The sequence below is a fragment of the Osmerus mordax genome, chromosome 3, assembly GCF_038355195.1.
Source record: "Osmerus mordax isolate fOsmMor3 chromosome 3, fOsmMor3.pri, whole genome shotgun sequence".
Lineage (NCBI taxonomy): Eukaryota > Metazoa > Chordata > Actinopteri > Osmeriformes > Osmeridae > Osmerus > Osmerus mordax.
In genome coordinates this window covers 13,461,860-13,745,089 of record NC_090052.1, presented here as the reverse complement: position 1 = coordinate 13,745,089, position 283,230 = coordinate 13,461,860, and the positions used below count along the sequence as shown (strand labels likewise).

The 283,230-nt window shown below is 42.8% G+C and overlaps 3 protein-coding genes across 3 annotated transcripts; 1 reads left to right on the top strand and 2 right to left on the bottom strand.

Moving 5' to 3' along the window:
• Window positions 1-46,606: 46,606 nt before the first annotated feature.
• Window positions 46,607-62,763, bottom strand: axin2 (axin 2 (conductin, axil)). Its single transcript, XM_067233528.1, has 11 exons — window positions 62,558-62,763; window positions 60,431-61,359; window positions 58,715-58,846; window positions 55,252-55,354; window positions 53,342-53,482; window positions 52,692-53,224; window positions 52,193-52,381; window positions 51,718-51,936; window positions 51,279-51,401; window positions 50,427-50,585; window positions 46,607-48,048 (listed from the first exon to the last, which is right to left on the bottom strand). Exons 2-11 carry the CDS (start codon window positions 61,249-61,251, stop codon window positions 47,922-47,924), a joined length of 2,547 nt encoding a protein of 848 aa, XP_067089629.1. The 5' UTR covers window positions 61,252-61,359; window positions 62,558-62,763; the 3' UTR covers window positions 46,607-47,921.
• A 6,917-nt stretch (window positions 62,764-69,680) lies between these two features.
• Window positions 69,681-279,737, bottom strand: cep112 (centrosomal protein 112). Its single transcript, XM_067233023.1, has 25 exons — window positions 279,636-279,737; window positions 279,087-279,277; window positions 278,621-278,784; window positions 238,137-238,224; window positions 213,325-213,372; window positions 213,121-213,195; window positions 194,782-194,868; window positions 185,226-185,325; window positions 184,707-184,825; window positions 182,838-182,981; window positions 168,857-169,011; window positions 168,189-168,318; window positions 167,794-167,886; window positions 167,535-167,594; window positions 163,054-163,133; window positions 152,615-152,750; window positions 148,825-148,932; window positions 139,888-140,070; window positions 132,599-132,829; window positions 94,915-94,977; window positions 90,639-90,788; window positions 81,707-81,796; window positions 71,531-71,632; window positions 70,490-70,554; window positions 69,681-69,966 (listed from the first exon to the last, which is right to left on the bottom strand). The coding sequence occupies exons 1-25, from the start codon at window positions 279,733-279,735 to the stop codon at window positions 69,963-69,965; spliced, it is 2,766 nt and encodes a 921-aa protein (XP_067089124.1). The 5' UTR covers window positions 279,736-279,737; the 3' UTR covers window positions 69,681-69,962.
• Window positions 187,900-188,909, top strand: LOC136941160 (uncharacterized). The gene is made up of 3 exons (XM_067233583.1): window positions 187,900-187,989; window positions 188,098-188,156; window positions 188,225-188,909. The coding sequence occupies exons 1-3, from the start codon at window positions 187,973-187,975 to the stop codon at window positions 188,788-188,790; spliced, it is 642 nt and encodes a 213-aa protein (XP_067089684.1). The 5' UTR covers window positions 187,900-187,972; the 3' UTR covers window positions 188,791-188,909.
• Window positions 279,738-283,230: the final 3,493 nt, after the last annotated feature.

The following is a 283,230-nucleotide window of genomic DNA, read 5'->3' as shown; positions in this document are numbered from 1 at the left end:
ACAACACACTCTCACTCGAAAACAACAAACCCTCCCATCCTACACACACACACACAAGTAATGGGACACAAAATGGCCCACAAATCGCTACAGCCGAGCACTTGGGTTTTCTCAATGCAGTGGAACCAAAATCATTAATCACACACTGATTGTCTAAATGAGACGACTTGTTGTTATTGAGCTATTCAGCCTAGTTCTTTACTAAGTTCAAAGCCATTCACGCACACACAGACACATTTATGAACACATTTAAGCATCATACATTACATACATACATGTACATACAGGAATGTGTGGTAACAAACTATAGGTAGTTGATCAAAAGGACCATTGAGGAATATATAATGAGAGATTCAACAAGCGATAGAAGAAAAAGAACACGACAGAGAAGTGAGAGGGGAGAGGAGGGAAGCCAGGGAAGGAGGTTGGCGTGTCGAAATGATCAAAGAGTGAAGGACAGACTAAAACATGACCGATAAATGGGGATGAGACTGGCTTGAGATTCATGGATATAGAATTAAGGAGCCAAAAGTCCCAGAGGATCCCACTTAGAACAGAGTAGGCCACAAGTGGTCAGGTGCAAATACTGCTACTACTAGAAGTAGTTCTACCACTACTAAATGTACTGTATGATATGTTACGGCACCATACTGTATTGTCATTTGGACAGTACATTTCAGAGACAAATTTAGGAGTACAATAATACTGTATGTAGCGGTCTGTCAGGAAGGGAAAGCACATTTGTAATTTAACTTCCAAATACAATTATTTAAAAAATTGTCGTTCAAGAACGTTACACACTGTTTAAGGGCCTCTGGGGTTGGGATCCTGAACGCAGCCCTGAGAACATAGTCGTGTGCAGCCGCTGAATGAGGCTCAGAGCTGGCAAATTGACAATACACTCATCCCATTAATCAATGTTAGCAAGGGCCACTTTAATCAGCTAAAGCCTGGCGCCACATGGCCTCACAAGCTAAAGGAAGGAGAGGAGACATGTAGGAGGGAAACAACAAGGATGTGGTGAAGGAGAAAGGGGTCAGACGGAGAAAGGACAGTAGGAGTAGAAAGACACAGAGGCAATGTTATGTTTGTAAGAGGACTAGGAAGGGCAATAAATCCCTTTTTGTAAGCTAGGTACACCTAAATCTAGGCATGTCCAACTGTCAGTCAAAGAAAGAGAAAGTGAGAGGTATAGATGGATGTCGGAGAAAAAGACTGAAGGAGGGAGCCAGACAGACAGGGATGGAGGAAGGGGATGGGTGGGCGTCACGTGGAAGACATACATAGATAGACACAGCCTATACATGTCCTGCATGACCATTGGATATATGGATGCATAGATGGATCTTTTTAAGTTTAATACAATTGACCTGCATTTCCAAACTAAGCATGTTAATGTCTCCTTCGGTTCAGCCACTTAGAGTAATGGATATTATTTATTTGCGAAGATAGGAGAAATTTCATAGGATGGGGAAAGAGAGAGAGATGACAAAAAAGTATGGTATAGGGTACAGAGAGAGTGGTTGTCAGAAAGTGAAGGAGCGAGAGAGAGAGATCATAAAAGAGGAAGAGAGGACTGGTGTTGAGTGAGGGGCGGAATGGCATCCTGAGAGACAGTAGCTGACAGAGCAGTCACTTGTCACTAACACAGCCAACAGACACACACAGGCCTGACAGGACTCTCTAACAGGCACACATACTCAGAAACACAGACGCACGCACCCACTGCACATACACACAGTCAGAGTGGAACAGGTAACAGGTGCCTTCTTCAGGGAACTGTATGTGTGTGTGTGTGTGCATGTGTCCCAGCCATCGCTACTGTAATGCCCTAGAAACGCAGCACAAACACCAGAGAGTGTCAAGGTAAAAGAGGAGGAACAGTGATGGAGGGGAGATAAAAAATATATATATTAGTAAGGAGATGAAGAGACAGAAACAGAAAAATATAAAACTGATCCAATAAGAAAAACATGTATTTGAAAAATGACTAATAACTCAATCACTACAATTACTGTAGTCTAATTTACAAGCCATGTTGATGATTCCACTCTAATTTCTTTTGTCTGAAGAGGTAAAGAAAGATAATGTAGCTCATGAAACAAATGGAGAAACTGAAGGGGAGTAGCAGTGAGGGAGTAAATCCCCCCTCAGGGAAATCAAAGGCTATTTTCAGTAAATGTGAAGAGTAATCAAACACATGCAGGTGAAACCCCCAAACACACCACTGATATGGTGCCACAGTGCTACCTAAGTAGAATGTTTGGACCAGGCCATGCTTTTCTTGAAGTTCATCCCACATCACAGCAGAGGACCAACCACCTGTTCATGGCAATAATCCTAAAAGAGAATGCAGAGAAGACTATCTGGCTCACAGGCGTTAGTGTGTATCATCGTTCTGAAACATTCTTCTTTTGAGAAGAATAAATAAACGATAGAAAAACAAATAAGCAGAGAAGGAGCACTCATGCGTTCCAGATCAAACTGCTTTGTTTCCCAAATTTTTCTGCTTGACTGTCTTAAACCATCACTCCCTCTGCTCCCCTATTCCCCCCTTCCATCTTTTTCTCCCATCTCCCCAGGCATAACCAGGCATCAACTCCTCAAAGAACAAACCTCATCAACAAGAGGAGCAGTTGCCATGTCAACCGTTAGTGTTCATATTTTTCATGTTTTGCGACATTGTGCACAGGCAGAACCTGACCTTTGTTACAGGAACGTGGAGTGGCTTGTTTGAAACAAATGAGCTGATCTACTGTGGATCTGGAAAGAGAGGTGTGCAATGTGTGTGAGTATCTATGGTGGTGTATTTATGTGATTGGGTGTGTACTGTACACACAAACACACACACAAATACATTTAGCACTTTCTAATCCCTTTTAAACAGTGCCAGACAGCCAGCAAACAACCAAAGGATATGTGAGGGGATTAGGTATAATCTGCCCAATTACAAGATGAACAGAGAGAGTGACAAGGGAGAGAGTGAAACAGAGAGGTAAAGAGTGACGGACAGCATATAGAGGATGAATCAGACAGATGCAAATTAAGAGACAGTCTGAAAAAGACAGAAAGACTGAAAAAGGCGTTACAGAAGTAGAGTCTAAAACTGCAACATCATGGTTGTGGAGAGTTAGCAGGGGCAGTGTGTCCCAGCTTTCCACCAGGCCCGGAGTGGCCAATCGGGAGAATTCCCGGTGGGCCGCTCTGCCCGCTCATAAATTGGGCCAGCAGATCGCCTGCTTTCTCTTTGTTTTTTCACACACCGAATAAACGATATGTTAAGTTTGTTAAATTACTATGTGACTGATAAGTAAGCTAATAGGCTACACTAGGTTTTAATTTAAATAAGCGCATGATTAGATTGTGCATTAAAAAGTGCCAATTTCAGTTGTCACGCATGCTCTCTTTCTCAAACACAAGTGCGTGTACCAAGGTTGTTGCCATGGAGACAACCCTAAACCATCATTTATTGTTGTGGAGGAAGTTAACAAGATTAAGCTGATGCGAAAAGAATAAAATGGATGGGAAAAAGATGCCAGGAGGAACTGAAAAACCAAGGTAAAAAAAGAAAGATCTGTCACTCCATAAATCTAGGTTCCTGCAAGGGTGGGAAAAAATTTTTTTCTCAAAAGCCCAGAATCTTTCAGGTAAAAATTTGAATTGTAATTTCCGTAAATATAACAATACGAGTCCAACGTAATGTTCATATTATATAAAGCTAAAAAAACTATTTTGCACTGAAATTAATGCAAAAAAATTGCTTGAGCGCTATGCGCGCTCGCATTAATGTGAAGTTCCGATTTCAAATCACATCAAAACCTTGCCTAGGTCCTCGGTTCGGGTTAAGCCGCGAATGTTCAACGTATGGCTCGGGCCCTGGTGGGGATGGGGTTGTTTGGGACATTACACTCCCGTGCTGAAAATTGGTCCCACTCCGGTCCTGCTTTCCACACATTTCGTTAGACAGAGAAAGAAGGAGAAAGAGGGAAAGCAAGGGCAGAGGTTTCTGTTCAGACAACATGGCTGACAAAGGAGAAAAAACATGAACCAGGAATGGACACATATTTCAGAATCAGAATCAATCACATGGATAAAAGAGTAAAGAGATTACATTACATTTAGCAGACGCTCTTATCCAGAGCGACTTAAAGTAAGTACAGGGACATTCCCCCGAGGCAAGCAGGGTGAAGTGCCTTGCCCAAGGACACAACGTCAGTTTGCATGACCGAGAATCGAACTGGCAACCTTCGGATTACTAGCCCGATTCCCTCACCGCTCAGCCACCTGACTCCCACAGATAGATAGATAAGAGGCCACAACAAACATGTCTTCAGCTCAGTATATGGTTAGGTTTAGCAGAGTATAGCATGCACTCTGAAGATGTGGCTGGTCTCTCTCCTATGCTTGAATATGAAGCATATATTCCCACATTTGCATAAAGTTTCTATCTCTATAAAAAAAAATATGACTAAATCTCAATCTCCCCTCTGCTTCAAACAATGGCAGTCATACTAACAGCTAGCTAGTTTTCTCCTGAATAATCCAATGTGAAGGTAGAGGATTTTGTTCAGTCGATGAAGTACTCACATTACACCTTCGAAAGGTAAGTGTAATATCTATCAGCTTGATCGAGGCTGCTAAGCACTTGTAGGTTATTTAGCACATGCCCAGGTGTGGAAAATTGCCTGTTTTATCCCCATAATAGATACTAATAGTATAGCTTCTGCTTGTGTTAATACCAGTGGCTCACTAGCAAGGTCGGACTGGCTGTAAGGAGAGTTGGGAGATTTCCTGAACGGTCAAACTGCCGCGGCATAATGCAAAAAAATAAAATATATAATAATAATACATGGCCGTAGGCCGGTCTGCGTTTCATAGTCCCGGGCCGTTTTTCAAATAAATAGGTCTGTGAACAAATATTCATAAACACACACATACAAAGAGAGTCAGAGGCAGTGACAAAAACAATCAGGTCCACAACACCTGCAGCCTGTTGTCATAGTGACAGTTGAGTGGGAGGCCCGAAGGGAGAGTTTTTTCTTGTGCATGTGGGCAGGTGTGGATTACATGTATAGCACCGTACGTGTGTGTGCCTGCACGTGTGTCAGTCCTACCAGGAGAGTGATATTTCACATAGGCTCCCCCACACAGACACTGCCCTGCCCAGGACAGTACAGGAGCTGGTTATACTGAACACATCCCACCCAGAAGAGCCTGGACAGGGCTGTGTGCTGAGTCAGTCCGTTAGAGATGGCTGACAGCTTCAAGCTCTGTTTCTCTAGACCTGGACAGACCCTGCACTGCAGATCATCCTGAAACACAACCTGTGACCCCCCCCCCCCACACACACACACACACACACACACACACCTACATGCAGACACAGAAAGACAGACATGCAAGCAGCAAATGTTGTGGGATATCTTAAGTCTGTATAGCACACGCTAAGCTGGGTTAGTTAGCCATAGATTGACCAGCCTGCTGAATATGAATCACCGTGCTGTTGCTGATTAGAGGAGGGCCAAGTGACAGCAGCAGTTCTCTAAAGAGGAGTTTTATATCCAACAACAATAATTCATTCAGGCTGCCAGCTGTCCCTGTTTGCTTAAAATCACTGTGTCAATTCTCTAAATTAACTTAGTGTCATATCATATTTAGGTATTTTAGAGAGAAAACCAGAAGAAGTCACCAAGACTCATTATTTTGTTTCAAATTAAGTTGTGTCTTTGTTGAAAAACACACACAAGGATCCACGATCGCCAAGAAGGGAACAGCAACATAGGAGTCTAGTTTAGTCTGGGAAGGCATGAGAGTGGATGGAGAGTTGGAAGGGGAAGGGGGGGTGGGTGTTGGGGGGTTCAAGGCCATGGATAAATTGTACCTTGCCTAGCCCTTCTGTCCCCTATTTCCCCAGGAGGTGAGCCATGTCACCACGGCCTAGATCAATAATGGGAGAATGTGTGCAAGAAAGAGAGAGAGACAGACAGACACAGAGAGAGAGAGGGAGAGAAAGAAAGAGAGATTGAGAAACAGAGAGAGATGGAAAGAGCTTACCTTGAAACCTCAGTGTCATTCAGTCTCAGCCTGCAATACAGTCTGCACGGACACACACTGCCAGCACATTGATCATGGTGCAAGCTGGCTTGGGAAAAGAGAGACAGTGACATGGGTGACACACACACGTTCCTTAGTAGTTACGGGTGAACCCCAGTTCTCAGTCACAGTCCCAAGCCACCATCAGAAGGACTCATGCACTTAGAAATCCACCAGGAAATGATGATGACTGGGGAAGGGGATTTCTCAGTTTTTCCCCCCTGTGGTTTCAACTCTTTTTTTTTCTTTTAAATGTATATAAGGATAAATGTGTGAAATATTAGGTCTAGTTAGCATCATTGTTGTAGTAACCAATGTTATTTTAGTAATAACAATGTTCTATGGTAATAACATCCTGATGTCACTATGAATATATCAAAGCAACTTGTATCTGAGCAACAATGCATAGTGTGAAGGTTCTTCAGAAAATTCATCGGGAGACGTTTACATAATCCCTAGGCTGAATGTGTCCTAATTTCACGTTATTGAAGAGAGGTATTTGATTTACTCTGTTACGGTATGGTTGTAGGATTGACCACGTAACTATGTATGCTTGACCACCCCATCATCAGGCAAGGGATACACTTACATTACAGTTCAGAGACTGGAAAAATGCTACGTGGAATTATCTGCTCAGTGATGCTCATTAAGCCTGTATAACCTACTAAGCCATTAGCTACAGGCAGATTCTCTTTAACCCGTCTAAAGAACGACAGATGCATTTAGCCTACCGAGAGAAAGACAATACTATACTTGCAGTCTTTTAGTATCGTATTTAGCCTGCTAAAATCTGTTAGTTAAGGCTACCTTCTGATGTAATGATAAACAGATTACACCTTACATTATTGCATTCTGATTTTGGTCAGGGTTACACGTAGCATTTGTAATAGGCTACTTGTCTGGCGCCCACCGTCCCTTTGTCCACAATAAGTCTTAATATCCCAGCCCTGCTGATTGGGGAGTTGAATGAAAAAGATGATACAGCCCTTGACAGTTTTGCACCTAGAAGAAGGCATAGTCTAAGCATAGAAATCTCACCGTATTAAGTCTTCATTTGATCCACTTTAGGTGGGTTGGGCTGCTATAACCAAAGCGACCGTAATCAATACCACGTATCCACGTCCAATATGTGCGTAATACCGCTCAGACGAGACAGTGACAGCAAATAGGATACGTACTGTAGCTCATAGCCTATGCTTCAGCCTACCACAGCGAAGATAAAAAAAAACGTGTCAGTTATTCTAGGCTTGATCAATCAAATCATATTCGATGGCATAACGCCCAGGTCTGTATTTACACTATTTGAGATTCATTATAGGAGTGTCGGGTGCAGAGTGTTTGTTTAGTGAATGAAATGTCTCATGACGACCCCCCCCCCCCCCGCCCCCCCCCCATTGTTGCAAATGTCTGCATTCAGAATATACCATGTTGACCCAAAAGGTATTGTGCGTAGAACAGGTAAGTTGATAAGACCACATTGTTGGATAACGTTTTGCATACCACCTCTAATAACTAACCGAATATATATAAATATATATTGTGGCAGTTAGTTTAGGCTATAAACATAACTATAGAAAGGTAAAGATCCATGCAGAACTGATTGCTAACATGTCGGTCCATAAAATTGGGTTAGGGTTGAAATTAATAGACCGATTCGAAATCAATAGACAACTCAAATGTCCCCTTTATCTTAGACTGCCACCTACTGGGCACTATTGTGCATTACGCGACTGAGAGGCATCTCACCTCACACTGATACAGTAGGTCGCGGTAAACACCAAGAGAGCGTCAGTGCTATCGGTCACAGCATTCTTCAGGTATCACAATGATAACCCTCAATGTAAAACAAGATTCGATTAAATCATATCACTGATAGAACGGATATTGCTATTAGGAAAGGATATTTGAAACAAACATTGTGCGATGTGTGTGTCACTTCTGGGCCTTGGTGAATTTATTATTAGCAGACAGTAGACATTTTGGAGAGTTGTTTAACAACCCGTGATATAACAGAGATTAATCCGGCATATGTTTTACAACCCCAATTCACACAAAGTTGGGACGTTGTGTAAAATAAAATAAAAAACAGAATACAATGATTTGCAAATCTCATAAACCCATATGTTATTCACAATAGAATATAGAAAACATTTGGAATGTTTTAACTGATGAAATTGACAATTTATTTGAAAAAATAAGGTCATTTTGAATTTGATGGCAGCAGACAGCATGGCAGAAGTCTCAAAAAAGTTGGGACAAGGCAGGCCATGTTTACCACTGTGTAGCATCCCCTCTTCTTTTAGTAACAGTCTGTATCTGTCTGGGAACTGAAGAGACCAGTTGCTTGAGTTGTGTGAGAATAATGTTTTCCCTTTCGTGTCTGATACAGGATTCTTGCTGCTCAACGGTCCTAGGGCTTCTTTGTCATATTTTTCGTTTCATGATCCACCAAATGTTTTAACTGGTGAAAGGTCTGGACGGCAGGCAGGCCAGTTCAGCACTCAGACTCTTCTACTACAAAGCCATGCCGTTGTAACAGATGCAGTGTGTGGTTTAGCATTGTGTTGCTGAAATATGCAAGGCCTTCCCTAAAAAAGACGCCCATTCTATAGGCACTAATGCACGCCAACCAGTGGCGGATCTAGAACGTTTTACATGGGGTGGCAAAGGGGGGGCAAGAGGTCTTGGCAGGGTGGCCAAGAGGTCTTTGGGATGTGCGACAGTGACCCCTTCATCCTCTGCCAGGAACCTTGGGGTTACCATGGGTGACGAGCTCTCCCTCACAGCCCACATTGCTGCAATCTCCCGGTCGTGTAGAATCACCCTCTACAACATCCGGAAGATCAGGAGATACCTGTCTGAACACTCCACCCAGCTGCTAGTCCAAGCACCTGTCCTTTCCAAGTTGAACTACTGCAACTCGCTGCTCGCTGGTCTCCCAGCATGCGCAACCCGCCCTCTCCAGAGGATTCAGAACGCGGCGGCCCGCCTGGTCTACAATTTACCCAGACGCTCCCATGTTACCCCGCTCCTCATCTCCCTCCACTGGCTACCCATCACGGCCCGCATCAGATTCAAGACCCTGGTACTGACCTTCCGAGCGGTGAACGGGACTGCACCCGACTACATCAAGTCTCTCCTGCAGCCTTACACCCCCACCCGCCACCTACGGTCTTCTTCAGTCAACCGCCAGGTGGTCCCACCGCTCAAGAGCGCCCGGTCCCAACACAAGCTCTTCTCCTGTCTGGCCCCCCAGTGGTGGAACCAACTCCCAACATCCATCAGAGACACTGACTGTCTCCCCACCTTCAAGAAAAGGCTCAAGACGCACTTGTTCCGGAAATACAACGGTACTTAGGAATGGTTTGCTGGACCCCATGTTAATTTCCTCAAGGATCACAATGACTCTTGCTTAGAGCCTTGCTGCTCTTGTTGGTTAGTGGTAACTGATTTAAATTGTTGAAATATTTTTTACTTGCTTGCTTTTCTACAGGTACACTTGCACTTATAGCGATTCATGTTGTTTAATTGTAACTTGTTTAACTATATGCTCTTGTGGTTCTTCCCTTTGGCACTTATTTTGGTTGTTCACAATATGTGCTTCAGGTTTTGGCTACCCGCAATGTTTTTTGGGGCTATCTTGTTGTTATCAGTGACCGATGCACTTTGTAAAGCTCTCTCTTGGAAGCCGCTTTGGATAAAAGCGTCTGCTAAATTAATACATGTAATGTAAATGTGGCGTGGGTAAACGGTACGTGGGAATCCCTATGGCTTTAACAAAACAAAAACAAGACCAATTTCCAGCACGGGAGTGTAATGGCCCAAACCAGCCCATCCCCACCAGGGGCCTAGCCATACGTTGAACATTCAGGATTTAACCCGAACCTAGGACCTAGGTTTTGATGTGATTTGAAATCGGAACTTCACATTAATGCTGGAGCGCTATGCGCGCTCCAGCATTAATTTCAGTGCAAAATATTTTTTTTTTACCTTTATGTAATATTAACATTACATTGGACTCATATTGTTATATTTCCGGAAATTACAACCAACATTTTTACCTGAAAGATTCGAGGCTTTTGAGAAAACATGTTTCCCGCCCTTGCAGGAACCTAGATTTATTAAGTGACAGATCTTTCTTTTTTTACCTGGCTTTTTCAGTTCCTCCTGGCATCTTTTTCACATCCATTGTATTCTTTTCGCATCATCTTAATCTTGCTAACTCCCTCCACAACAATAAATTACAGTTTTGGGTTGTCTCCATCAAATCAAATCAAATTTATTTGTATAGCCCTTTTTACACGCAAGCATGTCACAGAGGGCTTCGCATATGCCCATAGAACTGCCCCTCAACCAACCTAAACCCTCAAGGAAGACAAGGAAAAACTCCCAAAAAACTCTCAACAGGAGAAAAAAAATGGAAGAAACCTTGGGAGGAGCAATTCAGAGAGGGATCCCCTCCTCCAGAGACGGTTGGTGAGAGAGAGGAGCAGAACACAGGCTAAACATAGTCATACAGTGTCGGTGGGTTTTTAAAACACCAAAATCCATTGTTCAACTTTATAGATGTAGGACAGGACAATGGCAAAAACCTTGGTACACGCACTAGTGTTTGAGAAAGACAAATGAAAACGGCACTTTTTAATGCACGGTCTGATCATGCGTTTATTTAATTAAAACCTAGTGTAGCTTATTAGCTTACTTATCAGTCACATATTAGTTAACAAACTTAACACATACCGTTTTATTCGGTGTGTGAAAAAACTAAGAGAAAGCGATCTGCTGGTCCCGATGGCCACTCCGAGCCTGAACCCAGTGTTCAAACAAAACAAAACTGTGCATCTTTTAAAAAGTCAGAGTATAAAAAGCTAAATGAAAATTACAATATTTGTAATTACAATATATACAAAAAGTACAATATTTGTACAATATAAGTATAAAACAGCAGACAATACTCAAGTAAGCTACTTATTATAATTAAAAACTTATCATTACAGTCCACAAATAACCCGATCACCCATCTTTTTTAGGAAAGCTTAAGGCAACAGTTGTTATTCTTTGCAGCTAACATTTCACAAACGATATGTGAGAGCAAGTGTATTTTATAGGACTGCTTAGCTAATCATAAATGATCGATCTCCCAACTGGCACTATATTATTATGTGTTGTAATGTAAGGTCGGCAAAACAGCGACTATCAGTACGCTAAACTTTATGGATACAAACAAGAGTTTAGCTATATTATATATTAAGCTGTCTTTACTAAAATCAAAACTAATCAAAGGGAAGAGTGCTCTTACAAATGAAGCTATTTGACTTTTGGCTAACGTAGATAGACTCGCTGTTTTTGCTGATGCTGAATCGTCTTTAGCATACATTACATTCATTACCAATGTAACTTTAAGTTAAACATTTGTGTTTAAACTTCACCTGGGGAAACTGACTTCACCTTCAGAGGCTCGGGGGCAGCTCAGTTGCTCCAGTCTTTGCCGGGCTGCAGTGCCACCGCACCGCAGCAGACTCGCTGTGTGCGAGCCAGACTGTGTGAACGCCGCTCTGCACGTTTGATGCAGGGACGTAGCTATTTGAGGGGCAGGGGGCTAAGAATACGTTTAAAATAAAACATTTAATTGTTCACTTTCGGTAAATGTATTGTTCAGTTCAATGTTTTGAGAAGCTTGTGGACATAGTGGCGGTTTGTTTTTACAAGTACAGTTTTTGGATCACCAAAGTTAGGGGGACAGCTGGGGGGGGCAGCTGGTTCTGTGGGGGGGCTGCCCCCCCACTATAGAACCTTGCCCCCCCACTATAGAACCTTGCCCCCCCGTAGATCCGCCCATGACCCCAACGTCATCAGAAATGCAGGATTTTAAACCGCTGATAACAAGTCGGATGGTCCCTCTCCTCTTTAGTCTGGAGGATGCACCGTCCATGGTTTCCAAAATAATTTCAAATTTCAATTTGTCTGACCACAGAACAGTTTTCCCACTTCACCTCAGTCCATTTTGAGCTTTGAGCTTTAGCCCAGAGAAGATGGCAGTGTTTCGTAATCATGTTCACATGTGGCTTCTTCATTGCATGATACAGCTTTAACTTGCATTTGTGGATGGCACGGCAAACTGTGTTCACAGACGATTAGTTCTGGAGGTGTTTCTGAGCCCATGCATTGATTTCCATTACAGAATCATGCCTGTTTTTTTATGCAGTGTATGCTGAGTGCCTGAAGATCACAGACATGCAGTATTTATTTCCCCCCTTGTCCCTTACACATTAGAGATTCTCCAGATTCTCAGAATTATTTTGATATATTATGTACTGCAGATGGTGAGATATTCAAAGTCTTCGCAATTTGAGGAACATTATTCTGAAATGGTTCCACAATATGTAGATGCAGGTTTTCGCAGATTGGTGAACCTCTGCCCATTTTTACCTCTGAGAGACTGCCTTTCTAAGATACTCTTTTTATACCAAATCATGTTACAGACCTGTTTGCAATTAACCTAGTTTGTCGCAAAATGTTCCTCCAGTTGTTTATTATCAGTAACACTTACTTTTTCCAGCCTTTAATTGCCCCAGTCCCAACTTTTTTGAGACATGTTGCAGCCATCAAATTCCAAATTACCTTATTTTTTCCTTAAAATGGTACATTTCCTAAGTTTAAACATTTTATGTTTTCAATGATCTATTGTGAATGATATGTGTTCATTAGATTTCCAAGTCATTGTATTCAGTTTTTATTTCCATTTTACACAACATTACAACTTTTTGGGAATTTGGGTTGTACTTTGATTCAAGTGGTTATGTGGCCATCTAGTGGAAAGATGTTGAAGTCAAACAGAAGAATGCGAGCAGATGACATCAGACAAAAAGTGATAGAATAGTAGCAGGTAGGTGTTTTGTTTGTGTGTGTGCGTGCGTGTGTGTGAATGTGTCTGTGGGATAAAGAATATAATTAATGGACGCAGTTCTACCTGGATTGTCTTCAGGGTCTCTCTTTGTCTCATTAAAGCCTTTTTGCAGCGATTCTCATCGAAGCCCCGCATGCTCCCATTACTCAGCATAATACCCTCACCAGAACTTTTATCTCCACTGCTACCACAACAACAAAAACAACACCACATTTTGTGCATGAACTTCAAACTGGTTGGACAGCTCCACAGCAAATCACAAGACTAACTCCTACTGTAGGATCAATCTCCTTTGATCGGAGCTGAAGAGGTGTTTGTGTGTGCGCTCGTGAAACCTATAGAGGAGTTTGTTTGTGTGTGTGACAGGTATGTAACAGACGTGGCCATGCTCCGTCACAAGGTCTACGGGCCGATGTTCGCCACTCTCTGGGCTCGAACACGCCACCTCTGACTTGCCTAGTAAGACCACTACCAGCTAGGCCAACGAAAAGCTAGCTCTTCGTTGATGCAGGGGGCCTGTTATATACTTGAGGAGTGAGTTTCACGGATTCACACCCGTTACAGTCACCCCTCTGAACTCACTCCGGTAGGTCAGCTATAGCTAACCAAGTGATCCGGGTCATGGCACCAATGTAACAGGCGTGGTTTTGCTCCGTCAGAGGCCGATGTTCTTCCCTGTCTAGGCTCGAACCTGCCACCTCTGAACTGCCAAGCGCAACCACTACCAGCTACGCCAACGAAAAGCTAGCTCTTTGTTGACACGGGTGGCCTGTTATATACTCGAGGAGTGAGATTCACACCCGTTACATGTGCATGTGTACATATAGGTGTGTCTGTGGTGTGTGGTCAAGGTAAGTGCAGGTACCATAGGACAGATTCTACCTGGAGTCTAGCTATGTTTAACTGCCTCTGTAAAGTAATTCCTAATCTAGCCAGTGTGTGGCCTCTGCTCTGGCTTAATGTAAGCCTTCTGACAACTGAGTTCTGTTTCCAGCATGATTATGTGCATGTGCCCTGTGATTGTGGCGAGGCATCAAAGTTTTGTCACAGTGTTTTTAAATCACAAGGCTCTCCTCCCTGCATCTTTCTGACACACTGCAGCATTATTAACATAGCAGACAGATGTCTTATCAGGAAACCTATGGACACCAATACCTCCTCTCTCCCTCACACACACACACACACACACACATACACTGTTTGCAGCCTCAGGAGTAAACTGACCAATCAATAGCATATGTTCTGTAGAAGAACACAGAAGTGTGTGCTGGGTGCCTATTTTCTAGGCAGTCCTTTCTTTGTACTCTGTTTTGATCTTAAAAGGGGGAGAGGGCTGAGACAGGTCAGTGTGCTTAACTTTTTTTAAGTAGGGAAGGTTGTTAATGCTAAACGTGTGTGTGTCATTTCATGTTACCTTTGCGCTGCTCAGCTTTTCTAACTAATGTTAGCGCCGATAACAAAGGACCATTTGAATATCATAATCCTCATCTCACTGCCTTCTGATCAGAGGCACTTGGAAGCATTCCTCTGTTCTATTCTTTTTTAAAGAGAGAGTCCGAGAGAGCAAGAGAAAGAGTTCACTTTGGAAAGCTGTTTGAAGCTTACTGCTAGAGAGTTCAAATAACAGAAAATGTGTGCCCGCTACTGAGCTGCTGATTAGGTTTAAAAGAGAGGGGGAAGATGGAGGGATGAAAAGAGGAGAATAAGGGAGGTTAGAAGAAGAGGTGTGAACTTTGTTGTTTTGTCGTACAAGTTTGTGGAACTTGTGACCTTCCAGTATAATGTTAACACACTTCCTAAAGAGGGTTAACTTTTTCTGGAAATTTGCTGCCAATGCTGGCATATCAGATGTGAGCGCTGTGTGTCTGATGTGATAAGCCTTTTAGCCCATTTTTTGTCTGAGTGACAGATGCCTGATCTTCACACTGCGGTCGTCACATGACTCAGAGAACCAAGCTGAGTGGCCGATGCCAGGCTACCTCTAAGGATCACAGGCTCCATTCAGTAGTAATCTAAACAGTTTACACACTGACTGCCGTGGTCTTCTCTGATGGCCATATCGCTCAGACAGCCGTGATAACATAATCCTGAGTCCGACGTAATCAGACTTTTCCGGGTAGATGAAATGTTCCAAACCATCGTGTAAAAACCTTTCAGCTACTTTTATGCTGGCTAAATCCTGGGTACCAACATATCAATTTTTGTAGCAAATGCAACATTCGCATTCATTCAATGTCATGAATTGCCTGACTTCCTTATGTTTAATTTCTTCTAACACAGATCAAAGACTGCACTCTCATGACATCGATTAGAAAGCTCCATAATCTTTAAAGATTTGGCAAAGGTAGCTCTTTTGACTGTCTCACTCTCTAAGATTTCAAATTGGAGATGAGATAGGAACTGGTTGCAGAGTGCTTGATCCGGGCCTAGTTGATTTAGGGGAGGGAGACAGGTGAGGGTTGGCTTGTATCAAAGGTTCTCTCACACGCACGCAGCCAGTCGAGCAAAACTGCTCTGCAGAGCTTCAAAGAGACTCTGCTGCTCTGAGGGCTGGGAGAGGGTAAGAGGCGTGTGGAATCAAGCAACACACACCAGAGAAGTGGAGCTGTGTGTTTAGTGTGTGTGTGTGTGTGTGTGTGAGAGAGGGAGAGAGAGAGAGAGTTGGTAAAAGTGAATGAGAGAGAGAAGAGAGAAAGAAAGAGAGTGAGAAAGAGATCATATTGAAAGAGATTAGACATATCTTTAATAAGATTTAGATAGGTACTGTGTGTTCCCAAATGTATGTGTGTGCACGCGCATGCAGACTGTAGTATTCTACAATATTCTAGGATAGCATGAACCAGGGTCACGGACCACCCCAATTGTGTGTTCACACACTGACTCCATCACAGACTGGAACACACATCAACAGTGGTGTGTTTGTTCTCACAGGGGCGGGCTTGGACTGCTATCAACATAATGCAGCATGGGCCTGGTCCACATAAAGCACAGTCAGAACCTCCCTCGCTGCTTTGGCAAAACCACCTCTCTGCTGCTTAGCATGTGAATCCATCCTTCTGAAGTCCAGATTTCTTTTCCCATGTGTGAAGACAAACTCCAGCCGTGATTGGCCTTTTTGGCCAGTGATGTAAAGATGGGCCCTGGGAGCCGCTGCCTCCCCTCCCCTCTGATCTGATCCTCCACTTCCATCTCCAGAGAGTGGAGGAGAGGCTGGCCAGCCAGCTCCTTTATCCCGGCTCCATCACACACTGGGCGGGCAGAGCCAGACAGACAGTCCCCCGCAGCCTTCAGGACCTCCGTCTCATTTACACAGTCACCTCCCCCTCTGCTTTTCTCAGAGGCAATTAGAGAGAGATCCCTCTTTCTTTTATGTGTGTGCCTGTGTCTGTGTGTGTGTGTGTGTGTGTGTGGGAGAGAGAGAGAGAGAGAGAGAGAGAGAGAGAGAGAGAGAGAGAGAGAGAGAGAGAGAGAGAGAGAGAGAGAGAGAGAGAGAGAGAGAGAGAGAGAGAGGAAGAAGAAAAGCGGGAGTAAAGGTGGGAAAGATAGTTGGCACTAGGCTTTTTTCCCCACCAGTCGGGGGATTCCGACAGGTTTGTTTGGGAGAGCAGGATCCTCCTGAGGCTAATACAGGGATTTACATTGCCTGTTGTGAGTTCACATGGATTCTACCTACACTGAAGGAGGTTGGTGCAGGTTCAGGGTAGGCCATAGAGGGGTCCTTTACGAGTTTGGGGGTCTGCCTGAATGAAAATGCCATGGGCCCAGCATGGTAGCCCCGTCAGGAATGACACAGAGGGGCTTTTGAGAATCCTAGACATCCCAATTTCTCTTTCCCTCTCTCTTCCTCTTTTCCTCTCTTTCCTTCTATCTCTCTTTCTCTCTCCCTCAATCTCTCTTTCTCCCTCTCTCATCCTCTTTTCCTCTCTTTCCCTCTCTTTATTTCCCTCTCTCTGTCTCCCTCTCCTTCTCTCCTCTTGAGCCAAGCAGAAGAGACCATGCCTGCATTGCAGTTTATCAGAGCGATTTAGCCTAAAAGGGTAAATTGCAGCACCCCGCAAATCGGGGTGCTGCCCTCCCCCCCCCCCCGGGGGTGCCGCCCCCCCAGCCACAACACAGAAACATGACATGGCGCAGTTGGCGCCCTTTGCTGGTAGTGCGGAAGGGTTGGATGCACTTCGGAAAATGCCACCCCCCTCTTCATGCCGCCATAGGCTGCTGCCTATGTCGCCTATAGGAAGGACCCGCCCTGCTGCATTGTCTGTTGTTTTCTCTTATATAAAACTGGCCAGGACAAAGAAGAAGGAGAAAGAGAGACACAAGAGTAATGGAGAAAAAGAACAGAGAGGAGAACCCAGCAGGGTCCTGGTCGTTGTCTTTGATTCACCTCTTGATCAGCTCTATGAGCATGAGCTTGTTTGTTCTCATGTTCAATTAATTGAAAGGCTGCTGTGTATTAAAACACAATTTAGAGAACACGAGAGCCCCTGTGGAGAGACCAGCACCAAGGTCTTTGAAGGTTTGGAAGAAGAAGAACTTGGCCACTTTGTCAGTACAAAGTGTAAGCTCAGGATGCGCCTTCCACGGCAATAATGTTACAAACACACATGCACACATAAACTCTGTAGATCTGGCAAGTTCAAGTACAATTTCTGATTGTTGTAAAGATCTCACAGCATGGCCTGTGAGATCATCTGTAAGGAGCTGCACTTGTTCCCTCTAGTGTCAGGATGGAGCATTGTAGAATTGCTAACGGCCCAAGGATCAGTGACAGTAGAGTTCAGCAGAGGCTGAACTAACAATCATCTAGGTTCTGGAATAGTCCAACCGGCTGAAGGTCTCTGCATTTTATACACAACATCAGGGGTTTCTACATGAGACAGGGTGTACAGACTCAACATAATCTAATTGTCAGATTCCCAAATTCTTCGGCATGCATTTCTAATGTGAACTTCAAAGAGCTGGATGATACAGACTGTTCCTTACTGAAAAGAACCTCATGAAATTATGACGAGAGCTTTTAGATTCTTCTGTTGCTTCTGTCTGTTCAGTCTCACGGTGGTCCGTTGGGTATCCACAAAAGAAAGTTCACTGTGGGTGTGTGTCTGTCAGAAAGGTGGAGAGATAAAGAGAGTGAGGGATGGAAAGAAAGAGAGAGCGAGAAAGAGAGTGAGATAGATAGAGATCTGTTTATCTTTTATGCGTTATCTGTCTTTCCGGCTGTGAGTGTGGTAAAACAATAACTTAACAATAACCGACAAAAACAAAAACTGACACTGTTGGCAGGTCTGGAAGGGGAGGGGCTCGGACAGCCCATGAATCATCACTATTACTCTCCAGCTGTCCCTAACATCACCCCTGTACCCCACTCCACCTTCAATCACCCCTGTCGCCTAACCCTCCACTTCCCCCAAACTCCATCAATTCCTGTCCCGCCACCCTCTCCAGTCATATATTCCTTGAGCTCTTCCGACGATGTGCATGAAATGAAGGGGGGAAGGGGGTATGATGTGTGAGAGTGTGTGTGTGTTACCACTGTACTACACACTGGGGAACGTCAGCTCCCACAGTCGCACCCGGACCCTTTAATGTGACACCAGATCACACACGCCCACCACTGCTGTTGTCACACACCCAGACCAGAGACATCCTCCCCCCCCACTGACACAGACGGGTCCCCAGAAAACCCATCACCCTAGCTGGGAGGGACTCACGACAGGGCTGGGCCCACCTGGAGGTGGTTGGTGCCAGACTGACTCTCAGATGTGGCCGCTGGATGAATGGCCCAGAGCGGCAACAAAGTTAAAGATGAAAGGTCAGATTTTCGTTAGTTAGTATCTCAGCCTGCTGTAAGTTGTCAAACATTGAACACAATGAAATGCATTGTGTGCAGATTGGGAAATGTTACACTACAATACACAAACATCTCATCATGGATTAAAACATATCTTTTCATCAAATGTTTACAAAGGTTTTGTTTTTTTAAGAGAGATAAAATCTATTTTTTTCCACAGATTTGTGCCAGCATACCATGAACCTTTACTGAACAATTTGAGAACTTGAGAAAAACGGCACAATGAAAATCCATCCCTCTTGTTTAGAAGTAAGAAAAGGCAGGACACTGGAAGAGAAGGAACAAACAACAAAGAAATAGGAAGAAAATATTTTTCATGCTGCTGTGGTAAATTGGGTGTGACTCTGAAAGGTTCAGAGGGCCCAACATGAAGAAAACACACACACACACCACACTCACACACACGCACACAATCACACACAAGCGCACAACAAAAACAAATTAACATCTAAAATGCTCTGGTTCCTTTCAACAGTTCTTTTCAAACCATCATCAGAGCTTTTAATGGGGGCTAAGTTCAAAGCTTCACTAGACTCCTGCTGTTTCTGAGAGACGGAGCCACAACACTTCCTCCTCTCCTTCTCTCCTTCCTTCCTTCTCTCCTTCTCTCCTTCCTTCCTTCTCTCTCTTACTCTTTCTCTCTCTCTCTCTTCTCTCTCTCTCTCTCTCTCTCTCTCTCTCTCTCTCTCTCTCTCTCTCTCTCTCTCTCTGTCTCTCTCTCTATTTTGTCTGTACGTGATACCCTCCACTTGCTCAAATTTTTAACCTCCCTTTGATACATGCTCTACATCTCTCTGACAATCTTTTTTGCTCTAAATCTCTTTCTCTCTATAAATGTACTTCCTGTATCTTTCCCACTTTCTTTCTCTGATTCTGTCTGTCCCACATTCTCTCTCTCTTTCTCTCTCTCTCTCTCTCTCTCTCTCTCTCTCTCTCTCTCTCTCTCTCTCTCTCTCTCTCTCTCTCTCTCTCTCTCTCCACCAAAGTTGACCTGACTATTTCCTCCACTAAATGGCAGAACTTCAGCAGGTCCAGCCTGTGTTGTGTGTGAGCTGCCTGGAACAGCCAGTCCCCCTAGTTCTGCTGCTTCCACTGCACTGCCCTGCAGATATCTACCAGCATCAAAGCGCCAAGCAACCCATTTTTTCTCTCTATCTCCCCTCTTTCTCAAACGGTGGCACTTCCACCCTGTTCCAAATGTTTAACTCAAGCTATCTTGCTCATTAAAAGGTCTTCAAAGCTCTCCATTGATGCAAAGGCATCCATTTGAATTTGTAATCACCCTCTTCTGCATGGGTGCTGCGCTCAGCGTAAATGTTTAGGATTTTTACGATAGTTGAAAGTGCTAACAACCCTGTTTCTGTGTTCAAAGATGGAGAAAAAGGGTTTTATCAAAGTTTTTACACAGAGGCATATTTATGGAGGCTCAGAGTTGTTTATATATGCTGACAAAGAAAATATAATGAATACTCTCTGCTGAATGTGAACCTTCTGAGAAAAAAAAACAAAAAGACCCTGTCAACCCCTCTGTTAAGTATGATAATGTTCACCGAAAGTACATTTACATTTATTCATTTAGCAGACGCTTTTATCCAAAGCGACTTCCAAGAGAGAGCTTTACAAAGTGCATAGGTCACTGATCATAACAACAAGATATCCACAAAAACATTGCGAGTAGCCAAAACATGAAGCACACATTGTGAACAACCAAAGTAAGTGCCAAAGGGAAGAACCATAAGAGCATGTAGTTAAACAAGTTACAATTAAACAACATGAACCGCTATAAGTGCAAGTGTACCTGTGGAAAAAACAAGCAACAATAATAAAAACAATATATCACAGCGAGTACAAACATTTTAAATCAGTTACCACTAACCACAAGAGCAACAAGTCTCTAAGCAAGAGTCATTGTGATCCTTGAGGAAACTAACATCGGGTCAAGCGAACCATTCCTAAGTACCGTTGTACTCCCGGAACAAGTGCGTCTTGAGCCTTTTCTTGAAGGTGGAGAGACAGTCAGTGTCTCTGATGGAGGTGGGGAGTTGATTCCACCACTGGGGGGCCAGACAGGAGAAGAGCTTGTGTTGGGACCTGGCGGTCTTGAGCGGTGGGACCACCATTCGGTTGTCTGAAGAAGACCGTAGGTGACGGGTGGGGGTGTAAGGCTGCAGGAGAGACTTGATGTAGACGGGTGCAGTCCCGTTCACTGCTCGGAAGGTCAGTACCAGGGTCTTGAATCTGATACGGGCCATGATAGGTAGCCAGTGGAGAGAGATGAGGAGCGGGGTAACATGGGAGCATCTGGGTAGATTGTAGACCAGGCGGGCCGCTGCGTTCTGAATCCTCTGAAGAGGGCGGGTTGCACATGCTGGGAGACCAGCGAGCAGCGAGTTGCAATAGTGCAACTTGGAGAGGACAAGTGCTTGGACTAGCAGCTGGGTGGAGTGCTCAGACAGGTATCTCCTGATCTTCCGGATGTTGTAGAGGGTGAATCTACACGACCGGGAGACTGCAGCAATGTGGGCCGTGAGGGAGAGCTCGTCGTCCATGGTAACCCCAAGGTTCCTGGCAGAGGATGAAGGGGTCACCGTCGCAGATCCCAGGGTGATTGAGAGATCGTGGGAGATGGAGGGTTTAGCCGGGATGATGAGAAATTCTGTTTTTACAGGTGACAAAATTTAATTCTTGATTGACATTCATATCAGTTGAAATAACTTGAAAGTCTATCAGTGTGAAAATGTGGGTACTTTATCATAGAAGAAAATATGGGTCTTAGGGTTTAGGGACAGAATGCTTTAGTGACAAAAATAAAATAACCTACAAATTCAAAGGTTAGTGTCATACTCAGGTAGCAAAAAAAGTATAGTGAGTGGATGAGCAGCCTAGACCTATGCATATTTAACTCTTTACCTTGTTGAAACTGATGCAAAGTAAAGCTATGTCACTGTGCAAGAACTACAGAAAAAAAAATGATGTATGCCTTTAGATCCCTCTGGTGCAGAGCTACACCTTTTAAATCTGGATTTACTTGCTGGAAGGAAACCTAATGCATAAACATCATCCCTTGAGTCTCTCCTCACCTCAAGGCAGGTTGCTCAGTGCTCAGCCTCTAAGCCACTTTAGGAACTTCTCTTGAACACAGCTCCTCTTCACAAAGTTCAATAGGAGTGTGACTGGGATTTGGCTGCCATGTTGCATCACAGTCACCCCGGCAAAGCCTTGTCTGTCCGTCAGGTGCTCAGTCTCTCAGAAATGATGTTTTCCGAAAGCTTGCCTTACTGTTTGAAGACAAGAGCAGAGATAAGGAGTTTGTTTTGAAGTCAACATAGGTAGAAGCCATGTTAACTCAGGTGAAATTAAAGTTGTTAAACACAAGTGAGAAAAGAGTTTCAGACTTCTTCTACTGACATTAACATTTGAGTGTTTAGCTGTGTCACCTTCAAGAAAAGGCTCAAGACGCACTTGTTCCGGGAGTATAACGGCACTTAGGAATGCTTGGCTGGACCTGATGTTTCCTCCAGGATCACAATGACTCTTATTAAGAGACTTGTTGCTCTTGTTGGTTAGTTGTAACGGTTTTTAAATTATTGTACCCGCTGTGAAATATTTTACTGTTGATTGTTTTCTACAGGTACACTCTTGCACTTTTTGAGTTTCGCGTTGTTTAATTGTAACTTGTTTAACTGCATGCTCTTATGGTTTTTCACAATGTATGCTTCATGTTTTGGCTGCTCGCAATGTTTGGGGCTATCTCGTTGTTATGATCAGTGACCTATGCTCTTTTGTAAAGATCTCTCTTGGAAGTCGCTTTGGATAAAAGCGTCTGCGAAATGCATAAATGTAAATGTTTTAATGCAAATATTTATAAAAATACACGTTTTTGTGTTCTGTTTGTGCAGGCCCTGTATCTGTGCATGCAGGCCTTGTATGTGTGTGTGTAATCCAAGCGTGCAAATGTAGGTCTTATGTGTGTGTGTGGGTGTGTGTGTGTAGTTCCTCTGTGGGTGTGTGAATGCCCAGTGTGTATGTAGTACCTCTACAGTATGTGTGTAGTACCTGTGTGTATGTAGAACTTGTGTGTGCGTGTGAATGGCATCTGTGTGTGTAGGCCCTTGACTCTTGCGTAAGCCTTTCCTGATGGCCTTTGCTCAGAGACAGATGGTGAGTGGAACTGTTGACCTTTGACCTCCCAGTAAATCTGATCAGACTATGTCTGAGAGCCCCACAAGACTAGCCACCCACATCCACCTCCCACATCTGCCTCCAATACATTACTGAACGCATGCACGCACACACACACACACACACACTCACTCATACTCAAATCACGCTTGGGTGCACACGTTCAACGAGACAGATACACATGTAGTTTCACACCATCACATAACCTAAATATTTAGTTTTGAAAACAACTCAAGGGTCTTGAAAACAAGCATCTACTCCCACTCAAATTAGCCCACAATCCCAGACAGGACAATGACGTGTTTATATGTTTTTTGAACGTTCCCATGATGTTGCTACAGGGGTAGCCCATACAGCTTGTATCATTTGGGGCCCTGATATTGAGCTTCGCATGAGAACTGCCTGCAGGGGGGCAGGAGAGAGGGGGTGCGTTCACCCTGGACATGTTGCTCGCCCACACATCTCTCCTACCAAGGTCCACTTCACTTTGTTGTCCTCACAGCAGGCACCTGCATTCCTGGAATAGCTGCCTCCAAAGTTTCAAGCACAAGTCTCTCTCTCCTTCTCTCCCACTCTCTCCCATTCCCTCCCGCTCTCTTCCTCCCTGTCTCTCACCCCCCTGCTATACCCTGTTGCCTAGAGACATGGCAGAGAGATTGGGGACAATGGAGAGAGAGATCTTGTGAAAGGAGGAGGAAAGGAGGTGAGATTAGAGGGAAGGACAGAGCAACATAGATTGTTTGGATTTTTGGGCTATTGTTTAGTACTTACTGATATTATTAGTTTAAATAATCTACTCGAACATAAAAGTCTTTAAACTCAGGATAAAAGTATAGAGGTTGAAAAAGGATTTTGTAGGCATCCTGAATGCTCTTCACAGTACAAAAAGTTATATTAATGAGGGGTGTCGGCTGTTTTTCTAAAACGACACCATTATAAAATGGTAATCTGGCAGAGTAGTTGCCCGCACACGCACACACACATGCACACACACATGCACACAAACTCACACACCACCCTGTTTACCTCTCAGTTTCGCAAGAAAACATATGCATCTGATTTTCCGTTTAGAATCTCAACATTCCCATTTCCCCGTCCCTCCTCCCCATGCTGTGCTGCCGTCCTGCTTATTTATCTTTCCCTCCCAAACACACTGCCCTGACCTCGCCTGGTGCTCGGTGAGCACACATCCACCCCTGTCAACTTCCCTGTTTTTCTTTCTCCCTCTCGTCTATCTCTTTTTTTTAAATCTCCCCCTTCCGTCCTCCTCCCCCCTCCCTTCTCCCTCTTTCCCTTCATTTTTTAGTTTTTCTCGTTTGTTTGTCTCTCACATGTTCCATGTTGCTCCTAGGCCTCCCACCCCTAGACCATGATGCTCTAGAAATGAAAGCTGTGTGAACACACCATCTGGACCCTGTGACAACGGGGTCCTCTGTGACATCATCAGTGTGTGACGGAAGGTGTTTGAGGTTGCCGACCACAGAGCCTGAGGTTGGTCTTTGAAGTTCAGTCCTCAGTTCCTCTCAGAGACACATCTGCTGGGTCTGACTCTCTCTCTCGCTCTCTCACCCTCCTCTCTCTCGCTCTCTCTCTCGCTATATATACGTACATATAGACATATATCATCCTCTCTCTCGTTCCCTTTTGCCGTTTCCTCTCTTTCCTCACTTTCATCTCTTCAGAGAACGACAGACTTCAGAAGGAGATTCCAGGCAAACATGTCATTTCGCCATGCCGTCATGGCGGCGAGTGCGTTGAAAAAGGGATCAGTAGTCTGCAGCTTCCCAAAAATAATCGCAAAACAACTTCAGACTTGCTCATGGAAGACTGTGATACAAACACTCTCTGTCTCATAGAACACAGCAATAATCATACACACACACTCTCTCGCTCCCACTCTCTCATTCTCTCTCTGTCCATCCCTCTACCCATTCCTCCTCGCTTTCTACAGTATCTCCTTTCTTTCTTTATGTTTATAGACACATATGGCTTAATATCAGTCTCAACACTGTTGTCTGTTAAAGCAAAGGGCAGCAAGTCAAGTTGACATTTGGCTGTAAAGGCTCGATTTTTTTTGTAATTTTCAAGTCTTTCTCACCCAGTAAACCATCTTTTATAAATATGGAAATTGTAACCCATCTCTCAAATGCTCTAGTCTGCCTGCAGTCCTGTACTTAGCTGTATGGCTGTCTAACAGTGTGGCATACCTGCTGCTCCTGTAGCAGCAGATCAGCTATGCTGAGTAAGGAATCTGTTGTTGGCTGCAGGTGTGTGCCTGTGCCAGTCGCCCTTGGTGCAGGGTAGAAGAACAAAGTATGCTGGTAAGGGGACACCCTGAGTATGCACACGGAGTATGAGTGGAGAGGGGCCAGGAGGGAGCAAGTTACCCCAGGGAAGTCCCAGCTGGGGTGTTGGCCCAGGGTAGAGTGGATCTGGGGTTAGAGGTTGAGGTTTGGGGAAGAAGGGGTTTGGTGGGGAAGGGGGGGGGGGATGATAAGGGGCTGGGGTGGGTGGAGTCATGATCAGACACCAGCGAGATACTGTGATGATTATCAGAATGCTTAATTTCTCAAAGAAATTAAGCAGTGTCCCATCTTCTGCCCAGCTCTGTTCTCTGTTTGTGTGGATCTGAGGGTTTAACATGTGTGTATGTCTGTCCTTAACAGCGTAATTGAATGCAAATGTGTGGATGTGAACACTAGCATAGGTGTGTTACATAGAAAGAGGACAGAGAGAGAACACAGAGACGCTTCTCCCCCAACCCAACACCACACCCCAAGAAACGATTGCTATGAAAACAACACCGAAAACATTACCTTGAAGGTGCTGGATGCTGAAACCTGCTCTTCATTACCCCTGAGGAGCTGAAGCATACGAGAGGGAGATCATTTGAGAAGTGACAGTCTTCTCATATGGATGAGCACGTTTGTGCAGACAGAGAGAGGGTCATTAAGATATATGGTGTCACTCTGTGGCTTCTGCTGGCTCCTCTAAGATCTATACTGGGGCACCGTTCTGTCTCTCATCTGTGGCCGTGCGTGTGCGTCTGTATGTGTGGATGTGGATTCAAGCAAGTCAATTGTGTGTGTGTGTGTGTGTGTGTGTACTCGTAGGTGTATGTACAAAGCTCCAGGTTTCAAGGTGGAACCTGACCCCGTCAGACAGCTCCAGGGAGAGAGAGACTCTCTGTTGTTGTTTCCCCTCACCTGCATTCCTTCTACCTCCACTTGACATGTGGCGCTCCGAGAGGTGGAGGGGAGAGGGAGAGAGAGAGGGGAGACAGGGACAGAGAGAGGGTGGGAGACAGAGAGGGAGAGAAAGAGGGAGAGAGACAGACAAATACAGAAAGAGAGAGAGAGACACACACTGAATGTCATCAAACTGACAGCCGACATGCTTGCTTGCTCCGATGGCCCAATCAGTATCAATCTTAGTTGATTGTGACTGCACCACATAGCTGCAGAGACTAAGCCACCTGTTCACATCTGATACACACACACATACACACAAACTTGCAAGTGTAGAAGTTCTGCAAAGGAGCTGAGACTGGATTGAAGTCAAGCCCATAGTTTGGCCGAATCCCAATTCTCTGTCATACCCCTACCCCTTACCCCCTTAGTAAGGGCTGTCCCAATACTCATTTTGATCGAGGTGTAGGGCTAAGGGGTAGGGGTAAGACAGAGTATTGGGATTCTAGTACAGACTACATGCTAGAGATGCAGGAGAAATGCCACAGAATCTAACTGTGGCCTTATTTTCTGCATGTCATCACCTTTCCCTATATTTCCCGTACCTCTACACCATCACTATAAAAACTGTACAGACAGAAGTGGCCAATTATTAGAAAAATATTTTTGTCAAAAATAACTCATATTGGGCATTTATTTTATTGAAGTGTGTGTGTGCATGAGTATGTGCTCACATGCATGTGTGTGTGCATTTCTGTGTGTGACTAATTGCGTGTGTGGAATCGCTGGCATGCGGAGTCTCTGTGTTTGCATCCAAGTGTTGTTGTGTTTTCTTTCTGATGGAGGAGATCTTTGCACGCTCCACAAATAAAACTGCTTCTCTCACCCAGACTCACATCTGGGGGTTAAACAGGCTTTGTTAACATGATGTCAGACAGCTTCATAACAAAACCCAACTCTGAATGAAATACTTTCAAACGAGATTGGCACTGTTAAGAAAGAGAGGGCTGGGACCAAACTGTGGAACAAACACACACACAATAAAAGCATCAAGTGCTCTTAACTGTAAAGTCTGCAGCGTATCTGTCGTTCAGGGGGGTATTCCAGAAAGAAGGTTATTTATTTTTATTTATTTGTTTATTTGTCAGGGACAATGCAGCGCACATTATTACATACATAGATAATGTTGTAGATGTGTTGCATAAAAGGTTTTTAGCCAATAGGCTAATTTGCAACCCCAGTCCCTGGTCAGACCTTTCTAAAAAGTTAGGCAAATACAATTTACTGCATAGTGTGAGTTACACAACTATGTAACATAACCGGGTAAGTTAACCCACCAGCTGTTTCACAATGTTTCACAAAGCAACCTACTGGCAATGTTGGTACAACGCTGGGTGTCAGCTGGGGAGTTAACTTACCCGGGTATGTCACATAACCTGCTTTCTGCAATACCCCCCAGGTCATTGCCAAGGTATAAACGGAGGATTCAAAGGAAAATTTAGGTTGAGATTATTTGGGTTTTGGCTTGGAATTGGATTAATGATAATCTCCGTAGACCCCCCCCCCCCCACCACCACCACCACCACCACCTCCCCTTCTCCATCCTCCTCTCGGCTTCAGCCAGGCTAGCGTGGCTGGCTAATTAAAAGCGGAGCGTGGTGGCGGGGGGTCCCCCCAGCCTGCGTGATGTGGCCCTGACATGATTGATGGTGACTGTCAGAGCGCTCAGCTGGGTGTCCCCCCGCCCCAGCCCCACATAAAGGATTACACGGGCCCAGCCTAACCTTGGCTGGCATTGTGAGGCCGGGCCCCCACATCAAAGACCCGACGGGATGCATTAGCATTTTTAATCAGCAGCTGGGGGAGGGGGGCCCCATGCTGGCACAGGATGCCCCATCACTTTCATCAGCAGTGTGTGTGTGTGTGTGTGTGAAAGAGAGAGAGGGGATGTGTGTTGTGTGAAAGAGAGAAAGAGTGAAAGAGAGAGAAAGAGAGTGTGTATCAGGATGTAATGTATACACACACTAACAACCCAAACCCCAATTGCTCCTCTTCCCTGCACATCATTACACACACATCACACCAAACACCAGCGTAGAGGAGCCAAACAAATCACCCCCTTTTTAGCTGGCACGGTGATCTGTCAGTGGGAATTAGTGAGACCCCTCTCTGCGTATCGTTCTCCATCACAGGAGCCCAACTTCTTCCTCGCTCCCCCGTCCTCACCCCCCTCTGGGCCCTCCTCTCATCCTCCTCAATCTGTTTCTTCCCCTTTACGAATGAAAAAAGGAAAAAGACACAGTCGCACTTCAATCCTTCCTTTCGCTAACGCTCCTTCTCTCCCTCATCCCAGAACCACATAACACAGAGCAAGGGATTTCAGCTGACTGGCTGGGAACCTCGGAGAGACGGTAGTTTGAAGAAACAAACAGAAGTGCGTCTCTTTTCTCCTCTTCCATTCTTCTGGAGATTGAGCATGAAAGCAGCTGAAGCTGAATAAAGGCCTGCAGCAGCCTGAGGAGGCTGGAACTGAAAAGTACACACACAGAAACACACACACATTCACACACACTCATGTACACACATTCACAAGCAAACATTCTCACTTGCACACAGTCACACACCAATCATCAAACACCAATATCTTGACAGTTTTTTTCTTTTGCCTCCGTCTGCCAGACGGTTAGGCATAGCTAGGGATCAGAATGGACACCAACACAGTGTTCTTGATTCGTAGACTATTCTGACATCTATACCTGCAATCTAAGCATTTTGAACCTTTTGAATCAGAAGTGTAGACAACTTAATATGTAAATTCTATTTGGTATAATAACTGTGCCAGAAAGAGGGGGAGACAGAGAGAAAGGATACACAGACTGACAAAGAGAGAAAAAGTAGGAGGGAAAGAAAGCCAACACAGGCCATCTGCCACATAATGACGGCTCCATTAAAACTTCATCAGAAGAAAGGTGTCTTACTAACAGACAGCTGAAGATTCAGCAAGCTGCAGTGAAAAACACAACACAAAAGGAGAATATGGAAGAAGGAGAAAGAACAAGAGAGGGATGAAGACAATTTGAAAATCAGGGGAGAGGGACTAAAATGAGAGGAAAATTTGAAGAAAGGGAAACCTTTTAAATACATTCAGTGTAATATTGTAAATCTGTTTATCTGTTTTTAATGTATCATTCAAGGACGCTGTGGCATGCTATTGCCTGTCTGTTCTCTCACTCATGAAAGGGCAGGATTAGCTTCAGTCTAAAATAATGAATAACATAACAGTCTTCGACGAAGGATGCAATTTCGCCATGCTAGTATGACAAGCATTCAATCTCTGCCTATGAATATCCCAGAGACTTCTCTCAGAAGTGTGTTATCTCCACAAACCAACCTGCATCTTAAAGAAATGCCGGAAAACACACACTTTCAAAACACACACATGCCCACACACACAAACAACAGCTTGGTTGCCCTTTCAAAACATGGTTTGGCCAAGCTTATCTATGCTTTGCCTGTAAAACAAAGAGGTGTGTACGTGCTGTTATTTTATCTACATTTTCCTTGCCTTTTCACCCACTTTTTCTCTCTGAACATGTTGTTTAGATATGCGCTGTTTGAAGTCGCTCATCAAAGCGAGATCTGGGGTGTGACGCGGCATGGCGCGGTGGCCTCCTGATGTTCTCTCTCTTCCCCGCTGTCAGCGGACTCAGGCCGAGATGTGAGGTGACCACTGGAAATGTTCCATTTGATCAACAGATAGACTCATATACATACACACAGGGCCTCACCCGCTACGTTCAAAACAGGCGCAGCAGAGAGGACTCAGACAAAGCTGCTGTGTATTTTTCCTTGATGGACCCCTGTGAGTATGACATACATTACATGCACCCGTATCATAAAGTTGTAGATGGCAGCACACTGTGAGGACTTTTACTGTTCTGGACAACTTTTATACATTTAGATCCTGTCCTTCACAGGTTGTTGGCCTTCCCTGTTCTCTTGCTTTCGCCTACCTCCACTGAGTGGGCCCTAGCTCAAGAGGGAGAGAGGGATAGAAAGAAAGGGAGTGAGCGAGCGAGCGAGGGATAGGGAAAGAGAAAGGAAGAAAAGGAGAGGGATTGAGAGAAAGACAGGGAAAGAGAGGGGAAGAGAGAGAGAGATGAAGAGAACAAATGAGGGAGAGGTAGCTCTCAGCAGTATGCTGCCTGTCTGACTTAAAAGAGCAGGAAGGAGATTGTCTCTTTATGGCCTGCTAGAGATAAGAAGAGAGGAAATGAGAGAAAAATAGACAGAGAGACAGAAATGAGAAAGCAGTTTTGGTCTAAATAATCAGAGGTGAAGTCGAATAACGAAATAACGACAACAAAAGAACAGTTTTGGCATGAAATTCGCATTTAAACTGTTAACATTAAACACACTAATCGATATCAACACTGTAAGGTGTCGTTTTTTCGACAATGTAGACTTTCAAAGTATTTCTCTGAAAATAAGTTGTCTACAAGGCCATACATGAAAGATTCACTGTTCCTGCAAAGGGAAAAGTTGAGCTCAAAGACGTGCTGTTCTGACCAGTTGTCTATAAGCCCTCATCAAAGGATTATCTAAGCTTTCATGACCAGTGATATCCGCCCGCGCGCACTGCCATGCAACTCGTGTGGCTAGTGTGATGGTTTTTAATGGCTGGGGTTAGCATCGCTAGACGGCCTGACTTTGGCCAGTGGAACCACAGCACTGGGTGATTGCAGAGGTGCAGCTGTAGTTCAAAGCTGGACGGCGTTCAAATGGTAACAAGAGGAAAAAGATCATGGAGGTCGTAGCATCGCTGTATCTTCCACCAAGTTTACACAGACTCATGCACACACTAACATGGCATGGTCCAACCATGGATTTTGTCTAATATCGTTTTTTTGTTTGTCAGTGTTCATTAAGAAGATATTTAGTTAAAAATGTGTTCAGTTTAACTAATTGTTTCTTCATCGAGTTGACTAAATAAACTCTGGACCCACCCCACATCAAGAAGTCTCTCTCACTGACTCGCTCACTCTCACAGACACCCGCCACAAACACACACACATTGTCCTCCGTCCCTGGTATCCCAGCTGTCGGAGGTCACACAGGCACGGCAGTTTTCCTATCAGCCCAGTATTAGCCCCTTTCTATAGACAGCAACCCTTTGAAGTGACACCAAAGTTAGACACTAGTATCTCTCCTCTAGGATCTCTCTTTTAACGTTGCAGCAGCGTCGGCATTTCAGGCTTAATTTTACCCTTTTCATGCTCCTTTCTTTGAATTAGGTTATTTAAGGACTAATTTTAACTCTGTCTCCAAGGCAGAGAAAAACTTTGTCGTTAACATTCTTCCACTTAACATCTTATTTTTCTGTGGAAAAACTGTTCAAAGGTAACTGGGTTCCCCAAACAGCTTCTGATGTTCAATGTCAGAGTAATTCAAAATGCTGTATTGCATTTGATGATGCCCAGCAGTTCATTACATTACATTTAGCAGACACTCTTATCCAGAGCGACTTACGTACAGGGACATTCCCCCGAGGCAAGTAGGGTGAAGTGCGTTGCCCAAGGACACAACGTCATTTGTCACGGCCGGGAATCGAACTGGCAACCTTGAGATTACTAGCCCGATTCCCTAACCGCTCAGCCACCTGAATCCCTTATCATCTAGTTGATAATATTTTAAGGGTGTTTACTTGCTGATGGTGCAAGGTGATCAGATGTTTTGAAGAGCTGTGTAGTTAGGATAAGACTATTGAATGTCTTTGTCTAGGAAATGTAAATGCTAGGCTACAATCAGTTCGCATTAGCCATTTGCCAGTTCTTTCAAATAGAAAGTTTTGTAAACGAGCCAGCCAACTGTGGACAAATGTCTCTCTTTTGTTCCCTACTACTCCCATCTAGCAGTGAAGGCTAATTGTAATTTTTTTGTCAACACTGTTTCACGTAATAAAACACTCATTAGCTGTGGGTTTGTTTACTTGAACACACTTCCAGTTGATTACAAACACACACACACGTACACACAAACAAACACATACACAGTGCAAAAAATATTTTCCATATTTCAATTTGAGCCGTCTTTTTCACAAAGCTCTAATTAATTCCTCCAATACACTTGAATATAGTGTATGTACCTTTCTTTTCTTGCTCTGTGTAAGGACAACTTCCAATAGTGCTTACTCCTCCAGCATCTCCTCCACTTTCTCTTTATTTTCTTCTGTCTCTCCAACCCAAAGTCATATAGTTAACAGTTCAGGTATTGCATCATATCTCAAGGGTTGAAAACACAGAGTCAACTAGAGAGGGTACAATTTCTGGGGAAATTGTAGGGTGTGCTTGCTTGCGTCGGTTGCACAGGGGTCCGTTTTTGAATGAAATTTTTACAACTGATTTCTGTATATTTTATATGAAAATGCATACTTATTATTTATAAAGATTAAATAGATTTAAAGGAATATTTTTTTGCTGCTCATTTACAACTGAAAATACGAGTGAAGTGTAGAATGAAATAGATGTCTTCTCATTTCCCCTGCAAGAGGCAGCCTCATCGTTGAATCAAAACGAATAAATTTGGCAGACCGGTGTAAAAATGGACCTAATCTCTATGACTTAAACGTCATTTTAAGTTTTTCCCTTCTCGTGATATTTTCAGGCATGTAGCCTACTCATTGCATTCATTCATTAATAAAGAACCCCCTTTGAAGATTATTCTACGACGTTACCCGGCAGTAGAAGATGGAATCGCGATTCAGACAGTCCCATCTGCTAACTGAAAATATGCCCCCCAAAACGTAAATAAGCTTGACATTTATTTAGTGGAAAATCGCTCATTCATAAAAAGCTCACTGGTAGCGATCATTGTCAGTAACAACGCAAAATGCGATATAGCCCTGTGTGGAGAAGCTGCCCCGGTAAATTGTACTACTACGGTACAGTACTAGTAGACTACTGCTGTGTTCGTCTTGGTAGCGATTGCGTTGGTTGAATTGGATTTAACGTTCCGTTGTACGGTTTAGGCTGAAATTAATTATTTTCATGAACAGATTGGCAACGTTTAGGCTGTGGCAATGAAGTTCAGGTTAGTAGTTAGATAGACTTTTGATTAAGTACTGGTAAGGGGAGTGCCGAACATGTTCTGTCGCCGTTTGACTTCCTACAGATGTGTAGATGTTTTTGTAGTGTCTCGCGTAGACTACAGCATTGCAGTGAGCAACACTGGTTTGAAACCACAGGTAATGATAATTTCACCCACAAATCGTTTACTTGTAATGTAATGTCATAATAAATCCTACAACGAAAATGTATTTGTGAGGAATGTTTATTTTAAAGATTGAAAACAGATGCATCATAGACCACTGTAGTATGTGTTGCCCGGGCAACAGAGGCTAATGTCATGATGCTAATGCTTCAGTGAAATAGTAGACTACCGTTTCCAAAAGTAGATGTGGGCCTACTTCCTTAATAATATCAGCTAATATTGTACATTACATTTCATAATTGTGTTTCACATCACAAAGTAAAATGAGTAAATAGTTATCACCCTGGCCTCTTTGCTTGTGGCGTTCCTGCAGCTGCCTTGCAGTAAAGCTATAGTTAGCCTAGCTATCCCCCAAGTTAACAGATGTGAAACGAATGTTCTGCTACAGGTAGTCACGCGTGTTTTCGTGACGTTAGTGACGTAGTGACGTTAGTAACGTCAGTGACTGTGGCTAGCAAATTAGCCACCGTTAGCTTCACTTTTCACCACAAAAACGCAATTTCTACTTAAACCATGCAACGGAACGTAAATAAAAATACAACCAACGCAATCGCTACCAAGACGAACCTTTTGACACCGCCGTTGTGTATGTAGTCCAAATATTGACTGATCCTTAGGGGGCGAAAATAAATAAATAAATATATATGTGAGAGAACAAAGGTTGTGCTCTCGCCGAAGGCTTGAGCACACCCAATAACAGAAGAGTGTTGTCCTAGCTGCCTCCATCTCCCAGAGGGCATTGCAACTGTGAAGATGTAGACCATGTCTCTTTACAGACAGATGGACAGATGGGATAGGTTGCAGGTTGTTTTTTTGAGAGATTACAGAGACTGACTTGATTACACACAGGGCCCAAAAAGCCCACAGGCTAACTAAAACTGTTCCTTATAACTTTTCTCTGAGAGCAGGCCATACAGGGGCATGCTGACACATCAGAAAATATGGAATGACGTATATCAGACTGTATGGTGTGGTGACCGTAAGTATGTTTGTGTTCGTCAAAAGTTATGTTCATCCTGATGAAAATGATTCTCAGATTTGAGAAGCCTGTGTCTCTGGTTTCCATTTACATACACACAAGGGTGTCTATGCTGTTTAATAGACAAGAAGATATAAAGATTGCAGTTGCACAATGAAGCAAACCTAGCCCTGTCCTCTGTATCAACTGCAACCCTCTAACAAGAACCACATGCCTCTCTGTCTCCTGTCTACCCCCAAAACCCTGCATACTTTTGCATGGCCCGCCTCTGGTCCACCCCCACCGTGGCAAAAAAAAACTGAGATCCAAAAACACATGTGGTTCGCCATAATATTTCACATGCACTTTTCTTCCATCCTCCTCCATTACCTCCTTCCTCCTGAAGTTCCCTAGCCCCTTACCCACCTGGACCCCAGCACATACCCACAAGAGGACTGAGGCAGGGACAAGGAGAGGAGACAGTGAAACAATGTCAAGGCAGGGAAATAAATAATAGGAGCTCTCTGTGTGGGAAGGGAAATACAAAGAGGTGGAAGGTGAAGAAAGGAGGGAAAGAGAAATGACAATGGTGGACTGCTATAGATAAGGTGAAGACCGCAGGCTGCCATTCCAACATAGCCCCGGAACAATGGCGTTCCTGTCACTCTGTGGGGCATCACTGTACCCTAACTAGCTGGCTAGCAGCGGTGAAACTTGAGACCAGCGTAAACACGCTAGAGGACAATAGTCTTTGGTCTCTTACTAAAGATGCTTTTCCTTTTGCTGCAGGGTGGATGGCAGTACAGAAATCCCCATTGTGACCAGACGAGCTATCCAACCTGCTGTCCTCACTACAACTACAGTGTGAATCTGATACTGACTCTGTGCACCTACAGTGGATCACATTTCAGGCCTACAAATGTTCTTCTCCGTTTACCAAAGCATTTAGGAGACACAATCTCTTTAGCTCCTTCAAAGTACGATTGTGGTACGAAACACAATCCCTCTTTTCCCCCCAAGTGCTGTAGAATAAAGCCTATGTTGAAAGATTGATTTCAATCCTCAAATTGCTTGATAGTACATGTTAGGTCATTAACAAACAAGTACAGAAGCTGTCTGAGGTTTGTTTGCAAACAAAGTAGAGCTTTAAGACCACATTTAGACTCATTTAATGGAATGGCCTCTTATTTATTGTGCATATCATCAGTAAGTGGCAGGTCACTTAGAGTAACACCAAAATAAGGATGAGTCCAAGACAGACAAATTGGTCTGAAATAACCCCGAATTGTGCTCCGGGGGAGTGTTAAATCTTGCCTATCTAAATCTCTCAACTTGAAACTGCAGCTGTAAAACGGACCGGATCAACTTTGTCATGCCCCAACATTTACATACAGACCAGCTATCTGGTAGCCATACTCATACTCATAATTCTAGTCAGAATATGAGTCTGATACCGCTCCGTTGGGCTATGAGTATGGGGCGTGTTTCAACCGAACCCGAAAAAAAAAAAGCCTCTTCACTCAATTGGATAGACCTACAACCAATCAGAGCAACGTAGTATGGTAACTTTTACCAAATCCCGTAGGATAGACGGCAAAAACATATTTTCCATCGACAAATGCCTTGATCGCGTTTTTCTGTTCCTCATTCAAAATATATGCGCTGTCGATGTCTTCTAAGACAGATTTGATGGCAGAATCTACACATCTCAGCTCTCCAGCGGCAGCCATGTTTGTTGAAAATGAATTCAACCCAAGCGCTCTTTGGTGACGTTGTTGATTCAGGCAGGAGGACTCAGTATGTATTTACTAATACTTTATTGCACACTATACAATACATAATTGTAACACTTGATTTGGCATTGTGGTTCTGCTTGCATCGGCTCCCTGCCGCACCCAACGTCGACCTCCGAGCAGAGACGCATTCCCCCTACAACAGGAAACAGAACCAAGGGTGGAGGCCGGGGAGGCGGAGGCAGCAGGATGACTGATGTCTGTGCTGCACTAGCAATGCATATGCCGGGATACCCCACTATATACCCCGCCCTATTAGGAGGGAGTACCCTGCAGCATAATATGACGCGTTGCTAGTGACGCGCTATGTCTCGCGTCCTCCTTCATGAACCAGCTCCGCTTGATTCAGGCAGGAGGACTCAGTATGTATTTACTAATACTTTATTGCACACTATACAATACATGATTGTAACACTTGATTTGGCATTGTGGTTCTGCTTGCATCGGCTCCCTGCCGCACCCAACGGAGACACCATCTCGACCTCCGAGCAGCGACGCATTCCCCAACACAAAACCACATGCCAGACGAGACAAATGATGAGACTGCTGTGTGTATGTGGTGCCCCTGTAAATGTGAATGAGATGAGCGTCATGTTACCCATACATACCTTCAGCGTTGTATCTCAGCGCAGCCGGTGCCCCTGATGCATCTAGTGACTGGAATGAATCGATTGAAGTGTTACCAACTGAGGCACTGCCTCGACACACCGACTGAGGCACTGCGTCTACATACCAACTGAGGCACGGCCTCGACATACCAACTGAGGCACGTCCTCGACATACCAAGTGAGGCACGCTTCGACTTACCAACTGAGGCACGGCCTCTGCATACCAACTGAGGCACGGCCTCTACATACCAACTGAGGCACGGCCTCGACATACCAACTGAGGCATGGCCTCGACATACCAACTGAGGCACGGCCTCTGCATACCAACTGAGGCACGGCCTCTGCATACCAACTGAGGCACGGCCTCTACATACCAACTGAGGCACGGCCTCGACGTACCAACTGAGGCACGGCCTCTGCATACCAACTGAGGGCACGGCCTCGATTTACCAACCGAGGCACGGCCTCTGCATACCAACTGAGGCACGGCCTCAATTTACCAACCGAGGCACGGCCTCTGTATACCAACTGATGCACGGCCTCGACTTACCAACGTTGATGGTGACATGTCACCTTGTTAACGTGCTGCTGTATACCCGCGGTCAGCCACCTGACAAACATTCATTATAATTAGCATGGCACATATACATGGTATTAAGTGAAACAGACATGCAATATATAACGTGAAAATGAAAGTTATTGAGAGGTAGGGAGAGTGGAAGCCATTCTCCTCTGGCCTTCCAGAACATCAGTGGCATTCAGTCTGATGTAACGTTGAACACTTGCAGATGACCAACGACCCATCACTTTCAGCGTTGAAACTGAGACCACTTGAGACGCTGACGTAGCCGCACCGATTATGAACGAGTGTGCCGTGTACAGCTTCGGGTCCAGACCACAGCGCCGGCACAGGATTAGGAGCCTCCCGGTGAACCAGTATCTGCTCATGGCTTTCCCAGAATCTGTGACGAACAGGGGCTCGCTCGTTGCCGAGGATGAACGCCAGCGGAGGTATTTCACCATAGAGGAGAGGGGACAGAAAGCTGAGTTAATCCGCAATATGACAACAGGAGTACCCACACCGGCTTTCACACCCTTGCTGTGTTTTAACACCACTGTGTACATACACGTATCCAAGGTTAAGTCGCCGAGGGTGAGATTGTGCATAGGTTGAAATGTGCTTGATCGACAAGTGAATTTGTCGCACCGCATGAACCCATAAAAAGCCATGAGACACACAGCTTCTAACATGACATCAGTGGGAGCGTTAAAACATCCCGCCCGCAAAACCGACACCAAGTGATGAAGTATAGGAAGGGTTATGGGAAGTCGCCTGTCATTGCCTTGCGGTCGATCTTTCCGCAGGCCGTTGAATAGCAGCCGAACTGACGGGTTCCCCAACAGGCTCTGCACAGACGGGTCCAGACATCGGAGATGAAACTGAATGCCGGCCACAGCTGCCTTGATCGTCAACGGCTGGAGCTTCCGGGAGGTGAAGCAGTGAACGATGTATGCGCATACGACAGGCAGGCTCACTGGGTGATGGGGTGTATTGAGTGCGCGGCAGAAAGAACAGTAATACACCCAAGCACAATCATAAGATTTTAATGTACCCTTGCCCATGCCTGCTCGCATGTACCGAGCGGCGACCGTCATGTAGGAAATGTGACAGAGCATCAGCCACATTGTTGAGTAACCCAGGGATGTATGCGGCCCGCAACACAAAGTTGCCTGTGATGCACGTCCAGGTCAGACGTCTCAGTAATTTATTAATCAATGCCACGGAGGATCTACCCTTGTTAATGATGTTCACCGTGGCCTCGTTATCACAGAACACCACGATCTTCTTCCTACACCAGTGTTTACCCCACAACAGACATGCTACAACGATAGGATACAGTTCGAACAGTGCTGTAGATTTGCAATCGTGCGCCAGAAGCTCCAGTTCAATGGGCCACGCCTCGCTAAACCATTCGTTCACGAAAAAAAAAAAAAACCCAATGGACAACGCCGCATCGGTGTAAAAAGCCAGGGAGCTAGAGGTCTCCACCTCGTCGTTGTAGAAAAACGACAAACCGTTCCAACGCTCGCAAAGCACGGCCCAAAAACGCAAATTGGACAGGCAACCCTCATCCAAAGCCACAACGTTGTGCAGCGCCGAAACCGACTTAGCCATGCCCAGCAGACGGGAAACGAACAACCGACCGTGGGGAATAATGCGCATAGCAAAATTCAGGTGCCCGAGCAACGACAAAAGATCATGTTTAGTCATCGAAACCGACGCAGCCGCCGAAGCCAGAACAGCGCGCACCCGCACAAGCTTCTCCTCCGGGACAGACGCACGCATTAACAGGCTGTCCAGCTGGATGCCCCAAAACTCAATGAATGTGAGAGGCCCCTGCGTCTTCTCCTCCGAAAGCAGCACGCCCAAATGCCCAAAAGTTGCCTTCACCACGAGATGCACCGAGCCGGTGGCAAGGACGGAAAATCGACCACCAGGTAGTCGTCCAACAGGTGCAGCACGAACGGCAACCTGTGCACGTTCAGCAAAACCCAACACAGCGCCTCGGACAGAGTATCAAAAATGCGCGGGCTGCTGTGACAGCCAAAAGCCAGGCGAGCGTAAAAGTACATCTGCGAACGCCATTTAATGGCGAACTGCCACTGCGACGGGTGAAGGGGCATCACCTTGAATGCGTCGGTGATATCGGCCTTCCCGAGCCAGGCGCCCACGCATGCCTGTTTGATTAACCGAATCACGTGATCGATGTTAGCGTAATACAGAGAGTACGGCTCTGGCGGGATCAGGCTGTTAATGCTAGGGACCTGAGTATTGTGCGGAGCAGACAAGTCCACGAATAAGCGTTTCTTCCCAGAATATTTTGCGGGTAGCCATGCCAATGGGACTAACGTGAAACACGGGAAACGGTGACTTCACGAACTGCCCCAACAAATACCCCTTGCCGGATTCTTTAGCAAGGAATGCATCGACCACGTCGGGCTCCCTGAGCGCCGATTTCAAGTTATTACATACATGAGTGACAGTGGGCACACATTCCACCCCAGCCATAAAACCCTCCCGCAACCCAGTGAGGAGATAGTTCACAAAACATCAGTTGGGGTGGCCACTCAAAGCTTCAGACAGACGACCAATGTAAACGGGGGTAGAAGGGTGGGTATTTATTTCATGGCCTTGCCCGCCGGTCGGAACCGACGCGGGCAGGTCGACCTCGGATGTGCGTCCGAGCACTGATTGCAGACATGAAGAAATCGACAATTAGGATAGGTACAGGCCCCCTCATTGAAATACATGCACACGGGAGGAGCGGAACCAGCATTAGGCACCTGGCGTTTGAACAAGCGTCGCTCCGTGCCACTGGAACCAGGTTTCACATCATGGGACCCCACTTTAGAAGGCACCGTGAGAGGGCAAAGCCCAGTAGGATGGGAGAATGACTCACACACCACATATGACAGGGGACGAAGCCCGGTGAACGTGCGGCAAACCAGCTCTAGATCTAACACAGACCAGTCCAGACGCAGATTAAACTGCTGGACGTACAGGGCTGCCTTTGCAGAGAAACCCTTGTGGTATTCATAGAACAGGGCTCCCCCGTAGGAAAGGGACAGGTCAATGATGGCCAGATACGTGTCCAGTTCGACACACCTCCCGGGGAACCCCTCACACATGACGTCACGGAAAACCCCAAAAGCAACAATGAATTCGGACATCGTCAGAGTCTTGGTTAGACGGGGATCGGTGTTCTGCAAAAACACAGCCACATTCCCGCACTCTACCAAGCGGCTTTTGACCGATTCAGGCCCACACAGCAAGATCTTCACCAGGTTCACATCTTTACCTGACAGGATCTGCTCGCGGAGACTCGCCGGAACGGCAGCCGACGGAGGCAGAAAAGAGGCCCCAGAGGCCGCGGCTGGCACCACGCTGGCCAAGGTGTATGAGGGCCAGATCTCCTGCGCAGCAAGCACACTCGCAGCGGCTACGGGAGCTGCACCCAAGGCCCCGGCTCCCTCGAGGTGCTGGATACGGGCATCCATGGCAGTGAGTGTGCTCCGCAGATCGATCAATGCCGCCAGCACGGGAGCGGGCTGCTGCACGGGGTCGGGCTGCTGCACTACCGGGCCGGCTGCGGACCCTGCCCTGGGCTTCTTGGCCATGCCAGCACCCGCGGCGGAACCTCGCTTGTTCTTCCCCGGAGCTTTTCGGGCAATGGGAACCTCCGCTTCCTCCTCGCACACATCCATGAAATGGAGGTATAACTCCTCATGTGACATACCGACTGGTGGACTAAGGCCCTTCTCGTAGTATCCAGACAGAAGTTGAGGAACGGGCCATTCCTCAATCGGGACCGGCTGCCTCACCGCCAGACGAGAACTCCGACGGGGTTTGGACCCTCCGGCTGGAGGGATTCCCGCTTCCTCGCAAGGTCCACCGTCGACCAATGAATCCCCATGGAACTCCTCCAATTCAGACCCAGAACACATGACATATAGACTCCCTCACTCGACAACAGCAGGATGACTGATGTCTATGTCGCACTAGCAATGCATATGCCAGGATACCCCGCTATATACCCCGCCCTATTAGGAGGGAGTACCCTGCAGCGTACTATGACACGTTGCTAGTGACGCGCTATGTCTCGCGTCCTCCTTCATGAACCAGCTCCGCTTGATTACGTTACTGTTGATCTGTCCATCATCGTCTAAAGCCCGCCCTGACAATTTGATTGGTCCGAACAGCTCTTGTTCGGACATAGTTTTCCCCCAACCGAGCGACCCCAGACCCAACTTCCTGACCAAATTTTGTTGTGGGCGGGGCTAAGTTCGGCTGGCACCCAGGCTAGCTATTTGGTGTTCTGGCCCAGGATCTCAGACACTAGTTTAGCTGCGCACTGCTCTGTGTACTTCCACACGAACAAGGAGAAAGTTTTAAAGTTTTTAAAGTATATTGAAAATGGACCATCGTAAATGCAGTGTTCAATGATGTACTGGGAATGCTGACACTTTTCATAATCTTCCCAAGGAACCAGACACTCCACGGGCATGGCTGATGTTTTTCTATGAGAAGATCCCTGTGAAGTTCGACACTCAATTATTCATTTGCTCGAACCATTTCACCAAAGACAGTTTTGAATGAAAACCTTTGACAATTTAAAGAAGGATTTGCTAAGCCGCTGTTGCTGTGCTGTTCCAACCGTATGCTCATCACAAACGCAACTGTAAGTATGATTTTGTTGCTAACAGTTAACCTATTGGCAATGCTAACGTCTCCCGTATCTAGCATAGGTAGAATGCTAAATACGTTTCTAAACACATCAACATACCTTAGCAAATGACTCTAGCTAGACTAGCTGTTGTCGGCATTAGAAGGGAAGCTTCCGAAAAAATAGCCAGAAAACGAATAGCAGTCTAGCCTATTTCTAACGCCTGTCTAGATTATCCATTTGAAACAACTGGAGAAAGGCAGGTGCTAGATACAGGATACGTTAGCATTGCTAATAACTGTTACCCACAAAATCATAATACAGCTTGCGGTTGTGATGAACATACGGTCGGAACGCACCTCTTCTCAGCAACAGCTTCATAGCAAATCCTGCTTTACATTGTCCCAGGTTTTCAAAACCGTCCTTGGTGAAATGGTTCGCGCAAGGGTCGAACTGCACAGGGATCTTCTACGCTACGGTATAGACAAACATCAGCCATGCCCGTCGAGTCAATGTTAGCTAGACTCTAGCTAATCTGCTTTTTATTAACCCTGATTTGCAAGGAATGCAAAAACAGCTAGATAGTGAAAACACCTAGACTGTAGGCAAGTAAAATAGTTTAGCTTGCTAACGCAAGACCATAGGTAGAATGTGTGATGATTTAGCCTAGTTTATTGGCAATGGGGATAACGTTATGTTATGTCCCTGATGTCCCTCATAAATACGACGTGTTGTCATGTAAATCTACAATTCAAGATGCATGTTTGTCCAGATCTATTTTTCAGCAAGATAGCTAGAGCTAACTGAAGGGGGGTATATTTATTCAGTGAACTGCGAACAGGTGCGCGTATGGCGTGAAATGTGCCAGGAGAGCGAGCTCTGTAAAAACGATTTGTAACTTGCAAAAAAGATTTGTCTCTGTAGAAAATGATTCGTGTACTTGCAAAAAAAAGTTTGGTGTCTCCGTAGAAGAAGGCAAGATGTGTGTACTTGCAAAAAAGATTTGTAACTTGCAAAAAAGATTTGTGTACTTGTAAAAAAAAGTTTTGTGTCTCCGTAGAAGAAAAAGATTCGTGTACTTGTAAAAAAAAAAGTGTTGTGTCTCCGTAGAAGAAAAAGATTCGTGTTCTTGTAAAAAACAGTTTTGTGTCTCCGTAGAAGAAAAAGATTCGTGTACTTAAAAAAAAAAGTTTGGTGTCTCCGTAGAAGAAGGCGGGAACACTTCTCCCAAAACCATCTAAGCCAATCATATATAGCCATTTCTGTGTCTAGTATCATTGGACATTTTCGTCTGTTTATCACACAAAGAACGTCAGCGAATAAGAACAAAACTAGAATGCTGATGATTTAAATGGCAAGTCATTTGGTAAGTAGTTCAAAATATCCATGGGCATGTACCTTTAATGCAACATTTAAATATTATTCGGTTAGCACACTGTATAAATTAATGGATAAGAGTCGTAGTAAGTTGAATAGTTTTTAAATGTAAATATTTATACGGATATTTAATTAGACGACCAGTCATTAAACCTAGCATTAGTTGGACAATGCTAGGTTACCAAAATAGGTGACCTACGTGAATCGTGTAGATTCAATGACAAATTGTAAAAAAAAAAAAAAATCTTAATAGATTTGGAATGGAATGTGTTGTATAGTTGGGAGAGCTTCCTCTCAAGGAAAATGTAATGTTCCTGGTTGATTTTCACACATCCAGCAGTTTTTTCCATGCTTGCACTGTTGCCTATCACCAGGGTTGTGATAGTGCCAACACTTGCATGAGCCAGTCACACCACGCAGCCTTCACTTCCTCTTCTGTGCCATTGTGGCGCTTTTGCCAGTCTTTGATCTCACCTCTGGCAGTCAGCATAGGCAACAGATGCTGGGCATCACTGGGGAGATGGCAGGGATGTGCAGAGATACCAGGCATGAAGGCAGACCCAAGCTTCACACACTGGTCAGTGTTGATGGGCATTAGTGTGAACCACTCAACAGCAATGATCACTGTCACTAGTCATTCTCATAGACAAGGATTGGATTTGTATAAATGAAAAGGCAATTTTTTAGAGCTTTTAGATGTTGGCATGTTGGGAGCCATGACCATTAACTGCATAGTGTATCATAGAGGAACTGAATACCTTTTCAACCATAAAATAATTCATTTCTGAAATGCTTCAGCATTTCCTACATTTAAGAATCCCTGGTATCACACCAGATCCTTAAAATATGGAAACGTTGTATTGGTCTTTACCAAAAAAAAACAAAAAAAAATCCCAAACACGCTGCTATATTCAGTGGATCATTAATAGTAACCACCATTTTGAATAGCGTTTTGGAAGCTACCCAGCCTACAAAAGGATGACCCTCTCTGAAATAGCCCTCGCCACAAAGAGCAGTTCAACAAGCTTTTGACTCCTGACAGACTGTGAATACTGCTCCTTAACTCTGAAGGCCGCAAGGGCCATTTAAGTGTATTCACTGACCTTTGCTGATGAAAGGGGTGAAAATGGTATTTTAACAATATCGTGATGCCCTTTCAATTTGAAAGGTGGCATGAGAAACGCTCACAGCCGTTGCATCCTCAGAGAGGGAGAGAGAGAGAGAGGATGGAGGGTGGCATGGGAGGGCCGTGCAAAGGTGCGCTTCCAGAGTATCGTCTGTTGTCTTCAAAGAGAGGCTTCATGTCAACAGGTGCAGTGGTTGATGTCCATACAAAAGACCATGAGTCATTAGTCTCAGAGTTCCTGGTCAGTTTTATTTACACTCGCCTGCACACACACACACACACAAACATACACAAACACGCATGCTCTAACCCTAACAGACAAACTCCATTGCAGTTAGTTTGATCACTGGCGTCAGTTTAGGGGCAGACCATAGGGACATGTCCCAACCAATGCTAAAACACTTTTGAAATGTCCACACTAAATAATGTGTGTGTAGTGTTAGCATATAGGGTAATAATATGTGTCCCCACTAATGTTAAAACAAAACTATGCCCTTGGTATACTCATAAGCTACAGGATATTCATGATCTATAGTGTATTTTCAAGTGATTGTCACTTAGTCAATGGGGGGGAAGGTTATATATGGTATCAAGATGTCAGTTAGAAACTGAATGACCAGGAAACCTTTCATCCCTACCTATCTTTTGTTCTACCTCAATTTTTCCCTTTTCTCTTTAGGTTAAAACATGTACAGAAACTGGCAAAATTGCAGGGCTAGAAAGCCTTTATTTCCCTCTATGCAATCTTGTCTTCTGAGACAATTTTCAGCCATTCAAAACAAACATCAAGGCCTATCTTGATGCATCCTGAGGCTACAACTCATCTTAGTTTGTCTCTGTACCCCCCTTTTCTGTCTTTCATTTATTTTTCATCATCCCCTTTACATTCCTGTTCTCTCTTACTATCATCTCTTCCATAGCTACAGCAGGTCTACTTATAGCCTCATTTGGAGAACACACGCTGCAATCAAGACTGGTTGAAAAACACCTCAAGATAACAGGGTGTAGGTACACTGGATGTGGCCATAGTAGGCGGCCAGCCCATCTACAAATTTCACACAAACACACAACAAGCACACGTCACAAATGTCATTGAGCTTAAACGGGATAATTCACCCCATGCTAAAAGAGCAAACCCTGAACATTTAGTACAGACAGGCACAGGAACAGACAGGTCTGTCTAACCTTGAAAGGCACTTGTTCCTGGCTTTTCCATGCGGTTCACAGGCACACTCTAGCCCAATAACATGGGCATATGATATTGTAAGTCTCGGCTGAGTGGAAGCCACCTGACTTGTTAGAGGAAAAGCTTAAATTATTTTTTCCCCATCAAGGTACAGGATGTAGTAAAATCCAAAATTAAACAGAAATAACATTGATTATTTGGGGGCGGAGTAGTGGAGAAGGGCGGAGTCAAACAGTAAACCAATGAGCCAACCAGCTCCTCATACAACCCCCCACCCACCTCACACACCTAATTAACTTATAGACTGGGTAGTTTAATAGTTCCACAACTTAAATTGTGGAACTAGTTTCTGTAAAAATGGGGAAGCAACTGAGGTAGATAAAATAACGACATGCTCACTGAATCTGCATGGATGAGCCTCACTAAACCACAACAGCAAAGCTCAAATTGAAATTAATTCAACCTCCCTACATCAACACCAGCGATACACCGGCAGATGTTTACAGTCCCTTTTCTCCTAGCTCTCTCACACATACAGTACACACACACACACAGGCTCTGGTGGCCAAATTAATTCTGCATTCATTAATTTACAACAGGGAGTGAATTAATAGCAGATAATGGGAACAAATTTGGCAAATCATTTTCAGTATCAAGGGGCCACAGTTTATTGGGTGCAGACGGAGAGTGTGTGTCTGTGAGTGAGCATGTTGAATTTAATTGTGTAAATGAACATACTATCATGATCGGGCATAGACACAATCACATCCCTCCCAATACCCCGCCAAGAAAAAAGTGCACATGTTAATTTGAAAAATATATTTTAATAAAGGTTTAACATCTCTTAATAATTACAGTACCGAGGGATATTTCCATTGGAGCTCTGTTAGATACATAATTTACAGTTGTGGATCCCAGACGCCATGAAAATATTATAAAAACGTGATTACTGGATACTAAAAGGCATAAAAATATATTCTTCCAACATAAAGCCCCTTGAGAAAACCAAGGGAGTAAAAGGCCCTGGAAACAGGGCAGAACACGGCATGGAATCCATGTAGGCACAGCTACTGTACTCAGTTAAACACTACGGCCATTGTGTATCCTTATCATCAACCTCTTCCTCCTCTGCTGTGGACATTACAATTAGGTGGAAGTCAAGAGACTTCAATTTGACACAATCAAACACACAAGTTATCCATTTGGACATTGCAGAGCTATTGTTGCTAGTACACTATACAGTATGTGGCTTTGTGTATTTCCGCCAGCATTTTTAAGACTTTTAAGGGACTGTATTGGGGCATGACTGAATGACCCTAAAATCCTTCTGTGCAAAGCCAGGGCCACATAAACAAAGGCACTAGGACACAACGTGGTTGGTGTCTTTGAGAGACTTGGGAAATGTCCCAAATGTTGAGGCGTGTTCACTTCCTTGAAGTAGACTCCTCACACCATGGGCCCATCTGGACTGATAAGTACACATACATAGCACCTTGGTAGGAAATACTTTTAAGGGCATAACTTTAGAACCAGGAAGTCAATCTGATTGGCTAATTTCCTGATAAAGTTTAAGAACAAGGGGAGACTCTTTGCAGTGAGGAAGGCCAAGAAGTTGAATCTTGCCATTTTAATATTGGCGACACCTCCTTATTTTCCAAGCAGCTTGTCCTATCGCAGGACAGTGGGAGGCGGGGCTTATTAATAAATAGCAATATAGATCTTTATATATTGACAGAAGCATCATAATATAAACAATGTACACATGTACATGTACACCTGCATATACATAATATATTACACATTTCAGGGTGTTGGCATAGGCAGGTTCAGGCAGGACAGAAGTCAGAAATGTTTATCCTAACCACCCGTTTAGCTTTTCTTTCTTTTTTTTCTTCCTTTTTTCCATAAGTGGTCATTCACCTAGACTGTAGAATGGCATTTCCTGGAAGCTTGCAGTCTGCTTTCTACACTTTGCCATCTTCTGTGCTTCCTGTGTCCAACGAGGGATGTTTGTAAATAGCCCATTTCTCTACTCTTACTCTCTGTGCATTTTCTCTTTTTCTTAGACCAGGGTTCCTTCAATAGACCAGTCCCATTGTTGTAGCTAGCTATATAGATAGAGAGATAGAGAGAGAGGGGGGGGGTGTTGTGGTCATCTTCAGTCCATCCTTTCCACTTTGCCCAGGATCTTGCCTTCATAGGTAGGCAGGATGCAGCTGTCGTCAGACACCTCCTCAAACACAGCACCACACTCAAACTCGTCACTGGCTTTCTTGAAGTAGTACCTACAACACAGAGAAGGTGGGTGGGTTAGGGCATGAAACTCCAACCATCAATACCACAGTTAAGAGTAGGACTTTGGTTCACAGGTTGAATCATATTCATGACACATACATTGAAAAGACTTGAAAAAATAAATTTGCTTTGTATTAACACATTTTGTGTGTTTCTCTGCTTTCTTGGGTTAACCCATGGGTCCATGGGTTAAGGAAGGCCAAAATAGACTACTGCTACTGGTGACCTCCAAATGTCGGGGGGCTTCCAGCCTTTGACATCCTGGAGGGGCACCGCTGATCTCTCTACTGCTTCAACACCCACTTTACACACACAACCCAGCCACTGGCCAGACCACATGCTGCTACTTAGCAAGGAGTGTTCTATGCTCCTAAAGGGGTTTATCTTAAATAAGGGTCTTTCTTTCTGAACCCTCCCTCTCTCCTTCCCTCCTCCAAGCTTCCCTGGCTAACAGGGGCCAATTAGGCCCCAGCTCAAATGAAGGGCTCCTTTCACAAAGGCTGAAATTTTGGGTGCCTGTGAGTCTGCCTGTCATAACCCAGAGTCACGAGAACACACCCATGCACGCCTACATAAGCACACACACACGTCTCCTGGTCTGTGTTTTACTACAAGCAGGGGGAGGAACCCAGGAAACAGACCAATGATGGACAGAGAGTGAGCTAGAGTGAGTGAGACTGTGAGTGAGAGAGAGACAAAGACAAAGTATTGCTGATCAAATGGGTCAAGGCTCCATCCTAAACTATAGGAAGGGCCCCAGACAATGCTAGAGGGGTGGGGGTCCTCTTGTTAGCCATGACTTCACTAGCTCGGTAATGAAGCCCCCCCATCTCAGAGGAAGAGTACCCAGCAGGGGGGTACTTTAGTCATTAACTCTGTAATGGAAAAATGCCTTGTTTTAGTCCATGTGTGGGGTGTGTGTGTGTTGAAATTCCAACATCTTGTCCGTGTGTTTGTGTCAGTGTATGTTTTATGAGAGGAGGCTGACGGAGTCATACAAACAATGCTCATAAAAGAGAGCCCCAGTCTTGAAAACAAACTGCTCGCAGTACGTGCGCCCACACACACACACACGGGTGGTCACCTTTAAAAGACACATCCATTTGCAACATAGGAACACTTCACTAAACAAAGAACAGAAGGTCTCCCAACTATCCTTATACGTTTGTCAGAATAATAGGAGTTGTGCTTTTTTCAAATACAACAAAAATAAAAGAGACTATAGACAAGAAACCAGACCCCCCCAGATGAGAGCCAGCTTTTTGGGGGTCATCCTTCTGCAAAAAATCTTTGATGGGGTACAGATCAAATGTTCTGCGGGGGTGTGGGAGAGAGATAGAGAGCCGTCTTTACATTGGAACATGTTTTATGTGTCAGTCTTGGAAGCTCGACTGTGCAGCAGCAGCAGCAACATCTGGCACCAATACTGTCTGGCAGGGCCTCGCTGTACTGTTCTTTGTTGAACGACTGCCATGTTTGAAAGACCCAACTCCACACACTCCCTCTGACTGCAAGCCGAGGCGTACTGCACCTCCTCAACATGGGGGTAGGAGGAGAGAGGGAGGAGCAGGACGAGGGGGAACTAGGGGAGAAGGAAACATATACCTCAACAGGGGGGTCTTTACCTTCACACTCAAAGGTCTAGGGGTGAAGTACACAGTAAGCAAATGGATACAATGTGTGCCAAATCCTGTCCTTCTTGGCTTTGAGGGAAAAGCCCACCCATTGGCCTACTATGTCCACATACTTGTTCTGAGGAGACACTCCCCATCATAGGCCTGCTGGCATAGTTTCCTACACTCACTGACAAAACAGGGTTGGCTGCATGTGAGCTACCAGCCAGTAGCTTCATTAACAGGACTGACGGGTCCAAATCAAACATGGCTGAAATTCAACTACTGGGCCAAAACGCTGACTGAAATGTGAGTTGTGGATTTCAGGAAACTCACTCGAAGTCTCCCTCAAACAGACGACCCCTGATACCGTCGGTAAAGAATTTGCACGCTGGCCATTTGTATGAGTGTTTGTTGGTAAAATTAAAGGTCCAGAGCTTCAAAGCCATGCGTATTAAGTGTATCCATGAAAATCAATACCAGATGTGACCAAATCGGCTGAATTCTAACTCTGCTCCTCCCCCTTCCCCTCTCCAGCACTCCCATCCCCCTCGGCCTGCCCGCTCTGCTTAACTATGAACAGAGGAAGGTGTGCGCACACGCACACACACAGTTGATGCTGCTGCTGCTCTAGCTGTAGATGCTTTGCTGTAAAACTAGACTTCATATGAGCTTTCCTTTCTACATTCTGTAAACCTGTGTGTGAGTTTTAATTTGTGTTGCGTGTGAGACTTATGTGCACATCTGGCATGCACCTGTAGTTGCCCTTCTTGCGCAGCTGTTCCTTGAAGTGTCCCAGTGTGAGGCAGTGGGTCTTCATGCTCCTCCGGTATGGGATCTCCTCACCACAGAAGAAGTACGTCACCACCGTTTCGCCTCCCGCCAAGCCCGCTGGCCGCCGTGATTCCCTGGCTCTGAAAAAAGAGAGAGACAGAGAAAGAGACAGTGGACACCGATGAGCACACACACACACACACCGGTATCTGTGCTACAGTGCAAAGCCTAATGAAGAGAATCAGTCACCAGGGTTATACTAAAGACAGATTTGAAAAAGAGCAGGCCTTAAATTGACCTCAACCAGGACATGCTGACAGGAAAGGTAGATTATGTGCCTGGCATTCCTACTAATAGGTCATGTTTCAGCCAGAGAGTGAGAAGGACGAGGAAGAACTACAGTCTTGGTGTCCACAACTTCTTTGTAGTGTGTGACCCAGTGTTTTGTGTGTGTGTGAGTGTGTGAGGAACTGGAAGGGGGGCAGTATATAATCCATTCCCCTTTAGCGGTATCCAAGGCTTTGTAGCGCTGCTTCAGAGCAGCACTAGAGCTAGCCTGTTAGCACAAGCCAGCTGGCAGGACTAAAGGTCAGCCAATTAAAAAATGAAAGAGGGGCCACAGTCAGGTGGCTTCGGCCACACTTCACTCACACACACACTCTTAAAAGTCGCTTGTCCAAAAAGAGACCACCCTTGTCAGCTGCTTTACCGTGTGTGTGTGTGTGTGTCTAAGTGGTAAGGGGAGTTTAAAAGGGTGAAGTACACTGATAAAATGGAATTAGGGCTGAGAGGAGGAGCAGAGAGGAGGACAGGAGAGGAAGCACTGGGCGTACTCTTCTGATTGGAGGCCAGGGAAGAGGGCGGGACCAGGTTGGTGGTGTGTCAGTGGGGTGAGGCCCCCGCTTTGGATAGGCACTAGGTGGCTCCTCTCTCTCTGAAGGCTTGACGTTGCATGCCTGATGCAAAGGGAGGACAGGAGAAGAAAACATTCTGGTTAATTAAGTCTCTCTAGATGTCAGCATTGCACATCTAACACTTGTAATCAGCCAATGACACTGTGCACTACACTACTGACAAGACTTAGCATGGATACTCTTCATACTGAAGAGAATGACCACGCTTCCTCATTCAAGGGCACCTGCGGCAGCCCTTACATGCATACAGGGCTTTAAGCCACTGACAGGGACCACAGTGATCACAATATGGATGTCAGTACAGTGCGTTAGTCCAATGGAAAGACTAAAGCACTTAAGTGAGTGTTTGTACACCTACCTCTGCTTGGGGGGCTTGGAGACCTCTTCCAGGCGCCGCCGAGCTTCCTCCAACTGTGCCAGGGTGTTGGGTGGGGGCAGGGGGGGCATGGCCGGGTCCTGGACGAAGGGGTGGGCAGGCTGGTGGCTCCTCAAGTGGGCACAGTTACCCCCGCCGCCCCACGTATGGGTCTGCGAAGAGGAGGCACCAACGCCATATGACTTCTTAGTGCTCTGGGTGCTGCAGGGGTGGTGGTGGTGGTGGTGGGGGGGAAACAGACAATGGGGTTAGAAAATACAAGTGTGGGACGATGGGAAATGTAGTTCACGGTGAGGGTTGCAGTAATAGGTTCTGAGTATTTGTAGTTCAAGATATTCTGAAAGCTCTTGTGGAACATTCCTGTGAGAAGACATGGTGGGGGAATGCGGTCAAACACACAGACAGACGGAGACGGAAACAAGGACAGACACAGCCGAAGGGACAGGCCTGGTCTCACCTGTGGGACTTGTGCTTGCCCTGGCGCTCACTCTCCAGTATCCACTGCCACACGTTCTGGGAGCGGTCAGCACTGTCTGTGGGCAGCAGCAGGAGGGGGGGGGCGCCATCGCCTCCGCAACCCGGCGCCACGTCCTCCCCTGCCCCCAAGAAACACGTGCGTCTGGACAAAGAACTGGACCGTCTGGAGCTGAAGAGACAGAGACACGGTAGTTGGTTAGTCTGTGGGCCGCGGAAAACACCGGGAATATCCTTCTTGAAGCTTCTTTAGAAAAGAGGAAAACATGGTGGTGGTGAGGAGAGAGAGGAAAGGTAAAGGGGCTAACAGACTTAAAGAACTTGAATGTCCTGCAAGAGGCAATTTGGCATGGCACAGAACAGTAGGTGTAAAAGCACATCAGACAACAACAACAATCCGAGGTAATCTACATCCATTATAAATATTATCGTACTCCAGACTGGACATTCAAGGTGGACAGTAATAGTAAATAAAAACTCACCTTGCACTGTCGGCGCTGCTGCCGCCACACATCTCTCGGCCCAAGCTGCGGCTGCGCTGGCATGACTGACCCTCGCCCCCCGTGGGGCCCAGGCACTGCACCCGGAGTGCTGCCTCCTTCTCGATTTGCTCCTGGCTCTTGGGCCCAGCGTGGTGGTGGATGTAGTGGTGGTGGATGTGCTTGGTGCTCTGCCTGCTAACCAGGGCCCTTCCTTGGCCTAAGGCTGATGGGAAGGCCCCTAGGCTGGGGCTGAAGCTGGAGCAGGCCCCAGGAGAAGCATGGGCTTTGATTCCCAGCTCTCCCCGGAGAGGAGGCCTGTGCTCTGGGGAACGGGAGCGGGGGGAATGGCGGGCAGGGGCCGCGGGGGATTGGCAGCCGGGGGTTTTGAGGACGCGGGAAAGGTGCTCGTCCAGGATGGCCTGGGGGTCCTCATCCGTGTGGCCCGGGGGGAGGAGAGCCAGGGCGTGGGAGTGGGGAGAGAGAAGCAGGGGGATACTGCCAGATGACAGCTCAGCTTCATCCCTCTCTTCCTCCTAAAAAGAGACAGACAACAGGAGAGACCAGTCAGTGAAGACACCTCCCTAAATGACACGAAAAAGCAGAAAGATGTTTTGACATGTCCATAAACATTCACACGTGCACACACACACCTCCTGAATCTGCTGCAGCCTCTCTTCCAGGGAGCTCATGGTTTCCTGCTCTCTCTTCAGCCTCTCCAGACGGGCGATGAGCTGGGCAGCAAAGACCGCAGGCTGCACAGGAGGCATCTCCTGAGGAGCTCTCCTTGTACGCTATAGAGAGAGAGCGAGTAGTGGGGGAAGATGGATAGAGAGAGAGAGGTTGGAAGAGAAGGAGAAGAGGGATATACAGAGAGGTGGGCGGAGGAGGGAGATGAATGAAAAAACGTGAGTTGCTGTGAAACGGACGAGGGTGCACGCTCCGTCTTCCACCTCTGTCCCCCTCTTGTTTCTCCTCCTTGCCCCTCATCTCTGCTCCCTCCTCACACAGCCCATGTCCTCCTTCTGTGCCCATGCTGACACTGGTCTGGCAGCATCCCCTCACCCAGTCGGTCACACTCCGAGGTGCCTTGACGGGGGGGCGCTGACACTCTACCCTCCTCATACCCTCTCTGTAACGCCACTGTGCTGTCGGCGGGCCGCTTCTGAAGTCTGCTCACTTCAAAGGGACCCCTCGTCAGATATCAAACAATCACTAGGGAGCAAGGGAGGACGGCAGGGGAGAGGGAGGGGGACACCATGGCTTTACATCTAGAAATAAAAAAGTCACATATTGACGGGAGTGGGAGGGGGATTAAAAGAGGGTAGAAGTTAAGATGGGGAGATGTGCACAGACAGCAGGAGAAAAAGAGAGGGAGGGGTAGAGAGAAGAGTGAAATAGGGATCAGAGGAACTGAGGTAATTTATTTTCTCCTTAGCATGCTGGGCACCTTTGAGGTACAGTGGCGACACTATCCCCGTGTGTGCGGGTGCACGCACATGTGTATCCTTTTACCATTAGCATTTTTGCACTGAGCCTTTCTTGATTTAACTTTGTTTTTTTTGGGGGGGGGGGATCCCTTTGTAGGAGGGATGAAGAGAAGAAAATAGATACAGAGGAAAGAAAGAGGGGCTGACTGATGTGGCCTGGGGCTGGTGCACCATGGGAATGGCAGCCATTGCCAAACCATGGGAGGGAGGACAACAAGGGGTGAGAGAGAGAGGGAGGGAGGGGGGAGAGAGAGAGTGAGTGAGAAACGGTAATACAGACACAGTAACTGGAGATATATAGAGAATATGGAGTGCCAGGATCAGACTGCAACAGTGTTGAAAAGAAAGTTGAATTTCCCCTCTTATTCCCTACATTTCATCCGTCTCTCCAACTGAAGTTCACCTTTTCTGAAGTCCTCAGCTCCCCAACACCCCCCCACCCTCCCAACAAGAGCTCACATGACACTCTCAAACTCTTCCCTTACATCCCTCGTTTTGGGGGGGGGAGAGTGAGAGCGGGTAGGAGAGCAAGACGATGGATGGGGGGTGGGGGCATGGTGTAGAAAAAAAGGGGTCAGCGCTGTTGGAAGTTGTCACTTTCCTGTGCTCTGCCTCCATTCATCCTCTGATCAAAGCAGTGTGTGTGTGCGTGCGGTTGATTTCCAGGAGCCCCCAGGATAAAGCAGTGAGATCTCCCCCATCTTTCCCCATTCTCTGTATTTACTTCATCACTGTGGAGAAAGTCTGGTGTGTTTACAACGCAGAGTGATAAACTTCTTAGAAGCCTGGCTCCCGCAGACTTCAAGGAACCTCGTGGGGGGTGTTGGTGACACCAAAGATAGCAAGGGGTGGTATGTCTACGATGTGTGTGTGTGTGGCATGTGTGTAGTAGGGTCTTTGACATCTGCTTCGCTGTCTGATCTTTGTTGTTCTCTGTGTTGAATGGAGGATGTGGAATACAGTTGGTGGTACTATACTTAGAAGAAGCATAACACTTGAAGAGTCTAAGGAAATAATTATGTTCTCGGTTCCCAGATTTGTTTTAAGTTGTGTGTGTTTGTGTGTCTACTTACAGGGAAGGCAGGTAAGGAGACTTGGCTGTTCATCCTCATGTTACGCTGCATCTCTCTCTGGAGATGTTTCTTAGAGGCCAGCTTGTATGGAGGGATGCCGTCTCTGGGAGAAGAGGGGGGGGGGGGGGGGGGAGACCACACAGGTCACTCCGTCAATCAAATACACAAGTTAAACCCACATAACCAATCCGGATGCATCGTATTAGCTGCCTAGTAGGCAAACTATATTACATTGAAACACAATCAAACCATAACATTACTTAATTTTAAAGTAGTGGGGGAGGGGGCATGAACATGATTCAATACATAAGAATCCTGTTCATATGTGACTTCTTGATTCATGCTAAAATTTGGAGCATGTTTGTTCTACAGCATAAACCAGAATGCCCCCTCCCCCACTACTTTAAAAGTTAAGTAATGTTATGGAGGGGGCATTATGGTTTATGCTGTAGAACAAACATGCTCCAAAAAATTACATATACATATATATATATATATTAGGGTAAAAATGCTCTGAAACATAGCAGTAATCTTCTTTACCTTGGCTCTGACAACTAAGCCACCATGCAGTCAAGCCAAGTCTCCTATCTTTCCCCCCAGCCAAACTGCTGTGTTCCCGGTGACCCAGCCCAGCCCAAAGTGCACTCTTTGGCGGGATATACATATACATCTCTACATACACACACACACATATACAGTTAGGTCCATAAGTATTTGGACATTGACACAATTTTCATCATTTTGGCTCTGTATACCACCACAATGGATTTGAAATGAAACAATCAAGATGTGCTTTAAGTGCAGACTTTCAGCTTTAATTTCAGGGTATGTACATCCAAATCAGGTGAACGGTGTAGGAATTACAATACATTTTATATGTGGCCCCCCCATTTTTAAGGGACCAAAAGTGACCAAAAGTAACAATTGGCTGCTCAGCTGTTCCATGGCCAGGTGTATGTTATTCCCTCATAAAGGGAGTTCGTTATTTCATTGACAAGGAGCAGATAAAAGGTCTAGAGTTCATTTCAAGTATGGTATTTGTGTTTGGAATCTGTTGCTGTCAACTCTCAATATGAAGTCCAAAGAGCTGTCACCATCAGTGAAGCAAGCCATCGTTAGGTTTGTTTTGATTTTTCAGCCTATCAGAGAGATAGCAAAAACATTAGGTGTGGCCAAATCAACTGTTTGGTACATTCTTAAAACGAAAGAAAGCACTGGTGAGCTCAGCAACACCAAAAGACCCGGAAGACCACGGAAAACAACTGTGGTGGATGACAGAAGAATTCTTTCCCTGGTGAAGAAAAACCCCTTCACAACAGCTGGCCTGATCTAGAACACTCTCCAGGAGGTAGGCGTATCTGTGTCAAAGTCAACAATTAAGAGAAGACTTCACCAGAGTAAATACAGAGGGTTCACCACAAGATGTAAACCATTGGTGAGTCTCAAAAACAGGAAGACCAGATTAGAGTTTGCCAAAAAACATCTAAAAGAGCCTGTACAGTTCTGGAACAACATCCTATGGACAGATGAGACCAAGATCAACTTGTACCAGAATGATGGGAAGAGAAGAGTATGGAAAAGGGAAGGAACTGCTCATGATCCATATCATGAACTGCTCATGATATATATATATACACACACATATATATATATACATTATATATATATATATACACATTATATATATATATATATATATATATATATATATATATATATATATATATATATATATATATATATATATATATATATATATATCATGAGCACACATATACACACTTTACTGTTGCTTTGAAATCTCAGTCGTACGCCCTCCCCCTCACCGCTCCAATCTTCATTTGGCAAGCAGCACTAGTCATCCTCTGATCTCTGCACATCAAAAGGCTGGTTTGTAAGATAAGGTAATGTTTGAAGTTGGCAGCTGCATTCCCCAGCGTCCAAGCAAATCCATAAATAAGATACAAGTCAAATCTTAACACCCCCCCCTCCCTTCCCTATTCTCTTCTTTTCTGTTCTTTATCTGTAAATGAGATTCACATTTTTGCTGGTGTGTGTGTGTGTGTCTGGGGCCCTTTTAACCATCCCTAGAAGAAGAGGAAATATTGTAATCAAATGGATGGAGCCGACATAACCAGGAAACGCTTTACCGGCTGTTTAACGTCGCTTTTGTCTCAGTGCGCACAAAGTACAGTGTGTGCATGCAGGTCTGTGGCCCAGCAACAGTGGAGGCTCGGGGCTATCTCGATTCCCTGGGCTCTGATGTGGGCCGTCTACAGATATGCCCCAGCACTGAGACTCCACATCATAAAACTGTTTATGGCGGCCATATTACGCTGTCACTGCTCCTATGGCTGTAAAGATACTCTTTCCTCTCTGTGTTCCGGACACTCTGACTAGTTTTTTTCGCTTGCTCATGCTTCTCTTGCCATTGGGATGACATCATTGCACGGTGACTACCAGGGACCTTGACCTGAGATTGTCATGTTCCCTTTACAGCATTGGGTGGCCCTAAACTGTGATGGCTTCAGGAGAATTATCACAAGGGTAACAAATAACTTTTTATGAAGGCTGAACTACCCTTTATCGAATCAGCGAGGACTGAGGAGTCTGTAAACCAGTAGAGCCCCACAGTTCAAAACCCAGCTTTGACATTCTCAAACAGCTGAAAAAGAACCAGATCCTAAGTGAACCTACATTCTGTACTCGCCTACACCTGGGCTGGTTGCCTGGTCGGGTTATTTTTTGTCAGTGGCCATGTCAGTCTAGCCTGGCTCTGCCCTCCTATGTACTTCCGCTCAATTTTCATTTTGCTTCTGTACTAGGTTTGGGCTTTCGGTACGAGTCGGGTTTTACCAGAAACATTTTTGGCAGTCCAATCAGCGAACAGAGAACAAAGGGAGTGGCTGAGAACGATGACGTTGATGTCACGCCCTAGTTTGAGTTGTAGTTCAGTAATGGCGGCAGAGAAAGGTGCAAGCGAAGCCATTCGGTCTGTTGTGGCAACACTGATGAATATCCAGAAGTTAGAACGGGAGCAAGAACATTCTTTGTTGAGTTTTGTTGGTGGCCATGATGTTGTGGCCCTCCTCCCCACGGGGTTTGGGAAAAGTTTGATTTTCCAGCTAGCTCCGTTAGTGGTGAAGGAGTTGGCTAAGGCGAACACTAGCAATTGGTTATGGCAGATCCAGACTGGCTCTGGGAATATCCAATAGTTTTAAACTTCAACAGAGTCCCCGCCTTCAAGGAAGTTAACGCTTGTCAATGGAGCGATCCCAGACTCTCTGTACAAATGAAATGTACGAGAGTCTGGTTAGGACCAGGCTAATGTCAGTCCCCTGTCATTCACAACTGAGTTTGAATGCAATATCCCACTGTTCCCCAAAAATAACTTCTCAAAACCCCATTTAAACTGTAAACACCGTTTCGCGTGCAGACCCACAGCGTGATGAGGTGAACTTACATACTGCTGTCGGTCATCGACATGGAGTCGTCTGTCATGGCGTCGCTCGACGCCTCACTGTCATTGGTGCTGGTGGCGGGGACGAAGGAACCTACGTGGTAGGGGTTCCCAGTGTCCCCTCGTCTGTACGACCTGGTGGTCAATGCAGGACACACTGGGTTATTTACAATGAAGTTACACTGTTTGATAAGATTTTCTACTCACGATTGGTCAATATGTGTTTGTTATTGTGTGTGTGTGTGTTTAATGACTGTTTCCACCAAGGCCCAGGGTTTGAGGAATGCGACCGGCCGCAATTTGGGGTTTTAACCACCTTTCATAGGTCTCCCTCCTTCCTTCTGACTACCAAGAGGACGACAGCTCTGAGTGTGTGTGATGGCCCATGACACTTTGACAAATTTGATTTCAACTGTTTACAGCTTCCGTTGTTCCCCTCAAACATATACACTTCCTAAGCAAACTCTCCATGCACCCATACCACCCTCTCTCTTTCAAGCAGGCTGTTATGCATTCTTGCCATGGCGAGATAGAGAGACAGACAGAGAATGACAGAAAAAAGGAAGTGTGAGAGTGTCAGAATAGAAAAAGGGGGAGAGGGGCCCTCTTTATGAACAAGGAGAGAAGAGAGAGAGTGCAAGCGAGCGCGAGAGAGAGCGAGCGAGAAGAAAAAAGAGAGAGAGAAACCCAGCATGACTAAAGCTCGAGGCCCCAACTCCAACCTGACCTTCAGAGGGGCTCGCAGAGCCAGGTATTTTGCACAGCTGGCCCTCACATTCTTCCCTCCATCCGTCTTCCCCTAACCCCCAATTCATTCTCTTTCTCCCTTTCTTTTTCTTTCTTTTATGAGGAACCTCCCCACTTCCCATTCTACACCACCCCATTTTTTTCTTCCTTTACCTCTTCTCCCTTTAAAAGTAAACTTAAAACATCCCTGAGTCATCAAAAGGGAGACACAAAATTACAGTGGGGAAAGAGCAGTTTCAGGGTGAAAAGTAAAAATGTTAGGGGGAGAGAAACAGGTTCTCAGTTGTAGCTGCCGCCTCTGGTGAGAATACTCGCCACAAAATTATCTTTTGTTGAGAATAACCTGATTCAGATGAAGAAGGAGGAGACAGAACGGAGAAATTAGTTCCACATGCCTGGGTTGAAAACACTTAAAAGGAGGAAGAGGTTCTGAAATTGCAAATAATGCATGCATGAAAGAGAAATCCAAACTAAATCAATATCTCAAACTGAATAGAACCAGCGCCATGAAAGTAGACAACATGACAAAAATCAGGGATGACGCATAAAGTAGCAACAGTGTCATCTATTATTATTCTGGCTGGGGCTGAGGCCAGGGCCGCTCAGTGAACTTCCCTTGGAAGACGATCCCTCTATCTCCAGAACTATTTCAAAGCTCCGGAAACTGAAGCAAGCCAGTGGAGTGTGCGCCAGCAGAGGGCTGCTCTACACAGTAATACTCATGTCAGTGTGTGTGAGAGAGAGAGTAAGTAGGAGAGGGGGGGGGGGGGTCAACCTCTCCCACCAAGTTAACGCAATCCATGTGAGAGGAGAACGCATTGATATGGAAACGAGCCAACTGGTATTATAAGCATTCAGTCCAATTCATTCTAGTATGCTATTCAGTGGTTGCTTTCGGTTCTTTAAATAAATGCACTTTTGTCATTTACTACGACCACCCTCTCATTGATGAAAGATGTTAGACGGGCTTACCTGTACCCTTTTTCAATCACCTCCACTGTTCTTAGTGCCACTGTCGCCTTCAGCGCTTTTGCGGATAGTCCAACAACGGAAGCCAGTGCTTTGCCTTTGAAGTCATTACAACTCCACTCCTCTTCCTCGTTCAGTGTGGGTAGGTAGCCACACACCAGTTTCAAACTGCCTAGTCCATTGGGGTTAGCGTGACTTTGATTCTCTGCCCCGGTCCTCACGTACTCGAGATATATGTCAGAGATCAAAAACATCTGGTAGGCATTCTCCTCCATGGTAGCTTGGATCTCGGTCTGTGCCTGGTCAAACATCGCCGAGTCTATTTGTTGCTTCTTTATATTATCCCGAATGAAAGTTTTAGTCGCAGGCTTAAGCTGCTTGGCGACTATACTGCTGTTTTCGATATATCGCTTGTAAATTGCTTTGGCAACGCGCTGCGTTTTGGTATCCTTGAGGTCCATTTGCCTGAAACCGTTGCAGGCGAACCAAAAGTCAACAGTGTCAACACATTTCTCCCGCTCCAGGAATGTCCTAAACAGATGAGCTCCGTCTTGATCCCCAAGTAGAGAATGCAAAGACTTTGTCCATCGGGCAAGCGGCGAATCCGGGGAGGCACTCCCCTCGGGTTCCCCAAGTCCATCCTCGTTTCTCCTCGCACTGGAACCGGGAGAAGCAAACAGAACTGATTTGGTCGTACCCTGGGGTCTCATCATTGCGAATTTGCCAGGATAGCAGGGCGCCTCGCCCTCCTCCCCCGGGACCGGAGGACGAGGAGCATCCTCTCTAAAACTAGTGGCAATGTGGTCCGTAAGCGCCCGGCTCATGGCTCCGGAGGCAGCAGAAAAAGCCTGTGTTGTCCTTCCTCGGAGCTCTACTGTAAAATCTCCTCACTCTCTTATGTCAGCGGGGGAGCGTCTCTTCCCGTCCTCTCTCTGAAACATAAAGTATTGATCTAATCAAAACCAGAACCGCCCCAACTTCAAAGGGAGACAAGCAACAAAAAGTATTTTCGGGCCCCAAATGTGACTTTCAAAAATGTCGACTCGGTAGATAAGAGGAATAGTGGGCTACACGGTTTTACATTGGCTAAATAACGATTCGAGTTTTCTCAAAGCAGTCTTGTCATATCTTATACAAGTGTTCATTGAAATAACATTACATTAAAAGATTAATACTGACTTCACAAGCATAATGGATCAAAATCATTCTCATTAAAATAGTTGGGTTTGACTCTCATATGAAACAAAATACACGGATAGGGCGGCCATCAAGAGAAGAACCGTCTGAATTAAATTCAAGTATCAATGAGTTACACTAGACATGTGTGCATTCCAACAGAGATTGATAAAGCACTTGTATAGTCAAAGATCATCTCCACAAAAGGACAGTATACAACAACGGGGCACATCAACATAAATCCACCAGTAGGCAGCTTTAACCAACCTTGAATCACTTTGTTATACATTAGGGTATAAGTGACTATACTACACGTCCATAAAAACACACCCTGAAATATACTGGGGCTTTGAAAACGTGTCCAAAGAGAGACACACAGCCTACAAATCGAAAAGGGACCAATAGAAAAGCTCAGTTGTCACAAGAATAACGGACGTACATGTGGTCACCGTGTTTAAAAAGACGATATATTCAATGCTAATCCACATTAGAGAATGAACCACGCAAATTGTGTAGCCTACTTCCATTGATTTAAAGATAGGCTACGTTTAACTAGCCAACGGTCTTATCAATGGATAAATTGTGCAACTTACAAAATTGAAATTACAACGACGTCTTTAAATGTGCTATTCATTACTCAAGACAGCATAGCCAAAGCCTATTTGTATTGTTCCGTGCACCGAGTGTTAAAATAACCACTAAGTTTGCTTGAAATTCTCAGATCTCTTGGAGAAAAGCATTCCGCAAAAGTAGCCAACTGCAGTGATGAATACTTTTTCAACACTAAAACTCAAAAAGCAGTGAAGTGAACAAATACGCGTATGATCAAACAGTTTGTTTTTGTTGTATGTATAACAAACGAAAATGAAGCTAAAATACTTCAAAGCAAATCAACAGCACATCAAAGTAACTTCAATTGGGCCAGCGCGCGAGTATTACAATCTTATAACATACCATCGATCCATGAGTTCGGTCTTCAAGTCTCTAGTTTCTCATCCACAATAAAAAATATCACGATTTTTTGTCCCACGACATGTTGCTTTACACTCCGATGTGTTTCGAGTTAGTTACAGAAAGAATAATATTAGTGACTTGCAAAAGGAAAAAACGTCTGTTTTCCCCTTTTCTGTCCAAACGTTTTCAGGCTGCCATGCCATACGGTGAGTTTCTCCTGTAGGCTATTCCAATACGTACTGAGCTCAGGGTATACCAGCGTACTTCAAAGTAAGGAACCGACAGCCTAGTCCCGAAAGCTACATAAAAAACAAATTCTCTCTGTACGCCTCTTTAAAAACAGAACCGCAGGATCTGATCGGTCGATACTCAGTATTGAATCAAAATTGTATTTGTTAAAGGAGTGAGGTTGCTTGACGACAGAGTATAATAAAAATAAATTGTAGATCTTTACCAATGATTTTACAGATCGCAAAGTTATTACAAAGTTGCAAGGACCTTATCAAAGACAAGCAATCTTGAGCCAACTCCCCGAGGCTTTGGAACGTCAGAAGTAACTGATCTGCCGCCCCAATAGCATTATCCCTGCAATCCCTCTGTTGCTACATAAACTTTAAAGACACAGGCCTCTTTTTTTCATTTTAAGATTCACATAGTTTCAAAATTACAAGATGCACCGCTGTGTAACTCTGCCATATAGAAATAAAAAACCATGAAAAAAACAATGCCAAATAAATGTTAAAGTAAAATTCTACTAGAGTTAAAATGTATGCTTTTAAATAGAAATCCCATTTAAATCCCATCCCAACATAGGCACACACATTTCACAGCTCAGATATCGAGACCTTTGATACTGGAGTAGGTTATTACACACATAAAAGTCATTTTCACAACCCAACAATAGGGATATCTTTCTCCTGAAAGACAGCCATGTTATGCGGGAAACAGCAGACCATAAGCTTCCTCTCCTCCCCTTTAGTATTAATGTTCTGCTTTGTGAAGCACACTTGAGGAATAGAAGATGAGCTAACAAGGAGTGAAAAGTCTGTGAACGTTCAGCCATTTAAGCAACATACACTCGAACAACAAGTCATCTGTGGATGTTGTTTTACCCTACACAGTAGACAGTAGTGTCAAAGACATCTGGATTTTGAAACATCCTAATTGTATCTCTCCAGGGCTCAATAAGTAATGGAGCTGCTAAATACACAGTCAAATGCAGAGTGAAGGATAGTCCCTTTGTGTCTGAATGAATCTAGTTATCACTTCGGTGAACCTTACATTCCAAACAGAATAGACTACATTAGCTCTTATTGCTTGATTTTAGTTTTTTTATGCTCTGTCATTTTGCCTGTGTTAATAATGTGCTTGCTCAGAGCCTAAGAGAGTGAAACATACCTGAGCTTGGTAATCATGTATTACATACAAATGAATTATTACCCATGAATGTTGGCACTCAAAAAAGCATGAACACCATGTCATATCTTCTACCAGCCCTACATTTCTTGAAAGTGATATGATCCCAGTCCTACCAAGCTATATAATGCCAACCAAACAATGTCATCCTTTGTTTATATTAGAGGGAGGGGGTGACCTCTGACAATAAACACAGAGGTAAAACCATCTCTATGGATACGCTCAGACCCCCTGCCGTTACTGGGGGCCAGTTGGGCCCTTGTGTCCATCTCAGGGTCTTTGATATGGCAGGGGGGCTCCTAGGAGGGGTCCTCCTTCTGGAAAACTTCTGAGACTGACCCCAGACCGTGACCTGGCCAGGAGCAGGGGTGTCCAGGCCTATAAAAGAAGCCATACAGAGGAGTGTGTGTATGTGTAGGGGGTTGGGGCTGGAACATCAGGGATTATGGTTGGAGGGAGAGGTTAAGGGGCATAAGTGTGGGTCTGTTTGTGAAGATATTATTACAGGGACAGATTACATCCAGTCAGCTTCCAGAGGACAACATAAAGACAAAGACTGTACATCACTTCTAGTTAGTTTACTCCCTGAATGCTGTTTGTGTACCGTTGTTCTGACTATGCCTGTGCGGCATAGAATTCAAACTATCCGTCAAATCACAGTCTGATATTGAACATGGATGATACATTAATTTCAGATGTAAAAAAGAGTGCAGTGCTTGAACGAGACTTTACGGCAGTGGTATATTACATCCTGAGCAGCCTTGACCCTGTCATAACCCATGCTACTGACCACCATAGCAACATCGTAAACACTCTTAAGGAGAGAGTAAGTGAATGTGTGTGTGTCTGCACTTCTTTCGCCACAGTGCTGCAGCCCTGTGATCAGTAACTGCTCTCAATTACCGTATTGTCTGCTGCTCCTTTCAGCTTGGGGTTAAGCTCTTAGCAGCGCCCCTTTGAAGTGCTCATCCCTTTATCTGCAGCCAGAGCCAAGAATGTTTGGGGAGGACAATGGAAAATGAAACCAAGAGGGAAGCTTATGACAATTATCAACCAAGGAGGGGAAGTGCGAACGTCCGTTTGGAGAGAGGGATCAGAGAGAGACAGAGAAGGACAGTGGAAAGGCTCCAGACACAGTTTTTTCCAGTTTGTTTGGTGTGAGACAACCACTCCATAGAGCAAATTGAGTCTCTGTCTGTAAAAGGTAACAAGATCAGAACAATTACCCCCCCGTCCCCCAACACCCCACCCATGAAGTAAGTATATGATGAGGGGAGGGGGACACGTGTAGATGACAGGTGGCTAGAGGAGGGAGGAATGAGAAGAAGAGGGACAGAATAGAGAAGAAAAAGGAAGAGAGGAAAAGTGCAGTTGTCAGCAGAATCAGATGTCATACAGAGAGGCTGGAGAAGATACAATTAGAGTGTGGAGTTAAGAGGGTCTTTGAAGTTGGACATGGTGTATAATACCCTTAAAGTTAAAGAGGAGCAACAATTCAGCAGCTTGTTATGGGGCTGTTTTGGAGGAGGGAAGGGGCTTCTTGTTAAAAGGTTCAATTTATGGGAAATAATAATCGTGAAATAATGAAATCTTTCAACCTGAGATGGCCTCTGAAGGATTGCCTCCATCCAAGCATATGTAGAGTGGGAGTTCAACTACTACCTGTGCATTCTGATGTTAAAAAAGGGTGGTGAGAGGACAGAGATAGAGGGGAAAGAGAAAACAAGTTTGAGAAATATTGACTGGGGTTGGGGGGAATAACAGAGGAGCTGGAAAAACAGTGAGAGGAAAGTAAAGAGATAGGGGGAAAGAGAGAGAGAAATATAAAAATAAGGCGAAGAGAAGAAAGAGAGACATAAAAGAGAAAGGGGGGCGAGTTGGGTTGTTGAAGGTTATTTACTGGTCTTTTTTAACCCTTTAATCCCATTTTGCGCTTGACTTTCAAGTCTATCAATGTATAGAAACAATGTCGGATGCACATCCTAATCCCTTTTGGGCCATGAAACTCTCTCCTCTCCCATGGTAATGACTCTCATTTCCTCAGCTACAGTCTGACAAAGACAGAGACCATACTGGGCCAGTATGTCTCCAAGAGGATGCGCTAGAAAGGACAGCTATGGAGCAGTCTGGTATCTGGCTTTCAGAGCAAACCAGTGGTTTGAACAAACCACTTTTAACTACTTAGGGAGTCAGGTGGCTGAGCGGTGAGGGAATCGGGCTAGTAATCCAAAGGTTGCCAGTTCAATTCCCGGTCATGCCAACTGACGTTGTGTCCTTGGGCAAGGCACTTCACCCTACTTGCCTCGGGGGAATGTCCCTGTACTTACTGTAAGTCGCTCGTTCTTTTTTATGAGCTAAATATTGTGTAGATGCCAGACTGTGGAGCGGGTTGAAACGATAACAGGGTTCACCTTACGGCCTAGTAAGTGTAAATGTAAAGTGAAAATAACAAAATCAGTCAGTATGATGACTTGAGCGAATATCATTCACGTCTTACTAAAACAGCGGCCACGCGAAAGGGAATGAGGAAACAGTTTCCTCTACTGGGAGTCAGGTGGCTGAGCGGTTAGGGAGTCGGGCTAGTAATCTGAAGGTTACCGGTTCGATTCCCGGCTCTGCCAAATGACATTGTGTCCTTGGGCAAGGCACTTCACACTACTTGCCTCGGGGGAATGTCCCTGTACTTACTGTAAGTCGCTCTGGATAAGAGCGTCTGCTAAATGACTAAATGTAAATGTACTTAGATATATCCTACTATGTCTCTGGAGACTGAGGGGAGGAAGCCAGAGACAGAGGCTACTAAATGGCCCATCAGTCTTTACAGTTGTTATTACATGTCACTACAACTTCCTGTTGTGACAGGGCTGTGGTTGAACACACTGATTCTGTGATCGCTGTAGGGATTAACAGAATCAGCAGACCAAGATGTTGAGACGAGGACAAGGGTGGTGGGATCCACAGAAATTTGGAAGAGAGAAAAAAGGGTATTTGAATAATGAAGCGCACCAATGAACTGATCTATATCACACCCTGTGGAAGAAATTGGAATTTCCTGTGTGCTTACATTATTCACTAATCAATAGAACTAATAATTGGATACTAGTTAGTATGTTCTCATGTAAGCTTGCTATTAATAAGAGTAGATGTGTCTATGTGTCAGGGTTAATAGATGTTCGGGAATAGAGAAAGTACTGGGTAAACGTCCCTTGTCATGACTACAAGGTGAGCTCCAACCATGATCTCTCTCTAGTCTGAGAGTTGTCATGTGTTGGGAGCTGTGAATCTCTTTCTCTGTTGTAACGTCATTACTGCCTGACTGTCACTATCTATGTTTACATTCTTGTGCCCTATAAAAGATAGTCCTCCGGCCTTCAGAGCTGAGAAAGACATGATTGAGACCTAAACCTGGTGTTGTGTTGTCATTTATTGTCAGAGGTCTGGATGTCTTTCCCAATCTGCAGATTGATAATACTTCCAGAACTCAACTGAACTTAGTCACTCCGTTTATGAAGAAACTGACACTTTTCATCAACCCCATCCACGCCTAAATATCCTACTACAACTTGTTTCTTCTGACGGTGATTGTAGCGGGAAGTGTTGGAGAACAACTCCTGGTCCTCCTTGTGTTCCGGCCTTTAGTTCACCCACCGACTATCAGTCCTGACAGAAAATCCATGTGGCAATCATTCAAACGAACAGAGAACATTGATCTACCATCACTCACATACCCGTGCAGATCTCCCTGCCTAACTCTCCTTCCACTCAACAGTTAGGCTGAGCATTGTTGCTCGGAGGAATCAACGGTTGACAGACAGCCTAGAAAAAACCTCAGCTACATTGCCGTCAACATCAGTGTCAAATCAACAAGAAACGGAGGCGAGAAAAAACATGACGGGAAATACTAAATAAATAGAGCAGTGAGTGAGACATGGCATGTCGGCGATAAACAGGTTTATTTATGCAGTCGGAGAACAGCAGCCAAACACTAGGCCTCCCAGGGACTGACTCAGAAAATAGCTCTATAAAAAGATTCACTGACTCTTGAACATGCACATAAGCACACACTGCAAATACGCAGCGAATCATGAATAGACACCAACACACTCACACAGCGAGTGCTACATACAGTCAATCACAAGCATGAATAATCAGGCAGTCACTAATGGACACATGCTCCCAGTGAGGGTTGATTATACACAGTAGATACAAAAGGCTACCCCACACAACCCAAAACACAATTTTAGAAGAACAGAAGGAAACACCCTCAAACGCGAACCCATCAACCATCCCTGCCTTTTGCAAGGGTGGCATCCTGCGCAGTGATACAGAACACACTGATGAAGGGAGGTGACCAGTCACATTCCCGAATGGCCTTTTCAATGTCCCATTGACCCCCCCCCCTCAACCTTTGAGATATCACATAGAGGATGTAGAGGAGTCCTTTAATCCATAATGGGAATATATTATATTACTTTGACAATCTCTCATTCAGACAGGGACAGAACTACACTGTCCCTGTTCTGATAATAGTCCGACTGCTAAGACAAACATTGTGACTGGGTAATACAGGAAATACAGAAGCTTACTTCCTGGTTTGACCTTTAGTTCCACACTGGACATGGTTAAACTCTGATAAACAAACCCTAACAGCTTTTGCAAATATAAACACACATATGTGCGCCCACACACACAGCCAAGATATTCCAAAATGTTCACCCTCACCCATGTCAAATACAGCCCATCTCACCAACCCCTCAAATGAATACCACATTAAGCAATTAGAATCACTAGCATAAAACGTGTAGAATAATCGTAGATTGTAATCCCTTTAGTTGGTACAAGTTCTCTGCATGCCCTTTCCATATACAACAGACACTACAAAGACTTTCTGCCGAAAGACTCAATTCCAGGTTTTGGGCAGCAGAATTAGAACATCAAATAAATACAGGCATTGGTGTAGCATTACATTTGGAAACAGTCAGGCAGGTCATGGACAATGGGAAATCGAGGAAGTGCGCAAAGGCATGCATAAACGCCAGAAATTCCAATGCAAATGCCTGCAAGATCTGCTTTTTTGAACTCTAATCTGATTTTCAACATTGTTATGACAACAATCATAGACATTAAGTACTACTGGAAAACAATAGTGGCCCTTACTTGGACCATCAACAGGCATAACCATTAAACAACCCCTTTGTCTGTGAAGGCCTAGACGCAGGGTGTTTTGTGAACTGAAGTATGGGTCATGGAGATGGGTTTTGAGTGGAGCCACTGGTAAAACACAAAGTCATGGCATGGTACTGAGGAATCAGTCTTTGGACCAAACTGTTGTAGTATTTGGCAGGAGGTTCAAACAATATTTCCAGAGCTCTTTATCTGTACTGACCACAAACCCCCCAACTGAATAGCCGTAGATTCTTTTGAGAGCCCAAAAAAGGATAGTCTTGGAAAGAAAATGAACACCAAATACCACTAAAAGTAATGGAGGATTCAAGTTCTTTGACATGAGATCAAAGGGTTTGACTGACAGTCTTATCCAATATGGATGCTCATCAAGTGTACATGTAAAATGGATATGAACATATTATCGATGGTGTGAATAAATAACTACATTTAGATCAAGTTAATGCAGAACAAAACAAATGTTTATTATAAAAAAATACTTTAATTAAAATAATACAATTTGATATGATCATTTACTGTCAAACTTGATTTTGATGTTGAGTTGCCACACAGAGCAGTAAAAACATGCAGTGCATTCAATATTCCACAACAGGTACGTAGAAACTAAATATATTTTTTTTTTTAAAGAACATCACAAGTGTAAAACATCATGACGCACAACAGACAGAACTGGCTTAGATGATTAGTAGTTGTATGGCATGAAAGGCATTGGTGCATGTGTGTTATACATGGTAACCATGTCAGTGAGGCTCACATCTGCCTTATCCTTCATGTTCTTGGATGGAGAGAGTGGACGGGTCCACGGTTACCTGTATTAAGGGAAGTGGGGTGTTGGGAGATGGGGTGGGGTGTTGGGAGACAGGTAAACACAGGTTTAGCCATAATCTCACAGACACAAACACAAAAAGGCATCTTGTTCTTTAATAGAGGGACAAGAGGCCAGCTTGTTAGTGAGAGGGATCTTCCAGTTTGAGAACACTACATGACTCAGGGGCCTGGGAAAGATCTGGCCCTGATATGTGAGAAGCGTCATGGGGCCAGAACCCATTTGACTAGGCTTCTTATCACTGAGTATGTATAGATGCTTTACATAAATCCATTGCTGCAGTCTGACAATGTGATGGATCACCAGAACATCAAAGGCTTCCATAGTGACGCTTTTCCCAGTCACATGAACCTATTTAAAACACTTTGGGTCTGATATTGCAGGAACTTATATGGGAGTCAATGGTACACGCAAGTGTATATTGATATTGCACATACAACTGTGAATGTAGTATGCGTAGAAGCATGTATGAGCACACTCAGCAAGAGAGCTACAAACACACCGACCTTCTACTGCGACAGGAATCCAGGTCATCCTGGAGCACAGAGGCTCTCTTCTGGAGAAAGTTTACCTGTGGAAGACAGGAAGCACATAGCGAGCACATGAAATAGAGAGACATTTTCATGTTAACAACTAGTAGTTGGAACAAGTGGAGTTTGGAAGAAATATTTTGAATGGTAAGGTTAGAGTAACTGGGTGGAAAAAGGGGGTTAGCTCATGATTGAGGAATAATTTTTTTTTTAAGCTGGGGTCAGGCAAGCGGGGGTTTGGGTTGGTGGATTACCAGGTTAGGACACAGGGATATCTGGGGAGTTTAGTGGGGCACATGTTAGGGACACTGGATTTGGAAGTACACAGACTTCCAGGGGAGAGAAGTTCGTTTTGTTTGTTTCGCTGTGGTTGGAGACACAGGCTCATTTTCTATCCATACAGTTTTTCATCCTCAAAAATAATGCATCGTAATGTGCAAAACCCAAGACATCCTCAATGAGAGGGGAGGCTGTTCTGGTCACGAATTACATCGTATAAACATATCGGATCACAGGACTGCGGTCACAGGCTGAAAAGGGATCTGGGTTGAGCTATTCGAAGCAGGCTGGGCATTGGTGCTGTTGAGAGGCTCCCCCTAACAAACGCTGATGGTGCGGGCAGCCGACAAAGTAAAAGGCCTATTGTTCAGATTGAGAATGTTGGACTGCTGAAAGCCCCCCTCCACCAGTTTCATGTCAGACAAGGCCCTGCAAAATTATTATGAGCAGACCCAGACCCCCGTTGGTTTTATTAATGTTGTTTCAAAGTATAATAGTGTTCCCCCTCCCGTACTTTTGTCTTTGGTCCCAAGAATCTGTGACATGCAGTTCAAAGTAAACATGTGGGTTGAGTTTCTGGTGGTTTAGATCAATTTGTAGAAGGAGGGACAGGAAAACATTTATGGGAGGAAGGTACAAACTTCCATCTTTATGATTCAAAATAACCAAAGGAAAATTGTAAGTTCAACTGGGACGGACTCTAACCAACAACATGGCCGACTGGGAGTTACTTCTCACCTGAGACTTCAGAGAGGTGATGGTGTCTTCCAGTTCTTGACGTAGCTCAGCTGGCATTAACCCCTTAATCTTCAACTCACAGTCCTGACGCACTGCAGTCACCTGGGGGGTGTAGAGAAGGTCTCATCAATTCACATTTGCAGATGACTGATACTCAAACAGCGCGTAAAGCTGGGATAAAAAAACTGATGAAAAAGATAAATCTTTCCAAGAGGCCAAGTCCAAGAGTCCATTCAAAACATGTCTGTGTTCGCACTCACAGGAGCAGCAGGAAGCCAGTGGACCTTCCCTCTCCTCAGATAACTTCACATCTCCACAGGGGTTCCACAAGATGTAAGGCTCATCACATTGCCCCCTACTGGCCATCAGGGGTTCTACAGTGTGGGGTACCACAGCTGGAGCACTGGGTAGGAGCGGCTAAACATCGCCAGCAGCGGGTAAAACACATCAAACACTGAAGCTCTCACTACCTCAACAGGGAGGAGGAAGTCTGTCTGGGGCCAAATTACACTGTAGAAACCATAGTCTGATTACAAAGTTTAAAAAGTTGAGCTTGAAAAAAAGAGTCCTGCCCACACGCACAGACTGGTGTTCACTGTGCACACACTGATTGTAGAGTCTATGGAAGTCTTTTGTGGTCATTTGAAAAGAAATATTTGAGAAAATATTTAGTATTTTCAAAGGGTTATTACAGCAAGAGCCTGCAACACCGGCCACTGTTAAGTCATGACCAACGGTCCAGCTAACACCAACATTACTGCCCTCCTCCTTTCACAAATTTGTGAGGGTGAGGGTACTCCTTTTCCTAAAATAATTTTTCTGTTGTGGATTTAGCTGATTGTTCTGGCTTTTTTTTTCTCTGTGAAAAAGTAAGTTTTAAGTCATTTGAGAGGATTCTTTTCAAACAAATGTGAAAAATGGCTTTGCAGGCTGTAATTTAGGATTCCAAGGAGTTCAGAATAGAGGTGAAGACATGAGCACATTTTTTAACTTTTTTCTATATATAAACATGGCTACAGTCATAACAATTCAGTGGCCCAGACAAAACAGTTGACCACCTCAAACCGAAACTACAAACACCGGGTAAAAAAACACACATCCTTAAAGATGCTGTAAAGCAAATTTCATGATTTGCTTCTCAGTTCATTATATACGTGTGAAATGAGTTGCTGAAAGCATGTGCAAAGCGCAAAAACTTTGTCGCACTGAAATGTGGATTGAGACCGTTGAATAGTTTCTCACCCGTTTTCAGCTCAGGTTTTGTATAGGCGGGGCAAAACCCAACCTATCTACGTCAGATCACACACGGTTTATATAACCTGAATTCTGTTACTCAGCTGGTACGATGCAAAGACAAAGTAATTAACACATCAAACACTCAGAGACTGCAGGTAGGTCTGTTCTGATATCTGCAACTGATTTAGCTACTTCTTGCTGTTGCTAAATTCAATAAATTTGAGGGGGCGGAGCTTCAGTTCCTTTAGGCGACACGCTTTTCTCATGATTTCAAAGCCTAATATAACATACTTGTCCGTTTTTTTTCATCTAATTTGGATGGGTAGTTAACAACACATTATTCTGTGGTGTGATGAACTTAAAACTAATTTTCAGTTCTGCTTTAAAGCATCTTTAATAAACAACTTTCAAAATCAAAACGTTTCCATTTCACTGCAGCATTCTTCATGTGTAGACTGTTAAGCAACAATTCATGGGATGTCTGTTCTGATTAGCCTCAAAGTTATACACACAGTATCCAGTCTTCCTTTGGCCTAAAGTCTTGTATAATGTATTGGAGCTAAATGTGTTGTATGATCTGAAAGATAGAGATGCAATCACCACAATAATTTTTTTGTGGTGTTTAAGCAACTACATTCAGGGAGATGGGGTAAAGGGGGCCTGGGATGAGCCCCCCTTTGGTCGAGAGGAACAGTATTATAAAATAGCATTGTCTACCTGGCTCCCAGCCTAATGACTTCACAAGCAGCTGTGTTAGATTATAAAATGTGGGCGTGGGAAGGACTGAAATAACTAAAAGAACACTTCTTTGCAATAGCTGCAGGTCGACTTTTTTGTAATACTGAAATACTTACATAATTCATGTAAAAATTAAAATGTCATTAGTTTGAAGACCAGTCTATGGATGCACTGGTCAGCCTTAACAAAGCAGAGGCTGTCTTTGAAACATAAGCTTTGATTTTTACACTCTACACTGTTGTATGTATCAGCAACACTGTCATGGTCTATTGTGTAATATATGTTTGTGGATTCAGCTTACAGACAGAACTGCCACTTTACAGTAGGCCAGAGAGTGCCGATTGAACCCAATAACCCCTCATGGCCATACTGTACCTATGCACAGATAAATAAATAAAAATGAACCAGGAACATCAAAAAAACAAAACATGGATGCCTTTTCTACACACTTTCATTTCTGCGTCTTCTAGACAGTTTTCATATCTTTTTCCACATCTATTTCTCCCTGCATTTTTGTTTGTACTGTAAAGCCCTTCTTCTGACAGGTGGTGGAAGGGATGGGACAAGTCCTAAAAGAGACTGCTTACCAATCAGACAGATGTTTGGACCTTTTGAAGGTGCTCACTGATGAAAAACCTCACTGCCAGGTTTTAGTCATTGACAGATTCCGGATGACGAGGGAGGGAGGGAGTAGGGAAAAAGAAAAGTGCAACTATTCTCCAAAGCTTTCGGTCATCTGAGAAAAGGAGGAACAAATCAGAACTTCTGGGAAGTCGGTTTCAACCCCCTTTTAGGCCTCCTCCTTTTTTGGGCCTGTTTCTGATGAAGCCCGTTCTCCATACTGAAGACAAAGAAGAGCAGGATCTTTTTTTTCCTCCATCCTCTCAAACAATCTCATCTATATATAGTCTTTAGATTATGCTGGTGGTTTCACTTTCCCTGCTGCTTGATACTGTGACACATGGGTGTTTTTGACAGCTGCCAGGAGAAAAATACAAGGCCTTGACACTTTGAACATTCAAATGAAGTTTGTCATGTCGTCAGGAAGCTTGATGTATGCTAATGAAGCAGGAGGTGGGGGGCGGGGGGGCGGTTTGTGCTGCTGGAAGATTCCAAAGTGAACCTTGTCAGATACAAGAGGGTACATCAAAAACAATCCCACTCACAAAGTTTGCACCGCCACATCTATGAGTTTGCACTCAGAGTTCATCAAGGAGCGGTTTGAACTCAAAAACCCTTCACTGAGGAGGAATATACAAAGTGCTTCACAGAACTGCACAACTCAATGAGGTAGGACGGATTAGAACTAGGAACATATCTCAAGTTCTGAGAAAGGGGATGGGTTAGCTCAGCTGTTGCTGATCGATTGTGAAACTACAAAAAACTATTCTGGGGACAGAAGAGATTGACGGCTGCAGAACTAGTCCTCCTTCATTTAGATCCGCACAGTACATCTCACCTTAAACACCGATCTGTTTATATGATACGCTTCTAGGTTACTGTCATGGTATTAATTTGAACTTTGTGAAGCACTACTTCATGACTCATGTTATAATGTATCGAAAAGGCCTGTGGTACTAAACTTTTGTACTTTACCTGAGAGTCCAAACTTTACAATGAGAAGCTGACCCACCCATTTAGAGGTAGGGAGCCTGCAAGGGCCCTGGAACAAACAGTCAGCCAACATCTGTGTGAAGTCTGGGCAAAAAGCTGTTATGGTGTGTGAAGGCTCGGATTACAAAGACACATCTTGGCAGATAAACTAGGGCAATATCACTGCGAGGAAGGAGAGAGAGTCTGTCCCAGGTTTTATTGCCACACACACAAACACAAAATCAAACACACTCACGCAAATTAATGAGCTTATATACACACAAAAAGTCCTGCATACACACACGCACACAAACTCCAGTACAGCGTGAGGCCTGACCTTAGGTGAGCGAGGAGAGAGAAAGCTAGGCTAGTATGTGGGTTTATGAGGTGGAAGAAGATAAGTAATAACTAGAGAGGGTACAATTTCTGAGGAAATTGTAGGGTGTGCTTGCTTGAGTCAGTTGCACAGGGGTCCGTTTTTTAATGACATTTTTACGACTGATATTTCTGTATATTTCATATAAAAATGCATAGGGCCTACTTATTATTTATAAATATTACATAGATTTAAAAGCATTTTTTTGCTGCTCATTTACAACTCGAAATACGAGTGAAGTGTAGAATGAAATATGATGTCTTCTCATTTCCCCTGCAAGAGGCAGCCTCATAGCTAAATCAAAAAGAAAAGATTTGTCAGACCGGTGTAAAAATTGCCTACTCATTGCATTCATTCATTAATAAAGAACCCCTTTGAAGATTATTCTACGACATTACCCGGCAGTAGAAGATGGAATCGTGATTCAAACATTACCATCTGCTAACTGAAAATATGGCCCCAAAAATGTAAATAAGCTTGACATTTATTTAGTGGAAAATCGCTCATTCATAAAAAGCTCACTGGTAGCGATCATTGTCAGTAACAACGCAAAATGCGATATAGCGCTGTGTGGAGAAGCTGCCCCGGTAAATTCTACTACTACAGTGCAGTACTAGACTACTGCTGTGTTCGTCTTGGTAGCGATTGCGTTGGTTGAATTCGATTTAACGTTCCGTTGTACGGTTTAGGCTGAAATTAATTATTTTCATGAAGAGATTGACAAAGTTTAGGCTGTGGCAATGAAGTTCAGGTTAGTAGTCAGATAGTTTCACCTATTGAAAGACTTTTGATTTAAGTAAGGGGAGTGCCGAACATGTTCTGTCGCCGTTTGACTTCCTAAACAGCTGTGTAGATGTTTTTGTAGCGTGTCTCACGTAGGCTACAGCGTTGCAGTGAGCAACACTGGTTTGAAACCACAGGTAATGATAATTTCACCAACAAATCGTTTACTTGTAATGTAATGTCATAATAAATCCTACAACGAAAATGTATTTGTGAGGAATGTTTATTTTAACGATTGAAAACAGATGCATCATAGACCACTGTAGTATGTGTTGCCCGAGCAACAGAGGCTAATGTCATGCTAATGCTTCAGTGAAATAGTAGACTACCGTTTCCGAAAGTAGATGTGGGCCTACTTCCTTAATAATATCAGCTAATATTGTACATTACATTTCACAATTGTGTTTCACATCACAAAGTAAAATGAGTAATTAGTTCACCCTGGCCTCTTTGCTTGTGGCATTTCTGCAGCTGCCTTGCAGTAAAGCTATAGTTAGCCTAGCTATCCCCCAAGTTAACAGATGCAAAACGAATGTTCTGCTACAGGTAGTCACGCGTGTTTTCGTGACGTTAGTGACGTTAATAACGTTAGTGACTGTGCAAATTAGCCACCGTTAGCTTCACTTTTCGCCACAAAAACTTAACTTGAGCCTAAACCATGCAACGGAACGTAAATAAAAATACAAGCAACTCAATCGCTACCAAGACAAAACTTTTGACACCTAGGTTGTCTATGTAGGCAAATATTGACGAAGATTTAGGGGTGTGAAGAGAAACAATAATAATAATAAATATAGCTGCAAGCAGCAATGAGGTGGCCAAGCAGTCGAATGACCCATAAAACATGTTAGACATCCTCAGAAGAGGGTTACGAGTACACGCAACAAGTTTGGTGTGAATCCATCAAAGATTTGCTGAGATACGACCCAACTTCCTGTTTGCTGGCTTAAAGGCACATTTTGATTGGCCGTACCGGGCAAACGGTTTTGAAAATCCAAAAAACATATGATGGCTTTTGTGAGGCTTGGTCTGAAGATGATCTCTGCCAAATTTGGTGAAGATTGGAAAACATTTGTAGGACGAGTAAAGAAAAACCGTTTTTTCAGTAATTCAAAATGGCGGCCGCATCAATTCGGCTGTTATCACAAGTTATCATGTGTCACACACGGGATGTCCCAAGATAATCATCAGACAAAGGAATCACTTAATAAAGGCAAACGAATCAACAGTTATTGGCCAAAACACATTTTTGCATCCTGCGGCCACGCCCAGTGATCACATGACACCAAATACAGGGAATCCAACGGTACCTCATTTTTGAAAATCGGTCATACGGTTCAAACGTTACGTGTGTAAACACAAGTCCAACTTTGACCCGTTGGTGGCGCTAGAGTGCTCGAATGGGAGACATAAAAGTTGGTGAAAATAAAGAGGGGACTATGCTTAATGAGTGTGCCAAATTTCACAACTTTTTACCATATGGTTCTAGGGGCTGCCATAGACTCCAATGGGAGAAGAAGTGTAATAATAATAAGAAAAGGTAGAAACACTTAAGTGGCTTCGCCGCTTCGCGGCTTGGCCACCAATAATAAGAAAAGGTAGAAACACTTAAGTGGCTTCGCCGCTTCGCGGCTTGGCCACCAATAAGAAAAGGTAGAAACACTTAAGTGGCTTCGCCGCTTCGCGGCTTGGCCACCAATAAGAAAAGGTAGAAACACTTAAGTGGCTTCGCCGCTTCGCGGCTTGGCCACCAATAATATATATGTGAGAGAACCAAGGTTGTGCCCTTGCCAAAGGCAAAGAACACCCAATAATAAGACTTTATTTATATAGCACATTTCATACAAGAATTGCAGCTCAAGGTGCTTTACATAAAATCAATAAAAATAATTATACAAGTGATAAAAGTAATACAAATAAATAAAAAATAAGAATACAAATTAAAATGTAACTCAACAAAATACAAGCCCCAGTCTTTGCGGGAATCAAAACACATAAGCCGCAGTCTTTGAGGTATCTCGAATCCGTCTGAGACTCGAGCTGCCTTTGCAGTTTCCAAAACATATATCAAACCAGACTAGCCGCAATTCATCTGCGGTCTCTCAAATCCGTTTTAGACTCGAGCTGCCTTTGCAGTTTCCAAAACATATCAAACCAGACTAGCCGCAATCCATCTGCAAGTTATCAGATGCAAAACGAATGTTTTCCTTCGAATCCGTCTTAGACTCGAGCTGCCTTTGCAGTTTCCAAAACATATAACAACCCAGACTAGCCGCAATCTATCTGCGGTCTCTCGAATCCGTTTTAGACTCGAGCTGACTTTGCAGTTTCCAAAACATATATCAAACCAGACTAGCCGCAATCCATCTGCGGTCCCTCGAATCCGTCTTAGACTCGAGCTGCCTTTGCAGTTTCCAAAACATATAACAACCCAGACTAGCCGCAATCTATCTGCGGTCTCTCGAATCCGTCTTAGACTCGAGCTGCCTTTGCAGTTTCCAAAACATATATCAAACCAGACTAGCCGCAATCCATCTGCGGTCACTCGAATCCGTCTTAGACTCGAGCTGCCTTTGCAGTTTCCAAAACATATAACAACCCAGACTAGCCGCAATCTATCTGCGGTCTCTCGAATCCGTCTTAGACTCGAGCTGCCTTTGCAGTTTCTAAAACATATAACAACCCAGACTAGCCGCAACAATAAAACACAATAATAAAACAATAAAAAAACTAATAATAATAATAATAGTAGTACCCTTATGAGATAAAATTATTTAAATGCTTTGGTAAAAAGATAGGTTTTACGCTGTCTTTTGAAAATGTCTAGCGTGTTTGCTTCCCTAATATTTATGGGTAATTTGTTCCAGAGTTTTGGGGCGTAATTGACAAGGCCGCATCACCAATCTTATTACTTCTGGTGACCTCTAATAGGCCTGCATTTGATGATCGCAGTGTTCTAGCTGGTGTGTAGTTTATAAGAGAGTTAACAATGTAGCTAGGTCCTCTGGAAAAGGACCTTAAAGTCCATTCTGAATCAAATCAAATCAAATTTATTTGTATAGCCCTTTTTACACGCAAGCATGTCACAGAGGGCTTCACATATGCCCATAGAACTGCCCCTCAGCCAACCTAAACCCTCAAGGAAGACAAGGAAAAACTCCCAAAAAACTCTCAACAGGAGAAAAAAATGGAAGAAACCTTGGGAGGAGCAATTCAGAGAGGGATCCCCTCCTCCAGAGACGGTTGGTGAGAGAGAGGAGCAGAACACAGGCTAAACATAGTCATACAGTGTCAACATAGTCATACAGTGTCTGAAGGTAACAGGGAGCCAGTGTAAAGTAGCTAGGACCGGACTAATGTGTTCTCTCCTTTTAGTTTTGGTTAATAATCTAGCTGCAGAATTTTAAATGAGCTGTAGTCTTTCAGAAGTGTAAGAAGATAAGTGCCTCACAGGCAGCCTCTATCCTCTATCACCAGAAAGCAGTAGAGGCCCAAAACTGTCTATTTGTGTCTATTTGTTCACTTATTGAACTTTACACATGCCATGCTCTGCACTTTTTGCTGTTTTTCCACTTCTGGTTAGATGCTAAACTGCATTTCGTTGCCTCAGTACTGTACTCTGTGCAATGACAATAAAGTTGAATCTAATCTAATCTAAAAAAACAACGTGATGGAGCAAAATTAAAAAGTCCGATGGCAGAAAGTACCATTATTACTCACCCACATTTTCCAAGTATGATATTGTTCTCCTAATACATGCTATTCCTAATTGTGTTTAGAAAAACTCTATACGCTGAGGTATGGAATTAAAGGTGGCACAATTATGAAAGTCTGAATCACTGCAGTGTTGATTAAGGATACGACTTTGGGATGAACTTTGAAGGGGTTAGTGGCTGACAGCCCACTGGTACTGACCTTCCGAGCGGTGAACGGGACTGCACCCGACTACATCAAGTCTCTCCTCCAGCCTTACACCCCCACCCGCCATCTAGGGTCTTCTTCTGAAAACCGTCTGGTGGTCCCACCGCTCAAGAGCGCCCAGTCCCAACACAAGCTCTTCTCCTGTCTGGCCCCCCAATGGTGGAATCAACTCCCCACCTCCATCAGGGACACTGACTGTCTCCCCACCTTCAAGAAAAGGCTCAAGACGCACTTGTTCCGGGAGTACAACGGCACTTAGGAATGCTTGACTGGACCTGATGTTAGTTTCCTCCAGTATCACAATGACTCTTATTGAGAGACTTGTTGCTGTTGTTGGTTAGTTGTAACAGATTTAAATTCTTGTACTAGCTGTGAAATATTTTACTGTTGATTGTTTTTCTACAGGTACATTCTTGCACTTTTTGAGTTTCATGTTGTTTAATTGTAACTTGTTTAACTGAATGCTGTTATGGTTCTTCCCTTTAGCACTTATTTGGTTTTTCACAATGTATGCTTCATGTTTTGGCTGCTCGCAATGTTTGGGGCTATCTCGTTGTTATGATCAGTGACCTATGCACTTTTGTAAAGCTCTCTCTTGGAAGTCGCTTTGGATAAAAGCGTCTGCTAAATGCATAAATGTAAATGTAAAACACCAACCCCTCCTGTAGATTTATGCAGCCCAGACCTGGTGTATCCTCACAGGGGTGTGTGAAGTGTGTGTCAACGGTCAGTGGTCTGGTCTGGGCATGGGACGACGACGACAAAGAGTCTGTCTCTGGTGTACATACCAAGCTCCAGAATGCACAGACACAACCTGGTCATTACTCTTTTCTTCTGTGTGTGTCAAGGTCATGGAAATTCCTTATTACAGGGCAGACCAGGGAAATGTGTGTGTGTAGGGTTTTCCTCTGAACCTCAGTGGCTGTGGTATTCCTGGCCCCCAGCACTGGCTCTTGAAGCCGGATCTCAAGGAATTTGGGAAATGTTCAAGGGTGCATATCTCTCTGACTCTCTCTGAACTAAGGAGTAAGGGTGAATAAGAAAAGTGGGGAGGGAGAAGGAGAGAAGAGAGAGAAGTAGTAGAGAAGGTGTACTGTCCCTACCCACCCGGAGGGTGTGATGGGAATTGGTCATGGACTTGAGTTTGGAGGTCTGTGAGACACTGTGTGTGTGCATGCGTGTGTGTGTGGGGAGGGTAAGCAGAGAGAGAGGGTATGAGACACACTCAAAGTGGGAAGGTGAGGAGAGGTAAGGTGTGAGAAGGAGAGAAGGAAGTGGATGAATGATGTTGGTAGGGGTCAGGACTTGATGGATACAAGGGTACTGGGAGGGATCATGTTTTGGGAGGTTAGGGTGATTGTGGTGTAGACTGCGGTGTGGAGCTGAAAGACAGAAAGAGAGACTAAGAGTGTGGAAAGGGGGGATGGATAAAGGGGGGGGGGGATTGGCATGGGGGGGGGGTGAAGAGAGTGGGTATGGGGTGAGGAAGGTGGAGTGTGTGTGTGTGTGGAGGGGGGAGCATCGGTTACCTGTTCCTGATTCTCAAGTTCTTTGTTAAGTAGCTTCTTCTCTGAGGCATGCAGCTGTCTCTGCAGACTCTCCACCTTCTCCTGCAGAGCCTGGAGGGAGAACGAGAGAGGGGGGAACATGGAAGGAGAGAGAGAGATAATGAGAAAGAGACAGAGGGAGAGAGAGAGGGATGGTTATAGCAATATATATAGAAATGCACAGACACAGAGAAGGAGAGGAGGCTCAAAGGTAAAGATGAGAAATGGAGAGAGAATGACAAGAGAACAAGAGAAAATGAGAGAAAGACAGACAGAGGGAGAAAGAGAGGGAGAGAAAGAGTGAGATGCAGTGTTAGATTAGCTGAGTTAAAAGGCTAATGATAAGTCCTGACAGTAATTACTGGGAAGCTGTGCTCATTACAGAAAGTAATTTCAGAGAAGGACAGACTTACACAGGGAATACGCTTTCTTTCTAGGGGTTTAAAAGTCATACACACTCTGTCTACACAATACTCACTTAATGTAGAGACCATTCTCTTGGTGTCTTAAATACTAATGCCACCAACACCTTATATGTATAGGTGATTCATTTGATAATATCCATGCTGTTGTATAAAATCAGTTATTTCCTCAACGGGCATCGAAGTCTCAAAGTGTGTGTGAGATCTAGAGTGTGTAAAAAAGGGTCAAAAGTGTACAAGAGTTTTCCCCTCATTCTGTCTGTAACTGATAGCAGTGGAAAGAAAGGCACAGTTCCTGTATGTGACTTAGAACCAGATGTCTAACACACACACACACGGATGCACACACGCCAGCTTCGATTAGTCCTCACGAAAGGCAGAACACACACGCTTGCTCACACACTGAAAACATCATGCAAATAACATGCGTGCATGTAGCATGCACACAAACACACAAACAATCCCTGGTAATCATGAATACATAAGAAGTTTCCTCCAGTGTGTGAGTGAGTAGTGCAAGTGTTCCCTCCTATTTCCAGGGAAACACAGTTCAGGTGGTTACCAGGACCACTGTGCTCTTCACGTTCAAGTCCAGTTCCAGGATAGCAAAGCATCCAGTCCACAAAAAAACTAATGTCTGTAAAACAGATCTGAAATAACATATCCTGTTGAGTTAAAAATAAACACATTTTGAATTTGTTTGATAAAATAATTAGATTTTTTGGATGCATGAGACATCGGCAAGTATTACGCCTGACTGACTCTGCTTTCAAGTTGTTTGCTGTTGATGATCTATGGCTTTTCTTCAAAACAGACCTTACTGTCCCTTATCCAAAAGGCTACATATTGGACTGAAAACATCTAATAAAACCAGTTGTTGGCTCAGTGTCCTGGCCTATGGTTATGAGCCTCTTGATGATAATAATCAGTGTGTTTTCTCTCCAGCTCAGTTGTCTGGATCCAAGCCACCCCATGGTCCAACTTTGTTATTCACCATCCTCCTCCTTTCCTTTAGTTTCATCATGCAAGGTTGTTCCATGCTGAGACAGAACAGCTCTGTGGATCCGGTCTGGAAAGGCCTTCAGAGGTTTTTGCTGTGTGCTTGATTTTGTTAACCGACAAAATGCACACTCATGACTCATATCACCCCCTGTAAAGTAGGATTACTCAGGGTGTGAAAACGTGCGTGCAAACAGATGACCCCGTCCTAACCTTAGCGTAAACTCTCTGGGGTCTCCCAGGCACACCTCCAGGGGAGTGGGGGGGCTTCAGAAGGAAGGTTCCAGGAAAAAGGGCTGGATGGTGGGATGGCCTTCTAATGTGGTTCCCTTATCTGATCACAGAGAGACCACTGAGTCACCACTTCAGCGGCATTCAAAAGGATGACTCAGTGGAACTACTGTGTATAAATGAGAGAAGCCCTCCAGGTTTAGAGTCACTGCTAGTCATTGCACTCATTACCCCTCTCAGACAGACGCCCAGACCAAATTTGGCCAGGGCCTTGACCAGGCCTTCTGATAGAAGTATGTCTAGATAGTCTAGAAATTGTGTAATAGGAACATATTTCCAGTCCACTTAACCTTCAAGTTACATCTGAGTGAAATGACGTGAGATCCAAGTAAACATATATGTCCTTGCCTGGGCGTGCTAACCCCATCCTTCAGCTTAAATAGCACCTTGTAACATTCTACAGTACATTTCAGAAATCTGGTTTAGCACTTAAATACACACACATCTTGATATCTAACTGTTTCTAGAGACAGTGGTGGTCCTGCCTACAAACAACTTCCATACAAACCCTTCAACCAGAGCTGAAGGACCACAAGGGGCAGCGTTAGAGTGGATAACCCCTGGATAGAGTATCTCTGTGGGCATCCATCTCCAACCTGAGCCCCTCTCTTGGAGCTTAGAGGAATAGGATCTAGGTCAAGCGGCTGATCCTCCAACGATAAAGCCCATTCTCATTCCAACAGATCTGAGCAGGGGTCCTGGCAAGGATTCCTACTCATCCCTGATCCCAGACACACCCTGGACACCGCACGTATTCTCCCCTACTTTGAAGGGCTTGTCTTCCCAGGTGGCCCAGCTGTGATCTATATTTCTCTCTTTATATCTTGTTCTATCCATCCATCACTCTCCTTCCCTCAATCCATCTTTCTTGTTCTCACATATGTATGGACACATTTAGACATACCTTATGCACATGCACATACACGCATGCACACAGACCCATACAGTTGCACACACATTCATGCACACACACTCTGGATGCAAGTGTGTGATTTTCTATGGAAGATCCTCTAAACAGGGTCCAGATGGGGAGGGTGATATGGTCTTTATCATGCCTGCAGAGTGGGATCAATCTGAATAGACCAGAAAGAGGTGTAAAATTTCCTGAAGGAGAGGGGGACAGAAGGAGGGGGCTCAGTCGTGGTGATGGAGGTTTAGGAGGAGGAAAAGAGGCAGAACATGGGCAGGATTAAATAAAAAAGGTATATATGAGGAAAGACAGAAAGGTCCAGTATTCAGCGGAAATACGTAACTGAAAGAAAATTGGAGTAAGGAGAAGAGAGGGGTAGAGGAAAGAGAGAGAGAAACTGATTTGCTCCCAAACTGATTTTCTTTAACATCTGAACCAGCACTCCTTATTTCTCTCTATATAATTTAACTTCACATTACTCAGAATGCACACATACAAGCCCTGTTATCAAAACAAACACACTGAACTGAGAATTGCATGCAGGTGTAGGCATGCATTGATATTAACGTTCAAGTTCTAAAAGGTGAGTGTTTTACTAAATTAAACAAGTGTGCATAGCGTACACACACACAGACACACACACAGTGGTGCGAGACCTGAGTCATTTTTCCTGGGTGGTCCTTCTGCGAAGATAAGGCAAGAATGTTTCCCTCGGGTGAAGTAAAAGAAACACAGAAATAGAGAGAGAAAAAGGAGAGCGGGAGGGAGGATGAAAAAGGCCCGGGGCCCCTTTAAACTCCAGGCCATGTTTTGTTAGCCGAGGCAGGCAGCGCTCTCTTCATGTGGAAGCTGCTTCTATTTGCAGTATGCTGTCAGAAGATTCTCCCAGACACAGATTAAAGAGATCCTCTAATGACACTGAGGCAGGACAGCTTCAGACAGGAGAAAACCTCTGCCTGCTGCGCCTCCAGCACTGCCTGCACACACACAGAATGTACGACTAAACACACACACAGAATGTACTTCTACACGCATACACACACACATAGTATGTGCGTGCACACACACACAGAATGTACTTCTACACACACACACACACACACGTACAACTACACAGTTTGAGTAGGACTACTATACAGGTGTGTGTTTCTTGTTGATTCTTGTCTAAATTATGTATGCTTGTCATTGTGCAGGACAGTCGGCAGAATGAACAAACACACCTTCTAGTGTGTGTTTAGGTGCCATGCTGATGATGGACAGTAAGGGGCTATCCTGTTATCCATACATGGTCTACAGTCCAGTTCATGTAATGTATGTGTGTTTCTCTCGCAGCATCCTGGAATGTTATCTCCTTCCACTTCCTCTGATACAAGGATCAAACACTGCTGGGAATGTGCCCACAGCCGGAAAACTCGTCAGTCAGCTAACATCATATATATATATATATACACAGACATCTTATCCCTACAACCCTCCACTCCCCAAAATCACACACACACGTTATTGAAGCAGCTCTTTGCCTGTGCAGAAGAAGGTACCCTCACCCACCTGCTCTTGATCCCGTACTGCCAGTCCTTCCCACAGGCAAAGTCATCTTTTCAACCAGCACAAGAACCAATGCATACATAACTACAGTCCAGCCTACTGCTGCTGCTTGATCTCAGTACAGCAGTGTAGGAGGAGTGTGTGTGTCTTTTTCACTGTATAACAATACAGCAGTCAGTGTTGTATTGTGTGTGTGAGATGTCACACAGAGGATGTGACTGCAGGACCTTCACAGTGTGTCAACGACACACTGATACAGTAACAGATACCGAGGCCACAGGCAAAGGTGTGTGTGTGGTGTGAGGTATGTGTGTGTGTGTGTGTGTCAGGGAGAGCAGGCGAGGGGAGAGGGAGAGACAGGAAGTGTTGCTGTGGGGAGCAGGAACAGTGGTGCTGATCAAAGCCAGGCTGGGTGACACCATGGGCGGGGTGCCATTGTTTATTCACCAGCCACCTCTCCCCCCTTGGCAGGCCGAGGTGTGTGTGAGTGTGTGTGTGTGTGGGGGGGGGGGGGGGGGGAGAGACAGAAAGGGTGACACACAGTGTCAGAAAGGAATAACAGCAGGATAAAGAGAGAGAGAGAACGAGTTAGAGAGAGAAATCCCAAGGGAGGGAAAACATGGACTTGAGCTCTGTCAGATCTGGCAGCTGCAGAGTTGACACTGGCACAGATACACACAAACAGATACACCCACACACAAGCACACACACAAAACACAGATACAACTCTGCACCCTTTTTAAAAAGCCAACCTTCCCTACTTCCCTCAACCCTGGATGGAGCAGAGATCACCTGAAGTAGAGAAAATATCAAAGGAAGAACAGGAGAGTTTTCCAATTCTTGGTGTCTTACATTTACATTTAGTCATTTAGCAGACGCTCTTATCCAGAGCGACTTACAGTAAGTACAGGGACATTCCCCCCGAAGCAAGTGGGGTCAAGTGCCTTGCCCAAGGACACAACGTCATTTGGCACTGCTGGGAATCGAACTGGCAACCTTCAGATTACTAGCCCGACTCCCTCACCACTCAGCCATCTGACTCCCTGTCTTGGCGATGGGGCTGTTCCCTCATACCCCCTCCCAGCAACATGTGGGGACTGTGGGGTGTGACACGTTCCCTTTTCCACCAACATGCAACAGGTTTTGTTCCGGTTTGCCCACCTAATTTTGGACCGTTTGTAGCCTTATGACCAAAAAGTAATTAGTTCAGAACCCCAAAGTTGGTTCCAATTATACGGTGGCCGACGTGCAAACGTGCTGCAAATTAAGAAAACACATGCAAATAGACAAAACACAAGCAAATGAAGAAAACTGATCATGAATTTGACAACACATGCGCAGCATTCAGCAAACGCGCTGCAAATACACACAACACAACCAAATACATAAACGCGCTGCAAATACATAAACGCGTTGCAAAAACGAAAGCATGCAAACTTCTCATATGCTCTCTCTCTTTCGCTCCGTGGGGCCAAAAAATCAAGCTGTTCCACTTAGCGCTCCCCCTAGAGGCCTGGTCAACTTCCATTGTGAAAACTGGATGCAGCGTTTTTGGTTTGCGTGCTTTCGTTTTTACAACGCGTGTATGTATGTGCAGCGTTTTTGGTTTGCGTGCTTTAGTTTTTTCAACGCGTTTATGTATTTGCAGCGTTTTTGGTTTGCGTGCTTTCGTTTTTGCAACACGTTTATGTATTTGCAGCGCGTTTATGTATTTGGTTGTGTTGTGTGTATTTGCAGCGCGTTTGCTGAATGCTTCGCATGTGTTGTCAAATTCATGAAGATGTTTTCTTCATTTGCTTGTGTTTTGTCTATTTGCATGTGTTTTCTTAATTTGCAGCGCGTTTGCACATGTCGGCCACCGTACAATCAGGAACCAAAAATTGGCAGGTTGTCCTTGACCTGAAGTGCAACCCGACATCAGTGGGCGTGTCATATTCTACAGGTCGGTAAGAGAGGATGGAGAAGGCAACAATGAAGGTGTCAAGCGAGAAATTGTCTGCCGACAAAACCCAATGCTTTGTGATGATTAGGTAATCTCCTGAATTTCAGGGAAAGCTAGAAAGTGGCACAAAAAAGAGTAAGCTGTATGCCAAACTTGTTGAAGAGTGACAAATGCTGGGGTCACTCGGACACAAGAACAAATAATAAACTAACCCCCCCAAAAAAACGCCCACCATTGATGATGCATCCTTGATTACTACAGTACCGGTCAAAATGGAGTGGAAACACGGGCTGGTTCTCTAGATAGCACCAAAGTTCCAAAAACCATGAACAGAACCAGTGGAAAAGGGGGTATCTTGTCATCAGTGTGTGCTTCCTCTATGGTGTGTGAATACATGTGTGTATGTAGGCTGTGTATGAGTTTGTGTATGTCGCTTGGAAGTCGCTTTGGATAAAAGCGTCTGCTAAATGCATAAATGTATGTGTTTGTCTGTATTTGTAGAGCAAAGGAGAATTCCAGTGCTAAATGTACATGCTACTTCAGTACGACCTATATAACAAGACGGCTTAAGAAATCACACACACAAACACACACACACACACACACACACCTTGCTGAGACAGGACAAAAAGCCTGATGACGAGATTATGACCTTTTTCTACATTGTTTTACCCCTTTGTATAAAGTAGGTGTAGGACAGCCAAAACTAAGTTGGTTATTTGGACCAAACCAGTCGACCCTTATGCCTAGCAGGTCTAATCCCCCTGTCTTCTCATGGAGCATCCTCTGGGGCCACGTCCGCCAGTTTGCATCAAAGCTTTTGATGTGTGATATTCAAACTAACAGGGGGTTATGCAAAAGTGGCATGATAGGATTCCTGCCCAATCTTGCCCACACACAGCCTCGGTCACTGACATCTAACACACAAATGTCATCACACACACACGTTTACACACATTCAATCACACATACATACACACACACACACAGTCCCTAGCTACATTCCTTTGTATTTTTTTCAAAAGGTCAAAAGAAGAGACTACCTGGAACATCTGATAGTGTCTAGCTAGAGTATTCACAACAACTGTTTTGGGATTATTACATTCAAATGGCACAGCTAACTTTGATGTTATTTTCTTCTCTCCCATTGTCTGAAGCCCCTCTGCTTTCATAAGCTGCCTTTGAAGTGAGCGGTGTGGAAACAATGTCGGCTAGCGACACGCTTCCAACCACGGGCCAAACCTTCGCCAGCCTGTTCTCCCTCTCTCCTCAGTTCAGTCTCTTTCTTCTCTCTCTCTGATCACATCCCCCCTCGCCCCCCCTTCTGTCTTGTGGCTGGACTTTAATCAACAAGTCATCATTTAATTGGAGGCTCATTAGAGAGCTGTTACCACTGGAGGATGGTGATAATGAGGACACCAGCTAAATAACAGGAAGAGAGAGGGAAAGAGAGAGGAAAAGAGAGGGGGAAAGAAAGGGGGTTCACCCTCCATCGGAGGTAAATGAGAGTCTAACAGGACATGGAGTCTTGTCTATAGGTTAAAAGAACATCCTGTATGGCCCATGGCAGACACAACATACACTACATACCCTGCCACTGTGTCACAGATGTGGTCCCTGGACTAAGCTGTACAGAGGTGTGTTACATTCATTCATGATTCATGACAGAGGGACAGCTGATTGGAAAAGTAATGTAGCTCGAACAGAACAGAGATGTTCTTTTGTCACACTTGACAAACAAGTTAGATTTTTTAATTTGTAGTATTTTCCTGACTTCCTTTCTCTGATGTATTGCCGTCATTGATTGTGCCGCACAATCCTCTCCCCCCCGAATCCAAGAAATTAACCATCTGAAAGAGAAGATTGAAAACAGTCTCGTAGACCTCAACATGGACCATTGAGTCTCAATCCGCAACACCTCCCTGAACAAACTCCTGAACAAGTGAAACGAAAAGGTGCAAAGTGCATGGAGCAGGACGGAAAGAAGTAAAGAGAGGGAGTAGAAATAACTTCAAAGGATGGAGGGAGAGGAGGGAAGGGTAAAGAGGAGGGTTGCCTTGCGAGCTAAATAAAGTAGCAGACAGGCAGAGTTAGGAGCATCGCCCAGACGCGAGACACTTAAAGACAGTTGCTGTGACAAGGTAGAGAAGTCGAGTGCGACTGCGGGGGTGAGCTAGAGGTTGTAAACCCATCATAAAAAGGGACACAACTGTGACCCTGTTTAAAGTACTGACAAAAGAAAAGACGACCCGTGTCCAGTTTAAGAAAGTATTGCCCAGACAGGCTTGTCTGGGGTGTATGGTTTAGTGCAGTTCCCCTCCCTGTGTGGAGACAGACAAGATCAGACTGGTTCATTGCAGAACGGGCCCTGACTAATGGCTTTTTGTCAAACACTACAAAAACTGTACATCTAACTGAGTGTGATAATCTTGCGTTTTAAAATCTAGTTGGACTTGTTTCTAGTAGAAATGGCTTATCTAGTGACTTAATTTAAGAAAACAACACTGTGTGAACCCATGGTGTCTTAAACTTACATAGCTTCTGACTATAGTATAATACATAGCCTCCATACCACTGTACACTAGCCTCCTAACCTTGGTGGTTGACTACTGTACACTAGCCTCCTAACCATTGGTGGTTGACTACTGTACACTAGCCACCTAACCTTAGTGGTTGATTACTGTACACTAGCCTCCTAACCTTAGTGGTTGACTACTGTACACTAGCCTCCTAACCTTGGAGGTCAACAACTGTACATTAACCTCCTAACCTTAGTGGTTGACTAACACCCTATTGCCTCTTCACCTTGGTGTTTGAGACGGCATGTTTGGTCATGGTCCTCCTTTCCTGATCCCAGTGTGCCGAGGCCTCCTCCAGCTGTCTCTCCAGCTCTTGACGATGTCTCAGACCCTCCTCCTTGGCAGCACACGCCGACGTCTGGAGCTCCGCGATCCACTAGAAAGAGAGGGAGGGAGAGAGAGAGATGGGGTGGTGACACAGTGTACTGTAAATACTCTATGTGACTGACAAACTGATGCAGGTGAGGATAAAATGTGAGCCTTGGGAAGCTCATGGGAGCTATATGGCTAGAGGTCGTATATGGCGTTTACTCAGTCCTGGGTGTTGCGATGCACAGTGAAGAAGCAGCACTGAGAGCTTCCCTACCCTTGTTACATTTGTTCTGCTTCTCTTTGGCTTCAATGAACGTGTTTGCTGTAAGCATGAAGTCCAAAAACAGGAATTTTGATGATAATGCAAGTTAGTGTGAGAGTGGGTGGCAAACAACATGCAACATTAACATCAAAAACGGATGCAAAATAAAAACCCTCCCTCCCTTTCTCCCTCAACACTCTGCTATGACATGCCTAGTCTCATTGGCTTTCAAAGACAATACAGCTGACCAAGGTTCAACTGTCATCCAGTTGGCCTACAAAACACTACCTCATCTATTTCCTCAGTGTTGCTTGTTTTCCAAGAAGGGAGAAATCCTAACAGAGTGAGAAAGTTAGTGAGAAAGGGAGAGAAAGAGAGAGGAACACTTTTTGAAAAGCAGAGTGACTTTGTGTTGGTGAACCCATCGAATACACCAAGATGAAAAATGAGCTTTGAAATCCTCCAGTCAAAAATTAACATTCTATTTAAGCCGTAGCTGGGAAAATATGTAGGAGAGGAAGGAAAAGAGAACAAGGAAGGAAAGAGATCGGGACAGAAGAAGGAGGAGAGGGAGAGAGAGAAAGACAGAAGGGCAGTGGCGCAGCTTGCTCTGGGCTAGACAGATAATTGTTTGCTGTGCATAAACTCTAACTAAACAGCAGCCTAACTGGAATCCCCTCATTGTGTAGGAGTACTTGGTGACCACAGAGGGAGACAGAGGAGGAGATAGAGTGAGCGAGAGAGAGAGAAAGAGGAGGTGGAGGATTAGGGGGGGGTTAGCCACATGAAAGCAACAAATGGCTCCGTTATTATGGGAACATCACTTCCTGGCATAATTATTATTTAGCAATATGGATTCCTCTCTGCATCTCTACTGGCCTCAGGCGATAGAGGCCGTTGGCTTTCTTGTTCACCCTGTACCTTCTCACTCTCCCACCTTTGTCCCTGAAAGCTAGATCTTCCTTAGACTATAATTGGACGAGGAGCTTTAATTTGACAGCCTGCCGTCCAGTGTGCGAATTACGGGGGGGTTTGGGGGGGTCTGACCCCCTCGATTAAGGCTCGGACCCCCCCAAAAGAGGTAAAAACCACAGGTCGGGGGGGTTGATACATTTATATATCGTTCTTACCTGTAATCGTAAATATCACAATATAGTTACCATATTCATTCAATAACAGGTTGGCGATACACAGAAATGTTGGCTTAATGGCAGGGAATATCACACACTATTACACTAACTGCCATAGTCAAAATTCACTCAATAAACACAGCGCCAGTGACCAGTGCCCAATAAAACTCAAGAAACACCGCGCACGAGTGACCAGGCATTGTGCAATAAAGAAGCTTGTGTAGCGGTGCGTTCTGCGTCATGATAAAGTGAAAGAAAGGCAAGTTTGCTATCTAATACCCCAACAATCTGTCACGAATGTATTTGTAATGGCAATTAGCTGTAGAATATTCACAAGAATGTTAATGATAGAATGAGTTGACCCCTCCGATTGTCATTGTATAATTCGCACACTGCTGCCGTCACCCCCTTTAAGGCTTACCACATTTGCCCTTCTATGAGCTGAGGAGAGCAAGAGTGCTAGTCAGGGGACTGGTTGACACGATGGATAAAATAACCCCATGCAGTCGACATACATCTATAAATATGTAATCTATTCCATTTGTAGTCCAATTGTATAATTCAAATAACCTTCTTCTTCCTCACCCAATGTCGGTGTAGCGTGTTCTAAAGTTCTTCTGTATGTCAGGTCCCATGTTAGACCAGCACAGACATGAAGCGTGGAGCTCCCCCCACAAGTACCTTCTCCACCACCTCCCCCCCCCCCAAGCTCATCAGTACCAGAGGAACAGAGGGAGAGACCTCTCTGGCTCACAGGTCAATATGCATGTTCATTCACAGCCAGATGCTTAAGCAGTAGGCTTTGAGAGATGCTAATTAGGGAAGCGTGCTAAGTGTATGAGTGTGTGCAATTGACACATGTTGTCTATGTGGTTGGTGTGTTTACAAAAGTGTGGGTGTGGGTGTTTGTGTGTGCATGGCTGTGTGTCTCCCCAGTCAAGATAGCATATGGTGTGGTACGTTTAAATGGGGGTATTAACCATGCAGCTCAGCTTAAAAAACGGTGCCCCCTGTCAGACACTAAGAGGTTAACAACAAGGGTTAGGTTTTGAGGTTCAAAGGCCTCTTGTTTACATTTGACAGAGCTGCCCCGAGGGGTACGCACAGAATCCCTGGAATACAATCCCAGCCACTGAGAAACAAAGGCCAGGAAAGCACAGACAAATAGGGTGCTTTATCAGTATTTGCATCAGAATGTGCTAGCTACAGTACATATTCCCATGAAAATCTGCATTAACACAACCTTTTCAAGAAATTAACGATGTATTATTTAAAAGGTGTTCTACGGAATACCAAAAGGCTTCATTCTGACTCCAGGCTTTCTGACAAGGGCAGAAGGAGACGTTTGTTGACACCAGGCCAAGAGGATTAATCCTTGGTGTCTCTGTGGACAGCTAAGTTAGCACACGGCTAAATGGACTGAGCATGGGTGAACTTTTGCACAGCATCCGGTGCCTTCGGATGTTGGTCATTGTGTAGCTTAATAAGCTGCTGTTTTCTAACAACATATGCTTGTCAACCAGCCTTTCAACTCCCTTTTTTGTTTGTGTAAAATGTGAGTTAGAATGTGTTTTAGGTGGTTAAACTGCTGAGCTAAAGGCTGTAGAAAAACCTCACGTGTTGTGAGCTGTGAGGGAGAGCTTTACATTTACATTTAGTCATTTAGCAGACGCTGTTATCCAGAGCGACTTACAGTAAGTACAGGGACATTCCCCCGAGGCAAGTAGGGTGAAGTGCCTTGCCCAAGGACACAACGTCTGTTGGCATGACCGGGAATCGAACTGGCAACCTTCGGATTACTAGCCCGATTCCCTCACCGCTCAGCCATCTGACTCCCACAACTTTGATTCATGAGCAGAGTAGAATCTCTCTGGTTTTCAGCTGAGCCCAGTCTGAGGAGATTAGCTGGTAATGGTAAACATATGGGTAAGCCACAGCAGAACCTTCACACACCCTCTCAGAATGGGATGGGGGATGGGTGGGGGAGTAAATAAGGAAAAGATGCAGGGAAGAAATGAAAAAAATACAGGCAGAGAGAGAGACAGAGACGGTTAGAATTAGAGAAAAAGGGAACAAGACAAAGAGGATACACAAGATGGGCAACCTTCCAAATGAACTCCTACCAACTTCACTACAATCCAGTAGAACAGACTGGCCTACGTATTGATGAAGGACAGGAGTATCTTAACACATACTCTAACTACACAAGTTATTAGCTTGCTAATGCTTAAAACAAATAAATGTGGCGGCCAGTGCAGTTAGAACATTTCTCTTAATACATTTAATAAAATAATGTGTTGTTTACTTGGTTTAAGTCACTAGATAAGCAATTTATACTAGAAACAAGTCCAACTAGATTTTAAAAAGCAAGATTATCACACAGAGAGTTTTTAAGAGTTCAGTGCTGACGTCCATCTCCTGGAGTGTGGAACCTGTGAAACTCAACAGAACATGCCAAGCGCAGGGAGCAGAGGCCTCCTTGCCTCTGTACATCCCAAAACATTTTGACAGAGGAAGGAAAATAACTGAGAAGAAAATACAGAAAAGGAAGAAAAACCCAGAGGTAGGGCTCAGGCGACGTTTTAAGAAACATAGCTTGTCTAAACAATATGCAAACCTTGTGCCAGATCTGGTGTGTTGCTTGTGTTTGTGTTGTGTGTGTTCTTGCTAGAGAAAAGGGAGGGGAGGGAGAGTGTGTTTTTTCACACAGCTCCTATCTGAACATTTGTGTGCACTTTCAAACAATCCGTCCAAAAAAGGGGGAATGGAAGGAGAAAAGGAGGAGGAAAAGTGTTTACCTGGGCAGATTTGGCAAGCTTCTGACTGTACTCCTCCTCAATCTGCTTCAACCTGCTGTTGGTCTGAGGGAAGAAAGGAGAGCGTGTGAGAAAGAGATATGGAGACACACACAGGAGAGAGACACAGAGAGACATCTAGAGTTTTGAAATTGGATCTGCTTAAAGGTAAGCACAAACACACACAGCCGATGACCTCTGCTCTTGGCAGAATGTCTCCATGCTGGTCGCTGGACGCCCCTGGGCCCAGTGCCAGGCCCAACGCCTCTGTGTGGCACGCAGCCCAACTCTGCCAGCCAGCGGACACCGCTGCTCTCTGATCCTGTGCCAACTATTCATCACTTAACTGAAGGAGGGGGGGAAATTAAGCACTGCTGCCAATTAGCTCTGGAGAAAAGAAAACTGGGAAAGCAGGAGACTCGACATGGAAGATATAGACTGGTGTATGTGTGTGTTTGAGGGGTACATTTCCTCAGAATTATCGAATTGCTGTCTGTGTTTGTACGAGTCCTCTATGGAAATACAGCCAGCTGGAGATATAGTGATGGGGACTTGGATAGCTGTTTTGACACAGATATTGGTGTTGTAATGGGGAGGGTACAATGAGATGAGATGTCATCTTAATGTGGGCTGTCATACTTGCCGCCAACATAAACACACACACTTCCCTGAACCCAGTAGTCACTGACAGACAGACAGATGGTGACAGTGAGGTGTTTGCAAACAGACCTCCACACACCCATCAACACCAGACCTTGCTCCTGGCCCCCCAACACTTCCTGACAACAGCCACACCTGTCACCACAGATAAAGACAGTTGTCACCACAGATACAGGCTTGTCTTCCTGCCAGGGGCTTTCAGTGGCGGTTCTCTTGTCTCTAAGGGGCCCTACCGGCTGATGAGAGAAAGAGCATACAGCCCGCCATGAAAGAAGAGTGAAAGGAAAGGAGAGACTAGGAGAAATTAAAGAAGTATCCTGCCTTTGTTGCTGTAGAGGCTGTAGTTGCTTGGCTCTCGCTTCATGAAGCCCTCAGGTGGGACAGATGAGCTGACTGAGTGGTTTTATGCATCTTTGTATTATCTTGGTATATATGTGTGTATGTATTTATTTATCTTGGTATGTATGTGTGTTTGTGTGTATGCATTTATCTTGGTTTATGTGTGTGTTTGCGTGTAAGCAAGTGTGCGCGTCAAATGGAAAGAGAAAGCGTTTGTGTCTGAGCAATACAATGTACGAAGGTATGAGCATGTGTGTGTAAAAATGTGCATTCATGGAGGTGTTTGACTTTGACACACCCTGAAAACCTGAGACATTATTCTATTATTCCCTTGACTGCATGCCCACACACTAGGGAGATATAGGAGAAGCACAGTTGAGGCCTAAACAATAATGATGAAAGTATGACAGGATGAAGGATGTAGATTCCATTTAAATCTGCCTGTGTGCGTGTGTGTGTATGATTGCACACTTAGATGCAGACTACTTGTGCCCTGCCAAAGGTCCTTAGTGCTTAAGGCACTTTGAGGCTTTATCACTCTTCAATCACTTCGTAATCCTAGTTGTGTGGAGAGCGGCTGCTTTGAAGTGTGTAGGTGTGCATGTGTGCATGTGTGTGTAGGAACAGTAGACGGCAAATGCATTCACCGCTTACCAGTACTAAATTAACAATCTGCAGCTGGAACCAGGCCACTGTCACTCTGTTCTCTCACACACACACATGGAACAAGGAAAAACCTATGTGCAGAGAAAGCGGCAGTTTCACAGAAAGTACCCACATGCATGTTCAACTGCTCGCACACAGACAGGATGAGGAAAAACACACAACTTGTTATATGGTGATTTGGCAGCACACATTTGCAAGGTCTACAGCATGTTGCATTTTTGTTGGAAAAGAATGCTTACCTATAAACATTTCTAAAGGGGCTTTGCCAGGATATGATCATTTCCTTGTGCTTGCTCCAAAATGGTATACAAAATACATTACATCATCCTCTCACAGGATTTATCTTCCATATGACCTTCTTCCCAGATATATTTGAGATGTTTGGCAATTCATCCCAAATGGTTTGTTACCAACTGTAGAGTACAAGTTCAACACAACCTCTCTGTTAGAAGCATGCGTATGTAAGACACTATTAGTGTGTGTGTGTGTGTGTTTTAGGGGGTTGTGAGAAAATACAAATTCCAATTATTTTGTGTACAATGGTTTAGGCAATGAGCCAACAACCAAAACTATTCCCCTAGGTTTACTGGCTAATTCAGTTACAACTCTTTACAATATCCACATTTGAGTTTAAAGGTACATCTTGTAACACCACTTTTAACTTAACAATTAAGTACCAGCCTTACACCCCCACCCGCCACCTTTGGTTTTCTTCTGACAATCATCTGGTGGTCCCACCTCTCAAGAGCGCCCGCTCCCAACCCAAGCTCTTCTTCTGTCTGGCCCCCCAATGGCGGAATCATCTCCCCACCTCCATCAGAGACACTGACTGTCTCCCCACCTTCAGGAAAAGGCTAAAGACGCACTTATCCCTGGAGTACAACGGTACTTAACCCTTGTGCTATCTTCGGGTCAATGTGACCCATCAGTCATGTGACCCCCCCACGTGTTGCGACAACTTTATCTCATACAAAAACAAATAAAAAGCATTTTCTTTTAACTGTCGGGCTGTCTCACACCCCCCACAGCGCGAAGGTTAAAATAAAATTATTTTTATTTGTTGTTACGATGGGTCGTTGTGAGCCTTCGGGTCATTGTGACCCGAAGGCATCACAAGGGGTAAGAAATATTTGTTGGATCCGATGTTAGTTTATTTCCTCCAGGAATACAATGACACATATTGAGGGACTTGTTGCACTTTTTGGTTAGTTGTAACTGATTTAACTACTTGTACGCTGTAAATTGTGTCGCAAACCAGGACCTGGTTTGCGTGACAGCTAAGCGGATGATTGACAATCCATCTTCCAGGCCGTTGACCATGCTGGTCAGGAATTTAACTGAGATGCCCATCATGTTATTGCACGACTTATAACAATGGCATATCACGTAATTAAGACGGGCCAGACGTTCCCCCAGGCTATTCAACTGCAGCAGAAGAATGGTGTCGACTTGGGTACTTAGTATCATACTGATGAAATGCTATGGAAGCTTTTATATATTAGCATTGAGGGACCAGAGGTTTCAGTTTCAGCCTGACAGAGTTGTGCAGAGATGGCTGTCAGCAGGGAAGAGAGCACGTCATGTTTGAGGTTAAAAGTTGGTTGTTTTGCTGACTATTACCTTTTTATTTTTATCACTAGAATTGTGATTTCATTTTTGTTCTTTTTATATCCAGGATGTGTTTAATAAATGGTTAAACATGTTAACAGAATAACACAACTTATAAGTCTTGGGGCCAGTAAGTTTCAAACCCACTGGCCCGGTGGGCCAGTGCCAAAAAATGTTAATTTTGAGCCCTGACCCTCATTGGGCTCATCTCTGACGGGGACGAGTCTGATTACAGGTGGGAAGCTGTCAACCTAATGACCTGGTGCAGCCAGAACAACTTAGAGCTCAATGCTCTTAATACAGTGGAGATGGTTGTGGACTTCAGAAAGAATACAGCCCCTCTCACCCCCATCACCCTGTGCGACTCCCCAGTCAACACTGTGGAGTCCTTCCGCTTCCTGGGCACTATCCTCTCCCAGGACCTCAAGTGAGAGCTGAACATCAGCTCCCTCACCAAGACAGCACAACAGAGGATGTACTTCCTATGGGAGCTGAAGAAATTCAACCTGCCAAAGACAATGATGACGCACTTCTACACAGCCATCATTGAGTCCATCCTCACCTCTTTCATCACCGTCTGGTACACTGCTGCCACTGCCAAGGACAAGAGCAGACTGCAGCGTATCATCCGAGTGGCTGAGAAGATGATTGGCTGCAATCTGCCTACCCTCGAGGACCTACACACCTCGAGGACGCTGAGGCAAGCTAGGAAGATTGTGGCCGACTCCTCCCACCCTGGACACTCTCTGTTCCAGCTACTCCCCTCCGGCAGAAGGGGACCATCAGGTGAGGTGAAGAGTGGGGTTAGACCTGTAGGAGTGTTTGGGTTTAAGCCTTATTCATTTTCTACAACAACATGCAGAACCAAACTAAAGGTAAGCTACAAAGAAGAAAAATAGTGGTTCTTTAAGGTGGTTTGAAGTTCAACGTTTAAGTTTCCATCTCTTCGTTAGCGAACGCACCCTGATGAAGGAGCATTCGAGATCGCTCTGTTCCAGATATGTCTCTCAATGGAACAGTTTCATTTCAATTAGCAGAGGAGGGGGATCACAGACATTTTATTTGCTTGTTTGTCTCTAATTATTGCCACTGTATGTGTGTGTGTCCCTGTCTTGAAGTGACACATTTTACAGTCTCCCATTAACAGCCCTGTCAGAACACAATGTTTTTCTATGCAAATCTTTGCACACGTCACATACCATCAAAAGTGAAACACCACTCGAATGTCTTCCCAAGTCTGGGATGGAGTACCAGATCCAGACACGGACACCATTACCAATACTATCAGACACCTGGCTGGACAAACAGCTTCTTTTTAGGAATCTCTCTCTCTCTCTGTCCCCCTCTCTCTCATATTTACAAAAGCAGGTGTAGCTGCTGATAAAGGACTGTGGGATGGAGTGTTGAATTTTCATCTTGGCCTTTGAAGTGTGTGTGTTTGTGTGTGTGTGTGGTCCCCACTTCTATTAAGGGAGGATCAGTAGCTAGATGGCGGCAGGAAGGCGGGTGCACCATTTAAAAAAAATCTGTGTTGTGTGGGGGGATGGTCTTATCTGGCTCTCCATAGCAGAGGCCGATGTCTTAAGAAGGGTGAGACCAGCTGCAGGTCATTCCATTCGGTGACCTAGGAGGTTTGAGGTGGGACTAGGGGGCAGGGCATGGCGCTACAAAGGAAAATCTATTCTGCATTAGATGTAGGGAAGTGGACATCAGAAAACTGACTGCAGTCCAGGGGCCAAATCGACGAAGGCGTGTACGCATAGAAATGTGCGCAGAAACATGTGTACGGGTGTTTTACAGATTTATGAAAAAAACACTTGGCGTGAGAATCTGCGTACCTCTGCACACTTTAGAACCCATGCATACACTGTTTTGAGATTATACGGTGACACAGTGACCGAAAGGCGGAGAGAAAGAGCATGCATAACAAATGGTTAGGTAACACTTTAGAATAATGGTCCGTTGTTAACGAGTAGCTATGCAGGAAGTAATAGGTAGTACTACATTAGCCCTCTGTGACATGCTTGCGTGTAAAAAGGGCTATACAAATAAATTTGATTTGATTTGATAACGAAGCAGTAAGTAATAGCAAATTTAGTACAAAGGTAGTTCCTTGGTAGGTATTTGATTATTACGAAATAAATATATCCTCATTGAGAACTACTTGTGAACTATGACCAATTAAGAAAGAATAACCAATTAATTACTAATCACAAAAGTAACATGTCTAAAAAGTGAACAATTGTGTATTTTTTTTGTCTTAACATGGTCATAACATTTCAGAAGCTTGTGCCTCAAATGAGTTCTTTGTGGAAACCAGTTTATGAATATTAACGTTATAACACATCCCCCCCAATATTTGATCATACTGTATGATTATGGGACACGTCCCCCATAATATTTGATCATACCCCCAGAATCAGAATCAGAAAGGGTTTGAATCGGGAATTTACTTTGGCAGGAAGGTGCACACATACCCTTTCACGCTGTGGAAGAAATTGGGATTTCCTGTGTGCTTACATTATTCACTAATCAATAAAACTAGTCATTGGATACTAGTTAGTACGTTCTCATGTAAGCTTGCTATTAATAAGAGTATATTGTGTCTATGTGTCAGGGTTAATAGATGTTCGGGGTCAGGAGAAAGTACTGGCTAAACGTTCCTTGTCATGACTACAAGGAGAGCTCCAACTATGAACTCTCTAGTCTGAGAGTTGTCATGTGTTGGGAGCAGTGAATCTCTTTCTCTGAGACTGTTGAAACGTCATTACTGCCTGACTGTCACAATCTATGTTTACATTCTTGTGCCCTATAAAAGATGGTCCTGCGGCTTTCAGAGCTGAGAGAGACATGATTGAGACCTAAGCCTGGTGTCGTGTTGTCATTTTATTGTCAGGGGTCTGGTTTTCTCTCCCAATCTGCAGATTGATAATACTTCAGTTCTTCAGTACTTGAGTTCTGGATGGATAAATCCAGAACTCAACTGAACTTAGTCACTCTGTTTATGAAGAGACAGACAAAACACTTTCTTCCTCAACGCATAGTGGTCACTACAGTGGACAGCTTTCAAAACTCTGTTTCTTGTATATGCATGGGTTTTGGTGGTTTAGTTGAACATCAGCCAGTCCAGTGGACGCTTTTGCATCATTCCATACACTGCTACCCATTGGCCAGTTGTTCTAAGTGAAACAAAACTTTCGAAATGACAAGATGGCCGTCGGATTTTCAAAAACACTAGCTAGCGCATAAATATCTTGCCAATCCTTCTACAGAAGTAGACCATCGTAGATAAATAAAATGTTGTAACATAAAGTAACTATTAAGGAGTAATACTATTGTAAAATCTTCGAAGTATTGATTTTAATTTGGCAGAAAATTACAATTGATCATCTGTCCACTAAATTGGACATCATGCGTCACTGGCTTTAAGTCAACCACAATTTATTCTAGTGCTAACACACCTGATTCAAATGATTGAGTTGTTATCTACCTCAGTAGAAGCCTGATAAAGACCATTCATTTGAATCAGGTGTGTTGGAGCAGGGGAAACATGCAGGGCAGGGATGTCCCTAAGGACTAGGGTTGAGAACCACTTGCCTACAAGATAGGAGACAGGAGAAATGATTAAAATTAGGGTGGGAGAGAGGAGAAAGGAGTGAGTAGAATTAGGTTGGGAGGGAGGAGAAAAGAGTGTCAGTAAAAAGGGAGAGGGAAGAGGCTGAGGAGTGAGAAGATTCTTCATATTTCATTGCATTTCATTGAGAAAGATGGTAATATATGTGACACAGTAGTTTTAACAGCATAATATATGATTTTTCTCATTGGTTTGGTTAATCCATATTTCTTCAGTTTCTTATTTCTTTAAACCCAAACGCATGCCACCTGAGTGGACAAAAACTGTTGTGTATAAAAAATGTGTGTATAAAATATATGATCAACTTAATTTACCTAAAGAGGACTAAAAACACATGGGAAAATAAATCCAAACTAAGATTGTCATAATTCATGCATGAAAGGGTTAGAAATCTTAAAAACTTAAATATGTGGTCTAACTAAAGGTACTTAGTCCAGCAAATACTAAGGGGATTTAGAATTAAAATAAAATATAGAATAAACTATAAAGCAGCCATAATTTACAATATAAAAATACAAAAAATACAAATATTACAAAAGATAAAAATTGTGTAATATAGTGCAAATTGTACTATATGCACTACTCTAATGCGCTACTGCTACTGTATTATTATGGGACACGTCCCCCCCAATATTTAATCATACTGTATGATTATGCAGGCAATTTCGATGTGACTGCTAGTATGTCTTAGCCTGGCTCTGCCCTCCTACGTACTTCCGCTCAATTTAGATTTTGCTTCTCTACTAGGTCTGGCCATGAGGTAAGTAAGTCAGATGTCTCTGGTTAATTTTCTACCGGCCAATCAGCGAACAGAGGGAGTGGCTGTCGTGCGCTAGTTTGTGTTGTAGTTCCGTAATGGTGGCGGAGAAAAATGCGAGCGAAGCCATTCGGTCCGTTGTTGCAACGCTGCCGAATATCCATAAGCTAAAGCCAGAGCAAGAACAAGTTTTGCTGAGTTTTGTTGGTGGCCATGATGTTGTGGCCCTCCTCCCCACGGGGTTCGGGAACAGTTTGATTTTCCAGCTACGGCAGCAAGCTCTGTTACAGTAGTGGTGAAGGAATTGGCTAAGGCGAACGCTAGCGATTGGTTATGGCAGATCAGAGTGGCTCTGGGCAGATCCAATAGTTTTAACCTTCAACAGAGTACCCGCCTACAAAGAAGTAGTGATGGGAAGTTCGGATCATCTTACTGATTCGGTTCTTTGAATCTCGTTCAGTAAAATGTAAAAAAATCATTTCAACGGGGGGGAGGGAGGGCTATCCGTCCACTGCAAACACGTATCATATTCTCATGTAGGTTAGTGCATGACATGTGCACCAGCAGATACTATTTTAAAAGAAATTCCTGCATTAAAATAATGTATCATGACAGTTTGTATGATTTGGCCATTTATTATCACACTAGCATTTAATTATCATGGCAAACAATTACACTGCACTAAACTGTATAGGCTGCAAGGTGAACCACGAAAAGTCTTTTAGAAAATGATTCCCGCTCCACAGTCTGGCATCTACACAATCTTTAGCTCATAAAAAAGGATTTGTGCTAAGCTACCCAAAAAAAGTTTGTCGCTGAAATTCCAGTCGATTATCGTTGCGTCTATGTTTTATGAAGAACTAGTTTCTTCAGAGCGTAATAGGATTTTGGTGGCACGGTTCGACACGTGATTGTTCTACACCAATAAGGTAGCTGCTTTTTGTCAACATGGATGGATATGTTTGGCAAATAGATGATGGGACCTTGCACGTAACCGAAATTCGGCCCCTGACAGTGTTTTGCATGTGATACACTGCGGCTGCAAAAGTGCGTGTGAGACAGGCAGATGTTCATGTTATTCTGCAGGACTGTGTTGCACAGACTTATGTCGTTGTTGTAATTGTGCCAACACAAAAGAAACTGAGGAACTGGGAGATAACTGTCCTGACACTGACAGTGAGGACTGAGTGTCCTTAATCTGTTATTCCTTATTCTGTTTTGTACAGTTTTATATATCATATTTCATATTTTTCATTACGATTGTTTTTATGGTTGATCAGTGTTTTCATTTGTGGAAGAATGAATGAATGTTACAACAACGACATAAGTCTGTCTCCCCCCCCCCAGGTTAATGTAATAGCCTAGTTTAATAACTAATGTAATATTGCACATATTTTCGTACTATATTTTCCACTAAAGCAATAAGGTTAGGCTACTTAAAAGACCTTCCACTCATAAAGTATGTTCTAAATGGCATAAATGCTGCCAATTATTAATTGACGTATTAATAATTGACGTTAGTCAGTAGCCTATCGATTAAGGTACTCGAAAGCATGTACACTGTCTGCTTCATTTGAGCTTGATAGGCTAAGCATTCTGTAGCAAATAATAACAATAAACCCACTATTTATTAATTAAAACTACTTCTGCATAGTAATGCACCGAAAATACAAACGTAAGCAAAGGCAGCTATCGAATCAACAGACATGTGCAATTTAGCTAGCAGGGGAATAATACAGATCACCAGTTAACTTAATTTAAATTAGCAAGAATATAGACTAATACAATAACAGGCTTAAATTAACTGACAAGTTAGCTATACGACTTCTCAAAGACGCACAATCTCAACTGCGGTGTGAAGCGCGTATCCATGCTATTCTTCGACATGCACTCTAACAATCACATAGACGTCCTAAAATTTTGTACAGCCCTATTTCTGATACCATGGCGGCAGAAATGTAGTTGTGGCGGGCCGCCACGGCAAAATAAACAGGAAACACTAACGTGCAAGGTCCCATCCTTTATTTGACAACCATATCCATCCATGTTGACAAAAAGCAGCTACCTTATTGGTGTAGAAGGATCACGTGTCGAACCATGCCACCAAAATCCTATTACGCTCTGAAGAAACTAGTTCTGCATAAAACATAGACGCATCGACAATCGACTGGAATTTCAGCGACAAACTTTTTTTTGGTAGCTTAGCAGGACTCGTTCTTTTTTATGAGCTAAAGATTTTGTAGATGCCAGACTGTGGAGCGGGTTGAAACGATAACAGGGTTCACCTTACGGCCTAGTAAGTGTAAATGTAAAGTGAAAATAACAAAATCAGTCAGTATGATGACTTGAGCGAATATCATTCACGTCTTACTAAAACAGCGGCCACGCGAAAGGGAATGAGAAAACAGTTTCCTGTACTGGGAGTCAGGTGGCTGAGCGGTTAGGGAGTCGGGCTAGTAATCTGAAGGTTACCGGTTCGATTCCCGGCTCTGCCAAATGACGTTGTGTCCTTGGGCAAGGCACTTCACCCTACTTGCCTCGGGGGGAATGTCCCTGTACTGTAAGTCGCTCTGGATAAGAGCGTCTGCTAAATGACTAAATGTAAATGTAATGTACTAAAAAATACAATGCGGGTCACGTGAAAAAAGGATCCAAAGACTCGTAGAAAGACCGAGTCGGGAAATGAACGAATCGTTTGTTTCCTCCAGTACAGAGCCTATGCAGGTCACGTGAAAAATGATCCAAACACTCGTAGAAAGACCGAGTTGGCAAATGAACGAATCATTTCTGTTTACTTGGACGAGCCTATACAACAGTCCCGATGCGCGGCCACGAGAAAATGAACGAATCACTCTTTGAGAGGACTCGTTACTCCCGAGTCCTTGTAAGGATTCGTTCAAAATGAACGAATCGTTCACGAACGATACATCACTACAAGGAAGTCAACGCTTGTCAATGGAGCGAGGCCAGACTCTCTGTAGTCTGTACAAATGAAATGTACGAGAGTCTGGTTAGGACCAGGCTAAGTACGTCTTTCTGCAGCTCCGAAAATATCAAATCTAATAGACTGTAGGCATCTTAGCTGTAGTCGAGGGGAGGAAGTGATGGGGGCTAGCAAACTTTGAGAAGAGTTCAACAAAACATCCAGCAGGTGGTGGTATACAGTCAAATTGAGATTTTATCGCATAGTTTGGAGATGTTGAAGCGTGATATCTTATTGTGGAGGACATAACTATGTCCCCGGATATGTTGACAGCATTGATGGTCAGTTTGGTGACCCTGGATCAAGTTAATATCCCCAGAAAAACAGCAGCGGCCAGTGTTTAGAAGGGCGGTCGGGTTTGGACAAGGGTAGCGCACGGCTAATTTACCGGTTCTTTTGACCGGCTCTAGTAAAGGCTAAGCTAACTCTAAATTTTTAAACAATATTTAGCCTGAAAGGTAAGAAGTTAAAGCTTAACGTGAAATCAGTAAATCAGCTGAAAACGTGATACGATTATTTTTATCAATATTTGAAGTGGCATTTTCTCAGAATGTTAGCTAAAAACCGGTCGGGATTGGACACAGTGACGCTAAGTATGATTTTGTGCAAACAGTTAGCCTATTAGCAATGCTAACGTCTCCTGTATCTAGCATAGGTAGAATGATAAATACGTTTCTAAACACATCAACATACCTTACTTGACAAATGACTCTAGCTAGACAAGCTGTAGTCGGCATTAGAAGGCAAGCTTCCAAAAAAATAGCCAGAAAACGAATAGCAGTCTAGCCTATTGCTAACTCCTGTCTAGATCATCTATTTGAAAGAACTGGAGAAATGCAGGTGCTACATACAGGATACGTTAGCATTGCTAATAACTGTTACCGACAAAATCATACTACAGCTTGCGGTTGTGATGAACATAAAGTCGGAACGCAACTCTTTTCAGCAACAGCTTCATAGCAAATCCTGCTTTACATTGTCCCAGGTTTTCAAAAGCGTCCTTGGTGAAATGTGCAAATGTTGCGCTAATGTGTCGAGGGTCGAACTGCACAGGGATGTTCTACGCTACGGTGTAGACAAACATCATGCCCGTCTAGTCAATGTTAGCTAGACTCTAGTTCATCTGCTTTTTATTAACGTTGATTTGCAAGAAACGCAAGAACAGCTAGATAGCGAAAACACCTAGACTGTAGGCATGTAAACTAGTTTATCTTGTGTAACAGGTTAGAAAAGCAGTTTGAATAATTGCACAACATATTCTGTTACGTGTATTCAGGGCCGGATTAACAATTTTCTGTGCCCTGGGCAACAAGGTTTAAGCCCCCCCCCCTTAGTTTTATGTGACGCTAGTTACGGATGTCCCCAAAAAAATGTTGGCCTTTTTTTGGGGCCCCAAAAAAATGTTGGCCTTTTTTTGGGGCCCCAAAAATTGGGTAAAATCTTGGCAGACAGTAGGTAAAAAAGTAACTGCTAGCTGGCGCAATTACTTGTAAAATGCATAGATAAGTTTAACAGTAAAATCTCAATCTTTGTTTTGGGGGGGGGGGGGGGGGGGGGCACCATCGTAACTTTTTGTGAGCATTTAAATAGGCTACATCTCTTGTTTTGTAATATACGTGTCTAATATTTCTATACTAAAATAATATCGGTATTATAAGTATTATAACTATAATGATTTTTCAGTTGGCTATTTTTTGGTGCCCCCTCAGGAGTTGGTGCCCTACGCACAGCGCGTAGTGAGCGTTATGGGAGCGGCGGCACTGGCTACTACTAGACTACACAAACACTGTTTTTGACGTGATTTTAACATAACATTTTGATCGAACGAGTTGTAATAAAGTACTCACATTAAGGAAAGTTAGGACTGCGTTCATAACGTGATGTAACATTTTAGTTGACATTGTCCAGGGCCCCTTAGATGTCATGTGCCCCTTGGGTTAGGGTTAGTTAGTTGCCCTAATGGTTAATCCGACCCTGCGTGTATTTCAGTTTCTTTTCTTAACCTTTTATTTTGAAATCACAAGCACACTGGTATATATATCTCTTTCCTGTTTGATATATGCTGGGAATGAGCATTAAGAGTGGAGCTAGCAAACGGGAGACTCACCAAACTGTGTGTCTGTTGGTGTGCTTACACAGGAAATAAATATAACGTCTCAGCAACGGTTGTCCACGGGTCACATTTATTACACAACGCAGAAGTTACACCGGTTACACTTGCTAACACAAGAGCACAGGTAGAATGTGTGATGATTTAGCCTAGCTTATTGGAAATGGGGCTAACGTTATTTCATGTTTCTGACTGTGTTTCATTCAAATAAATAACCTGTGTAGTCATGTAAATCTACAATTCAAGATGCATGTTTGTCCAGATCTATTTTTCAGCAAGATAGAGCCAACTGAAGCTGAGTTGAATCACGATAGTTTGTTTGCTGAGCTGTAGTGCTAACGTTACCCACCTAAGGCGATCCTGTTTGCTTCGACAACAGAAGTGGAAACAACCAACGTATCATTTCAAATAATTTCTAGTCAATCTGTTGAAAACAGTGTTGTGTAGACACAATAGATTTATTTGTACGTTTTTATTTCAAGCCTTCACCTTCTTGTTTCAGAGTTCTGTTGGCCGTGTTGCGTCTTTGCTCTGCAGCTTCACTCGTTGTAAACCAACCAATCAGCGCGCAGCTTATCTATATATTCATGAGCATACCATAAAAGGAGAAAACCTAGCGTTTTTCCCCTGGAATATTTCACTGGATGTATCAGGGAGCATAGAACAGCACCCGGGCCATTTTCAGCCCAACCAATGTTACATACCCTATTCGGAGACCTTAAGGAATAGTGTGAAATACCACAAAAACCCAGTTGATCACCCCTTTAACAACGTATAATTATTCTAAAGTGTTACCAATGTTTAACTTGATCTACAATGAGAGGAAATTGTATAGGATATCTACAAATGATCTCGCTTTAGCCTATTTAGTCAGAAAGAAAACTTGAATTTGGGCAACAAATTAGTTACGCCAAATGTGATGTATATTTGTTATATACTATCGGTGGGTACCGGTGGGTTTACACTGAGGCGACACGAATCGCTTGACATTGCTCGCCTTCCCACAGTGCACCATGCTCGGGGGCGTGTCAGACAGATTAATGCAGAGTTGTTGTTCTCTAAAGTCAATGTTGTAGTTCGTATAACGTCATGGAAGTGTGCAGACTTAGGTTTACATACTCGCAATATCAATCAAAAACAACTCTACAACTCAAAACTGTTTAATACACATACACGTTGACATGTGTAAAAACGTTTTATTATATTACTGTACTCGGAAGTCTGCTGATCTGTCGATACGACTAGTGAGTCCCAGTCAGGCTAGCTAGCTAGTTACCACAGAACGAGGTTACGTAATGTGACGAGACTGAATTTGAAAGTACAAAAACCCCACCAGAAACACCGACAACGTCGGCAACCCTGCGCCAGGCCTCATTCTTTTTATTAATGACTCTTTACAAATACAGAGACGTATCGTACAGGACTGGATATGCAGCCACATAGGAGATTAGTTTCTCCTCCATCTTGAAACTGAAAGCTATAAATGTTTACCATGGTTGCTATCCAGTCGGCTGGACTACGGTAACACACTTTTCACTGGTCTTCCCAAGAAAACCACTGAAAGACTACAGCTCATTCGTAATTTTATCTCAGAAGGGTTTTACTACTTTTATTAGTTATATTATTGTTTTTATAGATTTGCTATTTTAATTATTACTTTTATCACTTGGATTATTGTTTTTATTGATTTTATGTAAAGCACCCTGAGCTACAATTCTTGTATGAAATGTGCTATATAAATAAAATCTTACTTACGTTACGAGAAACAAGAAAACACTCAGATTGGCCATCGCTAGCGAAAATCGCTCCTCATTTGCATAGAGTTGAGAAAGTGTCAACTCGATCCCCTTGAATTGCAATGCGTCGCTACCCACAATGCACCACGCAAGCGATTCGCCTGGCTCCATTGAAAATGAATGGAAAACTAATGTCGCTCGCATCGCTGCAGTGTGAATGGTCTGTAATGCTTTAGCGCTTTTGGAAGAATATGGGCGTTTCAACAACCATGTATGGTAAAATATGGGAGTTGACGGGATGTGGACAACGAGGTCGTTCACGTGTACATCACAAGTTAAGTGGAATCTATGAAGACAAATGTGTGATATCGGTTGAGTATGCAGTGTTTATAAATCTGAGAAACGCTTTGCGTACAGAGTTTTCCAGTTCTCTCCTTAGGCATACTTTTACGGATGAATTTACAGAGTTTGACACATTTGACCCCAGAAGTTTCTAGTGCTGTGATGATCAGTGGTTGCCAATGCCAGCCAGCCATCCATCAATCAATTCACTGATAAATCCATCCATTCATAAATTTACAGAATTTACATCCATCTAATATGGCTTTCTTTCTGGATGCATAAATACATCACCAAATGAAAAACAAATGTAAAACCTACAGCAGATGTAACAGTATCCTGTAACAGTTAGTAAAATACAGAGAAGGGTGTGTTCCTGTTGGAGCACTTTTGGAACGTCTAGCCATGTCAGACGACAACTCTCACTCTTTACTCTTTCATCCAGATGATTCATTCTCACTGCCTGAATCATTCTCACAAATCCTATACAGTCACACAAAAACACACACACAAAACTGCTTATAGCTCCAAAAGCACGTACACACGCACATCCAGGCCTCCTTATCGACACACTCTCTATGATATTTCCATTCGCTACTAATAGGACTCCTCACTTTCAGAAAAACTACAACATCACCATACAGCACCAACTATATAACCTTCACTATACAGCACTAACTATAAAAACCATCACTTTATTACACACACACGTTCATAGAACACACACATTCACACAAAATCAGATTTTCTGCTGTGGAGGGCCCTCACCCATCGCTGTCTGTCTGTCTATCTGTCTCTGAGGTGATTGTAGGGAGTCTTTGATCATTCCTGCTTGTGTTTTGCTCTGTGTCATCCATGACTGAAATGTAACACGATTTGGTGTATCTCCAAATGGCAGAGGACCAGCAACCAGGTTTCTTTAAGGGAAGGCTAATAAATTAGCGACAAAGGGCTATGCAAAAGGGGGAAACCAAGTAGAACAACCACAAAGTATCACCACCATCTTCATCTTCCTACTTTTCTTCATAGATAAACAAGAGGCAATAGTTGCAAAAAAGCCATAGACCAAATGTTCTGGTAATGTTGCACTTTGGATTTGTATTATGACTCATGACTTACCTGCACTGAAACCATGTCCTAATACAGATGTACAGTATTATGAAATATATCTTGTCTATTTTTATACAAAGCTGTCGTCTAAAGTGTGTGACCCCATTTTCCAACATGGCTCTGAGACTGTTGCTTTTGCGGTTACTTCTAGAGACTGTCAAAAATTTCAGTTGACGTGACTGCTGGAATCTGGACCAGCCATGTATTCCAGGTTAGTGTTTAGGCTGCTTTTCCGCAAACACAGATACACACACACACTTAATATTTGTAGGAGACTTGAGGCCCCTCAGCATTGTGGAAGATAAGAGGAAGAGGAAGAGCAGAGGTAGAGAAACTCATCCATGTGTTCACACTTAAAAGACACCCTCCCAGGTCTTCTCTTTTCGTTTCCTGCCTGTGTTTCTCTTTGTCATTCCAGAGGAAACTCAAAAATAACTGCTGTTGTTTGTGTACTACAAACCTTGTTACCATGGTGATCTCCGTGCGGAGACTGCGAAGGGGCAGGTGTCACAGCCGTCAGCAACAGGAGCACAGCTATATATATATATATATATATATATACACACACACACACACACACACATACCGATCAGCCATTACACTATGACCACTGACAGGTGAAGTGAACAACACTGATTATCTTGTTATCATGTCACAAGTCAGTGCGTGGGATATATTAGGCATGACAATGAAAATGTTCTCCTAAAAGTTGTGTTAGAAGCTGGAAAAATGAGCAAGCGTAAGGAGTTGAGCGACTTTGACATGGGAAAATTGTGATGGCATCTCCAAAACTGCAGCTCTTGTGGGGTGTTCTCAGTCTGGAGTGGTAAGTATCTATTAGGGATGCACCGAATCCAGATTTTTGGGGTTCGGCCGAATACCGAATCAACTGGTTAAAACCCGAATCCTACTCCCATCCTCAGTCCATTAACACAGTAAACACATTAATGAAGTAAACAACGTCCACAGCATTGTAATGTTTTTAGTTTTTTCTGTAAAAAAAAGAAAAGGCTACATTATGCCAGGAAGACAAGTGGGAAAAACTATTTTGACAATTACCATATGCCTATGTTTACCCTATCTCAAGATCCAATCAATATACAACATATTAGCCTTTTAGATTTCTTGAATTTCTTTCGGATGTTTCATATGCAAATGTTTTAACAGCGGAGATGTTGTGTATTGTTTAAGGTCCTTGCCACCACGAGACAAATCGGCATCGCAAATTGAACGTGTAGCTCGACTTGAATCGCCTTCTTTCCTCTTCCGTCAAAAAGCCCAATGTTCGGCCGAATCCGAAACCGAATCCTGGACTCGGTGCATCCCCTGGTACCTATCAAAGTGGTCCAGGAAGGAATAGCGGTGAACAGCCGACAGGATAATGGGCGGCCAAGGCTCATTGATGCACGGGGGGAGTGGAGGCTTGGCCTGTGTGGTTTGATCCAGCAGATGAGCTACTCTAGCTGAAATTGCTGAAAAGGTTAAAGCTGGTTCTGATAGAATGGTTTCATAACACACAATGCATCGCAGTTTGTTGTGTATGGGGCTGTGTAGCCGCAGACCAGTCAGGATGCCGATGCTGACCCCTGTCCACTGCCGAAAGCACCTACAATGGGCATGTGAGAATCAGAACTGGACCACAGGGCAATGAAAGAAGGTGGGTCTTGTAGTGAGGTCCGCAAGACCACACGGAGCCAACATCTTGCCACACCTGAAGAGTGATTCAATCACATCAGACAAACATAATCAGCCCTTGTGACACCCTCAGTATGCTGATTACCCACCAAACGCCGATGCAAAGGAACCATAGAATTGGGGGGGGACCTCCCCAATCTACCTAATCAGCCCTCCTGCTAGCTTGCAAGCTTCAAAGGGCCTGATTTAGACAACACGTCTCCAGCGACCATTTGCTATCCGTTTCGGCGGCGATTTGAACAAAGAACATACCTTGATCAGAACTTTTGAGGAAAGTTCTTGAGACTTCACCTTTACCACAAGAGTACAAGGTGGAGAATTATGAGAGGGATATTTGTGTTATGTTTGTTACTTTGTTTTAATGTTGTGTTCACTGAAATCTTGATTCTAGTAACAACTCTTTCTTCCTGAAAGATAACCACGTCATTCTTGGTATCTACACGAAGCTATCATAATAAAACAATCATTCAACTATATTTTGTAACTGTACCAAGATGTCCAGAACAATATTTGAACCATCGAATGAACCAGCCAGAGATCAGATCACACCTTTGGTAGGTGTAAAGGAAGGAGGGGGGAGTTGAGAACCCAGCTTCCCCCAATCCACATCTGACCCCAGACGGGTCCTCTCTCGAACTGTATAAAGCCCTAAGATGACCATCAATCTCTGACTCCAGCGAAACCGACCATGGCATGAACGCCATCAGGATTGGCGTTCCAAAGGACGTCGCCAAGCTTCTCCTGAGATTCAACTTCATAGTGAACGCGTCACTATCTGGACGTTTCAACAGAAGAACCAAAAACGCAATTCCAAATGCGACTTCACTGAGATCCCGCAGACTCAGTCACATGACCCAGCGCAGCCGCGCTTTGACTTCAGATTCTTCAAATGGACCTTTGGCGCAAACCGCCCTCAACATCATTGATCAACCCCTGATCAAACATAACTATGGCTAACGCTCTTTCCTCCTCGACATGGCATTGGCGTGAGCTCTGTTTATGATTTGTAAGGATGTAATCATTGACTGTACAATTTCTGTCTTTCTTTAAGTTAGACCATTTCATTCTGTTCATTGAAACCAATCTCTCATATCAAACCCATAATCCAACTTGTTCATAAGATCTGTTTACCTTACTTGAATAAATTCATTGTAAAGATATTTTGACGTGCGTGTTCACTGATGTTACGATTGGCTCTACACTTAGAACGAATTCATTCCTAAAGATGAGACTGATTATTACATATTAAACATAGGATTCCCTAATGTCCTAAACCAATATTAGGGTGGTGCCCCAAACTTGATGATAAATTAAGTATTTCTATCTTTAAACGAGCAAACCCCGCTACAGTCTGGTCTGGTTAATCACATTTTCTTTTACATCACATGGATGGCCGGGTGCGTGTGCGTCGCTTGCCTGAAGAACACGTGGCACCAGGATGCACTATAGGAAGAAAGCAAGATGGGGGAGGCAGTGTGATTCTCTGGGCAATGTTCTTCTGGAAAGCCTTGGGTCCTGCCATTCATGTGGATGTTACTTTGACATGTATTGCCTACCTCAGCATTGTTCCAGACCATGTTCACCCTTTCATGGAAACTGTATTCCCTGATAGCAGTGGCATCTTTCTGCAAAATAATGCAACCTGCCACAAAGCAAAAATGGTTCAGGAATGGTTTGAGAAACACAACAATGAATTCAAGGTGTTGGCCTCCAAATTCCCCAGATCTCAATCCAATCGAGCATCTGTGGGATGTGCTTGACAAAAACGTCTTGATACATGTAGGCTCAAAATCACAATTTATGGGACGGGATCTGCTGCTAACGTCTATATGCCACATACTACAGCACACCTTCAGAGGTCTAGTGGAGTCCATGCCTTGACGGGTCAGGGTTTTTCTGATGGCAAAAGGGGGACCTGCACAATAGGCAGGTGGTCATAATATTATGGCTGATCGATGTGTGTGTTTGTATATATACACACCCACCTGAGCAGAGCATTACTTGGTTGAACTACAGAGTTCTAAAACACACTGTGCACTAAAACTCCAGGCTGATGTAGAAGTCTATCTGTCTGTGAGCGATTGCCTGTTTTCCTGTGTGATCTGAAAAAGAGATGGAGGGCTCGGGGAGGTGGAGTCTGTAGGGAGGAGAAGGAGGAACAAGGGATGGCTAAAAAGAGATTATCATTATCCTCAACTAACAGGATACCCCTCTCCCATTGATTGTTTACATACAGCTCTTCTGTCACTGGTCCCTTCCTGATGTCTTGTCATGCCAGGTTATCCTCCAGGTGACCTTTGGTGTGATCTCTCTGACACACACACACACATAACTACCCTTCATCCCAACCATAGTGTTGGTTCATACAGAGTGTGTGACTGTATAATGTAGATAATGTATGAAGTGTGTTTTAGTTTATGTGGGAGTGTGTGCATAAGTCTCTGCATGTGTGGGAGTGTAGGTGTGTGTGTCAGATTAAGCTCTCACACACCGTGCTAAGAGCGTGTGGTCAAACACACGTCTACTTTAGACATTAGTTTCTACACTTTACCTCAGTATCAACCTAGTGGCAACATCAAAAACCATCTTTTCACAGTCTCTCTCTTACACACACATGCACCAATCCACCCACACATACACATATCATGCCAGTTACAGTACCTCTTAAACAAAACAGAAATCATAGGTATATTTGCACTGCTAATCTGTCTTGGCAGATCAAAGGGCTGCATAGACCAGACTAAGTGCAAACACACTCAGGTAGCCAAAAACCTCCCACACATTTGTTTAATGAGAAAGTGGTATGGCCTAGTAAGGAGGGCATGAGGGAGTCTAGCTGTGTATTGAAGGTGTGTTTTGTTTGGGCAGGGAGAAAGAGAGGGGCAAATAGAAGAAGGGTCATGAGATAAGATTTTTAGTTCAAATTACACAATGTTAAGCAGTATTTCATTAAACACAGTTACGCGCTATCCAAATGCTTTGATTGCTTAAACAAAGGTCACGAAACAGAATTTTTTTAAAGGATGATATCCCCATCCACCCATCATCTGCCGCTTTTCCGAGGGGCGGGTCGCGGGGGCAGCAACCTAAGCAGGGAGGCCCAGACTTCCCTCTCCCCGGCCACTTCCACCAGCTCTTCCTGGAGGACCCAGAGGCGTTCCCAGGCCAGCCGAGAGACGTAGTCCATCCAGCGTGTCCTGGGTCTTCCCCGGGGCCTCTTCCCAGTGGGACGTGCCCAGAACACCTCACCAGGGAGGCGTCCAGGAGGCATCCTTATCAGATGCCTCCTGGATCAGGATGATATCTTGTGTACACAAACGTTTTGAAATACTGTATTTCTTCGGTTAAACGCTGCAGCGTTTATTACACTATGTTCATTTTTGGTGCAGCGTTTATTCGAGGACTGCGTTTATTCGAGGTCAGCGTTTATTTAGTAAGATAGATTTAGTGAATTGTAGCTGCAGTGTGGCCATAGACAAACAGAAATAGACAAGGAGGTCAAACACAAAGCCGCGTGTTTACATTGTGTAGAAGCATGCCGAAAAGTTCTTACACTTTAGCTTTCAAACATAAAGCTGTGCAGAAAGCACTCACCAGCAGCAACAGCACGCAAACTTGGGGTTGATGAAAGGCGAATTCACGAGTGGCCATGTCAGCTACCTCGCTACACTTGTGATTTACACCGTATTTCTTCGATTCAACGCCGCCCTCAAATAAACGGCGCCCTGGAATAAACATCGCACCAAAAATGAACATTGTGTAATAAACACGTACTGCCCTCGATTAAACGCTGCACCAAAAATGAACATTGTGTAATAAATGCCGCCACAGAAATACGGTAGTAGCAGCATGCCATTTTAATGAACATTCTCTTGTGTTGCACTAGGGGCCCACTGCTAGCTTAATACGTTTCAAATATCACATCAACATACCTTACTTAGCAAATAACTATAGCTAGCTAGAGACTAGCTGTTAGTCGGCATAGAAGGGAAGCTTACGAAAAAATTGCCAGAAAACGAATAGAAGTCTAGCCTATTCATAGTTTTCAGTCACGTGACATGCTCGGTGACCTGGAGGGCAGAAAGCTGCTGGCGATAGCGGCTCACACCGTTGAGACGCAGCAAAATCCGGAAATTTACCTTCCCACATTTCTTTGGATCACCTCTCAGCTAAAGAAAAGTAAAGATATGGACACAAACTGCAAGTGTTGGCGTCTCACCTTCAACCCTACAGAACGACTTGGACGATCTAGACGAATGGTCAGACAGAAACCACATTCTACTGAACCCTAAAAAGTGCAAAGTTCTGCTTCATGAAACAACCTCCACCTTCCCCAGTTCTTACACTGGGAGGCCAGGTTCTCACCGTGGTGAAACAAGCCAGACTACTGGTCTCCAGATCCAGGTGCCTGCAGGATTATGCTGGGCCGACAGTACACTACATATCTGGACGCCTTACGGTCATTAAACCTATTAACTCTCTCTAACCGCAGACACAACCTCTGCTTTAACTTTGCAAACAAAGTAAGACAATTGCCACGCTTCTGTTCCTGGCTGCCTCTGACCCGGAGAGAACAGCACGGCAGACAGCTGAGGAACTCACTGCAGTACTCTCTAGCCAGGGGAACTAAACGCTACACCACAAGTGCGATACCTGCACTGGCTAAACTCATTGTCGGACTTCATAACTAAGCTGGTAGTAGTGATCGACAATAATATTGATTTTAACTGTGTCAAATACAAACTTTTAATTGAAGAATTCTCTCCAGGTCGACAAAATTGAATGTGTTTTTAAAATACTAGTTATAGTGTATTGTATTGTATATGTTGATGATTGTAAATTTCGGGGCAATTCAGTTTTTACTGCAAGGCCGAAGTGTTCGTTGTATGGTTTCTTCTTATCAATAAATCACCTACTACTACCACCACTAACACAACAACCCAACTATTTAGCTAACTTTAACTCACTACGACCACTGCAGTTGGTCGCCTCGATACACAACAAACTATGTCAAACCAATTACATAAAGATGTGTTTTATGGCTAAAAAATACCATCATTAATATACCTGTATATTCTTGTGTTTAACTTAACTTGTGCTTAGCTTTGAGGAAGTGCTCGCTGCAAATACGTCACGTGTATATTTGGACGGCTGGCATTGTTGGCCCTCCCCGGAGACAGAGGTAACGTTTGGTTAAATGGCACAAATCCACAATCCCCTCCTCTCTGGGTTTTCTTTATCGGACAACATTTTTAAAGGGGCGATTGATTGCAAAACCGATTTGACCTTGTCATAGTTGAAAAATTACAGTTTGGTGTGTAAAATAGACATACAGTGAACATCAAAGTCCATTGAAACCTCTTTCCTATCAACAATTTCACTTCTCACTACTATTTTGAAACTGCCAGTGGCGGCTGGGAAGCCCCCGCAGCCCCCGCGAGGCAAGGGGGCCCCGCCCTGCATATCAGAAAACAGACTAGGCCTATATAAAAACAAAATATATAAAAAAAAACAAGGAAAACACTTTGAGGGCGCTCATTGAGAGCCCCAAGTTTCAACTGCCAGGTAAAGGAATTCCGTAATGTAGGCAACTTAACAGATCTAAATAGGCTAAATAGTCTCAAAATCCCTGAATCTGGCAACAATGGCTTTTGTGTATCTTACGTGCCTTTTGCGCCATTACGCCCATTGAACGAGCACATTTCAAGGGAGTCAGATGGCTGAGCGGTGAGGGAGTCGGGCTAGTAATCTGAAGGTTGCCAGTTCGATTCCCGGTCATGCCAACTGACATTGTGTCCTTGGGCAAGTCACTTCACCCTACTTGCCTCGGGGGAATGTCCCTGTACTTACTGTAAGTCGCTCTGGATAAGAGCGTCTGCTAAATGATGATGTAAATGTAAATTTCCGAAATGCTAATCATTACGTTCTGCTAGATGACGGTAGAGACATGAGCAAAATAAAAAATGCACGCGGTGCTCAAAAGCGCAGCAATAAACTGTTCGAGCAAAACACCCGAAGATTACACACTTATTTAGACCAGCCAGAGAGGAATATTATCAACATCTCCAGACAAAACACTACCGCAGCCGCAGGTAGCTAGCAGCAGCACGTCTTCACCAGCAACCAACAATAAATGTACTTGCTTAGCCTACTTATTGGCAAGAATAAGTGTTTTCCTTTCAGCCATTGATTGTGTTATTTCAGCGATGCTATCCTTGGTGCTGAACTATCAGAAGGCAAGTGCTGTCTTTGGTTTTGAACAATGACAAATGTGTGGCGGCCTGCGGAAACCCTTCACATCGTGAACATTTGGGTCTTTTTGAGTATTACACATATTTGGAAACTACAAACTATCCCGAATACAAATCTGTTTAAACCACTCAGATATCTTTATCACAACTGAAGTTACATAATTTTAAAGTTGACCTGTGTCAAAAAGTGATAAGCGAGAAAATTGCATTCCAGTCCGTTTCATTCTAACTCTGTGGAGAATATGGAAATGAAATCCTTTTGTTCGTAATCACGTTGTGAATGTAAATGTCAGTTTAACCCTTGTGTTATCTTCGGGTCATTCTGACCCATCAGTCATTGTGACCCACGTCATATTGCCACAACTTTACTGCATACAAAAACAAAGTGAGGAATTTTCTTTTAACCGTCAGGCTGTCTCAGACCACCCACATTGCGAAGGTTAAAAGAAAATGCTATTTATTGTTTTTGTATTGGGTAAAATTGGGTAAACACAACGATGGTTCGTTGTGAACCTTTGGGTCATGTGACCTGAAGGCAGCACAAGGGTTAAGTATAGGCTACATTACATTTACATTTATTCATTTAGCAGACGCTTTTATCCAAAGCGACTTCCAAGAGAGAGCTTTACAAAGTGCATAGGTCACTGATCATAACAACAAGATAGCCAAAAAACATCGCGAGTAGCCAAAACATGAAGCACACATTGTGAACAACCAAAGTAAGTGCCAAAGGGAAGAACCATAAGAGCATGTAGTTAAACAAGTTACAATTAAACAACATGAACAGCTATAAGTGCAAGTGTACCTGTGGGGAAAAAAGCAAGCAACAGTAATAAAACAATATATCACAGCGAGAACAAAAATTTAAATCAGTTACCACTAACCACAAGAGCAACAAGTCTCTAAGCAAGAGTCATTGTGATCCTTGAGGAAACTAACATCGGGTCAAGCGAACCGTTCCTAAGTACCGTTGTACTCCCGGAACAAGTGCGTCTTGAGCCTTTTCTTGAAGGTGGAGAGACAGTCAGTGTCTCTGATGGAGGTGGGGAGTTGATTCCACCACTGGGGGGCCAGACAGGAGAAGAGCTTGTGTTGGGACCGGGCGGTCTTGAGCGGTGGGACCACCAGGCGGTTGTCTGAAGAAGACCGTAGGTGACGGGTGGGGGTGTAAGGCTGCAGGAGAGACTTGATGTAGACGGGTGCAGTCCCGTTCACTGCTCGGAAGGTCAATACCAGGGTCTTGAATCTGATACGGGCCATGATAGGTAGCCAGTGGAGAGAGATGAGGAGCGGGGTAACATGGGAGCGTCTGGGTAGATTGTAGACCAGGCGGGCCGCCGCGTTCTGAATCCTCTGAAGAGGGCGGGTTGCACATGCTGGGAGACCAGCGAGCAGCGAGTTGCAATAGTCCAACTTGGAGAGGACGAGTGCTTGGACTAGCAGCTGGGTGGAGTGCTCAGACAGGTATCTCCTGATCTTCCGGATGTTGTAGAGGGTGAATCTACACGACCGGGAGACCGCAGCAATGTGGGCCGTGAGGGAGAGCTCGTCGTCCATGGTAACCCCAAGGTTCCTGGCAGAGGATGAAGGGGTCACTGCGCAGATCCCAGGGTGATTGAGAGATCGTGGGAGATGGAGGGTTTAGCCGGGATGATGAGAAGTTCTGTTTTGGCGAGGTTCAGCTGGAGGTGGTGCTCGGTCATCCAGGCGGAGATGTCTGTGAGGCAGGCCTCAATCCTAGCTGAGATCCCCGGATCGGTCGGGGGGAACGACAGGTACAGCTGCGTGTCGTCAGCGTAGCAGTGGTAGGAGAAGCCATGGGAGGTGATGATTGGTCCAAGTGAGGTGGTGTACAGAGAGAAGAGGAGGGGTCCAAGGACGGAGCCCTGTGGGACACCAGTGGAGAGCTGGCGAGGGCCTGACAGTTTGCCTCCCCAGGAAACCTGGTAGGATCTTCCCGACAGGTAGGATGAGATCCACTGGAGTGCAGTGCCAGTGATGCCCATCTCAGAAAGTCTGGCGAGCAGGATCTGGTGGTTAACCGTATCAAACGCTGCAGAAAGGTCCAGCAGAATGATAACGGATGAATTAAAGGAGACATGACATGCTGTTTTTGGATGCTTTTATATAGGCCTTAGTGGTCCCCTAATACTGTATCAGAAGTCTCTTTCCCAAAATTCAGCCTTGGTGCAGAATTACAGCCACTTCTAGCAGTCCCACAAGGAGCTTTCCTCAGAACGCGCTGTTTTGGTGTCTGTAGCTTTAAATGCTAATCAGGAGCAGAGGGGCAGCACCATGCGCTAATGTTCACAATGGATGTATCGCAATGGCTGTAGCCCCGTTGCTGTAAGATGCCTCGAATTTGCCCATTCTCATCTGATAACCCTGGTTTGCAGAGGTACACAGTCAGTCATTTCAATGAGGGGAAAGGCGGATATCGCGCGCGCCATAACACCAACAGCAGAACGGTTATCCAAATAACAAAGAAGTGTACAACACTCACGTTACAGCATGTGTGTTCACACACATACTTGATGCTATATACCTTTCCATTAGCGACAGTAACTCAGCTGTTAGCTGCAGAGCTAATGTTACAGCCACATTCTAAGGGTAGCAAGCTAGGTAACCATATACAGTAAAGCTACAAAATGATATAGCGTTAGTTAACTTACTTGTCCGAGGTTAGTAGCTGGACGAAGGAGAGTTAGTACTGATCCAGAATTTAATTTCAGCAAGGCCAGTTTTGTATTAGCTCAAGTTGAGGAAACAGTCGTGGCTGAAGTGTTTGGCGCAGACATACAAAACAAATGCGCCTACAACAGAAGTTGTGTAGCCGCATTTCCAGAGAAAATAAAATTAAGATACTGGGTCTTCAGAAGCTCGGATGAAGGAACTGTAAAAAGATTTTTGTTTTCCTTTGTACATTCAAACTGAGCAAATGTAATGCCTTGTTTGTTTGCAAGCCATGATGTCTCTCTAGGATAAAAACACTTGCACGGTCGTAGCTCAGTTTCTTATTGGCGGGCCAGATTCTCTGGGCGGGCAAAGCAGAGAGAGGGGAGGTAACCTTCCTCCTTGTGACATAACAAAGAGGAGATTTTCAAACAGAGCAATTGAGCTTTCATTTTCTGAAAGGCGGAGAAGAACACCCAGGGCTTGGTTTACACAGATCGAAAATTCTAGCCACTGGGGGACCAAAGGCAGGCTAGGGGAACTCATATTAATGTTAAATAACCTCCTAAAGTGAAGTTTTCATGTCATGTCACCTTTAATAACTTCTCAGCAAGTTATTTTTAAGTTTAACAGCCTGACTTCATTGATCAGCTGTTTGGGGCTGCTGCAGCAATCAAAAGAGCAGGCAAACTGAGCATTTGATTTGAAATGGCTTGGAAATTTTGCTAGCTGACATGTCCAAAAAACGTTGAAAGTAACAGTTTTTCAGAAGCAATTATATACTTTTTGTACATTACAATTAAGTTTAGGGTGTTAACTATAGAAAACATCACAAATCTAAATTTTTACAGAAAACAATTTTCGATCTTTTATAGCTCATAGCCAGTGACGTGCAGTCAGGGTAGGCACTGCCTACCCTGCCAAAATTCAAACGTAAAAGTGTTTATTAAATCATTTTATTTAATAAACTTGTATTTGTATTTTTACTGATTATTCTTGTGATTTACATATGCAATATGTATGTAATTCCAATTGTTTAGACGTTACGATGACAAATGTAGCAGTTACGCATAATAAAATAAAAAAATAATTGTAGAAATATAGCTGCAAGCAGCAATGAGGTGGCCAAGCAGGTAAAGCAGGTAAAATGAACAAAAACATTTTAGACATCCTCAGGACAGGGTTCTGAGTAAATGCAGCTTTGAATCCATCAAAAATTGGAGATTGGCTGTACCGATCAAACCGTTTCGAAAATCAAAAATAATTTTGATAGTTTGTGTGAGGATTGCCATGACTATATACAGCTAGACTACAGGTAGCTAGCGACTGCATTGTACCTGGCTTCCTTTGCAATGGCTTACAGTCTCGCTAAACAGAAAACCAGTGACATGCAGGCTCGTTGGCTGGATTCGAACCTCTTACGTTGCCCTTGCGAGGACATTCATTTATCCTAGTGAGCTATTCTCAGTGCTGGAAATTACTGTGTTCAGTTACTGTGTAAAAATATAAGCAGTTTTTCAACTGGCAAGCGGTTGTCAGATTTGGCCCAAGTTTAAACAGCTGTAATTCAGTCCTATTTTGACATGTCAAGGTGATTGTGGTCTGAAGATAATCTGTGCCAAAAAATGTTTATGTAAAATGGCGGCCGCATCAATTCATCTGGTATCACAAGTTAACATGCGTCAGACAGGGAATCGCCCCCTAGCGGTTAGATGACACAACCTTTTGTGGAACTCTTTGGAACAGGGTCCCGAGCACCTGTACCAAGTTTTATGTCAATTCAGCAAACATTTCCTGAGATATGATCTCACTTCCTGTTTTGGCGGCTTCATTGCCAACTTTGATCAGCTTTACCGGAAAAACAGTTTTGAAAATCAAAATCCATGTGAAAACGTTTGTGAGGCTTGATCTGAAGATAATTGGTGCCAAATTTGTGCTTATTGCAGTGCCACCTAGAGGTGAAATGGCATGACCTATTGGACCTCTTTAGAACAGGGTCCCTAGTCCTTATATACAATTTGGTGTCAATGCAGTAAAGGGGTGCTGAGATATGACCTCACTTCTTTTATGGTGGCTTGGTTGACGACTTTGATTGGCTGTTCCAGTCAAAAGGTTTATAAAATCAAAAGAACATGTGATGTCTTTTGTGAGGCTTGGTCTACATTTTACATTTACATTTAGTCATTTAGCAGACGCTCTTATCCAGAGCGACTTACAGTAGGTACAGGAACATTCTCCCCGAGGCAAGTAAGTCGAAGTGCCTTGCCCAAGGACACAACGTCATTTGGCACAGTCAGGAATCGAACCAACAACCTTCTGATTAATAGCCCGACTCCCTAACCGCTCAGCCATCTGACCCCCTAAACAGATCATCTGAAGATGATCTGTGCCAAATTTGGTGAAGATTGGACAACTTTATAGGAGAGGTAGCGAAAAATTGTTATATTCATTCATTTAGCCTACTCAAGAACCCCCTTTGAAACAAGCTACTGTAACAACGTTTTCACCGGCAGTATTTCAGATGGAATCGCGATTCAAACAGTACCGTCTGCTAACTGAAAATATGCCTGCAAAAACTTAAACAAGTTTGACATTAATTTAGGGGGAAATGGCTAATTCAAAAGAAGTTTGCTACGAGCAAGCTAGCTGCTGTTGCTAGCCAAACGTCACTGACGGGATTGTTTGAAAGCGCCAGAAATGAGAATGTTTCTTTTGACACAAAGTTTATGCTGTGGCATTGAAGACAGCGACGCACCACACAAGCTTGAGTTTAAATACATTATTTAATGTGACATTACTAACTGTACATGCAAGTCTTGATTTGCTTAAATGTACATGTGCTGCTAGTACACCACGGCACGATACAATACTCGCTGTGCAAAAGCACATCTATGCACGTTGTATCCATACGTCGTTGCTAATGTGTAATGACGTTGTGACGTAGGCTAGCACTGAGTACCCTTTGTTGACAGAAGGCACTTTTTGCCACAGAAACGCAATTTCAACTTAAACCGTACAACGGAACGTAAATAAAAATACAAGCAACTCAATCACTAGCAAGACGAAACTTTTGACACCTACGTTGTCTATGTAGTCTAAATATTGACTGATCCTTAGGGGTGGGAAAATAAATAAATAATAATAAATATGTGAGAGAACAAAGGTTGTGCCCTTGCCGAAGGCAAAGCACACCCAAATATAGCTGCAAGCAACAATGGCGGATTCCTCCAAACATTGCGAATCATTGAAAAATGTAGATTTTGATCAATTAGATTTCCTTTATTTCAATCATTTTTGAAGATATTAAGTTGCATTTGCACATGGGAACATGTTGTAGTGTCTTCCACGTGACATACCATGTTTGGTGTGGATATCTCAAAGATTTGCTGAGTTATGACTTCACTTCCTGTTTGGCGGCTTTTCTGCTGAATTTGATTGGCTGCACCGGACAAATGGTTGTGAGGATCAAAATGATTTTCATTAACTTTTGTGAGGCTTGGTCTGAAGATCATCTCTGGTAATTTTGAAGAAGATTTGCCAAAAAATTGTAGGAGGAGTAGGCTTTCAAAGGTTTTTGATAAAACCGGAAATTGCGGAAAATCTATAGAACCAGAAATTGACGCCATAGGGCGTGTTGAACTCGTCTTGATCCAGTCGGTCATACGGTTCAAAAGTTGCGTGTTTAAACACAAGTCCAACTTTGACCCGTTGGTGGCGCTAGAGTGGTCTAATGGGAGACATGAAACTTGGTGTGAATATAGAAGGGACTGTCCTTAATGAGTGTCCCAAATTTCACACATAGTTACCATATGGTTCTAGGGGCTGCCATTGACTCCCATTGCACAAGAATAAAAACTAGAAAGGCATTTCCTGCTGAAAATGTGTTGGAATGCTGAAAGATGAAATTATTTTTCTTAAATTGCAGAAAATACAGAAATGAGAAAATACCCGCAGGCTGAAATGAATGTCAAAAATGTTTGAGTCACACAAAAGAGGCAGTGTGGAAACTGAACTGCATCATCTAACAACGCTAAGAGCTGAAATACAATGCGGGAGAAGCTGAAAGCTGAACTGTTAAACAGAAGAAGAAGTAGGCCTAGGCTAGCTAGTCATAAAAAGAATATTATAGTCTTAACAGCTGAAATTATAGTTGGGATAGTAATAGCAGTAGCAGATCTGTGCATTCAGTGCGTTTACTCGGCTTTCTTAGTAGGATTCAATGTGTTGATTGAATGAAACATACAGCAGTAGGGCCGATACAGGAAGACACGGCGACACTTTGTTGCTGAAGGATGATGGTGCAAGTTTTGTCCGTGGAGCATACAACGATTAATAAAAAGAATGTTGTAGACGCGCTTATTGAGTAATCGCATAACTAATTACACATGTAAACGGAGTAATCGTATGGCATAAACCGACAATTGCTAGTAATCGGGTTTCTCATGGTCAAGTAAACGCACTCAGTGGCGTAGTAGAATAAAACAGTTCCATTAGCAATAGTAGTAAAAGAGATATTAGCAGCACCTGCAGAGTCACCTCTTGTAAATTGTATTAGGTTGAAATACTATCAAAGACGCAAAACTATACGTCCAATCCAAAAAATAATGATATTTTCCGAGACCCAAGACTCTGCCGAAACCAGAGATGTCCTTTATATGTCTGTGCGGTCAGAAATACGATTCTACCGGCAGTTTTAAAAACGTCTACTTTCTGCTTTCTCTGACGAATTTGTCCCAACATTTGCATTAGTCTCTATGGGACTTGAGACAGACTTTGTCTCACTCTCGAGCTCCTCACGCAAAAAGTAAATAACTGTGGGTTTCCATACCCATATGAGTCCGACCAGCACAAGCACGGCCTCGTTTTGATCCAAAATGAAGCTTGAAAAGTTAATATTGTGGCCGTGAGGGCAAAAGTGCCATAAAAAAAAAAAAACGGTTTCGGACTCTGCTGTCACTCTGAATTTGCACAACATTCCAATGCCTCACTCTAGCTCTCTACATAGAAACCCATGTAAATCTCAGAAACGGTTTGAAAAACTCATGAAACATAATCAGTGATATAGAAAAAAGTTGAATAGATAATATGAATTTTTAAAAAATAGTTTAGGATTTTGTCAACATTTTAAATTTAAATGGTGGCTCCAGCTTAAAGATAGAGGAAGAAGAAGGATTTGGAAGTTGAAGAAGTTTTAAGAAGTTTGAGAGGATTTGAAAGAAAACTCCATTGGAAAACCATGTTAAAAATATTATGAATATTGATTTATATTAATTCAAGCATAAGAGGTACAAAGCTGAAAAGTCATAGCACCCATGGCCTGAAACTGCTGAATTTTATGATAGCTGAACGGTTTTAATAGCTGAAGATTTGAAGGCGCTGAAAGGTGTCTTGGAAGAAATAGAAGAAGAAGAAGATGCTTGAATAAAGATTCAAAGAACAATACTTTGAATGCTGAAGCAGCATTCCAACAATAGAACTAACAATAACAATAGGTTAGACCTTAAGGAACAGTGTGAAATACCCCAAAAACCCATTCAATCACCCCTTTAAAGGCCCCGTCACACCATAACGTTCTGGTCGACGTTCTATGACGTTAAAGGAAACGTTGATAATCGTCCATGGTCGCTGGTATAGCGCTGGTATAGCGCCAGAAGAGCGTTGTGTGGACGATGGTGACGCTGGTAATCGTCGGAGAACGCTGGTCCAAAAAAAAAGTTTTGAACATGCACAAAAGTTCTCATGGCAACCAGCGTTCTTCAACATTTAATTTTAAATGCTGGATAACGCTGAAGAACGTTTGTGGAACGTTTGACTAACGTTGCACACGTTTGGCTATCGTTAGTTCATGTATCACAGTCGTTACCCTAGCGTTACTTGGTTGTTATTCATCGTTTGCTTTGAAGTGAACAACTCACTCGCTAGTAGCAGAAGCCCCCCTCACACCCTTATGTCGTCTAGGCGGCATGATGTTTACTGTTCAGAACAACTGAATCCATTGATTTTCCAGTGTTTTATACCCGTTTGGTCATAAAACCCACACGCCAGTTTAACGTTACTCTGTCGTTATTCACACGTTAGTCACACGCTCAACACGCGCGTCTAACGTTGACTAATCGTTTGTCGCGCGTAGCAAAACGCTACTCTGTCGTTATTCACACGCCAGTGACACGTCGTCACACGCTAATAGTTTTCAGAGGTGTCTTACTTGGTCGCTGTTACACGCTCCTCATGTGTAAGTCCCTCGCTAGTTATGCTTCAGTCCCACCCTAGTCATGCGTTAGTCACACGCCAGATGTGTCCACCTCGCCCTAGAACGCTCGAAATTGAACGATTAGAACGTTCAGAGAACTTTGACCAGAACGTTATGGTGTGACGGGGCCTTCAGAAACACAGCCCAGGCTTGTCTCCTCTTCGATTACTGCATCTGATAGAACAACAACTATCCGGTAATTTGGCAACACAAAAGCAACAGACTCAAAGAAAATGTATGACTTTATAATGGGTGGCGGGGAGCGGAAAGTCTTTTTTGCTCTCCAAGAGGGCGTGCCCCTTGGAACGTGATGTCACGTGAAAAATATGAATTGACTGTTCGCGAAACTCCTCCCTAGAACGGCCCTCGTCCAATCATACCTTAGCACCGCTACTAAGAGAAGAAGGTCCGACAACTTTGACATCTGAAGCAACATGATGAAACGGTGTGCCTACGAGACGTGTCAATCTGACACAAGGTATCCTGACAGATTAGAGGGAGGCGTGGTTTTCTTTCCATTTCCAAAGCCCAAGACACAAGAGGAAAGGTGCCGGCGGTGGATTAAACAGTGTGGGAGACCCCACTCCCAACTTAATTTAGCGAACATCAACAAACACAAATACAGTATGTCTGCTCCAAGGTAAGTTAAGCTGCTAGCGAACGATATCTAAGATATGTTAGTTGAGAGAACATCCCCAAACAGTTATGGTTCATGTCATGGTATAGTAAATAAAAAATGAATTTATAACTATTAGTTGTATATTGCAATAATAATATATGGCTGTCACAAAATCCCACGGCACACCTGGACTTGCCTCATTGCACACCTGGACTCTAGAGTCTAGATTGTCATCATCCTAGCTAGATAGCTATGCATGACTGGTCCAAAAGATTGTGTTGGTTGTATTGAATTAAGAGGTTGTGGCGTTTTTCATTTTTCAACTGAGACCTATATGCTTTGGCTTCGATTTTTGTTGTTTCCCCTTTGTTGCTAATTTTAATATTTTGAATATATCCTTCCACTGCATATTGCAGTCCCTTCTGCCTGGATCTGGAGGATATCGTGAAGGTATTACTCCAAAAATCATCACTCACACTGACAGCTATAGCGCTTGTCCCCGTACTCGCCATGGCTTTTGGGTTGACAGTTCCGGGAATTGTGTCGGACGTAGCAACAGAAACTAAGGGGGCGGGGCCCTGGCGAACGGTCAGCGGTTGTTGCTGCGTTGCTAAATGATAGCAACTCACCAGGCCACTTTACCAACTCTCCACTCATTCTCCTCAGACCATGCATTTAATTGGCTTTGACGGCCATCAGGTCTTGGCAATTCCTCCTTCGCCCTCTCACGTCTACTTGGTTCGAAATTATACGGCTGCGGGCCATCATACATATTAGTAGTTCTTGCCACCTCTTCCTTATCCCAGTCAGTCGCCATAGTTCTAGTACTAGGCTGAGGCTACTCTCCTCCACGACTCCCCAATGTGACGTCATCACCGAATTGCGCTAATATGCTAATGCTAACACCAAAAACTGGTCTTTAACACCATTTGGAGACACCATTTGGAGATATTTTATATGATATACATATCTTGAATGCTTCATGTACCCATTAATCAACAGTGGTGTTTAACCAGCAATATGGCCTTTAAAGAGATGAAAGTACTTTACCATCAAGTGAGTATAGAAGTGTGTTCACCTACCAAACTTGGTAATGCGCCCCATATGTGAGAATACGACTAGATCATGACTGTGTGGGTGTGTAGGGATGCATATTGATAAGATTTTAACGATTCCGACTCCTTATCAATTCCTGCTTATCGATTCGATTTCTTATCGATTCTCTTATTGATGTTCCCCTCTACAGCCAACTAAGTCTGTGCGTCCTGCGACCCCCCACACACACACTCGTTCTAAACAAATTTCTCAAACTGGCTTTGACTGGCTCTGAAATGAGCTAATACCTACCACCTCTAGGCCTCTTCAGGCCTCTGTTTTCAAAACAAAATCTAGTCGGAGATAGAAACTTTCAGTTTCCTTGTGTTCAAGCTTCTATTACTCAACACCAGTAGGACTTACAGGGGTCCTAACAACAGGGGAAATAACTTCAGTGTCACCTTTCAAAAGAGACCATTTACATGCATGTACTCCAAATGGTTCAACAACAGCTTTCAATGTACTTTGGGTATGTTGTTTAGGCGTTTTCAGGCACATTTAACAGGACTATTAAAAGGTTAAACAATTAAAATGCTAAGTTTAATAATGGATTAAAAATCGATATGCTCAGTTTAATAATGCGACACTCGAACGTTTCCTGATAACACACACCGCCCCGATAACATGAAATGATCAATAAGATCAATACTAATGGGAGACGAATGCCGGAGCTAAAATATATGCTTCAAACGACGGGACAGAACATAACTAGATCGACTACACACAATAAAGGCAAATTGCTTCACACAGTAACAAGTGGTTGTGATCACTTTTGAGCAGTTTAGCTCTACCTTAGATAGTTAGAGATGAAGTGCGAACGTTAGCTGCGCTGCTGCATGCATCGAACACATGACATTCCAGTAACTTCATTCCATGCTGTGTATTCAAATGCTTCTTCATATTTGTAGTATTTCCTCCCTTCGACGAAATAGACTTTTTACACGCGTTACAAGTGGCGTTGTTGTCATTTTGTCGTTTGAAATACAACCAAACTTTAGAATGCTTCTTCCTAGTTGCGATGTTTGCTGCAGTCTGTCTTCGCGCATGCGTGCGCAAACTTTTATAGTTTATTCAGACAGACGTTTGCGTGTCCCATTATTAAACTGAGCATATCGATTTTTAATCCATTATTAAATTTAGCATTTTAATTGTTTAACGGCACAGAGAATCGTTAACAGAACCGTTAAGGAATTTTGCTAACGATTCCAAGGAATCGATTCACTGGGAACCTGTGAACCATTCTAAACAAGAACCGGTTCTCGATACCCATCCCTATGGGTGTGTGTACCTTTTTGTATAAAAAATTTGTGAGTTCAGGTTTGCGTGTCTAAGTGAGTGTCTGGCCTTTCCAGTAAGATAGTGGTCAACCCAGGTCACCTTGTTTACGTAAGCCTAGTGTTACCCAGAGTTCTTATTTGGTGGTTGGCCTCTCTTTGCACACAAAGAATTCTGAACACAAGATCATTTTTATACAGGATAAAAGGTTACATCTTCAACTTTTCTGATAGTGTCCTGTATGTAGTTGTGTGTATATGTGCTTCTGTGTATTTGTGTGTACATTAGTGTGTTTGTTTCAGTGTGAATGTATATTTGTGTGTAGGTACACATTTGTGTGTATTTGTCACTGTGTGTTTACACATTTGTGTGTGTGTGTGTGTATCAGTGTGTAGCATAGTATGTTTGTGTGTACCCTTTTGTAAATTTGTGCGTGTGTGTACATATTTCTGTGTATTTGTACATTTGTGTGTGTGTGCGTGTGTCACCTCAGAATCACCTTTGCCACACTTCCTCAAAGGCCAGACCTAGCACGCTCTTTCTAAGAAGCCCTAATTCTGTTTGCTTTGCTGCAACTTGAAGGCGGATGGAGAAAGCTGCAAAGGGAGAAGGTGGAGAGATGGAGGGGAGAGGAAATAAGAGACCCGGATAAGGCAGTGAGTGAAAGCCGAGAGTCGTGCTCAGTGGAGCCCAGAGACGGGGCATCTTTATCGGGCACATACACAGCTTTACAGGCCCTCAGTGGATGAGGGAGATTGGAAGGGCTGGGACTGCTTACACATACACACACACACAGATAAACCTCAAAAGCTAGTCAGACACAGAAATTGCACCATTCCCCAGCTCAAACAGTATGGAACAATCTAAGTGCGTGATCTTATCTTCTCTGATATTCTGTTTCTCATTATTTTATTCCACCACCCAATCCTCCAACAGTCCCGCTTCCCCCCTTCCCTCTCCTCTCTCTCAAACACATACGTCTTTGATGAGAATCCATTCATGGATTTAATGGATTTTGCCTAGCTTTTTTTCAAGGAACTGGAAGACGTGTAAAAAAAGAAAGAAGAAAAGCCCAACTTTGGCCATCCCGGCTTCAAGAGTGAGAGGTCTGCAGAGGACAGCATTTCTGTCTGCATCAAAAGAATAGTAAAATGTTTGCTTACAAAACAGTCCGAGTGGTCAATATGGATCTGAGACGACCGTCTGCAATTCAACATGAAAGGGTTCAACTGCTGTGGAACACCCAAACTTTTCAGTCCCTCCACCAAGAGTCAAACTTTAGCAGATGAGTAGAAAAGTAAGTGGTCTAACTTTCTGGAAAGTTAATTTGGAAAGCTAATTTCCAAATCAATTTATTGTTTCATAACCTTCCATATTGGGGAAAAATTAAGGAATTATGCAACAAAGAAAAAGAAGAGCCTTTAAATTTTTTTTTTTTTTTTTACTGTGGTTACTGTTCAGTAATAAAGTCCTACAGTATGCTGTAGGGATCGGACCTATTTAACTTGCTACCTAACTCAAAATGGTGGATGTCTTTGAGGTTCTGTTTGAATGAATTCCTGAATTTCCAAGACAAAATTGAACTGGGCCTAACCACCTCCCGTAACGACCCAAAATGGCGCGTAACTGCCTCGTAGTTCCGGAGCTAATTTGATGCAGCTGGCATGCAGAGCGGCTCAACAGACAGTCTTATTGATGGGCCCCTGCTTGAGATTAGCGTTCTGTACAAGAGAACCCCCAGCTGGGCCTTCCTTCAGTGCCTCCATATTAGCCTCAGAACGCAGGGACCTATGAGACAGTAGTCTGTCCTGCAGCCTGTCTGTCCTGCAGCCAAACCTTAAGCTGTAGAACTTCCAGATCCGGGACAACACCTCCCACCCCACTCACCTTCTCCTGGGCCAGTTCCCTCTCAGCCTGGTGACTCCTCTCCAGGTCCAGGCGGAGGCGCTCCATCTCTGCCCGCAGCCTGCCCATCGAGGCCTCCTGGTCTTGGGCCGAGCGTTGGCGCTCCTCCTCCCTCAGCAGGCCCAGCTCCAGCAGCTGCTGCTTCCTCTGGGCGTGGGCCTGCTGCAGCTCCTCATGCAGGGCCAACACCTGGGCTTCCAGCTCCAAGATGGTCTGACGGTGGGAGGGAGGGTGGGAGGAGAGAAGACAGGAAGAAAGAGGACAGTGAGGAACACGGTGTGCATGTTTGTGCATAAGTAGTACTGTACACAAGTGTATGCGGCTGCGGTCATGGATGTGTTCCTCTATGGCTCTCTTGCTCTCCAGACTGAGGTTCAAGATCATCTCCAACACTGAAACCTCTACTTTCAGCAGCTGCTTCTGAGGGACATCCAGGGATGGTCTGAGGGAAAAGTCCTGTTCAGACCGGGACAGAAAACACTCGACCCAGCCCAGTCAGCCCAGTCAGTCTGCCTAGCCGAGTCAGTCCGTCCAGCCTTGCACAGTTAGTCAGGCAGGCCGGCAGGCAGGCAAGCCCACATCAAAGACTGGGAATTCCACTAAGGTCAGTCGGGCACATTTAATGAGAGAAATTAGCGCAAATTAAAGATCACTCCCTCAGTAGGAAAGCAGGCAGTGCTGCAGTGTCATATTTCCCTGGAAGACGGATGGAGGACAAGAAACAGAGAGAGCAGAAGAAAGGGATGGAGAGTTGGAGGGATAGTATGGAAATTAGAAGAGAAGTATGTGGCTGAATAAGGAAGTCTGCAGCTTTGAAAAGTCTTTGCATTTGGATGTGACTTGTTTTTGTGTGAGTTTGTGTGGTTGTTCTTAGGTTAATGTACTGTATGTAATGTGAGATGTTTGTGTGTATGAGAGACTTGAGTGTCTGTGTGTGAGAGAGTGTGGGGGTTGCAAGGAGAGAGAGAAAGGGACAGTGCATGTGTGTGAGAAAGTGAGGGGGCAGCAGGGAGAGAGAGAGAGAGAGAATGTGTGTGAAAGACACATATGCACTATATGAGAGAGAGAAAGGGAGAGAGAGTGTTTCTGAGAGAGTGTGTGTGAGAGAGTGGAGGCTGTAGAGATGGACCGACCCCTTCCTTGACCTCTGTTTTCTTTGAACTCCTCAGCCTTGACTTTGCCCAGAAGAGCTCTTTGATTTCACTGCCAGAGAACAGCAACATTACATAGCAGGAATGCTAATGACCAAAGAACACCCCTTTTAAAGAACCGTTAAGGGAATGTTCTTACCGTGCTATGAAGAAACTTTGCTGGAGTTGGTAAAAATGTCATTCTAAATTCTCAAAACATTCAAAATATTGTGTGTATATAGTGTCTCACCAGTTATGTGCTATGTACACTTTGAACACAATCTGAGAAAAACATACAATATGCCATTCCAACAACAGTAATGATTAAAAGAAACTTTGACTGAAAGTGTTTCTGGGATACAAAATAGTTAAATTACAAGTAATTGTCCCCATGAATAAAGTTAAGAGGGTCAAGAGTGGCCTATAACGTCCTCTTTTGACCCTGCTTCCCCTCCACAGAAACTCAAGACATCCCAGCCAAAACTCTCGTTAGAGTCACATGGCAATCAGACAGAAAGAGTCTGAAATTGTATAAATCTTTTTGCGGGCACTAGTGAAAATCACAGACTTCAAAGAAGCGTAAAAAAAAACATACAGAGGTTGTGTGGTTGTGTCTCACACACAAACTGATATACACACACACAGGCACACACTCTACGTTAGGTTTCACCCCCCGCACACAAACATGTCAGACTCAGGCAACACCAGATGGACACGCGCGCGCACACACTCAAACAGTGCGTGCCAGGCGTGTTGGTCTCCATGACTTCAAGGGACAGGCATTATATCTCAGCTCAGAAGAGCCTTTAATGTATAATTCCCTGTTCAACTACATAGGGCTCCGTCTGATTCTGTTAATAACATCCTGAGTAATCTCCCCACCATGAGCCATTTGGACAGGGACAGGGCTCAGAGATGCAGGGGCAACAGAACTAAAAGAGCCAGACAGAAGGGGATAATTCAAATTGTAAATGTGTTTAATACATGACAGGTATGTGCAACCTCAGTCCAAACATAACTAATTGAACTATAAGATTAAGCATTAATTTAATGTTTAATCTAGCACATATTTATGGCAGAGAGAGAGGAGGAGACAGGGAGAAGAAAACCCAATTGTAAACTTGATACAAAATAATTATCCATCCAGCAGCTTTAGCTGTTATCACAGCAAAACAAAAGCGGAATTTATTTACTGCTATTTCCATTCACATCAAAATTGTAATGGTACACACACATCGTACCGCCTGGCAGCTCTGGCACACCATGATACTGAAACAACAAAGAGACATAGTGGTCATAGATCTCTCCATGTGCCAGCCTGAAAGCACATGAACATTATATCCTCCACCCTGACTTCAAATTAACCACGCCAACTTCAGATCCTCAAACGCTATTGAAGAAGGCAGGATCAAATCCACATATAGTAATCGTGCAAACACAAGCAAAGGGAGACACGCCAATGTGTCTGTTTTGGTGTCCTTCAATGATCTCTTGTCTGAAATAAGATTAGCCTGATCTTGGGGACCTGTCAATCAGCAAATAACAATACACAGAGAGCGGAGACAGATGACGTGTTTGTGTCCAGCTTTCACTGAGACTGTCATCTCTGTCTTCACTTTCCCTGCGTTAATCATGTACTTGGGAATAAAGATCTTTGGAAGTTTGACAGCATCATTATTCAGCCCGTCACAACGTTGGGGGAAGGATCCCAGAGAGTACAGGACCCTCTCCCATGCTGTTTGAAGTCCAGATGGCGCTTGTGTTTCTCAGAGAAGACATTATTTGACAGGGCATGTTTAAATACAAAATGATTAGAAGTAAAAAATTGGTTTGGAGTAACTATACAAAGAACTAGAAAGAATGATTTGACAATTCAACAAGACAATCAAATGTCTCTCTTGTAGTTGGAGACAAAGAGGCCCAAATGAATTTGTAATGTTGGTTATCGTTTTTTCCCTGTATATTTTTCTTCTGCTAAAACACAAAAAATGAAGAAAAGGAAAGCTTCAATATTCTCTAAATGCATGAGAAACCACAGCACTGTGACACATCACATCAAGTGAATCCATTCTTTAAACATCTCACGGCTTCCTCATAAAAGCTTCTTGAGATGGACGACACAATGTAGAACTAAGACGAGCTGGAAAGGTTCCTCACCAAACGGATGTTTCAATCTAATCTCGAGTGTTTCGTATGCTTGCCACATGGTGGCTGCCACACCACAACACATGCTGTGCTAGAGGGAGGACTGGATGCCTGTCCTGGGGGAGGCTTCGTGTGGAACTGATCCAACCTCTTGGGTTGTTGGTGATCATGTAACAAGCCAACACAGGGCTAACTGCAAGCAAAGCCATTTGCTGCAGTGTCGTCTCTGGGGGATAGCCAACTTGTAGTTTTTTTTTCTTAATGATGCTTTCATCTTCAAAAGGAATGGGAACCAGGAATAAAAAATAAAAAAGGGGGTGGGGGTTCAATGTTTTGTTGGGGGGGAAGAAACAGGCTTGTTCTGGTCCCAAAGACAAAGGATTCTGAAGTTAAATCCCTTAGTAGATTGGTGGCCAACTTCTGACCAGGCGTAACACAGCAAGGGGATTAATATTAATCCCATTATTAGTGATATTACATCTTGCACCCATGTTGCCATGAAAACCTAGACAATGAGTGAAACCACAAATCTTCATTCAACTGCCTTGACGAACATGAATTGTCAATTGACAATGAGAGTCTCTGACCCACAGATGTGTGTTCCAAGTCTTCATTAAAGCTGACATGACATGAAAACTTAACTTTAGGAGGTTATTTAACATTAATATGAGTTCCCCTAGCCTGCCTTTGGTCCCCCAGTGGCTAGAATTTTCGATCGGTGTAAACCAAGCCCTGGGTGTTCTTCTCCGCCTTTCAGAAAATGAAAGCTCAATTGCTCTGTTTGAAAATCTCCTCTTTGTTACATCACAAGGAGGAAGGTTACCTCCCCTCTCTCTGCTTTGCCCGCCCAGAGAATCTGGCCCGCCCATAAGAAACTGAGCTACGACCGTGCAAGTGTTTTTATCCTCGAGAGATATCATGGCTTGCAAACGAACGAAGCATTACATTTGATCAGTTTGGATGTACAAAGGAAAACAAAAATCTTTTTACAGTTCCTTCATCCGAGCCTCTGAAGACCCAGTATCTTAATTTTATTTTCTCTGGAAATGCGCCTACACAACTTCTGTTGTAGGCGCATTTGTTTTGTATGTCTGCGCCAAACACTTTAGCCACGACTGTTTCCTCAACTTGAGCTAATACAAAACTGGCCTGGCTGAAATTAAATTCTGGATCAGTACTAACTCTCCTTCGTCCAGCTACTAACCTCGGACAAGTAAGTTAATTAACGCTATATCATTTTGTAGCTTTACTGTATATGGTTACCTAGCTTGCTACCCTTAGAATGTGGCTGTAACATTAGCTCTGCAGCTAACAGCTGAGTTACTGTCGCTAATGGAAAGGTAGATAGCATCAAGTATGTGTGTGAATACACATGCTGTAACGTGAGTGTTGTACACGTCTTTGTTATTTGGATAACCGTTCTGCTGTTGGTGTTATGGCGTGCGCGATATCCGCCTTTCCCCACATTGAAATGACTGAGTGTGTACCTCTGCAAACCAGGGTTATCAGATGAGAATGGGCAAATTTGAGGCATCTTACAGCAACGGGGCTACAGCCATTGCGATACATCCATTGTAAACATCAGCGCATGGTGCCGCCCCTCCGCTCCTCATTAGCATTTAAAGCTACAGACACCAAAACAGCGCGTTCTGAGGAAAGCTCCTTGTGGGACTGCTAGAAGTGGCTGTAATTCTGCACCAAGGCTGAATTTCGGGAAAGAGACTTCTGATACAGTATTAGGGGACCACTAAGGCCTATATAAAATCATCCAAAAACAGCATGTCATGTCTCCTTTAAAGCCTAGTCACACAGTTGGTCAAGAACAGAGGCTTCTGGACAACAACAGACCCTGGTGAGATGAAGATGAAGACTGCTGTGTTCCTCCACCCTACAACAGCGTCACGCCTCACTGGCCTTCCTCCCCAAACATAAGGGAAGGGCCAGGAATGCTATTTATTAGCATCCCCTGCCATATGAAGGAGATAGCCTCCCATTACTCATCCTCAGAACGTGTGACTGGCATCCGCTCTCTCCTTTAACAGCCTTCCACAATCCAGCGAGAGAGGGAGGGAAGAAGCCCCATCCTTCCAAGGATTCCAGGAAGAGAGCAGACGGAGAGAAGGGCTGAATCTAATCTATGGCACAGACATTAATTACTGTCCCCTTTTCAACAGCTCTGATTGTCTGTCTAGCACAATAAGAGAGAGAGGAATTTGATGTGAGCTGTAAATGTAGTGGATACATTTTTTGTTGTTGAGCCATTCGTGATTGTTGAGCACATCATTAAAACACTCAGATTTTACTCTATCCTTCTTAATATTTCAACGTCTTTTGAGGCTCCTTTTTCCATCGTCGGGAAAAGACGCACAACTGTGGGGTGTGAATTAGCAGTCTGTTTTTGGTTGCAGGTCCAATACAGAGTTTTCATAACGCTAACAGCTTTGGTGATGCAAAACTATTCTATAATAAGTGACTTGATACTTGATATGGAAAAACTAATCTTTAATACATATGGGCCGTTAGTGCTTTGCATCCATTTAAAGTCCTCGAAGACTCCAACTACGTTTGACATCTTTCCCTGGCCTGAGTGAAAAAACCTGGAAACACTCCGCCTTGCCTCCTGAATATTTGACATTGGCCTGGCGTATGACAGAACGTGAGGTATAGTAGATCCAACATTGGAGTCAGTTTGTTTTCCTTCCAAGGTCTGCTGTTCGACAAGTGCCTCATAATTTAGACATGAATGACACTGCCTGTCATCAAACAAAAGGTCTTATCTGACGGCATCTCAAATAAAAAATCAAACCCAAAATCACACAAGCTGGCAGGTCTCCGAGTCTCTGTGATTGACAACTCTCAAAATCTTGAATACATAATGACTCAACAGAAGCTGGTTCTCCGTAAATTTCCACGTAAATAGTGTATTCTTGCACAGTTGCACCCCCAGCACCATCTGTGTCCACCAAGGCCAGGAGTCCCACATGGTTCCTCTCCCAAAAATGTCCCAAGAATTGCAGCATCTGCCCTGCTGGACCCCCATCTCCAGCCAGGAGCCAGTGAACAAGCCTCTCCATGCTGACAACCTCCATTTCATCAGGGATCTTGAGAAGTCAAAAACATCCACGGTAAGGGGTTAACTCTGGCAAATGGCTTCCCACAGAGCTCCATGCAAGCCAAGGCTGGAGGGGAGATAGGAAGAGGGGTGTGAGGCTGGGGCTGCAGACCAACCAGCCGTTGGACAACTCATTGGATGCTTGAATGGTGTTATGCCTGGGGACTCCCATCAGTGTCATCCATATGTCATATCCTCTTTGCGGTAGATAGAGCTGTAATGAGAGGATGACTTGCGCTTCACGGGAGGGGAGAGGCTACCTGCAGGGAGGGAAGAATGCCGGGCAAAGACGCTCTTTCGTGGGGCTACGGGGCGCTCAGCGCTGCCGCAGCCGAAACAAACGAAGCTTGGGAAAAGGAATGGGAACAGAAAAAAAAATACAGCCCAGGGTTTAGGAATCAAAAGGCCGACGCAGTGGCAAGATATTTCTTCTCCTTCATCTGGCTACCTGGAGTTTCTGTGTTTTAAGTATTTTTTTACTTCCGTGGCAAACCCCGAACAGGGAAAACCCCAGAATTACATTACAAGTAAGCCCCTGGTGATATTTATTTAGTTTAATACGCGTTTTAACTTTTTCCTATCATTCTTCCGCTTTCCAAAACAGTTTCGCAAAAATAACATTGAAATCTTAAAAAAAAATCTAAAACCCTAACTAACACTTGCCTACGGAAAAACACACACGGCACAATCTCCACCTCCCTGCAGGTAAAAAACTATTTCCCAACAGCGTTTTTATTCTCTTTATCTTTATTTACATATCCCGGAGAAAAACTCAGGGATATGTTTACTCTACGGAACAAAACTATGTCCGATTTTCCGTGGGTTGTCTGTGTGAGCGGTGTGTGTGCGAATAGTGTGTGTGCGGATCAGAGGAGACCCCCTACCTGGGCATCGCGTTGCCTCCACTCCTGGGTGTGCTGCTGGTGCTGGAGCAGGGTGGCCCTTGCCTGCCTCTCCAGGCTGCCCACTTCCCGCTGGCGCTCCTGGACCAGGCTGTCCTTCTCAGCGCTGTGCTGCTGTTGCAGCCGGGTCCTCTCCTGCTCCTGCTGCACGCGCTGCTCGCACATCTGATTGGACAAGCGGTACAGGAGAGACCCCCATCATCAGCCAACGCACGCCCAGAACCAGCCGTTGTCATGACAACTTGTTCATCCATCCATCCTTCCATCCACCCCCTCACATCTTGTCCACCACAGCGCCCGCACGCCTCAACGGGACAGGCGGGCAGGGCAGCAGAATTGTTTCTTTTTAACAGAAGTTTGGGCTGTTGCCTCGCAATGTGACAGGACGACAGAGCACCACGTGATCCTATTTTACCTCACGCTGTTTTCACCCCCACCCTTTGTGCTAATCTTCTAGCCCGGCCCACATCTCTTTACGTTGCTTCCTTCTTCTCTACATATCAGTTCCTCTCACCCCTCTGCGGCTGGCATTTGAAAGAGCAGCTAGCTTGGACCATCTACATGGGCTAAAAGGGGGTTAGCCATCTGGTTTATGGAGGCAAACCCTCGCCCCATGCTATGCGCCTGACAGCATGGGAAAATCGGCTTAGGGCGAAGCCTGTGATCCTTATACAACAATACCGAAAAAAAATATAGAAGGAAAAGAGCTCAAAGTTTGGAGAGAAGTTGAGGTAAAATCTTCTAAGATTTTAGAAAGAAGCGTTCTACCTGTCGTCCTATCGTTGTAGTCAAACTGAAGAAAAATATAAAAATCTGAGGATTATTTGCAAAACAAATCCAGAAAATCATACCAGTGCAATCTGACACTGTTGGGATTTAACTCAACGGGAGGTCGATCTGTTTCCCAGCGATTATCATTACCTCTAGCTCTCTATTGATAATGAAAACATTAGCATTTTTTTGTGACAAGCTAAATGACAGGAATGCTATCCAATAAATGGCACTGCTTGGTGGAATTACAATCAAAACAATGAAGGGAAAAAATTTGAGAAAAACATATCCCCAAAACACATCTTTAAAAGAATAATCAGTCTGTCAACTGAAGCCAAGTTATTTTTGCATTTGAGGCATGCATACACACACTGGCTGTAAGGGTGTAAAGCCTAGCTAGCCTCACTCTGGGGTCTGAGACGAGTCACCTGCTGTGAGGTGAGCCTAAAGCGACCTGTTTTCCCAGGCTTCGTTCCCACTCCCCCATGCAGAGCAGACCAGTGACCCCCATCCCTGTCCCGCCGAGTCTCCCTGGCAGGGCCCTGAATGGCCAGCCGGGGCCCCGATTCCCCTTATGGCTTTGAAGTTAATCCCTGCCCACATTGTGGTGGATGGCACCCTACCTGGGCTTCCAGAGACAGACAGAGTGAGCCACTATAAAGCCCAGCTCTGATCCCACCTCAACTCCAGCCTTCCCTAGTCATAGCTCCAGCCCTACAGCATCTAGCCCCAGCCCTAGTTCTAGCTCCAATCCCAGCCTCAACTTCAGCCGTCCCCAGCCATAGCTCCAGTCCCAGATCCAGCCCTACAACATCTAGCCCCAGTCATACATCTATAGTCCCAGCTCCAGTCCTAGCTGTAGCCGACATCTATGCTATTCAGAGCAGGTGATGAATGGCAGGAAGCCGGATTCCCTCTCCAAAAGACAGAGACGGTCACAATAGACACTAGTGTTAGCTAAACAAGACTGTTCTCCTTCAGTGAAGAATGAACAAATATATAGTACATTCTAATTCTCTCTTCATTTTAGCTACAAACAGACACTCTTTTCATCAAGAGAGCATGCTAAGATGTGCAGCAACACGTATGGTATACAGTAATTCACAACAGTATGCCCACTGGCAACATCAAATCAGAATAAGTATGTTTCAAAATTTCACAAACATCCGACAAACAGGAGGAGGATGGGTACTGGCTGTCTTAAAAGGCCCGGCCACAGGAGTGGTGGAGGAGGGTTTAGGGACACATCCAAGATGGCGCCGATGAAGGCTGCCTCGGTCGTTAGGTGCGCTCTTTTTTGTCTCGTTTTGTCTGTTAATTCAGTGTTCTGCCAAGATTTCCGGGGTTCTCTAACAAGAGAAGTACTTCTAAACATCAGGACTACAACACCTGTGGATTAAGTTCCCAGTTTTCTGCTTCCTGCGGCAGAATTAGTGGGAATTATAGTCAAAGCCACCCTTGGCTTTGTCCTAGCAGCGAAGCGTCGTAGGACAGGCAAACGAGCCGGTGCACTGGTGCGACTCCGTCAGTGGGGGGCACGCACAGCGTTACCGGGGATATTTCTCTCCAACGTGCGTTCACTGAGCAACAAACTGGATGAACTTCAGCTACTGGTGTGGAAAAACAGAGACTTTCATTCATCTTACGTTTTGTGCTTTACGGAGACATGGCTGAGTGAACTGATCCCAGACTCTGTGTTACAGCTAGCAGGTTTCAAACTGCTGAGAGCGGATCGTGACCCTGTGCTTTCTGGCAAAACGAAAGGCGGTGGTATTTGTTTTTACATTAACAGTGGCTGGTGTGAAGATGTGACAGTGATTCTGCAGCACTGTTCTCCTGATCTGGAATCCTTTTTTATTAACTGTAGATCTTTTTACTCGCCACGTGAGTTTGCATCATTCATTCTGGTTGGCGTCTACATGCCTCCGCAGGCTAGCATCAAGGAGGCTCAACGTGTCCTCGCCAGCCAGATACTGAGTGTGGAGCATGAAAATCCGGATTCCTTGGTTATTGTGCTAGGCGACTTTAACAAAGGCAATCTCACTCAAGAACTCCCCTAATACAGACAATTCATTCTCTTGACTCTTGCTCTTGACGAAGGCGGTCGCATTTTTCTATCCTCCCCTCCCTGACCTTCCCTGCTTGGCTGTGTCTGTGTCTTGTCTTGTCTCAAGATACTCTCTCATCATCACTCTCCGAAACTAGAAGCATGGAATTAATTAGCTGGTCTCTCAATGCTATTGACACCATCTTCTCGAAGAGAAGCTCGGGTGCGGGGGAACCCAACTGTCCGGACGGGACGTTCGCAGCTGGCTACACGATGGACGCGTGGGAGAATTGGCGTGTCGTGTGTCTAACGGCGCTTTCCGTGGAGGACGTTGAAGACATCTTCATATTCAGAACCATGATTACAGGCTTTCTGCTGTTTGGAATAGGCGCTGGCTTTGTATATCGTAAAATCAAGGAAACGGCTGCAGCCGTCAAAAGCCCCGTTAGGCTGCCCGATATGATTGAAGCGGTGGGCAGAGTTGCTGAAGCTCAGTCTGTGAACTTACAACGCAGCATTGATTACAACAGGGATAAGTTTGCGGCTCTGCAGAGGAAGATGGAGGACTTGGAGACCTTCCTGAAGGGTGGACGCGAAAATTGAGTTGCGGCTACTCGTCAAAACAACTACCCCAATCTTATCCTCTTTCGGCCCCGTAACCAGCACAAGGCCTGGCCAAGGTCGTTGCTGGAAAACAACTCCCCTGGAGAGCGCTGAAGCGAGACTATCTTGCTCCTCCCTTCCCCCCCCCCCACCGACATCTGTGGTTTGGTCTCTTCCCGGGTCATGACCAAGGATGTCTCCTGGCCAACACAATCTCCATAGGGAGAATCGGACTGATTGTGGCCTAGGTCGAGGGTGCCAACCCAGACTTACTCACACATTAACTTTCACCTACTACAGATATCACCACCCCCCCACCCCCATCCAACGCCTTCGCCTGCTTGTTTCCCCAGGGTGGCTGGCGGTTCTGTGTCCAGCGCCTACATGGCTGCAGGTCCGAATGCTGCTTGTCTACCCCCCCCCCCCCCCCCCCACTCGTTGCAAGTATCGTGTTTTTGTAAATGTTGTTGTGCTTATGTGCTGAGGTTTTTGTCTGTTCCCACACTGTACTCCTCTAGGAGCATTGTCTGGGTGTTGCCTTTTTCTCTCCTCCTCTCTCCTCATGTTATGCTGTAACTTTCTAGTGGCGCCAAAATTGGCTGCCTAGGTAGGCTCTCCTACCGAAGTAAATTCCTTGTCTGTGCAAACTTTCATGGCGAATAAAAACCCATTCTGATTCTGATTCTGATCAAATGCCCTACCAGAGAAGGAAACACCTTGGATCACTGCTACTCTACAATCAGCAAAGCATACCATGCGTTCCCCAAGCAGCACTGGGTCACTCTGACCACGTCATGGTCCACCTGATTCCTGCATACAGGCAGAAGCTAAAGCACTGTAAGCCTGCTGTGAGGACATTCAAACAGTGGACCAGTGAAGGATCTGCGGGCATGCTTGGACTGCACTGACTGGGACATGTTCACGACTGCTACCAATAGTCTGGATGAGCTCACAGAGGCTGTGACATCATACATCAGCTTCGGTGAGGACTGCTGTATACCAACACGCACCAGGGTGAGCTAAAACAACGACAAACCCTGGTCTACAGCTAAACTCAGAAGGGTGAGGTCAGAGAAAGAGGCCGCGTTTAGAAGTGGGGACAGAGACAGTTTCAAGGAGTCGAAGAACAGGTTTAGCAAGGCGGTGAGGGAGGCTAAACAACTGTACTTGGAGAGACTACAACACCAATTCTCTGCAAACGACTCTGCTTCTGTCTGGAGAGGGCTAAGGCAGATTACCAACTTCAAGCCCAGAGCCCCCCACTCCACTAACGACTCCCGCCTAGCCAACGACCTGAATGAGTTCTACTGCAGATTTGAAAGACAATTGGAAAGTCCTGAACTACCCCTTCCCACCCAGAAGGCCTCCCCCTCCCCCCCTCTACAGTGACGACTCTCTCCATTCAGGAGGGTGAAGTTAACAGACTTTTCAAGAGGCAGAATCCCCGCAAAGCAGCTGGTCCGGACTCTGTCTCTCCAGCCACCCTCAAGCACTGCGCTGACCAGCTGTCTCCAGTGTTTACCTACATATTTAACACCTCCCTTGAGACATGCCATGTGCCAGCCTGTCTCAAGTCCTCCACCATCATCCCTGTGCCCAAAAGGCCAAGGCCAACAGGACATAATGACTACAGACCCGTCGCTCTGACCTCTGTGGTAATGAAGTCTTTCGAGCGCCTGGTGCTGGCACACCTTAAATCCATCACAGACCCTCTACTGGCCCCTCTGCAGTTTGCCTACAGATCCACCAGGTCTGTGGATGATTAGATTTTAGATTTAGTCATTTAGCAGACGCTCTTATCCAGAGCGACTTACAGTAAGTACAGGGACATTCCCCCGAGGCAAGTAGGGTGAAGTGCCTTGCCCAAGGACACAACGTCAGTTTGCATGACCGGGAATCGAACTGGCAACCTTTGGATTACTAGCCCGACTCCCTCACCGCTCAGCCAACTGACTCCCTCATGATGCAGTTAACATGGCCCTCCACTTCACCCTACAGCACCTGGACTCCCCAGCATCCTGTGCCAGGATCCTGTTTGTGGACTTCAGCGCTGCCTTCAATACCATCAACACCACCCTCATTGGGCTCATCTCTGGTGGAGACGAGTCTGATTATAGGTGGGAAGCGGACAACCTGGTGACCTGGTGCAGCCAGAACAACCTAGAGCTCAATGCTCTTAAGACAGTGGAGATGGTTGTGGACTTCAGGAAGAATACAGCCCCACTCACCCCCATCACCCTGTGTGACTCCCCAGTCAACACTGTGGAGTCCTTCCGCTTCCTGGGCACTATCCTCTCCCAGGACCTCAAGTGGGAACTGAACATCAGCTCCCTCACCAAGAAAGCACAACAGAGGATGTACTTCCTACGGCAGCTGAAGAAATTCAACCTGCCAAAGACAATGATGGTGCACTTCTACACAGCCATCATTGAGTCCTTCCTCACCTCCTCCATCACCATCTGGTACGCTGCTGCCACTGCCAAGGACAAGAGCAGGCTGCAGCGTATCATCCGCACTGCTGAGAAGGTGATTGGCTGCAATCTGCCTGCCCTCGAGGATCTGCACACCTCGAGGACCCTGAGGCGAGCGAGGAAGATTGTGGCCGACTCCTCCCACCCTGGTCACTCCCTGTTCCAGTCACTCCCCTCCGGCAGAAGGCTGCGGTCCATCAGGACCAATACCACACGCCACAAAAACAGTTTCTTCCCTTCCGCTGTTGGCCTCTTCAACAAGGCCAAGGGTTCACACTGACTTCGACTCAATGTCCTTAAAACACACTGCTTTTTGCACTGCACTACACAATCTTGTACCATTTGTATTTTTTGTAATTTGTATTTTTATATTGAACATTATTACTGCAACTTTATATTACTTCATATTTTATTGTATAGTTTATTTTAATTCTAATTCCACTTAGTATTGCTAGTTATGTACCCTTAGTATAGTTAGTCCTCATATTTACATTTTAGATTCCTATATGTTTAATGCTTGCACCTTCCTGCCAAAGCAAATTCCTTGTCTGTGCAAACTTTCATGGCGAATAAAACCCATTCTGATATAAACTTACTGACAGTTACTACACAGCACAGCATGGTTCCTGTCACTCTGTGTGTGTCGGTGTGTCGTTACAGTGAAGGGGGGACGCATTGATGCTGAATAAAGGGGAAAGAGAAAGGGAAGGGGTAGTAGAAGAGAGGGGGGATGACCCCTATCTAGTCACAGCAGGGGAGGATGGTGAGAGGGTGAGGAGGAAGGGAGGAGGGAGGGAACTTCGATTCCTCACAATGGGACACAAATACACAGGACTTGTGCGTGTATGTGCGCTTGTCAGTGCGTGTGTCTGTGTGCATGTGCTAAACTATTTGTGCTGCTGTTTCCTTACATCTAAGATGTGAGCTGGATTAGGGCTTCCTCAGGGGTGCAGGGTCATGACCTGGACAACGGCAGTCTTACGACTTTCCTACGTCAGTTCAATGTCAAGGAGAAGTTCTTTGAGGTGCCGGCATGATGTCCTAGCGGTCTGGAGGGTCCGGGGGAAACAGCGAGTCCACACACAGACCCTCTTTAAAAGTCTCTCTGAAGCCAACCCCTGTGGAATGCTGCTTTGTGACTGGCTGAATGGACAAACTTGACCCCCAGGCCCAGAGAAACCAATCTCTCTGACACACACCCGTTGCCCCCACCCCCCCCTCACACACACACACCCACTTTTAGACACTCAAGCACACACACACCAGTAGTCTCTTTATCTCTAAAACCCACGCCACTGACACGCACCATGATGTGTTACAACAGGACAGATAGACGTTTTATCACTGAGACAAAGACTGCTAAGTGCTTGATGCGAAACCTTCACAGCCTGTTTCAACTGTCAATTGGGTTTTCATTGTTGTCATTCTATTGTGGGAGTTTACCAGCGTCCTTAGAATATTTACAGCTGTACTGTTTTCCAAGTTACATTTACATTTAGTCATTTAGCAGACGCTCTTATCCAGAGCGACTTACAGTACAGTAAGTACAGGGACATTCCCCCGAAGCAAGTAGGGTGAAGTGCCTTGCCCAAGGACACAACGTCTTTGGTTTGCACAGCCGGGAATCGAACCATCAACCTTCTGATTACTAGCCCAATTCCCTAACCGCTCAGCCATCTGACTCCATCTGATTTTAACTCAAGATTTTAACTCCATCTGATTTTATCTCAAGTTAAAATCTTTAGACGAGACACTGAGCAGACAACATTGATTAAGTCACAAACTAAAGCCCTGCATCGGAATGAGAACCATGTTTGAGTACATCCAGAAACACATTTAGCAATGTAACAGTAGAGTTTATTCTTCCAATGTCCAATAGGTCTTCATATCTTTATATGTGTAGACATTTTAAAGTCACTTTCAGGGATTAAAAGATATAGACATACTGTGATGTTCTATTCAGAAACCGATTTGACCCATAAACAGCAGCAATCTTCAGGAAGCAGCTCGGTATATCACTGAATATCGCTCCCAGGACAAAATCGACCATTCTATTTCATTATGCTTCTCACAAGCATACACTTTGAGCTCATATCCAGTTCTCAGAAGTACCTACAGCAATTGGCATGCATTGTAAGTCCATCAACGTCTAGGGAATGAGGGTTTGAAGGTTGTTAGTCACATGTTTAGGAAGCAGTTGTAGTTTTTAATGGAGGTCTTAAAATCAATCTTGTCTTCGACACAGAACGACAATCCAGATTATACACTTATTATGGGTCTGATCTGTTTTCAGTTTCAGCCGTGACAGAATAAACCCAACCCCACTATTCTGATCATCTGATTGGACCATATGGGGGAATGGACAGTTATCTATTTCTAGTTAATTGAAAGCAAATCAACAGTGATTGATTTCTTTGTGAAAGTCAATTGTATATAAATTGTGTATCTTTGTGAAAGTGCTTAAATTCACAAATATATACAAAGATACTTTAGAAGACACTGGCCATGTAAAAAATGTATTTGTCATAGTCTATTTTAATTTGTAATTGGTGCATGGAATGATAACCTCCGTAAGATATTCTTCACAGTCCCTGAGTCGCATTTTTAAACCAGCTGAAGGACATTTTATTTCTTCAGTCTTGCCCAGAATTCTCACAATCAGATCACTTATATCAGATAATGGGCATTCCAATGGGTTGATTACATTTAGATGTGTATAAAAGCTGATTTTCTATTAGCAAGGTAAGTTGCAGTAAGAAGGAAATTGTTTCTAAATTCCTAATCAGAGTGATGATATGGAGGAGATAAGTCACACAAAGTTTTCAATTGGATATTTTTTGATTATGTTAACACCCAATCTGCTGAATTGAAACCATGTCTTTCAGTATGAGGTAGACCAGGTAGTATGCTGATACAGATATAGAGAAATAGCATTTTCAATGGAATCTAAAAATGGTTGAAACATTCAAATCATTTAGTAGTGTTGCAAAAATAGGATGATTTGAGTGTCAGGACACACACACTAACCTGACGTTCACATCTCTGTTTAATTTCCTCCAGTTGATGGGAGAACTCCTTGGCTTGTTCTTCCCTTAGAGATTTGGAGCGACTCAGGTCCTCCTCCACCTTCTCCATCTATAAACAGAGATGAATATGGCACTTAGAGAACCAAGAGCAGCTCTGAATGTTAAGATTTACTAAGACTTAAGATTTATTAAGACTTAAGATTTACATCTGAAAGAATAAGTCAAAGATTATAGGAATAAACACACATTGCACACAGGGTTAGTCTTGAACAATAGCACTTCGGTACCATATCATACTATTGCATCTGAGTCTTGATCATCTTATGTATGGTTTAATGTTTATAGGAAGAGAAAACAGGTATACTAAATAACTGACTCTTACTAAGTGAACTATAAGTCAAGAGCAGCAGGTTGTAATAACCAGCAACAACAGCAACAACAACGGTTGCAAATGTCATTTACTGAAAATGGTCATGTACTCAGGCTATGCCATGTAATGGTTTTGAAATGTGAAACATGTTTAGATTAATCCCCTTAATACGCTCAAAAGCATCCTTTGAGCTAACTGTGTGACTTGAGATTCGATTCCACATGGTGTGTTTAGCTTTGGTACTCTCACCCAAAATAGGGCAGACACACTCCTTTAAATGCGGTCCAACAGCACACATCTGCTCCTGGCACGTGGGCCTAATCCATTTATGATACAACTCCATCACAGAGAGAAACAGAGAGAGGGAGAGAAAAAAAGGGACAGTAATACAGTGATGGAGAACTAGTGATGGAGAAAGTTAGAGATAGTGACAGAGAAGAAAAAAAGAAACAAATAAATATGGAGATCCTTTTGATGTCCTAAACAACATTAAAGGGAGATCGCAAGATCAACAGAAATATGGAGAAGGTTCGTGAGAAAAAGAGAGAGGGGACGAGGATGGAGGTGAATCTGGTGCCTCTCACCCACAGCTTTGATGTGGGCTGAGGATCAAGAAAGATTGAAGACTGGGCATCCAGGGGCTTGCTGGGCAGATGGAGAGGAGGAGGAGAGAGAGGTGGAGGAGATGGAAGGACACAAGGTAGAACTGAAGGGGGAAGAGGAAGAGAAAGTTACTGGAGAGCTGGATCAACCGCATATAATTCACATGCAAGCCTCTGTCCACACACTTGCAGACACCTAACCCTATCCATATTCCAGCCCACAGCGTGCCAATAATTACTGTATCGACACATACTGGTATGAGCTAATTAATGTATCACATCCACCCACTTCTGAAATGTACAAACCTTGATGTGCCGTCAATAAAGCCCACATACAAGCACCCACTCAGAACAATGTCTATGCCCAAAAGTATTTCACAAAAGCCTGACAGAAATCACCAGCGCAACTACACAGAGTGAGTTTACAGCCAAGTCTCTGGTGATTTGAAATCTCCCAATAAGCATCTGCCCACACTCTGCCAAATGTCAAACAAGGACCAGCAAAGCAACCAATTACCGCACGGTGTGGCTGTTCTGTACCCCCAACCCCATCCCCCCTCCCCTCCTGGATCTATCACGCCCACTAATGCTGAACTGTGGGTTGAATAGCACTAATCTAAAGTTTAGCTGCTTACTGATCACAGAACAAGAGCTTCTAGTTATTTCGTTTTTTTATTTGGACTGGTTGAAATGCACAACAGCAAAAACAGGATTGTTGCATTTGTGTGTGAGAGATAATTTTATAAGGCAATGTTTCATACTGATATGGAGTCAGGGACATTATTGAAAAGAAATTGTGAGAGCACAGAGAGAGGTAGGGAGAGCAAGGTAGCAAGGTGTCTGTCTTAAAGAAAGTAAGAGCGAGAGAGAGCGAGAGAGCGAGGGAGAAATAACGAGACAGAGGAATCAAGAGTGTCGCCAGCGTGGCGCCTGTGTGCATCTGTGGCCAGGCTATGTGTCCTCAGCAACGGGGAATCTGTGTGTGTATGTGCGCAACGCAGCCTGCAGTCATCTGTATTTTCTTGGTTTGAGTGCTGTTTGTCATCCTGTCTCTGTGGTTGGTGAAAGATTGGGAGAAGAATATATGTGCACCATGTATCTATGAAAGGATGCACAAGTGAGCATAGACTATGTTCTGATTGTGCATTTGTATGTCTGATCATATGTGCATATGGCTGGCATTGTGTATGTGCTAGCATTGTGCATGAGCAACTGTAGAATTGTGTGTCTGCTAGCATTGTGTTTGTGCTACGATTGTGCACATGCTACCATTGTGTATAGCGTGCTATACGCTTTATGTGACACGCTCTGGTGAAAAGGGGCGGTAGTTGGCCAACTCATTTCACAGTTTTTCTTACAGAAAGTGCAGATTGCAAGCTTTCAAATGATGCATCATACAATCAAAATAGTTGAAGAAGATACCCGTATCTGAATGTTGATAAACTAGGAAAGCTCTTGCCCAAATATTCGGCTTCCAAGTACCTTTTCACACTTTAAGAGAGGTGTGATTGTTTTGTGTTAATCATTAGAAGCGTTGAGCACCGGTTATTTAACCACAGTGAAGAAAATAAAACTATATTCGCACTCAATCAAATTCCAGGATCCTGCTTATCCTAGATGTGGGTTTTTACACCCAGTATTTTTAAACTGACTACATTGCATTGTACCTGGCCCGATTATGGTTCATCTTGTTGGTGCAAATCGCATCTTTCGAAAACAGCCTGAAAGACAAATTCATCCTGTGCACAGGATGCCCGAGATTAGCCTTTTCATTCTATTTAGTCTGTAGATGTAGGCTAAAACGAACGTATGACAAAAATGTATGCCGAACACACAGAAGGTATGCTTGAAAGCTGACACAAACTACTTGTGAAATATTATATTTAAGGGTATGATGAAAAACTTGATGTCACACTGCTGAAATGATGGAGATGGGTTACAATTATGGAACTATCTGATTGAAAAATGAATGTCTCAGTTATTCCTTATGTTATACTCTAAGTTGTATTATTGGAAATTTGATGCTAAGCTGTGACTGTGATTATGAACAATAGAAGTGTGGGACATTGGTTTTAAAGGAGGATGGGGAAATACCACTCAAAAGGAATGCAGAGGCCTAGCTGTAAATTAGGACATATACATTTATGGCCTAGCTTATGGAACTCCTACAAGCCAAGTTTGAAGCTGTCGAACCCAGGTCAGGCCTAGGTCTGTGTCTAGGGGTTTTCTATGTTTATAAAGCATGAGCATCCCATACCAATTAGAAGAAAGTCGATGTGTGTACACCCAACAGGGGCCTGGACATGGTCAGATTTATGTAAGGACAGAGATGCCAACGTAGTACAGCTTCTGTAATCAGAAACCCTAGTACAGGAGCCAATTGGGTGACAAAGTGTAGAAATTGTCACCAACAGAAAGGTACCAATAGCAAAATTGACACAAACAATAGGAAGAAAATATAAGTTAATGTCCGGAGAAAACTTGCCAGTCTGCTCTTGGGAGCACACTCACCTGGATACTTTTGTCACCCTGTGTCTGAATAAAACTTTTGCATCAAACACTGAGTTCCAGTGCGTCTGTTGGACTTAGGATCTAAACCACCTCAACACTTCAATTTGGGACTTAGTCTTATTTTTCACTTGTACTCAGAATTTTTCTTCACTTCGAGACTTGGAATTATTTCACTATACAAGGGAACGTACAAAATTATTTACGACATGTACTTGAATCGAGACCAAATCTGCCGATTCACTACTTGATTAGGAGGGGGGATGGGATCGTACTTTTTGTGTGTACCGTACTTTGTGTTTGTAACTAACCTGCAGTTTCATGTCTCCATAGGCCTTCTCTGAGCTGAGCTCGACTTGTTTCTTCAACTGCTCCAGAGCACTCTCAGCCTGCTGGGCCTGCTGTCTCTGACTGTCCCTCACTCTCTCCAGCTTCTCCTCCTTCTCCCTGAAAAAACACACACACATTAACACTCCTGAACATAATAATCGACATACAGACAGGTAAAACTTACAACCAAAGAACCAATGACCACACCGGCACAACAAACAAACTATACTGTATAGTGTCAAAATTTTACCTCTGTGTATTGTCTTACACAGCAGTCAGGCATAAAAATATATCTATCAAGCTAGCTAGCACATTGCATGTACCGGGCAAACAAAATATGCTTATCTACACAATTTCTTTACACAATTCGTTATTTTTTTTGCCAGAGAAATTCCACATAATAAATTGACCAAATATGCAGACAAAAATCCACTTAAAGGCCACATTTTGCAAATCTTGCCTTCTACCACAATGCATTCAGTTAAACAAATACTAGCCCCACATCAGTATCCATGAGAAATGTACTTCTGAAAATATGCAACAGCTCATGGGTAATCGATAGATGTGTCTCCTTCATATTTTAATCCTAGCCTATGGGTGTTCCCTCCGGAGAACTGTGGCTGGATCCAACAGATTTAGTGAGCAGGGGGGATAGCTGAAGGCTTGACAACTATGTTGGGAGGTACCGGTGTGCGGGGCTGTCACTGCAGAGCAGGTCTTTAGTTAAGGATCACACTACAGAGCTGACAAGACAGCTGGCAGACAAGGCTGCTGTTAGCAGGAGCAGGGTGCACTTGTGAGTTGAGTGAGAGTGTGAGACAGATAGAGGGGGAGAGAGAGAGAACCTGCGTTTTAGAAAGGAAGAGGGCAAGACAAGCCTTGTGCTTGGGTCCTGAGCAATATGCCTGTGCCCAGTTCTCAAGATATATTGAACTACAGACAAACAAGTAAACATACACACATAGATTCCTGCCTTTTTAGTTAGATTCATGTGACGATGCACCGTTTAAGTGTACACATAAACTGTAACTCCTGACTGACAATTATTTTCCCACCTCCTCTAATACTCCGGATGATCATGTGTACTGTGTGTGTGTGTGCAATTACTCCCAATAGACAAAAACAAGGGAGGAGGATTCGTTTTACCCAGAGGGCAAACACCAATAAGCCAATTATAATGGAATAAATACTGCAACTAAACATATTATTTCAAACTTTTAAAGCTTGGAGGTCAAGACATGGGCAAATGTATGTGTGTTTGTGTGGGTGGGTGGGTGGATGATAGCATGCATGAGTGTGTGTGTGAAGTGTTTGTGTCATCTATAAGTAGTAAATATAATTGTCTAAACAAATGTAAATGTAAACAAGCATACATTGAAATGTATTTTAAATCTACATGGCACAGTCCCATCTAGACTGGTTCATTGCTAATGCTCCAGGAAGAACACGCTCCATGAGGCATAAGGTGTTTGCATGCGTGTGTATGAGTGTATGACCATAAAGAGTTCTAAATTTCATAGTTTATAAATCAGGATGTGGTACGGTGACACAGCCATAAAAGCATGGCAGTCACACAACCAAGCCTCTCCTTGAAATCTAAAGGTGTTTTGTCTCTGTTAAGATGCTGTAAAGATGTATTTAGAAGAAAAATAGAACAGAACAGAAAGAGGAAAAATAGACCATCCTTTTTTCTCTATGCTTCCTCATTTCATGCTCCACCAACCAGCAGATGAAAACAACATCAGGAAAAGCAGGAAGCAGAGAAAAAAAGACAGGCAGAAAAAGAATGTGAAGACATTACATTTACATTACATTTAGCCATTTAGCAGACGCTCTTATCCAGAGCGACTTACAGTAAGTACAGGGACATTCCCCCGAGGCAAGTAGGGTGAAGTGCCTTGCCCAAGGACACAATGTCAGTTGGCATGACCGGGAATCGAACTGGCAACCTTCAGCCCGACTCCCTCACCGCTCAGCCATCTGACAGACATTTGTTTCTCTTCGTAATGCTTGTTCTCTTTGTAATTTTGGTCTCATGTCAGACATCAAAAGATGGAGATTTTTTTTCTCCTCCCCAAAATGTTGTGTACTTTTAAATTATTAATCAGCCTTAAAACATTACTGGCCTCAGGCCTAAGCCAGACTCACAAAGATGTGGAGCAAACCTGCGCAAAAAAAAGACAGAGAAAAGTTGGAGAGAGATTAGAGAAAGGGGAGAGATGCTTTAGAAGAAGCCGGGTCAATGGCTTCCAAAAACAACCCAAGAGAAAAGTTCAGTGCATTGCGAACCAGTTTCGCCACTGAACGGCCCGTGTGTTATAGAGATGTGAGATGACCCTTACAGTACCTCACACTTGACTTACATTACTAAAAGGAAGGATTTGGTCTTAGTGTGTAGACTGTAGAGAGCTCCATGTTGAGTGAAATTGTCCTACTAGAAGCACAAGAATGAACCAGAAGAAACTTAACTTTTCAAACGTGTGTGTGTGTGAACAGATAAAAAAAGCTGCAGACAGTCTGTCACCATCAATCATAGACTTAGGGGGTGAGATGAGAGGACAAGAAAAAGATTGAGGGAAGCCTGGTGGAGAGGGAGGAGTAGAAAATAAGAAAAAATAAGAAGGGGGGGGGGGGGGGGGGGGGGGGAGCAGCTCTTAGTGTCCTAGTGTCTTTAAATGGCTTTTGGTCAGAGAAGTGGAAGGAGCTGAGACTCAAATTAGAGATGTGCCCTTAGCCAAAGAGGAAATTCTCTCATCCCTCCATCTTAGAGGGCTGCTTAGAGGGGGGGAAAGAGGAGAGGAAGAGAGCGAGTGTTTTTAGAAGAGGGGGAGGGAGCTTCCAGCCTCACCACATGCTAGACAGGAGGTCCGGGGATCAAGTTTTTTCAGACCTCAGAAACCACATGACGCTTTGTGCCGAGCAAACACACACAAGTACGCACGGACACACACACACGTGCACAAGCACATAAACAGACCATTCCATAGCTGTGTAAGTTATCTTGTGTGTCGATAAGCCATTCAACATAGAAACAGAATGTGCTGCATCTGAGTGGAATGCAACAACAAGGCAAACACGCTAAAACACATACTCACGCTCAAACACACACATGCTGACCCAGAAATGGGATGTTCATCCCTATGGATGGTTTCCAGACTGTTCCAGAAGAAAAGCCAGTGTCTGTTTGTGTGTGTGTGTGTGTGTGTACGTGCACGTCTGTGAGCTCATCCCCAAAAAATTATAACGAATCCATCACATCAAAGAGGCCCCGGAAAAAGGGAGAACACATAAAAAGAGAGCAAATGCAAAACTGAAATACTCGACGGCATGAAACTGCTTTTTCATCCCCCTCCCCAGAGAGAGAAAAAAAGAGAGATAGAGGGAGAGAGAGGGGGGAGGAGGTAAAAGCAAGCTCTGAGACTTGAAAAATGCACATGCAAATATGTCCAATTCAAAAACAGCTATAGCTGTTCTAGTGGTCAGATATTTGGTTTCTGACCGGAGACTGAATGTGTGAGAGAAAGGGAGAGGGGGATGGGGGTGTTAACTATAGGAGGATAACTTGGAACCTTATTTGTATGTTCTCCGGATTGCAGTCAGTAATGTGAATGACTAATTGATATGGTCATCATGTTGTATATGTGCAAACATATTTTTTTTCAAGTCAAGTGATTTCCTTTGTGCATATCTTTGTCTGACAGGTCTTGGTCTTGATCCCATCTGTGCTCTGTAATTGTGAGAAGGGACACACTTTTTGTTAGTTGGAAGTCAAATCCAGTACCAATCTAATTAGTTGGGGACTAACCTTGCAATTCAGACCTGGTCAGGTCTATAGTATTGAGTTGGTGACTAACCCCTTTCAAAACAGATATTTGCATGTGGCCACCAAGGCATTTCTCCTATTGACTCCTGAAGGCCTCTGTGTTCTCCTAGATCCATACTGTACCTCCACCACCACTACGTCCTGTTGTTCCATCCCTGGTCAGCACTCCTAGTTCCTCCAACACCCCACGGCTTCTACAGCACACCTGAAAACCCACCTGCTTTACATAAACTGGGAGGCGAGTGATAGAGGGATGTGGAGGGGCTGGGGTGGGAAGAGATTCCAGATTCCCAAATCCAGAAGAAAACACAACAATGTGCAGGGAGGGTGGGGGTGTCTTGGCGTTCTTCATGACATCTTTACTTGTTTTGTTTCATTACCCATAAAGTTGATATCTGCTGGTGTTAAATTGTAATTTGGAGGTCATTGTCGCGAAGGCAGGCCAGCTCGGCAGATAAGCTAGCACTTTGGTTCTTTCTCTCCTCCTCTCCCTCTCGCATCTCGCCATCTCTATTCTAACATTCTCTGATGATCTGAGGCACTACGGATGAAAGGGGGAAGAGAAACTTTCTTTCTCTGACGGCTTTGTGGTTCTTTATGTCGTTGCTATAGTAACGTGGACGTGGATATCAAGCAGATGATGCAGTGCTAATTTGCATAGCGGTGTAGGGAGATCTTTTCTCTTCGCAAAGACCGACTGAATGGAGAAAATACAAGTGTACCTCACAGTTCACCTACCCTCAGCATGTCCCCTCTGTGATAACAAGCCAAACTTAGCACAAATACAAATCTGACACTTGCTCAGAAAGTGTAAATACCCATATTCCAAAACACAAATGGTCACATATGCACCCACACAAAAGCATTCTTCGACTGTAAAATACTGATCAAGCTGATTCCAAACAATGTAGACGCCAGAAAGACACCACCTGTACTCACAACCGTTCTCAGGCTTCAAAGATGTCTCACCAGTCTATTCATAGATGCCACCTACGTCATTTCCAAACAGACCGCCGCCATATGCACGACCGATCTCGCCCAGTATGGCCGCCCACACTGCAAAATTTCAATTTTAGGCTCCGATCCTTATTTGTTACCCCCAGTTTTCTTTTGTCCCTTATTATCTGCCCCAGGCTTGCCCCAATTGGCTTTCCATGACAGAGCTATAAACATTTATCTTGTGCATAACCCCTCCCCATACAGTGGGGATAGCTTGAAGGCTTTGGATGCTTTTCAATATGCTGTGGCTGGATGCGTGAATGAGGTGAAAGTGCGGCACCTGGCCACCAAGGACTTATATTTAATAATGGGAAATTTAAGTATTATATAAAAAAAATCAAATGTATGATTTTGGTGGTAGTTTACTCTGACTAGGTAGCGAGTTGTTAGCTAAGTGGCTAACAGCTAGCTAGCACTAATCTTAGAGCCACTTAGCTCACGGCTGTCATTAATCTGGACAATGTTCATTAGTGTCAGATGCAGGGCTTGACATTAACTTTTTGAAGCACTTACGTTCCATGCACAAAAGTCACTTGTCCGAGATCTTTAAAGATCCTTTAAAGTGGAATTGAAAACGAGTTTTAAGTTCATCACACCACAGAAGAATGTGTTGTTAACTACCCATCCAAATAAAAAAAAAAACACAGACAAGAATGTTAAATTAGGCTTTGAAATCGTGAGAAAATCAGCAGTCTTCTCTGCTTGAGACTGGGGGTGCGTGTCGCCTGAAGGAGCTGAAGCTCCGCCCCCTCGCTGGAAGGCACCGCCTGTCTCAAGTACCTACGACCCAGATAATTTATTTGTTCAATGAGTGAAACATACAGATGCATTTAAATGAAGCTTGTTCCCCTGAGCTGTAACACAGGAGTAAAAATGGACACCAGAGACAGCGAGCTCTCCAACTAGGCTACTTCTAGCACATAGCTACCATTTCACCAAAATACCATCATTCTACACCGAGTAATATCAAGTTAGCGGTTTGCACTAACTCATAGCAGAGATACCTCTGGAAAAGGTATCTAGTATAATTAAAACAAGCACACAGAACTGAGTGATGAACTGCTGGCGGCGGTGGATGGTCCAGGTGCGACCGGAGGAGGAACGGCCGGGAAGGCGATGCTCGGTACGGCTCCGCACTGCAAGAGAAGCCGTGTGTCCGTGAACCCCGTCGGTCTTTGGTCCATGTTAAAACTATCCGCCGTAAAATGGTCACTGCAGAGGCGGCTGTTGGAGTTGATGCAAAGCTTTCCATCAGCGTAGCTCTTCACAAAATCAGTCCACCTATTTTTCCTATGGAAATTAAATAGCGTTGCAGCGCAGCTGAAGTTCTTGCATCCAGGGAAGATGCAGTTGCGGGTGGAGGGAGACATCCTGAAGCTAGCTGATGTAGGCTACAATAACAATACCGCAGGAGTCGTAACTGAAGTGGAGTTGGAGGACCTCTTATGCAAATGGGCTCCAGGCTTTTATACTGTTTCACCGGTTGAGAGGAGGAGCCATGCAGTGATCTGACGTAGATCGGTCAAAGTGACGTAGATCGGTCATTTTTTGGCGGAGAAACTGTTCTACGGTCTAACTCGCGCTTTGCACATGCTTTCAGGAACTAATTTCACACGTATATAATGTACTGAGAAGCAAATCATGGCATTTACTTTACAGGATCTTTAAATAGTCTCACCTAGTGAAACGGGCAAAACTAGCCTGGCTAATGGAGGTCGCTTTCTCAGGCAAATGACGAATGAAACAGGCTCGGTTAAAGAAATCCAAGATTTTGGCTATCTTCGGCAGGCTCGTATCTACAAAAAGCAAGTCCTCCCTGATGTTTTAGGTGTAGAATTGAGTGAAAAACAACATTGTGAACACTGCCAGTGAGCGCCCGAATCTGACTCTGAGGCTAACATCAAAACAGTGTAAAGGGAGACCAAGACATGGCTGCCTCCTACTATGCGGGCAACGCATTCTCACTCAAATTTCAAGACTGTCGTGACCCAAATCAAAATTATGATGCGAGAGTTTCAATGGGGAATCGCGTTCTCTCTTAAAGGCTGTCCTCCTCAACCTTTTTGATGCAGAATTCACAGAGATGAAATTATCAACTTCACTGAAACACAGAGTAAAAAAGCTAGCAACTAGCATCAATTGGTTAATAGATGTAATGAGTGGCACTGCACATAACGTTAAGTAACATGCCATTTTATTATGTTTGAGGTATAACTTGTCCAGTGGCGCAAGTACATTTCTCTTCCACTTGTGAAGGGAAACGAGGCCTACGACTCCAACTATTATTATGCTATCCATTACAACAATAGTAGGAGAATTAGCCTTTAGTCTTTTGGTATAGAATGAAATACCAGTCCGGGGTTCCTCTTTCGGCTGTTGTTGCAGCCAACTGCACGACATATTGCAGGCATGCAATTGGTCGGTAAGATAGTGGCGCAAAGCTACAGTGACGTCATGTGAATCAAATGAATAGTCTACAGACAGCATATGGCACAGGGAGGGCCCGCTGAGCAGTTTAAACTAGTTTAATATCATTTCTCATCCTCCCAACTCCCCTCCCGAACGTGTGCAGACACACACACACACAGACACAAACTTTATGTGTGCAATCTCAAACTGACTTTGAAGTTCTCCTGGATCGCCTTGAAGGGGCTGTCAGTGTTGCCACGGCAGCTGGCAGGTAGCAGACATCACACCAGTGTGCGTAAGTGAGTGTGTGTGTGTCAGACGGAGAGCTTAATTAGCTAAGCATCCATGTGACACTTGCCATTTCTCCCTATTTAACTCTAATGAGAGAGCGAGCATCTCTTTACTGATGGGTGGATGATTTATGCACAGATCAATCTGCTGTTTCGGTATCCTTGCTGGGGGGGGCCAACTGACAGACAATAAGAGAACAGTCGTTAAATGTCATTTAGCATTTTCCACAGTACATACCACACTTTCAAAGGAAAATCCATGCATGCCAGTTCACCCGAAAAGGAACGGGACTTATTCCCCAATCAAATTCCCCCTTATAAGTAAGGCTGACTGAGAACATTTTCAACCCTCGCAGCATCAGATCCATTTTAAAAGCCAGATAAACAAAAGTTATAATCCATCAAAACACCTCTAACCTCTATGCCTCTAACCACTGATAAGGATAACAGCAGATGACAAATCCCCATCCTCTGTATACCAGAAGTGATTTTCACTAACCCCCTAAAGCCCTACATGGCTCAACAGGCACCAGAGTGTGAAAGCTGTTGGCCTGGGTTCAGGTCTTTTGGATTGGGCTGAGTTTGGCGTTTAATTGCACAGAACCCATTTTGACATGCGTCTGAGAGACTGTAATCTGTGTGTGACCCGGTCCTGTGGTATTGTGGGGTATTCATTACTGGCCAGGAATGGTATGCCGGCAAGGTACTGTAGGTCTGGGCCCCAGTGCATAGTACAGAGGGGAAGGAGGAAGACAGAAGAGGGGTGGAGAGCAGAGAAGTGAGGAGGGGTCTAAACTGTTGTTTTGAAGAGAAGAAAAGAGTGTGTGAGTAAGTGGTTTGTGTGTGTGTGTGTGTGTGTGTGTGTGTGTGTGGTAAGATAAATCAGGTTGCCGTGTCATTCCAGAAGTTCATAAAATGGTTTGTGCCGCAGGGTCTCAGATGTTTGTTAGGGATGCCTCTGGGACTGGGTGGACTGGAGAGGAAACACAACTCCGGTAAGTTAGCCAGCAGTAACCAATAACATTGTAGGGGAGGGCTCCAGGTGACATAATCAGTTGAGGCCAATGGGAGGGGGGGATGGTTTTTGAGTTGTTAAGTAGTTAAACTCGGCTGCAGTGTTTGATGAAAATCTCGCTGTTGGGATAGATGGGTGGAAGGCTGGGGTGGGAGGTGGGGCAGAGTAAAAGAAAAGGTCATGGAAAGAAAAAACACCTTAAAGTAAACTATACTCTTCCTCTCCAATGAACATAAAAGAAAAGCCCAGGTATCTGATCACTAGTTTGAGAGAACATTCCCTAATGTGAAGCTTGTTCACATTAGGGAATGTTCTCTCAATCATCCAGTTGTTGAAGCAACAATTGTCATTTTTGCCTCTCTCTCTCTCTCTCTCTCTCTCTCTCTCTCTCTCTCTCTCTCTCTCTCTCTCTCTCTCTCTCTCTCTCTCTCTCGCAGACAGAAATTGCATTGACACCCCTCCCGTCATCATCGTAACTACCCCCCACGCCCCCCGTCCACCTGGTTCAGCAGGTGGACGGGGGGGGGCGTCTCTCTCTCTCTCATATATACACCAAGTACTTCCCAATATCTCCCAGGCATCCGCACATTCCTGTAGGTCTGCTAGGATCCCCCAGCCCTGCCTGGGACACCCAATAACTCTACATCTGAAAGAGGCACTGGCCACCATTCATTCATGATATATTCTAATTTCTCAAAGACTTCTCAGATGTGACAAACGTACAGCCACCGCTCCTCACATACTACAGTGTGTGTTTGTTGAAACACATAGGGCCCTATTTTAACAATCTGAAACGCAAGTATCAAAACGGCGGGATAATTGACTTGGCGCTTGGCGCAAATCTAAAATGGGTTGGTCTGAAGTAGCTACATTACTAATGGGTGTGGTTTGGGCGTAACGTGCAATAAACCAATCAAAGCGTAATCTCACATTCCCTTTAAGAGCAGGCGCGCTTGTGCCATGGCGAACTGTTATTATAACGGCGGATTTGCCAGGCGCACGCCAGGATCGGTTCACAGCTGAGGAGACCGTCGTTCTCGTCAGGGCCGTAAAAGATAGAGAAGCGACATTGTATGGGAAAGGCAGAGCAGTTTTCTCATTGCACTAAGTTGCCCACTCATGCTGCTCATTCAAATTCTTATTTTTACAAATATTTTATTTTTTAAATTGTTATATTTTTTAATTGTTTAGTTCTTAGAATTTGCTTAACCATTGTACTTTTTTACTTCATTTAAAACCCGTATATGTTTATTGTTTGCACCTTCCTGCCACAGTAAATTCCGTGTTTGTGTAACATACATGGCGAATAAACAGAATTCGGATTCTGATTGGGATGGGAGAAGAAACCCACCCAAATTAGCTTTGGTTAAACAGGCGTGGGAAGAAATTGCCACAATTGTTACAAATCAAGTTCACATACATAGAGATTTCTCATGAAAATCTTTTTAACCATTGACATGAAAGAAATGTAACACAGCCATACAATAAATCAAAACAATGTAGCTTCGCAGGAAGAAGACCCTGGCCTCGCGTTTTTCCTGGTCTGTGGCGGAATTGTTTTTCTGAAACTGCAAAATAGCACAAGGGAACGTTTGTGCCGGAACACGCCTCCTTTTTTCGCTGAACCGCCCCCGGGAGCGCAAGGTCATTCCCTAATTTATCGACGTGCGTCTGTGGAGGCTGCTTTGTGTCGAGTGCAAACTAGGAATGATACTTGCGTCGTTGACAAAGTCAATTGCGCTGTGTGCAAGATAGGGCCCATAGGGTGCTTTGTGGTCAAGTATTAACAGATATGTCTGTGTCACAACTCTACTGTCACTGTGAGGGCTCAAGACTAGTAAGAACACAGCATCAGGTAGCATACGTATCTAACTATGGGCGTACCTGAGGGACTCTTCTAGGTTTGCTATCCTTTTCCTGGCTTCAATTCTCTCCTTCTCTGCCTCCATGTGGAGGGAACGCACCTGTGAAAGAGTGAGGGAATGAGGGAAGGAGAGAGGGAGGAAGGGAAAGAAGGAGAGTGATAGAAGGAGGGAGGTAGGAAAGGAGAGAGAAGGAGGGAGGGAGAGAATGAAGGAGGGAAGAAGAGAAAGAGGGAGGGCAGGAAGAAGAGAGGGAGGGAAAGAAAGAGAGATAACACATCACTCAGAGAGACTCTCGGCCCCATGACCTTCACCACCTGGGTGACTCTTTATCTCATCATCATCGTCATCGTGGACCTATTTTTCCCTGAAGCCTTCTGGCACAAGATAGACAAACGCAATATGGGCATGGGGGTGTAGACTTGTGTGTCTCTCAAAGTCAACACAATGTCCTTTGCCTCCTGAAACTAGACCAAATCTAAACCTGAAATGGACTTCACCTTCGCCTTATTGGAACAACCCCAGGTGTACCAGAGCCAGAGCCCAGATGTGCCAGGCCCCCTGTAACATCCCCCCCCCACCACCACCACCACCAACACACGCACACACTTTATGACTGCCCTTCATCCAGGGCCTTTGAAGCAGAAGATGGTCCAGATGTTTGGGGGTTCAAGATCTTATAACACAATCTTCACCTGCCGAGACCCCATTGATGCCAAACAGTAAACTGGGGGGGGTTCTGAGGTTAAATGAGGTATAAAATCCCACACAGGACCCCACAGTGTGGGTCAACCCTAGCCCTAGCCACAACCCTAGCCCTAGCCCCAACCCTAACCCTAGGGTTGAGCAATCAAAGATGCTATACAACAGGTCAACACACTTATTGTCTTCTTTAGGCTCCTATCACTGTCCTCGGTTTTCTTCACTGTTCTTAAACACATAAACATGTGCAGAGAAGAGACACAGGCACTTACAGTTGCAATCAGAAATATTCATCCCCCTCACCTCAAAATACATTATAGTTATGTGGATTAAAGATTATGACAATAAATGACAAAGAAAACTCATTAAACAACAACAAATATTTACTGATACATAAACTCCTCAAAAAAAGTTCGGAAACGTTATTTAGGTCGATTATTCCTCCCCTTCAGTATTTTATATTGATGGAAAGCCTGATTAGTCACCTTTACAACAAGGTACAACTTGTAAGGATCATGCATTCGTGGAACCAGCAACACAGCTAACCGTGTTGGTAGCGGCTCCAAAAACTTTGCCAAAATCCCCTGCAATATTCTTCTGTTGGTATTCACTCTCGTTTTGAGCTTCAAGTGGGATCAGCTTGGGCGTGCTGTACGTGCCAGAATGACCAACGCAAACATGTTGGCTGACTTACAACAATCCTGGTTGAGGAATGGGAGGCCATCCCACAGCAGTGTGTGACCAGGCTGGTGACCAGCATGAGGAGGAGGTGCCAAGCTGTTGTGGCTGCGTATGGATCTTCCACACGCTACTGAGGTCCCTGACAGTGTAAAATGAATAAAATGTAAAAATTGCCAATATGTGTTGTTTTTTCCTTATTACTGTGAGAGAGTGCAAATCATCCAATCCACCAAGCAACTCAAAACAAGAGTGAATACCAACAGAAGAATACTGCAGGGGTTTTTCGCAAAAATCTTTGGGCTGTGTTGCTCGTTCCAAGAATGCACGATCCTTACAAGTTGTACCTCGTTGTAAAGGTGACTAATCAGGCTTTCCAACTATATCAAATACAATACCAATTTGTATTATTGAAGGGGAGGAATAATCGGCCGAAATAACGTTTCTGAACTTTTTTTGAGGAGTGTATTTGAGTTATTTTGACAGCAGAAGTTGACTTAACTTTGACGTTCAAATGAAATATTTAACTATTTTAACACGTGCAGTATTATTCAACCCCCAGCTTCAGTACTTTGTGGGGCATCCTTTAGCTTTTATAACTTCTAACAAACGTTTTCGGTAGGTGCTGACAAGTTTCTTTGTCACGGCCACAGCCGTGCCCCCCTGTTGTTTTTGTTTTTGCCCTGTCCTAGTGTTTCCCTGTCATTGTCTTCACCAGTGTCTCGTTCTCATTAGCGTCATTGTGTGCACCTGTGTGTCGTTTGGCTCTGGGTATTTAGGTTTCTGTTTTGTGTCCAGTCTTTGTCTTGTCATTACTACTACCCATGTCCCTGTGAGTACCCTAGCTGTTTCCCGTTTTTGGAGTAATAAACCCTTTGTTCTACCATGCCTCGCATCTCTCGTGCATTTGGGTCCTACCCCACCTCTCAGTGTGACATTCTTACACCTCTGTAAATCTTTGCCCATTCTTCATGTGCCAAAGCCTCTAGCTTTTTGATGTTTGATGGCTTCCGTGCTGCAACTGCCTTCTTTAAATCCTACCAAAGATTTTCAATCTGATTTAAATCTGGTGACTGAGCAGGCCACTCCACATTCCAGAATATTTTTCTCAACCAAGCTTTGGTTGACTTGGAGGTGTGCTTGGGATCATTGTCTTGCTGGAAAGTCCAATGATCACTAAGGTTTAATTTGTCAAGAGAAGGCATTACGTTTCTCTTTAAAATGGCTTGGTATTTCTGGAAATCCATGCCAGGTACACAATAAAGATTGCCAGTTCCTTCCACAGAAAAACAGCCCCACATCAATGACCCACCTCCATGCTTGACCGTGGGATGGTTTTATTCTGGTCATAAGCCTGGCCTTTCACACGCCAGACAAACCGCTGGTCCATATGTCCAAATTGTTCCAGTTTGGTTTCATCAGTCCATAGAACTGTCTCCCAAAACGCTGTAGTCTTATCCAAATTCCTCCTGGCATATTGTAGTCGACTTTTGATGATCTTTATGGTCAAGAGTCCGGCCATGAAGTCCTTGTTTATTCACTGCACGTCCTATAGTTGCCACTGAAGCACTTGTACCAGCCTTCATCAGGTCATCCTGTAGGTGTATTGTACACACAACTTGGTTGTTTTGACTAAGTTGCTAAGGGCCCCTTGATGAAATGTTGGTCTTTTTTCCACGGCCAGGCAGGTTTGCAGCTGTTCCATAAGTTTTAACCCTTGTGTTATCTTCGGGTCATTCTGACCCATCAGTCATTGTGACCCACCGTCGTATTGTGACAAATTTACCTCATACAAAAACAAAGTGAAGCATTTTCTTTTAACTGTCGGGCTGTCTCAGACCCCCCACATTGGAATGGTTAAAAGAAAATTATTTTTATTTGTTTTTGTATTGGGTAAAATTGGGTAAACACAACGATGGTTCGTTATGAACCTTTGGGTCATGTGACCCGAAGGCAGCACGATGGTTAAACTTCCTTATAATGCTCCCAACAGTGTCTATAGCAATATTAAATGTTTTGGACGTCTTCTTATACCCAAGGCCCTTCAGGTGTGATGAAATAGTCTCCTCTCTCAGCTTTTGTGGAAGCTCCTTTGTCTTTCCCATGATTACAACCTTGAATACCTTCATGGGTGGGGTTTATATATGCATCATAGTTGAAGCAAATGAAGGATCGTTATAGAGTTCCCAAAGGCTTAATTACGTTTCAACTCCGCTTTAGGCCATAAAAACTGTCAAACAGCTTTAAAAACAACAATATTGTATAGCGGTTGAATAATTGTGACATGGCTATCTTAAAAATTATATATATATTGTTACACACAAAGACTACATCATGCATTTTCTGTGTTGATTTTATGTATCACTCAACTCATAAAGAAGTCATCCGAAGCAGAATCGTGCTCTTGGAAAAAACTTTAATTGATAAATCCTTAAAATCTTTGGGGGGTTGAATTTTCTGATTGCAACTGTACATATGCCTGTAACCTCCTCCTACCCAGCCACCATCCCCCCAGTGTGTCCACCCTCACCTCCGACTGTTAATCACAGCCTTATCTTTACAGCCCGGGACATGGAAATATCAAAGGGACCTACCAGGACCATGAAACTTTCATCTCCACTTGACCGTGGTCTGTTAGTCAAAGAGCATTTCAAATGGACCAGAATTTCAAGTTACTTGAGTTGAGTTACACAGATATTTGGGTGCTAGGCTAGGCTACCACATTCAAACAGTACTCAGCAGTGTATATGGTGTATATTGTATGGTAGAGCTGGAACAATGTCAAGTTTGTTTTTCCTCATTTGTAAAGGAAGATGCATGTTTTACTTAGCTCATCCTCTTAATAATATTCTATATGGGCTATTTACATTTACATTTAGTTATTTAGCAGACGCTCTTATCCAGAGCGACTTACAGTAAGTATAGGGACATTCTCCCGGAGGCAAGTAGGGTGAAGTGCCTTGCCCAAGGACACAACGTCATTTTGCACGGCCGGGGAATCAAACCAACAAACTTCTGATTAACAGCTCGACTCTCTAACCGCTCAGCCATCTGACCCACCGATTCTGTGATTCATGGATTATTCTGATGCATCTTCAGGTTTGTGAGAAAGCATGGTGGTACCTTTTTCTCAGTATCGTGTAGTAGTTTTGCTTTCTCCTGCTGCAGCTTGATATCTTGGTCCTAGTGAAAAACAACAGTCGTGGACAGAATCATAAAATAAAAAATACTATTTTTTACGCCTTGGTCAGACTATTTATCTACAGGTTCATATTATCTTCGTTTTTGTTTTTTCTTGGAAAATTAAGCGCATGCATACACATAGAAAACACGCAACACATCCACAATGACAAACTCCACAGTATAGAAACAAAGTGTTTACCCTGATTTGTTTCTGCCTCCTGTGTTCACTGTCCAGGAGCTGCTGCTTGAGCTGAGCCACAATCTGTTCAAGGTCTTCTATCACTTCAGAGGCCTGAAAGAGTGGGAGACAGACAAAGACAGCAAAGCTTATAGTAACCACTAAAGTAGACACAGGGAGAAAGAACTCAAGCACACTAACAATTGTTTCTGTTTGTACATTCCATCCATGTCTACAGCACCTTTAAAAGGATCCTGCGCTTACATCTACTGTCATAACTTTGAATTCATAAAAGCAGTACTGGGCATGTGATCAAATTCCCTGCATCGTTTTATAGAAAGAAAAACTACAAATTTGATTAAAGATGGCGGTTGTGTTTATGTTTGGGAGCCGGGTGCAGTGATGGCCAAGTGCACCTTGGCCGTGGAGAGTGCATGTTCATGCTGGTAATGGGTCATGTTCGCCTCGTGCTTTGACTGTAGTTTCTGTAGCTCCTGCTCATGCAGCTCACTCTGGTTCTCCTTCTCCCTCAGCAGAGACACGTTCCTGGAAACCCAACACAAGGGTTGTGGTATTTGAATTCGACATTCAGGAAGAATCCCTTATGCTAAATGATGATAGTCGGCTTGCGTGTTTAGTAAGCACATTATCGGCACTCAGTGAGAATACATTCAGGTGTGTGTGTGTGTGTTGAGTGTGCGTTCCGTTACAGAAAGCCTGCCCCAGTGCCCCTATTGACTTCTTTCCAATAGACAGCTTTGATATCACTAGGGATAGTTATCTATTTAGGAATGCAGGTCAGGACACAACATTCTGGAATGGAACACATTTGGCAGGCAGGTTCCAATACGACATTCGAACCCTACAAACAATTTAAAATCGTTACTGTGTTATTTCAGCTTTTATAAGCTTTTATTGAGATAGTGACAGTGGAGAGACAGGAAATGTCATGGAGAGAAGATAGGGGAGAACATGGAGGAAACTGTCCAGAGTAGAGTCAAACCTAGGCCCCTGTGTTAAGGCCTTAGCCTATGTGGTAAGTGCTCGCTCCAAACGTTCATTTAGTGTGACCTCTCTCTCTCACCGGCGGTTGGCCTCCTGCAGCTCAGAACTGATGGTGGCAATGTGGATCTCCAGCTGGTTCTTCTCCTGGGTCACTTTCAGTCGCAGGGCATTCCCATTCTCCACCTCAGCAGATAGACGCTTCACCTGTCTCTCCATCTCTCGTAGCATCTGCTCCTAAGGGACAGGGGGAACGGAACGGTGTTGGTCCGAAGCAGAATGAACCATTTGGTTGTCTATGATTTTTCTTGGGGTTTTCAAATATATATAAATATACTCACTGTAGTGCCTCTGTGTGTTTGTGAGTGTGCACGTGCATCTGTATGTGCACTACTGTCTTTCTATAAAGCCTCAGTGGAACATAAACTTCAAGCCATAGTTAAGCAATCTCAGTTCCTCTGGTGTCCTGGATTGGAGAGTTACACTTAGGTGGGGCTGCTCTAAAATGTTGCTTCTCATGCCTCTTCAACAGCTCGTCTAGAAGTTTAAGAAAAATAACTTTAAACAGTGGCGTGTTCTGGCTTGTGAAAGGTTTTGGAAACTTCTTTCTTCCCCAACTCCACTCTCTCTACCCTGCCCTGAATGTGACTCTAGAACACTACAAGGGGAGAGAAAAGTTCAACTGCACTTTACAGCACTAAACCTACACTATAACAACAAAAGTATTGGGACATCTGACCATCTCGCGCAATTGATCACACCGGTCACCAAGCCATTTACCTCCTCTGAGATTTTCACATGTAAAGCTGACATGGTACATAAACATGGCATAAGCTATATATAGGCAACTGGTTATTCCAACAGCCATCACAACAGCATCCCAACACAATGTGGCCACATTTGTCTTTTTTGCAGTAGTCTTTGTAAAATACGTAATGTGGGTCATACAACTCCATGTAAGGCTACTTCTCAACTTTGATGATTAACTTTGTGTCATCAATCGTCCCAAATGTCTCCGTTGGTTTGTGATGTAGGCTAGCCTATGGGTTTCAGGGTCTCTTCTGCTTGATTTTTAGGCTATGACAGCTCATCTATCTCACTCTTTGTTAATAAATCAAATATACAAAATAACATGGTGTGTTGCAGGCATTTCACAGCCAATTGTGATGCTCTGCAGCCAGTGTGTTCCAAGCGTTAGTTGGAACTTTTAGGCAAAAAAACATGAAGCAAATTGCCTGTATGTGTAAAAACCGCTTTATCTCTCCCGTTTTGTTGGAATATATCCTAACTAGAGAAGATACAATTTCTGGGGAAATTGTAGGGTGTGCTTGCTTGCGTCGGTTGCACAGGGGTCTGTATATTTTATATAAAAATGCATCGGGCCTACTTATTATTTATAAAGATTACATAGATTTAAAAGCATCTTTTTTTTGCTGCTCATTTACAACTCAAAATACGAGTGAAGTGTAGAATGAAATATGATGTCTTCTCATTTCCCCTGCAAGAGGCAGCTGACAGGCTGAATCAAAACGAATACATTTGGCAGACCGGTGTACAAATGGACCTAATCTCTATGACTTAAACGTCCTTTTAAGTTGTCCCTTCTCGTGATATTTTCAGGCATTTAGCCTACTCATATTGCATTCATACATTAACAAAGAACCCCCTTTGAAGATTATTCTACGACTTTACCGGCAGAAGATAGAATCGCGATTCAAACAGTACCATCTGCTAACTGAAAATATGCCCCCAAAAACGTAAATAAGCTTGACATTTATTTAGTGGAAAATAGCTCATTCATAAAAAGCTCACTGGTAGCGATCATTGTCAGTAACAACTCAAAATGCGATATAGCCCTGTGTGGAGAAGCTGCCCCGGTAAATTCTACTACTACAGTACAGTACTAGACTACTGCTGTGTTCGTCTTGATAGCGATTGCGTTGGTTGAATTCGATTAAACGTTCCGTTGTACGGTTTAGGCTGAAATTAATTATTTTCATGAACAGATTGACAAAGTTTAGGCTGTGGCAATGAAGTTCAGGTTAGTAGTCAGATAGTTTCCCTACTGAAAGACTTTTGAGTAAGGGGAGTGCCGAACATGTTCTGTTGCCGTTTGACTTAAACAGCTGAGGAGTTGTTGTTAGCTACTCACACTAGTGTCTCGGGTACAGTAGGCTACAGCGTTGCAGTGAGCTACACTGGTTTGAAACCACAGGTAATGGTAATTTCACCAACAAATCGTTTACTAATGTCAGAATAAATCCTACAACGAAAATGTATATGTGAGGAATGTTTATTTTAACGATTGAAAACAGATACATCATAGACCACTGTAGTATGTGTTGCCCGGGCAACACAGGCTAATGTCATGATGCTAATATGTCAGTGAAATAGTAGACTACTGTTTCCGAAAATAGATGTACTTCCTTAATAATATCAGCTTATATTGTACATTACACATCACAATTGTGTGTCATATCACAAAGTAAAATGAGTAAATATTTATCACCCTGGCCTCTTTGTTTGTGGCGTTTCTGCAGCTGCCTTGCAGTAAAGCTATAGTTAGCCTAGCTATCCCCCAAGTTAACAGATGCGAAACGAATGTTCTGCCAAAGGTAGTCACGCGTGTTTTCGTGACATTATTGCAGACCGGTGTAAAAATTGACCTAATCTCTATGATTTAAACGTCATTTTAAGTTTTTCTCTTCTCATGATATTTTCAGGCATTTAGCCTACTAATATTGCATTCATTCATGAATAAACAACCCCTTTGAAGATTATTCTACGACGTTACCCGGCAGTAGAAGATGGAATCGCAATTCAAACGGTACCATCTGCTAACTGAAAATATGCCCCCCAAAACGTAAATAAGCTTGACATTTATTTAGTGGAAAATTGCTCATTCATAAAAAGCTCACTGGTAGCGATCATTGTCAGTAACAACGCAAAATGCGATATAGCCCTGTGTTGAGAAGCTGACCCGGTAAATTGTACTGGTACAGTACTAGGCTACTGCTGTGTTCGTCTTGGTAGTAGCGATTGCGTTGGTTGAATTGGATTTAACGTTCCGTTGTACGGTTTAGGCTGAAATTAATTATTTTCATGAACAGATTGACAACGTTTAGGCTGTGGCAATGAAGTTCAGGTTAGTAGTTAGATAGACTTTTGATTTAAGTAAGGGGAGTGCCGAACATTTTCTGTCGCCGTTTGACTTCCTAAACAGCTGTGTACTGTAGCTAGATGTTTTTGTAGTGTGTCTCGCGTAAGCTACAGCGTTGCAGTGAGCTACACTGGTTTGAAACCACAGGTAATGGTAATTTCACCAACAAATCGTTTTCTAATGTCAGAATAAATCCTACAACGAAAATGTATATGTGAGGAATGTTTATTTTAACGATTGAAAACAGATAACGCTACATCATAGACCACTGTAGTATGTGTTGCCCGGGAAACACAGGCTAATGTCATGATGCTAATACTTCAGTGAAATAGTAGACTACTGTTTCCGAAAGTAGATGTACTTCCTTAATAATAGCAGCTTATATTGTACATTACACATCACAATTGTGTGTCATATCACAAAGTAAAATGAGTAAATAGTTATCACCCTGGCCTCTTTTCTTGTGGCGTTTCTGCAGCTGCCTTGCAGTAAAGCTATAGTTAGCCTAGCTATCCCCCAAGTTAACAGATGTGAAACGAATGTTCTGGCAAAGGTAGTCACGCGTGTTTTCGTGACGTTAGTGACGTAAGTAGCGTCATTGACTGTGGCTAGCAAATTAGCCACCGTTAGCTTCACTTTTCGCCACAAACACTTAATTTCCACTTAAACCATGCAACGGAACGTAAATTCCAATAGAAGCAACTCAATCGCTACCAAGACGAAACTTTTGACACCTACGTTGTCTATGTAGGCCAAATATTGACTGAGTTTTAGGGGGGCAAAAAGAATAATAAAAATAATAATAATATATATGTGAGAGAACAAAGGTTGTGCCCTTGCCGAAGGCAAAGCACACCCAATTATACAGTATATACTAGTGCAGAGTGCCCGTGATGCAGTCGGTGATTAAGATGTCAGTGAAACACACAAATTCTGATTCCTTGAACGATTCCTTGAACGGTAGTGCATAGTGCCCGTGATCAAATTGGTGGCACGCACACACACACACAGATTCATGGAATTACACATAGAGCACAGTGCCCGCGATGATGTTGGTCACACACACAGATTTCTGGAATTATAGATAGATAGTGCAGTGCCCGTGATGCAGCTGGTGACAGTTCTTCTCAGTGATTTTGGTACCTATATTTCTCTGGGGTGGCTGCCCCTCAAAAGCAATGGTAGGGGAAACACTGTAGTCTAAGGGTTAGACGTTCTCACCTATTCAGTGTAGCCCGAAAGTAAAGGGGTTCTTAATAAAAAATCTACAACATTTTCGGTAGGGTTGGGAGAAAAGTGCTTGCTCTCGCACATGCCGCTAGCTACTAGCTGCTGCTGTTGATGGCAACGCAAATTTAATACATTACAGTAACTGAATACAGATATACTAAAACCAAGAAAACCATTTATATACTTCCTCAGTCTCTTTTAACTCGAAAAACCTCATTTAAATTGAATAATATTACTAAAATGCTCAACTATCCCAGCCTTACAACTCACTCTATAACAAACTAACACAAATTTTGTAAACACATAAAGAATGCCCAGAGCCATTGAAGAGTCTTTCACCCCCAATAATGCTCTCTGGATTGGATGAACAGCATGTCCGTTCATACTGCAACAGCTTTGATTGGTGGGAGGACGTCCTCCGGAAGTAGTATTAAATACCATGCATGTCTATGGACGGGGGGGTTCAGCCCACCAGCTGCTAGGTTTTGTATGGAAGTCAATGCAGCCAGAGGAGGACAGAGGCTAGCTGTTCTGCGGATGTACCATGGTTCTATCACAAACAGTGCTGTTGAGTTACTGTAGACCTTCAGTTCAATATTGTGTATTTAAATATAAAGAATCAGTGATATATTAATATAGTTGGTATAGTTTTATCTCAAATGTTTCAAAATGTTTATACTTATTTCACTGATGAGGATGATCCTCCTCTTCCTCCCCTGATGAGCCTCCACTGCTGTATTGACTTGCATTGTATTACATTTACATTTAGCAGACGCTCTTATCCAGAGCGACTTACAGTAAGTACAGGGACATTCTCCCTGAGGCAAGTAGGGTGAAGTGCCTTGCCCAAGGACACCACATCAGTTTGCATGACCGGGAATCGAACTGGCAACCTTCGGATTACTAGCCCGATTCCCTCACCGCTCAGCCACCTGACTCCCCGTATTAAACACAAGGTCATTTCAGTTTGTTTTCAGTGACCTTGATATTTGCCCCCTTCTCTCGGGCTTTCAAATCGTGAGAAAATCAGCACTCTTCTCTGCTTGAGACTGGGGGGGGTGTGTCGCCTGAAGGAGCTGAAGCTCCGCCCCTCGCTGCCTACCTACGACCCAGATAATGGACGCTACGTCAAGCCGAACAAAACAGTATAGAATTAGAATTTATTCGTTCAATGAGTGAAACATAAAGATGCATATAAATGAAATGTTCCCCTGAGCTGTAACACAGGAGTAAAAGCTGTCTCTGGTGTCCATTTGAGCTCTCCAACTACTTCTAGCACATTAGCTACCATTTCACTAAAATACCATCATTCTACACCGAGTAGCTTAATATCAAGTTAACGGTTTGCACTAACTCATAGCAGAGATACCTCTGGAAAAGTTATTTAGTATAATTATAACAAGCACACAGAACTGAGTAATGAACTGCTGGCAGCGGTGGATGGTCCAGGTGCGACCGGAGGAGGAACGGCCGGGAGGGCGATGCTCGGTACGGCTCCGCGCTGCAAGAGAAGCCGTGTGTCCCTAAACCCCGTCTGTCTCTGGTCCATGTTAAAATGATCTGCCGTGAAATGGTAACTGCAGAGCAGGGCCAGAGTGGGGACACTTTTCAGCCCGGGAGTTTCAGGCCCAAGACCGGCCCTTTTTTTTGTATACCAAACAGGGCCGGATGCAGCCTGCTTTGACTGGGGGTGCAGTGAACCATTCTGGGGGGTATCATGATTACAGAAAGGGATCGTATAATTTTTTATATTGATACCATTTTTGAGACTGCTTAACGATCCGAGTGTTAATCAGGCACGGAGCCAGACGTTGTAAACATTCGGAGCTTTGCCCCAACCTAGGACTTATGGGTTTGATGTGATGCAAGATAAGGACTTCTACACTTAATGCGAGCGCGCACATTTTTGGCCATTATTTGAGCGCAAAATAGTTTTTTGAGCTTTATGTAAAATAAACAGACGTTTTTCAATTGGTAAAACCTTGTCTAGTGATGCCATCACTCCAGCCCTGCTCCCATCCATCCTCCCTGACGCGTATCGTTACGGTAGTGTCGCCCATCCCAGCTATCGGTAGCTGATCTGAGAAAACCTTTTGGAAAAGACGGGCTATGGACCCAACCAACTCTATTTGGAAGGGGAGAACTCCCTCACATGGTACAACCCATGCAGAGGCTGAGGTGTTAGAATGCAGAACGTGTGTAGCCTACTTTAAGAGAATATAGACTAACTTGACAAATGTCAACAACAAAAAAATCTTCGACCGGCCCAAAAGTGAAGCGGCCCACCGGCCCAAAAGTGAAGCGGCCCACCGGGAACTCTCCCGATTCTCCCGATTACCCACCCCGGCCCTGCTGCAGAGGCGGCTGTTGGAGTTTATCCGAAGCTTTCCATTAGCGTGGCTTTTCACAAAATCAATCCACCTATTTTTCCTTTGCTCATCCATAAGGAAATTAAATAGCGTTGCAGCGCAGCTGAAGTTCTTGCATCCAGGGAAGATGCAGTTGCGGGTGGAGGGAGACATCCTGAAGCTAGCTAGCTAGCTGATGTAGGCTACAATAACAGCACAGCAGGAGGAGCCATTCAGTGATCTGACGTAGATGGGTAATGTTTTGGCTTCGCCCATTAAAACCTGATCTGAAAACAGAAGAGAAACTGTTCTACGGTCTAACTCCACATTTCAGTGCGACAAAGTTTTCGCGCTTTGCACATGCTTTCAGGAACTCATTTCACACGTATATAATGTACTGTGAAGCAAATCATGGAATTTGCTTTAAAGGATCTTTAATTCAGTAATTTACAGGCAGCCTCACATAAAATTGTTATTGGTTAGCTAACAAAGCTTTGATTGTGTCCAACATCTATAGAATACTCTCTGAATAATCTCTTTTCTAATTTATACAAACTAATCTGACCCGTCAGAGCCTTTTCCTGTCTGTCTATTGTTAGGAAGTCTTGCAGTCACACGCCACACAGGTAGCCTAGCTATTTAAAAAGTTACCAAATAGGCTGTCACTAGAACTTGCAGCAGCCTCTCCCAGGTAATATATATTGAATGATTTACTGATTAATTGATTTTATCAACGCAGCCCAATCCCCCTAGCCTGGCTCTGCCCTCCTACGTACTTCCGCTCAATTTTCATTTTGCTTCTGTACTAGTTCTGGGATATCGGTATATTAGTCGGTTTTTGCAAACCACATTTTTGGTGGTCCAATCAGTGAACAGAGGGAGTGGCTGAGAACGATTCGGCCCATTGTGGCAATGCTGCCGAATATCCATAAGTTAAAGCCGGAGCAAAAACAATATTTGCTGAGTTTTGTCTGTGGCCATGATGTTGTGGCCCTCCTCCCCACGGGGTTCGGGAAAAGTTAGATTTTCCAGCTCGCTCCGTTAGTGGTGAAGGAGTTGGCTAAGGCGAACGCTAGCGAATGGCTATGGCAGATCCAGAGTGGCTCTGAGCAGATCCAATAGTTTTAAACTTCAACAGAGTACCCGCCTTCAAGGAAGTTAACGCTTGTCAATGGAACAATCCCAGACCCTCTGTACAAATGAAATGTACGAGAGTCTGGTTAGGACCAGGCTACAATTCCCCTATCCTTTTGAAAAACTCATTGGATCTACAGGAATCACATAAGTGAAATATTTTGGATTAAAAACTGCAATTTTCGCCGAAAGGTGAGCATTCCTGATGAATACATCCATTAGTAGAACTAAGGCTATAGCACAAAACCACGAAAAACAGCCTCCGTTGTTAATGTGGCTTGATTTGTAACCCAATGAACAACTCTAGGAAATAAAACCAGTCAGATCCTGGACAAACTTTAAAAACGTAAGAAAGTCAGGCAACCTTTTAGCACAACCATCACCGTACATGTCACTGATCTCCTATTAGAGCGGCATCCTTCCATCCTTCCAGTTAGGGGCTGTTACGATCATAACAGACTGGCAGGAGAGAGTGGACTCAGCTTCACTAAGATGACCTTTGTGATATTGAGTTCTGGGGAGAAGAGGCCTTCCGCACCCTCTTATCAGGGCGACAGATCATTAATCAGAAATCCCTCCAAATGAAGTGATCAAACACCAGCTTATTTTGACAGACACTTCTGGCACTATCTTAATAAAAATAGTTTTTTTTTCTGTGCATGTGTATGCCTCTTGACAGTAAGGAATGTGGCATCCACAGGCTGATATAAGTGATGACAGATTTATTGATTAAAGATGGGAGCTAGCAGTCCTTTTAGACGATGACAGAACCAGGCGATGACAAGAAGAGGGAAAGACATGGGGCTGTGCATGGGGGTGGTCACATCCGTCAGAGCCCCCTGTGATGAGAGGGGGCCTTTGTATCAGGGGGCGAACGAAAGAGTGTCTCAAGAAAACGAAGAACGGACGCCGTGAGCATGGGCGCGTGCTGACACTTAATTTTCTGGCAGGCGATGAGACATCGGGAGCTCTCAACACAGTCTCAGGCCTCAACACCTGGACTTAGCACATTAAAGGCCTGGTCACCTTATTGGTTCTACAAAGGGGGAATTAGTAAGTGAGAAGGACGTAGTTACTAGGCTACTTATAAGATTATTTAACCCTGAGATATTTGGCAACAGTAAAGGACAGGTTTCTTTGAAGTTGTGAAGAAAACATTGGCTATGGAGGATGGCATAGAGTAGAAGCTAATCCCTACTGTGTGTCTCTGCCTGGACACAACTGTTGTGACATGTCAAGGATGTGCTTGATCCTGAGTCAGAGGTGGCACTGTTTGGCTACTCCCTGTCTCTATTGCCTCAAATTATCCCAGTACAGCACACCATCATGTACAGAATGTTAATTGCAAAAAGACTGATTCTAATGCTGTGGAAGTCAGACACCGTGCCACTCTTCAAGACGTGGCTATCAGAACTTACTTCTCTATTACATATGGAGAAATCCGATACAGTTTGACAAACAATCTTAAACAATTCTACAAGATCTGGCAGCCATTCTTAGACCATCTTGCTCAATTTGATGGAGATCTTGAGCAGCTATGAGACTCACAATAGGCCACTCACCTCTTCTTCAATGTATTTTGTGTACTAGTGATGCATCAATACATTTCATTGTCTTGAGTTGTACGCCCTGTCTGTTAGTTTTGTTTTTTTGTTTTGTTTTTCTGCCTTTATTTTATTTAATTTCAATTATCTTATGTTTCTTTCTTTCTCTTTTCATTTCATTTTGCCATAATTTCTTACTTACTCCTATTATTTGTCTGTTTGTACTTAAAAAATAAATAATAATAATAAAAAAAAAAAGGATGTGCTTGATTAACCTCATCTCTGTGTTCTGTCTGTGTCATTAACCTTTCTTTACTATGAAAATGTTCTACTAGATAACAAATTGTATATACTAGATAACAAAGATAAAGTATATACTAGATAACAAACATGATGTATATTCTCGACAACAAACATATTGTATATACTAGGAGGAGAAAGGCAGACATCAGCTAGTCTTAATTTTGATAAAGATGGCCAGTTACTGCACCTGCAGCCATCAGCCCAAGAACTGTGTTAGACATTAGGATGTATCTGCAAGACATCTTTCTACATGCCTCTTGTGAAATATCAGACTAGTGAAAGATAAGCAGGGAGGCAGGCCAACCGCAGCAGACACTGGTTCTCCAAGTCTTGTCAAGTGCGTTTCTACCATTCTGCATTTGAATGAGTGGGAATCATTGAGAATCTGTCTCCACTTCTGACAGAAAGATAGGCTCAGAAACTTGGGCTGAACCTGCCCTATTTGCCCCAAATGTGAACTTGAACATGTATTGGCATCTATATAGTAGGTATGAGGTTGCAGCGCTTGTGGATTGAATGGTCAGAACACAAAGGTGGAGCCAAACTGACTAGGCAAAGATTTAGACGAAACTATGTCAGACTAACACCATAAGGGTATGCATATTTGGTGGCCTTCCAAGAACATCACTACACTTAAATGTCTATGGTATGAAATACTAGAAAATGTATGCAAATATACTTAATTATTTGTGACAATTAAAACGGCAGCTTAACACTACAACACAAACCATGCAGGAAAGGTAAAAAACAAAAGAAGAAGAAAAAGCAAAGGAGTGCGGTGTAGGTGGCGCAACCAGTCTGACATCTTCTATTAATGGCCTGAATAAGGTGTGTGTGTGTGGTTGTGTGTGTAGGTAGGTATCAGAGGGTGGAGGTCAGCCTAAACTAACAGAGGCAGAGAAGGTAATTTTCAGTGACAGAGCAGTCCTTTCATCTCAGGGCCCCCGCCTGGCTTTGGACTGTTTAATTATTAAATAGGGGTCTTAGTAAGGGTCTGCACCCCCCACTTTTGAAGCCACTTTTATGCAAGCCTGCTGACAGACTATAGGCAAAGGTGCCAATGGTGTGTGTGTGTGTGTGTGCGTACGTGCATTATACCTGTGACAAGCGCTGAATGCTAATGTCCAATTTAACAATGCTAAACTCATTAAGTATTGCCTCTGACTGGCATGTGGTGCACATAATCCTTTCATAATCCCCCTCAACATGCACACACGCGCACACACACACACACACACACAGACACTCAGATCAAAAGGTTTGTGTGCATGTGCACACATGCTTATGTGTGAACATGCAAACTTAAGTGTTGTACAGCAGAGCTTCCATACTTTTACAAGGTGAGACACAGTAGATTCAAATGTCATTCCTATACAACAGAGGATGTACTTCCTACGGCAGCTGAAGAAATTCAACCTGCCAAAGACAATGATGGTGCACTTCTACACAGCCATCATTGAGTCAATCCTCACCTCTTCCATCACCATCTGGTACGCTGCTGCCACTGCCAAGGACGAGCAGACTGCAGCGTATCATCCGCACTGCTGAGAAGGTGATCGGCTGCAATCTGCTTATCCTCGAGGACCTGCACACCTCGAGGACCCTGAGGCGAGCGAGGAAGATTGTGGCCGACCCCTCCCACCCTGGCCACTCCCTGTTCCAGCTACTCCCCTCCGGCAGAAGGCTGCGGTCCATCAGGACCAAAACCTCACGCCATAAGAACAGTTTCTTTCCATCTGCTACTGGCCTCTTCAACAAGGCCAAGGACTCCCATTGACATTCATTCATTATTTAACCCAGTATCTGATTGCACTATGTTGACCACTCATGCTGCTCATTGGGTGTGCTTTGCCTTCGGCAAGGGCACAACCTTTGTTCTCTCACATATATATTCTTATTCTTTCTTTTCCCACCCCGAAGCCTCAGTCAATATTTGTACTACATAGGCCGCGTAGGTGTCAAAAGTTTTGTCTTGGTAGCGATTGAGTTGCTTGTATCTTTATTAGTTAACGCGCTGCGACTCTTATCGGGCGATAAAAAAATATCGCCGTTAATCTATTCTCAAAGTTGGGTTGGGAGCTGGGTCTATACTACGCAAGCTATGATGACTTTCACCTTGATATTTTAGCGCGGATGTATACCTAGCCGAATTGCACTGTAGGGGGCGAGAACGAGTCTTCGAACCTGTGTGTATGCCTTGTGTATGAAATTATCACAAGAAACGTGACGTGCTAACATGGATGCAGCTATGAAGCCGCCTGGTTTGCTTCAGGGAAAATGTATTTTTAAGAAGCTTCCCAATGGAAACCTCGACAAGACTAAGGTTGTTTGCACCTTGTGCTATGCGGAATTAGTTTACTGTAGGAGTTCTTCCAGTCTCAAATACCACCTAAACGCAAAGCATCCCTTAGCTAATGCGGAAGATGCCGGGCCAAGCACTGATGTAGTGCGGGGGAAGAGTCGTCGTCAAACTACGATGTTTGAGTGCAACTGAGGCAAGCCCGTCAGCACAGCTCTATCAGCCAAGCTAACTAATCTAATAAACAGTTAATAAACACAAGTACATCTTATTGAACATAATTTAATTTCATCACCAATTATCATAGTAGAACAGCTTTCTCAAGCAGTTTGTGATGCATTTTGGAAACAGGAGATGAGCTCCTGGTCTAATGCGCCACCTGGCTTGAGAAACCCGTTCTCAAAGACTTACTTTTTAGTCATTATTTGGGTAGCATACATATTCTGAATGCCTTCAGCGGAATTCAAATGAGCCATTTTAATCTATATTTATCTAGATTAACGCCAAGATTACAGTGAGATTAATCTTGATGAAAAAGATTTATCTATGCCCACCACTAATTTTTATTTACGTTCTGTTGCATGGTTTAAGTTTAAATTACGTTTTTGTGGTAAAAAAAGTGCCTTATGCCAACGAAGGGTACTCAGTGCTAGCCTACGTCACAACATCGGCACACGTTAGCAACGACGCATTAGATACGACGTGTATAGAGACTGTTGCACAGCAAGTATCGTATTGCGCTGTGGTGTACTAGCAGCATTATACATTTAAGCAGTTCAAGACTTGCATGTACAGTAAGTAATGTCACATTAAAGAATTTATTTAAACTCAAGCTTGTGTGGTGCGTCGCTGTCTTCAATGCCACAGCCTAAACTTTATGTCAAAAGAAAGTTTTTAATTTCCGTCGCATTCAAACAATCTCCTCAGTGTAGTTTGGCTAGCAACAGCAGCTAGCACTAGGCTACAGTAGCTTGCTCGTAGCACAATTCAGCTTCTCCAGGCAGGGCTCTAGACTGAGACCAAAAAGTCGCTTTTGGCTTTGTTACTGACAATGATAAGCCTGGCTCTGCCCTCCTACGTACTTTTATTTTTGCTTCTGTACATAGGTCTGGCCATGAGGTACGTAAGTCAGATTTTTCAGGTTGATTTTCTACCGGCGAATCAGCGAACAGAGGGAGTGGCTGAGAACGATGACGTTGATGCCGTGCGCTAGTTTGTGTTGTGTTGTCTGTGGCCATGATGTTGTGGCCCTCCTCCCCACGGGGTTCGGGAACAGTTTGATTTTCCAGCTACGGCAGCAAGCTCTGTTACAGTAGTGGTGAAGGAATTGGCTAAGGTGAACGCTAGCGATTGTTTATGGCAGATCAGAGTGGCTCTGGGCAGATCCAATAGTTTTAAACTTCAACAGAGTACCTGCCTACAAGGAAGTCAACGCATGTCAATGGAGCGAGGCCAGACTCTCTGTACAAATGCAATGTACGAGAGTCTGGTTAGGACCAGGCTAGACAATGATCGCTTCCAGCTAACTTTTTTTGAATTAGCCATTCCCCCTAAATAAATATCAAGCTTATTGGGGTCATATTTTCAGTCATCAGATGGTACTAGTACTGTTTGAATCGCGATTCCATCTGAAAAATACTGCCGGTGACAACGTGGTTAGAATAGCTTGTTTCAAAAGGGGTTCAGCTTGTTTATTAAATGGACCCATCTGCAACCGACGCAAGCAAGCACACCGTACAATTTCCCCAGAAATTGTATCCTCTCTAGTTCTTATTCTTATACATATTTTATTTTATATTTAAATTGTTTTATTCTTAGATTGTTTAGTTCTTAGGAATATTTAAACTTCTGTACCTTTACTTAATTTAAAATTTGTATATGTTTAGTTTTTGCACCTCCCTGCCAAAGTAAATTCCATATATGTATAACATACATGGCGAATAAACCGAATTCTGATTCTGATATACAAACAGTTTCTTTCAGCTGGATCTTGCCAGTGAACATTTGAGGAAGCCCACCCCCCGCCACCCCAGCCCTCTCCTTACGGTGGCCTGAGTCTGGACGCTGTACTCTGTCTCCATCTTGGCCAGCCTATGGTTGGTGTCCTCCACCAGCTCCTGGATGCTCTCAGTGTGCTTCTTCTGCAGTTCGAACTTCTCCTGCTCCATGTCCGCCACCGCCAAATGCAGCTGGGGGAGAAGGCCCGCGTCACTACACAGCCTCTCACAGCTCCTACCTTCATCTCCTCTGTCCTGGTTTAGGGCAAGGGGGAGACATGGCTGGCTGTACTAACGCTGACACTTCTCGTCCTGGGTTGCTTAATCGGCTATGCTGAGGCACGCTTCTGTTTCCACTCTCCTTTGAATCTTCTGCTCCCTCTCCTTCCGTTACACAATCAATTTCATTAGCTGTATCACTGCTCCCTTATTCAGGGTCGAGGAACCTCATTTTATGTACTTTTCTTATTATGTTTCCGCTAAGTTTTTTCTCCCCTTGACTTCTGCTATCATATGCTTTGTGACCCTGAAAGCACGAAATTGACATTTCATTAGGATCTTATTGAACGCCAAAGGCTCACTTAGCTGGAGTAAGTAGTACTGAACAGATAATTTACAGAGGGCATATAGAATCACTTTTCTGCATTAATTCAACAAGCTTAGCTGAAACCTTGGAATAAAGATTTTTCAGGTCCATTGTATATAACCTGCCTAGTCTCACAAAGGTCTGATTGTCTTAGTCTATCAAAGGATTCTTCCTACGGCTCAGGGGTGCTTATAGGCCGTAAGGTGAACCCTGTTATCGTTTCAACCCGCTCCACAGTCTGGCATCTACACAATCTTTAGCTCATAAAAAAGAACGAGTCCTGCTAAGCTACCAAAAAAAAGTTTGTCGCTGAAATTCCAGTCGATTGTCGATGCGTCTATGTTTTATGCAGAACTAGCGTAATAGGATTTTGGTGGCACGGTTCGACACGTGATCCTTCTACACCAATAAGGTAGCTGCTTTTTGTCAACATGGATGGATATGGTTGTCAAATAAAGGATGGGACCTTGCACGTTACAGTGTTTCCTATGTTTATTTTGCCGTGGCGGCCCGCCACGACTAAATTTCTGCTGCCATGGTATCAGGAAAAGGTCATGGATACGCGCTACACACCGTAGTTGAGATTGTGCATCTTTGAGAAGTCGTATAGCTAACTTGTCAGTTAATTTAAGCCTGTTATTGTATTAGTCTATATTCTTGCTATTTTAAATTAAGTTAACTGTTATTGACACTGATCAACCATAAAAACATCGTAATGAAAAATATGAAATATGATATATAAAACTGTACAAAACAGAATAAGGAATAACAGATTAAGGACACTCAGTCCTCACTGTCAGTGTCAGGACAGTTATCTTCCAGTTCCTCAGTTTCTTTTGTGTTGGCACAATTACAACAACGACATAAGTCTGTGCAACACAGTCCTGCAGAAAAACATGAACATCTGCCTGTCTCACACGCACTTTTGCAGCCGCAGTGTATCACATGCAAAACACTGTCAGGGGCCGAATTTCTGTTACGTGCAAGGTCCCATCCTCTATTTGCCAAACATATCCATCCATGTTGACAAAAAGCAGCTACCTTATTGGTGTAGAACGATCACGTGTCGAACCGTGCCACCAAAATCCTATTACGCTCTGAAGAAACTAGTTCTGCATAAAACATAGACGCAACGATAATCGACTGGAATTTCAGCGACAAACATTTTTTTGGTAGCTTAGCACGAATCGTTCTTTTTTATGAGCTAAAGATTGTGTAGATGCCAGACTGTGGAGCGGGAATCATTTTCTAAAAGACTTTTCGTGGTTCACCTTGCAGCCTATTAGGGGCTGGGCGGCTGAAAATCGAAACCCCCTTCAACTCTTCCCTACCTTCTTCTCCCACTCGTTTTTGAGGGAGTCAGCACTCTGATCTGTCATTTTCTTCAGCTCGACAATCTGCTTCTCTTTGCTCTCGCAGATGACCTGGGACTCGCGCACCACGCTTTGAACTATGTAGAAAATGATGAAAAAGAGAAGAAGAAAATCATGTTTCAGGGCCCACATGTAGCAGGACACAAACACACACACTGTACAGGCATGCTCACAGAGACATACGGCACATATAGTCACACACATGTCACACACTAAATACAGACTTGCTCACACTACACTGGGTTCCATTTCACCATATACGTTTCGAAATGTAACAAGCCAATTCAGATTTTATATCAGCAGAACATACATTTTTATGTGTTTCTAAATAGGCTATATTTTCAGCACAGCAAATGGACTACAAGCTGTGTCACTGAGCATGAGCGTCACACCAGTAGAACAACATGCTAGTAGTACAACATGCTGCCGAGAGACCAAATGGAACCCTCAGAACCCTCACAATGCGCAACCTTTCACCTTTTCTCTCCATCTTACGAATGTTGTCCTCTGATTCCTTCTGCTTGACTCGGTGCATAGTTTTCAGCTCCTCAATCTCACCATTCTTTCGGTCCAGGATCTGAGGGTTTTTATAACGTGATCAGCATGGTTATTTTCTAATACTGCAAACTTTTTGTGTCCGCATAATATCAGTCAAAGATATTGGATCAGGGGCTGTATTCACAAAACATCTTAAAGCTAAAAGTAGCTCCTAACTTGCCGATTTAGGAGAAACTCATTACATAATTCGCGTGTCAGTCCTAATTTTAGGACTCCAAATATTTTACCCTAAGAGTATTTCCAAAAGCGTTTTAGCGCTAAAACCAGCTCCTAAATCTGTGAAAAGTTAGGGGTAGTCAAGTGGACTCCTAAGTCAGTAAGACCGAATCACAAACAATCCTAAAATGTCTGTTGCTGACAATCCGCCTTGGAACGTAAATAATTTAGAAACATTTTGTGATAATGAGCTTTAAAAAAAGGTATCCTTGGGTATTATGATTGTAGTAGAGTTATCAGGGATGCAGTTACTTATAGAAACAACCCAGTAACACCGGAGATTAAGGTTGACAACTCTATGCTGCTTGGCCACAGGGAAAATGCAGCTCTGCGGCGCAGACAAACTAGGTATATTATTTACATTTACATGTATTCATTTAGCAAACGCTTTTATCCAAAGCGACTTCCAAGACAGAGCTTTACAAAAGTGCATAAGTCACTGATCATAACAACGAGATAGCCCCAAACATTGCAGGTAGCCAAAACATGAAGCATACATTGTTCAAAACCAAATAAGTGCCAATGGGAAGAACCATAAGAGCATGCAGTTAAACAAGTTACAATTAAACAACATGAACCTCAAAAGTGCAAGAGTGTACCTATAGAAAAAGCAAGCAACAATAATATAATTCACAGCGAGTACAAGACGTTAAATCAGTTACAACTAAATAAAAAGAGCTACAAGTCCCTCAATAAGAGTCATTGTGTTCCTGGAGGAAACTAATATCAGGTCCAGCAAATCATTCCTAAGTACCGTTGTACTCCCGGAACAAGTGCGTCTTGAGCCTTTTTTTGAAGGTGGGGAGACAGTCAGTGTCTCTAATGGAGGTGGGGAATTGATTCCACCATTGGGGGGCCATACAGGAGAAGAGCTTGGGTTGGGAGCGGGCGCTCTTGAGAGGTGGGACCACCAGGTTGTCAGAAGAAGACCGTAGGTGGCGGGTGGGGGTGTAAGGCTGGAGGAGAGACTTGACGTAGTCGGGTGCAGTCCCATTCACCACTGGGAAGGTCAGTACCAGGGTCTTGAATCTGAATCTGATGGGAAGCCAGTGGAGGGAGATGAGGAGCGGGGTAACATGGGAGCATCTGGGTAGATTGAACACCAGGCGTGTTGCTGCGTTCTGAATCCTCTGGAGAGGACGGGTTGCGCATGCTGGGAGACCGGCGAGCAGCGAGTTGCAGTAGTCCAACTTGGAGATGACAAGTGCTTGGACTAGCAGCTGGGTGGAATGCTCAGACAGGTATCTCCTGATCTTCCTGATGTTGTAGAGGGTGAATCTACAGAACCGGAAGACTGCAGCAATGTGGGCAGTGAGGGAGAGCTTGTCATCCATGGTAACCCCCGAGGTTCCTGGCAGAGGATGAAGGGGTCACAGTCGCAGATCCCAGGATGATTGAGAGATCGTAGGAGATGGAGGGTTTGGCCAGGATGATGAGAGTTCTGTTTTGGCGAGGTTCAGCTGGAGGTGGTGCTTGGTCATCCAGGCGGAGATGTCTGTGAGGCAGGCCTCGATCCTAGCTGAGATCCCCGGATCAGTCGGGGTGAACGTCAGGTACAGCTGCGTCTTCAGCGTTGCAGCGTATTATCTCAGCTATCCGTCAGTAGAACACATAACATTGCATTAAACAATATGCCCTCTGCAGACCCCACATCAACAATTCATATGGCTGCTAATTAGTGACACAACCTACAATTGAACATCTTTATTTGAATATGGTAAAATGTTTATTTTAAAAACTTTCTATGGCAACATAATACCTCATTCTACAATATTTCTATGATGAAATCATTGACAGAGGTCCATCCCCTATTAGCCAATCACTGTGGGCATAGTTTGTAAGCTTGTTGACATCATCCATAGTCTTGGCTTAAGATTTCTCTGCATTCCTTAGTAAAAGTTGGTCTCAGCAGCTTTGTGAATATGTTTTAGGAGGAAACTCCTAGCTAAGAAGTTTTACTGCTATTTAGAGAACTCTTAGTAGTAAGTCCTGTTGTGGTCATTCAGATTACACCCCCATGTGGTTTTGAACCACATTTTATGTACATAGGAGGGGGCTAAATGTAACAATAAGAAAGCATACTAATGTGTTGTTCGTCTGTATACCTTTAATCTAAATACACACTTTCAAGATGTGTTGAAAGATGATGAAGATTGATAAAAATGAATGTTAATATCTCTACATAGTAAATTAAAATCTAATCTCTTGAAAACTTCAAAATTAGATGATGTAATCAATTGGCTACATGTAAGCTTGTTTAATTGGGTGACTGATAACAATTGTTGCCAGCTGTATCTAATTATCTTGGAAGACACTTACTGCCCATAAAGGCTTGAGCAGCACTTTCTCAATAACTACTAGTTGCTTTGCTCTAGAACGTCTATTTGTGCTGACAGTCTAATTATATACAGACGTTAACATTATATTGTTTGGTTTTTCAACTGACCACCATGGCACTCTCTTACAGGTAAGCTGCAATGTCAATGTTGCTGTGAACTTCCTGTTGGAACCCAAACATCCTTTTTTTCTGATTGTGAGACTATGGTGAAGTAGGCAAATCTACTCTGTGCCACAGAATGTCCTGGATTTGTATCCTGTTTGGAAGCAGCACAAGTTTTGCAGACCCCCCAAAAAGTGAGTTTGATCTACATTTTATGAAATAAAATGTCAAATGTGGTGTAATCTAATTTCTCTAACTCCAGCGGGCTACAAAGGTAATGCTGATGTTGACAATTGGTGGCTGCCTACTGAAGTCCTGTCGAACACGGGCAGTTCCTCTGACTCTGCATTCACTAGCTATCAGGCTGGAGGAGGACGAGTGCAGCAGAGACCAGGAAAAGGCCAGCAACAACCTAACCACCCACGTCACTACAACTCCTTTATGAACTTTGTTCATTCCAATGCCCCTGGTTTGTTCTCCAGCAACCCACCAGGCAAGGGCAGCTCTCTCTATGCTCCACAACGGTTAACTCCAATGCAGCGCCCTGGCAGTCAGGAGTCTCAACTCTATCCACCCATCTACGTAAAGAAGACTCAGCATAATTATCAGCGTGGGAAAGTGTCCTTCTCCAAAACCCGTTACTCCAAAGGAAGCTCATCTCTAGCACTCCACAGCGAGGATGAGACTTTGGATGAATACATGGTTCCACCTCAGTCTGAAAATGGACCTCAACCTCCAAGTCATGCCTGGTTTAGCTCTGACCTATCTGATGAAACCAAAGACCGGCCAGTTGGTTGGGTAGGTTATTATAAGATGAGAACTTACTGAGGTACTGTGCATATACTCTGCATCTGTTTTGCTAGTTTTCCTTGAGGATTGATTTGTTAGACTATTCTGTGGGAGTAGCGTAGTCCACTTTGTGAACTATTAAAATAAAACTCCAATGTCTCTATCCATAAGTTCTATTGTCCCATTACTCTACCTTGCGTCTATGACCTGCCTAATGCCACTATATACAAATTTAACTCGAGTGCTGAGATTAAAACCTTGGGCTGCAACAAACGATTATGATCGACTAATCGTAGATAAAATGACCTATAATTAACAATTTAAGTGACTGAATGCAACATTCTGCCTGATTCTCCTTTTGTATGATGAGACTTACAATGTTTGGTTAACGATGCATTTTACTTCACCACATTTCTTAAGTGTTACCAAAATCAAAACAGTGCCGACTCCTGTGCTACATCGCTATAATCTAAACCAAACTCTCACTGTACTGCAATGGTTTTATTATTTGCATTGACTATTTGTGCGTTCCAGATGTACTCGGAAGTCGGAATTTGAGTAGCATTAAAATGGGTCATACACCGACTGAAGGGCTCAAATTGAATCAAATGTTCTGCGTGAGATTAACATGCCGTTGCTGGTGATGTTTTTTGGATTGGAATTTAACTCATCTCGGCAGACATACCTCAGTATGCCTGCGCCTCCATTAGGCTAATTGTATACAGCGCCGGATTAACAATTTTCTGTGCCCTGGGCAACAAGGCTCAAGGCCCCCCCCCCACCCCCGGCCAAACAATCGCTATCCTCAAGATCATATAGCCTACACTTCTATACTATTACACTCTCCTCCAGCCGCAGCGCTTCAAGTCACGTGACGCTCGCAGTGTCTGCGGCGTAGAGCTGGCAAGCCGCAAGCGGCATTTGTGCAGGCAGCTACTAGACTACACAAACACTGATTTAACATAATATTTTGATCAAACGAGTTGCAAGAAAGTGCTAACATTAAGGAAAGTAAGGACTGCGTTCATAACGTGATAGAACATTTTAGTTGACGTTGTCCAGGGCCCCTTAGATGTCATGTGCCCAGTTGCCCTAATGGTTAATCCAGCCTTGATTGTACAGCGGGACAAGTTCCTTCTCAGCGTGATAAATGGTTGAAATACGTGAAAATGCAAACTGTTACTTGAGAACTAACAAATGCGTGAGTCTCACGGCAAATGCATGAGACTTGAGCCCTAACTGCTGCCTGTGGACATGTTCCTACGGTGTTGGTAGGCCTATGAGATAGCTAGCCCGTTTTTATCAACTGGTGCGCTATCTTGGCTGTATGTGTCCTCATGCCAGGATGTTTACACTTTAAATGCTCCAACATTCACGTTGTGCTCCTATGAAAGTTCCTCCCTGCATGTATTAGACACGACAGCATTTTTAGTATGTTTGCTGCAAGCAAAAACACATTATTGTTATTCTGCATACTTATTATTATTTTATTTTTCCCACTTTTTTCCGTCGCCTACTCCTTTCACACCGTTTAAGATAGAAACACCGTTCAAACTACATTTGATAAAGTCTGAACTGCTCTAGTGTGCTATTAATTTTCTCATTGATAACTTTTAAAATTTTTAAGGTATTAAAGTTTAAAGTGCAAAAAAAAATTAATGGGTTTCAATGGTTCAGAATGTTCAAGTCAAATTCAATTGTGACATCATGCACTGACAGAACTGTTTCTCACCGCGTCAATTTTTGACACTTTAACACTTTCCTGCCTGAATATATAAAATAAATATTCAAATAATAGACCTGAACTGTTTATACAATTTTGAAGACAAGAAGTAGGGCTTTCTAATGATATAAATATTTGTATGATTATGTTAGGCAAATCATCCTTTATCAAAACGATTTCACGGAGCCATTCTGACAAAAATCTTCTCCGTCTGCATTACTTTTTTAGAAAACCTTATTTTTAACCACTTTCAATACAAAATAGAGGATAAGTTAGAGCGTATGAAATGTGTGTACCTTTGTCATGAATTCAGAACAGCAGACAGATTTAAGATAGACTATTTTGTTTAAAGGTTATGACCACTGAAGTGATGAGTGCGATAACGCTATTATAATCTAGCGCGATGGCTCTCCATAACTAAAAACGTTTAGACTTTTCCACAATCGACCAAATTGGCCAAACAAGGTATGTACATTGAACTTAGTGTACATAATCTAGCTAAATTATTTTTCTTTAAGAAAGTTTCACAGAAATCTACAAAAATCGAGGCTCAACACTGTCATAGCCGACTGTCACGAACAGCCAAACCGGGGTCACGAAAGGTTTACTGCAGCTGGCGTTACTACGAACAAAAGCTTCGTAACTGAAAAGTTTTTACTTTTAGTTGACGATATTGAACACAGACGTTAAGAAACTTGTCTTTACTCGAAATATATTTAGATATAATACGTTTTCAATTTGAAGCAGTAAATCTAACACAGTAGGAATTCTCCCACGACATCCGCTCGCTCCGCTTTGACAAATGTTTTCTCAGTCCACCATACATTAGACAAGCTAATTTTCGAGCACTTTCAATACAAGATACAGGCCATGTTAGAGTTGATATATATACATAATTGTGTGGGCAATGTAGAACAGCAGACAGATTTGAAATATGATTGTTTGTTTTAAAGTTATGGCCATTCTAGTGACGAGTACTTACAACGCTGTCATCATAACGTTAGCTGCCATAGAACGGCGACAGGGTCACATAGCTAGCTACGTCTATCGTTCGTTACCTACAAACAAATGTCTCGTAACAGTATTTACTTTTTATCGGCGATATTGACAACAAAGGTTAAGGAACTTGTCTGTAATCAAAATATTGTCTCCGTTTTCAATTTGAAGCAGTAGATCTAGCTTACTGTAGGAAATCTCCCATTGAATTCTGATACTGAAACCTAGATTCTAGGTTAGAAATGTTGACAATGACCAACGGTTGCTACGTTACAAGAAACAAGGAACCAATCCGATTGGCCAACGCTCTTCACTGTTCCACTGTTCAAACTTTTTTCTCTTTCTACATCTTTCAATTATTAATACTTTTCAGAATGGGTTTTATTCGCCAAGAAAAATCACACAGACAAGGAATTTACTGTGGCAGGAAGGTGCACACATTAAACATATAAGAATCTTAAATAAGAAGTGTACAAGTCTAACTAATATTAAGGGGCTAAAAATGTAAAAGGGTTAGAATGAAATAAAATATAAAAAGGCTCTAACATAACGCTTTAACATTTATGAAATTAAATAAGATACCCTTTTCATCACTCTTTTTTTATCCTTTTTCAACCGTGAGAAAATATTGCAATGCATAACAATGACAGATATACTTTTAACACTGTCTCACCATTTTGGTTTCAAAGCAACACTTTTTTTCACCTTCATACTGCTGACATACTTTTGTCTGCTATGATATTGATAACTGTTATGCAATATACTCTTCATCACTATATTTGCTCATTTTCCTTCAAACTTTTTTCTGTTTCTCAGTCTTTCATTCTTTAATACTTTTAATGCTTAAAAATGTATGAAAGTCAATAAGATACTCTTTTCATCACAGTTTTTTCTCCATTTTCAACAGTAAGAAAATAACGCAATGCATAACAGTGACAGATATACTTTTAACACTTTCTCACCATTTTGTTTTTAAAGCACATACCTCTTTTAAAAATGTTGTAAAACCTTCTTCACTATTCAAGCCATCAAAACAATCGTTTCAACTGCTTTCAGCAAACACACACATTTTCTTCAGGAAATGTACCTTTCTAGTTTTGTTTGAAGTTTTGAAAACTTTCCCACACTCGGCAATCGGCATCGTTTCCGACATTCTCATAACGTGTTGTCTCGTCTTCGCTTGGATTGCATACAGGAGGGAAGCGTTCTAGCGCTAGAGCACCGCACTGATCAAATATAATATGTAATATGGGATCAAAAGACTTGTCGACAACAGACATATTTGTCGCCCATTTTTTACTGTCAATGTCGACATATCGTCACAGCCCAAAAACCTAGCGAGCTTGTCTTCTGGTAGGGTGGTTTGTGTGGTTTTAGTTGCTAGTCTCAGTGGGAGTGGGGTCTGCAGACTTTCTTTGTCCTTCTGCTGGCGTATGAGCTGGAAGTTTCTGGTCTGGAGTCTCCTTTGGATCAAGTTGCAATGTTAACCTGCTGCTAAAGATCCACATTAGATGCATCTAAGAATGTTTAACATCCATGTCTTTGCTCTTGTCATTACTAATTCAGCCTAAAACACTCCAAGTAAGTTCAGGCTGTGTTCCTAACAGCATTGTGGTTCTGACTTGCAAACCATTAGGGAGCGATTTCAAACGGTGTTGGAAATGAACTGTCCAATGAGTCTCTTGGAACTGACCCACACAAACGTGACATGAAGAATGGGGGTACAGGGGATGTTTTACATGTGGAAAGGGCCACAAGTTTGGGACTCAGGACTATTCCAAAAGGGAGATTTTCCCAATTTTTGTCTTAAGTGCACTCTGAGCCTGTCATCCCAATAGGGTAGAATAAGAGATGAAAGGAGAGAAGGGTTAAAGAAAAGTTCACAACGTTTAAGGATGTCCAATTTTCCCATGGGCCATGCTTTTGTGGGAAACAGGGTAGCAACACGGTGTGTAAGGTGGCAATAGCTTTTAGGACAGTCATTTTAGGCTTTTAAAAGGGCCCTACTGCAGACAGACTCCAGGCTGAATGACTGTTGCTTATACTAATACTGTCTGTAACAAAGTAGGGGCTATTACAGTGGAGCATTGACTAAAGCAGTCTAAAGTCATAGGACCACATAGAAATAGCCTTGTTTTTCCCAGCCTTTGATCTCAAGTTGCAGATTTTCTACACACGGTTAGAAAAGTAATTATAAGGTCCACTGGCAATTAAAGCAGCAAGGATTTCATATGGCTTTGTAATCCCCATGTCTTAGTGTAATACTCTGGTGTAGAGTACTCAGGTGAGTTACAGGAGAGTTTCAACATTAAGAGATCAGTGTAAACTAAAAGGTCATTAAAATCTGGTTTGTGCATTTTAGCAATAAAACATTTTTGTTTTTTGTTTTACACAAACGGTAAGATGAAGAGTTTCATTGATCCACAGCCCTTCCAATATACTGTCCCAGCCTGCTTTCTCATTATCTGCCCCTCTTCATCTACCAGACAATGGCCAGTCTCGACACCACATATGAATACATTATTCATATTCTGAGCTAATTAAAACTATAGCTTTCCCACCTTGAATACGATAGTTAAAATCTCCCTTTTAAAGCCACCAAGAGAGACTCATCTTGGTAGAATGGGGAGCACATTGAATATGACATGGTGCGCAATCTGTATGCAATTAGGGTGATTTCCCTGTCATGATAGACAGCCAGACAAAATAGGTAAAGGGAAATAAAATTTGTGACGGAATAGAAAAAAGGTAGAAAGACAGCTGTCAACAATGTAATCTGTCAAAGATTTAACCCTTGTGCTGCCTTCGGGTCACATGACCCAAAGGTTCATAACGAACCATCATTGTGTTTACCCAATACAAAAACAAATAAAAATAATTTTCTTTTAAACTTCGCAATGTGGGGGGTCTGAGACAGCCCAACGGTTAAAAGAAAATGCTTCACTTTGTTTTTGTATGCGGTAAAGTTGTTGCAATACGACGGTGGGTCACAATGACTGATGGGTCAGAATGACCCGAAGATAACACAAGGGTTGACCAATATTCCTTGACATTAAATGATTAAAGAATCATTTGTTGGGAAGAATGGAAACAAGGATTATACCAGCTAGACCCACTTCTTATCTTTTATTGCATCAGTGTTTTACTCTTCAACGAGTGCTATCATTTTATGTGGGCTGTTTACCATATTATGGATGGTATGAGCTATGTAAATGACATTTAATATGAAAACAATTCCAATAAAGGTTACTTTACATAAAAACGGTCTGTCCATCTATCTTCTTGCATCAGTCTGTCCTTCCATTACTTACTTTCTGAACATCTGCATCATGCCTCTGCTGCAGCTTCAGTTTGTCCTCCTGGTGCTTGGCACACAGCACCTTGGTCTTCATCTCCATCTTGGAACCACACAAGGAAAAAACAGCAGCGTCACATCTCCTGTATATATGGGCATATACAAAATACATGCCCAAAAATGTTAGATATTTTGTAACGTATTCCATTGCGTTACTCAATCTGTAACGTATTCTGAATACTTGGATTACTTCCACATTGAATTGCATTTTAAAAGTGCAGGAATGCAGCCATCAAATCCTGTTTACTAAACTGCGTTTCCCGATAACGATAGATCTTAGTTGTTACGAGGGTTCTATACTAGCAAAATAACAAACCATCGTTATTTCTTATGTGCGTTTCCCGAACATGCTCATAAGGAGAACCCTCGTACCTGTCTCTTAACCCTTGTGCTGCCTTCGGGTCACATGACCCAAAGGTTCATAACGAACCATCGTTGTGTTTACCCAAATGTACCCAATACAAAAACAAATAAAAATTATTTTCTTTTAACCTTTGCAATGTGGGGGGTCTGAGACAGCCCAACGGTTAAAAGAAAATGCTTCACTTTGTTTTTGTATGAGGTAAATTTGTCGCAATACGACGGTGGGTCACAATGACTGATGGGTCAGAATGACCCGAAGATAACACAAGGGTTAAGAACTACTTGAGAGTGGATGAGAGGCATGCTTTGGCCAACCATGGTACGTGAGTTTGCATCCCCCGTGCATGTGATGGCCATGCATTGGCTAAGCCAATAGCATTGCAGAAGGAAAGAACGAGAGGCAATGACATGGGAGCGATAGATGTAGTTGTGTTCGTACAGTGTAGAAACCACCAGATAGAAGTTCTGGGAAATGCATGGAGTTGCCTTAATTTATTTAGCGAGTGAATAAACTCGTGAAACAGATAAGTAGTGTAATGTAATCCATTGATTTCAACAATGTAACTGTATTCTAAATTTAAACTATTTAAATTGTAACTGTAACGGAATACAGTTACTCATAATTTGTATTCTGAATACGTAACGCCGGTACATGTATTCCGTTACTCCCCAACACTGGATGTACCCAACAAAGACTTTGTGTGTGTGTGTGTGTGTGTCTGTGTGTGTACTGGCAGGTTTGGCCACAGAGAGAATGCCCATGTAATGTTAACCACACTGACACAACTCATATTAGCATACTATTCTGATGGATCAAAAGTTCAACTGTTGCCATCTGCATGTTAGGACAGACCTGCAAAACGGTTAATTTTCACCCTCACACACTGCACTTTCTCACAGTAAAAAGACCTACACATTGGCATCAGTTCACACAGACAAAAGCATGAGTTTAAACTAGTTCCGAGCCAGCACATGCTCACGTGTGATGACAGTCAAATTTGAAGACCAATACAATTTTAGTCAGTAAGGCAAACTATTGAAATTAATATCACTGTGTTTAAAAGTTTGGGGTGTTTCGCCAGAAAGGACCCACTGGGTCCCCACTCATTTGCTACGGTCTAATCCAAATCAGCAGTGCTTGTGACTTCACGCTACGGAGAGGATCCTTGAAGGATAGACGGACGGATAGCCAATCCCATAGAAGTCTAGTAGTATTTCTTGTATCACCTTTCCCACATCAGATATTCCCTGTTGTCTATGCAGTGTGAGGCTCTGCGAGAGGTGGTTCATCAGCCTAATGTGCATCCAGGCAGATAGGACACTCCTCCGCCCCAGGGCTGGCTCTTGCCTCTCTGCTCAGAACCCCCGCACGTAACCCTTCTGTTGGCTCACTTATCAGATTTCCTGAGGGCATGGTCTAGGACAGCCCAACTAAACAGAGCCAGTCCCACGGTATTTCATGTGCTTTATTATGCACTACTTGGACTGGGGAGCCGGTCCCTCTCACATTATCTTGATTTGAACAGTAACAGATTTGTATCTGCCCCTTCTGTGATTGAGCGACAAATTGAAGTTACCTACATACATTTATATTATTATAAAATAACTCCCGGAACCATTTTCTTAGATCTAAAATGAACACTAGTTCTCAGTCTGCTCACTAAGTGAGTCTCACTCAGCAGACTAAGTTCTATTGCCTTCTCAGAAATTCCAAATGACTCGACTCTACTACCCTCATTATCTAGCACTTCAACAACATCTGCACTTAACAGGCGCCACTCATCCTTCAACCACCAGGACTCAGAAGTCTCTCCTTTTCTCTCTTCCTTTGCTTTTTCTTGATTTATCACAATTTCTTGTGCAATCTTCCGAGACCACAGGAGACCTGTCAGGGTTGGAGAAAGAGATGGATCTGACTGAAGTTATGGAGGGAGGAGGGTAGGGGCGGTGGCGGGGATGTACCAGATTCTGCCAGCGACGAGAAAACATATGTGGGTGTCACTTTCTCATCACCTCTTCAAAGGATGCTTTGGAGAAAGTTTGTCAAACTACATCTTTTTGTATGAAAAGTGCTATATAAATAAAGTCTTACTTACATCAGGGGCATTTGAGAAACTTGTTTATAAAGGTGTCGGGAAGATGGGGGGGGAGAGGAGGAGGAGGGAAGAGAAAGATATAGAATTACACCTCTAGGTTCTGAGTCTTCAATCAGACAATTCTATGTGACTTTTTTTCCCCCTTTCCCTCCTCTTCAGTTTTAACGTGACATGCTTTTTGACACTCGGCTCTGGAGAGTAGAGGAGGAATGGGGGGAGACAGATGGAAAGCAGTCCCTCTCGCACCCTTTAGAGCCGATGCAGCGGTCAATGTTCCCTCTGGAAGATGCTCAGAATGTCTGTTAACCGTTCTGAAGAGCAAGGTTGTGTTTGCGAGTACAGCTTTCAGTCTAAATAAACACAGACAGCTGCTCCGTTCATTCAACATCGTCTGAAAATTGCTACCTCCAGGCAATTTCCATATAATGTTCCATTTAACGTACTCCGAGAAAGGTCGATAGTCTTAATTTAAATTTAAGTCTTTAAATTTAATCTGTAGGTTACTTTAGTTTTAACAGAGGTTGGTATAGCAAATAGCATTGCATTTTGCAAAGATTTCAGTAGGACCCACCAACAATGTATTTCACACAACCACCCAAAACCTCAACTGGGGTCTTGAAAGAACAGAGACAGTCTCTAATTGTCACTTTACCCTCACACAAACAAAAATCTTTCTTGAGGCTCTCATGTCTGCAATGGAGTGCCCCTTTTATAGTTGAACTACAGCAAGTCACCTTTTGAACTACAAATCCCAGAGCTGTTCCAGTGCTTGCAGTAAAACCATCAGTAAAGATGAGAGCCTGTCCCATAGGCACACTGTGAATAGAATAAAGGGACATGGGACAAGCCATGCACACATTATGGTTTTCAAATCCGTTATTTTCTAATTCTCTCCAAGAACTTCTTGGAGAGAAAAATTATAAGAAAACTAGAGAGGGTACAATTTCTGGTGAAATTGTAGGGTGTGCTTGCTTGCGTCGGTTGCACAGGGGGGTCCGTTTTTGTATGACATTTTTACAACTAATATTTCTGTATATTTTATATAAAAATGCATATTTATTATTTATAAAAGGACTTGAACGTCCTTTTAAGTTTTTCCCTTCTCGTGATATTTTCAGGCATTTAGCCTACTCATATTGCATTCATTCATGAATAAAGATTATTATACAACGTTACCTGGCAGTAGAAGATGGAATCGCGATTCAAACAGTACCATTTGCTAACTGAAAATATGCCCCAAAAACGTAAATAAGCTTGACATTTATTTAGTGGAAAATTGCTTTCATAAAAAGATCACTAGTAGCAATCATTGTCAGTAACAACGCAAAGTGCGATATAGCCCTGTGTGGAAAAGCTGCCCCGGTAAATTGTACTACTACAGTACAGTACTAGACTACTGCTGTGTTCGTCTTGGTAGCGATTGCGTTGGTTGAATTCGATTTAACGTTCCGTTGTACGGTTTAGGCTGAAATTAATTATTTTCATGAACAGATTGACAAAGTTTAGGCTGTGGCAATGAAGTTCAGGTTAGTAGTCAGATAGTTTCACCTATTGAAAGACTTTTGATTTAAGTAAGGGGAGTGCCAAACATGTTCTGTCGCCGTTTGACTTCCTAAACAGCAGTGTAGATGTTTTTGTAGTGTGTCTCGCATAGGCTACAGCGTTGCAGTGAGCAACACTGGTTTGAAACCACAGGTAATGATAATTTCACCAACAAATCGTTTACTTGTAATGTAATGTCATAATAAATCCTACAACGAAAATGTATTTGTGAGTACTGTAGTATGTGTTGCCCGGGCAACAGAGGCTAATGTCATGCTAATGCTTCAGTGAAATAGTAGACTACCGTTTCCGAAAGTAGATGTGGGCCTACTTCCTTAATAATATCAGCTAATATTGTACATTACATTTCACAATTGTGTTTCACATCACAAAGTAAAATGAGTAAATAGTTATCACCCTGGCCTCTTTGCTTGTGGCGTTTCTGCAGCTGCCTTGCAGTAAAGCTATAGTTAGCCTAGCTATCCCCCAAGTTAACAGATGCGAAACGAATGTTCTGCTACAGGTAGTCACGCGTGTTTCCGTGACGTTAGGGACGTAGTGACGTTAGTAACGTCAGTGACTGTGGCTAGCAAATTAGCCACCGTTAGCTTCACTTTTCGCCCGTTTTTAGTTATGGAGAGCCATCGCGCTAGCTTGGAATTGCGTTATCCCACTCATCACTTCAGTGGTCATAACCTTTAAACAAAATAGTCTATCTAAAATCTGTCTGCTGTTCTGAATTCACGACAAAAGTACGCACATTTCATACGCTCTAACTTATCCTCTATCTTGTAGTGAAAGTGGTTAAAAATGAGGTTTTCTAAAAAAAGTCATGCAGACGGAGAAGACTTTTGTCAGAATGGCTCCGTGAAATCGTCTTGATAAAGGATGATTTGCCTAACATGATCATATAAATATTTACATCATTAGAAAGCCCTAAATCTTGTCTTCAAAATGGTATAAACAGTTCAGGTATATTATTTGAAAAAGTCTGCATATTCAGGCAGGAAAGTGTTAAAGTGTCAAAATTGACGCGGTGAGAAACAGTTCTGTCAGTGCATGACGTCACAATTGAATTTGACTTGAACATTCTGAACCATTGAAGCCCATTCATTTTTCTAGCACTTTAAACTTGAATACCTTAAAAACTTTAAAAGTTATCAATGAGAAAAGTAATAGCACACTAGAGCAGTTCAGACTTTATCAAATGAAGTTTGAACGGTGTTTCTAGCTTAAACGGTGTGAAAGGAGTAGGCGACGGAAAAAAGTGGGAGGAAAATTTAAAAAAAAACTAGAGAGGATACAATTTCTGGGGAAATTGTAGGGTGTGCTTGCTTGGGTCGGTTGCACCGGGGTCTGTATATTTTATATAAAAATGCATCGGGCCTACTTATTATTTATAAAGATTACATAGATTTAAAAGCATCTTTTTTTTGCTGCTCATTTACAACTCAAAATACGAGTGAAGTGTAGAATGAAATATGATGTCTTCTCATTTCCCCTGCAAGAGGCAGCTGACAGGCTGAATCAAAACGAATACATTTGACGAGTGAAGTGTAGAATGAAATAGATGTCTTCTCATTTCCCCTGCAAGAGGCAGCCTCATCGTTGAATCAAAACGAATAAATTTGGCAGACCGGTGTAAAAATGGACCTAATCTCTATGACTTAAACGTCATTTTAAGTTTTTCCCTTCTCGTGATATTTTCAGGCATGTAGCCTACTCATTGCATTCATTCATTAATAAAGAACCCCCTTTGAAGATTATTCTACGACGTTACCCGGCAGTAGAAGATGGAATCGCGATTCAGACAGTCCCATCTGCTAACTGAAAATATTCCCCCCAAAACGTAAATAAGCTTGACATTTATTTAGTGGAAAATCGCTCATTCATAAAAAGCTCACTGGTAGCGATCATTGTCAGTAACAACGCAAAATGCGATATAGCCCTGTGTGGAGAAGCTGCCCCGGTAAATTGTACTACTACAGTACAGTAGACTACTGCTGTGTTCGTCTTGGTAGCGATTGCGTTGGTTGAATTGGATTTAACGTTCCGTTGTACGGTTTAGGCTGAAATTAATTATTTAATTATTTTCATGAACAGATTGACAACGTTTAGGGTGTGGCAATGAAGTTCAGGTTAGTAGTTAGATAGACTTTTGATTTAAGTAAGGGGAGTGCCGAACATGTTCTGTCGCCTTTTAGACTTCCTACAGCTGTGTAATGTTTTTGTTGTCGTGTGTCTCGCGTAGGCTACAGCGTTTCAGTGAGCAACACTGGTTTGAAACCACAGGTAATGATAATTTCACCCACAAATCGTTTACTTGTAATGTAATGTCATAATAAATCCTACAACGAAAATGTATTTGTGAGGAATGTTTATTTTAAAGATTGAAAACAGATGCATCATAGACCACTGTAGTATGTGTTGCCCGGGCAACAGAGGCTAATGTCATGATGCTAATGCTTCAGTGAAATAGTAGACTACCGTTTGCAAAAGTAGATGTGGGCCTACTTCCTTAATAATATCAGCTAATATTGTACATTACATTTCATAATTGTGTTTCACATCACAAAGTAAAATGAGTAAATAGTTATCACCCTGGCCTCTTTGCTTGTGGCGTTCCTGCAGCTGCCTTGCAGTAAAGCTATAGTTAGCCTAGCTATCCCCCAAGTTAACAGATGTGAAACGAATGTTCTGCTACAGGTAGTCACGCGTGTTTTCGTGACGTTAGTGACGTAGTGACGTTAGTAACGTCAGTGACTGTGGCTAGCAAATTAGCCACCGTTAGCTTCACTTTTCGCCACAAAAACTTAACTTAAGCCTATACCATGCAACGGAACGTAAATTCCAATAGAGGCAACTCAATCGCTACCAAGACGAAACATTTGACACCTACGTTGTCTATGTAGGCCAAATATTGACTGAGTTTTAGGGGGGCAAAAAAATAAAATAATAATAATAATATATATGTGAGAGAACAAAGGTTGTGCCCTTGCCGAAGGCAAAGCACACCCAATAAGTATGCAGAATAACAATAGTGTTTTTGCTTGCAGCAAACACACTAATAATAATATATGTGAGAGAACAGGTTGTGCCCTTGCCGAAGGCACAGCACACCCAATAATGTTCTGTTCTAGCTGTGATTCAGATGTGCAAATAAACAAAGGAGAATATCCATTGATGTTTGAGTGAAAAACATGTTGCGCTTTCTGTAAGCTATTTATTCAACAATATTTGTAGGCCTATTATCTTATCCTCTGCTATACACCAGGGCTCAAGTCTCACGCATTCGCTGTCAGACTCACGCATTTCAAGATCCTGTAAAGTCAATTCCATGATTTGCTTCTCAGTACATTATATACGTGTGAAATTAGTTCCTGAAAGCATGTGCAAAGCGCTAAAACTTTGTTGCACCGAAATGTGTAGTTAGACCGTAGAACAGTTTCTCTTCCGTTTTCAGATCAGGTTTTAATGGACTGGGCCAAAAAGTTACTACGTCAGATCACTGACTGCTGTACTGTTATTGTAGCCTACATCAGCTAGCTAGCTTCAGGATGTCTCCCTCCACCCGCAACTGCATCTTCCCTGGATTCAAAACTTCAGCTGCGCTGCAACACTATTTAATTTCCCTATTGATGAGGAAAGGAAAAATAGGTGGATTGATTTTGTGAAGAGCCACGCTGATGAAAAACTCCAACAGCCGCCTCTACAGTGGATAAGAGAGTCTGCTAAATGACTAAATGCAGTGACCATTTCACGGCGGATAGTTTTAACATGGACCAGAGACAGACGGGGTTCACGGACACACGGCTTCTCTTGCAGCGCGGAGCCGTACCGAGCATCGCCCTCCCGGCCGTTCCTCCTCCGGTCGCACCTGGACAATCCACCGCTGCCAGCAGTTCATCACTCAGTTCTGTGTGCTTGTTATAATTATACTAGATAACTTTTCCAGAGGTATCTCTGCTATGAGTTAGTGCAAACCGCCAAATAGATATTAGGCTACTCGGTGTAGAATGATGGTATTTTGGTGAAATGGTAGCTAATGTGTTAGAAGTAGCCTAGTTGGAGAGCTCATGTCTGCTGTCTCTGGTGTCCATTTTTACTGTTACAGCTCAGGGGAACATTTCATTTATATGCATCTGTATCTTTCACTCATTGAACAAATAAATTCTAATTCTATATGGTTTTGTTCGGCTTGACATTAGTGATGGGTCATTCGCGAACGATCCGGCTCTAAGAGTCGGCTCTTGAAGGTGAACGTCGGGAGCTGGCTCGCATATCTGAAGAACCGACTCGACCGACTCTTTGACGAATTCAAAGAACAACAAAAAAATACTTGTAGGCTTAAAGGCACACACGATCATCCTCACACTCTGTTCCTGTCAATCCTGCATGAGGGAGGGCCGAGCCAACTCACACACAGTGAGAGAGTAGTCAAAACTCGGAGGAGAGCCATGACAAATCAATGCATTTTTAAAGATATGTGGTTACGGTCGAGTATGATTTCATTTCATAATTTAATTCAAATAGTTTTCACACCTATCATAGTCAAATTCATAGTTAAAACATGTATTTTTTAAAGAGCCGTTCGGGAGCCAAAAGAGCCGGCTCTTTTTAGTGAGCTGAGCCATACGAGCCGGAATGCCCACCACTACTTGACATGGCGTCTATTATCTTGGTTGGAGGTAGGCACTAGGCAGCGAGGGGTGGAGCTTCAGCTCCTTCAGGCGTCACGCCCCCCCAGTATCAAGCAGAGAAGACTGATGATTTTTTCATGATTTCAAAGCCTAATTTAACATACTTGTCGGTGTTATTTTTTCATTCGAATATGGATGGGTAGTTAATAACACATTATTCTGTGGTGTGGCAAACTTAAAACTCGTTTTCAGGTCCACTTTACAGGATCTTTAAAAGCGTTGGCAACGAATTTCATTATCGATTTGTTGTGTCGGGCGATTATTACGCCACTCAATATGTCGCGGAGATGTTTGAGTATAAAAAAAAAAAGTTTAGTTGAGCGGGGAGCGGAGGTAGAGGAAAGGCCATCGTTGTTGAGTAACGTTGTTCTGAAACACATGGCGGAGGCAGAGAAATCAGTACGACCCAAGTCATCCAAGGTGTGGGAGCATTTCACACTAAATACATCGAAAGAGTGTGTTAATTGACCGAGGTGAAGTTAGTTTCAGACATTCGTCTCACGTTCGGAAGACGCTACTTTGCAGAATCGCGTTAGGGGCCGGGTGAAAACAACTCACACAATTTTGAAAAATTTACACTTTTATAATATTTTTAGGAATATAAAACCTCAAACAGACACCAGATTATCTTAACAATGTCTGGTATACTTCCACAGCCTTTAATTTTTCAATGAAGTTTCAAATAAAATGATAGAAAATCACTAATCTTTGAAAATAGCTTAATCCTTGCAAATCTTAACCTTTTTCAAAATTGTGTGAAAAAATCTTAAATATAGCCTACACCAGATTTGTTCTAATAAAGTCTGGCCTACTTCCACAACCTTTCAATTTTCAATAAAGTTTTAAACAAAACTCAAATAAATTGCTAATCTTGGAAAATAGCATTAAATCCACGCTAATATTAATAACTTTTTCAAAATTGTGTGCCTGTTTGTGCACATTCTGAAGATTTTTTGCACTGTGAATTTGCACTGTCAGTTCTGTTTTTGAATAAAGGGTTGAAAATTAATGCTTTTTTGTTTTTGTTTTTTTATCCGATTCATTGATTAATCGAAAAAAGAATTGACAGATTAATCGATTATTAAAATAATCGTTAGTTGCATCCCTAGTCTAGACCTTAGCCACAGCTGGGACTCTGAGCTGCAGCTAGCAGCACATACTGTGCTATAAAAACACAACAGCCTCCATCTGAGTCAGTAGATTAGTGGGGAAAAGAAGCACAAAGTAAGAGCTGGAAAGTTTGCTAATCTGGCAGAGTTTAACACCATGTGACCAGGATCAGGCCGGTCGTGGGTGATTTCCCACTCGGCTTTGAGGTCATGGGAAGTGATGTCACTGTAATTTCCTGTCTCGGGTAGGGCAGGCACACCATCGTGGGTAAGGCTTTCACAGAGGGGGAGGGGGCTGTGTGGCCTTTGGACAGGGTAGGGTTTCAGGGGACTGACCAAGTAAGGCTGGGTCACCTGGGGTGTGGGTGGTGTGGACCTTCATATTTGTGTGCGTGTGAATACCGTATTTCTTCGATTAAACGCTACAGCGTTTATTACACAATGTTCATTTTTGGTGCGTCGTTTATTCAGAGAAATACGGTATGTGTGTATACAGTATGTGTGTGTGTATACAGTACTTGTCTGTGTGTGTGTGTCTGCGTCTGCAGGGCTCAAAATTGCTACCATTTTGGTCACATATGCTCCCAATATCCGCCGTGTTACTGTCCTGTTTTCTCCCTTTCATTCCAAACCGTGACCAATGGCAGTCCCTTCTCTGCAGAACCACCTCTGCAGGAACGCCCCCCCCCCCCCCCCATTCTGCAGGATGTAGGGACCTACAATTTTAATATGTGGACTATCTATCCAAATAATTCCAAATAAGTCCAAATAATTGGTGCGACCTCATTTAACAAAATGCTCGCTAATTAGCCTACTGCACGGTATGACCCTGCTGTGAGCTGATCCAGTGACCGTAATTCCGTAATTATTAACTTTAATGCAGATTTTAGATTTGGTTAATATTAGCAGTCAATCACTCCTTGCGACATCAACGTCATCGTTCTCAGCCACTCCCTCTGTTCACTGATTGGGCCGCCAAAAATGTTTCTGGCAAAAACCGACTAATATACCGAAAGCCCAGACCTAGTACAGAAGCAAAATTAAAATTGAGCGGAAGTACGTAGGAGGGCAGAGCCAGGCTACCTTAAAGTGGTTGTAAAGCAGAACTGAAAATGAGTTTTAAGCTCATCACACCACAGAAGAATGTGTTATTAACTACCCATCCAAATTCGAATGGAAAAAAAAACACAGACATGTATGTTCAATTAGGCTTTGAAATCGTGAGAAAATCAGCAGTCTTCTCTGCTTTATAACGGGGGGGGGGGGGGGGGGGGGGGGGTTGTGTCGCCTGAAGGAGCTGAAGCTCTGCTTTGCACGTGCTTTCAGCAACTAATTTCACACGTATATAATGTACTGAGAAGCAAATCATGGAATTTGCTTTACAGCACCTTTAATATTCGGTGGGTGCTCCTACATTTTTGTTGGTGCTCCTAGCACCAGTGCTACCAAGTAAAAACATTTATTTTGAACCCTGGTCTGTGTGTGCATACAGTATATGTGTGTGTGTCAAAAACCGTGCATGTGCGGCCACAATTCTTCCCTGCAGGGTTTAGAGTTCCCAAAATCCACCCAACACCCTTTTAATAGTTTCTAATGTCTCACGCCTAGAAGAACATCTTAAGTGTCAGGGATTGTAAAGAAACTCGGGATTGTTCAATCCACAGACCACAGAGTAACATATTGTGTGTCACTGTATTGGGTATGGGGGGTTCCACAACATTAGGATGGCGATGGTGGGTATAGATGTTGACAATAGACTGCATGTCCATAGAAAAGAATCCTGGAAACCAGTTTTCCTGTGATGGGAAAGGGTAGAGATGTATACAATAAAACAAGCCCTTTGAAACCAAATATGCCAGTCTATACAAGCGATGTCTGCTGGTAGCTCCTTTTTGCTGTCTACTGTGTGTTTGGAAGAGACTGACACACGTGCACACACACACCTACCCGTCTCCGGCAGTTAAATCCTAGTTCTGCACTCCTCTCATGAAAGCCCAGTGCTCCTTCCTAACTGCTAACCAGCCACTGCAGCTGAAGGCTGGGTATTTCTCTGACCATAGTTACAGACGGAGATACATATTCTTTGGCTACTCCTCAACGCACATTGTGCAAGTACACACAAACACACATATTAAGAACATCGAGCCATGAGAAAACTGGAAAGACAGAAAGCTATACACATTTAATGTAACATCCTAGAATTTAGTGAAAGCCATGCTCCTGCAATTTGAGACAGTTTATACAGAGTTTAGACTGTCTCAGACTGCTTTTTGAACACCAGTCATGCGAGCGTGCCACAATTGTTGAGAGCCCTGATGAGACCCATAATTGGTAATCGTGCAACCATGGACACCCACTCCCCCCACCCACCACCCTCCCCACCTCCTATGCCCTCACCCCCTATGCCCTCTCTCTGGAAAGTTGATCTAATTGAGTCCAGCGTTTTCCCCAGGGAGACATAAAAAGCCATGGCTTTTAGAGCCAAGTCATGCTCCTTTTTATATTTAACAGTGAGAGTAAAGGCGATCGGGGGGAGGGGAGGAGAGAGGGACATGCTTTCAGAATGGGATTTTCAGCTTAAATCCACATAAGGAAAAACTGTCATCACCAAGGGCCCTTTTTTGTCTTCTTAAAGGGCCGCTCAGTCTGTACCGTTGGACATATTGAGCAACCGCTCAGCCCCGGACGATGCATAGAGGGCTCTATGTGTGTGTGTGTGTGTGAGTGAGAGAGAGAGATGCCATATTCAGGCACAGAGTTTTGACCCAAATCTGTATTAAAATACCTACTAAGAACTCATATTAAGGTCACCCATTAACAGCACTGAGGTGGTTTAAAATATATAACCATTAGGGGTGGAACGGTACACTTAAGTCACGGTTCGGTTCATACCGCGGTTCAGACACCACGGTTCGGTACGAGTTCGGTACAACGGAGGGAAAAGCAAGACAAACCAGGTTCCTGTACGAGTGAATACAGGCACATTGAAGATGACATGTAAATTCCGATTGAGTCATTTTGTTGGCCCTATTTGTATGTGTATCTAATGGCTGGGTAAGTACTGTAGGGAGGAGAAGTTGGACAGTGTTGTTTTTTGTCTTGTTCCAGTGATTGGAACACCTGGGTGATGGCGTCGGATATTTTTAGTCAATTAGCACACGCCAGATGCATTACATATGTTAGCATGTTAGATGTATTTCCACTCACATACCCCACAACTGCTGAACAACGCGGACACACAGTGCTTGTCTTATCCACCACTCTCTCGCATGTACTACTGTAACTGAAAGGGAAACCAAAGTTTTCTCAAACTTGCAATCTTAAACAGGCCAGCGGGTCCTTTATCTCTCGTGGGTCGCCACCACTCGCCATACTCGTCCTTAGTGCTGCTAGCTATCTCTGACTCACGGCGGCGCCAATCAGAGCTTCAGAGCTACAAATAGTGTTGGGAAAGTTCACTTTCTACATGAACTAGTTCAGTTCATAATTCAAAATTTTGAACTAAGTTCACAGCTCCAAAAAATTTTGCGAGCTATAATTTTTCTAAATCATTTCCACAGCCCATATAGAACCACAGACAGAAATTATTTTATTAGTTTGGCTGCCTATATGTCTGCAATACTGCTCTCGGCCTCTATGCAACTTCGGCGCTCTCACACTTGCCAGGCATAGACAGTAGAAGAATATGGAAGCAAATCGTTACCAAAATTCAAATGCAAATGCATTTCCAGAAATGCATTTGCATTTTAAGAATGTGGCTGCATTATTTGACTAATAAATGAAATTAGTAATCAATCATCCTATTTGCATTTTAATTTTCTTCTTCAAGAGTGCTCAATCTTTCACTTAATTAAAATGAAAAAGAAATAGACATTTGAGATTTAATTTTCAAAACATGCCCCAGCAAATAGATACCAAAATTCAATTTGAAATTTAAAATTTGAAAATTCTAATGCATTTCCAGAAATGCATTTTCATTTTAAGAACGTGGCTGCAAAATCGTGACCACAATTCAAATTCAAATGCATTTCCAGAAATGCATTTTCATTTTCAAGAACGTGGCTGCAAAATCGTGACCACAATTCAAATTCAAATGCATTTCCAGAAATGCATTTTCATTTTAAGAACGTGGCTGCAAAATCGTGACCACAATTCAAATTCAAATGCATTTCCAGAAATGCATTTTCATTTTAAGAACGTGGCTGTAAAATTGTGACCACAATTCAAATTCAAATGCATTTGCAGAAATGCAAAATGAACAAAAAAGCATTCTGAGCGGCGCAGCAGAGTGACGTCAGTAGCCACTCTTCTTCAGCTCCCTGCTGACCGAGCTATCCATCTTGTTCGGTAGGGGGCGGTGTGCACATCTGCATTGCATTACATTGCAAATGTGCCGGGAAATTGATTGAATTGCCGGGTCTTTAGAGGACGCATCACAGACTGAGCAACTTGATGTCAAACAATGACTAAAACAGTGGCAGAGCTACTATTAATGTGTAAATCTGTGAGGGCAGAGTATGCAGCCAAGCTCTCTATGACTTGTTCTACTCGGTCACGGGCATCAGACTCAGATATATTATTAGATTCTACCTGTTCAGCTAATTCTAACAGTGTTTGCACAATTTGAGGGAGGGCCAAGGTCTGTGATGCGTCCTCTAAAGCAGCGGTCCCCAACCTTTTTTGCGCCACGGACCGCTTTCATGTAAGACATATTTTCACGGACCGGCAGAACGGACTGGGAGGAAAGATAGGCCCTGGACAGCTGCGCTGCTAATGCATGTACATTCTGGGTTTGATGTGATCCTAGTTAGTGACTTCCACACCTAATGTGAGCGCGCGGAGCGCGCGAGAAAAATAGTTAAGCTGATTTGAGCAAAAAATAGTTTTTGGAGTTTTATGTAAAATAAACAGCCGTTTTTTCAATTGACCCATCTTTAAGTTTCTTAGCCTGGTTTTCCATCGTTATATTGTTACTAGCTAGCTTTCGATGTGTCAGTCCCACTGTTGTGTGTGTGACTATAAGCTACGACAGTGACACCCGAAGTGCGTTCCTTATATCCAGTTCAGGCCTATTCCATAATTTTGTTTGATTGCTGTCACGGCAGAAAATCCCGCTTGATGTTGGAAATGGAAGCAGGGTTTTCAGTGCTTTAGTGGCGATCTCAGAATAGCCTTCATCCAAAACACCGATAGAGTTGTTGTCTCAAACAGGCTTCATTGAGTGGTAACTATCACTTGTCATGTGTCAAGAGGAAGAGACGCGCATGATACCGTTCAATAAAGCCCACAAACTTGCTAAAATATGAGTAAACACACGTCTTTGCAGCGCTTTTTTGCTCAGGGGAAAAGGCCTGCGGAGAAGGAGAGAATCAGGTCATTTTTCAGAATAAAACGTCTTTCAGACTCTGATAATCAATTAAAAGGAAATAATGTTATTAATTCTTTTTTGTGCGGCCCGGTACGAAATGACCCGCGGATCGGTGGGCACCGGTTGGGGAACGCTGCTCTAAAGACCCGGCAATTCAATCAATTTCCCGGCACATTTGCAATGTAATGCAATGCAGATGTGCACACCGCCCCCTACCGAACAAGATGGATAGCTCGGTCAGCAGGGAGCTGAAGAAGAGCGGCTACTGACGTCACTCTGCTGCGCCGCTCAGAATGCTTTTTCGTTCATTTTGCATTTCTGCAAATGCATTTGAATTTGAATTGTGGTCACAATTTTGCAGCCACGTTCTTAAAATGAAAATGCATTTCTGGAAATGCATTTGAATTTGAATTGTGGTCACGATTTTGCAGCCACGTTCTTGAAAATGAAAATGCATTTCTGGAAATGCATTTGAATTTGAATTGTGGTCACAATTTTGCAGCCACGTTCTTAAAATGAAAATGCATTTCTGGAAATGCATTTCAATTTTCAAATTTTACATTTCAAATTGAATTTTGGTATCTATTTGCTGGGGCATGTTTTGAAAATTTAATCTCAAATGTCTATTTCTTTTTCATTTTAATTAAGTGAAAGATTGAGCACTCTTGAAGAAGAAAATTAAAATGCAAATAGGATGATTGATTACTAATTTCATTTATGAGTCAAATAATGCAGCCACATTCTTAAAATGCAAATGCATTTCTGGAAATGCATTTGCATTGGAATTTTGGTAACGATATGCTTCCATAGAAGAAAGCACACACAGCGATTGACTGGTTGGGCAACCCTGTATACAGGACTGTTAACGGTGTGTTTTTAGCCTGGAAGTCTCTAGAAATCTGGCACCTTATTGAAAGAAATTAAAAAGAGTGAAGAGTTCACAGACACCAGAATGAACGCGTTCACAGTATTGTTCATCAGGCAGTAATACAGTACGTTCAGTTCACATTCACCAAAATTATGAACGAGTTAATGAACTTTCGTTCAATGAACGCGTTCAGACGCAACACTGGTTACAGATTAGATGTCCCTAAAGAACACAAGTATCTAACAGTTGTTCCGCATGACATTAATTTTCACGCAAGTTTTATTTATTTTTATACCGTGTATTCTCAGTGTAATTTCATACACCGAACCGTGACGCCCGTACCGTACGGTTCGGTACGAATACATGTACCGTTCCACCCCTAATAGCCATATAGGAACTTAATGAAACATTTGCAGTGTAACTTTCAATTGAATTTTAGGAGCTACAGTGTTATATTACACCATTAGAGAGAGCCAGAATCTTAACGCGCTGTATCTAACCAACTGTCAAACTTCCTCTCTCAGAACAACCTGCTTGACCCCAACCAATCGGGCTTCAAGACTGGCCACTCCACAGAAACTGCCCTCCTGTCAGTCACCACTGCCCTCCAGTCTGCCAGAGCGGCTTCGAGGTCATCCGTCATCATTCTGCTGGACCTTTCTGCAGCGTTTGATACGGTTAACCATCAAATCCTGCTGGCCAGACCTTCTGAGATGGGCATCACTGGCACTGCACTTCAGTGGATCTCATCCTACCTGTTGGGAAGATCCTACCAGGTCTCCTGGGGAGGCAAAGTGTCAGGCCCCCGCCAGCTCTTCACTGGTGTCCCACAGGGATCCGTCCTTGGACCCCTCCTCTTCTCCCTCTACAACACCTCGCTTGGATCAATCATCAACTCCCATGGCTTCTCCTACCACTGCTATGCTGACGACACGCAGCTGTACCTGTCGTTCCCCCCGACTGATCCGGGGATCTCAGCTAGGATCGAGGCCTGCCTCACAGACATCTCCGCCTAGATGACCGAGCACCACCTCCAGCTGAACCTCGCCAAGACAGAACTCCTCACCATCCTGGCCAAACCCTCCATCTCCCACGATCTCTCAATCACCCTGGGATCGGCGACGGTGACCCCTTCATCCTCTGCCAGGAACCTTGGGGTGACCATGGATGACGAGCTCTCCCTCACAGCCCACATTGCTGCGGTCTCCCGGTCGTGTAGATTCACCCTCTACAACATCCGGAAGATCAGGAGATACCTATCTGAGCATTCCACCCAGCTGCTAGTCCAAGCACTTGTCCTCTCAAAGTTGGACTACTGCAACTCGCTGCTCGCCGGTCTCCCAGCATCCGCAACCCGCCCTCTCCAGAGGATTCAGAACGCGGCGGCCCGTCTGGTCTTCAATCTATCCAGACGCTCCCATGTTACCCCGCTCCTCATCTCCCTCCACTGGCTTCCCATCACGGCCCGTATCAGATTCAAGACCCTGGTACTGACCTTCCGAGCGGTGAACGGGACTGCACCCGACTACATCAAGTCTCTCCTCCAGCCTTCCACCCCCCCCCCCCCCGCCATCTACGGTCTTCTTCTGACAACCGTCTGGTGGTCCCACAGCTCAAGACCGCCCGGTCCCAACACAAGCTCTTCTCCTGTCTGGCCCCCCAATGGTGGAATCAACTCCCCACCTCCATCAGGGACACTGACTGTCTCCCCACCTTCAAGAAAAGGCTCAAGACGCACTTGTTCCGGGAGTACAACGGCACTTAGGAATGCTTGGCTGGACCTGATGTTAGTTTCCTCCAGGATCACAATGACTCGTATTGAGAGACTTGTTGCTCTTGTTGGTTAGTTGTAACGGTTTCAAATTCTTGTACTCGCTGTGAAATATTTTACTGTTGATTGTTTTTTCTACAGGTACACTCTTGCACTCTTGTGGGGAGTTTCAAGTTGTTCAATTGTAACTTGTTTAACTGCATGCTCTTATGGTTCTTCCCTTTGGCACTTATTTGGTTTTCCACAATGTATGCTTCATGTTTTGGCTGCTCGCAATGTTTGGGGCTATCTCGTTGTTATGATCAGTGACCTATGCTCTTTTGTAAAGCTCTCTCTTGGAAGTCGCTTTGGATAAAAGCGTCTGCTAAATGCATAAATGTAAATGTCATGTAAATGTCGTCCTCAGTAAGCAACCGCTTGGGGTTAGGTTAGGAAGACTGTTGACATCCTTCATGGACAATGGTGCTGTAAACACTACCTCCTTCTCCTGTATCAGCAGGGAGCCCTTCTCCTCAGCCAGGGTGCCACTCTGGCTCAGGGCCAACTTGAAAATCTTCAACAGACAGACAGAAAAAAATAAAGTGAGAATATGGAAAGAGGAAATAAATAAATGTGGGTTTAAAGGATAACCCTTTCTCAAAACAGTACCAGCAATGAACCACCAGGGTCCTGAAACACTTACTGGAGACAAGGGGATGGGGTCCTCTTTCAGGTACCTTGGGTTCTCAATCTTAAAGAGAAAGAAAGCGTCACACAAATACACCTTACTGATCATTCTCTCTGACACAATTTTCTAGCAATACTCAGCATAAACAAACACACACCTCTGCCCTCAATTTGTCATAAAAAATGTGGAGAACTTCAAAGCCAGGCTTTCTGACTTAGCCTCCCTCCTGAACTACAGACTGTTCAGAGAGTAGAGAATATCTCAGGCCACATCAAGGACCTTGTGCTTGTGTATATGCGTGGCGAGACTAATTTCCGCTTTAGCACTCTCTTTTTGTCCGAGTCAGACTTTTGTCAACACAGTTCAGTGATCGGAGTCTGCGACGGCCAAGAGGGGAGACAGATGTGTATACACACTTCCTTTATTACACAGCGGTGAAAATTGTTGAAAACGTACATCTTCATTGTATTAATTAGGTTGACTTTACAAAGGGAGTCAGGTGGCTGAGCGGTTAGGGAATCGGGCTAGTAATCAGAAGGTTGCCGGTTCGATTCCAGGCCGTGCGAAAATGATGTTGTGTCCTTAGGCAAGGCACTTCATCCTACTTGCCTCGGGGGAATGTCGCTGCACTTACTGTAAGTCGCTCTGGATAAGAGTGTTTGCTAAATGACTAAATGTAAACCTAATCCAAATAACTAAAGCTTTATAGTGCTTTCCTTACAGTATCTAATTTTGACAGTCGACACCATGACTGGTTCTCAGTGAAAAGCATTAAACCTTCCAGGTTATCGCACCCAGAATGGCTAATACTAGCTAACGGACATTTGAAAACACACCCAAAACGGTCAATTAACTACACTTCTTGCTAGCAACAATATTATTTTCCATCTTTGTAACCAGACAGCACACAGACATCTGGCCAACATTGGCCTGAGATAGGAACATCACCTTCAACTTAGAAAGCATACAGCCATAAGGGGATTTTGTCAAAACGGTTACGTTTCTATGGGTTCTATTTCTTGAGTCATAGATCAGTTGGCCCATTGGGTGTTGCAAAGTCATCAGTTAACTTATTACATGCTATAAGAATTGGAGCTACAGGGAACTAGGTGTGTTCTGTGTGTATGTTCTGTCCACTTGTAAAACTTCAATTGTGTGTGTGTAAGTGTAACACTTCCATTGTACCACTGACTCTGGTTGTGACCTCATTACTTTCCAACTCACACCCAATCCCCCTTATTTTCGTTGTCGTCACCCCCCCCCACATTGCACACACACACACTCAGTGACAGGAATCGGGATCAGGACCTTTGAGATTAGCTCAGTTTGCCACTGACAACAAATGCCATGGAGTAAACACTTCTATTGCTAATCCTGTCAGAAGGGTGGAGGGAAGGAAGGGGGGTCCAGAAGGAGGAGGGTGGGCGGAGAAGATGTAATGAATAGGACATCATGAGAGACCCATTAAAAATTAAAATTCTCCAGAGCTCACTTAGACTAAAATACTCCTGAACTACAATATATATCATAGAAGTACTGAAACTTTGGTAGTGCAAAGTGGAATAAGACCCAATAGATTAAGGACATTTGATCATCCTCAGGTAATAGGTTTGCAATTTGAATGTACCAAAGGCAAATAACAATGGTAGAGAAAGACTAACCGCTCAAGATGCTGTGGTGGGAAAGTCATTAAGCACTGATTTACAGTAATGTGTGTCCAGTGTGACATGGGGGTAGGTTTCATTATACTGAACACTTTTTGAAAACGGCAAATCTGTCCCCTCCACATTTTATTAAGAGAATGTTACGATTATGTTAAAATGTTTTAATAAAAGCTGTCCCACCCACATTTGAAAACAAACCTACAGGTTTGGGACCGAGGAGGCTGACAGGACAGAGGAAGACCATATCAAGAGCCCAGGCTCCGACCAAACAAACAAGGTGACAAATCACTTCCTGACATCATACCAAAACCAGGGTGGCGTGTCTGGCCACCAACTGGAGACAATGGAGTGAAAACCGGGCGGGGACGATTAATGGCACGACTTAAAAAGAGAAGTAAAAAACCCACACCATGCCATTTTTCCCCTTTCAATTTACAGGCTTTTGGAGATAAAGCCAATGCTCTGTGTGAGGTATCGTACTTGACGTACTATCAAAAAGATTATCTACAAGTTATCTAATGATTATATAATGAGTGTATGCAGCAACCCTCCTCCTCACACTGACAGGGATGAGCCACAGTATCATAGGCTAGTGACAGTTAGGTCATGTGCAGTATCTGCTGACACTTAAGAGCCAGACAGTTAGTCTCTCTGACCCTCCTTGCCAGGAACCCCCCTTCAGGGATGCTCTCTAAAACCCCAGTCAGGTAGGTTTCCACCCAGACTTATTTATTGACCTGTATTCCCATATTATCGCTGAAATGTGATGTCTACTGCCTACATAGTGGAGAATATTGTAATGTTTGGTTGCAGTGCAAATAAGGTTCCATGTGGACAGTGTGGGCATCCAAACAGTCTCTCTAAAATCTTGAGTGGTTGTTGAGGATGAGAGTACACATCTGCTGATCAATGAGAAGGACAAAAGGGGAGAGCTGCCAAGACCCAGGTCTTTTCAGGGCCTGAACTCAGAGCAGGGCTGTGCTGGGATTCACGTTTCATCCTGATAAATACCACATAATAGAGAGATAGAGGGAGAAGAAGGAGAGTGTTACGAGGAGAAAGAACTAGAAATCCATAAATAGAGAGAGAGAGAAGGGTGAGGGAAGAGACAAATAGACCGTGAATTCGGTGAGGAGAGAAAAAGAATGATAAAGAAGATAGAAGAAAGGAATAAATACGAGGGAAGTTTGGTTTTGTCCCAGACCTGGGGACACGCTAGGGGGAAAAAAGGGGAACATATGGCCCGATTTAAACCCAGCCCATATTTAATCCAGAACTAGGAATTCTGCCTGGTCAGCATTTTGTCTGTGAGGACCGTAGTCCTCCTGAGTCTCCTGATGGCCAGGAGATGTGGAGCAGCATACCCCCAGGTTCAAGGTTGGTGGAGGTTGGTGGGGGTTGTACATTTTTACATTTACATTTAGTCATTTAGCAGACGCTCTTATCCAGAGCGACTTACGTTGTACGTGAAAGTGGATGGTATGTAGCAGTGTTTCTCAACCCTGGTCCTGCTGCGGGATCCCCTGACCTGTGTGCTTAAGATGTTTCTCTATTCCAACACACCTGATTCAAATTAATGGGTCATAATCAAGCTCTGCAAAAGCCTGATAACGACCCATTCATTTGAATCAGGTGTGTATATGGTAAATAGGGTGTGTTTGTGATTCAGCCAGATATAAAGCTAATGAACAATAATGACATTTCGAACAGCATTGTGTGCTCATATAGTATTTACCAAAGGTGCTGGTACTTCTTGAGTTAGCTGTATTAGTGTATGTTCTGTCCAGATAAGCATTTGAAAGTTTAGGCATTCTGACAAGGTGGATCTACTCCACTGTTTTACCCACCCTTCAGTGCTTTGTCTCCCCTACCTTTCCCTGTCCACTCTTATCATCCATTAATCCCACCATTCTATCAGCCCCTTTCCTCATCCTCCAATTTAATCTCTCCCTCACCATTCCCCCTGAACACCACTCAAGATCACTGGCCATTATAGACTACTTCAATACGCCTCCATTCCCCCCCCCCAATAATCACCCCACCAAACCCCTCCACTGCACCAATCCCACAAGAGGGGTAACCAGCCTTCTGTCTCACAGAAAGAGCTCTGTTTCCCCCTTAGTGTTTTGTTATGGCTTCTGGATGTTTTCAGAGCTTTGTTGACTGAGGTTTGTGTTCCAGGGCCAGGGGACGGAGGCTGGAACAGGAGGAAGTATCTGATAAACATGGGAGACGACCACGCCAGGAGAGAGGGGAGAATTGGACCTGACAAGGCCCAGGTGGAGGCGTCAGAGTCAACGTTATCAAACAAGCAGGAAACCCCTGGGCTGATTAAAAAGGTAACACAGCGTCACTACCACACATAGCTCTCGGGGGTTGAAATTAACTGTTTTACTTGGTAGCACTGGTGCTCCCAACTTTGAAAATGTAGGAGCACCCACCAACGATGTTTATAGTCTTTTAAACTCTTCACATTTTGAGCCCGAGTTATCTCCCTGTCATGTGACAACGGAGCGCAGTAACAGGGAGTGATTGACGACTGTATTGAACCGATCTGCATAAATCTGCATTAAAGTTAAAAACAAAGATGAAGTTTAACTGGTTATGTAACGTTGGATAGAACGTTAGACCAGTCACTGTATCAGCTCACAGCAGGCACATACTGTGCAGTAGGCTAATTAGCGAGTGTTTGTAAAGGAATTAAAATAGGTTGCACCATAAAGATTATTTATTAGTGTGTTTGCTGCAAGCAAAAACACTATTGTTATTCTGCATACTTATTATTATTGGGTGTGCTTTGCCTTCGGCAAGGGCACAACCTTTGTTCTCTCACATATATATTATTATTATTATTTTTATTTCTTTTTGCCCCCCTAAAACTCAAAACACGCGTGGCTATCTTTGGCAGAACATTAGTTTCGCATCTGTTAACTTGGGGGATAGCTAGGCTAACTATAGCTTTACTGCAAGGCAGCTGCAGAAACGCCACAAGCAAAGAGGCCAGGGTGATAACTATTTACTCATTTTACTTTGTGATATGACACACAATTGTGATGTGTAATGTACAATATAAGCTGATATTATTAAGGAAGTACATCAACTTTCGGAAACAGTAGTCTACTATTTCACTGAAGTATTAGCATCATGACATTAGCCTGTGTTGCCCGGGCAACACATACTACAGTGGTCTATGATGTATCTGTTTTCAATCGTTAAAATAAACATTCCTCACATATACATTTTCGTTGTAGGATTTATTATGACATTAGATTACAAGTAAACGATTTGTGGGTGAAATTATCATTACCTGTGGTTTCAATCCAGTGTGTCACTGCAACGCTGTAGCCTACGCGAGACACTACAAAAACATCTACAGTACACAGCTGTTTAGGAAGTCAAACGGCGACAGAACATGTTCGGCACTCCCCTTACTTAAATCAAAAGTCTATCTAACTACTAACCTGAACTTCATTGCCACAGCCTAAACTTTGTCAATCTGTTCATGAAAATAATTTATTTCAGCCTAAACCGTACAACGGAACGTTAAATCCAATTCAACCAACGCAATCGCGACCAAGTCGAACACAGCAGTAGTCTACTAGTACTCTACCGTAGTAGTACAATTTACCGGGGCAGCTTCTCCACACAGGGCTATATCGCATTTTGCATTGTTACTGACAATGATCGCTACCAGCGAGCTTTTTATGAATGAGCGATTTTCCACTAAATAAATGTCAAGCTTATTTACGTTTTGGGGGGCATATTTTCAGTTAGCAGATGGTACTGTTTGAATCACGATTCCATCTTCTACTGCCGGTAACGTCGTAGAATAATCTTCAAAGGGGGTTCTTTATTAATGAATGAATGCAATATGGGATAGGCTAAATGACTGAAAATATCATGAGAAGGGAAAACTTAAAAGGCCGTTTAAGTCATAGAGATTAGGTCAATTTTTACACCGGTCTGCCAAATGTATTCGTTTTGATTCAACGATGAGGCTGCCTCTTGCAGGAGAAATGAGAAGACATCTATTTCATTCTACACTTCACTCGTATTTTCAGTTGTAAATGAGCAGCAAAAAAAATATGCTTTTAAATCTATGTAATCTTTATAAATAATAAGTATGCATTTTTATATAACATATACAGAAATATCAGTTGTAAAAATGTCATTCAAAAACAGACCCCTGTGCAACCGACGCAAGCAAGCACACCCTACAATTTCCCCAGAAATTGTACCCTCTCTAGTTATTGTTGTATTATTCTTTGAATCTTTATTCAACTTCTTCATATTCTTCTTATTCTATTTCTTCCGTGGCATGTTTCAGCGCCTTCAAATCTTCAGCTATTAAAACCGTTCAGCTATCAAAACATTCAGCAGTTTCAGGCCATTCCTGCTATGACTTTTCAGCTTTGTACCTCTTATGCTTGAATTAATATAAATCAATATTCATAATATTTTTAACATGGTTTTCCAATGGAGGTTTCTTTCAAATCCTCTCAAACTTCTTAAAACTTCTTCAACTTCCAAATCATTTTTCTTCCTCAATCTTTCAGCTAGAGCCACCATTTAAACTTTAAAATGTTGACAAAACCCTAAAATATTTTTTAATAATTCAGCTTTGATATCTATTCAACTTTTTTCAATATCACTGATTATGTTTCATGACTTTGTCAAGCCGTTTCTGAGATTTACATGGGTGTGTACGTGAAACCGCTAGAGTGCAGACTGAAACGCTTAGTGGAGGGCAACTTCGGATGTCGTTGAAAAAATATTTCTAGTTTGCCAGCATTGCCACAATTTTCGCTCTTCATGCTTCATTTTTGGATCAATAGATAGCTAATTTTGTGCTGGTCGTAGACAGTTGTCTGTTGAATCCAACAGACGTACACATTTGTTCAGAGCCCCACGAAAGCGAGACAAAGTCCAACTCTCGCCCCATAGAGACCAATGCAAATCTGGTGACAAAATCGTCAGAGAAAGCAAAAAGAACAAGATTTTGAAACTGCCGGTAGAGTCGTATTTCTGACCGCACAGAAATATAAAGGACATCTCTGGTTTCGGCAGAGTCTTGGGTCTCGGAAAATATCCTTATTTTTTGGATTGGACGTATAGTTTTGCGTCTACGTCAACTTGTTTGAGGTGTGGATGCTAGGTAAATGTTCGTTTTTCTCTCTGCCTAGCTCATTAGCCATCACAGCTGCGCCATCACCGTGGCAACCAAACAAACACGCACCAGGAAAGCAAAAGGAACACGTTTTCGAAACGGCAGGTAGAGTCGTATTTCTGACTGCACAGACACATAAAGAATATCTCTGGTTTAGGCAGAGTCTTGGGTCTCGGAAAATATCCTTATTTTTTGGATTGGACGTACAGTTTTGCGTCTCGGTTAACTTGTGTGAGGTGTGGATTCTAGCTACATTTCTGTTATTCTCTCGTATAATCGAGCTAGCGCGATGGCTCTCCATAACTAAAAACGGTTCGACTTTTTTTCCACAATCGACCAAATTGGCCAAACAAGGTATGTACATTGACCTTAAAGTGTACATAATCTAGCTAGATCGTTTTTATTTTAGCAAGTTTCACAGAAATCTGCAAAAATCGAGGCTCAAGACTGTCATAGCTGACCGTCACGAACAGCCAAAATCCGGGGCTGGGGCATGTGTTTGCTGCAGCTGGCGTTCGTAACTGGAAAGTTTTTACTTTTAATTGACGATATTGAACACTGATGTTAAGTAAATTGTCTTTACTCTAAATATCTTCTCCGTTTTCAATTTGAAGCAGTAAATCTAACAGTAGGAATTCTTCCACGACATCCGCTCACTCTGCTTTGACTAACAAATGTTCTCAGTCCACCATACATTAGACGAGCTAATTTTGGAGCACTTTCGATACAAGATACAGGCCATGTTAGAGATGAATTGTGTGGGCAATGTAGAACAGCAGACAGATTTGAAATATGATCTTTTGTTATGGCCATTCTAGTGACACTACGACTGTCATCATATGGCGAAACCAGGTCACATAGCTAGCTACGTTTTTCCAGACATAATATTCGTTACCTAGCTACAAACAAATGCTTCGTAACTGAAGAGTATTTACTTTTTATTGGCGATATTGACAACAGAGGTTAAGGAACTTGTCTTTAATCAAAAGATGGTCTCCGTTTTCAATTTGAAGCAGTAGATATGGCTTACTGTAGAAAGTCTCCCATTGCATCCTCTCTCTAGCTTAGCTTCGGCTACAGATGGACAACAATCACTATGCATGCATTATTCACGCCTACGGTGTTAATACAGTCTGTAAAAATACCACTTTGACACACTTGCAAGATGATCCGCTGGTTAGATGTAGCATGACCTTATTTACTACCCACAATAGTTAAACTTTTTTTGCAGCAGCATTTTAATCAGTTAGCTCCAGGTCCTCTCTAAAATACATTTCAGACCAATTTGAAACCTGAGCAAATGACTTTCTACTAAATTTTCAAATTCTTCTGAATTATTTCTCTTTTTGCATTGTTCTTCTCTTTTCTGTAGTTTTATGCCTTCGTCCAGCTCCTGCCCCTTTCAAAAATACCTTTCGGGCGCTTTGAAGCTTCAGCCTATAACTTTCTACAAAATGTTCACTATTTTCAGCTTTTTTAGCATGGTCAGAGGTGTTTTTTTTGTATTACCTGATTAGTGGAGTCACAAGACAGAGTTTGATAGTATTTCAACCTAATACAATTTACAAGAGGTGACTGCAGGTGCTGCTAATATCTCTTTTACTACTATTGCTAATGGAACAGTTTTATTCTACTACGCCACTGAGTGCGTTTACTTGACCATGAGAAACCAATTGTCGGTTTATGCCATACGATTACTCTGTTTACATGTGTAATTAGTTATGCGATTACTCAATAAGCGCGTCTACATGATTCTTTTTATTAATCGTTATATGACTAGCTAGCTTAGGCCTACTTCTTCTGTTTAATAGTAGCTTTCAGCTTCTCCCGCATTGTATTTCAGCTCTTAGCGTTGTTAGATGATGGAGTTCAGTTTCCACACTGCCTCTTTTGTGTGACTCACACATTTTTGACATTCATTTCAGCTTGCGGGTATTTTCTCATTTCTGTATTTTCTGCAATTTAAGAAAAATAATTTCATCTTTCAGCATTCCAACGCATTTTCAGCAGGAAATGCCTTTCTAGTTAGTGTGTTTGCTGCAAGCAAAAACACAATTGTTATTCTGCATACTTTTTTTTTTTTTTTTTCTCTCACTTTTTTCCGTCGCCTACTCCTTTCACACTGTTTAAGCTAGAAACACCGTTCAAACTTCATTTGATAAAGTCTGAACTGCTCTAGTGTGCTATTACTTTTCTCATTGATAACTTTTAAAGTTTTTAAGGTATTAAAGTACTAAAAAAAATGAATGGGTTTCAATGGTTCAGAATGTTCAAGTAAAATTCAATTGTGACGTCATGCACTGACAGAACTGTTTCTCACCGCGTCAATTTTTGACACTTTAACACTTTCCTGCCTGAATATGCAGACTTTTTCAAATAATATACCTGAACTGTTTATGCCATTTTGAAGACAAGATTTAGGGCTTTCTAATGATGTAAATATTTATGTGATAATGTTAGGCAAATCATCCTTTATCCAGACGATTTCACGGAGCCATTCTGAAAGTGTTCTCCGTCTGCATAACCTTTTTAGAAAACCTCATTTTTAACCACTTTCACTACAAGATAGAGGATATGTTAGAGCGTATGAAATGTGCATACGTTTGTCGTGAATTCAGAACAGCAGACAGATTTAAGATAGACTATTTTGTTTCAAAGTTATGACCACTGAAGTGATGAGTGGGATAACGCAATTCCAAGCTAGCGCGATGGCTCTCCATAACTAAATGTTAGAGTTGATATATATATACATAATTGTGTGGGCAATGTAGAACAGCAGACAGAATATGATCTTTTGTTTTAAAGTTATGGCCATTCTAGTGACGAGTGCTTACATCGCTGTCATCATAGCTGCCATAGAACAGTGAAACAAGGTCACATAGCTAGCTAGTTACGTCTATTGTTCGTTACCTAAAAACAAATGCTTCGTAACAGTATTTACTTTTTATCGGCGATATTGACATTAAGGAACTTGTCTGTAATCAAAATATCGTCTCCGTTTTCAATTTGAAGCAGTAGATCTAGCTTACTGTAGGAAATCTCCCATTGAATCCTCTCTTTAGCTTCGCTTCGACCAAAGATGGACGACGATGATGACCATGCATGCATTATTCACGCCTACAGTACGGTGTTCTGTACAAATACCACTTTGACATACTTGATCCGCTGGCTAGATGTAACATGATCTTATCTACTACCCACAATAGTTCAGCCTTTTTGCAGCAGCATTTTGATCAGAGTTAGAGTAGCTTTTGCAGTTGCACAACAAAGTCACGTAATGTGACGAAATTGAATTTAAAAGTATTTAAAAAACTCACCAGGGACAACGACAACATCGGCAAACCTGCACCATGGATTATTATATTTGTCATCTTTAAATTCAGTGTCTGAACAGGACTGGGTGTGCACACATGATTAGTTTCTCCTCCACCTTGAACCTGAAACCTAGATTCTAGGTTTGCTGACAATGACCATCCGTTGCTACGTTACAAGAAACAAGGAACCAATCCGATTGGCCAACGCTCTTCATCACTATATAGAAAAACTGTTCCACTGTTCTAACTGTATTTCTGTTTTTACATCTTTCAATTATTAATACTTTTCAGAATCAGAATGGGTTTTTTCGCCAAGAAACTTCAAACAGACGTGGAAGTAGAAGTGCACCATCATTGTCTTTGGCAGGTTGAATTTCTTCAGCTGCCGTAGGAAGTACATCCTCTGTTGTGCTTTCTTGGTGAGGGAGCTGATGTTCAGTTCCCAATCGCGGAAGGACTCCACAGTGTTGACTGGGGTTGCACAGGGTAATGGGGGTGACTGTCTTAAGAGCATTGAGCTCTAACATAACGCTTTAACATTTATGAAATTAAATAAGATACCCTTTTCATTTCACTCTTTTTTCTCCTTTGTCAACTGTAAGAAAATATTGCAATGCATGACAATGACAGATATACCTTTAACCCTTGTGCTGCCTTCGGGTCACATGACCCAAAGGTTCATAACGAACCATCGTTGTGTTTACCCAATTATACCCAATACAAAAACAAATAAAAATAATTTTCTTTTAACCTTCGCAATGTGGGGGGTCTGAGACAGCCCAACGGTTAAAAGAAAATGCTTCACTTTGTTTTTGTATGCGGTAAAGTTGTCGCAATACGATGGTGGGTCACAATGACTGATGGGTCAGAATGACCCGAAGATAACACAAGGGTTAACACTGTCTCACCATTCTGGTTTCAAAGCAACACTTTTTTCACCTTCAAACTGCTGACATACGTTTGTCTGCTATGATATTGATAGAGCTACTAGTAACTGTTCTTATTTATGCAATATGGCAGCACAAAGCACTTAAAACATTAATAGGTTTAAATGTCACAAATGTACTTCCTTGCTGCTCACTACATGTTTAAGCTACCTACTCCATTCAAACATCAATGTGTTCTATTGACCAGCTGTTTACAGCTTTAAACCCCCCATCTTTCTATATTTTGAAATGGTCATGTTTTAAAATCAATGGAAGTCAATGAAACAACGTCAGAGTTTGAATTGTCAATAATGGGTCACATCCATACACTTTCACAATAGACAATGACTTTAATATGAATTCCCTTCTTTTATCGGCAGATACTCATCGTGGTGACCGTCCTACATTGACCTGTAGTGAGTTCGCATAGACAAACAAATGCTGCCATTACATTTATCTTTCTATGAAGACGACGATGACATTGAAATACATTTCCTTTTCTTAACAGTAGACACTCGCTCTCCAGGCAGATATTTCTTGTCAAGAACTGGTAAGTTAGTTTTTTGAGGGTTTATTTTTTTCCTTAACATTATGTACAATGAGCCATTATGATCAATGTACAAAAATGTTTCAGACACATACAGCTCTGAAATTGTGTTGAAAATGTTATACACACATTACTCTAAATGGGCGGTAATATTTCATTTGTGTACAGCTTTATGAACTAGGTGTTCAACTATTTTTTTTATGGTTCTGTCAACTAAATTACTTCATTTCTTTGGTAGGTCTGTCCTGGGAGAGAGGAAGCTGTGTGCCTTGGGTGTGTTGGTCTCACCCCCACCAAATTATCGGTGTTGGTTTGAAAAAAACTCACCTTGAACTGCAATAAATCTCTCTTGGTTTGGGTTTTCTTTAACCCTTGTGTTATCTTCGGGTCATTCTGACCCATCAGTCATTGTGACGCACCGTCGTATTGCGACAAATTTACCTCATACAAAAACAAAGTGAAGCATTTTCTTTTAACTGTCGGGCTGTCTCAGACCCCCCACATTGGAATGGTTAAAAGAAAATTATTTTTATTTGTTTTTGTATTGGGTAAAATTGGGTAAACACAACGATGGTTCATTATGAACCTTTGGGTCATGTGACCCGAAGGCAGCACGAGGGTTAAACATCACCTTGCCAGAAATCTTTTCTTGAAATACGAGAATAATAAACCAACTTGAAATACCAGAATTATAACAACAACTTGAAAGATCTGAATCTCTCTTGGTTTGGGTTTTCTTTAAACCTCACCTTGCCAGAAAAAATCCTTTCTTGAAATACCAGAATTATAATAACAACTTGAAATATCTGAATTATCATTGTTAGTTGAAGAAAAAATTCACTGTGTCCAACTGTAAGCATTTGGGTGATATTGTGTTTAACTACACACCCCACACAAGTTTAACAACCATCTTTGAATACTACTGATATATATTTGTATATTGCTGAATTCAAAACAACTTCATATATATATACACACACACACACACAAACTTTATTACTGCAGGCTTGACAACTTGTTTATGTGAAATTCCCTGAAAGCATTTTAGAAATCTCCGACCTTCATCTTTGAGTAAATTATTGTCTTTAGTTTTTTTGTGAATTATAGAATATTGGTTCTTTACTGTTTTGCTGTAGTTGTACTAATACATCTGATTGTAACTCAAGTGTGTTGTTATTGTAATCACTTATCGAAATATTTCACTGTCATTAAAAAGAAAACTGCTGGTTTACCATTTGTAATTAATCTCCTGCACAAAAATGCAGAGGAAAGGAAAAAGATCTGCAGCCGCAAAGCAGCGCTGGACGAAGTTGGATCTCACAACTGTAAGCATGCCAGATTTACAGAATCAGATGCAAGGTCCTTGGAACAGACAACAGGTGGTACAGCACACTCACATTGAAAATGCAGAAAACACCCACAGACTGGATGTTGTAAGTGTTCAAGCTTTCCACAGTCAAAGTGATAATAAATACGGTTCTTTCTCCAATAATCGACAGTGCACTTGTAATGCGCTAACATTTATTGTCCATCACTTTGAGAATGAGCATCTGCAAGGACCGGACCTTGATGATATATTAAAGAAAGGTGACGCCATGTACAGAGAGGTTAAGAAAAAGCTGATGAGAGAGGGAAAACTTGTATCTAATTATTAGTAGTAGAGTAACGACTGATGGACATCGGTACATTGTATTAAAATCACCTGTTATGAATGGTTACATGAGAGCTTCTGCCCCGCGTAAAGAGATGGAGGAGTGGTACCTTAATCTTTCAACAAGACTTGAGTCTTTGGCATCTGGTGCTAACTATGCATTGCTCACACTGGCTTCAAACACCATTGCTCTGTTCAGAGACAGCTCTGGAAGGTATGGAATCTTTGATCCTCACTCAAGAACGCCTGAGGGGTTTGCATGTCTGAATGGTACGGCCATAATGCTCACTTTCAAACATTTAGGTGAAATGATCGATAGGATCCACACAATGTTTTCAGATGTGTCTGATGTCGGCAGCTATGATTTCATGCCACTTTCCTTCCAGAGCGTAATAAGCTACGCAAATGACAACCAAGACATACACGTATCCAATCCTCAGAGTCCTGCGATTGAAGATACATCTAATCCTCAGGAGCTGTGCATCAACTGTGATGAACCTCCAACATTGAACCCCCTCAAGAAATTGAGCAAAGAGAAGAGAATTAAGACAATGAAAAAACAGAGAGAACAACAAAGAAATGAGTCAAGGAAGCAGAAATGTAGACAAAAATATGCAGATTCCGCATTTAAACAGCAGAAAAAAATGTTTAAGTCTGCTAAATATAAAAACAAACTGCTGCATGATAGGAACAAATATGCAAGTTGTCTTAAGTACAGAGTGAAAACACAACAGTCAGTACTTCATAGATATTCACATGACATACAATACCGTTCAAAACAGAAATCTCGTGCCACAGACCGCTATAGTCAAGATGAGGCATTCAGAAGGAAACAGAAATCTGGTGCCACAGACCGCTATAGTCAAGATGAGGCATTCAGAAGGAAACTGAAATCTCGTGTCACAGACCGCTATAGTCAAGATGAGGCATTCAGAAGGAAACTGAAATCCTATATCACATCTCGATATGCAAATGACATGCAATACAGAGAAAAACAAAAACTGTACATTCTTAACCGGTACAGAAAAGACACACATTTCAAACACAATCACGTTAATCGTTGCACACTTCGTTCAAATTACAGATATGTTAATGAACCATTTTATAGAATGTTGCACAAAATGAGTTGTGCGGTACACATACGAAGAAAATACCAAAGGCACGTACACATCAACCCACAACTGACAAATGAAAATCAAACCCCAGTGGTTCAAGTGGAAGATAGGTTAATGCAACAAGCTATATCCTCCTTCAAGTTAAAGACACAAAATGGGCCCACTTATGTTTGCACAGTTTGTCACAGAGCCTTGTTTCCAGATCAAGTAAGGGTATGCAAACGTGAAAGCTATCAAAAGAATCCAGACATGGTATCAGTTTGCTTGACTGGTAAATATTTTCATGTTTGCACTGAAACATGCGCTGATCTTGAGCAATGTACTGTTCCTGAGAGGAGAGAAGAATGGGTCTGTCATAGCTGTGGTGAACAAGTTAGAGCTGTCACCCATTACCTCTGAACTCTTTGATCTAAACATACTTGAGAGACACATTATAGCCAAGCACATCCCATTTGCTAAAATCATCACCCTTCCCAAAGGACAACAGAGAGCAATTCATGGTGCTGTGGTTTGTGTACCTTCAGAGGTGGAAACGACTGTAAACTGTTTACCAAGACCAAATAGCCAAAGTCAGCTGATGAAAGTGAAGTTAAAAAGACGCCTGAGCTGTAAAGGTCATTATCAGTTCCAGACACTGAACATGAAGAAAGTTTTGACAGCCATTTTGAAGCTTAAAGACATTCATTCCGAGTACAAGGACATATCTGTTAGAGATGATGCCGCCTCTTGTGATCCAACCATTGACAGCATGGCACAAGGTAATTTTGTCAATGACACAAGCGATCTGATGGACACTGACAGCAGGGATGAAACAAGTAACACAGAAGAACATGGACAAGCTGATCTGGAACTTAACTCAGACAAATAAGGGAATAACCAGACAACTGGTGTTGTATTAGACACATGTTTGCAACCAGCTGACATTGGACAAGAGATATTAAGTTACGGTGACAGTGTATTTTGTGTTGCCCCTGCCGAAGGAAATAGCCCTGTAAGCTTTTTCAGAGTTCCAAAATTGGAGGCTATGGCTTTCCCAGTTCAGTTCCCTACTGGAGAGAACACATTAGATGAGCTCAACCGAATGAAAAAATTATCACCGAGCAGATATTTCAACTCTAGGCTCTTCTGTGTTGACAATCGTTTTGCCAGGGACACAAATTACATTTTCTTTGCACAGTTTGTGACAGAGATTCACATGGCTTCTTCCAGTATGAGCATACAGCTCCGCAAAGGGAAAGTAAGAACCAGAGATGGACGCAGAATATGCAACAGATTGCTGCAAGACAAACGCGAGGTTCAAAGATTGGTGCAAAACAAAGATGCAACCAGATTCATGATGCCACTGAGAGGGACTCCAGCCTATTGGGATAAAACCCTGAAAGATCTTTATGCTATGCTCAGGCAACTGGGAACTCCGACCTTTTTCTGTACGTTTAGTGCTGCAGAAATGAGATGGCCAGAAGTGATAACAGCAATAAAGGCACAGCAAGGTGAACAAGTTAACTTTTCAGAACTACACTGGTCCACAAAATGCGACATACTGAGAAGCAACCCAGAGACAACCATGCGCATTTTTGAAAAACGCGTTAAGGCTTTAATGAGAGACCTGCTCATGTCACCTGCACAGCCCCTGGGACACTTGGTTGACTATTTTTACCGTGTCGAGTACCAAGCAAGAGGGAGCCCTCATATTCATATGTTGGTATGGATTCAAAATGCACCGGTATTCGAGGAGAACTCTGATCAGGAGGTTTGTGAATTTGTCGATAGGCACATAACATGTCAGCTGCCGAACCCCAACACTGATCCAGAACTTTACAACCAGTTAAAACCAGTGTGGGATTTGCTGACAGACCCTAACCAATCCTTTGAAAACACTGCACAGCTGCTTGCACAGTGCAACTTGAGATATGACGAATACGAACAATGTGTAGAGTCTCTGACCAACTCCAGCGTGGTTGTCATGAAGCGTGATCCAAAGGACTGTTGGGTGAATGGATATAATCCACACTTGCTAAGAGCATGGAATGCCAACATGGACATCCAATACATATTGAATCCCTACTGCTGTGTCATGTACATTCTATCCTACATTTCAAAGGCTGAACACGAGATGAGTGAATACCTCAAAACAATAATGAAAGACACGAGTCAAGCCGACACAACTGACCGTGAAGAAATGAAACAGATCATGCAGGCATACTCTAAAAACAGAGAGGTCAGTGCTCAAGAGGCCGTTGCCCGCGTATGCAGTTTGAAGCTTAAGATGTGTACACGAAGTGTTGTGTTCATACCGACGGATGACCCATTGAGGATGCGTGGACAACACTGGCTCCAGCAACAGAGTTGGTTCGGTTGGAAAGCATTGCAGAACGGGAGGAAGTACACCCTGACGAACATAACGAACAAGATGATGTTCCCGAATATAGCGCTAATACCACAGATAGAGGAAGTAGTACCGCAGCAATGGAAGTTCCTCAAATAAACCCAGCAGTAATGCGAAAGATGTACCAAAGCCTGAACCAGACACAAGCCAGTGTATTCTATACAAAACGCGTTTGTGGTAAAAATCCTGATCAGTTTTTCAACTTTGTAACGGGTGGCGCTGGCACTGGCAAATCACACCTTATCAAGTGCATCCACACAGAGGCATCAAAGATACTCTGCAAACTCCCCCGAGTCAGTGAGGAAAGTGACATGTCTATGACCACTGTTCTGTTGACTGCTTTTACTGGCACCGCAGCCTTCAACATTTCAGGCAAAACTCTGCATTCCATCCTTAAACTACCTCGATCTTTAAAGCCTCCATACCAAGGACTTGGAAATTGCTTAGATGAAGTGAGGGCAACACTGTCAAATGCAGAGATAATCATCATTGATGAGGTGTCAATGGTTTCAAAACCTCTTTTTGCATATGTGAATTGGAGGCTACAGCAAATCAAAGGGAGCAAGAAGCCTTTTGGAGGTATTTCTGTACTAGCAGTGGGAAACTTCTATCAGCTGCCACCTCTTGGAAAGGCAAAACCTTTGTGTGTATTTGAGGAGCACATCCTTGACTTCTGGCAAGACCACTTTCAGATGATCACTCTTACAGAAATTATGCGACAGAGAGAGGATGTTGCTTTTGCAGAACTGTTGAACAGAATCCGTACTAAACAAAAGAAGGATGCTTTATCAGTGGCAGACAAAGAACTAATTTGCCAGGCTGTGATTGACTCAACAGATTTATCAAAGGATGTACTGCATATTTTTCCTACCAACAAGGAGGTGGACCAACACAATTCAGCCATCCTTTCTGCTCTATATACTGAAATTGTAAACATTGACGCAGAGGATTACAAAAAGGATCCACAAACAGGCCAGATGCAGAGACAAGCTTCACCATTTAAAGGTCACAAAGGAGATCTCCCTGACACACTACAAACTGCAATTGGTGTAATGCTCACCAGAAACATAGACGTGGAGGATGGATTGGTGAACGGCTCATTTGGCAAGATATGTAGAATAGTTACCCGTGTCCAAGATGGCAATACTGTTGTACAAATGATTGGTTTAGAACTTGACCATTCGGGCGCTGGGCAGAGACACCACAATAAAATACCTGGGGAACCTGTGAACTTGGTGTACATTGAAAGAACAGAGGAAAGATTGAGAAGAAATGGTGTGGTTCGTCGTCAGTTCTCCATGAAACTAGCATTTGCATGCACTATACACAAGGTTCAAGGGATGACAACCACGTCTGCAGTTGTGTCATGTAAGCGTATTTTACAAGCATATTTTACGGGAGTCAGGTGGCTGAGCGGAGAGGGAATCGGGCTAGTAATCCGAAGGTTGCCAGTTCGATTCCCGGTCATGCAAACTGACGTTGTGTTCTTGGGCAAGGCACTTCACCCTACTTGCCTCGGGGGAATGTCCCTGTACTTACTGTAAGTCGCTCTGGAGCGTCTGCTAAATGACTAAATGTAAATGTATTTTTGAACCTGGTACGGCATATGTAGCACTCAGCCGAACAACCTCACTTGGTGGATTGCACATCACTGATTTTGATGAAAAGAAAATATATGCCGATCCTGACATCTCAACCACTTTGGAGAGCATGAGAAGAGCCACAATGGACAACGTTATGCCACTTTTAACCCTTGTGCTGCCTTCGGGTCACATGACCCAAAGGTTCATAACGAACCATCATTGTGTTTACCCAATTTTACCCAATACAAAAACAAATAAAAATAATTTTCTTTTAACCTTCGCAATGTGGGGGGTCTGAGACATCCCAACGGTTAAAAGAAAATGCTTCACTTTGTTTTTGTATGCGGTAAAGTTGTCGCAATATGATGGTGGGTCACAATGACTGATGGGTCAGAATGACCCGTAGATAACACAAGGGTTAAAGGATGCAAAAACAACCAGCCAGACACCAAAGCTAACCGTCATTCACCACAATACAGAGGGACTCCAATCTCATATCAATGATGTCAAGAGTCATCATGAACTGCTCCTTGCCGACGTTTTGTGTTTCACAGAAACTCACTTGTCAGGATCTGTTGTTGCTGAGAATCTCCAACTAGATGGCTATATGATGTTTAAGCGCAACAGGCATTTGTCTTACACAAACTATCAGCATTTGTCCAACAGAAATGGTGGCGGAGTAGCTATGTATGTTAAAAACCACCTCAAAGCACATGTCGTGCAATACATGCAGAGTGTAACCGACCTAGAGTTTCTTGTCCTTAAAGTGGAATCCCCTGTAAGGGCATTAATTGCAACCGTTTACAGACCCCCAGATTACAGCCTGACTCAATTCTTGCCAAACCTGCGTAACCTCTTGGACTCTATGGAGATTTTGGACCACCCAGTCATTGTCTGTGGAGACTTCAACGAGGACCTGTTGGCCAACACAAGCAAGCCCATCTCAGACTTGTTACATAGTAGAGGGTTCACACAGCTGATCCAATCTGCCACCACTGAGAAAAATACTCTGCTCGATCACATTTTTATTTCCAGACCACAGCATTTGGTCCATTCAGGTGTTTTGCAGACCTACTACAGTTATCACAACCCTGTCTACTGTGTCATGTCCACTAACAGTTCATAAAGGTATCAGCTGAGTTTATAGAAAAATGTAAAGTACACTCTTGCACTTTTGAGGTTGTTGTTGTTTAATTGTAATTTGTACAAGATACAAATGTGTAAAGTAGTACAAATTACAATGTGTCTCATTCTGGTACACAAAAAAAATATCACTTGCCACAATCAGGTTTTCTGTCTACATTCCTCCAACAGGTCTTAGAATTGTCAGGTAAGACCAACATCCACTGAGAATCATGTATTTTTGAACAATACCACATTGTTGTTAATCTGGGATCATGTAGCTGCTGATGTAACAAAAACCTAATGATCTGGTTAAAATGCACTGTATCCATTTTTCAATATATATATTGTTGCACAATATCCATTTTCAATCAATTTTTAGGGTCATTTTTAGTGTTCACAGTATTGGATAATATTATGGGTCATATAGTTTGCCAGGTAACCATGTTCTGTTTAGCAATATTTTAACACATTTTGGCCTGTGCATTTATCAGGGTGGGTTTGGGTCAGGGTTGATAAATGCACAGGCCAAAACTCTGTCAGCAGCTGTGTACAGCATTGTACACAACTGCTGTACACAGCTGCTGACGTTTAGTGTAGCAGACATACATCAGAAAGTATGTGTTCTAGATGTCATACTTTCTGATGTACGGATATAACTACCAGCTGAAACCCCACACTTCCATCCCCATTCATTTCATTTTAATTCTCCTGTGTCCTCTGTAATGTTAAGTTTCCTTTCTGATGGACAGGAGACACAGTCCTCCTGTGTCCTCTAATGTTAAGTTTCCTTTCTGATGGACAGGAGACACAGTCCTCTTGTGTCCTCTAATGTTAAGTTTCCTTTCTGATGGACAGGAGACACAGTCCTCTTGTGTCCTCTAATGTTAAGTTTCCTTTCTGATGGACAGGAGACACAGTCCTCCTGTGTCCTCTAATGTTAAGTTTCCTTTCTGATGGACAGGAGACACAGTCCTCCTGTGTCCTCTGTAATGTTAAGTTTCCTTTGTAATGGACAGGAGACACAGTTCTTGTGTGTCCTCTGTAATATTAAGTTTCCTTTCGGATGGACAGAAGACACAGTCCTCCTGTGAGTAATATGTAAGGACCCGTGCCGGTCTTGGCCTGGAGCACTATCTTAACTGTTCATCAACAGTGGACACATCACTGCTGTACCACAGAGACACATGTTCTCCCTGCCAGTGTCGAGGTTTCTTCACAACAGATAATAAGGTATTGTTTTCTTATTTCATTTTATATGTGATTCCCAATGTTTTGTTTTAATTCTGTTTTCTTTCATGTATTAATGTTGTATCAATGCAATCATTTTAATAACACTAATTGTACATCTAATATAACATTGTAATATTAACTTGTTCCTTCAGGTCTTCCTCCTCTGTGATCCCTCCACTTCACAGTGAAGACACTCAGGACTGCAGAGGGCTAAACACATAAAAGAAGCAGAACATCATGCAGCCGTATTCAGTTGTACTGGACATACATGTTGATCTGCCCTGCAGCAGAAAAGAAGGTATTTCATTATTGAATTATAAACCTTTTTAGCAAGTTTAGTTTCAGACTTTAGTTTATAACAAAAACTTCCTGTTTTCTCTTGTCAGGACCAGCTCTGTCCTCCTACCCTCCATCTCCATTTGTGCATCCATTGCTGTGCACTGTTCAGTTCAGTAGAGACTAACTACAGTTGGTTCTTAAGCGAGAGATCAGGTGTACGACTGGAAGGAAACAAATTGCTGCAGATCAGTCATCAGTCAGTCATCACTGTCACAGTGACAGCCCCACCTTTGTGCAGCATCAAGCTCCTCCCTAAACCAGCTGTAAAGGTAACAATTGTTATCACGTCCTTTGTAAAATATCTCTCTTTGACCACAAAAAAATCACTGTTGGTCTTACTACTTGTATTTATTATTCATGTCATCCTGCCCTTTTCAGTCAGTTTTTTTAACAGATATATGAAAGATGAAGGATGGAAATGTGTTTTTGTTGTTGTTGTTGAAATGTGTTTTTGTTGTTTTTGTTTGTCAATTGTTTAATTGTTACATGCATATGAACTAATTAACCTTGAAGAAATTACATATTTGTATCATAATGAGTCATTAGTATGGGGTTTCAGCTGGTAGGTATATTCAAGGTTTTTCACGTGTATACCTATTCTTGGGGTAACCCAAACTCTAATGAAAAGATGAATATTCAAGTGTTAAATTGTAAATTGACTGTGTAATCCAGATAAATGTATTATCTTCAGATTGGCTAAAAAATGACTTGGTTCATAGAGCCTTGTCAAAAGATTTAATTGGAAAACAGATTCTCCCAAGCTCGTCTTCTAATCTTGAGTCAACTAGTGATTCTAACCCAATGTTCCATCAAAGTAAGGAAAACCCAGTGTTTCAGTGAGCCTCAGTAAACTGAGCTTAATGTTGGTATAGTTTAAATGACAATGTTGATAAGACTGTAAGTCCAGGGCTACTGGTCCTTGAAGTCTTGAACTTCTGTGAGTATTAACCTAGGTCTGGAAACGTGAAAAGCCTTTGATTGTAGGAAATGAACAATATTGCAAACTATTGAAATTCTAATATATTTATTCATAAATATCAAACAAAAGGGCCCAATGTTCAGAAAACTCTGTGTTGATACATTTTTCACTCTGGCAAAAATTAGTTTTTTTAGCCACGAAATACATACAATTGTGTCATTTATTTACTAATATTTACTATTGTTTTTTCTCATGGAGAGATGGTGATGATTTTTTGTTTGTATGTGCAATATATGAGGCTTGTCTGCATGTTAGTTTTGACATGCTGATACTAACTACTGCTACTAATTATTTCAAAATTGTCGATTCACAAAATGTTTTCTAAATGTAAACAAATAAAACCTGTTTTTAATGAGGTCACCGTCTGCTTTATACTTTTAACATCACTATATTTGCTTGAATTCTTTTAACGCTTTTAAACTGATGAAAGTAAATTAGATACTCTTTTCATCACTCCTTTTTCAACAGTAAGAAAATATTGAAATGCATATGTAAATATGTTTCTATCGTGATGGCATTAAATGTTTTTTCTCACCTATACTTTCACAACATACTCTCACATTGTTTATTGCACATACCTCTTTTAAAAACCTTCTTCACTATTCAACTTTTCAACAGCAAACACACACACTTTCTAGTTATATTATTGGGTGTGCTTTGCCTTCGGCAAGGGCACAACCTTTGTTCTCTCACATATATATTTATTATTATTTATTTTTGCCCCCCTAAATCTTTGTCAATATTTGGCCTACATAGACAACCTAGGTGTCAAAAGTTTCGTCTTGGTAGCGATTGAGTTGCTTGTATTTTTATTTACGTTCCGTTGCATGGTTTAGGCTCAAGTTAAGTTTTAGTGGCGAAAAGTGAAGCTAACGGTGGCTAATTTGCTAGCCACAGTCACTGACGTTACTAACGTCACTAACGTCACGAAAACACACGTGACTACCTGTAGCAGAACATTCGTTTCGCATCTGTTAACTTGGGGGATAGCTAGGCTAACTATAGCTTTACTGCAAGGCAGCTGCAGAAACGCCACAAGCAAAGACGCCAGGGTGATAACTATTTACTCATTTTACTTTGTGATGTGAAACACAATTGTGAAATGTAACGTACAATATTAGCTGATATTATTAAGGAAGTAGGCCCACATCTACTTTCGGAAACGGTAGTCTACTATTTCACTGAAGCATTAGCATCATGACATTAGCCTCTGTTGCCCGGGCAACACATACTACAGTGGTCTATGATGCATCTGTTTTCAATCGTTAAAATAAACATTCCTCACAAATACATTTTCGTTGTAGGATTTATTATATCATTACATTACAAGTAAACGATTTGTTGGTGAAATTATCATTACCTGTGGTTTCAAACCAGTGTTGCTCACTGCAACGCTGTAGCCTAGGCGAGGCACACTACAAAAACATCTACACAGCTGTTTAGGAAGTCAAACGGCGACAGAACATGTTCGGCACTCCCCTTACTTAAATCAAAAGTCTTTCAATAGGTGAAACTATCTGACTACTAACCTGAAATTCATTGCCACAGCCTAAACTTTGTCAATCTGTTCATGAAAATAATTAATTTCCGCCTAAACCGTACAACGGAACGTTGAATCGAATTCAACCAACGCAATCGCTACCAAGACGAACACAGCAGTAGTCTAGTACTGTACTGTAGTAGTAGAATTTACGGGGCAGCTTCTCCACACAGGGCTATATCGCATTTTGCGTTGTTACTGACAATGATCGCTACCAGTGAGCTTTTTATGAATGAGCGATTTTCCACTAAATAAATGTCAAGCTTATTTATGTTTTTGGGGGCATATTTTCAGTTAGCAGATGGTACTGTTTGAATCATGATTCCATCTTCTACTGCCGGTAACGTCGTAGAATAATCTTCAAAGGGGGTTCTTTATTCATGAATGAATGCAATATGAGTAGGCTAAATGCCTGAAAATATCACGAGAAGGGAAAAACTTAAAAGGACGTTTAAGTCATAGAGATTAGGTCAATTTTTTACACCGGTCTACCAAATGTATTCGTTTTGATTCAGCTATGAGGCTGCCTCTTGCAGGGGACATGAGAAGACATCTATTTCATTCTACACTTCACTCGTATTTTCAGTTGTAAATGAGCAGCAAAAAAAATATGCTTTTAAATCTATGTAATCTTTATAAATAATAAGTATGCATTTTTATATAACATATACAGAAATATCAGTTGTAAAAATGTCATTCAAAAACGGACCCCTGTGCAACCGACGCAAGCAAGCACACCCTACAATTTCCCCAGAAATTGTACCCTCTCTAGTTAATGGTTGCAATTTCAAACCCTGGCTCTGTATACTGTGTTTATTGTATGACTTTGTGGACTCAGCAGTGTGCATCAAGTATACAGGGTAAGTATATGATGTACTGAGTGCAATAGTATCTAATTTCATGTAGTAGCTGAACCTTAATCCTACACACACACACACACTCGCTGACCCATGAAACATTAGTACAGTGGGCTCAACCCTGTCCCTCCAACACACTTGGTTCAATGAATGGGTCGTTATCAAGCTCTGCAGAAGCCTGATAACCATTTACCTTAATCAAATCTAGAGCAGGGAAACTCCTAAAACGTACAGGACAGTGAGCCCTGAGGACCAGGGCTGAAGACCACTGCATTAGTACATATCCTTCAGATGTGATATTAAAGGTTTACCCATTCACATATTAACAAGTGGACATGATATTGTTTCAAACGTGGGAGAGAATGGTTTATGTGGGGAAAAGCAGGGCGGAGCTCAGAGCTAACCATGTTGAGGTCCTCCCTAGAGGAATGCTTGACTGGACTGGACGGCAGCACCCACGATGAATACTTCTCCTCATACTGGAGCCCCCTTCTGGAGAGAGGGGGAGGGAGAGAGACAAATTAGATTTAATCCAATTCATGTGTATCAAATGTTGATATGATTTTATCAAAAGTGTCACTTCTACTGTGCTTTCAGTTCAAAGCTACAATGTAAGCAGCTCAAGGTTAATCAAAAATGTTAATGTAAAAGTGTGGTTATGCTTTCAACCTTCAACTGCTCCCTCGTGTAACTTCTGCATGTGTTTGTGTGTGTGTCTGTGCATGCATTTGGAATTACATTCCAACATCTGGCATAGAGTTTATTCATGCATTTTTGGGATGTCTACTTTGGATGTTCCATATGTAAAACATAGGTAAAAGATTTTTCAGAAATTGAAAATATATCACCTCCTACTCCTTCCCTTCTTCATAACACTATAAAGCAGCAAACATTGAATATCTCCTCTACTCATCTGACAAGCAAAGCTAATAGTTTGAGCCAGGCAGCTAATTAAGAACCACTGGAAGCAGTTAATTACACCATCTCTCACCAACACTGATTGAACACATTCCGAAAATGGAGTAGGCAGGGGGTGTGTTCAGAGAATTTGCTGGTTGGCTGTTAAATGAAACAATATATATGTCATCAAGTGCATACCTTCCAGTTCTAGAAATGTATACGTGAAATATTGATAACATCTACCAAGTTGTTTTTTCACTTACACTGAAAAATAAAAGTGTGAATGCCATTACTTTGAAAATTGACAATTGGAGCGTTGCCTGTAGCGCCACCTATGGGCAATGGGGGGTCATTTGGCCTTGTGGTGTGGTAGTTACTCCCAGCCTGTAGTTTCAATGTGCCAAATTTCATAACTTTTTACGTTTCTAATCTAGGAGCTGTCATAGACCAGAAGAATCCTAATTACAATGGGATTCCTAATGCTTGTCACCAGATCACCCCAACATGTTTAGAAACGAAGTGTAGTATACAGCAGTGAGCAAGAAAGCCAGCAGAGGGAGCTAGCTAGACATTTACACAACACACAGTGCCATCAATCATAAAACAACTCAAATCAAGAGTCGTTTTAGATGTTGTGTCCCATTTGTTTCCATTTCTTAAAGATCCTGTAAAGTGATCCTGTGATGAACTGGAATTGAAAACTCTTTTTCAATTCCAGTTCATCACACCACAGAAGAATGTGTTGTTAACTACCCATCCAAATTCTAATAGAAAAAAAACAGACATTTTAAATTAGGCTTTGAAATCTTGAGAAAATCATCAGTCTTCTCTGCTTGAGACTGGGGGGGCGTGTCTCCTGAAGGAGCTGAAGCTCCGCCCCCTCGCTGGAAGGTGCCGCCTGTCTCAAGTACCTACGACCCAGATAATTTATTTGTTCAATGAGTGAAACATTCAGATGCATATAAATGAAGCTTGTTCCCCTGAGCTGTAACACAGGAGTAAAATGACGTTGTGTCCTTGGGCAAGGCACTTCACCCTACTTGCCTCGGGGGGAATGTCCCTCTACTTGTAAGTCGCTCTGGATAAGAGCGTCTGCTAAATGACTAAATGTAATGTAAATGCACTAACTCTAGCAGAGATACCTCTGGAAAAGTTATCTAGTATAATTATGACAAGCACACAGAACTGAGTGATGAACTGCTGGCGGCAGTGGATGGTCCAGGTGCGACCGGAGGAGGAACGGCCGGGAGGGCGATTCTTGCTTGGTACGGCTCCACGCTGCAAGAGAAGCCGTGTGTCCGTGAACCCCGTCTGTCTCTAGTCCATGTTAAAACTATCCGCCGTGAAATGGTCACTGCAGGGGCGGCTGTTGGAGTTGATGCGAAGCTTTCCATCAGCGTGGCTCTTCACAAAATCAACCCACCTATTTTTCCTTTCCTCATCACTATGGAAATTAAAAAGCGTGCAGCGCAGCTGAAGTTCTTGCATCCAGGTAAGATGGAGTCGTAACTGAAGTGGAGTTGGAGGACCTTTTATGCAAATGAGCTACATGATTTTATTCAGTTTCACCGGGTGAGATCGGTCAAAGTGACGTAGATCGGTCATTTTTTGGCTCCACCTATACAAAACTTGAGCTGAAAACGGAAGAGAAACTGTTCTACAGTCTAACTCCACATTTCAGTGAGACAAAGTTTTCAGGAACTCATTTCACACGTATATAATGTACTGAGAAGCAAATCATGGAATTTGCTTTAACAGATCTTTAACTTCTTTCCCTCATGTACACAAACTCTCCAGTCTCTTTCTTTCTGCCTCTAAAACGGAGACACACAGCTCTAAAACAGGATGGGGGAGGCAGGGCTTGCAGTTTTAAAGTCAACAGGTGGGATTGTCATCACTTGTTGTATTTTCTTAAATTTGAAATATGTTGTTCTTTTGGAAATGTAACTTGATGTTAAGATTTACAGTTATATATATTGTTGAGTTCAGAGAATGACCCGGAAGAGAAGGGCGAGTGAAGGACTTTTGTTTGGTTGTCAAGGAGACAGGACCACGGTGTTAGTTGGCTAGGTGAACTGTGCGGCTGCTGTGTTGGAGCATCGGTGGCCTCTTCGGTGGCAGCTTTTCCGTGGACGGGAGTTGGCGAAACCGGACTGTCAACTGGCAAAAGGAGCGGGTTTGTGTGTGTTTTTTGCCGAGACATGGATCGACTGTACTTTGCACAGTCGGGGATGTAGGCCTACAGTTCATGCGTCTATTACGAGCTCCAACGTTAGCGCGCCACCAAAGCAAACTTGCTAACACCGAACTCTAACCTAAGACAAATAAAACCCCGGGGTGGTTTATTGTTTTTCATATTGTTGTTTGCTTTACTACAAATGTATGGCAAGATATGTTAATCATTATATGGTTTAACAGAGATTCTGTGTTTGTCCTAATTTAATCACTACGTATACTTCATTTAATGCATGTTCATTTCTTCTCTAGCTTTATATGTTAATATAACCCTAGACCGTTATTATATTGGAATGTTCCCCACTATTGTCCCGAGTTGAATTGATGTAAATATTGTATTATACAGAGCGTAATGCATATCACAAGCCTATAGTGGGAGGGTTACACACACACACGTGCGCACACACACAATGGAGAGGGGAGCCTTTGCCACTTTACACCTGCAGGGCTCTAGAGTGCGACCAATTTGTGCACTATGCGACCAAAATGTGTACGGGTGCGACAAAAAAAATTCCTAGGTCGCACCGGTGCACCTAACCTCGCATCCGCTGTCTCTCCACAAACAAAGCGTTTGTTATCCTAACACGGAACTGACACTCATGGTTGGATCATATCGTGGTCTAAACCAATCAGAGACAGAGATGGGGCGGGTCTTTGTCTCTGATTGGCTGTGGTCCAGATATTCCTGTAGCTCCGTGCTGTGTGATTGAAATTACGACTTGAGCACCAGAGAGTCAGTTTAGCAGACCTGGGCATTGTATGGCCCGCGGGCCATAACCGGCCACAGGCTGTCTCAATCCGGCCCACGTGAGGTAAATCAAAAATGTAAAATAAATAAATGTGTTGAGCGGTAGTAAATATGTAGTCCTGAAAGACTACAGTGATCAGGCGATTTACATATGTGCGCTTGCGCAACCTCACCGACAGGAGAGTTAGCTGTTGGTTAGCCCTCGAAAATGAAAAACTTTGCCACTGATTAACTTTTAACAAGACATGGACTTCTAAGTATCTGTTTACTGAGGTCAAAGTGAAAGCTGTGAAGAAAAAAAACTAACGCGGACATAATAAGAACTTGACTGATTCAGTGGGCGCGGGCTGATGGTTTGCTAGTTGAACTGCATACCCTGATCATTACCTGTCAGCTGTCCTTCGCATATCCACCTCAGACATTCAGACAGATTTCGATGCACTTGTTCAAGCCCACTGGATTTCTCTCACAGAACAAAATGAACTGAAAAAACTTATTGCTTTTTGTATAAAGTTGATCAATTCCACATCTTTAACATACTGCAAAACAACTTTTTAGTGTTTGTGATGATTAACTGGTTACAAATAAAATGAAACACTGTTGTTGTTGTTTATACTGTTTATTACTTCTATAATATTTCCTATTTGACCTACACCAAAATCTAAAATATTTATATAAATATTTACAGAATATCCTTATTCTTCTGATAACCAGTAGCAGCTAATCAAAATATATACTTTACTGATTTTTACAATGGGAGAAAATGAATAGTGAGCAAATTGATGAAGCCCTCCAACACATTTCAGGTTTCTCATGTGGCCCCTTGTAAAAATGAATTGCGGACCCCTGAGTTACGAAGCTGGGCCATGGAGCTAACCCATGGAGCTAGGATTTTGATGCTAGGGAGAGTGTGGCAAGATGATTTAGCCAAGGCCATAGGGCAAGAAGGCCAAATTACAGGTGTTGGCCATCTGTAGGGCATGGGACAGCAAGGTGGGACCCGCTATAAGACTTTGAGCCATGAAATATTAGGTCTCAGTTCAGGGAAGCACTTTTAAACTGTAGCACTTTCTATTTTGAAATGTTTTATTTTGCTTAAAATGTTTTAGTTTGGTAGCTCAGTGAAGCACTTAAAAGATTTTTTTTATATATATATACAGTATGATTGTGCTTCAAATAAAAAATATATTTACCTACACCTTATTCTTGTTTAAGATCATTTACATAATATATATGAATGTATATGGAGCGTGATAAAAAGGTGACCTTGAAATTGTGGCGACGCAAGGAAAATTTGGGTGCACCTAAATTTTGTGCTGGTGCACCTACATAAAAAAGTTAGGCGCACCAGTGCAACCAAGGCAACAAGTTAGTCTGGAGCCCTGGCCTGGGACACACTGGCTGCGAAGCGCCGCGCCACGAACGGCTAGGACTGGTTCAAAGCTGTTTACACCAGACGTGCATTACTCTGCGCTCGGTCACCATGCCTTTCAGCTACTCTGAGCTTTCCTTTACACTGACATGGTACATAAACATGGCATTGGCTATATCCCAGCATTGATCCTTATCTACGTTGTCCTTGTCAAATTGGTGCTGGGGGTCATACAACTCCCTGTGCTTTTCTATAACCATGTTTTTTTATTCAAGAAAGATAAGACAGTACAGAACATTTCATGTAGGTACAGTGTCTCGAATACTTTTTTCTTATGAGAAACAATCCCATCCCACCCACACACTGCCAATGCCAAAAAGGTCAAAAAATAAAAGTATTATACATATACATACAATAATAATAATAATAGATACAAACTGGAGAGGGTACAATTTCTGGGGAAATTGTAGGGTGTGCTTGCTTGCGTCGGTTGCACAGGGGTCCGTTTTTGAATGACATTTTTACAACTGATATCTCTGTATATTTTATATAAAAATGAATACTTATTATTTATAAAGATTACATAGATTTAAAAGCATTTTTTTTTGCTGCTCATTTACAACTGAAAATACGAGTGAAGTGTAGAATGAAATAGATGTCTTCTCATTTCCCCTGCAAGAGGCAGCCTCAACGTTGAATCAAAACGAATAAATTTGGCAGACCGGTGTAAAAATTGACCTAATCTCTATGACTTAAACGTCATCTTAAGTTTTTCCCTTCTCATGATATTTTCAGGCATTTAGCCTACTCATTGCATTCATTCATTAATAAAGAACCCCCTTTGGAGATTATTCTACGACGTTACCCGGCAGTAGAAGATGGAATCGCGATTCAAACAGTACCATCTGCTAACTGAAAATATGCCCCCCAAAACGTAAATAAGCTTGACATTTATTTAGTGGAAAATCGCTCATTCATAAAAAGCTCACTGGTAGCGATCATTGTCAGTAACAACGCAAAATGCGATATAGCCCTGTGTGGAGAAGCTGCCCCGGTAAATTGTACTACTACGGTAAAGTACTAGACTACTGTTCGTCTTGGTAGCGATTGCGTTGGTTGAATTGGATTTAACGTTCCGTTGTACGGTTTAAGCTGAAATTAATTATTTTCATGAACAGATTGACAACGTTTAGGCTGTGGCAATGAAGTTCAGGTAATGGTAATTTCACCAACAAATCGTTTACTAATGTCAGAATAAATCCTACAACGAAAATGTTTATGTGAGGAATGTTTATTTTAACGATTGAAAACAGATAACGCTACATCATAGACCACTGTAGTATGTGTTGCCCGGGCAACACAGGCTAATGTCATGATGCTAATACTTCAGTGAAATAGTAGACTACTGTTTCCGAAAGTAGATGTACTTCCTTAATAATATCAGCTTATATTGTACATTACACATCACAATTGTGTGTCATATCACAAAGTAAAATGAGTAAATATTTATCACCCTGGCCTCTTTGCTTGTGGCGTTTCTGCAGCTGCCTTGCAGTAAAGCTATAGTTAGCCTAGCTATCCCCCAAGTTAACAGATGCGAAACGAATGTTCTGCCAAAGGTAGTCAAGCGTGTTTTCGTGACGTTAGTGACGTAGTGACGTTAGTAACGTCAGTGACTGTGGCTAGCAAATTAGCCACCGTTAGCTTCACTTTTCGCCACAAAAACTTAACTTAAGCCCAAACCATGCAACGGAACGTAAATTCCAATAGAAGCAACTCAATCGCTACCAAGACGAAACTGTTGACACTTACGTTGCTTATGTAGGCCAAATATTGACTGAGTTTTAGGGGGGCAAAAATAATAAAAATAATAATAATAATAATAATATATATGTGAGAGAACAAAGGTTGAGCCCTTGCCGAAGGCAAAGCACACCCAATAATAACTAGAAAAGGCTGTTCCTGCGAAACAGCAGTGAGAATGCTGAAATCCTGAATGGGGATAGCTGACCATGCAAAAAAAGCGAAAAATTTTGAAAATTTTGTAGAAAGTTATAAGCTGAAGCTTCAAAGCGCCCGAAAGGTATTTTTGAAAGGGGCTGGAGCAGCATTCCAACAATGATTTGAAAGGATTTACCATTACTTTTAAAGGGAGAATAATTTGCACAAAAACCTTAATATTTAAAAAAGTATAAAAGTGATAAATGAGAAAATACCCGCAAGCGGAAAGCTGAAATTAATTAAAACAATGTGTGAGTCACACAAAAGAGGCATTGTGGAATCTGAACTGCATCATCTAACAACGCTAACAGCTAAAATAGCCTACAATGCGGGAGAAGCTGAAAGCTGAACTTTTAAACAGAAGAAGTAGTAGGCTAGGTAGTCGTAACAAGAATATTATCGTTTTAACAGCTGAAATTATAGTTGGGATAGTAATAGCAGTAGCAGATGTAGCCTACCATTGAGTACGTTTACTCTGCTTTTTTAGTTGGATTCAATGTGTTGATGGAATGAAACATACAGCAGTAGGGCCGATACAGGAAGACACGGCGACACTTTGTTGCAGAAGGATGATGGTGCAAGTTTTGTCCGTGGAGCATACAACGATTAATAAAAAAGAATCATGTAGACGCATTTATTGAGTAATCGCATAACTAAATACACATGTAAACGGAGTAATCGTATTATTGGCATAAACCGACAATTGCTAGTAATCGTGTTTCTCATGGTCAAGTAAACGCACCAATCACGTGTGTGAGAGACTGAGTGGTGCGTGTCTGTCGTTACGGTGATGGTGCAGCTATGATTGCTAACGCGCTGAGGGCAGAGAATAAGAGAAATGTAGCTAGAATACACACCTCAAACAAGATAACCTAGACGCAAAACTGTACGTCCAATCCAAAATATAAGGATATTTTCCGAGACCCAAGACTCTGCCGAAACCAGAGATATTCTTTATGTCTGTGCAGTCAGAAATACGACTCTACCTGCAGTTTCAAAAACGTGTTCCTTTTTCTTTCCTGGTGCGTGTTTGTTTGGTTGCCACGGTGATGGCGCAGCTGTGATAGCTAACGAGCTAGGCAGAGAGAAAAACGAACATTTACCTAGCATCCACACCTCAAACAAGTTGACCTAGACGCAAAACTATACGTCCAATCCAAAATATAAGGATATTTTCCGAGACCCAAGACTCTGCCGAAAGTAGAGATGTCCTTTATATGTCTGTGCGGTCAGAAATACGACTCTATCGGCAGTTTCAAAATCTTGTTCCTTCTTGCTTTCTCTGACTGATTTTACCCACCTCTCCATTGAAGTTAGTGAGAGAATTTGAAAGGCTGCTCTCGCTTCAATGCTCATAGCTGAAAATCTGTAAATGTGAGCTCTTTAGTAGTTACATTGGCTGAAAGAGGACAATCTTTCCGACATTTTAAGGTATAACTTGTTTCTGTAAGTTAAACTATATGAACGTTAGAGGAATTTGTTTGACAAATTAGTTGAATATCAGAAAAAGATCAGCCAGCATTGCTGCTCATTCTTAAATATCAAGAAGGAGCAAACATTTTAATGTATTTCAAACTGTCATAATTCAAAATTGGCTGAATATTTGAAAAAGCTGAATCATTTGGGAATAGCTGAATGTCTTGTGAACATTTTAAAGGTTGAATGGTGTCTCTAGCTGAAAGTATGCTGAAGTAGTTACGTTTGAAAGAGGAGGAAGCTTTTTAATGATTTGAAAGGATTTACCATTACTTTTAATGGGAGAATAATTTGCACAAAAACCTTAATGTCTTAAAAAGTATAAAAGTGAGAAATACCAAAAGTCATAGCCAACATCTCCTGAAGGAGCTGAACGTTTTGATACAAGAATTGTAGGAATCGGTGAAAGTATGCAGAACTAGTTACATTTACATTTACATTTAGTCATTTAGCAGACGCTCTTATCCAGAGCGACTTACAGTAAGTACAGGGACATTCCCCCGAGGCAAGTAGGGTGAAGTGCCTTGCCCAAGGACACAACGTCAGTTGGCATGACCGGGAATCGAACTGGCAACCTTCGGATTACTAGCCCGACTCCCTCACCGCTCAGCCAACTGACTCTAGTTAAAGGCCAAAAAACGGCAGAAGAACTAAGAAGTTGATATAATAATAATAATAAAGAGAAACAGGAAAACAATAGTGAGAATGCTTAACAGCATTCTCACAATAATAATAATAACTAGAAAAGGCTGTTCCTGCGAAACAGCAGTGAGAATGCTGACCATGCTAAAAAAGCTGAAAATAGTGAAAATTTAGTAGAAAGTTATAAGCTGAAGCTTCAAAGCGCCCGAAATGTATTTTTGAAAGGGGCAGGAGCTGGACGAAGGCATACAACTACAGAAAAGAGAAGAACAATGCAAAAAGAGAAATAATTCAGAAGAATTTGAAAATTTAGTAGAAAGTCATTTGCTCAGGTTTCAAAAGGTCTGAAATGTATTTTAGAGATGACCTGGAGCTAACTGATTAAAATAATGCAGCAAAAAAAGTTGAACTATTGTGGGTAGTAAATAAGATCATGCTACATCTAACCAGCGGATCATCTTGCAAGTTTGTCAAAGTGGTATTTTTACAGACTGTATTAACATCGTAGGCGTGAATAATGCATGCATCGTGATTGTCGTCCATCTGTAGCCGAAACTAAGCTAGAGAGAGGATGCAATGGAACATTTCCTACATAAGCTACATCTACTGCTTCAAATTGAAAACGGAGACCATCTTTTAATTAAAGACAAGTTCCTTAACCTCTGTTGTCAATATCGCCAATACAAAGTAAATACTGTTCAGTTACGAAGCATTTGTATGTAGCTAGGTAACGAATATTATGTCTGGAAAAACGTAGCTAGCTATGTGACCTGGTTTCGCCATATGATGACAGTCGTAGCGTCACTAGAATGGAGGCTAGATTATGTACACTTTAAGCTCAATGTAGCTACATACCTTGTTTGGCCAATTTGGGCGATTGTGGAAAAAAAGTCAACCCATTTTTAGTTATGGAGAGCCATCGCGCTAGCTTGATTATAAGAGAGAATAAGAGAAATGTAACTAGAATCCATACCTCAAACAAGTTAACCTAGAAGCAAAACTGTACGTCCAATCCAAAATATAAGGATATTTTCCGACACCCAAGACTCTGCCGAAACCAGAGATATTCTTTATATGTCTGTGCAGTCAGAAATACGACTCTACCTGCAGTTTCAAAAACGTGTTCCTTCTGCTTTCCTGGTGCGTGTTTGTTTGGTTGCCACGGCGATGGCGCAGCTGTGATAGCTAACGAGCTAGGCAGAGAGAAAAACGACCATTTACCTAGCATCCACACCTCAAACAAGTTGACCTAGACGCAAAACTACACGTCCAATCAATAAAATTAGGATATTTTCCGAGACCCAAGACTCTGCCGAAACTAGAGATGTCCTTTATATGTCTGTGCGGTCAGAAATATGTCTCTACCGGCAGTTTCGATATCGTCTTCCTTCTTGCTTTCTCTGACGGATTTTACCCACGTCTCCATTGAAGTTAGTGAGAGAATTTGAAAGGCTGCTCTCGCTTCAAGGCTCATAGCTGAAAATCTGTCAATGTGAGCTCTTTAGTAGTTGCATTGGCTGAAAGAGGACAAATTTTCCTACATTTTAAGGTATAACTTGTTTCTGTAAGTTAAACTATATGAACGTTAGAGGAATTTGTTTGACAATTTAGTTGAATATCAGAAAAAGAGCAGCCAGCAGAGTGTGCCACTCTGCTTGCTGCTCATTCATAAAAATCAAGAAGGAGCAAACATTTTAATGTATTTCAAACTGTCATAATTCAAAATTGGCTGTATATTTGAAAAAGCTGAATCATTTTGGAATAGCTGAATGTCTTGTGAACATTTTAAAGGTTGAATGGTGTCTCTAGCTAAAAGTATGCTGAAGTAGTTACGTTTGAAAGAGGAGGAAGCTTTTTAATGATTTGAAAGGATTTACCATTACTTTTAATGGGAGAATAATTTGCACAAAAACCTTAATGTCTTAAAAAGTATAAAAGTGAGAAATACCAAAAGTCATAGCCAACATCTCCTGAAGGAGCTGAACGTTTTGATACAAAAATTGTAGGAATCGGTGAAAGTATGCAGAACTAGTTAAAGGCCAAAAAACGGCGGAAGAACTAAGAAGTTGATATAATAATAATAATAAAGAGAATAACTAGAAACGGCTGTTCCTGCGAAACAGCAGTGAGAATGCTGAAAACCTGAATGGGGATAGCTGACCATGCTAAAAAAGCGGAAAATTGTGAAACTTTAGTAGAAAGTTATAAGCTGAAGCTTCAAAGCAACTGAAAGGTATTTTTGAAAGGGGCTGGAGCACCATTCCAACAATGATTTGAAAGGATTTACCATTACTTTTAAAGGGAGAATAATTTGCACAAAAACCTTAATATTTAAAAAAGTATAAAAGTGATAAATGAGAAAATACCCGCAAGCTGAAAGGTGAAATTAATAAAAAAAATGTGTGAGTCACACAAAATTAAGAGGCAGTGTGGAAGCTGAACTGCATCATCTAACAACGCTAACAGCTAAAATAGCCTACAATGCGGGAGAAGCTGAAAGCTGAACTGTTAAACAGAAGAAGTAGGCTAGCTAGTCGTAACAAGAATATTATCGTTTTAACAGCTGAAATTATAGTTAGGATAGTAATAGCAGTAGCAGATGTAGCCTACCATTGAGTGTGTTTACTCGGCTTTCTTAGTAGGATTCAATGTGTTGATGGAATGAAACATACAGCAGTAGAGCCGATACAGGAAGACACGGCGACACTTTGTTGCAGAAGGATGATGGTGCAAGTTTTGGCCGTGGAGCATACAACGATTAATAAAAAAGAATCATGTAGACGCGTTTATTGAGTAATCGCATGACTAATTACACATGTAAACGGAGTAATCGTATTATTGGTATAAACCGACAATTGCTAGTAATCGGGTTTCTCATGGTCAAGTAAACGTACCAATCACCTGTGTGAGAGACTGAGTGGTGCGTGTCTGTCGTTACGGTGATGGTGCAGCTATGATTGCTAACGCGCTGAGGGCAGAGAATAAGAGAAATGTAGCTAGAATCCACACCTCAAACAAGATAACCTAGACGCAAAACTGTACGTCCAAACCAAAATATAAGGATATTTTCCGAGACCCAAGACTGCCGAAACCAGAGATATTCTTTATATGTCTGTGCAGTCAGAAATACGACTCTACCTGCAGTTTCAAAAACGTGTTCCTTTTGCTTTCCTGGTGCGTGTTTGTTTGGTTGCCACGGCGATGGAGCAGCTGTGATCGCTAACGAGCTAGGCAGAGAGAAAAACGAACATTTACCTAGCATCCACACCTCAAACAAGTTGACCTAGACGCAAAACTACACGTCCAATCAATAGAATGAGGATATTTTCCGAGACCCAAGACTCTGCCGAAAGTAGAGATGTCCTTTATATGTATGTGCGGTCAGAAATATGTCTCTACCGGCAGTTTCGAAATCGTCTTCCTTCCTGCTTTCTCTGACGGATTTTACCCACCTCTCCATTGAAGTTAGTGAGAGAATTTGAAAGGCTGCTCTCGCTTCAAGGCCCATAGCTGAAAATCTGTAAATGTGAGCTCTTTAGTAGTTACATTGGCTGAAAGAGGACAATTTTTCCTACATTTTAAGGTATAACTTGTTTCTGTACGTTAAACTATATGAACGTTAGAGGAATTTGTTTGACAATTTAGTTGAATATCATAAAAAGAGCAGCCAGCAGAGTGTGCCACTCTGCTTGCTGCTCATTCATAAAAATCAAGAAGGAGCAAACATTTTAATGTATTTCAAACTGTCATAATTCAAAATTGGCTGAATATTTGAAAAAGCTGAATCATTTGGGAATAGCTGAATGTCTTGTGAACATTTTAAAGGTTGAATGGTGTCTCTAGCTGAAAGTATGCTGAAGTAGTTACGTTTGAAAGAGGAGGAAGCTTTTTAATGATTTGAAAGGATTTACCGTTACTTTTAATGGGAGAATAATTTGCACAAAAACCTTAATGTCTTAAAAAGTATAAAAGTGAGAAATACCAAAAGTCATAGCCAACATCTCCTGAAGGAGCTGAACGTTTTGATACATAAATTGTAGGAATCGGTGAAAGTATGCAGAACTAGTTAAAGGCCAAAAAACGGCGGAAGAACTAAGAAGTTGATATAATAATAATAATAATAATAATAATAATAAAGAGAAACAGGAAAACAATGGTGACAATGCTTAACAGCATTCTCACAACTAGAGAGGATACAATTTCTGGGGAAATTGTAGGGTGTGCTCGCTTGCGTCGGTTGCACAGGGGTCTGTATATTTTATATAAAAATGCATCGGGCCTACTTATTATTTATAAAGATTACATAGATTTAAAAGCATCTTTTTTTTTGCTGCTCATTTACAACTCAAAATACGAGTGAAGTGTAGAATGAAATATGATGTCTTCTCATTTCCCCTGCAAGAGGCAGCTGACAGGCTGAATCAAAACGAATACATTTGGCAGACCGGTGTTAAAATGGACCTAATCTCTATGACTTAAACGTCCTTTTAAGTTGTCCCTTCTCGTGATATTTTCAGGCATTTAGCCTACTCATATTGCATTCATTCATTAATAAAGAACCCCCTTTGAAGATTATTCTATGACTTTACCGGCAGAAGATAGAATCGCGATTCAAACAGTACCATCTGCTAACTGAAAATATGCCCCCAAAAACGTAAATAAGCTTGACATTTATTTAGTGGAAAATCGCTCATTCATAAAAAGCTCACTGGTAGCGATCATTGTCGTAACAACGCAAAATGCGATATAGCCCTGTGTGGAAAAGCTGCCCCGGTAAATTCTACTACTACAGTACAGTACTAGACTACTGCTGTGTTCGTCTTGGTAGCGATTGCGTTGGTTGAATTCGATTTAACGTTCCGTTGTACGGTTTAGGCTGAAATTAATTATTTTCATGAACAGATTGACAAAGTTTAGGCTGTGGCAATGAAGTTCAGGTTAGTAGTCAGATTGTTTCAACTATTGAAAGACTTTTGAGTAAGGGGAGTGCCGAACATGTTCTGTCGCCGTTTGACTTGAACAGCTGAGGAGTTTTTGTTAGCTACTGTACTCACACTAGTGTCTCGGGGAGGCTACAGCGTTGCAGTGAGCTACACTGGTTTGAAACCACAGGTAATGGTAATTTCACCAACAAATCGTTTACTAATGTCAGAATAAATCATACAACGAAAATGTATATGTGAGGAATGTTTATTTTAACGATTGAAAACAGATACATCATAGACCACTGTAGTATGTGTTGCCCGGGCAACACAGGCTAATGTCATGATGCTAATACTTCAGTGAAATAGTAGACTACTGTTTCCGAAAGTAGATGTACTTCCTTAATAATATCAGCTTATATTGTACATTACACATCACAATTGTGTGTCATATCACAAAGTAAAATGAGTAAATATTTATCACCCTGGCCTCTTTGCTTGTGGCGTTTCTGCAGCTGCCTTGCAGTAAAGCTATAGTTAGCCTAGCTATCCCCCAAGTTAACAGATGCGAAACGAATGTTCTGCCAAAGGTAGTCACGCGTGTTTTCGTGACGTTAGTGACGTTAGTAAAGTCAGTGACTGTGGCTAGCAAATTAGCCACCGTTAGCTTCACTTTTCGCCACAAAAACTTAACGTAAGCCCAAACCATGCAACGGAACGTAAATTCCAATAGAAGCAACTCAATCGCTACCAAGACGAAACTGTTGACACCTACGTTGTCTATGTAGGCCAAATATTGACTGAGTTTTAGGGGGGCAAAAAGAATAAAAATAATAATAATATATATGTGAGAGAACAAAGGTTGTGCCCTTGCCGAAGGCAAAGCACACCCAATAAAGAGAAACAGGAAAACAATAGTGAGAATGCTTAACAGCATTCTCACAATAATAAAGAGAAACAGGAAAACAATAGTGAGAATGCTTAACAGCATTCTCACAACTAGAAACGGCTGTTCCTGCGAAACAGCAGTGAGAATGCTGAAAACCTGAATGGGGATAGCTGACCATGCTAAAAAAGCAGAAAATTGTGAAAATTTAGTAGAAGGTTATAAGCTGAAGCTTCAAAGCAACCGAAAGATATTTTTGAAAGGGGCTGGAGCAGCATTCCAACAATGATTTGAAAGGATTTACCATTACTTTTAATGGGAGAATAATTTGCACACAAACCTTCATGTCTTAAAAAGTATAAAAGTGAGAAATAACAAAAATAGCCAACATCTCCTGAAGGAGCTGAACGTTTTGATACAAAAATTGTAGGAATCGGTGAAAGTATGCAGAACTAGTTAAAGGCCAAAAAACGGCGGAAGAACTAAGAAGTTGATATAATAATAATAATAATAATAAAGAGAAACAGGAAAACAATAGTGAGTTTGCTTAACAGCATTCTCACAATAAAGAGAAACAGGAAAACAATAGTGAGAATGCTTAACAGCATTCTCACAATAATATATATGTGAGAGAACAAAGGTTGTGCCCTTGCCAACCTTTGTTTTTTAAACCTTGTTTAAAAAAAATAAAAAAGGGGGGGGGGGGATTAGGTTGAGAGAGGGAGCAATTCCCACTATGTAAAGCTCACATTGGGCATCTGACAACTCAGCTGTGCATACTGGGAAGAGTTAAGGCATTATATTATCAGGGGGGAGAGTGGTAAGCCTCTCAAAGTACAACAGCAACGGATCCCAAATGTTATGGAACTTGTCAGTTGATCCTCTAGAGGAATATTTAATTTTCTCTAATTTCAGGAATAGCATCAGGTCAGTAAGCCAGACTGACGTAGTCGGTGGTCGAGGAGATTTCCACTCCAGAACTATCCTTCTACGAGCCAACAGAGAGGCAAAAGCAAATGTAGTAGAATTACAGCGGTCACATCTGTCATCGATGTCCAGATATATTTTGGAAAGTTTTGATTTGGTGTAATAAATACGGTGAAAGACTTTAAACTGTATCAGGTTGAGGCGGGCACATGAGGATGTGCCATTAATTCTACTTTGAGCACAGTCCCAGGCTGCGTCAGATATCTCCATCCGAAGTTCTTCATCCCAATCAGTTCTGATTTTATCTAATGAAACCTCCTGAAAAGAACAGATTGTGTTGGATATATTTGAAATCTGGCCTTTACGCTGCATAGGAGATCGTAATATACCGTCCAACTCCAACTGAATTTGATGGTAATGCTGGAAAGGTTGAACTCCATGTTTGGATAGAGTGACGTACCTGGAAATATTTAAATAAATCTGACCGTTGTAGTTTAAATTTCTTGGTAAGATCACCAAAGCTGCCAAAAAGACCATCTATATAAAAGTCACTACATCGAATAAGACCAACTCTGTGCCACCGTGCAAAGGTATGATCCAATCTGGCTGCAGGAAAGAGGTGGTTATTGGAAATAGGGCTACACATAGAAAAGTCCAGAAGTTTGAAGTGTTGTCTAAATTGTGCCCATATTTTGAGGGTAGACTGTACTACAAGGTTTGAAGCATACTGTGATGGTTGGAAAGGTAACTTTGCTGTAATCTGTGCTGTGCTCTGAATTGCTCCTCCCAAGGTTTCTTCCATTTTTTCTCCTGTTGAGAGTTTTTCTGGGAGTTTTTCCTTTTCTTCCTTGAGGGTTTAGGTTGGTTGAGGGGCAGTTCTATGGGCATATGTGAAGCCCTCTGTGACATGCTTGCGTGTAAAAAGGGCTATACAAATACATTTGATCTGTAATCAGAGCGGAGATAGATATTGATATGCAGGAGCTTGCTTCAACTTGGCACCACTCGGTTTCTGGAGACTGATACCAATATATAACTTTTAGTATGTTTGACGCCCAGTAGTAATTCCTTAGATTGGGAAGTGCTAGGCCACCCTGTTTCTTGGGTCTCTCTAGGAGCTCCCTCCGGATTCTAGGATGTTTACCATCCCACAGAAATGAAGAGATTAATTTATTCAAAGACTGAAAAAAGGCTTTGGACAGAAATACTGGGAGACATTGAAACAAATACAGAAATCTAGGTAGAAACGTTCATTTTTACACAATTAACCCTACCTGCGAGAGATAGGTATAGGGCTGACCATCTCTGCAGGTCTGATTCAAATTTTTTCATGAGGGGTTTGAAATTCTTTCCATAAAGATCTGAGAAGTTACGGGTGACCTGTATACCTAAGTATTTAAAGCCACATTTGGAAAAACGGAAAGGGAGTTCATAATCTGAAATCTGAAGAGCCAAATTATTGAGTGGAAAGCATTCACTTTTAGACAGGTTGAGCTTGTAACCAGAGAAAATACCAAATATAAGTAACATTTCCACAATATTAGGGACACATAACACTGGATCTGATATATAAAGCAATAAGTCGTCTGAATATTGAGAGTTTATGTTCAATTCCCATCCTGCGAAGCCCATGTATGACATGTGATGTTCTTATCTTAATTGACAGGGGCTTTATGGCTAATGCAAACAGAAGTGGGCTGAGGGGACAGCCCTGTCTGGTACCCCTTGACAGAGGGAAAAGTTTGGAAGCCAGTTTGTTAGTTATCACTGATGCTTTTGGGGAAGTATATAACAGGCGGATACAGGAGATAAAATTTGAACCAAAGCCAAATCTTTCTAATGCGGCGAACAGATAACCCCACTCGATTCTGTCGAATGCCTTCTCTGCATCCAGGGAGACAACCACTTCTGGAGTTTTCCCGGACGCTGGGGAATGCACCACGTTCAAAAGTTTACGAATATTTGTGAAAGAGTGGCTGTCCTTCATGAATCCGGTTTGGTCCATTGAGATTATTTGGGGCATTACAATATCCAATCTTGAGGCTAGGAGTTTAGCTAATATTTTTACATCTGTGTTTAGAAGTGAAATCGGCCGATATGACCCACACTCAAGCGGATCCTTACCGGGTTTTAAAATAAGAGAAATAGATGCTTCTGTTAGGCTCTGTGGTAGGTTTGATTGACTCAATGAATGATTGAACCTTTCAAGGAGAATGGGAGCTAGCTGAGATGAGAATTTCTTGTAAAATGCCACAGGATAACCGTCTGGTCCTGGGGTTTTACCATTTTGCATTTTCTGGATGGAGTCAGAGATTTCTTGCAAGGGTTTGTCCAAATCAGTTTTAGCAGCCACCTCTATCTTATGAATATCTAAATCATTGAAAAGCTGTATCTTGTTTGATGTATCCTGTGGAAATTCAGATGTATACAGGTCTGAGTAGAATGCTTTAAAAGCATTGTTTACTTCCACCGGATCTATCGTTAACTGTGAGGCACTGTGAATCTGTGGGATCATACGAGACGCTGATCTGCATTTCAGTTAGTAAGCCAATAAGCGACCTGCTTTTTCTCCATGCTCATAATAGTGTCCTCTTGACCACAGGAGGTGTCTCTCAGATTTTTGTGTTGATAGTAAATCATACTGGGTTTTTAGAGCGATTCTGTTTTTATATAGTTCCGGAGTTGGGGCTGTGGAATAATGGTGGTCTATTTGTCTTATAGAGTTAAGAAGTTTTTGCTCCCTCTGTTGTCCTGCTTTATGATGTGATATGGTGTATAATATAATTTCTTCCCTTATAACAACTTTCAGTGTCTCCCATAAAGTAGATGGTGATATTAAGTCTGATCTGTTGAATAACAAAAACTCATCAATTGCTTTAGATACAAATTCACAAAACAGTTTGTCTGCCAGTAAAGCTGTGTTCAGTCTCCAGTTATTGCGCTGTTTCAAATTTTGAGAGAAAACAAGGTCAAGAATCACTGGTGCATGGTCTGATTCCACTATGGCGGTATACTCTACCTTCTTTACAGAAGGAAGGAGTGTTTTGTCAATAAATAAAAAATCTATTCTACTGTATGTATGGTGAACGTGTGAAAATAAAGAAAATTCTTTTTTATGTGGGTAGAATAACCTCCATGGGTGAACACAGCCAGTTTGATCCATCAAATCAAATCAAATGTATTTGTATAGCGCTTTTTACACGCAAGCATGTCACAGAGGGCTTCACATATGCCCATAGAACTGCCCCTCAACAGACCTAAACCCTCAAGGATCCATGAATTCACAAAGAGCCTGGGACATTTTAGAGCGTGTTAAAGTTTTAGGATTGGAGCGATCCATAGTTGGGTCAGTCACAGTATTCAAATCCCCAGCAAGAATGAGCTTATGTGAATTTAGATTTGGAATCAGGGAGGTGAGTTTGTTAATGAAGCCAACATCATCCCAATTAGGGGCATATACACTGATAAGTACGACTGGGGTGTTAAAGAGGGAACCTGGCACTATTATAAACCGTCCTTGAGGATCGGAGATCCGTTTGGTAGGCGTAAACGATATATTTTTATGGACCAATATTGCCGCTCCCCGTGCCTTGGTGTTAAAGGTAGAATGGAAAGTCTGTCCAGTCCAATTTTTTCTGAGCCTAAATTGATCCGCTATGGTTAAGTGAGTTTCTTGTAAAAAATGCTACTCCTACATTGAATTTTTTCAAGTGGGAAAATATTCGTCCCATTCATGCCCTGAACATTCCAACTTGTACATCGGGTGGAAGACACACATGTCCGCCCTACTATAATTTGTGCCATCAGCCATGCACTATGAAAGGGAAAAGGGGGAGGGGGTGGAGTGCGCACCCCATAGCAGAAAGGTGACTGATCGTCAACAACTCCTCTGAAATAATAATCAAACAAAATGAACAGAAATCCCCTTCGGCAGTACACAAACCCCTTTTAACACAGAATACACAAAAGTCTGTTGTGTCAATCAGTAAACCCATCCCAACAATGAAAACAACACAAAAATAAATAAGAAATCGAATGTCTGCCTCTAGAACATAGACAGACCGCTGATCCCCCTCTAAATCTTGAATCTTCCAGGGATGCATCTTTCCTAACTAAACCGTTAACTTACGGTAGAGCCTTTGACCATCTAAAAGTTAAACTTCAAACCAATAAATAATCAATATCGCCGTCTGACACTTGCCACATCCTCACGGACTATTCTGACAGTAAACTTGAGTAGCGATAGTAACGTTTAACATTTTGGTAACGTGAATGTATTGCTAGACCTTATCCTGTATAACATAACCAGCTACTAGCTGGTTATGTTAGATAGTAGCCTACATGAGTCATAGTTTAGAATAACCCCAAACAAACAAACTCAATTTCTAGATCGAGAGAGGATGCACATAGGCCGGGTATAATACAGATTTACCTAAAAATGATCATGTTAGTACTTCTATACTGCCATTATCAGTTGGAGAAAACATCACGCCTCCTCAAGCACAGCTCAGTCTGAAATCTTTAACGGTGGTGAACTAGCCGCTAGCTGTCAGCCAAGCAAGCCACCTAGCCACTTCGTAACAAGTTCAAAGCCGAGTTGGGTCGCTAGTCCGTCGGGTCACTTTTGTACAACCACCTGTTGATCGTAGAACGCCTTAGCTTCCTCCGGTGTGTCGAATTTAAGCGTAGTTCCTCCGAAAGAGACTCGCAGGCATGCTGGATAAAGTAGCTGGAACTTTATTCCCTTATTGTAAAGTGCTTGTTTGACGTCGTTGAATTCTGCGCGTCTCCTTGATAGACTGACGCTAAAATCTGGGTACATTCTCAGGGTAGAATTCTTGTAATTCAGCTCATGTTGTCTAGCCCATCGCAGCACTCGTTCCTTTTCCTGGAACCGTTGGAAGCATACAACAAACGGCCGAGGTAACCTTCCAGTATGCTTCGGCTTTTTTCCCACTCTATGCGACCTCTCCAGAGTCGGGGCAGAGTCAAAAACCTCACTTCCCATGATCTCCATCAGCATCTTTGACATAAATGCTACAGGATCCTCGCCCCCTTCATTGTCTTCCGGAACGTTGACAATTCTCAAATTTGATCTGCGAGAGCGGTTTTCTAAGTCCTCAATGCGATCCAGGAGCTTTGTATTCTGTGTTTGCAGAGACTTGATGGCTGCGTCTGCTGCGAATATCTTTTCAAAATTCTCCCCTGCTAGGGATTCCGTTGCAGTCAAGCGGCTTAGAAAGTTGTCCACAGTCTCTTTGATAGCGTTCATGGAAGTTTGCAAAGGGCCAACAGATTCCTGAAAGAGAATGGAAATTTCGTCTCTTAAACTGGCACGTTGCTTGGACAGCTCCTCCACCAGCTGGGACATTGAGATGAGGAATAAAGAGGCGGGGCTAACTGCCATGCTTCGTCGTTTGTAAGCCATGATGTCTCGAGGAAAAAACAATGTCGCGCTCGCACGGTCGTAGCTCATTTTGTCATTGGTGGGCCAAATTCTCTGTGCGGGCAAAGCAGAGAAAGGGGAGGTAAACCTTCCCTATTGTGACGTCAAAATAGGGGATTTTCTAAACCGAGCGTTTGAGCTCTCATTTTCTCAAAGGCGGAGAAAAATATCCAGGGCTTGGTTTACACCTATTGAAATTTCTAGCCACTGGGGGACCAAAGGCAGGCTAGGGGAACTCATATTAATGTTAAATAACCTCCTAAAGTGAAGTTTTCATGTCATGGGACCTTCAATTTAAATATATAATAAGCTTTCCATGAGTCGTGAATTCTAATAGTTGTGACGTTAGAAATGATGAAAACAATCAAAAATGGTAGGCTACGTGACCCTGTGTTCTGCTGCGAGTCTCCTTTCATTTCATTTGGTGCTTAAAACCAGGAAAATGGCTAAAACCCTCAACACACTTTTTGGAGAGGAATACTATAACGACAATGATAACCAACAAAGCGAAGTTGCGCTGTATTTCAGTGAGCTTGTACCGGTCCTGGAGAATCAACCAGAACCGGTACAAGAAGTTTAAGTGTCCTGGCTAAGCAGTACCTTACAGTACCCGCAACCTCAGTTCCTGCAGAGAGTATTTTCTACTGCCGGCCTGCTCGTAAATCGACTCCGTACTCGCCTCTCCCCTGAGCATGTGGATATACTAATTTTCAGGAATTAAAATGCGCAGGGCTAATGCAGTTGTGGCTTATTTTATTTTTTACCAGTAGCCATGGAGCATAATCGGCTATTTATTTTGGCATTTGTATGGTGGCGCACCATATCCTATAGAATTTCGGTTCCAAGTTTATCCAAGTTAATATGCAATATTTCTATTTCTTCTATGTGTGTCTTTTGGTTTTATCAAGGATAGCCTACCCAATGTGTTTAATTTTGTCCAATGTATTTTTTGTAACTTTTTATTTCACATAATAATAGGATAGCTAGCAAAGTTACGTTGTCCTTAAGTTGAAAAGTGAAGGGCGCCACTTCGTAACGGCAACATAACTTTGTGACATTGTCAGTCCGTAACCGCGACATCCTGGCAACGTAATTTTGTGACATTGTCAGTCTGTAACCGCGACGTCCTGGCGAGGTATTTCGTGATATTAGGTGTGTTCGACTTCATGCAGCCGACAGCCGTCTGCAGCCGGCTGACTTGAAGCAGCCAATGGCATTCTCAGCTTCAAGTTAGCCGGCTGCAGCCGACTGTCGTCGCTGCATGAAGTCTAACACACCTATTGTTAGTCCTTAACCGCGACATCCTTGTGACATTAATTAAATAACCTATATTTCTCAATTCTAGTTATTATACCTCTAGCTAGCAAAATCCTTAACTAAAAACAACGTGAATCGGATCAACTAAACATGCTAAATAGCCTACATTTCAAACCTATACGTAATAACATGCCCCATTCAATTTCTGCAAATACATTTATAGATTTAAAATAGTGCTGTCAGTTAAACGCGTTATTATCGCAAACCCATTTTAACGGTGTCAATTTTTTTGGCGCAAGATTAACTTTCTATTTGGCCTAGCAAACTTTGTAGTTTTTTTTCACATGCTGTTGCAACAACTACTGACGTTAGAAAAACAACAACACCACACCGGATCTAGCTAGACCGGAAACAAAACAACAGGCACGCCGCACACACTTGTTTGGGCTTGCGAGCCGGCTAAAGAGTAGTAGGCTAACAATGTTTTGAGTGGATGGCGAGCGCGAGACGCCGAAATGGATGCCAATAAGATTCTGAATGGAAAGGTTACTTTTAAAAGTTGCCAAATGGTTCCATTGACAAGACCAAAGTGATCTGTGTGTTTTGTCGTTGTCAGAATCAGAATTTGGTTTATTCGCCATGTATGTTATACAAACACAGAATTTACTGTGGCAGGGAGGTGCAAAACACTAAACATATACAGATCTTAAATTAAGTAAAAGTACAAAAGTTTTACTATTTCTAAGAACTAAACAATCTAAGAATACAACAATTTAAATATAAAATAAAATATATATAAAAATAAGAATAGAATGAGCAGCGTGAATGGTCAACATAGTGCAATCCGATACTGAGATAAAGTGGCTTATGCATACTGAATTGCCATTAGATGGACTTATAATAGTTAAATAAGTGAATGAATGTCAATGGGAGTCCTTGGCCTTGTTGAAGAGGCCAGTAGCAGATGGAAAGAAACTGAACTGAGGTATCTGAGGTAACTGAGGTAAACTGTGAACTGAGGTATCATCGCAGCATGTCCAGTCTGAAATACCACTTGATGGCCAAGCACACAGCTGATGCGAATTCTCCGCCCCTCGTCAAAGCCAGGCGATTGCAATGTTGTTTTCAATATAAAAAAAAAAAACATTTGCACTAAGACTAAGCAATACGATCCACTTTTCCATGTTGATAAGAGCATTCAAATTTGAAAAAATTACGTGACAAAAAGAAATCAAGGGACATTTAGAATAGATAAAAAATGTGCGATTAATTGTGATTAATCGCGAGTCAACTATGACATTAATGCGATAAAAAAAAAAATGCGTTTGACAGCACTAATTAAAAAATATTTCTGTAAAGAAAATACTCACCTTTGAAGTAGCTATTTTCCTAGTTTGCGTGAAAGACGGTGGATGAAAACCCCTGCAAGATCTTTGGAAACCCCAGTTTCAGTGAGGCGTTGAAATGGGCATGCACAACGCTGTTGCTCAGGGCCAGGTGTCTTCCTAACTTGAACATTGTAGTAAGCCTAACTTTTCACAGAAAAATCAATAAAGCTAGTTAGAACCAATTTTATATACTGTATTTCTTCGAATAAACGCCGCCCTCGAATAAACGCCGCACAAAAAATGAACGCTGTGTAATAAACGCCGCCCTCGAATAAACGCCGCACCAAAAAAATCTGAAAACGGTTATTTAATTGGTTAAATTCAACCCCAGTATTTATTACACATGTACAAAAATTTCTGCACAGCTTTCAGTTTGAAAGCTAACGTGTATGAACGTTTGGCCATGCTGCTTCAGATTTCTACACAATGTAGAACACTTGTATTTGAGACAGTTGTAATACCAATGCACACCTAATTGATAGCCAATGAGAAAGGGAGTTGCCGCACTCATAGACAAACAAAGAATAGACAAGGAGGTCAGCGGTAGTAGCCTAAATGAAACCTGCGTTTTTAGCTGCATGATTCATTTGTCACAATGCCAGCAACAAAGTTGTCTATGGCTGCACTGCAGCTACAATTCACGAAATCTCTCTTACTAATTAAACGCCGCCCTCGAATAAACGCCGCCCTCGATTAAACAGCGCACCAAAAATGAACGTTATTTAATAAACGCTGCGGCGTTTATTCGAAGAAATACGGTAGTTGATATGGCAAATTTTCATGACATTAGGTGAACAATTTCAAGTTTTATTTTTTACAGTGTGTATAAATAGAATATATATTATTATGCAATTGTTGTAGTTGCTTTAACAGGCCTATTCTGATGTATTCCTCAAATATAACAATTAGGTTTGCGGAAGAGGAAGAACTGTAATATTCTGTGATATGTCTTTGGAAATGAAACTCCTAAGAGTCGCTTTGCCTTTTGTCATACAGCTTTGGTGTGCTATACAAAGAATGTTTGCTTAATCATGTTACACATCACCAATTGATTTCTTTTGTACATGTTTATAGTAAAGAATGAAAGACTAAATTATATTCCAAATTTAGTGAAGTGTTTTATTTATTAAAGCTACGTTTCTGCATGTGAGAAAATTGATGACCAATGACATGCTGGGGCTGAGTTGCACATGAATTACATGACATTGCCTACATTTTTACGTGCTGGGATGCAACATTTAATATTGTGTGTGATTGAAATTCATGTACGCTAGACTACATTACAAAAGTCTCAGAACTGAGAGCAGTCAAGTGTGATCTCTCCATCTCTGCATAAACCACTTATAATGCACTCGAGATCCGTTGTGGTCCTACAACCAAAGAGCGATGTAACGGCAACGTAACCCATGGTACCCAAAATAACGTCTCTAGCCGACCAAGGTACAACTTTGCGGAAAAGTTGTCCACGGAACCAAAAATAACGTATCCAGCCGACCAAGGTACGACATCGCGGCAACGTTGTCCACGGGACCAACTGGCAACATTCACTTTATGACGTTGCTACAACGCCGCCACAATGTTGCCAGAAGGTAATGTCTCGGGTTACCAAATGAGCACTTACTGGCAACGTTATGTGTTAGCTGGTATAAGCGTTATTCTGCCAAGTTTAAGAACCTATGTCTGAAGACGCAGCAGCACAAGTTCATTGTGCTTTTGTCATGTTCAATAAATTGATCTTTGATTCGTTTTCTTTATTTAACTCTTATTTAATCTAATAGCAGTCACAAATATTGCCAGACTGTGTGGTGGTTCATGCGTTTACTGTATGCTTTGCGTCATGTCAGCTAATTAGCCTACATAATGGAACCGCAGCAGCATTAATAAAAATTGATTATCCGGATATTTGAAAATCATTTTGGATACTATTCGAATAGTGAAATCATCTCAAAAGCCCATCCCTACTATGTTATTGTCACACTGAGAGGAACAGAGAGCATGGGAGGAGGAAGAGAAGAAGAGGGGGACCGGGACAAGAGTTTCCAAGTGTGGATGAAACACAGGATGGTAAACAGGAGTCAGAGGATGAAAAAAAGGGTGGAAAGAGTCATGCATGATTGAGCCTGATGGCTAAATGGCATGTGCCTGGAGTTGGCCTGTTAGCTATGCATCAGAGTGGATGGATGATCTCTTAACCCTGGGATGCTCCTGTTTTCGACATGCTGTCTCACCGGCAGTGTTTGTTCTCAGGAAAGGTGTGTGGCGCCAATATGTGGTAAAAATGTGAAGTTACACCCCACAAAATGTGGATTTTGCGCATAAGATTTATCAGGTAAGATAATGCCACTTAGGCCTGGGCTAAATGCACTCATCCAATGACACATGAAATGATTCTGGGAATTTAAACAGAAGTAGGAACCACTTATTTTTTGTGTGTGTGCCCGTCCATCAGCTGACCAGTGAGGAAAGACAGATCAAAACATTACACATAACAAGCAGCAGTGTGAGGTGGCCAACGGTTAATCTGAGGTAAATAAGAGGGACAATTTTCTCCATCAAGACTCCCACCCTGTGATCTGATAGTGTCATTCATGGTCTTATCCGAATCAGACACTAGAAATCTGGTGCCTCATGTATAAACGTTGCGTACGCATAAAAAGCTTGCGTACGCTGGTTTTCCGCACATGGTGTGATGTATAAAGATTTACTTGATGTGAGAATGTGAACTTTTGAGCAGACATGAGAATGTGTGGACCGTCCGCAAAGTTGTGTCTGGCTCTGTAACATGGCGAATTCTAACTGAAAAGTGCCGAAACTCACCAAACATTACAAAATAAAGTTTCCACTTACTGTCATACGGCTATGACGTTGACTATTCAAATCACATTTTCATATTTTTTTTCTTTTTTTTCCCATTAATGTGGATGATCACATCAAAATGCCAAAACCCAAACGTGAAATGCTAGCTCTATATAGGCTACTGTTTAATCCGTAAAACTGTAAAAACGTAATAACATCTGTCAAATTTGAGGGTGTAAAACGAACGACAAATTCACTCGCATCATGCTGTTATGATGGGCCACCACTCGTTTCTTAATTTCGAGTTTTACATCGGACCATTTCTTCTTAATTTCTGCCATTGTGTGGTTCTCCGAAACCACAGCATTTACGGCCCTTTAATAATAATAATAATTGTATTTGTGTTTTCTCCGCCGACTTTCTTATGTTGCTAATGCCTGATGACAGACCGACAAACAGGACATATTTTCTTGCCTCCACCTCTATTGTTAGAACCTCTGTCTGTGAAATTGTTATTTTGTGTTTAGACTAGTGGTGGGTCGTTATCGTTAGTCTCAAGTTAACGCAGCTAGAGCTAACTGAAGCTGAGTTGAATCACGATAGTTTGTTTGCTAAGCTGTAGTGCTAACATTACCCACCTTACGCCTGGGACACACTGGCTGCGAAGCGCCTGGACGCGCCGCGCAGCGCCACGATCGGCTACGACTGAGCAAAAGCTGTTCACACCAGATGCGCATTTCTCTGCGCCGGTCACCAAGCCTTTCAGCTACTCTGAGCTTTCCTTTACGCTGACATGGTACATAAACATGGAATTGGCTATATCCCAGCATTGATCCTTTTCTACGTTGTCCTTGTACAATTGTTGCTGACATACAACAACTCCCTGTGCTTTTCAACTTCGAATTCTTCGAGAATTCATTTGATGCTGATTTTAGAAATAGACTTGGGGGTTCTCTCTCGGTAGGTTATGTCTGCGTGTGTGTTGTGTGCAACGCGTGATAACTCGTTTCTCTCAAACAAACAAAACAACTACGGGCATGCTAGCTCAACGGATCAATCCGTTTATTTTCATTCGTTTTCATCAGGGTAACCACATGTAAAGGACGTTCGTTACCAACATTGTGTAATTATAAAGTCTACAACTTTACAAATGTTCACCGTAGTCTACAATTTATGGAGTAAAATCTTAATAACATGTTTTTGTATTCAAATATCTAAACTAATATGGTGTATTTCATCATCCTGCAGCCGATTTCGCAAGCGTCTCGCGAAAAAATTCGACCAGCTGCCGAAACAATCGCTGCAGATCGCAGGCAATAGGGGTTATGCGCAACATTCTTCCGGGTTCTACAAAACAGATGTAACTACTTCCGGCCGTCCGCTACTGATGTAAACACAGCGTAGTAATGACCACCTTCGGTGTTTAAAGGAGCTAACGTTACCCTTAATTACAATTTCCGATGTACACGGTATTGCCAAACGGACGTCCAGAGCCCCGAGTACTCTGTTAGACAAGGTATTTAAGTTTTACGCCTCCTCATTTATTCATAATTATGAAGGTATGTAATATGTGTAGCTTTGCTAATGGCATCGGATATAGCGATAGTGTTAGCTAGTTTAGACTTGTATGCTATCAGTAGTTTAGTCTTATTTTTGCTTGCAGTCGATTAACAGTCAAACGAAGACTGCATTTTAGCGATGGGGTTATAGTACCAACAGTATAATTACTACGATGTCCTGTGTGTTTATGCTGGTCAACCGTTATGTAATCCATCTGACTGTAGGTCTAATGTGTCGACTGTAGTTCTACTGTAGACTGCTGTTCTGGCAGGTGTTTCAGATTTCTAAAATATTGTTAGAATAATGATAAAAGTACTGAGTGGATGAATGCTGTATCTTCTTGTCCACCAGTTTCAAACAAAGACAGGTTGACCGGTACTATCAGTGTCAGAGCAGCTTGTCACAGGTCCATGCAGAAGAATGAAAAACCACACAGCTTGAGAGTAGGCTAATGTTTAGGGATGGGTTTGGGTATTCTGTTCAATTTTGCAGTCTGTTCCAGTTCAATGACTGCAGCATAGCATGCGTTCATCAAGCCTCTCAGAACGAAAATATTTACATTACAACTGCTTTCATTTGACCATGAGCATGTTCTCGATTATGTAAACATTCTTCTGAGACACTTGATAAATGGCTATAGTCTACCTGTTAGTGGAGAAGGTAATTGGGGCGAAGTTGATTGACAGTAAATCTTTCTATTGCAACATATTTGGTATGGTATACCTCACCTCGTATTGTAATAGACTTGTAGGAAACTTTAGTTGGCCAATTCTTAATTCAGCGGTATCTGAAGAGTAGCAAAATTCACTTCAAAAACACTTCAAAGGATACATCAGTATCAATGTTTGTCTAATTGACTTTGTGTATTTTACACAGATAGTGCTACGTGATTCAGAACCTGTCGTCATGACCTCCAGTTAGTGTTCGTGCAAAGCTGGCACAGCAGTGTCTAATGACACTGCTGCACTGCTCTTTCAGACAGCTCATTACTCAGAGCTCAATATCCAGGTTGTCCCCCCTGTTCATGCCTGCACAGAAACTGAACAACAATAGCACAAGCCCAGAACTACAGTAAGGGTTGAGGCAAATATACTGTATATGTATGTAAGAGTTAGGCTATGTATGCAGCAATAAAAATTGTAAATTGCTAAAAGAAAGTATTGTGATCTAAGGTCAGAAGCATTTTGAGGTGCAGCGTAATATAGTGGAGACTCAGTTTATTTTCCGAGCGGTAAATGGGACTGCACCCGACTACATCAAGTCTCTCCTCCAGCCTTACACCCCCACCCGCCAACTACGGTCTTCTTCTGACAACCGTCTGGTGGTCCCACCGCTCAAGAGCGCCCGGTCCCAACACAAGCTCTTCTCCTGTCTGGCCCCCCAATGGTGGAATCAATTCCCCACCTCCATCAGAGTCACTGACTGCCTCCCCACGTTCAAGAAAAGGCTCAAGACGCACTTGTTCCGGTACTTAGGAATGATTGGCTGGACCTGATGTTAGTTTCCTCCAGGATCACAATGACTCTTATTGAGAGACTTGTTGCTCTTGTTGGTTAGTTGTAACTGACTTAAAGTTATTGTACTCGCTGTGAATTATATTATTGTTGCTTGCTTTTTCTACAGGTACACACTTGCACTTCTGAAGTTCATGTTGTTTAATTGTAACTTGTCTAAACATGCTCTTATGGTTCTTCCCTTTGGGACTTATTTGGTTTTTCACAATGTATGCTTCATGTTTTGGCTACCCGCAATGTTTGGGGCTATCTCGTTGTTATGATCAGTGACCTATGCACTTTTGTAAAGCTCTCTCTTGGAAGTCGCTTTGGATAAAAGCGTCTGCTAAATGCATAAATGTAACTATCCCTCCAACGTCAACAGCTGCAAAGTTCCATAGTCTTTGGGTCTTTTGCCAAATGATGGAGTGGAAAGGGGGAAGTGAACGTATGGACCAAAAGACTGGGGGTGGCATGTTTTGGATGGGAGATTTATGCCAATAATGACCATCAGGTCATTGGCAGAAGGATGATTGGATGAAGATTGGGCCGATGTATTTGTCATATGAATGGTGTTTCTGCCTATTCAAATTAGAGCATATTCAATAAGTGTGGAGCTCATGTGCATATTCAAATTACTTTCAAAAGAAACTTGTAATAAAAACGTACTTTTCATTTATACTTTTACTATGTGAAGTTTTATTGTGGTAGGAGTAAAGGAAAAAATTAAGCCTATTTGGGTGTATTTTGGGCATATTCGATTAGTGTATAGCTCATTTGCATATTAACATTAATTTTTTAAGAAACTTGTAATACAAAATGTTGTACTTGTCATGGGTAGTTTGTTTGTGTAAAGTTTCATTTTGATAGGAGTAAAGGAAAAAAATAGCCCCATTGGGGTGTAATGTCGCCTGGCCTTATTGGCACACATCTCGGATTGATGAGAATTTAACATATTTCCTCAACTAGGATTTCTTAGGAATTTTTGTTTTTACAATTAGTCTGTTGTAAAACGCTACTTTGCCTAATAGTAACAAAGGTACATACTAGCTAGTTATAAGAGTTACACAGAAAGAGACACAATATGACAACGAAGTCCAAGTGGACTCAAAGAACGCAGTGTTCGGCAATCAACTGCAACAACTACCAATGTGACAGTATTTATGCCTTTCATCGCTTTCCCAAAGACCCTGACAGGTAAATTTTGTCGGTAGCGTAATCTTATGCACCTGCTAACTTTAACGTTTTTTTTGTCTAGTAGTAGGCTAGTGAACTTAATTCCTTCTAGGAACTGCAGGTCCTAGCCATAGAAACCAGAATAATGATTTATATGGATATGACAGTAAATTAAAATGAGCTTCTTAAATTAATTTGCTGAATTCATATATTTCATTGATAACTTATTTGTGTATACTGTAGGCTAACGTTGTAATGTGTACTGTAGAGCTAGCGTACCTCCTGGGAAACGGTCTAACGTTAGGCTATTATAACGTTATATAAACTCATCACTTTATTCTTACCTGTCACACTTAGCCTAATGTAGAGAGTAATATAATTTATAAACTTCTCTGTCAATATACAGTTAGGTCCATAAATATTTGGACATTGACACAATTTTCATCATTTTGGCTCTGTATACCACCACAATGGATTTGAAATGAAACAATCAAGATGTGCTTTAAGTGCAGACTTTCAGCTTTAATTTCAGGGTATTTACATCCAAATCAGGTGAACGGTGTAGGAATTACAACACATTTCATATGTGGCCCCCCCTTTTTTAAGGGACCAAACGTAATTGGACAATTGGCTGCTCAGCTGTTCCATGGCCAGGTGTATGTTATTCCCTCATGGGAGTTCGTTATTTCATTGACAAGGAGCAGATAAAAGGTCTAAAGTTCATTTCAAGTATGATATTTGTGTTTGGAATCGGTTGCTGTCAACTCTCAATATGAAGTCCAAAGAGCTGTCACCATCAGTGAAGCAAGCCATCGTTAGGCTGAAAAATCAAAACAAACCTATCAGAGAGATAGCAAAAACATTAGGTGTGGCCAAATCTGTTTGGTACATTCTTAAAAAGAACAAACGCACTGGTGAGCTCAGCAACACCAAAAGACCCGGAAGACCACGGAAAACAACTGTGGTGGATGACAGAAGAATTCTTTCCCTGGTGAGGAAAAACCCCTTCACAACAGTTGGCCAGATCAAGAACACTCTCCAGGAGGTAGGCTTATCTGTGTCAAAGTCAACAATTAAGAGAAGACTTCACCAGAGTAAATACAGAGGGTTCACCACAAGATGTAAACCATTGGTGAGTCTCAAAAACAGGAAGACCAGATTAGAGTTTGCCAAAAAACATCTAAAAGAGCCTGTACAGTTCTGGAACAACATCTTATGGACAGATGAGACCATAATCAACTTGTACCAGAATGATGGGAAGAGAAGAGTATGGAGAAGGGAAGGAACTGCTCATGATCCAAAGCATACCACCTCATCAGTGAAGCATGGTGGAGGTAGTGTTATGGCGTGGGCATGTATGGCTGCCAATGGAACTGGTTCCCTTGTATTTATCGATGATGTGACTGCTGACAAAAGCAGTAGGATGAATTCTGAAGTGTTTTGGGCAAGATTATCTGCTCAGATTCAGCCAAATGCTTCAGAACTCATAGGACGGCGCTTCACAGTGCAGATGGACAATGACCTGAAGCATACTGTGAAAGCAACCAAAGAGTTTTTTAAGGCAAAGAAGTGGAATGTTCTGCAATGGCCAAGTCAATCACCTGACCTAAATCCAATTGAGCATGCATTTCACTTGCTAAAGACAAAACTGAAGGGAAAATGCCCCAAGAACAAGCAGGAACTGAAGACAGTTGCAGTAGAGGCCTGGCAGAGCATCACCAGGGACGAAACCCAGCGTCTGGTGATGTCTATGGGTTCCAGACTTCAGGCTGTCATTGACTGCAAAGGATTTGCAACCAAGTATTAAAAGTGACAATTAGATTTATGATTATGTTAGTTTGTCCAATTATTTTTGGTCCCTTAAAAAGGGGGGGGCCACATATAAAAGGTGTTGTAATTCCTACACCGTTCACCTGATTTGGATGTAAATACCCTGAAATGAAAGCCGAAAGTCTGCACTTAAAGCACATCTTGATTGTTTCATTTCAAATCCATTGTGGTGATATACAGAGCGAAAATGATGAAAATTGTGTCAATGTCCAAATATTTATGGACCTAACTGTAAGTTCTTTGCATCACCAAGCGCTGCAGATGTGTACGGAAATGAGAAGCGGAAACGATTACATCTGTTTTCCGGTTCGAACGCTGGGCGCTCCGCATAACCCCTATTGCAGCGCTTCGCAGCCAGTGTGGTCGGTCCCATTTGATAACATGGGCGCCGAAAGAAAAAAGGAGGCGCTTCCAGGCGCGTCGCAGCAGATCGCAGACGATCGCAGGCAGTGTGTCCCAGGCGTAAGGCGATCCTGTTTGCTTCGACAACAGAAGTGTAAACAACTAACGTAATCATTTCAAATGACATCTAGTCAATCTGTTGAAAACAGTGTTGTGTAGACACAATAGATTTATTTGTACGTTTTTATTTCAAGTCTCCACCTTCATGTTTCAGTGAGTGTTGGTAGTGTTGCAACTTTGCTCCGCAGCTTCATTCGTTGTAAACCAACCAATCAGAGTGGCCTACCTTAATCGATAGGCTCGGCTGACCATTTACAATAAGTTGTTACGTCAATTATTAATTGGCAGCATTTATGCCATGATGAGAGATGCAAAACACCTAGGAATAAATACATTAGAAAAATGAAGAAAAAAAAGAATATATATCTTTTTTTTTTTTTGGAGCACCGAAGACTCATTTTGACCCAGGAAAAACCCTGGATACCACATTTTGCAGTATCGCACACCCCTATTGAGGCTGCAGAGTGAGACGATAGAGGATCCCTCTGGTGTTACGGACACATGTTTTTTGTAGCTGTGAGTGTGTCCGTATTGTTGTGCTTTGTGGATATCTCCCTCTTATTTCTCCCTCCCTCGTTTGTACTTTAGGTGTCCCTCCGTGATTGGTTAGTCAAACCCCCCCCATGCATCATCAGCACACCTGTTCCAGTCTAATCAGAGATTCAGCCCACCCCCATTTAATCTTCGCCTTTCTTCCATTCATGAGTCCATTACTGTGTTTGTTATTTGTTATCGTCGGCTGTTGTTGTGTTTGTAAACCTAGTCTTTGTCCAGTTTCCCAGTAATTCTATTGTCCTATTTCTATTTATGAAATGTGTTTTTTTGCCTATACTCGGTATAGCACTTTTTGTAACGTTTGGCTCATCAGTCATCACCCAGGGACGAGGGTATAGGTAAACCGCCCATGGGTATACATTATGTGCGTTCGACTTCATGCAGCACTGGCGTCGCCTGCAGCCGCCTGCAGCTCGGCTGACTTGAAGCAACCGATGGCATTCTCAGCTTCAAGGCAGCCGCCGCCAGCGCTGCATGAAGTCGAACACACCTATTGCCATCACTATTGCCACTTAGCGACTTCCGTCACAACACTACGATAACAACAGGGGGGTGTTCCATCAACGTCGATTAAGGAAAAGCTAGACTTATCTCGCCAAGTCTCACTTACTTTAGCGAGAGTTCCGTTCCATTAAGGTGGCTTACTTTAGTTCTAGCTACGTAACCAAGGTAACTTATACTTCGGAACTAGCCTGATCCGTGTCAGGCTAAAAGTCAAGCTAAACTAAAATGTGTTGCAAATAATTTCAAACAGGCGGAAACAGAATCTCAAAAGACAGTTCCGTCGAGTAAATTCCTGCGCGCAAACCACTTTAGTCCGTGTTCGGAAACGTAAATTCAGACTTTTTGAAGTGCAGACATTAATGATTTAGCTACATGTTTACTTAATCTCCAAAAAATATATTAATTTAAATAAACAAGTTAAGAAATAATGTCACTTTTGTTTTCAAAAGCCATTGGTTAATTGACATAAAATAAGGACTTAGAAACTAAGCAGAGCGTCTAGACAAGTTACAATCAATTATGGCGTATCCGTTCTTTGACAACCTTGTGGTGGATGAAGGTGCTCAGATTATACAAAGAGCGTTTATCCCACCAGCCCCAAGGGTCTTCAGAGACAGAAGTAATGGTTCCCTGACCAGTATCTGTGGAAGAAGTATAGGTTCAGCAGGCCCAGCATAGTTTATCTAGATAAATGTAATTGTCATTCTTAAAAATAAAAAAATACATAAATATATATATATGAAATAACACTTTAGCAACTCTTAAGGATGGCAATGAACACATAAGAGCAGCCTACCAATCCTTTGTAAAAAGTAATAGAAAGGAGAGTAGACTACAATAGTAGAAAGGAGGGTAGTAGACTGCAGTCTATGTAGGTAGGCCTAGACTATGTAGTCTGCTGGAATCACACACAAGGAAGCAAACCCACTGTAGCCAAGCCTTGACACTGTTCAGTCTGTCTGCATCTGTCTATGTCTTTGCATGTGGGACATTCTTGAACGGGCAACTATGCCAGGAAATATGAAGGGTATACCTTGCTTCAAAGCAGTACCTGAATATTATCATCAGTTTTTCAGGTAATCTTGAAACACAAAGAATCAAGGAGGACTTTTTATTCAATTGTATAAAGTATTTTCATTGTTTAAAGTAGCCTATATGTTGACAAGCCTGTATATTACCTCTCCTCTGGCTTCCCCAATATAATAGGTGCAATATACTGTCCCCATGGGTATATCCAGGCCCATTGGAAGACTCAGGGGGTGACTGCCTGGTGCCCCCATGGTTGAAAGCGTTTCTAAAATGCCCAGAGTGGCAAAAATTAGACCAAGTGCCCTACTGTCTGCCATTCACATTGTGAAATATGCTTGAGTGCACAGGATGCCCCATGCAATAAATGACAGTGTGCCCTCTATAAATGTAAAAAGAGTTCCTTTATAGTATAGAAAATGTGATGCAGTACCCTATAAGGTGCCCTTACAATGGCCTAAATTGGACTGTTCCCATGCCCTTACTTCCAATGGAAAAAGGTGCTGTTATGAAGTGCCCTTTATGCTGCCCCTACATGACAGTGTCCCAAATGTTGCCCTTTCCAAAGAAGACAATTATATTCTGTGCCCAACAGTCTCCCCTAATGTTCCCAGTAGGGCATGCTTTCCCAAAGTGAGGCTGTGACAACACTTGGCACAGCCACAGTCTGTCACTGTCCAAGCCCCCTCTGGATCTGTGGAGGCAGACTATGTTAATTGGAAATACTCGTAATATAATAATGAGTCATGCTGAGCAATTTTAAATGACTGTTCTGCCAAACAAAGTGTGCAGTTTGGGTCACCTTCTGATCTAAAAAGTCAGTGCTGGATCTGTGCAATACTAGTCATTTCAGTGAATCCCCATTTAAGTCATGGTTATCTTTCCCTTTTATCTTAAAGCTCAGCAATTAGCCTATCAGTTAATAAATGTGTGTGGCAAAGTTATTTTGAAGTCATTTTTGATTTTGTTCAAGATGTGAAGACAAAAACATTATTAGCCCACATCAAGTGCAATTAACCATGGCCTTCTTCAGTGTTTTGAATTTTATCCTACAATTTTCAATTGCTGCCACGTTCTTTTTTGGGCTATTATTCTCAATCTCCTGTTGAGAATATCGACCATAGGCTAGCCTGCCAGAACGGTTTCAGACAGCTCATCAAATTACGCTAATTATCAGTAGGCCTAAATGCATATATATATATATATATATATATATATTAAGTAGATTTGGTAGGTCTACAATTTACGGATTTTAACGGTCGTAATGGTTTGACAAGTTGTCTCCCTTGCCATGTTAATTGCGGCAACATTGCCCTTTTAGGGAACAAAAAAAATCAAAAAATCAATTTACGCTGCTGAAACAACACACCTCTGCTGCTTTACGCTATACTTTTTGCGACATAACTCCTCTTTTCGACGATCGCCTGATCTGGGCTGCACAGTCTAAGCTTATTGAGGTCTAGCTTGAATTAGCGTTGCCTGTTAGTGGAACGGGACGTTAGTGGAACGGCTTGAGGCTTAAGTCTAAGTTGACGTTTACCCAAGTGAGACTTATTCGTGTTAGCGCGACTTGCGTTAGCGACGTTGATGGAACACCCCCCAGGTGTCACCACATGTATTTCAGATACGGTTGTTTTTCTTTGGTTAGGGAGGTAGGGCACTTTATTGACCAGTTTTCTTTGGCACCGTTCATAGTACCCTGGAGTGTCGTTTTTGTGAATAAAGCAATACTTTACCCTTTTACATCAGTGTTTGCTGTTTGTTATGGCTCCCTACCCTTAAAAGTAGATAAGCAGTTTGGGGTCGTAACACATGGATTCAACAAATCATTCAAGGGCATGCACTCTTTACCGGAATCCACCAGTGGATATTAATAATAAACTCGCTATTCCCCTTCCTCACCTTTCTTATGCTAAGCCTTGTGCGTTTCCAGCCAGTATGCTTTGATTCCCATTATCTTCCTTGTTAATTGGTATACAAACTTAGAGCCCTTGCTAAGATCACACCTAGAGCTGCTAAACACCCAGCAGTCAAAGACTCCACGTTCCAGGGATACAGAGGGATGAGGAGTGTGTGTGTGTGTGTGTGTGTGTGTGTGTTTGAGAGTGTGTGCCACCTTTTGCACACAGGCTATTAGTGAAGCCATGGCAAAGAAGCCACACTCAAATTCCAAATTAAAAAAACACAAGAAGAGAAATCAAAAGAGAAGTAGATATAAGGCATGCTAATGAGTAGCCTAACAAGCAATAACTAGAGAGGGTACAATTTCTGGGGAAATTGTAGGGTGTGCTTGCTTGCGTCGGTTGTACAGGGATTTTAATGCCATTTACAACTGATATTCCTGTATATTTTATATCAAAATGCATAGGGCCTACTTATTATGCATAAATATTACATAGATTTAAAAGCATCTTTTTTTTGCTGCTCATTTACAACTCAAAATACGAGTGAAGTGTAGAATGAAATATGATGTCTTCTCATTTCCCCTGCAAGAGGCAGCCTCATAGCTGAATCAAAACGAATACATTTGGCAGACCGGTGTAAAAATGGACCTAATCTCTATGACTTAAACGTCCTTTTAAGTTTTACCTTCTCGTGATATTTTCAGGAATTTAGCCTACTCATATTGCATTTATTCATTAATAAAGAACCCCCTTTGAAGATTATTCTACGACGTTACCGGCAGAAGATAGAATCGCGATTCAAACAGTACCATCTGCTAACTGAAAATATGCCCCCAAAAACGTAAATAAGCTTGACATTTATTTAGTGGAAAATCGCTCATTCATAAAAAGCTCACTGGTAGCGATCATTGTCAGTAACAACGCAAAATGCGATATAGCCCTGTGTGGAGAATCTGCCCCGGTAAATTCTACTACTACAGTACAGTACTAGACTACTGCTGTGTTCGTCTTGGTAGCGATTGCGTTGGTTGAATTTGATTAAACGTTCCGTTGTACGGTTTAGGCTGAAATTAATTATTTTCATAATAATAATTGGGTGTGCTCAAGCCTTCGGCGAGAGCACAACCTTTGTTCTCTCACATATATATTATTATTATTTTTTTAATTTTTTTTGCCCCCCTAAACCTCAGTCAATATTTGGCCTACATAGACAACGTAGGTGTCAAAAGTTTCGTCTTGGTAGCGATTGAGTTGCTTCTATTGGAATTTACGTTCCGTTGCATGGTTTAAGCTTCAGTTAAGTTTTTGTGGCGAAAAGTGAAGCTAACGGTGGCTAATTTGCTAGCCACAGTCACTGACGTTACTAACGTCACTGCGTCACTAACGTCACGAAAACACGCGTGACTACCTTTGCCAGAACATTCGTTTTGCGTCTGTTAACTTGGGGGATAGCTAGGCTAACTATAGCTTTACTGCAAGGCAGCTGCAGAAACGCCACAAGAAAAGAGGCCAGGGTGATAACTATTTACTCATTTTACTTTGTGATATGACACACAATTGTGATGTGTAATGTACAATATAAGCTGATATTATTAAGGAAGTACATCTACTTTCGGAAACAGTAGTCTACTATTTCACTGAAGTATTAGCATCATGACATTAGCCTGTGTTGCCCGGGCAACACATACTACAGTGGTCTATGATGTATCTGTTTTCAATCGTTAAAATAAACATTCCTGACATATACATTTTCGTTATATGATTTATTCTGACATTAGTAAACGATTTGTTGGTGAAATTACCATTACCTGTGGTTTCAAACCAGTGTAGCTCACTGCAACGCTGTAGCCTACCCGAGACACTAGTGTGAGTAGTTAACAAAAACTCCTCAGCTGTTCAAGTCAAACGGTGACAGAACATGTTCGGCACTCCCCTTACTCAAAAGTCTTTCAATAGTTGAAACAATCTGACTACTAACCTGAACTTCATTGCCACAGCCTAAACTTTGTCAAACTGTTCATGAAAATAATTAATTTCAGCCTAAACCGTACAACGGAACGTTAAATCGAATTCAACCAACGCAATCGCTACCAAGAAGAACACAGCAGTAGTCTAGTACTGTACTGTAGTAGTAGAATTTACCGGGGCAGCTTCTCCACACAGGGCTATATCGCATTTTGCGTTGTTACTGACAATGATCGCTACCAGTGAGCTTTTTATGAATGAGCGATTTTCCACTAAATAAATGTCAAGCTTATTTACGTTTTTGGGGGCATATTTTCAGTTAGCAGATGGTACTGTTTGAATCGCGATTCTATCTTCTGCCGGTAAAGTCGTAGAATAATCTTCAAAGGGGGTTCTTTATTAATGAATGAATGCAATATGAGTAGGCTAAATGCCTGAAAATATCACGAGAAGGGAAAACTTAAAAGGACGTTTAAGTCGTAGAGATTAGGTCCATTTTTACACCGGTCTGCTAAATGTATTCGTTTTGATTCAGCCTGTCAGCTGCCTCTTGCAGGGGAAATGAGAAGACATAATATTTCATTCGACACTTCACTCGTATTTTGAGTTGTAAATGAGCAGCAAAAAAAAGATGCTTTTAAATCTATGTAATCTTTATAAATAATAAGTAGGCCCGATGCATTTTTATATAAAATATACAGACCCCTGTGCAACCGACGCAAGCTAGCACACCCTACAATTTCCCCAGAAATTGTATCCTCTCTAGTTATGAAAATAATTTCATTTCACCGTTAGCTTCACTTTTCGCCACAAAAACTTAACTGAAGCCTAAACCATGCAACGGAATGTAAATTCCAATAGAAGCAACTCAATCGCTACCAAGACGAAACTTTTGACACCTACGTTGTCTATGTAGGCCAAATATTGACTGAGTTTTAGGGGGGGCAAAAAGAAATTAAAAAAATGATAATAATATATATGTGAGAGAACAAAGGTTGTGCCCTTGCCGAAGGCAAAGCACACCCAATGATGTTTTCCTTTTTTATCTCTGAACCATCTGACTTCTTTCTATAAAAGGGTGCATGTCAAGAAAGAAAAGAGACGAGAGAAAAAGAGTGACAGAATTTGAAGAGTTCCTCACAAAGTGTTACCCTTGAAAATACATTAAGTCAGGGGAAAAAGTACATTTTACAAGCGATCAGTTACTGAAGAAACAATAGTTCAGTGGAGTCTTTGGAGGAAATTTGCATCCATAAGGTAATGCAAACCACCATGGTGAGCAGATGCTGATTGTTAACCTGTTTGTAATAATGAAGTAAAATAGAGAACACTAACGTGTGTTTGGGTGAGAATAGGCAGCTACTACTCCTGCATAGCATGTGTATCGTGTGAGATCTATTATCCAGGGCTAGAATACCTGTGTGTGTTTTGGTAAGCCATAGGTGAGGAGCTTGCCCTCTCTTTCAGCAGGGTTCCCCAACTTTCGTCCCTCTGGTCCAGCTCTCCGGTCACCCAGTCAGGCAGGCCGGCACTGCTCTGCTCAGCTGCTTTACCACACAGCGGCTCATCAAAGTAGATGGACTGGAAATTAAATAACACAGTTCGGACTTTAGAAGCTCATGAAGGACCTCAATTATAGTTAGGTTCATTAGATTTTGCTGACATTTTTGCAGTATCTCTCTCATACATAGGCCTAACTGTCAGGCGTAAATGGAAAATTAATGTTGGATTGACATTGTGAACACCCCAACATCCCAACTGAGATTATGTCTCATTTGATAAGTGATAATGGCACTGATTCCTATCATTTTATTAGCATAATAACGTTTAAAATTAGACCAGACCTAATGCTATTGTTTACCTAAAAAAATGGATTAGTTTACCATATAGGTTGGAAGTGTCTTGAGTGTGCCTGACTCAGGTTTCTGCGTGAAAGGGCCCTCCAAGACGTCTCGTCTGAGCATGTGCAGGAGCAGGCGGGCATACATGTTGCGGTTCTTGAGTCCCATGAGGCCAGAACCGGACGCCGTGGGTTCACAAAGCTTTTTTATCCACAGGGCACATCGCTGGCGCTCTGGAAAAATACGAATAAAACATAAGCACGCTTCTCTTCTGGTTTTCCTTGGATTGCGCTACCTATTACACGGGAGTAGAAATCAATAATTGATTTGAACAAAACCAACACATGACGCAAATATTTAGAATTGTAGCTAAGTAAACTTAAATATGTCATCCAATAATTGGTTAGCAATAGTTCGATACAATACATTTGAATTGGATTGGTACAGTACCAAAAGTGCAACTTGGTGGCCACAGCACATTTTCATAATTTAGGTGTTTACACACTACTACTAGTTAGTTAAACAGTCTCGTATAGGACGCCTACAGTGCGTATGTCTTCTGTTCTTTCAGTCATAAAGAGATGGGTTTACCTGATTTGTGAGCAAGCTTTAGGACGTATGGTTTCATGTCCACTAAGTAGTGGTCAAACTCAGTGTCCAGTTCATCCCAAGCATCCTCGTGTTTGCTCATGATGTCTTAAGAAAGAAATATAGAAAATACAGACATTTTACAATATCGTGTTCTGGTAAGCTTGCTAACTAGTAACTTTTCCGAAGGGTTAGTTAAAGTCAACATTAACTTTTCTCGGTGGTGCATCTATGAATCAATTGAGTTGTCTAAGTAGTTTAAGTCAATGCCAATGTAAGTAACTTTTCATTTAGGCAATGTGTCTAAAAGGCACAGGGATTACCTGACCTTAGCTAGCTCTTGTAGCGTTCGTTTACCATGCACATTGAGCTAGCTGCGCGGGCTAACTGTCTATCCAACTTCTAGCACTACAGTAGCTAGTTGAAAAGCAGTCTCGTTTCAATCACTGCTAGCTTCTAGTTTGAACTAGGTTAGGTTGGCTGGCTCCACGGTAAGCATTCAAGTTGATGTATCTACCTTTACAGTGAACGGCAATCAGCAAGCGTAGACTTCCAAACAAGACAATTTAAATTTCGTCTTCTATTTTGTCACTGGTAGGCAGCGCAACATCCGTTTTCCGCAAACAGCGAACTCAGCGTCCATGTTGTCATAGAAACTGTCAATCAAAGTTTGTGAGTTTGCGAGAGCAAGGATTGTAACTTCCCACTACTAGGCGACTTCCCCCGCAATTTGGTATCGATCCGATACCAAGTAAATAGAGGGCCAGTATTGCCGACACCGATACTTTTTACTTTGAAAAGCAGCTGATCTACTTTTGTGTAGGGGAAAGCAATGCCTCATAATTTATGAAGTCAATGCATCATCAATATGCAAATTTGAATGAAAATAGAAAATTATTATGTAATTATTATAACACTTATTACGTTTTATGTTTATTGTATGCACCTGCCCACAAAGTAAATTCATTTTTTGTGTACACTTGGCGATTAAACACATTTCTGATTTTCATGATTTCGATGATCAATGATTTTTTCCTTTAATTAGTTGAGAAGCTGAGCTTCTCTTTCTCTTGTCATTATGCATCAGTGTGCTGCTGACTGAGTCATGTACTGCACGTGCACGCCGGCAACAACTCACAGCATAGCAGGGGAGTGGCAAAGTGAGCTTGAACAAAGTAAGAGGAGCGGTGTTTGCACAATCACTATGATGTAAAGGGAGTTGTGTACTGAATGTAGAGAAGAGAAATGTAAACTTAAGTAGGCCTATCGATCTTTTCACGCGAGTATCGATCAATACTGATACCAATGTTGGTATTGATACTATCGATACTTTAGATCGATATGCCCACCCCTACTCCTTATATTTTATTTTATTGTATATTTTACTTTAATTCTAATTGCACTTCGTATTGCTAGTTATGTACCCTTAGTATAGTTAGTCCTCATGTTTAAATGTAAGATTCCTATATGTTTAATGTATGCACCTTCCTACCAAAGCAAATAGCCTACCTTGTCTGTGCAAACTTTCATGGCGAATAAAACCCATTCTGATTTTGATTCTGATTAAGCCAAGTCACTTGTTTTGTATAGCTGTTTGGCTAGTCCTGTCCTCCTGGGGCCTGTACTACGAATCAAAATTTGGCGTTAGCGAGGTAACTTCAGGTTCAACCCAGGGTTTTCTGTACTACGACGGAGGATCACTTGTTACCGGGGTAGATCGCCATGGTAACACATGCTGAACGGCTTACCTGGTCGGGAGCAGGTTAAGTTGGAGACCAGAGATCAACCGGTATAAAAGCCCCGCCCACTAACTCATTCTTGAGGATAATGCCGTCACCGTTCATATAAGATCCTGTGGAGCTCGGTGCGCAGATAGTGAGAGGTACGCTCAGAAGAGCCAGAACATTTAGAGACCGACAAAACCCTTTCGCATTCCCTCTTGAGTATCTTTATGAAAGATATAGATTCTCAGTAGAGGGACGTATCTTTGCCAGCTTCTTGAGCCGTATGTTGCCAATGCGACACATCGAAGCCGTGCGCTGACAGTCCCACAGACTATCGTTTCGTTATTTCGCTACCTACTTTTATAGTGTGGTTGATGCGGAGAACCTGAGCAAGAACACGGTCTGCCGCGCAATTTGCAAATGACTTTCTTCAATGGATATTCTGATTAATGGAGTGATGAAAAAGAGATATCCAAAGTGCCCTTTGTAAAAACTTTGGACTCTAATATGTTGACAAAATGAAACAAGGATTTTCATTCTGTCTTCATGCAATGTTTTTATTTCCGTTCTGGAAATGTATGCACATTATATCATATTTTACAACTTAATGCACCATTTGCTCATTTAAACATACATTTACAGTAAACTAGTAATGAAAACAATATTTGACCTAATAAAAGACTCAAAATGCACAATAAAAAAGCCACAAAAAGGTATAAAAAGACCAAAACGTCGAAGAAAGTTTAACAAATACATCCTTATGTGTTCTCCCTTCCCTAGGAACACAGAAAAGCCAGCCTTGTTTTTTTTTTATTAAAAGCCTCTTATACTCTATATGAAAAAATGATCGTTATCTGGTTTCCCCTCGGAAACGAATGAAGTGGTAGCACCCAATTTTAAACGTGTACAGACGTTAAAAACGGCCGTGTACAGACGTCAAAACGTTATGGAACGCCAACTGTGCCAAAACGTCTGAATTCTCGTTTGTGTACAGACTTTACATTTTAACTATCCGTTTTGAACGTCTGTACACGTTTTATGGAACGCCGATTCTGCCAAAACGTCTGAATTCTCGTTCACGGCCGTTTTTGACGTCTGTACACGTTTTGACGTCTGTACACGGCCGTTTTTGTCGTCTGTACACGTTTAAAATTGGGTGCCACCACTTCATTTCTTTCTGAGGGGAAACAAGATAACGATCATTGCAAGAGAGAAAACCTGTCCACACTCAACCAATCTTGATTGAATTAAGGTTAAGAAATAGGCTAATATAAATTGGCAGTGACATTATCAACAACTGTAGGCTATTTTGTAAGCTACTGAAAAAATAATTACGTTTGTATACTATATTATATTCACATTTCGAAAAAAAGGTATACATTTAAGTTTGTTAAAATGCCCACTAGATGGCAGTGTCAGTGCACAAATAGTAAGGGCAGAGCCTCTGGTCAATGTGATGGGTATACCCAAGGATAAATTGTGGCACAACAGCAAGCAAAATAACATTACAATAAAACAGGTTGGGAATACACAGGGTTGAAGACAGCTGGACAGTACACAGAGGAGCCGTATTCAAGAAATAAAACACGTAATACCCATGGCAAAATACAAGTAATATCCAACACAGGGAATGTACAAAATACTTTTAATGTAATTGAGAGTAAATGAAAATGTACAGGGTCTGGTTTTTTCCCCCAGGATAGGGATGGGAACCTATCAGTAGTAGTGGTTCCCAACCCTGGTCCTCAGGGCATCCCTGTCCTGCATGTTTGAGATGTTTCATTTGAATCAGGTGTGTTGGAGCAGGAAAACATCTCAAACATGCAGGACAGGGGGGTATTCGTCGTAGCTCGCTAAGCGGTTTAGCGAGCTAA

Coding starts and splice junctions, on each gene's coding strand:
- LOC136941160 (XM_067233583.1), top strand. Junction 188,157..188,224: donor TTTTGCAGACCCCCCAAAAA/GTGAGTTTGATC, acceptor CTCTAACTCCAG/CGGGCTACAAAGGTAATGCT.
- cep112 (XM_067233023.1), bottom strand. CDS start 279,735: ATGAGCAAACACGAGGATGCTTGGGATGAACTGGACACTGAGTTTGAC. Junction 152,751..163,053: donor AACCTAGAAGAGTCCCTCAG/GTACGCCCATAG, acceptor GTGTTTTTTCAG/GGAGAAGGAGGAGAAGCTGG. Junction 148,933..152,614: donor ATGGAGACATGAAACTGCAG/GTTAGTTACAAA, acceptor CTCTGTTTATAG/ATGGAGAAGGTGGAGGAGGA.
- axin2 (XM_067233528.1), bottom strand. CDS start 61,251: ATGAGCCGGGCGCTTACGGACCACATTGCCACTAGTTTTAGAGAGGAT. Junction 51,937..52,192: donor GGCAAGCACAAGTCCCACAG/GTGAGACCAGGC, acceptor CCACCCCTGCAG/CACCCAGAGCACTAAGAAGT. Junction 51,402..51,717: donor TCCAAGCCCCCCAAGCAGAG/GTAGGTGTACAA, acceptor CCTTTGCATCAG/GCATGCAACGTCAAGCCTTC.